The sequence below is a fragment of the Cryptomeria japonica genome, chromosome 2 (assembly GCF_030272615.1).
Source record: "Cryptomeria japonica chromosome 2, Sugi_1.0, whole genome shotgun sequence".
Lineage (NCBI taxonomy): Eukaryota > Viridiplantae > Streptophyta > Pinopsida > Cupressales > Cupressaceae > Cryptomeria > Cryptomeria japonica.
The window spans coordinates 146,194,257-146,482,614 of NC_081406.1; positions in this window are offsets into that span (position 1 = coordinate 146,194,257).

The following is a 288,358-nucleotide window of genomic DNA, read 5'->3' on the forward strand; positions in this document are numbered from 1 at the left end:
CCGAGATATAGTGTTGACATCAACGATAAAATTTAACCAAATCTAGCATATTTCCAACAATCTCCCCCTCTCGTATTGATGACAATATTGAATGTGAAAAACATCCAAGTGCCAAGGAATGCCAACAATCTCCCAAAGACTGATTTGAAATATATCTCCCCCTTAGATTAACAATTTTCCACATGAACACCATCTCCCCCTTTGACATCAATGACAAAGGATGGATACCAAACCAAAAAGAAAATAGAACCAAATGGTTGACTACTCCCTCTAAGTAGCAGCAACAACATCTCATCAACCTGGATTAGAAAGTATGTTTGATAAGCTCACAAGATTGATGCATTCCTACATCTCTAAGTCTCTTCTACAGAGGTGGTGACCCCCAACTGATCTCTGAGATATTCAAAAGTACTATATTTAGGCAATGGTTTTGTTAGAATATCTGCAATCTATTCCTTACTACGCACATAAACCAATCTCACTTCCTTTGCTTCAACTTTTTTCTTCAAGAAATTATATCATATAGAAATGTGTTTTGATTTGGAATGAAATACTGGATTATTTGACATATCCATAGCAATAGTATTATCATAGTGAATAAAAATAGGCTCATCATAAATTACCCTTATATCTTTCAACATCTATTTCATCCATAAAATCTGAGTACAATTAGTTGCAGTAACTACATATTTAGCTTCAGTAGTGGATAAGGAAGTACATGATTGTTTCTTGCTAAGCCGCGAAACCAATTTCTTTCCAAAAAATGATTCACCACCCATAGTACTCTTCCGATCATCCACATATCTTACCCAACTAGAGTTTGCATATGCATATTATTTGAAATCATCATCTTTTGGATACCATGACCCATAGTTTGTTGTACCTACTAAATCTTTCTTTATTCCTAGTAGCTCTCTCAGGACATCTAGAAGCAAAATGATCAATCTTATTGCATGAAAACCATTTAAAAGGTTCTTTTCCTTCATACTTACTTCCAATCAGTCCTTTAGGGATTCTTCTAGCAATTAGGGCTTCCAACTCTTCAAGTTCTTTGTCTTCTCTCTCAATGTCTTCCAAATCTTTAGCATATAAATCCTTCCAATCTATAGCATATAAATCCTTCCAATCTATCTTCTACTTATCGGAGGCAGATGCTTTAAATGTAGTCCCTATATTAGTAGCACTTTGATCTCCAAGTTCCTCAAGGTCAAAAGCAATCAATTTCCCAAGTAATGTATCTCTAGTAATAGGGTGCTTGACATTGTTTGAAGTTCATTAATTGCAGTAGCCTTCATCTTGCAAGTTGGAGGTAGAACTCTCAGAATATTTGAAACAACCTCATCCTCACTAACTGATCCTCTGCAACATTTGATTCCCATGAAAATCTCATTCACTTTATCCATGAAAGAACTTATCTTCTCATCTTCTTCCATCTTCAAAGTTTCATATCTCACCCAAAAACCTTCAAGTTTTGCAATCTTTACTGCTTGGTCTCCTTCATAAAGAGTTTCAAGATTTATCCAGATCTTCTTTGCATTCTCCAATTCTATGACATTCAATAAATTTTCATTAGATAGGGCACTTAGAAATGCTTCTTTTGCTCTGACATCATTTTCAGCTCTCTTTTGTTCATCAACAGGTGCCAGTATTTTAGAATTAGGATCATGAGATATATACCCTTTCTCCACTATCTCCCAAACTTCAGCTCCATGACATCTCAGATGAATTTTCATTCGTTCCTTCGATATTTTGTAATCTGTACCATCAAAGATAAGAATCTCCTTCCGATAGGGATTGAATGTGGAACTAGATGCAAATGTCATTAGATCTCCTCAAGCAATTAATATTCTATAGAGACGACCAGGCTATGATACCAATTGTTAGATAGATCTGATACCAAGAGAAAACTGAGAGGGGGGGTAAATTAGTTTTCTATCAGCAATAAGAACTATTGCAAATTAAAATCTTTGTACTGGAGCACAAGGAAACCAACACAATGAAAGATAAAACATGAAAGTACAACACACACAACACCAATATTTTTTATGTGAAAAACCTGGTAAAGGGAAAAACCATGGTGGGAAACCCTACCCACAATCGGATAATACTTTTGCAGCAGTATGTGAATTAATTACAATGGGGATTGCACTTATAGTTAGGCCAACCGCCTAGAGCTCACTTCTCATCATAAAAGAGAATTCTTGAGCACTGAATTACAAAAGCATTAGACTACAATCCGGAAAGAATGAACTCTGAAAATAGCATCTCCTAATTCTTGATACAATTCCGGCTAAGCAAAAATGTCTTCCCTGAAACACCAAAAACCTTCTGTTGAATGATATATCACTTGTTGACACACAAACCTTCCTATGATAATCCAAACATAACCATCGATACCACATATGACATATTATATGAATAAGTCACCTATAAATACTTATGATAAGGTCGGCTAAACCCTAAACCCAAAAACCCATAATTACAAAAGTTACATTACATGATATCACCGGACAAATATTATTATGTACATTACATATAATGGACCTAAATCAAATGTCCAAACAATTATACCCACCGAAAATCATGCTAAGACCAATCTCCAACATGTTTCACCAACCGGTAGAAACCCTTAGTCCAATAACATAGAATATCTAACCGGATCCAAATAGGACCACCATATCAGCATGCCAGCCAATGTGAAGCCACCAAAAAATTGGGACACGATCAAGAAACACCTTCAACATGTTAGAAACCATTTCCATAAGCTGGACCAAAATCACTGAACCATAACATCAAATATTGCTAATCGGTAAAGCTAATTGATACCAGGAAATATCAATTGGGAACATTAGCGATAGCTTATGGAGCACCAAATCATGAACCAACTGAATATGACAAGAATATAACCATCCTGAATAATCATCCAAAATCGGAGCCAGGGATCTGATCATACCGGATCAGAATCATAGCCAAAACCAAGATAAACACCAAGTCTAATCGGGATAGGTCCAACACGAGATAGAAGAATTATATCCAATTGGGATACAACATTGACATCAATGACAACACTTAACCAAATCCAACATATTGCCAACACTAAGAAATCCATATGTGCAATATTTATATTGTCATAACACCTTCCTCAAGAAAGATTCTTCATAAATCCAACTTTAGGGTTGTTGTGTAACTTCCCTCATTCAATGCCATTACAAAAATATCTCAAGAATTCCCAAAAATAAAATAAAATAATCTATCTCAAGTCCTCATGGGAATCCATATATCCTATTCCAAGATGTGTGGAGACAACAATCTTATACATGGGATAAGAATTGAATGTCACACTAAATTATAACATTATCTCACTTATTATTTATGTTGTAATGACATAATATTAAATTTTAAATTGAATTAACTACAAAAAGAGGAAAGGTCCATAACCTCCATGCATTATAAAAATTTATCAATACTCACCAATTTTGAAATAATATGAAACAATGTCCAAAGAATCCACCTTTGAACTATGACCTTACCATCCTCAACCATATTGCAAACAAAGTGATATCAATTGTCTTGCACGATAAACATTTACCATAAAAAAATGGACCAAAATGAGTACTCAAATATGAAAAAATTTAAAGCTATTTTTGAAACACAAGTATCGACCTAGAAAATTTCACATTACAAGGTGATTCTTAGGGATAGATTGAAACGTATTAGGGTAAACCTATTTAACTACCCTTTTTTCTAGTGTATTGAAAATATGCAACATACCTTCTACGATTGCATATCTATTTTTTATTATATAAGTCTAGTCAAAAGGGTCCCAAACTCTTACATATCATATTAAAAGTTAAGCATAACTATAATTAAAATAATTTAACAAAAGGCTAGTCACTGGACCAAGCCACACAACAAAATACAAGAAACAACAAAAACAACATAACAACACCACACAATAGAATAAGACCAGGAACGAAGAACTCCATAGTGGAACAAGACCACATACTAGATGAAAACCTTGTACAAAGTGCTCCAATATGAAGTCGAATCACCCATGGTAATGTTCTAATTGGTAATTCCCATAGAGATATTCTTTGTCTTCTTCTTCTTTTGGATCCTTCCATCACAGTTTCCTAATTATAATTTTTATTTCTTGTTAAGAAGCAATGTAATATATTTTTAGAATCATTCTAGTCATTTTTTTGTTATGACCTAAATTTGACAAGAAGCCATTTTTTTGTTTCAATATGCATAACAATTTGATTTTGACTCAATCTAACAAGTCATTTTAAAACATATATGAAAAGTAGATATTATACTATCTTTTTAACAACTGTCATCAAGAATTAGTACTCTAAGAAAATACTCTAACATCTTTCTTCAAGTGGTCCTTTTTTTTTTGTTTTTTAATCTTTAAGTATGATGTAAGAAGAATTTAAAACTCACTAATTTGCTTCAACAAATCCAGGAGCAATTTTTGCATTTTCAGTATGATAGGAAGTTTAGTCAAAGTAAAGTAGTTCCTCCATTTATGAAATGATTTTATATTGTATTATCTTTCAGTGACTAAGTTGTAATTCTTGGCAATTTATTTTTCCCTTTAAACTACCTATTGGAAAATTTAATTATTGTAATTGTTTTCTTCAATATAAAAAAATTATAATTTAGAATATGAAATGAGGATTAAGAACATATTGAGCTCAAAGTTACAATTTAGAATCACTTTGAGGTAACTCAAATATTTTAGGCTACATAAATGGATTATATACATTTTAGTGATAATTTCACATTCAATTGAAGGCTCTAAGAAGAAAATGTGTACATTTTGAAGAGTAAATGCACAATATCTATAAAAAAAGAATAAGATAAATGAAAATTTAAGTGATTTAATATTTATATGTCTATTTTATAAAAATTCTATATTTATAAGTTCAATATTACAAACAATTAATTTATAAAAGAAAGTGTAATTCAATTTATAAACACTAATATTTTTTTTTTGTTGTGTGCAAGTTTATAATCATCAACGTTTCAGATCACACTGTGTGATTCATCATCATGATCAAGTTTTAATCATCAACGTTTCGGATCACACTCTGTGATCCATTATCAAGATGAATCTCATTCATCATGATGATGGATCACATAGTATGATCAAAAACGTTGATGATTAAAAGCTTGCACACAATCAAATCCAAAAGTTGTTTATTTCATTATCATGAATTGTGGAAATCTAATAGAATTAATATATTTTTTCTCATGTCACACTCAATATCAAATCTTCAAAAATACATTTAATCTGATTAAAAATCTTAGACAAATGAATTACTTTTCCTCATAACATACTCATTACAAAATGACTTCTAATTTAAAATCTACATACTCATCATAACATATTATACTACTAGCGAAAGCTTTTAGTCAACCATAATGTTAAAAGACTTTTGAGCTTAGAAATATAATGCAGGAGGATACATAGAAATATATGGAGGATGATTAAAAGTCTGTTGTTTTACTCTCAAATAATTATTGTATCATGTCGACTGACGACAAAGTAGAAAATGAGGTCGAATGAAGAAATAGTTGAGATTGTTGTGGTTGGTGAGATGAGATCATTTGCTCCCTTTTCCCCGGGCTTTTAATGTCATTAACAAACTAAATATTTGAAAAATGCAGCAACTTACAGAAAACGGAAGAGTTTGAATTAAGATTTTCCACAAGTACAATAGACTTGTGGAAAATGCACAAGAAATGTAGAAAAGATGTTTGGTAATGTTGGTTAGTATGCAATCTTATTATTTATTTTGGTAAATATAATTGTTGTTAATTTGTAAATCAATTATCTAGTTTTTTATTATTTTCTTTATAATGTTGATATATAATTTTTTATTATTTTCAAAATAATTATTAATAATTGATTAGCTAATATTTGTACATCTTATTCTAATCTTTTATAAATTAGGGAGAAAAAATAATTGATATTGCAATACCAATATTATAGTTTAGTTTTTTAAAACATGTCAAGGTTGTCAAATCTTGCCTAAATATTGTTCATTTATATATGTCATCTAGTAGATCCCGCATCAAATACATTTAAACTAGATTTAAAAAAATAAAAAAATCTCACGATGATATCTATAATTTATAATTTGAAATTGAATTCCAAGTATATAATGTCAACCTCGTGATTGTATTCTAACTATCAAAAGATAAAATATTAAATAGCTAAACAATTATAATATCTATTTTTAGATAGATTTATGTACATGGTCCAATTGATTTGTTGTTAAAAAATAATGAAATGATTATATTTTAACTTTCATGTATCTCAATAACATATATATTATCCAGAGATCCTCATGGTTATGCAAGCTCCTTCCCCACTCCGATGGATGTAGAATTTTTAGCAGGCTCTTCAAATGGGAAGTAGTGGCAGTACCTGACTTCCAATTTTGAAATTTTTGCGTCAAAGTTTTACCCTTGCAGTAAAATTATGCGGAATTTCTCCAGGGTCTCGAGCTAGTATGGACATCTCGGCCATAGCCCTTGTACTTTATTATGCGATATTATTATAGTCCCTCAAGCAGCTTATGCACGCCTCGTCCAGAATTGTCAGCTCCCCAGTTTGGTATAGTGGAGAATTTTGTTTTCCAGAGCTCGCTTAGCCCCTCTCAATTGTGCGGTCATGGTTTCATATTGGCAGTTTTGTTCAGAATGGGCTCTTTGCACTTGGGACCGTAGCCTCTAGATCTCTCAGAGTTGGGTCTTTGTCTCTCCTCTATGCTTTGCTCCACAATCTTTCAGTTGGATAATTCAGAAGTGTATGCATCTTCTCGATAACCTCTTATGGGGTCCATTTTCTGAGGATGGCTTCCCCCTTTCATTTTTTGGCAATTTTCGGGTTTTATGAGTCCACATCAACATTCCAATCATTATATGATTGATTTTTTAGGTCCTTATTGTATCTCTTCTTCGGGAATGCTCGGACTGAGGCTGATATAGCTTGTATTAGGTTTATATCGATATTTTAGTGTAGGTTTCTCTTTTATTTTCTCTAATATTTCGAGCCATAACTAAAGGTTTTCTTATTGGCTCTTTCCTCTAGTTTTCTCTTTGAACTAGTTCTATGTAATCTCCATTATTTAAATATTAATATATTACCACAAAAATTACTAAAAATAACATATATATAATATTATAAGTAATATAATAAATGTTAGAGTAATCTTTTATTAGCTAATAATTATTTATTTAATTATTAGTCTATTATACTCTATGCTTAAGCTAAACTTAGGAATCTTATAATTCTATAGGGTTTTCACCTTTAGGGTTTCGAGTATCCTCTTATAAGGATTCTCTCTTTGTATTTTCATAACAACTGTAATTATTGAATTGCATTCTTGTTGCACAATCAATATGACTCCTCTTTTCTGGATCTTGGAATTCTAGCCTCCATAACTATTTTGCTTCTCTATTTCTATGATAGGTTTGCATGCAGCTGATCTTTGGGAGTTGTAGAGTTGATTTTCCTCAACTCCAATAATATATGTTAGTAATATAATTAGTACATTAATAGTAATATTTATATTATTGATTACAAAACTTAATATTAAACTAAATATATTGATATATTGTACTTATACTTTATTATAATTAGTATAATATTATATAAATATAACTTTAATAACATATTAATTGATAGTATAATATTAATGAAAATGTGAAATTATCATTGAAATAATTTGAAGCAATAAATTAAAGTAATTTGTGTTATTTTAGGTATTTTTAATTTCTCAAAAGGTTGCTTCAAGTCTATTTATGTATAATTTTGTGTTATATTTAAATAAAATTGTACAATATTGTGATATTTTTTTCAAGTCATATGTTATGATATGTTAACTACAACAATCAATATTTTTTATTCTTTTAACTAGTCACTATGAACTATACTTTCAACTATGTTGTAACTTCTCTATCTTGAAAAAAATACTACAACAATGGTGATTTATCATTTCTTTGTGACTTCAATATTAATAGATGAATAAAATGTAAATTCAAACTGATTTTAAATATTCTTTAAGAACAACAATAAACATTTGTTACTTAATAAGACTAGTTTTTTATTAGGACACCTATTGACCATGTCTATTAAAAATCATCAAAAATAAAATATGAAATCATCAATATAAATCCTAATATTTCAATCTAGATTTTGTATTGATCACTTTCAAACTCATAACCTAGTGATTAAAAATAGTGGGGAAACTTCTGTTGGCAATATTGCATTATAACAGACAATGAAAGATTGCTGGCATTTCATAAGGATATTGAGAAGGTTGTTGATGATTATGGATATAACTGATTAAAGATGTTTACTGTCTTGATATTATTATTTTGTCATTGATGTCAAGAAATTGATTTTCTAATTTAGTATGATGTTGCCATATCTTGAGAAGTATGATTTAAAGAATATAAAGATGTCGGTAAAAGACACAGAAAAGAATATGATGAATAAAGGGGATGAATAAGGTATTCAATGGGCAGCTACTACTGAGTCAGACAATGATGAGATCATGATGTTTAGATTGTTTTAACATCATACATATGTTGTAAATTGTAAAGGTTAATACTGTACTATGTTACCAAGCAAAGAACCTAGTCGGTAAACCCTAAGGTTATCGCTATCAGTTAATGAAGGCGGAATGTCTACCGAGTGAAGTTTAGTATTCATCGAGTTATAACCGAGTTGTAACCGAGCTATAACAGAATGCATTAAATGTTTGTATGCATTATTTAACGAAGGAAGCTGATGAGCTGGAACTGATTAAATGATTGGTGAGCCGTGGATGAAGTTTGTTAATGAATCTAAGGCAATGAAAAGTCGGCATGAAGATCTATAGCACAAATTGAACCGCAATACCCTGGCACAAGTTCCAAGAAATGTATGCAAGTTCCAAGCTGGGGTAAAACATTTTCAGATCGAAAGATGCATTGAACCTGGATAAGATTGAAGATCTGATGGCTATGATTGATCATGGGAAATGTGATCAAGGAGATTAAGCGGTTACCTAATTGTTTATAAATACGAAACTATTGATAAACCATGTGTGTGGGCAAGTGTATGCACAGGGATGCTACATAGTGATTACCGAGCATAGAAGCTTCAAGACCTGTTTGAATAAGAGAGTATAGAAGCCCAGCAGATAGACAAGATTAGTTCTATGTCTAGATTGTATTGAACAAATAGGAATTTGCTTTAGCATTTTAGATGTGAAGTTACAGATAGAGTTTTATTATTGTTATTTTGTGAAAGTGATAGAAAATCTCTTAACTGAGTGGACTTAACAGTCTTATTTGTAAAACCCTTCTAGCAAGGTGACATTTTGATTGAGTGTTTGAAATCCTTTAACAAGGTCACTTCTAACAAGGTGAAGATCCTAACAGATCTAAGGGAAATCCCTTAACCGGGTCACATCTAGCAATGTGTTTGTAATCTTTAGCAGGATTTGCTTTTAACCGAGCATACTCTAGAAGAGTATATTTCTTAGTGGGTCGAAAATCCCACAGTGGTTTTTCCCTATTTGGGTTTCCACGTTAAATCTGGTGTTATGAGGTTTATGATGTTTATATGCTTTTGAGTTTGCATGTTTGACAGTTTTGGTTATATTACTGATATATATGTTACTGAGGTTGAATCTAATATTTTTATGGAAGATTAAGTTTGTATGATTCACACCCCCCCCTCTCATCTTATTAGCTATTCGATCTGTACTTATATTAAGTATCAGAACTATCAATTGGTATCAAAGCTTTGGACTCTGGAAGGAAAAGTTTAAAGGCACTTGAGTTAAAGATCCAAAGATGTATAAGAGGGATGCACCAAAGTTGAACAAATCAAGTTTCTCTACATGGCAGAAAAGGATGAAGCTACATCTATCAGGAATTGGAGAATATGTTGTATACTATCTGGAGAATGATTTTGTTACACCGAGCACCTATCCATTGACTACGGAAGAGATAAAGGCAAAGCAAGAACATATTCAAGCAATGATTGAAATAACATCTACATTGACCGATTCAAAGTTTAATGACCTACAAGGCTGCAATGATGCAAAGGCAATGTGGGATAAGCTCATATCAGTATATGGAGGAGATGAACATGTTCAAAGAGCAAAAGTAGATAGTCTAAGAGGACAACTTGAATCTATGAGGATGAATGAAGGTGAGAACATAACTCAGTACAGTACAAGACTAAAGGAGATTGTCAATCAAATCAAAGGAGTAGGTGGAACTATTGAAGAAAAGGATATAACAAGTAAGTTGTTGAGAACCCTTCTACCAGCTTATGCAATCTGAGTCTCTGCAATCAATGAATTGAGGTATGTACCTAATATGCCAATTTCTTTAGATGCTACTATTGGTAAGCTACATGCATTTGAGTTAAGTAATTTTGATAACAGTGGATCTTCGGTAAATAAAGTTGAATCTGCATTTAGTTCTTTTCATCTTGATGAATCTAATGATTACAATGAAAGAAAGTATAAGTACTCTGAAGGAGATCACAGTGGAGCAAGTGAAAGATTTCGCAAGAACATGGAAGAAGTACACAAACTATATGAGGAAATCAGAAAGCAAGAAGAGTTTGAAGCACTACTAGCCAAAAGGTTACCGAGAGGCAAAGGAAAGTATAAAGGAAAACTACCTTTGAAATGTTTCAATTGTGATAAAATAGGTCATATGGCTCTTAACTGTCCTGACAAAGATTTTACTGAAAAGAGAGATTACCAAGATGACAGACAGGAAGATAATCATTACAGAGGACACCGAGACTTCAAAAGAAGAGATAGAAAGACATGCTTAATAGCTGATGAGGAATCCAATGATGATAAATCAGATGAAACTGATACAGAGGAAATAGTTTATGTGGCTATCAAAGATGGATCATATGAAGAAAGGTATGAAGAAAAAGCCCTAATATCTCACATAAACACTAATGATTCTTGGATTATAGATAGTGGATGCTCACATCATATGATAGGAGATAAAAACAAGTTTGTTATATTAGAAGATTATGATGGAGGCTATGTTAGATTTGGTAATGATGCACCATGTCCAGTAAAAGGTAAAGGATCTATAACACTTCTTGACAATACAAGATGCAATGATGTTTATTGGGTTGAAGGTTTGAAATACAATTTGTTGAGTGTAGCACATGTAAAGAACATAGGTTACCAAATAGAATTTCAGAAAGGAATTGTCAAAGTTCATGACAAGAATGGAAAGTTAGTTGCTACCGGGACACAAACAAAAGGTAACACATTTCATCTTGACTCAACTCATAACAAGTGTTTGTATGCAAAGATAGATGATACCTGGTTATGGCATAAAAGGTTTTGTCATGTCAATTTTGATAATCTAATCAAAATAAGCAAGAAGCACTGAGTAAGAGGTCTACCGAGTCTTGAAAAACCTAAGAATGCTATGTGCCGAGGATGCCAGATGGGTAAGATGACAAGATTGAGCTTTACAAGTAAGTCTTACACTTCTAAGGGAATTTTAGATCTAGTGCACACTGATCTTTGTGGTCCTATGAAAGTTCAAAGTTATTATGGTGATAAATATTTCATATTATTTGTGGATGACTATTCAAGGATGATGTCAGTAATGTTTTTAAAAGAAAAATCAGAAGCTTTTCAAATGTTTAAATGGTACAGGAAAGAGTTGAAAATGAAACAGGAAGACAACTGAAATATCTTAGATCAGATAGAGGAGGAGAGTTCACATCTAATGAGTTCAACTTATTTTGCAATGATCATGGTATTAAAAGACAAGTCTCTGCACCGAGAACTCCATAGCAGAATGGAATAGCTAAGAGAAGAAATAGATCTATTGTGGATTGTGCTAGAACATTTATGATTGAAAAGAAGGTGCCACAAACATTTTGGAGAGAAGCAATAAGCACAATAGTCTACACCTTGAACCGAGTTCAATTGAAGAAAGGTACTTTAAAGATACCATATGAAATTTGGTATGATAAGAAACCTAATGTAAGTTATTTTAAAATCTTTGGAAGTAGATGCTATGTTCACAAAGATGATAGAAATGGCAAGTTTGATCAAAGAAGCGAAGAAGGAACATTTCTAGGTTATTCTTCTAGAAGCAAAGCATTTAAATGTCTGATCAAATCATCTAACAAAATAGTAGAAAGTGCAAATGTGAAAATTGATGAATTTGCAGAAAGAAATGATGAAGGAAATTCCAAGGAACCAGAAGACTATGATGAATTTGTCTATGTTCAACTGAGAAGTCTTACCGAGAAGAATATTGAAGAAAATGAAGAGAATATCCAATTACCGAGTGATGAAGAAGATCATACAAAGCCTACCGAGCCTGTATTAGCCAAGTATGTCAAAAGACATCATGCACCAAGTCAGATTATAGGAGATAAGGATGATCCAGTGATGACAAGGAACAAACTGAGAGAACACATGTTTGATATCTGAATTTGAACCGAGAATAGTAAAAGAGGCATTTAATAGTGAAGATTGGATAAATGTTATGATAGAAGAGATTGATCAAATCAAGAAGAATGACACATGGACACTAATCCAAAGACCAAAGGACAAAAATGTAATCGATACAAAGTGGATTTTCAGAAACAAGCTAAATGAAAAAGGAGAGGTCATTCAAAACAAAGCAAGACTAGTTTGTAAAGGTTATGCTCAAGAAGAAGGAATTGATTATGGTGAAACTTTTGTACCTGTTGCTAGACTAGAAGGAGTAAGAACATTGTTGGCCTATGCTACTTTCAAAAACTTCAAGGTATATCAAATGGATGTCAAATCTGCATTTCTGAATGAAATACAAGAAGAAGAAGTTTTTATTGAACAACCTGAAGGATTTGTTGAAGACAATAATAAAGATTAGGTATGTAAATTGAACAAAGCTTTATATGGTTTGAAACAAGCACCTACAACATGATATGAAAGATTGCACTCTTATTTGATTAAGATTGGTTTTATAAGGACAAGTGAGAACAACAACATGTACATGAAGAATGATGAAAATGGAATACTGATCTCAGCCATATTTGTTGATGATATTATATTTTGTGGAAATGACTCTTTATGCAAGAACTTTGGAAATGAAATGAGCAAAGAATTTGAGATGTCATTAATCAGTGAGATAAAGTATTTTATAGGTTTATAGATACTGCAAATGAAAAATGAGATTTTCATTACTCAATCCAAGTACATAAAGGAAATCTTGAAGAAATTTGGAATGGAGGATTCAAAACCAGTAAGTACTCCTATGACTACCAACTGTAAATTATCAAAGAATGATGAATCTGCATCTGTTGATGAGACACTTTACCGATCCATGATTGGAAAGCTACAATATGTTGTTCACAATAGACCAAACATAGCACATGCAGTAGGTATAGTTGCAAGATTCTCTGCAGATCCTAAGGAAACACACATGACAACAATCAAAGAATTTTTAGATACTTGAAAGGCACTAAGGATTATGGCTTAGTATATCAGAAAGGAAATGATTTTGATTTAAAATTTTATACTGATGCTGATTGGGCAGGCAACATTGATGACAAAAAAAGAACAAGTGGAGGAGCTTTCTTTTAGGAGAAAGACTAGTGAGTTGGCTTAGCAAGAAACAAGGATGTGTTTCACAGTTAACAGCAAAAGCTAAATACGTTGCTGCAGCACTGAATTGTACCAACATTGCATGGATCAAACAACTGTTGGAAGTTATAAATGAGAAAGTTACCAAGCCAGTAACTATATTCTGTGACAATACTAGTGCCATTAATATTTCAAAAAACCCTATTATGCACTCTAAGACAAAGCACATCTCTATCAAATATCATTATCTTAGAGAAGAAGCTCAAGAGAAGAAAGTGGTGTTGGAGTATGTTAACACAAAGGAACAAATAGTAGATATCTTCACCAAGCCACTACCAAGGGACACTTTTGAATATCTCAGAAGTAAGTTAGGGGTCCTACCCCTATCTTCTACTCACTGATCGAGTTCGGTGAAAGCATCAATCCGATGACTCTATTGAATATCTTTTAGGAGTTGATGCTGCATTACACACTTTAGGATGTTTTCTAAAGGTGTACAAGAATTATTACAGGAAACAATACAGGGAACAGGAATTAAAGGCAAAATGCTCTAACTGAGACTCAGTTGATACACAACAGGACGATATCACTTGACACAGAAAGAAATTATATTTTAGTTATTTATTTTTTGGCATTGTTATCAAAGGGGAAGAAGACTAATATCAGAGGAGAAGACTATGAGAAGACTGACTGAAGATTGGAAAGAAGACTGAAAAAAGAGGAGAAGTCTAATGTATGGGGGAGAGCATTTCAGCATTTCAGAATCACAGCAATCTGAATCTTTTAAGGTCAAATCAATTGGTTTTGCCATCAATGCCAAAGGGGGAGATTGTTGGCAATATTGCATTATAACAGACAATGAAAGATTGTTGGCATTTCATAAGGATATTGAGAAGGTTGTTGATGATTATGGATATAACTGATTAAAGATGTCTACTGTCTTGATATTATTATTTTGTCATTGATGTCAAGAAATTGATTTTCTAATTCAGTATGATTTAAAGAATATAAAGATGTCAGTAAAAGACACAGGAAAGAATATGATGAATAAAGGGGATGAATAAGGTATTCAATGGGCAACTACTACCAAGTTAGACAATGATGAGATCATGATGTTTAGATTGTTTTAACATCATACATATGTTGTAAATTGTAAAGGTTAATACTATACTATGTTACCAAGCAAAGAACCTAGTCGGTAAACCCAAAGGATCCTAGTCAATAAACCCTAAGGTTATCGCTATCAGTTAATGAAGGCGGAATGTCTACCGAGTGAAGTTTAGTATTCACCGAGTTATAACCGAGTTGCTACTGAGTTGTAACTGAGCTATAACATAATGCATTAAATGTTTGCATGCATTATTTAACAAAGGAAGCTGATGAGGTAGAACTAATTAAATGATTGGTGAGCCGTGGATGAAGTTTGTTAATGAATATAAGGCAATGGAAAGTTGGCATGAAGATCTACAACACAGATTGAACCGCAATACCCTGGCACAAGTTCCAAGAAATGTATGCAAGTTTCAAGGCGGGGTAAAATGTTTTCAGATCGAAAGGTGCATTGAACCTGGACAAGATTGAAGATGTGATGGCTATGATTGATCATGGGAAATGTGATCAAGGAGATTAAGTGGTTACCTAATTGTTTATAAATAGGAAACTGTTGATAAACAATGTATGCGGGCAAGTGTATGCACAGGGATGCTACATAGTGATTACCAAGCATAGAAGCTTGAAGACCTGTTTGAATAACAGAGTATAGAAGCCCAGCAGATAGACAAGATTAATTCTATGTCTAGATTATATTGAACAAATAGGAATCCGCTTTAGCATTTTAGATGTGAAGTTGTAGATAGAGTTTTATTACTGTTATTTTGTGAAAGTGACAGAAAATCTCTTAATCGAGTGGACTTAACAGTCTTATTTGTAAAACCCTTCTAGCAAGGTGACATTCTGATTGAGTGTTTGAAATCCTTTAACAAGGTCACTTCTAACAAGGTGAAGATCTTAACAGATTTGAGGGAAATGCCTTAACCGGGTCACATCTAGCAATGTGTTTGTAATCTTTAACAGGATTTACTTTTAACCAAGCATACTCTAGAAGAGTATATTTCTTAGGGGGTTTGAAATCCCATAGTGGTTTTTCACTATTTGGGTTTCCATGTTAAATCTGGTGTTATGAGGTTTATGATGTTTATATGCTTTTGAATTTGCATGTTTAACAATTTTGGTTATATTACTGATATATATGTTACCGAGGTTGAATCTAATGTTTTTATGGAAGATTAAGTTTGTATGATTCACCCCCCCCCCCTCTCATCTTATTGGCTATTGGATCTGTACTTATATTAAGTATCAGAACTATCAACTTCATTCCTTCGAGCAGTTTATTGGAGAATAAACAAGTGGTCGAGAGACAATGAAGATGGTGATGGATGCATTTGGGATATTGATGCAGAGGAATTAGAGGTGAAACTAAAAATAGAAAATAGACTTGCAACTGGTCAAGGTGATATAACACATGGTGGGACTCAAAATCATGTCTCTAAAGTGATAGGAGGGGTCGTGTCTTCAAGGTTACAAGAGCAACACAGAGAAACCAATCTCCATTTCCTGGGCACACTGATCTTAGGGTTAATTTGATATTACAGAGACTCTGAATACAATAAAAAATCCAACTTAAAAGGTCCCAAAGTCATTCACAATGTCCTTCCCTTAGACTGTCCTATTAGGCCTACTAGTCCTACTTTTGGGGTTTTTGGGCAGCAATGTTTGAACCATAGGTCATAAACACAAAAAAAACTTTTTAAGAATACCCTTTTTAGGTTTATACAACATATCTCAAATTAGCTTAGGGTTGTTTTGGATAAAATAGGTCAAAAAAATTGTTATCCTTATTTTTAAGGGGCAATTAGGTCACTTTTACAAAGAAGATACCTCAAAAATTTACACAAACACCAAGAAAATGGTTCCAGAAAATTTATTCTATCTCCAAACCACCAATTCCACCAACTTTTGGTGCCCGAGAATTCAAATTTATCTCAGACCTACTTCAACCCTTATTCTCATGCTTACTTGGCCTAACACGTGATGATGTTAGGCAATCGATGCTTCATTTCTATCCCAAAACACATCTGCTGCAAAAATGATTGAAAAAAAAATTTAAGGACCTCAACACCTACCATCCCTCTAAATTTAGGCTTCAAATCTTAGTGGGATGGTGAGATCTCTTCATTTGTTTGTAGCAACCCTCAAAACAAGGGTTTCGGACCCACTTTCAGAAAAATGTTTGTATCGGGCTTAAAACTCAATGAAATTCAACAAATTTGATATAAAAAGAAAGATGATTTATAGGGATAGAAAATTAATTTTGTCTCATACCTTCATCTGATTGTACAAAAAAGTTATGAACAAAGTAACAACATTGTAGAAAATCTGCAAGAAAATCTCTTCAAGTTTTTATTGATTTCTTTCTCCAAACTTCACATATAGCAACAAAAACCACTCCCCGACCCAAGGGAGGATTTTTATACATGCCATGATCATTTGAAATGGTTATAACCATATTTTTAACTTGGTTAACCGTTGGGATTACAATTTGATAATGTTGCTTGACAACTTGTAAAAGTTGCAAGCAACTTTTACATTTTGTGACACGATTTTACCAAATGAATTCAAACCCACCAAAAACCTTTCCAACATGCTAGAAATGAATCCAAGACACAAGTTACATAAATTTAATCCATTATTAACACATTTGAGTGATTTTACTATCATTGACCCAACTAGGACCTTATAGGTTTTTATGGCAACAATTGGCATCAGAGGCCTTACAATTGATTTGAAATGATTGATAAAGACTAAAAATTGAACTCAAACATTACATAATGATCTCAAGCACCCTTATTACATAAATAATGATCTATCATGACCTTATTCCCATCTAGACATGACATGAAACTTGGCATGACTCATAATGACTTTATAGAAGCATATTACCACCTAAGTGCTCCTACACCAAACAACCCCCTAAAGAAGAAATCATGTCCCATGAGTACCACCATGCTCCAAGCTTTCTTCCATTGGAATCCTTGTACACCTGCAAAAAAAGAATACAAACACATATTAGATGTAATGGGATGAAATTTTGTTGCCATCTTTATTTCACATTTCAATCTGCCATGTGGTACTTGTAGCATTTAAAGAGAATCATGGGTGTTTTGTCTATTAGCTTATTCATTTTATATGCATAAAATGTTGCAGCTTCCAACTATTAGAAAAGATTATATTTGCATATTTAACTTGTACAATGGGTGAAACATTTGGATAAATTTTCAGTAGAAATTCACATCTAACAAATAATATTTCATTAAAGGAGGGCAATTAGAAAAAATCCTATGTTAGTATTAGTAAGTGTTAGAAAATAATGAATAATATAGATTAATTAATAATGATTAATAAATAGAAAATTAATATAATATTGTTAATTTATTATTAGTTGTTAGTTAGGTGTTAGTTATTTGTTTTAGGTAGTTAGAAGTTAGTTACTTTTATAAGGTCATGGCAATTTAATATCTCGGTAGATTTGAGCTTGTCTCAATTTGTTAACTAATCAAATATTTTAACTTCCAAGAATAAATTTAGTTACTTGTAAGAGAATCACCCATACTACCCCAAGAAATCAACATGACTTTAGTAATATTTGATGGAATGAGATGATCAACAACCAACTCCTTAATAGCCATAGGCAAAACATAAGCCTTAAAATCAATGTCAATCTTAAAACCCATAACTATGAGAAGTTCATGATTCATATTCTTCCACTAGGAGGAGAAACATGAAACCTTCAAGCATGGACAAAATATCACACCAACACCAATAGAAAAGTACTATCGACACCAAAAATGAATTGTTTCATAATGAAAAGATTGAATCCACAAATTATCATCAACTTACAAAAATACCAAGAATTCTTTCTCTTTCTTGCATCTCTATTTGCAGATTATTAAAGAAACCCCTATATAAATAATTCTAGGAGGTAGTGTCATCTTTGAAACTTTTGATATGACTTCTAATCTATGCACCTACTAGTAAAAAATTGTTTCACTGCTTTCCTTTAATACCAGAATATTCATTCAAAAATAGGAAGGCTAAGAAAATGATCAATGAACCAAACCTGAAATTATATTTTGTATTCTTTGTCCTCTTCAAGCTTTCAAATAGTTGCACCCTCAGTGACTCACATAACTCAAAATTCACTCCTTCACCATCAAATATGTTGTGACTGAAATTACTGGTTGTGGATACTTCTCTATTTCAATAGTAGATTTTATATGTGATTCTCTTTGACGCATACCAGACACTCGGGTCCATAATATTTTCAACTATCATACTTCTGTTGTCAAACTTTAAACCAATTATTTTTGTAAATGGTGTATTCTTTACTACCTTCATCATTGGAAGAGGTCTAGTGACACACATTTTGGTCAATTCCTTAATATAATCCTTTGTAATGCTATATAGTTTGTCCATATACATGCATGTAGTCATCACAAATCTTGCTCAATATTATTGTGATCCAATAATGGTCATAGCTGAAATTAGGGAAGTCCTTTCAAATGTCCATCGTTTATCTACAATGTTCTTGTATTCTATCTTGTAGGTTTAATATTCCTTAATCAATTCTTGCCACAACTCTTCAAATCCTAAATGATTGATCTCTATCAAAGGCACATGTATGTAAGCTCTAATGTCCTCTATACGCATGATATCCATGGGAACCTTTGAAAATCCACCATCTTTATCCTTTTCTCCAGCCTCAAATGGATATGTCTTGAATTTCAGCCTTGGATGCATAGAAGCATTAGGAAAAATGGGAGTAGTCATGATAGGACACCTATTTTTCAAAAACATTGTCAGTGAAGGAAATTTTGAAATACTTGAGAACATAGATGCACGGGTTTGCACAAACCTCAAATTGCTTCACTAGTAGGATTTCAAATTGTCAATTCCCAAGTCATCTTAGTGAATATATGAGCTTGAGTGATTTTGATGAAGGAAGAATCTAAATTTAACTTATTCGATTATTCCCTAACATTCTTCTTTTAGTGCCCCAGACAAGTTAGGTAAATCTTGTAAATTCTTCCTTGTTCCTGAGCTCCCCAATCACTTGAATGCATTGAATGGGGTCATAATAGAACAAGCATGACATATTTACAATTCTCATCACCCTAATGAATCTTGCATCAAATTTTCTTCAACTTTAGCATTTTTTTTCCTATGTCAAATAACAACATGTAGAACCCTTTGTAATCCTCCATAAGAACAACATTTGGTTCAAAAATTGCACCAAAGGTTTTAATATTACTATAGTGTTGGAGTTTGTTGGATATGGTTGGTCATTGCTGCTGCTAGGATATGTTGTTTTCATTGATGTCAACATATTGTTGTGATTTATTCCAGTTTGATTGGGAAGATTTTCTAATCCGGTTTTGTATTTGGTTTTGCTAATCATTGTTTTGCAGAGGTTGATATTTCCTCCGGTATATTCTGGTGTGATCAAATCTTGTGCTGAGACTTTGGGATATTGTTTGGGATGATCTTGTGTATCTTCATTTTAGATGGTTTATTATTTGGTTCTCTGCAAGTTATCTTTCTTCGTGACAGTTGCAGATTGGTTGTGTTCTTGAGCTTCTAGATGTTGACCAATGAAGATTTGAAAAGAGGTGTTGATACAACTGTTCCAGATGGTTCTAACATTCTTGTTGGTGATTCCTAGTCATGTCCTATTTTTTTTGGTGATCCACATTGATCATTGTGCATATTTTTGGTGGTTTTCATCAAACACTATTGATTTTTGTGTTATGCAGTATTTCTAGTGGTGTAGTGTGTTGCAGTTGTTCTTAGCGTGATTTCCACTGGAGTTGATCATTTGGGAATTTGAATTAGGACCATACTATGATATGTAAATCATTATATTGGTCTGGTGGTTGATCTTTGTATTGTGTGATGTAATTTTGTAATTAAGGGTTGAGGGTTTAGCCAACCTTGTTATTGAAAGGTTGATGAATTGTATATATAGGTGAGTTATTCATTTAGTTTGGATGTCAGTATTGTGTCTGCATTATTAGAGAGTGGTGTATGTGTGAACAAGTGATTTATCATTCGGTATTGAGTTTGAGGAGAGTTTGGTTTTGTAGAGAAGACAACTATATTTAACTGGAACTGTAATTAGGCTTTTGGAGATCCTATCCTTTTAGTTCACTTCTTCTAGATTTTAGTCTTAATTATATTATAAGTCAGTGAGACTTCCCTGAGGGTTATAGCCTCCTAGGAAAATATCTTTTGAGTAGTGAGATCTAGGAAGTGTGCCTGAATGTATGTGCATTCCCCATTGTAATATTTTCACATACTACTGCAAAGTATAATCTTACCATGGGTAGGTTCCCACCGTGGTTTTTTTCTTAACCGGGGTTTTTCATGTTAAAAATCTTGGTGTTGTGTGTTGCGTCGTTAATTTACTTATCTGTTCATTGTTGTAATCTATTAGATTTGTTGTTGTACTTAAATTTTTATATTCTAGTGAAGACTGATTCACACCCCCCCCTCTCAGTCTTCCTTCTTGGCTACTGCTAACAATTAGGCCCTTATGATCATGACTTATTTGACCAATATACTAAACATTTCAACATATGTGCTTTATAGGAGAATAGATAAAATTTGTAGACATAACTCTCCCTCTTAGGCACTACTATTTCATTTAGTTTTCAGAAGAACCCACTACACCATCCTTAGGTACAGATCCATTCTTCTCTTCACTTTCTTCCTTGTTATCTAACTTCTTGGTCCATGTCTCTTGCATCTTCTTTCTTTCATATTCTATGTAAATCTTCTCTTTGGAATAGAGACACTTGTATACTTTTGTTTCCAAAACTTGGAAACATGTTTTTATTTATTACAATTATAACAAGTAGGACCATGTTGTGGACCATTTCCACTCCATCTTACATTATATGTGCACTTAATATCCTTGTGACCAAATTTGTTACATGCAAAATAGTAACTATTGAAGGATTGAACATTTCTATCATTATTTATATTCAGGAGACCATTCCTTATCATTCTAATTTTGCACTCATTAGCTTTATGTCTAAATTCATTTTAAGATTTACCATTAAATAGTTAAGGTATTAAGGAACTAAATAAGTTCTAATTAACCTTTCTTTTGTTAACAAGTCTTGATTCCAATAGTTAGAATGAACCAGAGGAAAACTGCGAGGGGGGGGGGGTGAATCATTTTTTCACAAGTTAAACAATTAATGCAGATTATAAACTTTCTAGCAGAGCAATATAACATCAGGATAGAGAAAGATAAAGCATAAAACCACACAAAACATAACACCAATAATTTTGATGTGGAAAACCCAGTTAAGGGAAAACCCATGGTGGGAAACCCTACCCATAGTCAGATAATACTTCTGCAACAATATGTGAAATATTACAATGGGGATTGCACTTGCAATCAGGCCAACCACCTAGAGCTCATTGGTCAACACAAATGGGAAGTCTCACTAACTTACATAAACATCATACTACAATCCAGAAGAAATAAACTGTGGAAATAGATTCTCTTAATGCTTGATTACAGTTCTAGTTAAGCATAGATGCCTGCCCTACAACACCAAAATTTCCTCAAACCCTTTGCTGAATGATGTATCCTTGTTTGCACATAAAACTTTATCTAATAATGCAGGCATAACCATCCATATAAATTACATGAATATATCACCTATATATATAGATCATCAACCTTGATAAGCAAGGTTAGCTAAACCCTGGACCCATAACTCATAATTGCATAAGTTACATCACAATATACCACTGAACCAATATTATAATTTACATTACATAGCATGGACCTAATTCAAATTCATAAATAATTATATCCACCGAAAATCACGCCAAGGCCAAATGTAGCATGTAACTCCAACCGGTAGAAACCCTTAGTGTCAATAACACAGAATAACCAACCGAACCCAAATAGGATAACCAAATTAGCACGCCAGCCAATGTGAAGCCACCAATCAATTAGGACATGATCAAGAACGCCATCAACATGTTAGGAAATAGTTCTAGAAGCCATATCAAAACCACTTAACCCTTTCATCAAATATCATCAACTGGTACTGTCAACTAGGACCAAGAATATCAACTAGCAAACTAGAATTTAAACAATAGCTTTCAGAGCACCAAATCATGAACCAACTGAATATGACAAGCATATAATCATCTTGAACAACCATCCAAAACCAAATCCAAAAATCTGATCATACTAGATTAGAATCTCATAAAACCTTAGCCAAAACCAAGTCAAACTAGAACATGTCCAATTGGAGCACAGTGTTGACATTAATGACAACACATAATCAATTCCTACATAATGCCAAGAGTCTCCCCCTTTGGCATTGATAGAAACACTAAATGTGAAAAACATGCAAGTGCCAAGGAATGCCAACAATCTCCCGAACAATCTCCAAAACTAGAATATGATTTAATTTTTTTCACATGAAAACCTCTACCCCTTTGACATCAATGACAAAGGGCTGATGCTAAACCAAAGAGCTAATTACTCCCCCTGAGCAACAACATTATTCTTTTCAACCCAGACCAGAATATATTTCTGATAAGCTCATTAGATTGATGCATCCCTTCATCTCTAAGTCTCTTCTGGAGGGGTGGTGAACCCCAACTGATCTCTAAGATATTTAAAATTATCTTTAGGAAATGGTTTTTGTTAGAATATCTACAATTTGTTCCTTATTGGGCACATATACTAATCTGACTTCCTTTGCTTCAACCTTTTCCTTCAAGAAATTATACCTTATAGATATGTGTTTTGATTTGGAATGAAATACCAGATTCTTTGACATATCAATAGAAATTGTATTATCATAGTGAATAATAATACCTACTCATCATAACTTACCCTTATATCCTTCAAAATTTGCTTCATCCATAAGATCTGAGTGCAATTAGTTGTAGCAGCTACATATTCAGCTTCAACAGTAGATGACGAAGTGCATGATTATTTCTTGCTAAGCCATGAGACCAATTTCTTCCTAAGAAGAAATGCACCACCTATAGTGCTCTTCCAGTCATCAACATCTCCTACCCAATCTAAATTTATATAAGCACATAATTTGAAATCATCATCCTTTGGATACCATAACCCATAATCTATTGTTCCTGCCAAATATTTAAATATCCTTTTAACAACAATATCATGACTTTCTCTTGGATCTAATTGAAATCTAGAAGCAATGCAAACAACATTCATTATATCCAATCTGGTTTGAGTTAAGTACAATAATCCACTAATCATTTATTTTTATCTAGATGATTTCACTCTAGGAGATTCATCTTCCTTTGACAATTTGCAATCGGTTATCATAGGGGTTCCAACAAGTTTTGAGTTTTTAAGTCCAAATTTCTTTAGAAATTATTTCACATATTTACTTTGACAAATGAAAATACCTTTATCAGTTTGAGTGATTTGCAAACCTAAGAAAAATTTCATCTCTCGAATCATAGACATTTAAAATTCATTCTTCATGTCATAAGCAAATTTCATGCATAGACTTTCTTCTCCTCCAAAAATGATATTGTCTCAAAATACTTCAATGATCAATATGTAATCAAGGTCAATCTTATAATATAAGTTGCTATCAACATTACCTTTGCTAAAATTGAGCTTTGAAAGATACTATATCCAATCTAGCATACCACGCTCTAGGGGCTTGTTTCAATCCATATAAAGCTTTCTTCGATCTGCAAACCATATCCTTGTCCTTTGATAATAAAAATCCATCAGGCTTCTCAATGTAGACTTCTTCTTCAAGATATCCATTTAGAAAGGCAAATTTGACATCCATTTGATATACCTTGTAGTTCTTGTGTGCAACATAGGCAAAAAATAGTCTTACTGCTTCAATCCTTGCAACTAGAGCATAGGTCTCATCATAATCAATTCCTTCTTGTTGTGAGTAACCTTTGCAAACCAATCTATCTTTGTTTCTTACAACCTGACCTTCTTCATTTAATTTGTTTCTGGAAACCCATTTAGTTCCAATAACATTTTTATCTTTAGGCATATGAACCAATTCCCATGTATTATTCTTTTCTATCTTATTTAATTCCTTTTCCATTACTTTCATCCAACTCTCATCTTTACATGTTTCAATAAATGATTTTAGTTCAGTTTGAGAAATTAAACATACCTCTTCAGTGGCTAACCTTCTTCTTGTCATCACACCTTTCCTCTTATCTCCAATGATTTGATCATCAGAATGATTTAGCTTTACATATTTCAAAGTCTTTGGATTATCTTGACTTTCTGACTCTTTATTCTCTTCAATAGTTACTATGGAATTGTTTGATGTTACCGGAGCAACTAGATCAATTCTTTTATCTAATTCTTGCACTAATGTTTCTAATCTAATAATTTCATCTTCCGGTTCATAATCATATGACCTGTTCTTATTGTTGCATTTCTCATCCACTTTGACATTTATTATTTACATTATCCTTTGCAATCTTTTGTTATAACATCTATATGCATCATATCTTCTGATATAGCATTTACTTCCAAAAATTCTAAAATACCTGATAGTGGGAGTATGGCCAAACCAAAATTCATAAGGAGTCTTACGGGTATCAAATTTTATGTGTACTTTGTTGAAAGTATAGATAGTAGTATTGACAACTTCTCTCCAATAAATATCAGGCAACTTGGATTCCACCATCATTGTCCTTGCAGCATCTAAGATAGTTATGTTCTTCCTTTCCACTATTCCATTTTGTTGTGGAGTTCTAGGTTTCAGATAATTGTCTTTTGATTCCATGTTTCTCACAAAATTTGTTGAACTCACTAGATGTAAACTCACCACCCTGATTTGATCTTAAGCATTTTATCTTTAATCTTGTTTTTGTCTCAACCATAGCTTTGAATATTTTAAATTTCTCAAGAGCTTCCGATATTTCTTTCAAAAATGCAACCCACGTCATTCTAGAGTAATCATCAATAAGCAACATAAAGTATCTATCACCTTGAAAATTTTTAGTCCTTGCCAGTCCACACAGATCAATATGAATAAGATCAAGAATTTCATTAGATCTATGATGTATGCTTTTGAAAGAAGTCCTAACTTGCTTACCCATTTGATATTCTATACATACCGAATTATGAGGCTTGATGATCTTGGGAAAATCTCAGACAGCCTGGCTGAACTAATCTTCACTATGAAATCAAACTTCATGTGATACATCCTTTTATGCCATAGCCAACTTTCATTAATCTGAGAAATCAAGAAAGCCTTCTCACTAGAGTTCAAATGAAAGATATTTCCTTTGTTCTGAGTTCCGGATGCAATTTCCAATCAGATATATTGATAATCTTGTGTTTTCCATCTTTGAATTGAAAATGAAATCCTCTATCCACCATCTGACCTACACTCAAAAGATTATGCTTCAAACCTTCAACAAAATAAACATTGTCAGTACTGTTCTTACCATCCAAGGATATTGTTCCTTTGCCTTTGATTTTGCATGCCTTGTTATCTCCAAATCTAACTAGTCCACCATCAAATTCTTGCAGAGTTAAGAATTTCCTCTTATCACCGATCATGTGATGTGATCAATCACTATCTATAACCCATTCATATTTCTCCTCAATTTTAGTAGCTAAAGGTTTCTCCTTAATATGACTTGTATCATTGATAGGTTCTAGAGATTCATCCTTGGTAGCAATAAAGACCCAATCTTTACCTGAGCTTCCATTACCGGATCCACTTATAGGTTCATCATCATCAGAATCACTAGACCAAAATCACCATTACCAGCATAGTAACATGATTTATCCTTATTTCATTTATATCTAGGTTTGATATCATATTCCAGATTAGGTCTATAATTCCTCATAAATTTCATGATTCCTAGTAGCTCTTTCAAGACATCTAGAAGAAAAATGACCAATCTTATTGCATGAAAAACATTTAAAGGAAAATTTTACTTCATACTTACTTCTAGTGTAGGAGCACCTCATCAATAATCTATTCATGACCCTAAGGATGAATACTAGGATAAGTGTGTCTTGTGTTTCATGTATGCAAATAAACCCCACCATGTAAGCCCATGTCACCAATTAGGCAATTTGAGAAGCCAATTGGGACAATGTGGTCAATAGGGGTAATAGACAGTCTTTATTTGTATTTCATAGGTTTTAGACATGTTTCATGAGTTTTTGGTTCATCCATGTATGTGGATTCCAACCTTAGGGAGTATGAAAACATTTTGTGCAAAATTGCAAAAATGCAACTTTTGAGTACTAAAGTGCAACTTTTGAAAATTAGTTGGGGGAAGCCTTTCAATGGCTCCAACCTACTCCAAATTTGGTGGGAAACCATTGGAGATCTGTATAAGCCTTTTGGTCATGATTCCCAAGGTGGATGTTGTTGTAGTTGGAGTTTGTGAAGCAATAATACACAAAATACTTTAGTTTTCCCAGAAATTCTGAGTTTGTAGGAGTTGCACGTTCCCCTACAAATTGATTTGTATCCCACATTACATGGAATAGAAAGGGGGATGAAATATATTCCTTTTGGTGGTGGTCTAAGGTCTTAACTCTTCTAGAGTAGAGAGAACCCTCCATTGTTCTGTCTGTAACCCGAAAATTGAGGGTTTGGAGAGGGTTTTGAACAAAAATGGCTTTATCTTGCATTCTAGTCCATTAGAAGACACTTTCTTTGGAGGGATGTAGGATAAGCCTTTGTAATTTATTTTTTTCATATCTTGTTGTAGGGGAAACTTCCTTGTGTGGATAAAGGAGCAAGAGTAGGTAGGCATCTCTATGTGACTACCTAGGATACAATTTAGGAAGTCATCACAAGTTGTCATAGCGGTGGATTCCAGGCTTGCAACCCAAGAATTAGAAGTTTATCACTATCCCCCACATTCCCATAACATTTATTTTTCATTTGGTGTACTGATAAAGGTAGTTGCTTTGGAAAATAGGGCTAATTGCCCCTATTAGGTCTCTTAGCCTCTAAAGGGAATAGATCTTGTAATTCTAGATCTAGCCAAACCATTTTGGGGATTAGTACAACTTCCAAAAGGGTGTCTGAAATGGTAATTTTTTTGTATGGGTGTGTGGAACATTTTTGAGTTAAGGTCATTTCTATTGCCAAATAGGGCTACAAGCCTAGGGGTTAGATTTCCAAAGAAGATATAAGGAATTGGTGCCCATAACCAAAACTAGGGTTTGAAAGAGTTCTTAGATGTCAAGTATTGACCAAATTCCAAATTTTTAAGAGTAAGAGTCATCGATAAGACATGTTTGAGGAGTTGAAGCCTTTTACTTAGCTTGAGTAGGCCCAAGCTTAGTGAATGTGTGTGTAGTTTCTTCCAAGGTGTGGAGTCCTTCCTTGCAGGACTCTTGTAGTCATTTGAGGGGTCACTAGCCTAACCTTGGTTGGGTTTGTCCTTAGGAGTTTGGGTAGGGATCCACATCAAGTGGTATCAAAGAAAAGGAGTGTCCTTTGGAAGAGAAGGAGAAGACAAGATATCAGAAGAAGAAGGATCCCATGAGGCACCTTCAAGAATGACCAATGCGGAATTGAATGTCCTAGTGAAGAAGTAGATGGAAGAGAGTAGAGAAATTAGGTCTAAGAATCAAGCCTTGATAAATGAGATGGATAGGTTGAAGGACAGAGTGGAGAGGGGAGAGAGAGACTCTAGACAAGAAGGGGATGAAGAGGAGATCCCTATGCAAGAAGAGCTAGAGGTACCTGCAGACCAGAGACCCCTGATGAGTGTCCTCAAGTCCATGGAGAGAAGAAAAAAGAATGTGAAGATGGATCTGCCAGTATTTGCAGGCAAGATGGAGCCTGAAATAGTGATGGAGTGGATAGACTCTTTGGACAATTTTTTTTCAAAGTGAAGACATACCAGACCACTAGAGGGTGAAGATGTTTCAATCCAAAATGAAAGGAGCTGAACTGACTTGGTGGACTTTCATCAAAGATGAGAGGGTGAAAGAGGGAAAGAAAAGAGTGGATACATAGAAGAAGATGATGGCTTTGGTGAAAGAAGCCCATGTCCCAATGGACTATAATATCCAATTGTATAGGAGGAGATAGAATTTGAAACAAAAGGAGATGGATGTGAGTTCTTATACCGAGGAGTTCATGAAGTTGTGTGTGAGGACCAAGGTGAAAGAGAGTGAAGTTGAGAAGGTGGTCGGATATGTCAATGGGTTGAGGCTTACAATCCAAGAAGACTTGAATCTCCACACCCCGAAGATAGTCCAAAAGTGCTTTCAATTGGCACTCAAGGTGGAGGAGAAGTTGAAGAGAAGACAGGAAAAAAATGGAAGAGGTAAAGGGAGAAAACAAAGAGGAGGAAGAGGCCCTTTCAGAGGTAAAGGAAATGGTTTTGGATACCAGGGGGAATCTAACCAAGAAGGCAATAGAGGAGAGATAAGTTACAACCAAGGAGGGGGCTATAATCCAAGAGGGAGATTTAGGAGTAGAAGACCACCCTCTAGAGGAAGATCCCAAGGAAGAGGACCTCCTAGGTGTTACAACTACAACCAAGAAGGGAAAATGACCAATAGGTGTTTGGAGAAGGCTTCTATCTACATGGGAGAAAGGAGAAGCAATTTGGTGCAGGAATCTGATTGTGAAAGTGTGGCAAGTGCAAACACTTATTAAAGTGTCAATGTTCCTGATAGTTATGGCTATCCTAAAAGAGGAGAGGCTCTGATGATGAGGAGAGAAGTAGCCACCATGAAGGTACCTGAGAAGGAGCCTACACAAAGGAAATCTCTTTTCAAAACCACTTGCAAGGAAGGAGGAAAGGTATGCAAGGTTCTAATAGACTCTGGATCCACTGAAAATTTTGTATCACTTGAGATGGTAGAAAAGCTTAAGCTTAGAAAGCTTCCTCATCCTTACTTCTAGAAGGTTTCATGGCTCACCCAAGGGCAGAAAGTAGTGGTGAAAGAGAAGGCTTGGTGGAGTTTCATATTGGATCTTACAAGGATAGATTGTTATTTAACATAGCCAAAATGGATGCATTCCATCTCTTGTTTGGGAGACCATGGCAACATGACTTGAAAGTTCATCATGATGGATTGAGAAACACCTACTCAATCACCAAGGATAGTAAGGTGATATATGGTGTAGGAGCACCTAAGGGTAAGCAAATACCCTTTGCAATTTTGGCAAGTTTGGCATAAGGACTGGCTCTAGTCCATTTGGTTGTTTGTAGGGAGCTTGGAGTGCATTTTGTCTTCATTTTGAAAGTTTTAAATTTTAGAAAGACTTACCCTGATGACACCGCCAACATGTGGAGTGCAACCATTGGGTATCAGAACAACAGGTTTTTACCCTACCCCGATGCTCAATGAGTATGCATAAGACCAAAGTGGAGCCATCGGATATAGGTAGGACTTTTCTCTACCTACCTCGATAACCCAATGAAGTCACTAGCGGTTTGGAGTGAGTGGAGTGAGTTCGAAGCATGACAATAGCTATCAGCAAGACTAGTTTTCATACTGCCGATAACTTGATGGGAAAGCATACCATTTGGAGCATGCGTTCGGCTATGGTACACAGTATGACCCCTTAGGACACCATAGTACCCATAATGACCCAATATGGTGTCTTAAGGGGTCATATGGTGTCCTAAGGGGTCTTAGGACACAATATGACTACTTAGGACACCATATGACCCCTCAGGACACCATATGGTGTCATAAGGGGTCATATGACCCATAACGACACCTAATAGAGTTGTAAAAGGTCATATTATGTCCTAAGGGGTCATATGTTGTCTTAAAGGGGTCATATGACACAATATGACCCCTTGGAATACAATATGACCCATAATGACACAATTTGGCATCTTAAGGGGTTATATGGTGTCCTAATTGGTTGTAGGACACAATATGACCCCTTAGGACACCATAGGACCCACAATCTCTCTCTCCCTCTCCCCTAATCTCTCTATCTCTCTCTCCCTTCCCTCTCCCCATTTCTCTCTCCCTTCACGCTCCCCATCTCTCTCTCTCTATATATATATATATATATCCCCTTTCTCTCCCCCCTAATCTCTCTATCTCTCTCTCCCTTCCCCTCTCTCTCTCTCTCTCCTAATCTCTTTATCTTAATATACTAATAAACAATAGATTAATTATGTGCAAATTTAGTTAGTGAATTTAATTACTAAAATCGGATATTTGATTTTTGTTGTACAATTTTCAAATTTCAAATTTTGGCTCGGGAATGCTTTGGGATTTGGCTTGGAAGTGACCAACCTGGAAAGTCAACTGAAAAAATGTGTTTTTTAGTATTCCTTGATTTTTTAGACTTTACACTGGTGTCTCACGACTTTTTTTGTAGCCAAAATTGATAAAACAAAAAGGGGTTTTTAAGGACATTCTTAGCTTTCCAACAATATAAGGCTTGTCTTATTTTGACTTTAATAAATAATTATTATTTATTTTCTAATTGAATTCTGACAATAGTCCTGATTGATAGACTGATTGAAAAACACTCATAACTTTCAAACGGTATAACATTTTTTGAATCTGAAACATACATCACATCCTATGCTTTGTCTACTATAGGGAAAAATTAAAAAAAATTAAATTTCATAAGGTTTTGACCAAGTTAAGGTGGTCAGATGTAGGAGTTTCTGAATTTCTAAAAATCTGTAGTAAAAAAATTATAAATAATTATTCACTTTATAAAAAATTATAAAAAAATATGTGTCACATCCGAACATGAGTCTAATACTTATATTATAAATATCATAAAAAAATATTATGATTTGATTGTGATTAGGGTGGTCAGACATAGGTCTACTTCTTATCTTTTTCCTGAAATTTTAATACCACTGCATTGAAATTTGAAATTTTCATCAAATAGGATTTTTTTTTTCAAAAAACAACCAGTAGCTTAGAAACTACATTCAATTTTCTATAGATTCTCTTCTTACATATTTTAAAAATAATGTTCACAACTTATTCAAATTTTCATTTCAAGTTGCATAACTCTGATTTTCTGAAATTCCATTGCCACTTAAGGGCCTTTTTTGGCACACCATGATCCTGCCCATACCCATGTGCTCTTCCGGTCATCATCACCTACCCAATCTGCATCTGTATATGCACATAAAGTAAATTCATCATCTTTAGGGTGTCATAAACCATATTCAGTTGTACCTTGCAAATATCAGAATATCCTTTCTATTTTACTTTCATGATTTTCTCTTGGATTACTTTCAAATGTTGATACAATACTAACTGCATTCATTATATCTGGTATAGTTTGAGTTAAATATAGCAAACCACCAATCATGGATTTATATCTTGTAGAATTTACTGAAGGGGATACATCCTTAAGTGACGAGTTTTCACTTGTAACCATAGGAGTACTAACAAGTTTATAATTTTCCATACCAAATTTCTTCAACAATTCCCTTAGATACTTAGTTTGACAAATAAAGATGCCTTTGTCAGTCTGAGTAATCTACAAACCTAAAAAAAATCTTATTTCTCTAGTCATAGACATTTCAAATTCACTCTGCATATTATCAGAAAATTCCATGCACAATTTTTCTTCACCTCCAAAAATGATATCATCAACAAATACTTCAATAATCAGAATATCATCATTAGTGATATTATAATATAGGTTACTATTGGCATTACCTTTTATAAAATCAAGCTTCAAAAGATACTTATCCAACCTTTCATACCAAGCTCTAGGAGCTTGTTTTAGTCCATATAGGTCTTTCCTTAATCTACAAACCATATTTTTGTTATCTATCAATAAAAATCCATCTGGTTGCTCAATAAAGACTTCCTCTTCAAGTTCTCCATTCAGAAATGCACACTTAACATCCATCTGATAGACCTTGTAGTTCTTATAGGTTGCATAAGCAAGAAATAGTCTAACAGCTTCAATTCTAGCTACCGGTGCAAAAGTTTCACCATAATCAATTCCTTCCTTCTAAGAATATCCTTTGCAAACCAATCTAGCCTTGTTTCTTACAACTTTTCCATACTCATTTAGTTTGTTTCTAAAAACATATTTAGTTCCAATAACAGTCTCATTTTTAGGTCAAGGAACAAAAGTCCAAGTATTGTTCTTTTCTATCTGATCTAATTCATCTTCCATAGCTTCATCCCACATTCATCTTTAAAAGCTTCAATTACTGATGTGAGTTCAATCTGAGAAATGAAACATACCTCTTGATTTTCCAGTCTTCTTCTTGTCATAATTCCCATGTTTTTGTCTCCAATGATCTGATTTTCAAAATGATTTAGCCTTACATACCTTGGTGTTTTCTGATTTTCAGGTTCTCTGTGTTATTCTTCAATTATAATTGAGTTTTCTGATGATGTCGGGGTATCTAGTTCAGTATTTTGTTCCAGTACAGGCACTACCAGTTCAATTATGATCATTTCCATTGCTGGTTCACTATCATAAGATTTAGCTTGGCCTTTGTATTGCTCACCCACTTTCACATTAGCATTGGCCACAATTCTCTGCAATCTTTTGTTATAACATCTATATTCTTTTCTTTTAGTGGAATAACCAAGAAATATTCCTTCATCACATCTAGATTCAAACTTTCCAATGGAATCATCTCTTTTGATATAACACTTACTTCCAAAGATTCTGAAATATTTAAGAGTAGGAGAATGACCAAACCATAATTCATAAGGTGTCTTACTGGTATCTCCCTTGATATAAACTCTATTGAATGTATAAACCACTATACTTATTGCTTCTCTCTAGTAGATATGAGGCAAATTAGCTTCCATCATCATGCTTCTGGCTACATCCAAAATGGTTATGTTCTTTCTTTCCACAAAGCCATTCTGCTAAGGTGTTCGAGTGTAGATAATTGTCTCCTAATGCAATTTTTCTCACAATAACTACTGAACCACCGAATGTGAATTCACCACCTTGATATGATCTCAGACACTTGATTTTCATTCCTATCTCTGTCTCAACCATAGCTTTAAAGATCTTGAATTTCTCAAAAGCTTCAGATTTCTCCCTTAGAAAAGCAAACCACATCATTCTAGAATAGTCATCAATGATTAACATGAAATATCTATCTCCTTGAAAGCTTCTTGTATTAGCACGACCACATAGGTCAGTATGAATCAAATCAAGAACATCATTAGATTTATCAGGTATGCTCTTAAAATAAGTTCTAATTTGCTTACCCATTTGACATTCTTTACATACCGGATTATGAGGCTTCACAATCTTAGGTAAATCTCTAATTGCCTTAGTTGAACTGATCTTTACAATGCAATCAAAATTTATATGACCCAACCTCTTATGCCATAGCCAACTTTCATCAATATGTACAATCAAACATGTTTTTTCACTAGAGTTCAAATGAAAGATGTTACCTTTTGTCTATGTACTGGTTGCAATCTCCAATCTTGATTTGCTAATGATTTTGCACTTTCCATCCTTGAATTGTAATTGAAATTCTTTATCTACCAACTGTCCTACACTCACAAGATTATTCTTCAGACCTTCAACATAATAGACATTATCAATGTTATGCTTACCATCCAATGAAATGGTTCCTCTTCCTTTGATCATGCATGCCTTGTTATTACCAAATCTAACTTGACCACCATCAAATTATTGTAGGGTTAGAAACTTCCCTTTATTACCTGTCATATGATGAGAACATCCACTGTCTATTATATTAGGATAATTGGTGAACAATTGAGGGGAGGGGTGAATCAGTTGTTAACAGATTATGTCAACCAAACCACTTAATAACCTTTAACCAAAGCACATAAACATTGAATACTGGAATAACATAAATAGATACCAGTAAGCAATAAAACTTAAGAATGAAACAAAGAATTAGCACAATGCAACCATACCACATAACACACCATGATTTGTACATGGAAAACCTGGAAAGGGAAAAACCACAGTGGGAAGCCTACCCATAGTCAGATGATACTTCTACAGAAAGTATGTGATACAATGAGGGGCCTACACATGCAGGAAGGAACACTGCCTAGAGCGTACTACTCATTACAAAATAATCTCACTAACTACAGAGAGGTTATAACCACCTCAAGATAAATGGACAACAATCTAGAATAATGAACTGCCAGAGATAGCATCTACCATGCCTGATTACAGTCATGGTTAAGCTCAATACTGGAGGACTTTGACCTCTTCCTTAAACCCAATTCGATCACCTATGAGCGACCAAATATCTTTTGCATATGATATTGCATTCCATGACCATGATACACTTATTTAATTCCCATACCATATCTATGATCTATAATGAGATCTTACATCATTTATACAAACCCTAAGGCCTAAACCAATTATGTTAGCCACCTAAAGATATTACAATAAGATCATTACATACATCCATATTACAATGATATGCCATGTCAGCTTAACACCAAAACAACAATAACCAATCTATAAATCATCCCAGTAACATGTAGAGAACATGTTAACATGATACCAGTCCATAACCTAGATAGGTACCAGACCTAATCTGGGTCCACCACGCCAAAGTGATGTCTTCAATCAGTTGAGGCATGATCAAGGATCACCTTTTGCATCCTGAATTCCATCTAGAAGTCGCACTTGATAGCTCTCATACTAATATGTTTAGTACAGATGCCAAGCTAACAAGATGAGAGGGGGGGGGGGTGAATCATACAAACTTAATCTTCCATAAAAATAATAGATTCAACCTCGGTAAACTTATGAGAAAAACTGTAAAGCATCCAAACTCATAAATAGATAAGATCACACAACATATAACACCAGATTTAACGTGGAAACCCAAATAGGAAAAAACCACTGTGGGATTTCGGACCCACTAAGAAATATACTCTTCTAGAGTATGCTTGGTTAAAAGCAAATCTTGTTAAAGATTACAAACACATTGCTAGATGTGACCCAGTTAAGGGATTTCCCTCAGATCTGTTAGGATCTTCACCTTGTTAGAGGTGACCTTGTTAAAGGATTTCAAACACTTAATCTAAATGTTACCTTGCTAGAGGGTTTTACAAATAAGATTGTTAAGTCCACTCGGTTAAGAGATTTTCTGTCACTTCACAAAATAACAGTAATAAAATATATCTACAACTTCACATCTACAAATGCTAAAGCAGATTCTTATTTTCTCAATACAATCTTAGTCATAGGACTTATCTTGTCCCTCTGCTGGGCTCTATACTCTGTTATCAAAACAGATCTTCAAGCTTCTGTGCTTGGTAATCACTATGTAGCATTCATGTGCTTACACTTGCCCACATACATTGTTTATCAACAGTTCTTTATTTATAAACAATTTTCCAACCGCTTAATCTCCTTGATCACATTTTCCATGATCAATCATAGCCATCAGATATTCAAACTCATCAAATCATACTGCTTATGATATGGCAAAGGAAAGTCAACATGAAGATCTACAACATAGATTGATTCTTTCTGTGTCACTCACCGATATCTTTATACTCATCAAATCATACTGCTTATGATATGGCAACATCATACTAAATGAGAAAATCAATTTCTTGACATCAATGACAAAATAATAATGTTAAGATAGTGAACATCCTTAATCAGTTATATCCATAGTCATCAACAACCTTCTCAATATCCTTATTGAAATGCCAACAATCTCGCTTTGTAATTAGAATGCCATCAATCTCCTTTGTCTGTTATAATGCCAACAACACCAACACCACTTAGCATTTTGTCAATGTTTCTCAGTGAAAGCTTTTCCGGTTAAACCTTGAACCCATACCGGTAAGGGTTTACAAGAGTGTATGATAGCATATGATCACAAAGTCAATACCAATTGACCAAAGAATGCTCCAGAAGCATGTAACACATAAAACCAAACATACTTCATTGATCCAAACATGCTGAAAGTGTCCAATAGATAGCCCCTTCTATCGGTAACACTAGATATTCTACCAGTAACCAAAACTCGTATGTCGGTAACCAACCATAACAACTAGTGTTTACATCAATGACAAAACATAAATGCAACACATAATCAATTCATCCATATTTCCAACAATCTCCCCCTTTGGCATTGATAGCAACAGTAGATTTGAAAAACATCTAAGTACCAAGAAATGTCAAACAAATCTCCCCTTGTGGAAGACAACCAAAAATCTCCTCTATGTAGCTTTGAATATCAATAACTCCCCCCTTATAAATAATATTTCTATGAATTTCTGAATTTATTTTTCACATCACTATCTCCCCCCCTTTGACATCAATGCCAAAAATCTAACAAAAATATCAAAGCAAGAATATAAACCTCTGAATCTCAAAGCTGACTACTCCCCCTGAGTAGTAGCACCACTCATCAGTGTCAGAATGAATAGTATCTCTAATAATGCATGCTAGACTAATGCCAAACCGCATCACTTAAGTCTCTGCCAGAGGAGCAGAAACCCCTAACCTACTCTCAAATACTCAAATGATTCCTTAGACAATGGTTTAGTGAATATATCTGCAATCTGCTCTTTAGTGTTCACATAAACCAATTTGACTTCCCTTTCTTCCACCTTGTCCTTCAAAAAGTTATATTTTATTGATATGTGTTTAGTCTTAGAGTGAAATATCAGATTCTTAGACATGTCAATAGTTGCAAAGTTATCACAATAGATAACTACCAGTTGACTACAATTTACCTTGATATCCTTCAACATTTGCTTCATCCACAAGACTTGAGTTCAATTAGTTGCTGCTGCAACATATTCAACTTTTGTAGTAGATAAAGAAATGCACGACTGTTTTTTGCTGATCCATGAAACCAATTTCTTTCCAAGAAAGAAAGCTCCACTAGAAGTGCTCTTCCTATCATCAGTATCTCCTACCCAATCTGAATCTGTATATACACATAAAGTGAAGTCATCATCTCTAGAATACCATAAACCATATTTTGTTGTTCCTTGCAAATACCGGAACATCCTCTTTACTGCACATTCATGATTTTATTTAGGATTACTTTGATATCTTGAAACAATAGTTACTGCATTCATAATATCTAGTCTAGTCTGATTTAAATATAACAAACCACCAATCATAGACTTATACCTTGTCGGATTTACCGGTGTAGATGTATCTTTGATAGATAATTTCTCACTTGTCACCATAGGAGTACTTACCGGTTTGGAATTATCCATACCAAACTTCTTCAGTAATTCCCTCAGATACTTAGTTTGACAAATAAAAGTGCCTTTGTTAGTTTGAGTAATCTACAAACCTAACAAAAATCTCATTTCACCAATCATGGACATTTCAAATGCATTCTTCATGTTATTAGAAAATTCCATACACAATTTATCTTCACCTCCAAAAATGATATCATCAACAAATACTTCAATAATCAGAATAGCATCATCAGTGATCTTATAATATAAATTACTATCACCACTTCCTTTACTAAAACCAAGCTTCAAAATATATTTATCCAACCTTGTATACCAAGCTCTAGGAGCTTATTTCAAACCATATAAAGCTTTCTTTAATCTGCAAACCATATCTTTATCACCTGTCAGTGAAAATCCATCAAGTTGCTCAATGTATACTTCTTCCTCAAGTTCACCATTAAAAAATGCACATTTAACATCCATTTGATAGACCTTATAGTTCTTATAAGCTGCATAGGCAAGAAATAGTCTAACAACTTCAATTCTAGCTATAGGTGTAAATGTCTCACCATAATCAATTCCTTCCATTTGAGAATATCCTTTACAAACTAGTCTAGCCTTGTTTCTTACAACTTGACCATCCTCAATCGGTTTATTCCTAAAAACCCATTTAGTTCCAATAACATTCTTATTTTTAGGCCTGGGAACTAAAGTCCAAGTCTCATTCTTCTCTATCTGATCTAATTCATCTTCCATAGCCTTTAGCCAATGTTTATCTTTACAAGCTTCAATAACAGATGCCAGTTCAATTTGAGAAATAAGACATACCTCTTCATTTGCCAGTCTTCTTCTTGTCATGACTCCCTTATTCCTATCTCCAACGATTTGATCTTCAAAATGATTTAACCTTACATACCTTGGTGTCTTCTGAACTTCAGGTTCATTGTTTTGATCATTAGTCAAAGTTGAATTTTTTGATTGTACCAGTGTAATTGTCTCAGTTTATTGTACTGGTTGAGGCATTACCGCTTCATCTACTATCATTTCCAATGTCGATTCTCTATCATATGATATAGAATGATTTTTGTATTGCTCATCCACTTTCACATTTGCGCTCTCCATAATTTTCTGCAATATTTTGTATAACATCTATATGCTTTTCTTTGAATTGAATTTCCAAGAAATATCCCTTCATCACATCTAGGATCAAACTTCCCCATCAAATCATCCCATTTGATATAAAATTTACTTCCAAAATTTTTGAAATATTTAACAGTAGGTGTATGTCCAAACCATAATTCATAAGGGGTCTTACCAGTTTCACCTTTGATGTGAACTCTGTTGAATGTGTAGACTATTGTACTCATTGCTTCTCTCTAGTAGATGTGAGGCAATTGGGCTTCCGTCGTCATAGTTCTTGCTGCATCCAAAATGGTTCTGTTCTTTCTTTCTAGTACTCCATTTTGCTGAGGAATCCTAGGTGCAAATAACTATCTCCTAATTCTATTTGTCTCACAATAACTGTTAAATTCATGAGAAGTGAACTCACCACCTTGATCTAATCTCAGACATTTGATTTTCAATCTAGTTTCTATTTCAACCTTTTCTTTAAAGATTTTGAATCTCTCAAAGGTTTCAGACTTCTCCCTAAGAAAAGTCACCCACATCATCCTAGAATAATTATCAATAATCAACATGAAATAGCTATCACCTTGAAAGCTTCTAGTCCTTGTTAGATGACATAAGTCAATGTGAATCAAATCAAGTACATAATTATATTTATCATGTATGTTCTTAAAAGAAGTTCTAACTTGTTTTCCCATTTGACATTCCTCACTTATCGGATTATGAGGCTTCATAATATTAGGTATATCTCTAACTGCCTTTGTTGAACTAATCTTAACAATACAATCAAAATTAACATGACACAACCTCTTATGCCATAACCAACTCTCATCAATATGAGAAATCAAACATGTCTTATTACTAGTATTCAAGTGAAAGACATTACCTCTAGTCTGAGTACCGGTTGCAATCTCCAAACCAGTTTTGTTAATGATTTTGCATTTCCTATCTTTAAACTGAAGTTGGAAACCCTTGTCCACCAATTGACCAACACTTAAAAGATTATTCTTTAAACTTTCTACATAATAGACATTATCAGTATTATGCTTGCCATCCAGAGAAATGATACTTCTACCTTTGATCATACATGGTTTGTCATCTCCAAATCTGACTTGACCACCATTGTATTCTTGCAGGGACATAAATTTTCTTTTCTCTCCAGTCATATGAGGTGAGCATCCACTATCAATTACCCATTCATCCTTGTCTTCAAATTTTTCTCCCAGGGCCTTTTCATCATTCATGATAGCGGTTTTGGTTCATCTTCCTTTAAAGCATAGAACACCCATTCCTTTCCATTGCTGAATCCACTAGCAGAGTCTGTTGCTGGTTCATCCTCAGAGTCATCACTTACTCCTTCCTCATCCGCTATGTAGCATTGTTTACTTTTCTTGAATCTATATCTATTCTGATTAGGCTTAAATGATTTCTTAACTCTCTCTTCAAATCTTGCATTCCTTTTAGGACATCTAGATGCAAAATGACCAATCTTATTACATGCAAAACATTTAAAAGGTATTTTTACTTCATACTTACTTCCTATCGGTCCTTTAGGTACTCTTCTAGCAAATAAGGCTTCAAGTTGCTCAAATTCTTCATCCTCTTTGCTCATATCTTCCAATTCTTTCATATATAAGGAATTCTAATCACTTTTGCTGGTAGATGATGATGCATGAAAAGCAGGTTCAGACTTTGCAGCTCTAGAATTTTCAAATTCTTCAAGCTCAAAAGCAGATAATTTCCCAATAAGAATGTCTCTATTAACTGAAGTGTTTGCCATTGTTCTCAATTCATTAATTGCACTTGCCTTCATCTTGTAAGCCGATGGAAGGGCTCTCAAGACTTTGGAAACTATTTCATCTTCACTTAGAGATCCTCCACAATATTGAATTCCCATAACAATCTCATTTACTCTTTCCATAAATACAACAATTCTTTCATTATCTTCCATCTTCAAGTTTTCATACCTTACCCGGTAACCATCAAGTTTAGCAATTTTGACAGTAGGATCACCTTCATTTAGATTTTGCAATTTATCCCACATAACCTTTGCTAATGATTTATCCGTTAATCCCATGATTTGTTGATCAGTAAGTGCACACAAGAGGGCTTCTCTAGCTCTGCAATGATTTTCAATATTCTTGTCTAGGTCTATAGGAGCAGGATTGCCAGATGTCGGATCATAAGGTGTATATCCTTTCTCATTGATCTCTGAAAGATTGTTGGTATTTTGGATGTGTTGCACTAGTTTTGTCATTGATGTCAAAACTTGTCAACACCTATCAACACTTGGAGATATTTGGTTATGTTCACCGACATGTTCAGTGACTTATGCATAGTCACCGATATCTGGTTCACCGATAGGTTATATTGTTCATCGGCACTGAAGATGATCTGTTATCATCTGGAGATTACTTGGTTATGTCAAAGACATTGTTTGGACACTTTGTTTTGGTGATTTGGTCATTGGTCTAATCGAGTTTGCATATTTGCTGTTACTGGCAAATAGGTCTAGGTTATGGACTAGCAAGCATTATCTATTCCAGATCAGCACGACATGTTATGGAGATGATTTGTTATTATTGTAAATGCATTGAGCCGACATGATGCATCACATATTGATTCATTTGTAATTGATTTAATTGTAATATTCTTTGTAAGCCGACCTACACATTTGGTCTTAGGTTTTGGTATATATGTAAGATCTCATTTGTGAGGTTATGTAAGAAGGTGTGATAGAGGATTGTAATAAGCTATATGCGAATATAAGTAGAGCTATACATTTAGACATCATTTGAAGATTCAAGGAAGGTTTGGAGAAGGAAATCAGAGCTTAACCGGTACTGAATCCAGCATATGAAGATGCCATTTTGAGCAATACATTGTCATTGGATTTAATCATCCAATTGTAGTCAGTGTGACTCCCATTTTGTGATTGAGCAGTGATCTCTAGGCAGTTGGCCTTTCTGCATGTGCATACCCCATATTGTACACACATACTATATGTAGTAGTATCATCTAATTGTAAGTAAGGTTTCCCACCATGGTTTTTTCCCTTACAGGGTTTCCACGTACAAATCTCTCTGTTATGTGTTGTGGATGTTATTTGTCTTTCTGTTTCATGCATTAAACATTACCAGTATTGTAATTAACTATTAAACTGTCAACCGACATAAAGTTTGGTTTATCGGTATTATGCATTAAGTTTGGTTAAGTTATATTTGGATGAAATTAATAGACAACTGATTCACCCCCCTCTCAGTTTTCTCCAGGTCCTAACAATTGGTATCAGAGCCTAGTCCTCTTTGTGCAGAAGTTTAACAACTTGAGGAGATTCTATGGCAACTAACTATTTCAGGAAGGACAGTCCAAAGATTGATGTAACTAACTATGGTATATGGAAGATCAGAATGGAGACACATCTGAATTGCATTGGAAAAGACATATGGGATGTTACAAAGAATGGCTATTTTGGTCCTACTCAAAGTCAACCTAATCCACCAACCTTGGATGAAGATCAGGAGAATGATTGCAAAAAAAGAGAAGCACTTTTGAGTGCATTGTCAGATCAGCAAATCATGGGATTATCAGAATAATCTACTGCTAAAGCTATTTGGGAAAAATTGGAAACATTGAATGAAGGTGATACCATAGTCGAAATTGCAAAACTGGAATGCTTCCGGGTCAGGTATGAAAATCTGAAAATGGAAGAAGATGAAAGGATTTCTGCTTTTATGGAAAGAGTAAATAAAATTGTTTTGGGTATACAATGTTGTGGAGGATCCTTAAGTGAAGATGAAATTGTTTCTAAAGTTTTAAGAGCATTGCCACCGACATATAAAATGAAATTAACTTCTATTAATAAATTGAGAACAATGCTTAATACATTAGTATCTAGAGATACTTTGGTTGTAAAACTTTCAGCTTTTGAACTTGAGGAATTTGGTGTCGTTGCTACAATTAAGACAGATTTAGCTTTTAAGGCATCATCATCATCTGCAACATCATCATTAGCATCTAAGAAATCTGATTAGAAAGCACTCTATGCTAGAGAACTTGAAGAAATCAGAAGAGAGAATGAAGAACTAGAAGAACTTGAAGCACTATTTGCAATGAAAATGCCTAAATGTCCAGTTGGAAGTAAGTATGAAGGTAAAGCACCATTTAAATGTTTTAACTATAATAAAATTGGTCATATGGAATCTACGTGGCCTAATAGACATGCAAGATTGAAAGAAGAAGCTAAAAGAACATATAAGCCTAACCCTGAATATCAGAGATACATATTTAACAAGAATAGAGACAAATCAAGTTATTATGTTGATGAAGGAGTAACTGATGATTCTGATGAGGAACTGAGAGACAATGGATGGTCTTTTGTTGCTATAATAGAAGATCAACCGACACCTACTATTCAACTGGTAGTGCAGGCCCTAACAGCTAAAATTGAAGAAAAGGATGAATGGATCATTGATTCCGGATGTTCACATCATATGACTAGTGATAAAAGTAAATTCTTAACTTTTCAGGAATACAATGGAGGTCTAGTAAGATTTGGGGATGATAAAGCTTGTTTGATTAAAGGAAAGGCACTATATCTTTTGATGGTAAGCACAATACTGATAATGTTTACTAGGTTGAAGGTTTGAAGCATAATCTTTTGAGTGTTGGTCAATTTGTTGAAAAGGGATTTCAGTTACAATTCAAGAATGGTAAATGCAAAATCATGAACAAAACTGGTTTGGAGATTGCAACCTGTAATCAAACTAGAGGTAACATCTTTCATTTGAATAACAATGAGAAAGCATGTTTGATTGCACATATTGATGAGAGTTGGTTATGACATAAGAGACTTTGTTATGTAAATTTTGATTGCATTGTGAAGATTAGTACAACTAAGGAAGTAAGGGATTTACCTAATATTGTTAAACCTCACAATCTGGTATGTAAGGAATGTCAATTTGGAAAGGAAGTTAGAACAAATTTTAAAAGTATTCCAGATAAATCTAATAATGTTCTTGACTTAATTCATACTAATTTATGTGGTCCAACAAGAACTAGAAGTTTACAAGGAGATAGATAGTTTATGCTAATCATTGATGATTATTCGAGAATGTGTTGGGTTACTTTTCTCAGGGAGAAATCAGAAGCTTTTGGGAAATTCAAATTATTCAAAGTGATGGTAGAAAATGAAATCGGTAAGAAAACCAAATGTTTGAGATCAGATCAAGGAGGTGAATTCACATCTAAGGAATTTAATTCATTCTGTGAAGTGAATGAAATCAGAAGATAGTTATCAACACCTTAGACACCCCAGTAGAATGGAGTTGTGGAAAGGAAGAACAAAACTATTCTAGATACAACCAGAAGCATGATATCAGAAGAAAACCTACCTCATGTATATTGGAGAGAAGAAGTGAATACAACGGTTTATACATTCAACAAAGTTCACATCAAAGGTGAAACCGATAAGACCCCTCATGAAATATGGTTTGGTAATACTCCTACTCTTAAATATTTCAGAATATTTGGAAGCAAATGTTATATTAGGAGAGATCATTATATTGGAAAGTTTGACCCTAGAAGTGATGAAGGAATATTTATTGGTTATTCATCTAAGAGAAAGGCATATATATGTTTTAACAAGAGATTGCAGAAAATTGTTGAGAGTGCAAATGTGAAGATTGATGAACAGTTTAGAGGTAATTCAAGGTCAAAAAACTCTGAACCGACAATAGAGATAATCACAAATGAACCTACAATGAGTACACCAGTACATAATGTTGATCCAATCACACCGACATCATCAGATAATTCTACAGTGTCTGAAGAACAACAACAAGTAAATACTCCTAGCTATGTAAGATTGAATCACTCTGAAAGTCAGATAATTAGGAACAAGTATCAAGGAGTTATGACAAGAGGAAGACTGACAAATGAAGAGGTATGTGTAATTTCTCAAATTGAACAACCATTCATTATTGAGACATGTGAAGATAAACATTGGATTAAAGCTATGGAAGATGAATTGGAACAAATTGAAAAGAATAACTCATGGACTTTGGTTCCCCAGCCTAGAAAACAAAAATGGAATTGGAACTAAATGGGTATTCAGAAATAAACTTAATGAAGATGGTAAGGTAATTAGAAACAAATAAAGATTAGTGTGTAAGGGATATTCTCAAAAGGAAGGAATTAATTACAATGAAACCTTTGCACCAGAAGCTAGAATTGAGGCAGTCAGACTATTCTTAGTTTTTGCAACACACAAGAAGTATAAACTATATCAAATGGATGTTAAATGTGCATTTCTGAATGGTGATATTGAAGAGAAAGTTTACATTGAACAACCTGATGGATTTTCTTTGACAGATGACAAAGATATGTCTTGCAGGTTAAGGAAAGCTTTATATGAATTAAAGCAAGCTCCAAGAGCTTGGTATGCTAGATTGGACAAATATATTTTGAAACTTGATTACACTAAAGGTAATGCTGACAACAACTTATACTACAAAGTGACTAATGATGACATCTTTGTAATTGAAGTTTTTGTTGATGATATCATTTTTGGAGGAGTAGGAAGAATTTGAAATGTCTATGATTGGAGAGATAAAATTCTTCTTAGGATTGCAGATTTCACAGACTGATAAAGGTATATTCATAAATCAATCAAAGTACTTGAAGGAATTACTTAAGAAATTTGACATGGAAAACTCTAAACCAGTAAGTACACCTATGACTACAACTGATAAACTATCTTTGAAGGATGAATCAACACTTGTTAATCTGACAAGGTACAAGTCTATGATTGGAGGTTTACTATACTTGACTCAAACAAGACCTGATATTATGAATGCAATATGTATTGTTTCAAGATTTTAGAGTAATCCTAAAGAAAAACATGAATCAACAGTGAAAAGGATTTTCCGGTATCTACAAGGCACAACAAATCTTGGTTTATGGTATCCTAAAGATGAAAATTTTGATTTATGTGCATACACATGCAAATTGGGAAAGAGATGTAGATGACAGAAAAAGCACCATTGGTGGGAGCATTTTTCCTTGGTTAGCAGATTGATTTCATGGTTGAGCAAGAAATAGAGTTGCACATCTTTATCAACAACAGAATCAGAATATGTTGTAGCAGCAACTAACTGTACACAGGTATTATAGATTAAGCAAATGTTGAAGGACATAAAGGTAAAATGCAAAGAACCTATAACCATTTACTGTGATAATATGGAAGAAATTGATATATCTAAGAATCTAGTATTTCACTCTAAAACTAAACACGTTTCTATCAAATTCAATTTTCTGAAAGAGAATGTTGAAGTAAAAGAAGTGAAACTGGTTTATGTGAATACTAAAGAGCAAATTGCAGATATTTTTACTAAGTCTTTGCCTAAGGAAACTTTTGAATATCTAAGAGAGAAGCTTGGAGTTATACCCTCACTGGTAGAGACTTAGACAATTTATGCTTGGCTTCAAACCGATAGAATTAACAGATAAATTTTTTTTCCAGCTTTGATGAGGAGAGCTACTTCTCAAGGGGAGTAGTTGGATAAATTGGATAAGTTGGTATTTTGTAATAAGTTCTATGAACTATTTATATCTGGTTTTTGTATTACTTTGGCATTTGATGTCAAAGGGGGAGAGATATCTATGGAAAAACACATTATCTTTTAGGGGTGAGATTATTCATTGGGGGAGAGTTTGTTGCTATCTATATTTGTATTTTTGGTTAATGATCCCATCTCTTTGGGAGATTATTGGTTTTTCATTTTTGGCATTTCTGCTTTGGCACTTAGATGGTTTTTCCATCTTGTGTTGCCATCAATGCCAAAGGGGAGATTGTTGGTATTTGGATGTGTTGCATTGGTTTTGTCATTGATGTTAATACTTGTCAACACCTATCAGCACTTGGAGATCTTTGGTTATGTTCACCGACATGTTCAGTGACTTATGTATAGTCACCGATATCTGGTTCACCGATAGGTTATATTATTCACTGACATTGAGGATGATCTATTATCATCTGAAGATTACTTGGTTATGTCGAAGACATTGTTTGGACACTCTTTTTTGGTGATTTGGTCATTAGTCTAATCGAGTTTGCATATCTGCTGTTACCGACAAATAGGTCTAGGTTATGGATCGACAAGCATTATCTATTCCAGATCAGCACGACACGTTATGGAGATGACTTGTTATTATTGTAAATGCATTGAGTCGACATGATGCATCACATATTGATTCATTTGTAATTGATTTAATTGTAATATTCTTTGTAAGCTGACCTACACATTTGGTCTTAGGTTTTGGTATATATGTAAGATCTCATTTGTGAGATTATGTAAGAAGGTGTGATAGAGGATTGTAATAAGGTATATGTGAATATAAGAAGAGCTATACACACAAACATCATTTGAAGATTCAAGGAAGGTTTGGAGAAGGCAATCAGAGCTTAACTGTTACTGAATCTAGCATATGAAGATGCTATTTTGAGTAGTACATTATCATTGGATTCAATCATCCAATTGTAGTCAGTGTGACTCCCATTTTGTGATTGAGTAGTGAACTCTAGGCAGTTGGCCTTTCTGCATGTGCAGACCCCATATTGTACACACGTACTATCTGCAGTAGTATCACCTGATTGTGGGTAAGGTTTCCCACCATGGTTTTTCCCCTTACAGGGTTTCCACGTACAAATCTATGTGTTATGTGTTGTGGATGTTATTTGTCTTTCTATTTCATGCATTAAATATTGTTGGTATTACAATTAACTGTTAAAATATCAATTGGCATAAAGTTTGGGTTTATCGGTATTATGCATTAAGTTTGGTTAAGTTATATTTGGATGAAATTAATAGACAACTGATTTACCCCCCCCCCTCTTAGTTGCCTCTGGGTCCTAATAAAGATCCTTGCCAAGACATCTAAGATGAGTCCCCATTCGGATTTTCCATATCCCATAATTTGTTCCATCAAGCTTAGGGATTTCTCTTCTGAAAATAGTTGTCGGCGGATTAGTTTCCATAGGATCTACCTCAAGTGGTTAAGCTTTTGCAAAAGAGGACCAAAGCTCTGATACCAATTGTTAGGATAACCGGTGAACAATTGAGAGGGGGGGGGGGGGTGAATCAGTTGTTAATAGATTATGTCAATCAAACCACTTAATAACCTTTAACTGGAGCACATAAACATTGAATACTGGAATAGCAGAAACAGATACCGGTAAGCAATAAAATTTAAGAATGAAATAGAGAATTAACACAATGCAACCATGCCACATAACACCATGATTTGTACGTGGAAAACCCAGAAAGGGAAAAACCACGGTGGGAAGCCTACCCACAGTCAGATGATACTTTTGTAGAAAGTATGTGATACAATGAGGGGTCTACACATGCAGGAAGGCACATTTCCTAGAGCATACTACTCATTACAAAAGAGTCTCACTGACTATAGAGAGGTTATAACCACCTTAAGATAAATGGACAATAATCCAAAATAATGAACTTCTAGAGATAGCATCTACCATGCCTGATTATAGTCCTGTTAAGCTCAATACTGGAGGACTTTGACCTCTTCCTTAAACCCAATTTGATCACCTATGATCAACCAAATCTCCTTCGCATATGATATTGCATTCCATGACCATGATACACTTATTTCATTCCCATACCATACCTATGATCTATAATGAGATCTTACATCATTTATACAAACCCTAAGACCTAAACCAATTAGGTTGGCCACCTAAAGATATTACAATAAGATCATTAAATACATCCATATTACAATGATATGACATGTTGGCTTAATACCAAAACAACAATAACCAATCCATAAATCATCTCGGTAACATGTAGAGAACACGTTAAAATGATACCGGTCCATAACCTAGATAGGTACCAGACCTAATCTGGGTCCACCACACCAAAGAGATGTCTTCAATCAGTTGAGGCATGATCAGGGATCACCTTCTTCATCCTGAATTCCATCTAGAAGCTACACCAAAACCACTTAGCATTCTATCAAGGTTTCTCAGTGAAAGCTTTGTCGGTTAAACCTTAAACCCATGCTGGTAAGGGTTTACAAGAGTGTATGATAGCATCCGATCATCAAGTCAATACCAACTGACCAAGACATGCTCCAGAAGCATGTAACACATAAAACCAAACATACTCCATTGATCCAAACATGCCAGAAGTGTCCAACAGATAGTCCCTTCTGCCAGTAACACTAGATCTTCTACCGGTAACCAAAACCTATTTGTCAGTAACCAACCATAACAACTAGTGTTGACATCAATGACAAAACATGAATGCAACACATAATCAGTTGATCCATATTGCCAACAATTACCCATTTATCCATGTCTTTGGCTTTTTCTGCAAGGGCCTTTTCCTCATTTTTGATAACTGATTCGAGATCATCTTCCTTCATAGCATAAAATACCTAGTCTTTTCATTGCCGAATCCACTAAATGAATCTCCTATTGGTTCTTCTTCTGAGTCATCAATTATTCCTTCCTCATCAACATAGTAGCATGATTTATTTTTGTAATTTGTGTACTTAATCTTGATTTGATATTCAAGTTTAGGCTTAAAAGATCTTCTTTCTCTTTCTTCCAATTTTGAAATCCTTTCAGGACATCTAGATGCAAAATGACCTATCTTATTACATGCAAAACATTTGAAAGGAGATTTTCCTTCATACTTACTTCCTTACGGACCTCTAAGTATTCATCTAGCAAATAGGGTTTCAAGTTTCTCAAGCTCTTCATCTTCTTTCCTAATCTCTTCCAATTCCTTTGCATACAAAACTTTCCAATCTTGCTTGTCGGTTGATGATGTAATGCCTTAAATGCAGTATAAATCTTTATAGCTCTAGGAGGACCAAATTCCTCATGCTCAAAAGCAGATATCTTCCCAACAAGAGTATCTTTATTGATAGAAGAATTAGGCATGGTTCTTAGCTCATTAATTGTAGTTACCTTATCTTATATACCAGTGGCAAAACCCTTAACACTTTTGAAACAATCTCTTCCTCACTCAGAGATCGACCACAAAACTGAATTCCCAATGCAATTTCATTAACCCTTTCCATGAATGCAAAAATTCTTTCATCTTCCTCCATCTTCAAGCTTTCATATCTTACCTAGTAACATTCAATTTTTACAATTTTAACAGTAGGATTACCTTCATTTAGAGTCTCCAACTTGTCCCATATATCTTTTGTTGATGATTTGCCTAATAGTCCCATGATTGGCTGATCTAATAAGATGCTTAAGAGGGCTTCTCTAGCTCTGTAGTCATTTTTCAATGTTATTATCCAAGTCTGCCGGTGTAGGAATGCCAGATGCTGGATTATGAGGAGTGTAACCATTCTGAGTTATTTCCCAAATTTCATTTCCAATGCATCTTAGATGAGTCTCCATCTGAATATTCCATACTTCATAGTTTGTTCCATCAAGCCTAGGGTTGTCCTTCTGGAAAACATGAGTTGAACTATTAGTTGCCATAGGATCTTCCTCAAGTGGTTAAGCTTCTGCAAAAAGAGGACCAAGCTTTGATACCAATTGTTAGGATAACCAGTGAACAACTTAGAGAGGGGGAGGGGGGGTGAATCAATTGTTAACAAATTATGTTAATTAAAACACTTAAAACATTATATTGGAAGAACTGATTAAGAATTAAAGAATAAATGAAAACCAGAGAATCAATACCATGCAACCATAACACATAACACCATGATTTTTACGTGGAAAACCCAATGAAGGGAAATACCATGGTGGGAAGCCTACTCATAGTCAAATGATACTTTTGTAACAAGTATATGATTACAATAGGGGCATGCACATGCAGGAAGGCACACTGCCTAGAGCGCATTGCTCATCACAATGGAGTCTCACTGACTGTAGAGATGTCAACCACCTCAAGATATATGGACTATGTTACAATCCAAAGAGATGAACTACCAGTAATAGCATCAAACATGCCAGATTACAGTTCTGGTTAAGCTCAATATCAGAGGTCTAAAACCTCTTACATAAACCGAACTCGATCACCTATGATCAATCAAATCCTCTGCACAAATGATTATTACATTATTCACTCCTTGCCTATTCCCATATATGATCTATAATGAGATCTTACATATATTTATACCATCTCGAGACCTAACCAATTAGGTCGGCCACACAAATGATAATACAATAGATCCATTACATAATCCTGAAATAAAATCATAACACATGCCAGCCTAAGGCCAAACAAATATCATCATGTTGGCATTGCACACTCCAATGAGAAATTGTAGGTGATTGAAGGTATTGTCATTGATGGCAACCTTGCAATCCTATGGCACCGGAAGGCACTGACATCGATAGACTCTACATCGACAGATAGTTCACTGACAGTGGCAAAGATGATTACCAGCACCCTAGCCGACAAGATTTTAATTATTGTATATTGTATTTAATTGTAGTATCTTTTTGTAAGCCGACAAGGCATATTGTAATAAAACTCATATATAAGTATGAGATCTTGTAGATCATTTAAGATGTGAACATGGGAAGATTATTGCAGAAGTAACATGCGAATATTAAGGCAAATTTTGGAGTAAGGTCTATGGTTATTGTATGAGCTTAAACCGGTACTGAACCTGGCATAGCAGATGCTGAACTAAAGAAGTACATTATATTTGATTTGCATAATCCATTTTGTAAGTCAGTGAGACTTCCTTTTGTAATTAAGCAGTGAGCTTTAGGCAATTGGCCTTCCTACATGTGCAGGCCCCTATTGTAAGTAATATCCATTCATTAGACAATGAGTGAATATTATGGGTCACAAATCCCACTGAGGTTTTTCCCACACCAGGTTTCCTTGTTAAAATCTTGTGTTATGGTGTGCTTTCTATGTTGTGCTTATTGTTCATATTTACTGCATTAATTCTTGCTTACCAGTACACTATTTTGGAATGCAATTTATTTAATAAGGTCAGAAAATCTGTTAACCGACAAGATACTGATTCACCCCCCTCTCAGTATCTTTGGGAATCATAACACATCCAATCAATAAAACATCCCAGAAGTGCATCCGAGGATCCACCACCATGTTTCATGCAAAACAGTCCATAACCTAGATAGCACCAGACCTAAATTAGATCCAAACATGCCAAAGCAATGACACCAATCAGTCGAGGCATGAACACAATCACCATCAGCATCCTAAATCCCTTCTAGAAGCTACACCAACACTACTTATGCATTACATCAAAGATCTTCAATAAAGCTCTGCCGGTGAAACCCTTACAGGACCAATAAAGCAAGCTTACTAGAACATGAGATAGCATCTAATCATCAAGTCAGTACCAACTAGATAAAACATACTTCAAAAGCATATGAACCATCCATACAAACTTATTCCATCAACTAGATCATACCGATGATAATCAACTGATTATCTTCCCAATCCAATCCTTCTACCCGAAGCTAGTAAACAACAATAACAACAAGTGTTGACATCAATGATAAAACATCAATGCAACAAATAATCAATTCCATCATATGCCCAACAATTACAACTTATTTTTTCATCCTCAATAAACTAACTGATGTCATGAAAACATTCTTTTCTTTTGTCTCCTTGTTGTCTTCTCCTAGAAGTTTCTCACTCATATCAAATTCAAATACACATAAGTGCATTTATTTCAAATCCAATAAACAATAATTACTACAACTAGCATTAGAAGATAAATAGATCTCAAAAATATTTTTGATAGATTTGATAAATAGGTTTGATAAGTGGCTCACAATGAACAAAAATTCTAGCACTCCCTCTTTATCCTAAGCTATTTCAACCCAATTCATATGTTTAGAGATAAAAGTATTTATTCTAGAGATCTTTTGAACTCAAATGTACATGAATTTTGAAGATGACTATGAGGGAACTAGATATGCTGCAACTATATCCATGATGCCCAAACTGATTGTTAAGCACCCAAAAATCTCTTTTGTTAGTGGCTTAATAAAAATATCTACAAATGATTGCTCAAACCTACATTATTGAATTTTAATTCTCCATATTCAATGAGCTCCCTTATGAAGTGATATTTGACCTATATATGCACTTTCCTTGTCCATGAAAGATTGGATTTTTGTCAATTCTATTGATTATATATTATCAAAAATATGGTTATACCATCTTCTTGCTCTTCTTTCAAGTCTACTAGGATTCTCCATAGCCAAATAGCTTGACAAACTATTACATTTGCTATTATATATTCAGCTTTAGCTATGAAAAGAGAAATTATGGGTTGTTTCTTGGATGCATATAGAATGACTCCTAAACCAAAGTGGAACACATATCTTGATATAGGAGCATCCTTGGTTCTTAGCAATCTTGCATCAACCTAAAAAAATATTTTCTTTCATTTTTGTTCAGTTCTGTGTTTCACTTTGGATCCCTCCGAGTTGCTGATTTTCTGTGCGGAGCTAGATTTAGCTTGTAGGCATGTTCTTGTATGTTGATCTTGGATTTTAGCTCATTTGGATATTTTTGGTAGGATTTAACTTCCAAATTGTCTTTTGGTATTGTGTTGTCATTGATGTCAACTAGTATAGGCATGATACCAGTATAAAAGATGTATATGTTGCACTATCATGAATGCATACATAATGAGACATCTTTGATATCACCTTGTGTTGTAGTGCACCAGTAAGGTAATAGAGAGAATGTCATTCAGTAGAATGACCTTTGGAGTCACTGGTATACAAGTCAGTGTTTGTCTTGTGTGGAAGAGGTGGGAAGGTTATCGGTACAATCTGTCACCGGTAAGGAGAATATGTCAACTACTAAGTGATGTGTTGAAATGGAGAAGATAAATCAACCAAGTGAGTAGTTTCCAACCGGCAAACTTATGACTAGTGTACAATCAGGATGAGCAAGACGTTGAGATGTTGTTTGTGATACAGAGGCAGAATATTACCTAAATCACATCAACACTAGAGAAGGATGTACAAGTCACCGATATGTTGTGTGGATGTAGAACAACTAGACTCCCACCAGATAGAGATGTAGTCACCATGTGAAGAGATGACTGATAGTGAATGTGCCCACACTAGATCATGAGTGCATTACAAGAAGCAGATGACAAGGACTCACTCCCACCAGTAAGTGGAGCTTATCTCCTATTATGCAAAGTATGCATCTTAGTTTTGTGAGATAAGGAAGAAGAGGTAAAGGCAGGTGTTTGAAGGATCACACCAGATCTACTGGTAAATCAAAGGGATGCCTCAAGTGCATGAAATCAGGGACATGCATTGGACCGAAATAGAAGGCATGATAAGCCATTAGGACAGAAAAATAATAGCAAAGAAGTGGTGGGTTTTTCACCTTGATAAACCAGCTGAGATAATGTCCAGTCTGATGATGCAGAAGGAAAAGTGGTGCAGCTACAGAGAGAGAGTGCAACCGGTATGTAGATGCCTTAGATGGAATTAGTTGAAGGTTGATGACATTGTGTCATCAGGATGGCTAATGGTGAGCATGAGAATTGGTAAGGAAGAAAAGAGGCTAAGTGATGTGCTCCTACTTGATGAGAATGTGCATGCTATGGATAGGCATGTCTGGCGATCGGTTAAGGTGTTCCACTGGAAAATTAGAAAAGTGCAGACATGATGGTTAACTGGTAAAGTGTGACATACCGACAGGGTTAGAGAACCGACAGAAAAGAAGGATTGGTTGAGTGTTTGGTCGGTGATCCTGTTTGAACCGAAACAGAGGTCCAAACTAAGGTGGATGTCGACAAAGGTGCCACATGGAGTCAAGGTGGTGGACATGCATGCAGTGGTAGATGGAGTGTACACCGAAAAGGTTGTTACAAAAGTTGTTCAACATTAATTGTAGACCCCGTAAATCATGGGATGTGTTGCAGATGCATTGCAGAGGTGTGTGGCTCGAGGAAGGTCGAACAAAGCTGATTGATGGGATGCATCCATCAATGCAGAGAATCTAGGTGTAGAATGAGGTTGGTGATGAAATATGCAAAACCATTTATGGTGATTGATCTTGTATCTCATCGACTGACTATCTGTGTTTTATAAGTTTAGCAAATGTGTATTGGAAGGCACACTAATGGTGGTGATTTGAAAATAGTTATCTTGGAGCTCAGATCAAATGAGATCTGATTGGATTCAATGTGCCTCGTGATCAGTGGAAGAAACCCCAAGGCACCAAGTTTGCATGTTGCTTTTGGTGGGAAAGTCTGAATACAAATATGTGGGCCAAAGACAGATTTGATGATGCCTCAGAGAGAGATGCTTCCAAGTTATGCACTAGGCTAAATAGAGAAGTAGATGAAGTGTGATATCTATAGATGATCATAGAGATCATGCAATAGGGAGACAACTGGTAATAGATTTTGGTGAAGGTTTAACTGATGAGGTTAAAGCAACCGGCAAGCTTTTGAATAAGAGAGTGTTCCTGCATGTGAGTAGGAATCAGTCAAGTACTCAATGAATATCATAAGAGAGACTAAGTGTGAGAGAGAATAGGGCTGAAGAGTTCAACCAACAATAGTGAGGTAACCGATGGTGACCAAACCGACAGTGAAGAGTTGCAGAAGAGTGCAAAGTAGACAAGCAAATAACTGGTAGAAGATATTACCAGTGGAGAGTAGAAGAGCAGTTGAGAGAAGAGGCAAGCAGAAGAGAGAACTGAATGAGAGAGAACATGTAGAGAAGGAGAAGAGGCTGAACTAATAAGGCTACAATAGGAGATAAGGTTGCAATAGTGAGAGGGTGAGGTAGAGAACTGACAGTGAACTTGACAAGAGATCTAGCAAAAAGATTTGCAGATGTGTTACAAAATCCATTTGTAACAAGGTTATTAATTTGTAAATGATTATGCTTTGTATTCACTAAGTTATAGCTCGGTGCAGGGGTTGTAGTTCCTTGGGTTGGTGCCCTAGATCAAGGGTTGTAGCTCCTTGGGTTGGTGCACTAAATTAGGGGTTGGTGCCCTAAAATCAGGGTTTAGTGCTCCTTGGGTTGGTGCCATAAAAATTATAATCAAAGATTCATTGTGAGTCTAGATTGTAGCTGGAGTCTCCAACAATATTTCTCACTGAGGTTTGTCCCATCTTGGGTTTTCCTTGTATGTGTTGGTTTTATGTGATGTCCTTTTATGTGTGAATGCATATGTGATTAGTCTCTCGACTAACCAGTAAGTCTGCATTGAGTTAGATCTAATAACCGGTATACACACATAAGTTAGTTAAAGGGAAAATATTGAGAACCACTGATTCACACCCCTCTCAGTGGCGCATTGTGTCTAACAATTGGTATTAGAGCCTAGGCTCCCAGTCAGATGAGCTTTGTCCATCTTGGGTAGATTGTGGCTTAAGGACACAATGGTGTGTTTAGTCTCAATCCCGGATCCGATGTTTAATGGGTCTAACTATTCCATTTGGAGTTGTAGAGTGGAAGTTCACTTATCCTCTCTAGGGTATGATGTCTAGAGGTCTATTGTAAATGGTTGCCCTAGTAAAGTCTGTCCTCCCACTGATTCAGATGTAGAAATAAGAAACGCATACAATGAAGCAGCAATGAAGGCTATACTCTATGGGTTAACAGATGATGTATCTTCATAGGTGGACAGATGCAGATCAGCAAAAAGCTTATGGGAGAGATTTAAGAAGCTCTATAAAAATGAGTCCACTACTATAGAACTGGCTTGTGTTGATAGGATGAGAAATGCACCTCCTGTATCTATAGATGATGAAAGAAGATCTGCTAGCAGTCACAAAATTGATGAAGAAGGAACCCACCTCTTCATGGCTCAAGAATCAAAGGATGAGAGGCACACATCTGAGAATGATCATGCAGATCACTCCTATTGACAAGATGTGTTTGGCAGTGATATTGAAGGTGAAGAAGAAGAGGAAGAAGAAGTTGATTTTAAAGAAGATCTTGTAAGTGCACCTTAAGGACTTAGTAGAGTGAGGAATGAGTACAAGCTATTCAAGAATGCTACTATTGTGGAGCAGAACCAGTTGGTCATATGCCTTGAATAATTTAAGAAGTGTGTCTTAGAGTTAAAGACTCAAGAAGAAGACACCAAGGAGTGTCTGTGTAAAGATCTAGCATCTGAGCTACAGGTAAAAGACAAAGAATATTAGCAGTTGCTTGGAGAAATGGAGGTTATCTGAAATGACCTTGAGAAATGTCAGGATGAGCTCAAGGTAAGAATCCGATTTGATGGTAGTAGTGATGCCTTGGACAAAATGTTGAAAAAGAAAAAGCATGTCAAGGACACTGAAGGATTATGAAGTGGTGCCAATGAATGCTCCACTACAAAGAATGTCCCCCACAATGACATTCTATTTGTCTCCTCAAATGGAGAAAACAAGGGACAAACCTTCATAGTTAGAAATACTCCCCAGAAGAAGGTTGACCTAACCACAACTAGTGAAGACTTGCAGACAAGAATGAAGATCGGTTCTGCAAGAAGGAGGAACACTGTAGATCCCAAAGGAAAAGGGAAGATGGGAGGAGATAACTTCACTAGAAGTAGGAACATGAGAAGACAAGGAACTGCTACCACCCACAAGACAAAGCAAGTGTGGGAGAAGAAGAGATTAGGTGGAAGAGATGCTAAGAATGGACAACCTAGAATCCATCCTCAGAGAAGGAGAAATGGAGATGCCAGACCAGTAAGATCTCCCCATGCATGGCAGAATAAATGTGTAAGTCATATACCATTCTTTACTAGTTATTGATTTGCATGTGATGGTCATGGCCATAGGGCAGACGAATGTAGAAAGAGATCTACAAGGAATAATCTAGGATCTCATAGATATCATGCATATGAGAAAAATGTATCAAGGAGTAGATACATGCATATCCCCTCTCTCGGTTATGCAAATAATGCTTGTTATAATTGCAATAGGATTGGCCATAGAGAGTTTGAATGCAGGAAGAGGAACTTGCAATCATATGGAGGTTGGTATAGCAACTATGCTCTATAGAGAAGTGGATATAGAGCATACAAAAGTTAGAGACCTGCATGGAACCAAAGGAGAAATGTCCCTACAGGATCAAGAGGTCCATCAGTTTTGGTTGCCATTCATAGAAACATGACCAGAAGAAGATGGTCAAACTGGTATGTTAAGAGAATCCCCAATCATGAAGTTGGGATGGATGTTGTGTGCTACTACAGAACTACTTCTGGTTGTGATGCAGAGTCTAGAAATGAAAGGACCCATCAGCAGAAGAAAGTAAGACCTGTTCCCAAGTTTGAAAAATGAGAAGAAGAATGAGTCTAAGTAGGTATAGAGGAAGAAGAAAGAGGATGCAACCATGGACCAGAACTGTGCATTCAATGCAAAGGTGGTATCTCCTAAGGCTTAAGGGAGATGGAGAAATTTAGGGGGAGTAGTATATTGAACTTATCATTCAACCCTCAATGAGGGACACATGGAAGAACAAGATACTACTAGTATGAAGGATGGAAATGAGAAGATAAGTGTGTGTAGTGGAGACCTTTCCTACACACCTACATATCAGAGTTGAATCACTACTGTTGTGTCAATGTATGATAATATTAACAACTAGAATTAGATGCATAGTGACCCAAAATGTCAGGAGTTACAGGAAGGTTCTCCGATAGTAATGATGGACCGGTACAAGAAACAGATATGTGCAAGATGTTACCGACATGAATGCTAATAGGGAATTGCAGGTTATGTAAGAAAATGAGGTTGGATATCATTGCATTAGCCCTGGTAACATGGACTGGGAAGCCATGTCTCAGGTGTTGTTGATGAAGACCTGAATGACATATGTTGGCCCCATTGTTGATCATTCAAGAATAAATGTTTTTGGGCTAACTAGTTTGATTCATGGCATGATGATGACATTGTATGGCATTATGAAGATCTTGGATCATGTCATAGGCTGTGGTTGATATGATGGAGTTGAAGGATCATCAAATGATCACGTATGCATAACTCAACCAATATATATAGTTGATTAGAGCTCCAGTTTTGGACCTGACCGATAGTGTGGACCTGAGATGTATGACTCGAGGGGAGTTGACAACCATGCTTTCTAATTTATATCAAACTTACTGGACACATAGGGTGTGCAAGTGTCTATGGATGTACTAGTGTGATGGTGTCTTTGGAAGTGTCCGAGGTTGTGAGATATTTAATGCCTATTCAATTAAAATCATAATTGGATCATTAGAAGTGTTGTCTGAAAATAGGGAATTTTACCTGCACAAGTGACAATACAGTTGGTATTGGAGAAGATACAATTAGTATCAGTGTCAGCTTCAACACTTGATATCAGCTAATTGGGGTTAGAATAACTTCTGCATATCAAAGGGGAGATGATGCACTTTGACTAATAGGTAAGTTTTGTTCAGTGACACATGTGCCTTCAATTGGTCTCAGACTTGTATATGTAAAGGCTTCAAGTTTGTATATACACTTTGTTACTGAGCAATTGGTGTTAGCTAATGGTTAAGTCATCCATCTCAAGAGTTGTAACTTGATAAATTGTACCAATTGGTATCAAAAGAGGAGATGCATCTGGTAAAGAAAAAGGAGAGAAATATTTATGTCAATGCCCAATAGATACAAGGAGGAGTGAAAACCCTGAAAGTTCCCTTTTCCATTGTTGTCAAAGGGGGAGAAAGATTATGTAGTATAATACATACTACATGTGTGAGAGTTGGATCACACAAAGGGGGGAAGAGATTATGTAGTATGTCGGATACTACATGTGTTGACATCAATGCCAAAGGGGGATATTTTTGGCATTGTGTTGTCATTGATGTCAACCAGTATAGGCAGGATATTGGTATCAGAGATGTATGTGAGCTGCACTATCATGAATGCATATAGAATGAGATATCTTTGATATCACCTTGTGTTGCAGTGCACCGGTAAGGTAACAAAGAGAATGTCATTTAGTAGAATGACCTTTGGAGTCAGCGGTATACAAGTCAGTGTTTGGCTTGTGTGGAAGAGATGGGTAGGTTACCGGTACAGTCTATCACCAATAAGGAGAATATGTCAATTGCTAAGTGATGTGTTGACATGGAGAAGATAAATCAACCAAGCGAGTATTTTCCAACCGGCAAACTTATGACCAGTGTACAAGAAGGATGAGCAAGACGTTGAGTCGTTGTTTGTGATAAAGAGGTAGAATATTACCTAAATAACATCAACACTAGAGGAGAAGGATGTATAGGTCACTGATATGTTGTGTGGATGCAGAACAACATGACTCCCATCAGATAGAGATGTAGTCACCATGTGAAGAGATGACTAACACTGAATGTACCCACACCAGATCATGAGTGCATTGCAGGAAGCAAATGACAAGGACTCACTCCCACCAGTAAGTGGAGCTTATCTCCTATTATGCAAAGTATGCATCTTAATTCTTTGAGATAAGGAAGAAGAGGTAAAGGCATATGTTTGAAGGATGACACTGGATCTACTAGTAAATCAAAGGGATGCCTCAAGTGCATGAAATCAGGGACATGCATTGGACCGACATAGCAGACATGATAAGCCATCGAGACAGAAAAAGAAGAGCAAAGAAGTGATGGGTTTGTCACCTTGACAAACTGACTGAGATAATGTCTGGTCTGATGATGAAGAGGGCAAAGTGGTGTAGTTGCAGAGAGAGAGTGCGACTACTAAGCAGATGCCTTAGATGAAATCAGTTGAAGGTTGATGACATGGTGTGATCGGGATGGCTACCAGTGTCATGAGAGCCAATAAGGAAGCAAAGAGGCCAAGTGATGTGCTCCTACCTGATGAGAATGTGCATGCTATGGATAGGTATGTCTAGCGACCAGTTAAGGTGTTCCACCGATAGATCAACAAAGTGAAAACATGATGGTTGACCGGTAAAGTGTGACATACCAGCAAGGTTAGATAACTGACATAAAAGAAGGATAGGTTGAGTGTTTGGTCGATGATCCTATCTGAATCGACATAGAGGTCCAAACAAAGGTGGATGTCAACAAAGGTGCCACATGGAGTCAAGATGGTGAACATGCATGCAAAGGTAGATGGAGTGTACACCAACAAGGTTATTACAGAGTTGGTCAAAATTAATTGTAGACCCCGTAAATCATGAGATGTGTTGCAAATGCATTGCACGACTCGAGGAAGGTCAAACAGAGGTGATCGATGGGATGCATCGATCGACGCAGAGCGTCTAGGTGCAGAATGAGGTTGGTGATGAAATCCGCAAAACCATTTATGGTGATTGATCTTGTGTCTCGTTGACTAATTGTCCGTGTTTTATAAGTTTAGAAAATGTGTATTGGAAGGCATGTTAATGGAAGTGATGCATAGATAGTTGTCTTGGAGCTCAGATCAAATGAGATCTGATTGGATTCGATGTGCCTTGTGATCAGTGGGAGAAACCCTAAGGCACCAAGTTTGAATGTTTCTTTTGGTAGTAAAGTCTGAATACAAATGTGGGCCAAAGATAGATTTGATGATACCTCAAAGAGAGATCCTACCAAGTGATTCACTAAGTTGAATAGAGAAGTAGATGAAGTGTGATATCTACAAAGGATCATAGAGATCGAGCAGCAGGGAGACAACCAGTAATAGATTTTGCTGAAGGTTTACTTGGTGAGGTTAAAGAAACTAGAAAGTTGTTGAATAAGAGAGTGTTTATGTATGTGAGGAGGAATCAGTCAAGTAATCAATGAATATCAAAAGACAGACAGAGTGTGAGAGAGACTAGGGTTGAAGAGTTCAACTAGCAACAATGAGGTAATGGGTGGTGACCAAACTGATAGTGAAGAGTTGTAGAAGAGTGCTGAGTAGACAAGCAAAGAACCAACAAAAGATAGTACCAGTGGAGAGAAGTAGAGTAGTTGAGAGAAGAGGAAACTAGAAGAGAGAATCGACAAAGAGAGAATAGATAGAAAAGGAGAAGAGGCTAAACTGATAAGGTTGCAATAGGAGATAAGGTTGTAGAAATGAGAGGGTGAGGTAGATAATCGATAGTGAACTGGACAAGAGATCTAGTAGAAATATTTGCAGATCATGTGTTACAAAATCCATTTGTAACAAGGTTATTAATTTGTAAATGATTATGCTTTGTATTCACTAAGTCGTAGCTCAGTGTAGGGGTTGTAGTTCCTTGGGTTGGTGCCCTGAATTAGGGGTTGTAGCTCCTTGGGTTGGTGCCCTAAATCAGGGGTTGGTGCACCTTAGGTCGGTGCCCTAAAATCAGGGGTTGGTGCTCCTTGGGTTGGTGCCCTAAACACTGTAATGAGATATTCATTATGAGACTAGATTGGAGCCTTAGTCCGCAATAACATTTCTCACCGAGGTTTTTACCATCTTGGGTTTTCCTCATATATGCTGGTGTTATGTGATGTCCCTTTATGTGTGAATGCATCTATGATTAGTCTGCCCACTAACCGGTAAGTTTGCATTGAGTTATATCTGATAAACGATATACACACATAGGTTAGTTAAAGAGAAAAGATTGAGAACCACTGATTCACCCCCCTCTTAGTGGTCCATTGTGTCTAACATTGTCTAGCAGTTCTCAATTTATGGACCAGTTTGAACCTTAATGGCTAGATGGTGTTTCCTTATCTTGTGGAGCATTTTCTTCACTTGTGGAGATGATTGGTACTTCATACGATGTTCCTATATGCTTGGCCGACCTTCCTTTTGGTCTGCATTTTATTTTAGTTCTTTTTTGAAGGTTTTTCTTCTTGCTTAGGACTGACCTATTTGCACGTTAAACTTTCCCACCTTGGGGATTATAATCCTTCTTTGGCCGACCTGGATATGTTTTGGATGCTATATATTGATGGATCAGATCATAGATGGGATTTAGGGGGTAGTGGACGATGATCAAATAGATATGGATTGAGTTTGAACATCTCTTTGCTTCCAAATTGAATGTGTATCCTGAATCAGGTCCGTTAGTCTACTTGAAGCCCACATGTTGCCATGCAGTTGTATTCAAATTCATGATATAATTGAAATCCTATCTGGAATTCTCTCTATTCTGTGTTATTGTTTTCATTGTGTTAATCTTGTTGCACAGTCCAGATAGTTCTCCTTTGAGGACCCTCCTATCATGGCTGCATCAGTTGGTATTAGAGTGAAGGTTCTTCATCTGAGAAGATTGTGCCTTGTTGAAACTTGTTGTAGGGTGGAAGATTGTAGATCTGACTTGTAGCTATAGAGGACTTGTCTAAATGACACAAAGAGGAAATGTTAGAGGTGAAGCATGGAGAGATGAAAATCTGGCAGTGATGGATATATTGCGACATGATTGGAAGCTGTTTTAACAACCCAGAGAAGAGGTCTACATATTGATGATGTGAGTGATGATGAACAAGAGAAGAATGTTTAACTGAAAGATGAAGGTCAACTGAAACTTAAGAAAGGAGATGAAAGGTTACTGAGAGATCTAACTCGCGTAAGTAACAAAATGCATTTTAATCCACCGAAATATATTGGTAATTTGGATTTAGATGAATTGATAGATTAGATCACAGAGATGGAGAAATATTTTGATTTTGAAAACACAAGTGAAGATAAGAAGGTGAAGTATGCTTGCACAAAGTTGAAAGGACATGCATCGCTATGGTGGGAACATTTTATAGACAGATAGACAAAGAAGAGGCAAGGAGAAAATTAAATCTTGGGATAGGATGGTGAGTAAGTTTAAAGTGAAGTTCTTACCTATAGATTATCAAGTGCATCTATTTCAGAAGTTGCAAAACCTGAGGCAGAAGGAGTCTAGTGTGAGAGAGTATACCAAAGAATTCTACAAGTTGAACATCAGATCCAGATATTGCCAAGGATGAGGTTGAACAGATTTCGAGGTATATCAATGGATTGTGGATGTCTATATAGGAGGAGATTAGTTTAATCAAGTTGTAGAGTGTGAAAGAGGCTTATCAATATGCCTTGAAGGCCGAGGAAAAGTTGAACAAAAGATATGATCAGAGATAAAGAGGAAGAGGAGGAAGATTTCAAAGAGGTAGAACATTTATCGGAAGTGGAAGATCTTTTGTGGAGCAGAACAAAGGCAAGGGAGAAGGAAGAGATGATAATTCACACCAGAGAGATGATATGAACTTTTACTAGAATGATGGACAAAGTTGCTACCAAAATGAGGGTTATAAGAGAGATGAAAAGAGGAATTTTGGAGGAACTTGCTTTAAGAGTAGAGAAGGACACCATGATTTTGAGTGTAAACAAGGTAATTCAAATAGGAGGACAAAGAACAGTGGAAGAACTGCTTTTGTTGAGGAGCCTACCAGATCCCTGAATAAACCTAAAGATGGAGAAGCTTCGATGATAAGGAGAACCCTATGTCATAATGAAATAGATTAGGAATCATTGGAGAGGAAGAATTTGTTTCGGATGAGGTGTAAGGTTGAAGGTAAGTGTTGCAAAGTCATAATTGATAGTGGTAGTTCAGATAATTTAGCCTGGGAGGAGTTGGTGAACAAGTTGAAGTTGCAGAGGTTAAAACACCCTAAACCCTACCAAATAGGATGGATTCAGGAAGATCATAAGGTACAGGCGAGTGAACAATGTTTGGTAAAATTGAAGATTGGATCCTACTATGATGAAGTTCTATGTGATATTATGCCTATGGATGTATGTCATATCCTATTAGGAAGAGCATGGTAGTATGATAGACAAGCATTGGATGATGGGAGAAAGAACATATATACTATTGTTGCAAATGGGATGAAACAAACTTTGTTGCCTTGGGAGGAGACTGTTACGAGTGAGATTTGTACAAATGTCAGAATTTGTTTAGTTGATGGGTTGAAATTATTGGATGGTTTGAGTGAAAATATGTGCTATGCCTTAATCCCTAAGAAGTGTGATTTGAAACTAGAAGAGAGACAACCGAAGGAGACAAAGGAGTTGCTGACACAATATGAAGACACAATTTTAGACAACGTACCTGATGGATTACCACCTATGAGGAGTATTAGTCATTGTATGGATTTGATCCTTGGAGTTAGTTTGCCTAATAAAGCTGCACATCAAATGACACCAATAGAAAATAAAGAATTTAATAGACAAGTACATGAGTTGTTGAGGAAAGGTTTGTTTAGAGAAAGCTTGAGACCTTGTGTAGTTCCTATTGTGTTAGCACCTAAGAAGGATGGAGAGTGGATAATGTGCACATACGCTAGAGCCATAAAATAGATCATAGTGAAGTGCATGTTTCCTTTGCCTAGGATGGATGACATAATGGACTATTTGAGTGGAGCCATATATTTAACAAAGATAGATTTGAAGAGTGGATATCATCATATCAGGATTAGAGGAGGAGATGAGTGGAAGACCGCATTCAAGATAAATGAAGGACTATATGAGTGGTTGGTGATGCCTTTTGGACTGACTAATGCACCAAGTACTTTCATGAGGTTGATGGAAAAGGTATTGAAGAATTATTGGGTAAGTTTGTGATTATGTATTTGGATGATATTTTGATTTTTTAGTAAGACAAAAGAGGAGAATTTGTTACATTTGAGACAAGTTTTGCAGAGCTTAAGAGAATAGAAATTGTTGATAAACCTTAAGAAGTGTAGTTTCATGAAGGAAGAACTAGTATATTTGGGATTTGCGGATGGATTGAAGATGGACCCTAAGAAAGTAAGAGAAATTATTGAATGGCCTACACCAGAAATGATTGGAGAGGTAAGATCATTTCATGGATTGGCTAGTTTCTACCAAAAGTTCATTAGAAATTTTAGTTCAATTTGCAGCCCTATGACTAAGACAATGAGAGGAGACTGGAAGGATTTTAGATGGACATTTGGAGAAAAAAAAAGTTTTGAGTTGTTGAAGTTGAAGGTGATTGAAAAACTTGTGTTAGCCCTACTAGATTTCTGTTAAGTATTTCAAGTAGACTGTGATGCAAGTGGGAATGCAATTGGAGCAGTATTGAGTCAAGAAAGAAAGCATGTTGCCTATTTTAGTGAGAAGTTGAATGATGGAAGGAGAAGATATTTAGTGTATGGTTGGGTGTTCTATGCCATAATTCAAGCCTTGAAGAAGTGGAGACATTATTTGTTTCCTAAGGAGTTTGTGTTGTATATAGATCATCAAGCATTGTAGTATCTGAATAGTCAAGGTAAGTTGAACCAAAGACACATGAGATGGGTTGAGTTCATGTTGAGCTATAATTTTGTTCTGAAGCATTGGAGTGGAAAGTAAAATAGAGTTGTTGATGCCTTGAGTAGGAGAAGAAATTTATTGACCAAAATGAGAATTGAAGTGTTGGGGTTTGATGAGTTGAAGACAATGTATCAGGAAGACCTTGATTTTGTTGAACCTTGGAAAGCTTGTAAAGAGCCTGTTGTGATGGATTAAAGAAAATGATTGGATTATTTCATTCAAGATGAGATGATGTTTAGAGGAAATCAGTTGTGTGTACCCCAAATTTCTATGAGAGACAATTTGATAAAGGAGAAGCATAGTGGAGGACTAGGAAGACATTTTGGTATTGACAAGAAACTAGATTTGGTAAGTGAGAATTACTTTTGGGCTCAGATTCATAAGGATGTAAGGAAATTTGTTTAGAGCTGTAGAATATGTCAAGTTGCAAAATGTGGAAGTCAGAATGTAGGATTGTATAAGCCTTTGATAGTACCAAAGAGACCTTGGGAAGACATAAGCATGGATTTCATACTTTGATTGCCTAAGACATAGAGAGGGAATGATTATATATTTATGGTGGTAGATAGATTCTCTAATATGACACATTTCATACCCTATAAGAAAATAACAAATGCAGTGCATGCAACAAATCTATTTTTCAAGGAAGTTGTGAGGTTGTGTAGGTTATCTCAAAAGTATTGTTTCAGACTGAGATACTAAGTTTGCTGGTTACTTTTGGAGGACACTTTGGAGGAAGATGAAGACCAAATTTAAGTTCATCTCTACATTTCACCCATAGAAAGATGGACCAATAGAGGTAGTGAATAGGGGTTTAGGAAATTTGTTGAGATGTTTGGTTGGAGATAAACCCAAAGGTTGGGATTTGATTCTTGCACAAGAAGAATTTGCATACAACAATTCGGTGAACCGGAGTAATGGAAAAACACCATTTGAGATCATTACTAGAATGAATCCTAGAGGTATATCAGAGTTGAGAGACATCAGCCATGAGGATAAAAGAAGTGTTGAAGCAGAGGAGTTTGCAAACCACATGACATTATTACATAATCAGGTGAAACAATATTTGGAAGATATGAACCATAAGTATAAGGAGAAGGCACATGAGAAGTGAAGAAATAAGGAATTTGAAGTTGGAGATGAGGTAATGGTGTACCTAAGGAAGGGAATATTTCCAATTGGAACATACAACAAGTTGAAGATGAGAAAATTTGGACCTTGTAGGATCTTAAAGAATTTTGATCCAGACAATGCATATGTAGTTGATATAGTGGATACCTTGGGTATATCATCTATTTTCAACATTGTAGATCTATATCAGTATCATGAGGTAGAATTCAATGATGACTATGGACCACATTTAGAGAGGCAGTTTCCTAAGAAGAAACTAGATGAGATTGAGATTTTGGATAACAGAGTTGGTAAGAGAACGCAAAGAAGACAATACAAAGAATATCTTGTGAAGTGGAAGGATAGACCAATGGAAGATTCTTCTTGGATATCTTAGGCTAAGGTAGCCCATCTTGGTTTTCCTCTTGGCCCATTAAAGTGAGGGGCTCACTTTTCAAATAACCCCAGATGTCTAATGCAGGAGCATCCTTGGTTCTTAGCAATCTTACATCAACCCCCCAAAATATTTTCTTTTAGTTTTGTTTAGTTCTGTTTTTCACTCCAAATCCCTCTGAGTTGCTCATTTTCTTATGAAGCTGGATTTAGCTTGTAGAAATGTTCTTGTACATTGATCTTGGATTTCATCTCATTGGGATCTTTCTAGCAGGATTTCACTTCTAGATGGTCTGGCAGTTGTCAATTTTGGACCAGTTTGAACCTTAAAGGCTAGATTGTGTTTCTTTATCTTATGAATAATTTCCTTGACTTCCAAAGCCAATTGGCACTTCATACAATGTTCCCATATGCTTGTCTGATGTTCCTTTTGGTATTCATTTCATTTGAGTTCTTTTTTGGAGGATTTTTTTCTTGCTTAGGGCCGACCTATTTGCACATTACACTTTCCCGCTTTTGGGATTGTAATCCTTCTTTGGCCGACTTGGATGTGTTCCAGATGCTATTTATTGTTATAGTAGATCCTATATGGGAGTTAGGGGGCAGTAGATGATGATCAGATAGATATAGATAAAATCTAAACATCTCTTTGGTTCCGGATTGAATGTGTATTTTGAATTAGGCATGTTAGCCTACTTGAAGCCCACATGTCGGATACTTGTATTTCAATTCATGATATGATTGAAATCTGATTTGGCATTCTCTCTATTTTGTGTTATTGTTTCCATTGTGCTAATATTGCTGCACAGTGTGGACAGTTCTCCTTTGAGGACCCTCCTATCATGGCTACATCATATCTAGATGTGTTCATCGTCTTATCTATACTTCTTACCTAATCACTAACAATGTATCCAAACAATGCAAACTCAGTCGCTACTATATAAAAAATACCAAATCCCTTAGCACCATTAACATACCTCAAGATTTATTTATCTCCTTGCCAATGTGTCCCCTTTAGTGTCTCCATATATCTATAAATCAAGCTTACTACATGCATTATATCAATCCTAGTTAATGATACATACATCAAACCTCCAAACATACTTTTGTATAGAGTTGGATTTAATTTGGTACTGTAGCATCCTAAAATTGTGACACTTGCAATTTCGACTGCATTTGGGTCTTCACGATGGCGATGCAACACGGAACCTGAATGGAGACCCCAAAACTTGTTCATGACATCAAAAACTGCATTTTTCAGCACCCTGGCCTGATCCTCCTTGCACCCCGCTGTCCCTGGAGGTGGGACCATGGTGCCCAGCACCCTAGTCCTTCAGGACTAGGGTGCCCAGCGCCTTGGTCCCCCAGGACCATGGCACCCAGTGCCCTAGTCCCTGGCCCTATTTTGGGCCCGGTCTCTTTTGGGGCATCGGGTCTTTAAGTTTGCAATTGGAAAATAATGTTTCCTAGTCAGCCCAAGGTCGAGAAAATCAGTCTATCAGCCCTAATTGACAAGTATATAAACTACTTTTCCTCTCCTAGAAAGAGAGAGAAAGAGGAGGACATATGTGAACAAGACGCGAAAGCGATATTCAAACATTCAAGCATTCAAGCATTCCTTCAAGCAATTGAGCATTCTAAGTCTCCATTCAAGGCTAAGTGTTGCATTCAAGACAAGGATTCAACCATTGAAGAGGAGATCACATACAACATACAACATACTACATACATTACACCTTCGCATGTAAGAATACAAACATTCTTACAACAAGGTATTAGTACTTGTTTACATTACAAACATTTACATTTACAACATTCTCATTTCTTGGTTAATTCCAAAACCGGGGTTTGACCTAAAGGCAAACCCCTCATCCCTAATCCCCCAATCGTCCTCTCTTTTCTGTGTGTAGGTTGCAGGTACGTGGCTATAATTGAAGATCTGGAATCCTTGTGCAGAGATGAACAGATCCCCCTTCGTTTCGCGGATTTTTCGGAGGACCGTGTGCACGCTGGGCGCCATCGTCTCATCAACTTTCGCTCAAATTTGTAGAACAGCGCTGTCTTGACATTTTACTGCTAATTCTAGGTTTGCAGCTTCATCCCATATCCCTATCTCTATTTATAAATGAATCTTTCCTACTTTACATGAATTCCTAGTTCAATCTTTCTATCTACATTCTTTACAAAAGAGGGTATCCTTGATGTCTTAACCCTTGAAACTCATGTAGAATCCAATCTTGCATTGCGTGGGATTGGATCTTGTGGGTTTCAACCCCTCTTTTGAATGCAAAGTCTCCCCTAAGTGAAAACCATCAACCCTAGGGACTCTCCCTTCTCTCTCTTTGGAGTTGGGGAGGGGGAGAACGACTAGGGTTCAATTTTTCCGCTTTACATTTTGGTGAACCTGACGTGAACATCCTCATTTTGATTATTCATGGTTAGATCTTAAAAATTTGCTTCCTTAATTACATTTCCATGTTTGATCTTTTGCAAATTTTAGAGGTTAATTGCATAAAAACCCTAAAATTTTCTTTTTAGTAATTGAGCTTGTGAAAGGTTTAATTATTAATGCTTTTTTCAGATCTACCCTTCTATTGCAAATTGCCAATTCATATTTGTGCTTTAATTCTGAAAATTAAGTGGTTAAGTGTCAAAACCCTAATTTTAAAAAAAACCTTCTTGATTCAACTTTTGACTGATAATTTCACTAATCAAAACACCTCCAAATCGGCTATAACTTTGGATTCCGCAACAAAATCACAATATCTTTCATCCCTGAAAATTTGGAAAAAAGTTTCGAGGACCATGTGCACCCCAAGTGCCATTGTCCCCGACATTTTTTCTAAAATTTAGGGAGCTAGATCTTACTGTATTTTTCTGCTAAAATCCAGAATTTTGGCTGATTTTATCAATTCTAACACTTTCAAAATTAAAGTCAAAGTTGGTCTAGCGATTGCTTGGATTGAGGCTTCTAATCATTCAAAAATTGTTGAAATTGAAATTCATATCAAAATTGTGTTTCTTACAATCCTAAATCTGAACAGTGTGTTGGCATTTATTCGAAATTTCAGTACTTTATTCAAATTTTTGCAGTTTGTGACTTTTGAAATTAAGTGTTTAATTGCAACAACCTTGATTTCCACTTTCCAAATTTGAATTTTGCATGAAATTGAGTCAGCTTTTAAATTTCAAAACTTTCATTGCTTTTAGCATTCCCTCTAAAATCATAAAATTCAAAATTTCAGTTTCCCTCTTTTTCAAAATTCAAATTTTACATTTTTCAACAATCTTGGTAGGGTTCAATTTTGAGATTGCAACTTTAATTTGGCCTATCTACAGATCGTAAAATCACTCAATTTTTTCAGATTAGCTTTAAAATCATCATTACTTTCATCCCTGAAAATTTCAAAAAAAATTGCGAGGACCGTGTGCATTCCGTTCGCCACGGTCCCAGACATTTTTTCTGAAATTTCGGGAGATTGTCCTGATTGCATTTAACAGCTTAAATCTAGGAGATTGGCTAGTTTTATTGAAATTTGCTACCTCTAAAAATCAAAATCTTCTCTCTCTCTTTAGTGCATGAGTTTTACAACAATAAGCCCTACTTACACTATTCCCGTTAGACGAAGCCTTAGAATTAAGTCTTTCCAAGGTGTAATTCTCCCCTCCCCAACTCCAAGGAGAGAGAAGGGAGAGTCACTAGGGTTGATGGTTCTCACTTAGGAGGGACTTTACATTCAAAAGAGGGGTTGAAACCCACAAGATCCAATCCCACACAATGCAAGATTGGATTCTAAATGAGTTTCAAGGGTTAAGACATCAAGGATACCCTCTTTTGTAAAGAATGTAGATAGGATGATTGAACTAAGAATGCATGTAAAATAGGAAAGATTCGCTTATAAACAGAGCTAGGGATATGGGATGAAGCTACGGAACTATAATTAGCAGTAAAATGTTGAGATGGTGCTGTTCTGCAAATTTGAGCGAAATTTGACAGGACGATGGAGCCCGGCATGCACACGGTCCTCCGAAAAATCCGTGAAACGAAGGTAGATCTGTTCGTCTCTGCACAAGGATTCCAGATCTTCAATTACAGCCGCGAACCTGCAACCTACACATAGAAAAGAGAGGATGATTGGGGGGTTAGGGATGAGGGGTTTGCCTTTAGGTCAAACCCTGATTTTGGAATTAACCAAGAAATGAGAATGTTGTAAATGTAAATGTTTGTAATGTAAACAAGTACTGATACCTTGTTGTAAGAATGTTTGTATTCTTACATGCGAAGGTGTAATGTATGTAGTATGTTGTATGTTGTATGTGATCTCCTCTTCAACAGTTGAATCCTTGTCTTGAATGCAACACTTAGCCTTGAATGGAGACTTAGAATGCTCAATTGCTTGAAGGAATGCTTGAATGCTTGAATGTTTGAATATCGCTTTCGCGTCTTGCTCACATATGTCCTCCTCCTTCTCTCCCTTTCTAGGAGAGGAAAAGTAGTTTATATACTTGTCAATTAGGGCTGATAGACTGATTTTCCTGACCTTAGGCCGACCAGGAAACATTATTTTCCAATTTGCAAACTTAAAGACCCGAAGCCCCATAAGAGACCGGGCCCAAAATAGGGCCAGGGACCAGGGTGCTGGGCGCCATGGTCCTGGGGGACCAGGGCACTAGGCGCCCTAGTCCTGAAGGACTAGGGCGCTGGGCGCCATGGTCCCACCTCCAGGGACAGTGGGGTGCAAGGAGGATCAGGCCAGGGTGCTGAAAAATGCAGTTTTTGATGTCATGAACAAGTTTCGGGGTCTCCATTCAGGTTCCATGTTGCATCACCATCGTGAAGACCCAAATGCAGTCAAAATTGCAAGTGTCACAATTTTAGGATGCTATATTTAGCCCCCACTTTAGTGGGAGTATAAGTGTACGCTCATACTTCCGGTAAAGTACAAGGAAACAACATTGAAAAACTTTCACCACATCAAGGAGGCAAGATACACCAAGCCCCTAGTGGACTAAGGATCTTACAACTTTGATTGACAAAGTAAAAGGGAAGATCATGAGGGAGAACCATGACTATCAGTAGTAAGGTTTCCTCACTATGAGTCATGCAAGAAAGATATCAAAAATTTTCAAGGCAAAGCTAAATTTGTCAAGAAATTTTCAAGTATCTTGAAAAGATATGAACGGGATGTATGCCCCCCTACGTTAAAGCGATCGCACACACCTCACCGGGGGTGATTGCTTTAAGGTAGTGATACATATAAGAAATGAGAAAGGAGCACATTATCACAAGGATTTAGCCCCCAAGTGTGAGATAAGCCCAAGGATAATAAACACAAAACACAAAGCACAAGGTGACTTCACTTTCCTCGGGGTCAGTATGCTGTATGATAATTCATGTATATCATATGTATGTATGCATAATTGTTCTTCATTCCCCAATCAAGGAAGGTCACCTAGAAGAAGGGAAGACATGTGTCTTTTGAGTCAACATGAGAGAGACCAAAAGAGATCTCAATGTTTTGCATCATCCTAAAGTAGACAACACTAAGGACAACAAATAGAAGAATGAGAATAACACATAGAAGAAGTAACAAAAGAGATCAAGAGAGGAGGAGGGAGTCTGCTATGCTAATGAAACTAGTCTAGCACATCATCTACCCCCCGATCTTGCTGATCAATATTTCGGGAAGGCAGGAAACACGCTAGAGGAGGAACGTCCAACACAGCAGATGGAGCTATCACAAGATCCAAACAAGGGCTATGTTCATGTTCCGAGCCACGTTGTTCTTGTCTAGGAGCTAGGATAAGTGCTTTAGAAAATTCGTTAGATAAATGGTTATCAACATCAACATATTCATATTCACTATCAGAATGAACGGGAGTAACACTTTCATCATGAATAACATTTTCATCTATATCATCATCAAGATTTATAAAAATAGGATCTTTAACTCGCACAGGATCAAGACCATCATGCATCTTATGTTTAGGAGATCTCGACTCAATCGTTGGCTGAGGAGAAAATGGAATAATACTAGCTGAAGGTGTTTTGGGGGATTGCAAAGTTTGAGAAGCAACTGCCTGAGCTCTAAGACGACGCTTTCATCAGCATTCACGTGCAGAACGATTTCGTCTAGTCTTAGTAGGAAGTTGAGAAGATTGAGGAGGAGGAATGTTCTCATCCTTTTCACTTGGGTGTTTAGGTTGTGGTCTCTTAGGTTGAATAATAGGAGAAGAGGAAGGTCTCTTCTCTCTATAAGAGGAAGGAGGAGGAACTGATCCATATAAGGGAGGAATATTCGGTTTAGGAAGGAGACCAAGTCCATTATGACAAGGAGGTATAGGTCTACTTTTAGGAAGTTTATTAGATATAGGCATAGTCACATTCATAGGAATGGGTTGGGAATCTTCTTGAGGAAAGACATTAGTTTTATCTTTCAAAGGAAGAACCTCCTTCTCAAGAATGATAGGAATGTCAAGCTTGGGTGTTCTAGGTTCACTTAGAGATAGGATCATATCTTTTTTCCACTTTTGATAAGATTTGAAAAGATGATCACTTCGCGGTGGAAGAGATTGGAATTGTTTAGGCCAAAAGTAATCAATAGGAACACTAGAAGTTCTTTCAGCTGGTTTAAAGAGACTATGATTGACGGTAACAACTTCACCATTATGGGGAAATTTCAAACACTTGTGAATAGGAGAAGCAATAGCTTTCATGGAAGATAGCCAAGGATAGCCTAGCTTCACACGAAATTGTTCGGACGATGGAATAATAGCAAAGTCCACATCAAGGGATTTGTTATGGACCTCAATAGGTAATGTAATAGAACCAATTGCAGGAGAAGAAAATGCATCAAATAGTTTCACAACCACATTTGTTTCATCATAGATCACTTGATTCAATTGCAAAGTAAAAAGAAATTCTTCAGTAATGACATTAACCATACAAGAAGGATCAATAAGCACTCCACGGCAAAGTGTATTCTTGACTTTTGCAACTATATATAAAGGACCATCAGGTGCCCTGATAGTTTCACTAGAATCAAATGTGATGGAAGGTTCTTTAGGGATTTTCTGCTATTCCACAAAGTTAATCACATTCAAAGTCATAGACACGAGATCATCAGGTGAGACAGAGGAATCAGTAGTATCAATCACATTAGAGGTACGAGAAGGCAATGGATCAGAAAAAATCTTAAGATTTTGGTTAGGAGGAGCTACAGATGTGTTGCCTTTATCATTCATACCAGAAACAGAGATAGTATTATTATCAATCAAATCTTGAATTTTTCCCTTTAAAGCAAAACATTTTTCAGTATCATGCCCAGGATGATGATGAAATTGACAAAAAGATTTGTTATCAAAATAGGGTGAATTAATCTTTGCAGGATCTATTTGCCTTATAGGAGGAAGAGTAAGCACATTTTGTTCCAATAACTTATTCATAATACTATGCAATGATTCATTCAAAGGAGTAAATCAAGCTTACTGCATGCATTATATCAATCCTAGTTAATGATACATACATCAAACCTCCAAACATACTTTTGTATAGAGTTGGATTTAATTTGGTACTGCAATTTATTTTCTTAATTTTAAACACATGGCTATTAGTTTTGATGCAAGATTGTTATTCTACATTGTAAATCTCTTCAAAAAAAAAATTCTATACTTTTCTTGAGAAATAAAAAAGTCATGATCCATTTGTTTTACCTCTATGCATAGGAATGAATTTAGTAGATCTAAGTTTGGTATTTCCAAACCTTTTTTCATGGCTTCTTTGTAATTTGAAATGAAGAAATAATTCCTTTTAAAATTAAATCATATACATATAAGAAAACAATTAAAATCTTACCATAACTTTCATTCATGTAGAGAGTGAGCTTACCATCAATTTTTTAAAATCAATACTCAACAAAAATTATTCTATTCTATTTTACTATTCTTGAGGTTCTTGTTTAAGCTCAGAAAGAAATTTATTCAATGTATATGCTCTTTTATTTCTTGTACTTAAACCTCATACTAAGATGTCTATTAATGTACATTTCTTTCTTAAGCATTCCATTCAAGAAGGAAAAAATTATGTCTATTTGATATATTTTTCACTTGTGCTTGGTTATTTTTTATTATGTTAAGTTGGGAAGGGCTCCAACCCATACACTTTAGCACTTAAAACACCTAGTCAAAAAAATAGGGCTTGGAGAGAAAACCCATTATAATCAAAGAGTTTATCCAAAATAACGCAACAAAATATAATCATAATAGTCTAGAGTGTCTAGAGAGTAGCAAAAAATAGCAACAAAGCATCTGGAACTAATAATAGCCAAAGAAACCACATGGGCACTAAAATAGATAGTTCCAACTATCTAGAATGTTCTTTAATTCCTACTCCCAATAGAGAAGGTTTCTATTCTTCTTTTCCTTTGTCCTTCCATTGTCCATCATAAAATGACCCTTTCTTTTCATCTTCATCTCAATCTTGTTAGCAATTGTCATAAGCTACATAACATATTTTTGCATTAGGTAATGGTTTATCTTTATCAAGTTTTGAATACCACCATCCAACTTCCTTATCCATTCGTTGTGCTTCGTTGTTGTTTTTAAGACCACTCACATATTTTCCATCCTTGTAATTATAATATATGTATCATCATAATCTCTTCTAGGCTCTCATTTGTATCCCTTAACTATCATTCCTTCTTTATGTCTTTCATTCTTCCTTCAACATTTCTCTTGGTCTTACAAACCTAATTCACTCTTCATATGTATGTAAATGAGATCCTAGCATATGGATGCAAACTAGGATCTTAAATATCCATAGCATAACATTGGAAAAAAAAAAGGTTTAGCTAAAGTCCTAATAGGAGAGCTAAGCAATTGGGTTTATGTTCCTTTGTTGCAATGGATTTGATATTGTGAAGAGTTTGTGAATGAACTAGGTTGAAAGATAGAAACTGATTAATTTCAGTAATAAAAGTAAATTATAGAACAAAATACTAGCATAGTAAGCCATATCTATAAGGATGACATAGAAAGGAACTTGGATATACAAATTGGAGCTTAAAATTCAAGACTAGTGCATTGGGCACCCCAGTCTCAAGGGTGTCCAAACTAACATAATAGAGAAAAAATGTAGTCATGAGGTTTTGTAGGTTTCTCTCCAAAAAATATAGCCAAAAATTATGAAACATGTGTGTTGGACATCCTAGTCCTTGTGTTTCTACCTATTCAAAATCGAGGAATCTCTACATAGTCTACTCTACACTTTTGTAACACTCTTTATTGTAGGATTTGAATATAGACACATGTAAACATGGAAGAATGGTTGTTCTATATAGGGGCTTGCCTAATAAAACCCCATGTTGGTGTTCCCACCTCCACAATATCTATGATAGATGTAAAAAGAGAGATTATCATTACAAGGACAATAATAGAAATATTGAAATAACAAGATTATACCTTAGGTATGAAATCCTCTCATGGATTTTTACGTAAAGGGACCAAGTAATGCAATTCTCTATAGACAAGTCCTACTTGTGTTGATACAATAAAATGATTAAAAAACATAATCAATATGAAATCAGAATTAAATGTAGTCTTTCATAATTTGATGCTTCTTGAATGCTCTTGATTAAATTGAATTGGAGAATGATTGCCCTTGAAAATTAACTTTATGAATGATAGAATATTTAATTTATATAGGGATCAAAAATTATTTTGATAAAAAGATAACTTAAAATAGTAAAGTACAAAAATCAAGCCCAAAATTCAAATTCTGAAGGCCAACGCTTGTATTGACTATAATTTCAAGAAATTTTAGCAAGATTCTGGAGTTGGGCGCCCTAGTCCCACAAAAATAGGGCCTCAAAAAGGGTTTGATGTGTGTTGAGGTTTTTGATATTAGATTTGGTTCTAATTTAAGTATTTGATAATAATTAATTTGTAGGATCAATAACTTAGTTATAGGGTAGGATAAGGACCAAATAGGCTTAAAATGATTTTGAAAAAATCACACTACAATGGGGGCACAAATAGAGTATGAAATTGTAAAGGGATATAGTTTATTAAACTACATTTAGCCCCCACTTTAGTGAGAGTATGAACTTATACACATATTCATAATAAAGTAGAGAGAGAGAGAGAGAGAGAGAGAGAGAGAGAGAGAGAGAGAGAGAGAGAGAGAGAGAGAGAGAGCAGTTGCTAGCAAGACATACTAGGGATATGATGACATTAAGGTGAGGGATGCATAAGGTCCCAAGATTAGGATTGTATCAATCAAGACAAAAGCATCCAAATAAAGATACACATGTATGAAGAAAACAGCTAAAGAAAACAAAGGTTCCAAGTCAACTAGGTAAAGATACCTTGATGCAAAGGTTATCTCAACCATTAATATCAACCTCAAAATGTTATTGCAAAAGAACCAATGGACATCAAGAAAGAGACAAGAGAAAATACCATTAAGAAGAGAGGAGGATCTCTTTTTCAACAAATAAAAAGTTGTGTTATGCTATGGGTCCATAGAAAATTCATGAATTCAATTAGCCAACAAGTTGTGTTATGTCAAGGCTGATTCATGCATTGCAACCAAAAAAAACACTAGCAAGCTACATTATAGTAGGAGACCAATGCCTCAAAAAGAGTAAAACAATATAAAAATGTAATTACTCAAATTTATTTTTACCTATAACTATATTAGATTCCATTCATTAAATCATGTTTAACATTAATTTAATCATATATTATTATATGATGAGCAGGAACAGGTGAGAGAGAAGGAACGACCGAGCTAGGGTCTCAACAGGCGATGACTCTAGTAAAGGGGAGGAGGATAGAGACATAGATGGATTTGGAGAGGGCCTTTTCTCTTTGGCCTCTGCTTGATTTTCCCCTTGTATGATTTGGAGTGGATTTGGAAGCAGTGTTGGGAGGGCTAGGGCTAGTTGTCGAGGGGAGTGGGGTTCTGTTGTGCATGTTGGAGCTAAGATTGTTGGCAATGTTGAGTACATTGTTGGTTTTTTTTGCCATTCTATTTTCTCCTTCCTGCTTTTTGGGTGCTGGAAGAAAGGATTTGCGTGGTCTTGGGTATGCATCGGTGGAAGTGATTTGGCTGCCTTGTCTTGGTGGTTTAGCTCAAGATCTGAGTTAGGCTAGCCCCTATTGTTTCCAATTTTGTTGGTGACTCCCCACAATGCTTTGTAGATCTGGAGATAAATGGCCCAACCTTCTGGGTGTGGGATTCTCATTTTCTTTGGTGGGGCTATGGCGATTTATGCTTTGCTTATATTGTATGGGGCCTTCATTCATTGTGAATGGGATGGCTTCATTTGGTTTTTAGTTGTGGCCTATGTGCTAGTTTTGTGTGATGGATTTCCTATGTGGACCCTCTATTCTTTCCTGGTTTTTTCTTTGGTAAGGGTTTCTCCTACCTCTCTTGGTATGAGTTTGGAGTCTCCTATTGAGGTGGAGACATATTTTGTTGGAGGAGATGGTTGTTCTAGTTTTGAGGCTTTGTTGTTGGGCAGCAGTTGCTCTGGAGTGGGGTATAATTTGATTTGTCTTCTCTTCTTGTAGGACACTCTCTCTTTTCCCCCTATTGAGGTGGGGTTGACTCTTTAGAGGAGGAGATGGTTATATTCCTATGAGGGGATCATTTTGTTGGTGTGGACCTTCTTTTCTCTCCTTGCATGTTCTTTTGTGAGGGTTTCCTTTCCTCCTCTCTCCTATGGAGGTGGAGAGGAAGCATGGAGTTTGGATCGAGAGTGGGTTGTATGGGCAGCCGATTTTCTCTCCTACTTGTGCTATTGAGGTGGAGAGAAGGTGTGTGGGATTATTTCAGTTGTTGTTGTTTGTGTTGTTGGTTGGGGGAGCCTGTCAAATCCCTCATGGAATTCTTTTCTCGGGTTGTGGGATCTTTCTAAAACCCATACTTAAGGTTGAGGGAGCTTGGAAAAACCCTATGTTTTCTATTTCTTTCAAGGATAGGCTAGATGCTATCAGTTTTCAAGGGCCCAGTTTGGCAAATCTGTGGTTTTGGTTAGGATTTGGATTTATGGTGTTTTGTGGCTTGAAGATTTTGTTATAGGTTAAGAGAGCTTGGGAAAACCCTTCATGTTGGTTGAGGGTACCTGAAAAACCCTTGTTCTTTATTTTTTGAGGTCTATGGTTTGTTGACTTAGATCCTCTACTTGGGCCAACCTATTTTGTAATGTTGTTTCCTAGATCTTTGGCTGGTGGTTGACTGGTTGTGGCTGCTTTGTTTATTGTATATTCTTTGTCCAGTCTGGGGGTAGAGGGATTTGGGTGTCTGTAAGTCTAGAAGGTTTCAGGTCCTTTCTATAACCTGTGGTTTGCTGCCAAGTAGTCTAGTCCATTTTTAGATGGTAGCTCTTTGATTGTAAGGGTTTTGGGGCACCTTCAAAACCTTTTTTATCCTAATAAAAAACATTCATTTAATCATAACACTTGCTATAGAAGTATCAATGAATCCATATTGAAAACATAATAATCATCCTTGTTTAATCTAGCATAAGATTATCCACTAAATTAAGGAAGTTTTAATATAAATTTATTATGTATGCAATAGCCATTCACCACTAGGTTTGACTAAGATGAAATTCATCCCCTAAATTAAAAGGACAATTGAGGATAATGTTGTAATTTAACATACAACCACTAACCATAAAAAATCTCCATCTTCTAAGACAATAATTCAATTTCACATGTTTATTCAAAACTTAATTTTCCCCATTTTAAAATGATATCATTTATATCTATTATAGCAATATAATCTAGGCTCTTATTTGGTAGTTAATTTCAAGTATGTTTATTACATATACATACATAAATACATACATACAACTAATAATAATTCAAGTTTATTATTGTTAAATTTAACAAGACAAAATCATCCATATGCATATTTCTTATATAATAAGAGTTTTAATTTCTTATTTTATATCTGTTTTACTTTTAATTCATAGAATTTCTTTTTTAAAAACATGACATTGTCAAAGTTAATTTTAAAATTAAAAAAATAATTATTATTTGTTTGTGGGGGGACATCACCCCACCCCTCACCTCTGTACTATTGTAGTTTGTTTGCAGGCCTTCGTACTTAACTCTGTAGACACTGCCTCCATACCCAGCCTCCACTCCACCAGGGACCACCGCCAGCCTATCTCCACTGCTCCACACCAACTTGGCCTTCACTCTAACTGGGACCACCACTGCCACCCGACCGTTGTTGCTGGTTCCTCCTGCTGGCATCAAACTTTTCCATGCAGCCTCTGCCTATCTACGATAATGCCACGTGGTGTTCTTTTATTCACCAATCTTTATATAGTTAGGTCATGTCAGAGTATATTTGGTAGCCTAGTCACACTCCACCCAAGAAGGCATGCGAGCACCACATCACTGTACGATTGCACAGTAGACAACACAGTTAGTAGGTCACACCTATGCCATGTTAGTGTACAACCACCACGTCATCTGCATAGTCAACAGGTCATGTTAGTATACGATCTCCATGTCATCTACCCAATCAACAGGCCACGTCGGTGCCATGTCAACGTATGACTGCCATGTCATCTTCCCAATTAGCCTGCCACATCAGATTTCATATTGTATGGACGAACAATCAACATATACAGTCAGTGCCATGTCATCATCCATACGGTCAGCAAGAGGGGTGTGACGGTCATACGACCGTCAATTTTAACACACCAAATTGTTGATGTCAACACTGCATCATTACTTTTTGAAAAATTTAGACCCGCTCTCTATCTGAGTTTTTGAATTTGCAGTCCAATTTTGAAAGCTCATAACTCAATCATTTTGAGGCCTTTTTTAGTGCAATATTTTTTTATTTGGGCTAATTTTTCATGCTCTCCATAGTGGTATGGTTATTTTTTGATTTTGGTGGACATATTTTCCAGAATTTCCAATTTCTCACAACTGTACCTATCCAATCCTCAATTTTTCAACTTCAAAGGCTTCGTTCGAGCTCATACGACCTCCTTTTCAAGTGCTATTTTTTTGAATGTGCATAATTTTTCATCTACTTTCACGTGGTGCTATCAGTTTTTCACCAAATTGGGTAAAAATTGTACTATCAAAAAATGGTCTTTTTTGGCCTACTTGGTACTTGTAATTTGCTTGGGTCTTAGTTTAGATCTCTTGCATTATCAGTTTGAGTCTCTCTTATGGCCTATTTGAGGGATTCTCAAGTCTTCAAAGTCCAAGGCTTTGGTGGCTAATCAAGGGAATCAAGGGAATCAAGGCAAAGGTTCCAATAAGAAGCAGAAGCAATCTAAGTCAAAGCCATAGCAGGAAAAAGGAGAATCATCCTCCCCATCACAAGGTGATTCTTCATCCTCTTCCAAGAAGGGGAATACACCCAAGAAGGAGAAACCAACTTGTGCTTATTTCAAGAAGTATGGTCATGATGAGAATCATTGCCACACTAAGCAGGTTGATGAGTTGACAAATCTCCTTAAGAAGAACAACATCAATTTACCATTCGCTTACAATAAAAAGGAATCATCTCCTTTCACTCCCTTGCAGTCCAAGGGAAAAGGGAAAGTATTTGTGGCTAAAGCAGGTTCTTCACAATAGTGGATACTTGACTCAAGTGCCTCTTGTCACATGGGTTCTACAAAGGAGCAATTTTATTCATTGGAGCCATCTAAGGTACCTCACATTTACATAGGTGATGATACACAAGTTGAGGTACAAGGGAAATGTTCAATTGTCATGGATGAACATTTAAGAATGTTTTTTTATGTTCCTAACTTGACCACGAACCTTCTCTCTATCTACCAAATCACTCACTATGGGAATGGGAAAAAAGTTGAGTTCACACCTAATTCAATTATGGTCAAATAACTTGATAATGATGCCTTGGTAGCAGTGGGACAAGTCAATCACAATTCATGATTTTATTCATTCTCCCACTTTGTGCCAAGATATGCTTCTATGGCCTTGCTTACTCATTCAAATTCAAAAAGTAAGCTATGGCATGAGCGGTTTGGTCACCTCAACGACCACTATCTTCAATAGTTGAGCACTAAAGACATGGTCACAAGTCTACCTCAAATCAGTTTTTTAGAGGGTGTATGTTCAGGGTGTTCCATGGGAAAGAATCTTGAAGAGAAGTTTGATAAGGGGAAATCTTGGAGAGCTTTTGAATTTCTTCAACTTATTCACAATGATGTTGTAGGTTCATTTCCATCACCTTCACTTGGGAAGGCCTGCTATGTCGTCACCTTCATTGATGACTACTCCCGCTTCACTTGGGTCTACTTTCTTGTTCACAAGAGTGAAGTGTTTGACAAATTTATAGCCTTCAAGGCTCATGTGGAGAAGAAATTCGAGAAAGTGGTCAAGATCCTTCGTATAGATAAAGGAAGGGAATATGTGAATGATAGACTTGAGGAGTATTGTACACTTGAGGGTATTGATCTTCAACATTCAGTTGCCTGCACTCCACAATAGAATGGAGTTGCAAAAAGGAAGAATAGAACTCTCAAAGAAATGGCTAGCTGTATGATATATGCATGTTCTCTTGATCCTGCCTTTTGGGAAGAGGCTATCAGTTGTGCCACACACATCCAAAATTGAGTTCCTCACAAACCTTTAAAGGCTATCACTCCTTTTGAGGCTTGAGTTTGTAGGAAACTAGTTGTGAGACATTTCAGAGTCTTTGGGTGTCCAACATGGGCTTGCATTTCTCTATAGAAACACAAGGAATTGGAACCTCATAGTAGGCCTTGGATTTTTGTTGGATATCCCGAGGGTGTTAAGGCATATCGATTGATGGATCTAGAGACACATGAGGTGTTTATTGAGAGGAGTGTTCACTTTGAGGAAAGCTCTCCTATCTTAGCCTCACTTTCTCCTCCACCTTTCTCCATTATGGATAGTGATGAGAGTGATTTAGATGATGAGACTCCTTCAACTCTGACTCGTAGGGTTACACCTCTACAAGGTCCACTTGTAGTTGACACGCCTCATCCTCCACCTCCACTTAGACCTTGTTGGGCTCGATAGACACTTGAGTCAATGGGTTCTCTTGTTCGGGATCCTTAGATACATGGAGAACTCGATCACAAAATTAGGAGCTTCCACATGCATATATTGAAATCACTTCGGATCCACAAACATTTCAGGAAGCATCAGGGTTTCCCGAGTGGGACCAAGCTATGGAAGAAGAGTATAGTTCCTTGATGAGGAACAACACTTAGGAGTTAGTCCCTCTCCCTAAGGGGAGAAAGATGGTTCGATGTAAGTGGATCTATGGGACCAAGTTTGCAATGGATGGTAGTGTGGATAAGTATAAGGCTTGAATTGTTGTGAAAGGTTTCTCACAGGTTTCACGTGTTGACTATACTAAGACCTTTGCACCTGTAGCCAAGATGAACTCTATTTGCTCAAACACTGTCTATTACTAGAGCTCATGGTTGGGTTGTACATCAGATGGATGTGAAGAGTTCTTTTCTTCATGGGGATCTTGATGAGGAGATTTATATGTAGTAGCCGCAGGGTTTCATCCGGGATTCTTCATTGGTGTGTCGATTGAGGAAATCTATCCAGGGCCTTAAGAAGGCACCTAGGGCTTGGTACGCCAAGATGGATTCATTTCTTCTTTCAATAGGGTTCACTAGGTGTCATTTTGATCCAAATGTTTACATTTTGCAATAGGATGACTCACACTTGATACTTGTGCTCTATGTTGATGACTTGTTCATTATAGGGAGAACCTCATCCATCATTACCAATGTCAAATTTGCTTTACATGATAGATTTGCTATGACTAACTTGGGTCTTTTGCACTAATTTCTCGAGATAGAGATTTCAGTCACCTTCCAAGTTTACACTTTCATAGCCCAAGTATGCTCTTGATCTTCTTGCACGCTTCCACATGGATGATTGTAAGCCTACATTGACTCCCTTTCTTTTAGGAGTTAAGCTTGAGGCTAAGTGTTCCACTCCACTTGTTTATGCCACATTGTATCATCAACTTGTGGGTAGTCTCATCTACTTGACTCACACATGCCCTGATAGTTCATTTGTTGTTGGCATGGTTTCACACTTTATACAGGAACCAAATGAGCTTCATTGGAAAGTCGCCAAACACATCTTACACTACATATCGAGTACACATCATTATGGGATTCAATATGTAGCAAGCACAAGACTTTTCTTGGCTGGTTACTAATGCAGAGATCTTGTGCCTAGCTCTCCAATTCACCCTTACTCACCCCAACTCCTCAACTCACCCTTCTACTCAAGCTCCTCCAAGGTAGCTTGTTAGGGTACACTCCTTAGACCTCCAAGGCCTAAAATCTATTGGATTGCCTCCTAGGTATAGCCTCTTGAGGTTTCTTGTTTGTTTTGACCCAAATCTCTTATTTTGAGATGGTCTCGTACTAGTTTCCCAAAACTCCAGCTAGGCTCCAACTAGGCTCTAAAGACCTCTGCCAAGGATCTTCACTCTAACTATGTTTAAAGTTTGTGGTTATGTTTTGCAGGTATTTTCAAGGTCATTTTATTCATTATAAAGTTCTGTAGCTTCCTCCCAAGCCCTAGGCTTTCAACTTGCTTCTACCGGTTGCTATTAGGCCTAAATGACTAGCCTTTCTGGGATTATTTTTTGGTCTTTTACCCCAAAATTTCCTAACAAACCCTAGATATTTTTACATATTCAGATACCCATGTGGAAGGTAAACAATATCACAAATTTTCCCATTTGGGTTTGTTGTACAACTAGGGTAACTCAAAAAGAGCTATTTTTAAGGGGTTTAGGGCTTCCAGACAGTTTTGGAAGATGTGCTCCAAACTCTTCACCAGTCAAAATATAAAACTAGAAAAATCTTGGATACTTTTGGTACACCCATATACCTTTCCAAAAAACTATGGGTTGCTAAGGTATCAGTTCTCCATGGCTCTAAAAATGAGCAATCTCTGCTGCCCCCACACACTAGCTACAAGCTTGTGTGTTGTTCATCTCACCCATTCTCCTCCTTGTGGCCTACAAAAACACAAAAAACCTACTCTAAAATGATTTATAGAGCATACCCAAGCTATCCAATGGATTGCAACTTGTGCCATTCATGGATGCTCAGGTAAAATGCATTTTACAATCAAAACCCCAAATTTCAAGGGTTTGTGAGCAACTATTACAAAAATAGTGATAACTTTTTATTCAAAGCACTTCAGACCTTCATATTATAATTTTTGGAAAGGTAAAACAACTTTCTAACTTCCTATGGTACTATGAGCACCATACCAGACCGTACAGGTTATACAAAATCAGAAATTCAAAGCAAAAATAGTCCAAATGTGAGAGAAAGCATAGGAAACCCTTGTCAAATAAATTGAATGCAAACCAAAAGTTGATTAACCACGTATTGGAGATGTTTAGAAGGTTTTATACACAATTTCAAGTTGGTTCCAACCAACTTCCAACACTATTTCCTCATGGACAACTTTTGCCTAAAAATGCAAAAGTTGTCATGACAATTTTGACAACTTTTACCTATTAGTGCAAAAACACATTGCAAGACTCTCAAGGCCTTAAAAATCACTCAAATGGCATCCTAAAATGGATTTAAACCATTTCCAAACACTCTAGAAAGTTTCTAGGCATCCACCTAGTATAAACCAAAAATTGACATTTTGACAACATTTCAGGATAATGATAATTTTGGATCCCGGGCACAACAAAAGTGTGGAAAACCAAACTATGGCTTCAAAAAGAATCATATAATTTCTTCCACCTTATTAGAACATAAAACAACTTAAAATCAGACAAAAATTCTAAAATGCAAGAAAAGACAACTTTGAGCTAGGTGCTCTGCACCATACTCCCCTAGGGCAAGGAACTCAAGTCCCTCGAGTTATCAGGTCTGCTAGTTGCACTCCATGATGAATTATGTTAGCTTCTGACATCCACATAGCCTCTGAATCAGGTAGACCTACCCACTTCACAAGATAATGTTTGTAGATGCCCGTTCTTGTCTTCTTGATCACCTTGGTATCCAAGATGCTTTCCAACTGAATTGGTTGACTAACTGGTAAATCCTTCACCCAATCCTCTTCATATTGCAATGTGGTATCCATCCGAGAGATTTGAGATTCTCCTTTATAGGGATACAAGTCACAAACATTGAAAATAGGAGATATGGCCAAAGAAGGAGGTAGTTCAACCTCATAGGCATTTTGGCCAAACTTATGCACAATCTTGAGTGGCCCAATATTCTTCATCATCAACTTGGTTGGCTGTCCTTTTGGAAGTCTTTCCTTTCTGAGATAAGCCAAAACTAAGTCCCCAACCTTAAATTGCAAGTTCCTCCTTGATTGATCAGCCTATTCCTTATATTTTTCTGATTTTTGTTGCAAGGACTGTTGTACTTTGTCATGAATTTCCTTAATACCTTCAGCAAAACTCTATCCTTGAGCACTCTTGTGGGTCATTGTACTGATATCACTAAGTTCTAAGACACCTCTAGGATGCATTCCATAAACAATTTCAAAAGGACTTTTGCCTGTGCTCCGGTTGACTGAATCATTGTATGCATACTCTGCTTGGCTGATCACCAAGTCCCAAGTCTGACCATGCTGCTTAGTGAGACACCTTAGGAGATCACCCAAGGACCTATTGACCACCTCAGTATGACCATCATAATGCTAACTAGAAGTCCATGGATTCCTACTATTTCCTTGAAGAAAAGACCTGCAATATAGGTGGCATCATTGGTACTCTTACAAGGGATGAAGTGAGCCGTTTTTCTAAACCTATCTACCACCACATAAACACTATCAAATCCTCTTGGTGTTCTTGGTAAACCCAACACAAAGTCCATGCTCAAACATTCCCAAGGCCTTTGGGGTATGACTAAGGGCTGATATAAACCTGCATTACTTGCTGATCCTTTTGCTCTCTGACATATGGCACATTGTTCAACAAATCTCCTTACTTCTGATTGCAACTTGGGCCAATGGTAGAACCGACTAGCCTGCTCCATTGTTTTATCATTGCCAAAATGACCTCCTAGACCCCCTTGATGTTTCTCTTGAATGATGTTTTGTCTCATAGAGCACTGGGGTATACAAAGGAGATGTACTTTAAACAACAAACCTTCCTGTATCATATACTCTGAGTAGGAAACATGAGAAGTGTTAGAAAAATCAGAACATGTAGCATATATATCAGCAAAATCTTTGTCTTCTTTGTAGAGGTCTCTCAACTCCTCCAACCCCACACTGTGCAATTTAATCTCTTGTATGGTCATGACTCTCCTACTGAGTGCATAAACAACTTTATTTGAGGTTCCCTTCTTATGCTTGATAGTGAAGGTGTAAGATTGTAGGTATTCTACCCACTTGAGGTGCTTCTGATTCAACTTCTCTTGTCCATTGAGAAAACTAAGGGCATGGTTGTCAGTATAGACCACAAACTCTTTGGGCAGAAAGTAATGACACCACTTCTTCAAGGCTTGCACCATGGCATACAACTCCAAGTCATACACAGAGTACTTTTGTTTTGATTCATTCAACTTCTCAGAGAAAAAGGCTATGGGAAGACCCTCTTGACTCAAAACAACCCCTATTGCTCTTTTACTAGCATCACACTCAACCGTAAATAACTGATTGAAATCAGGTAACCTAAGGGTAGGTAACTCAGCTATCTTCTTTTTCAACAACTCAAATCCCTTTTGGGCCTCCTCTGTCCACCTAAACTGACACTTGACTCCCCCTTTGTTAGTATTGAGCATAGGAGCACACATATGACTAAACTTTCTTACAAACTTCCTATAAAAGGATGCTAACCCATGAAAACTCCTAACATCACGATATTATTAAGTGTAGGCCAACTAAGGATTGCCTCAACCTTACTAGGATCCATTTTTAGACAACCTTGTGAAATGACAAAACCAAGATATACAAGTTAAGTCTTGAGAAACTCACACTTTTCAAGGTTGACTTTGAGTTGTGCCTTTTTTAGCTTCTTCAAGACCATCTCCACATCCTTGAGATGTTCTTGTTTGGACCTACTAAAGATTAGAATGTCATCAAGATATACAATCACAAATTTACTATGAACTCAGGCAAGACTTCATTCATGAGCCTTTGAAAGGTGCTAGGTGCATTGGTAAGGCCAAATGTCATGACCAACCACTCATAGAGGCCGACATTGGTCCTAAAGGTTGTCTTCCATTCATCCCCTAGTCTGATTCTTATCTAATGATAACTTGATTTTAAATCCACCTTTATGAAGTAGCTTGCACCCCCAAGATTGTCCAACAAGTCTTCTATCCTTGGCATAGGAAACCGGTACCTTATAGTGATCTTATTCATTGCTCTAGAATCTGTACACATTCTCCATTTTCCCCCTTTCTTGGGTGTTAAGACAGTAGGTACATCACATGGACTCAAACTCTTTTTGATGAATCCTTTGTCCAAGAGCTCTTGCACTTGTTTGGTAATTTCTTCATTTTGACTAGGTGTCACTTTGTAGGCGGCCTTGTTAGGTAAACTTTCCCCTATAATTAGATCTATTTGGTGATTTAAATCCCTCATTGGTGGCAAAGAATCAGGTAGATCTTCTCCTATTACTTTTGCATATTGTTTGAGTAGACCCTTCACCTCTTGTGGCACTTCTTCCATTGGATCTGCCTTACCTTCTTCACTAGGTTTGAGCATAATAGCATATCCTTGATCTCCTTCTTGTTTTATCACCTTAAGAAACTCTTTCCCACTCATCATCATCACACTTGATCCCACTTTTGTTTCCTCTTTTGGATCAGGTAATGGATCCATTTGATACCTCTTACCATTCTTGATAATGATATAGCTACTCTTTTCTCCATCATGCTGAGCCTTTACATCAAATTGCCATGGACGTCCCAACAAAAAATGGCAAGCATCCATACGAAATATATCACATAAAATCTTGTCCTTATACTCACCAATTTCATAGTCTACCCATGCTTGCTCATCAACTAAGACATGTTGGCCCTGGTTGAGCCATGACACCTTGTAGGGAGTGAGATGTGGAAACCTCTTTAACTTGAGTTTATCCACCATTTTAGTTGAAACTATATTCTCAGTTGAACCTGAGTCTACAATCACTTTGCAAATCTTTCCTTGAGACTTACAAGTTGTTCTAAACAAACTCTTCCTTTGTGGTGGCTCTTGAGATTGAGGAATCTTCAACAAAGACCTTCTTAGCATTAAACTTTCACCATCTGTCACTAGGCCGACCTTGCTAAGAGGGGAAGACACACTTTGATTGTCTTCTTCTTGCACTAATTGTGTTCTTCTCTCACCCATGTATGAGTGTGAAGAGTTGGTTGCTTTCTCTGGACACCTTCCCATTGTGTGGCCAACTTGATTACAATTGTAACATCTACCAGTGAAAACTGAATTTCCTCTGCCTAAGCTTCCAAATCTACCCCTAGAATTGTTTCTTCCTCTGAAGAATCCTCTAAATGGCCCCCTTGAAGAGTCTCCACCACCTTCTTGCCTTGAGTTTTCTTCATTCCTTGATATTTGTTGTCCTCTATTAAAAGTGCCCCTTCCTCTAAAGGATCTGCCACCTCTAAACTTTTGAATTTGTTCACTCCTCCTCTTGATTTTGTTTTCTTCCCTTAATGCTAACTAAAAACACTTATGAATGGTATTAGGAGTAAGGATACTAATTTCATCTTGTATATTTTGTCTCAATCCATTCATGTATCTAGCCAATTTCTTCACCTCATTCTCATGCTTCTTAGCTCTGAGGTTTAGCTTATGGAATTCTTCCATGTAAACATTGACATCTAGCTCCCTTTGTTTCAGATTTTGCAGTCTCTTATGAATTTGAACTTCATAATCTCCTGGAAGGAATTGTGCCTTAAGTCTGATTTTCATATGCTCCCATGAAGTTATCTTCTTTTTGCCTTCTTGTATCATTTCTTCTTGCATCATATTCCACCAAACCAATGCTGATCCTCTCATTCTTGATTTGGCCACATTAACTCTTTTCTCTTCTGCTACCTCTTTGTAATCAAAGTGATTATTGAGAGCTTCTATCCAATCTATCAACTCTTCTCCATTGAAGTTTCCTCCATATGTGGGTAATCCATCCAGATTGTCCTTAGAAATGGATTTGACTGCATCTAGGAATAACTTTTGGTCTTGAGATATAGCTACTACTGCTAGTTCATCTCCATCTTCCACTTCTTCATCAGTCTCATCACCCCATTTTGTCTTAACCTTTCCCTTCTCCTTCTTTGCCTCTCTCATTCCTCTGCTTCCTTCTGTATCCTTCAATCCTTCTATCATCTCTGCCACCATCTGCTGGATGGCTTCTGGAGTCATTGCCTTTGGAGGCAATGAAATTTCTTTTGATTCTTCACAATCTGACATACACCAAATCTTTCAAAGAATGACTCTAATACCACTCTGATGCAGAGATCTTGTGCCTAGCTCTCCAATTCACCCATACTCACCCCAACTCCTCAACTCACCCTTCTACTCAAGCTCCTCCAAGGTAGCTTGTTAGGGTACACTCCTTAGACCTCCAAGGCCTAAAATATATTGGCTTGCCTCCTAGGTATAACCTCTTGAGGTTTCTTGTTGGTTTTCACCCAAATCTCTGATTTTGAGATGGTCTCCTACTAGTTTCCCAAAACTCCAGCTAGGCTCCAAAGACCTCCGCCAAGGATCTTCACTCTAACCATGTTTAAAGTTTGTGGTTATATTTTTCAGGTATTTTCAAGATCATTTTATTCATTATAAAGTTCTGCACCTTCCTCCCAAGCCCTAGGCTTTCAACTTGCTTCTATCGGCTGCTATTAGGCCTAAATGACTAGCCCTTTTGGGACTGTTTTATGGTCTTTTCCTCAAAACTTTCCTAACAACCCCTAGATATTTTTACATATTCAGATACCCATTTGGAAGTTAAACAATATCACAAATTTTCCCATCTGGGTTTATCATACAACTAGGGTAACTCAGAAAGAGCTATTTTAAAGGGGTTTAGGGCTTCCAGGCAGTTTTGGAAGATGTGCTCCAAACTCTTCACCAGTCAAAATATACAACCAGAAAAATATTGGATACTTTTGGTACACCCATATACCTTTCCAAAACACTATGGGTTGCTAAGGTATTAGTTCTCCATGGCTCTGAAAATGAGCAATCTCTGCTGCCCCCACACACTAGCTGCAAGCTTGTGTGTTGTTCATCTCACCCATTCTCCTCCTTGTGGCCTGAAAAAACACAAAATGCCTACTCTAAAACTATTTAAAGAGCCTACCAAAACCATCCAATGGATTGCAACTTGTACCATTCATGGATGCTTAGGTAAAATGCATTTTACAATGAAAACCCCAAATTTCAAGGGTTTGTGAGCAACTATTACAAAAATAGTGATAACTTTTGATTCAAAGCACTTCAGACCTTCATATTATACTTGTTGGAAAGGTAAAATAGATTTATAACTTCCTATGCTACTATGAGAACTGTACCAAACCATACAGGCCATACAAAATCAGAAATTCAAAGCAAAAACAGTCCAAATGTGAGAGAAAGCATAGGAAACCCTTGGCAAATGAATTGAATGCAAACCAAAAGTTGATTAACCTCGTATTGGAGATGTTTAAAAGGTTTTATACACAATTTAAATTTGGTTCCAACCAACTTCCAATGCCATTTCCTTCATGGACAACTTTTGCCTAAAAATGCAAAAGTTGTCATGACAATTTTGACAACGTTTACCTATGAGTGCAAAAGTACACTCCAAGGCTCTCAAAGCCTTAAAAATCACTCTAATGGCATCCTAAAACCATTTCCAAACACTCTAGCAAGTTTACAGGCATCCACCTGGTACAAACCAAAAATTGACATTTTGACAACATTTCAGAATAATGACAATTTTGGATCCTGAGCACAACAAAAGTGTGGACAACCAAACTATGAGTTCAAAAAACATCATAGGATTTCTTCCACCTTATTACAACATAAAATAACTTGAAATCACACAAAAATTCTAAAATGCAAGAAAAGACAACTTTGAGCTAGGTGCTATGCACCAGTTACACAGACTCCGATTAGGCTGGCAATCTTGATGATCGTAAGTCTACTTCAGGTTACAACTTCCATCTTGGTTTGGGCCCCATTTGTTGGTAGAGCAAGAAGAAGCATGTTATTGCTCTTTCTTTGGCTGAGGCTGAGTATCGAGGGGTTGTTAATGCAACGACTGAGGCTATTTGGCTTCAACATATTCTCATAGAGTTTGGGTTCTCCACTCCACGACCGACAGTTCTACATTGCGACAATCGGAGGGCTATTGTGATCTCAAGGAACCCAATCCAACATCAGCGGACCAAACACATCGAGATACTATGCACTACATCTAGGAGCTGATTCAGGAGCAGGTCACATATTCACCAAACCCTTCATTGATAGTAAGTACCAGCAGTTGCGATCTCTCTTGGGGGTGTAGGACATTTCATGGGGGGGGGGTTAACTGACTTCTCCTTCCTCTCTTATACTCTTATGGGGGGGATTTTTTCCTCTTTGAGGTTTTGTCCTTCTTCTTTGAGAGTCTCTTTCTACATATATCTCTCTTTTGGGGGGAAGTTTTTTCCCACTGTTTGTTCTCCGTTTGTGAGAGATTGCATTGCATAGGTTTTCTTGCATTTGCATATTGTACATGGGTACCTATCATGGCCTAGTAGCCAGGACCCATCTTGCATTGTTGACTTGAGTCTTCATTCCCCTAAGTTGCACTTAAGGGGGGGTGTTGGCGTAGTTATTTATTCTTATAGGATATAATTACACTTTACTTAAGTTGACTTAGGATAATACATCTCATCATAGTTTGGATATGAGACACTTAGGGAAGTGTGCACATAGGGATGATTCTTGTAGGAGAAATTCCACCTTTTGTGGTCTTATCTTGTTGTGTTACATTCCACATTCGGTGGGTGATCCACCTCTTGTGGAATATTATAGTATTTCTCCTACCTACCCTTGTTTCTCATTGAGCCACATGTCATGATTGTGTGCTCACATATCCATTGGACCTTGCCTATATAACAAGACTCATCTTCATTGTATTGGTTAATACAGTTGATCAGTTTTGCATATTGATGAAAATACAATTTATTCTTGTCAAACTATTGTCTCTCTTTTTTGTGTTTTTCATTGTCTCTTTGATCTTTACAAAACCTCACAAGATTGATCAAAGATACAAATAAAAACTTATAATAACAAAACCCTAACTTTCTCACCAAATTGGGTACCTAACCCTAACCTCTACACTACATCTTTTTGTTATTCGCTTAATTTTTATTTTTATGTTATGTAGCAAGACGACCATGCTAGCAGATCAAGTCCTCTCTTGTTGCACCCTTTTCTTTTGTAGATCTATTTATTGACCTAGTGTCCCGCATGCACATCTAAATTTCTTCTCTCCCTTGTTTGTTTCCAAATAGCAATCATGGCTAGGGTTTACTCTAGTGACATTTGTAGGGATTACCATGACACCCCATAGTGCTCAAACGCCTCCTGCGAGTGCCATTGATTAGATTGAATGAGGACAATAGAGGTTGGAGAGAGAAGGCATCATGCCCCCAAGCAAGTCTTGTGGCCTGCTCAAGTGGGCGATCAAGTTCCTCATGCCCCCACGTGTTGGTTATGGCCACAAACAGGATAAACGTTTATCCTTGCCAACAACAAACGATAAAACCTGATGTCATTCCTTTATTTATTCTATTCAAATTCACTCTCATTCCTCTTTTAAGGCTCTAACAGTTTTAAAATATCTATGAAGTTATTTATATTTATAGACTCTTCCAAGGCCCATTTCGACCTCTACACAGGTCACTACCAGGCATTGCTAGTAGGTTTAATCAATGTAAATTCTTCCTTAAATGCTAATTTCTTAAATTTTAGTGCATTTATTTAAATGCAAACACATCTATTAAAACGCAAAGGCATATGATACTATGTTTAACGAAACAGCTCTGTGAGGGAGCAGATTTGATCATGGTTCTCCTCTTTTGCTTTATCTCTGCTTTTTAAGGCATAAGAACCTGTATCTACTCACAACACATATAACCTTAACAAGAAACTTTACACACATGCATATATAATTTTTCTTTCTAAACACAGAAAAAACTGAAGCATTCTGGCAGAACTAAAAGTTATAAGTTATATATATATATATATATATATCACTTAATCATCTTATTTTTGTAAAGACTATATATACATATATATATATATATATATATATATATATATATATATATATATATATATATATATATATATATATATATATATATATATATATATATATCACTTAATCATCTTATTTTTGTAAAGACAATGCATATATATGACTCTATGAAGAAATTCCCATCAATTCCTTAATTTTTCTCTCACCATCAATAAGCCACGGTTCGTGCAGTTTTGAATTTGTTGGTTTATATATAGTTGTAGGTTTTCATCTGTATCTTTATTCTCTATTTTCAAACTCCTAGTTTTGTACAGGCAGTGAGGATGTTAGTAAACGCTGTGGAATCCAATTTTATATAAGTTGATTACATTTGCTTGAAAGTTTCTAAAGCCTTTTTGACAAATCTGTCAGAGCATACCTTTCTTAAAGCATTGCTGTAAGTTTGTATATCCTCTTTTTGCAAGCCCATATTGCATATTATGTAATCCATATCCAATTATTTTCTACAATCTATTTGTAAAGATTCATCTGTCTTTACAATGTCTTTGGTTTCTTCTAAGTAGTGCTTAGTCCTTTCAAGTAATAGGTGATTAGATTATATGCTTGTATCAAGTTATTTCGTTTATTTAGCAATTTTTTAGTCCAATTCAATATGATATAAAATATCATTGTAGAAAATGTCTATTCAGTTTTTAGAATGTATGAATGCATAAATTATCTTCTTATACCATAACTTATATATTGATACATCCTAAAAAATGAATATAATCATTTCCAACGCATACTTTTTAAATGTTCTGCTATAACATTTTGCACAATTCATGCATGTTCCTTTCGCATGCCAGCTCTACAGTCATAGCTTATCACCCGGTCACATTTGCAAAAGTTGTTTTCTTTTAAGCCGTCAGATCTGTGCTAATTATGATCTCATTACAGTCTTTGAGATCACCTTTCCTTAATTGTATGCCATCATCATTTCCTCGATATGCTTAGATGCTTAACATAGATTCTTATGAGAGTCCACCTTAGGTTGCTTATTAAGTATTTGTTAAAATGGCTAATCTTTTTTTAGAAGTCAAGTTCATTAAAGGCCAATATGTTATTGTTATTAAAACATTTCATGCTAAAAGATGAATACTCCTTCCTCAGTTTTTTTAAGTGTTATTCTTGATTAAGGCTTGAAATAAGGCTTGAAATAGTTTATTAAAATAATTATTAAATTATATTTTTGAAAGTGAAAACATTCATTATGTTGTCTATGTTGTCTAGATGTTATATTTAAACCCTCGTTAGATTATAATATGATCATAATGAACTCTTATTTTTCCCTTGTTTTAAGCTAGAATGATTTTTGAGTATTGTATTATGGGAACAAATTTAATTAGATACCCTCATAAGATTATGTCAAGATCAATCTTGTCAAGATTTGATAATAGCACCTAACATTTGATTTTATAAAGCAAGTTACCTATATTTGGAGTTCAAGAAATAGAGAAGATTCTCCTTCCAATAGGAACTAGGCAAAAATTTTATGATGCCCTTATGGTAGATATGTAAGGTTATCACCTTGTGAACTAACATTGGGACTATATCAATTAACATTAGCTAACAAAAGAGCTAGAAAAATAATACCTAATACCATCATCATGTTCATGGTGAATTACTTTAACTTATTTTTGTGGTTTTCAGTAAATCTTTTTTTTTTTTTTGGCAAAGTGAAAAACCCCATATATTGATATTTAGAATAATAAAGTTTACAAATAGTTACATAGAGAACATAAGGTTGAGTCAAAAGGGAGCTCGAAACCAATGAAATAAAAAAGAAATCATAATTTTAAAGTAAATTTTTATCATCATTTTATAGTCTTTAAAAATATCATAGTCAATTCAGGATTATGCTTGATAAAGTATTGGTTATCAATATACTTGATTATTCAAAGGTTATATATCTTGTCTTATTTACATGATTGATAATAGTTGATCTTTGTCTCATGGAAACTCCTAGAATAACATAGTTTGTTCCCTCTAATGTAAAGGGTAAAGTGTAGACGATCATTTAATCTTCTTGTGTTTTTTATGGTTTCTTGATTTCTTGATATGAATGTATTTGGATGCTTGTGCATGATTTTGTAAGCTCTTATATGTTGGTATTTTGGATATGTTGGTATGGTTTTGTCATTGGTGTCAACACCTATCAACACTTGTCAACACTTATCAGCACTTGGAGTTTCTTGGTTATGTTCATTGACATGTTCAGTGACTTATGCACAGTCACCAGTATTTGGTTTACCGGCACTTGGAATGACTTGGAGATTACTTGGTTATGTCGAAGACATTGTTTGGACACTTTGTTATGGTAATTTGGTCATTGGTCTATTCGGGTTTGCATATTTGCTGTTACCGACAAATAGGTCCAGGTTATGCACCGACAAGCATATCTATTCTAGATCAGCATGACACATCATGAAGATGATTCGTTATTATTGTAAATGCATTGAGCCAACATGATGCATCACATATTGACTCATTTGTAATTGATTTTATTATAATATCTCTAGTGATCTGACCTACTCATTTGGTCTTAGGTTTTGGTATAAATGTAAGATCTCATTTGTGAGATTGGTGTGTGAATGGTTATGGGAATGTAATAAGTGGTAGAGCATAAGGTATATGTGAATATAAGAAGAGCTATACATGCAAACATCATTCAAGATTGAAGGAATATTTGAAGAAAGCAAATCAAGAGCTTAACTGGTACTGAATCCAGCATATGAAGATGCTATTTTGAGAAGTACATTATCATTGGATTTAACCATCCAATTGTAGTCAGTGTGACTCCCATTTTGTGATTGAGTAGTGAACTCTAGGCAGTTGGTCTTTCTGCATGTGCATAATTCATATTGTACACACATACTATTTGCAGTAGTATCATCTGATTGTGGGTAAGGCTTCCCACTGTGGATTTTCCCCTTACAGGGTTTCCACGTACAAATATCTGTGTTATATGTGTTGTGGATGTTATTGTCTTTCTGTTTCATGCATTAAACTTTACCGGTACTGCAATTAATTGTTAATATTGTCTACCAACATAAAGTTTGGTTTACCGATATTAAGCATTAAGTTTGGATAAGTTATATTTGGTTTGAAATTTATCAACAACTGATTCACCCCCCCTCTCAGTTGTCTCCGAGACCTAACAATTGGTATCAAAGCCTAGTCCTCTTTTTGCAGAATTTTAACAGATTGAGGAGATCCTATGTCTTCTAACTGTTTTAGGAAGGACAGTCTGAAACTTGATGGAACTAATTGTGGCATATGGAAGATCAGGATGGAGACACATCTAAATTGCATTGGAAAGGATATATGGGATGTTACAAAGAATGGATATGTTGCTCCTACTCAAGGTCAACCTATTCCATCAACCTTGGCTAAAGATGAGGAAAATGATTGCAAAGCAAGAGAAGAACTTTTGAGCGCATTGTCGGATCAACAAATCATGAGATTATCAAATAGATCTACTACTAAAGATATTTGGGACAAATTGGAGACATTGACTGAAGGTGATTCCACAGTCAAAATTGCAAAATTGGAATGCTTTTGGGTCAGGTATGAAAATTTGAAAATGGAAGAAGATGAAAGGATTTTTGCTTTTATGGAAAGAGTAAATGAAATTGTTTTGGGTATACAATGTTGTGGAGGAACCTTAAGTGAAGATGAAATTGTTTCTAAATTTTTAAGAGCATTGCCACTGGCATATAAGATGAAAGTTACTGCTATAAATGAATTGAGAACAATGCCTAATACATCAGTATCTAGAGACACTTTGGTTGGAAAACTTCAGCTTTTGAACTTGAGGAATTTGGTCCTATTACTACAATTAAGAAAGATTTAGCTTTCAAGGCATCATCATCATCTGAAAAATCTGATTGGAAAGCCTTTTATGCAAGAGAACTTGAAGCACTACTTGCAAGGAAACTACCTAAAGGTCTAGTTAGAAGTAAGTATGAAGGTAAAACACCATTTAAATGTTTTAACTGCAATAAAATTGGTCATATGGCATCTAGGTGTCCTGATAGACATGCAAGATTGAAAGAAGAAGCTAAAAGAACATATAAGCCTAACCTTGAATATCAGAGATACAAATTTAAGAAGAATAGAGACAAATATTGTTACTATGCTGATGAAAGAGTTACTGATGATTCTGATGAAGAATCGATAGACAAAGGATGGGCTTTTGTTGCTATAATAGAAGATCAACCGACACCTATTGTTCAACTGGTAGAACAGGCCCTGGCAGCTAAAATTGAAGATAAGGATGAATGGATCATTGATTCTGGATGTTCACATCATATGACTGGTGATAAAAGTAAATTCTTAACCTTTCAAGAATACAATGGAGGTCTAATAAGATTTGGAGATGATAAAGCTTGTTTGATCAAAGGAAGGGACTATATCTTTTGATGGTAAGCACAATACTGATAATGTTTACTATGTTGAAGGTTTGAAGCATAATCTTTTGAGTGTTGGTCAATTAGTTGAAAAAGGTTTTCAGTTACAATTCAAGAATGGTAAATGCATAATCATGAACACAACTAGTTTAGAAATTGCAACCGATAATCAGACTAAAGGTAATATCTTTCATTTGAATAACCATGAGAAGGCATGCTTGATTGCACATATTGATGAAAGTTGGTTATGGCATAAGAGACTTTGTCATGTAAATTTTGATTGCATTGTGAAAATCAGTACAACTAAGGCAGGAAGGGATTTACCTAAGATTGTTAAACCTCACAATCCGGTATGTAAGGAATGCCAATTTAGAAAGAAAGTTATAACATCTTTTGAGAGTATACCAGAAAAATCCAATAATGTTCTTGACTTAATTCATACTGATTTATGTGGTCCAACAAGAACTAGAAGTTTACAAGGAGATAGATATTTTATGCTAATCATTGATGACTATTCTAGAATGTGTTGAGTTACTTTTCTCAGGGAGAAATCATAAGATTTTGGGAAATTCAAACTATTCAAGGTGATGGTAGAGAATGAAACCAGTAAGAAAATCAAATGTTTGAGATCAGATCAAGGAGGTGAATTCACATCTAAGGAATTTAATACATTCTGTGAAGTGAATGGAATTAGGAGATAGTTACCAACACCTCGGACACCCCAGCAGAATGGAATTGTGGAAAGGAAGAACAAAACTATTTTGGATGTAGCTAGAAGCATGATATTAGAAGAAAATCTACCTCATGTATATTGGAGAGAAGCAGTGAATACAACAGTTTACACATTCAATAGAGTTCACATCAAAGGTGAAACCGGTAAGACCCCTCATGAACTATGGTTTGCTAATACTCCTACTCTGAAATATTTTAGAATATTTGGAAGAAAATGCTATATTAGAAGAGATTAGTATATTGGAAAATTTGATCCTAGAAATGATGAAGGAATATTTCTTGGCTATTCATCTAAAAGCAAGGCATATAGATGTTTTAATAAGAGATTGCAGAAAATTGTTGAGAGTGCAAATGTGAAGATTGATGAACAGTTTAGAGGTAATTCAAGGTACATGGACTCTGAACTAGCAATAGAAATAATATCAAATGAACCTACAATAAGTACATCGGTATAAAATGTTGATCCAGTCACACCAACATCATCTGAGGATTCAACAGTGACTGAAGAATAACAACAAGTAAAGACACCCCAGTATGTAAGATTGAACCACTCTGAAAATCAGATAATTAGGAACAAGTATCAAGGTGTTATGACTAGAGGAAGAATGTGCAATGAAGAGGTATGTCTTATTTCTCAAATTGAACCAGCATCAGTTAATTAGGCATGTGAAGATAAACATTGGATTAAAGCTATGGAAAATGAATTGGAACAAATTGAAAATAATAACACATGGACACTGGCTCCTCGGCCTATAGACAGAAATGTAATTGGAACTAAATGGGTATTCAGAAATAAACTCAATGAAGATGGTAAGGTGATCAGAAACAAAGCAAGATTAGTGTGTAAGGGATATTCACAGAAAGAAGGAGTTTATTATAATGAAACCTTTGCACCGGTAGCTAGAATTGAGGCAGTCACATTATTCTTGGCTTTTGCAACACACAAGAACTATAAAGTATATCAAATGGATGTTAAGTGTGCATTTTCGAATGGTGATCTTGAAGAAGAAGTTTACATTGAACAACCTAATGGATTTTCATTGACAAATGACAAAGATATGGTTTGCAGGTTAAAGAAAGCTTTATATGGACTAAAGCAAGCTCCTAGAGCTTGGTATGCTAGATTGGACAAATATCTTTTGAAGATTGGTTACACTAAAGGTAATGCTGACATCAATCTATATTAAAAAGTGACTAATGATGACATCTTAGTTATAGAAGTTTTTGTTGATGATATAATCTTTGGAGAAGAAGATGGATTGTGTAAAGACTTTTCTAATAAGATGCAGGAAGAATTTGAAATGTCTATGATTGGGGAAATAAAATTCTTTTTAGGATTGCGGATTTCACAAACTGATAAAGGTATATTCATATGTCAATCTAAGTACTTAAAGGAATTACTAAATAAATTTGGCATGGAAAACTCTAAATCGGTAAGTACACCTATGACTACAACTGATAAACTATCATTGAAGGATGAATCAACACCTGTTAATCCGACAAGATACAAATCTATGATAGGAGGTTTACTGCATTTGACATAAAAAAGACCTGATATTATGAATGTAGTATGTATTGTTTCAAGATTTTAGAGTAATCCTAAAGAAAATCATGAATCAGCAGTGAAAAGGATTTTCCGATATCTACAAGGCACTACAAATCTTGGTTTATGGTATCCTAAAGATGAAAATTTTGATTTATGTGCATACACAGATGCAAATTGGGTAGGAGATGTAGATGACAGAAAAAGTACCACCAATGGAGCATTCTTTCTTGGTAGCAGATTAATTTCTTGATTGAGCAAGAAACAGAGTTGCACATCTTTATCAACAACAGAATCAGAATATGTTGCAACAACAACTAATTGTAGCCAGGTATTATGGATCAAGCAAATGTTAAAAGACATAAAAGTAAAATGCAAGGAACCTATAACTATTTACTGTGATAATATGGAAGTAATTGACATATCTAAGAATCTGGTATTTCACTCAGAAACTAAAAGAGAATGTTGAAGCAAAAGAAGTGAAATTGGTTTATGTGAATACTAAAGAGCAGATTGCAGATATTTTTACTAAGCCTTTGCCTAAGGAGACTTTTGAATATCTCAAAGAGTATGATGGGGTTATACTGCCACTGATAGAGACTTAGACAGTTGATGTTTGTCATCAACAGACAGAATTAATAGAGAAATATTTTTCCGGCTTTGATGAGGAGAGCTACTTCTTAGGGGGAGTATTTGGATAAATCGATAAGTTGGTATTTTGTGATAAGTTCTATGAACTATTTGAATCTAGTTTTGTATTGCTTTGGCATTTGATGTCAAATGGGGAGAGATATCTAAGGAAAAACACATTATCTTTTGGGGAGAGATTGTTGGAGAGATTTTTACTCTTTGTATTTGTATTTTGATTTCTGGTTAATGATCTCTTTGGAAGATTGTTGGTTTTTGGTTTTTGGCATTTCTGTTTTGGCACTTTGATTGTTTTTCCATCTTGTGTTGCCATCAATGCCAAAGGGGGAGATTGTTGGTATTTTGGATATGTTGGTATGGTTTTATCATTGATGTCAACACGTGTCACCACTTGTCAACACTTATCAGCACTTGGAGTTTCTTGGTTATGTTCACCAGCATGATCAGTGACTTATGCACAGTCATCGGTATCTGGTTCACTGACAGATTATATTATTCACCGACACTTGGAATGACTTGGATATTACTTGGTTATGTCGAAGATATTGTTTGGACACTTTGTTATGGTAATTTGGTCATTGGTCTATTCGGGTTTGCATATTTGTTGTTACTTGTAAATAGGTCCAGGTTATGCATTGGCAAGCATATCTATTCCAGATCAGCATGACACATCATGAATATGATTCATTATTATTGTAAATGCATTGAGTCGACATGATGCATCGCATATTGATTCATTTGTAATTGATTTTATTGTAATATCTCTAGTGAGCCAACCTACTCATTTGGTCTTAGGTTTTGGTATAAATGTAAGATCTCATTTGTGAGATTGGTGTGTGAATGGTTATGGGAATGTAATAAGTGGTAGAGAATAAGGTATATGCAAATATAAGTAGAGCTATACACGCATACATCATTCAAGATTGAAGAAATATTTGAAGAAGGCAAATCAAGAGCTTAACCATTACTGAATCCAGCATATGAAGATACTATTTTGAGCAGTACATTATCATTGGATTTAACCATCCAATTGTAGTCAGTGTGACTCCCATTTTGTGATTGAGTAGTGAGCTCTAGGCGGTTGGCCTTTCTACATTTGAAGACTCCATATTGTACACACATACTATTTGCAATAGTATCATCTGATTGTGGGTAAGGCTTCCCACTTTGGTTTTTCCCCTTATAGGGTTTTCATGTACAAATATCTATGTTATATGTGTTGTGGATGTTATTGTCTTTCTATTTCATGCATTAAACTTTACTGGTACTGCAATTAACTATTAAGACTGTCTACTAGCATAAAGTTTGGTTTACCGGTATTAAGCATGAAGTTTGGATAAGTTATATTTAGTTTAAAATTTATTAACAACTGATTCACCCCCCCCCCACCCCCCCTTCTCACTTGTCTCCAGGACCTAACATTATATGTACTTGTATTTTTCTATGTGCTCTTGTATTCTTATTTATGCATAGTATGCTATGTGTATTTTTGGAATGCTTCTATATGATTGGTGTTGAAGACATGTTGAAGATACTTTTTTTTGGAGCTAATAGCTATGACATGTTCTCTTTTAATAATCTCATTTACTTAATTATTATCCATGTAATGAATTGAGTGGACTGATTTACTTTTGTGTGTAAAAATATTAGTTAGAAACACATGGATGCATTCTTCTATGTAGAGATAAATTCATGTTATGTTTGCCTCTTAGAAGAAATGTGATTGAGATAAATTCATGTCATGTTTGTCTTTATATTTAGTTGATATATATCTCGTGTGCCCATGATATCATTAAAAATAGTGTTAGAACATTTAGATATATCATGCTGCAAAAATTCTATTATTCTTATTAAATTTGCATTGCTAGTCTTCATCATGATGGGTCAGATATTCTTCATGTCAATAAGAATTCTAGGGAAGTGTAATTACTTCATTGAAGGGTGAAAACTTTTTTTTATATTGTTCTCATGTGTGGTGTTCTTGAGGGAGATAAATGTTTGGAGGTCTTCTCATGGTGGCCTTCATATTTTCTAAACTACGTATTCATTGTGTCCGATCTTGTGGTCTATTGTAGAGGAATATATTTCTTTATATTCTGCCTCAATGTTGGCTTGTGTACTCTATATTTATGTTGAAATATAATTTCATGTCTCTAATCTTGTATATTTGAACACCTGGTATTAATTTATGCTTGATTATGTGAATTATGTTAACGTGATATTATGGTGGTCCTTACATTAATATTGAGATAAATAAAATATAGAATGATATTTTAAATAGAAGCACTATTGTTTCTTTTTTTTGTAATAAAGGTAGAACTATACAAATTAAAAGTATCTTTAAACTTTTTTTTGTTTTGTAACATAACAAAATACATGTAAAGCGACCAAGAGAAGATATTTTTTAATATCATCTTGCAAGTACATTTACAACTTGTTTGGATTATAAGCATTCTCTAATATCCCACATATTTACACAAGGGTGTTACTGAGGCTTCTCCAAGGCTTTCATCATTTTTGCAACATTTCTACTTGTACACAAGAGAAAAAAATTATGCAAGGCCATGGTGATGGTAGCCTCTTAATTGTTGGCTTGCTCGCATGCCACCTCTGAAATAGGAGGCCTCCAAGGGAGTTAGGTACACTAAAGAAAACATACAACAACCAATATAAAAAATTCACAACTCACAAACACATAGCATAAACACCTAATAACTCAAGGATGGACAAATACATACATATCCTCACAAGCTTTACAAAGGGGGAGATGAGGTGACATAACGTGCAATGGAAAATATAATATCATAAGCATTAATTCAATAAATTTCCTCCAAAAATTTAACATATAATCACACTTTTATTTTACCCATGATCCATATACAAAAATAAGAAATGGAAACTCATACTCAATCTCCTCCTCAAAGGAAGAATATTTCCCCATCAAAGATTCTACACTCACTCAAATTCATATTTAGGGTTATTTCATGAAGTGAAAAATCATACCTCATACAACCCTACCCGATACATCAAACACCATTGCAAAAAGGTGAAACAAAAAAAAATAATATGCAATAGTTCATTTTTGATCATTAAAACATGTATAAAAGTATCACATGAAGAAATGAGCCTTGGAGTCTAACTCTCCAAGGTATTCTAAAGGTGATATGATTTCATCAAGACCATTTATTTTCCAACACAATCTCCTTCTTAAGGCTCTTATCTCACTCCTCTACTAAAGAAAATAAAGATTGAAAAGAAACGAATAAGTTCTTCCTTATCTTCAAAGGGGATTATATAGAAATTCATGGTTTTAGTTCTTGAATGGGGAGTAACACTTGTCCCTTTGTCATTATATATCAATACACACACCCCATAGGCTCTCACACATTTGAGACTAGGGGAGAATTTCAATGTACTCGTACACTCTTCCCATGAAAGTATTAGAGGGTGACTCACACATGTGAGAGACCTTGTGGGATTTTCTAAGCTTGTAAATAAACTCTAGAGGATGGAGGTTGTATCTGATGAGTCAACTATCACACAACCTCCATTTTCTAAAATTGTCACTATTTTTTAGGGGAATCTAAGTAGGATTTAATCTAGGTACCTATCTAATAGCTACCCACCCTATGGCTCCAAAAAACATAAAATAAGATATTTTAAGACCCTTTAAAAAACTCAAAAATGTTAATGATCACATATTCAAATCCTAGTGGTCTTAGAACACAAAAAATATCAAATATAGATTCTTGAACCATATTACATAAATTACATCACATAGAGACTATATTCCCTCCAAATGGACTATAGTCTAGCATTACAAATATAGTAACATTAGGGTTTCCTAGAGACCTCTAATAACATAGAACATTGAATCAATCTACACCCTTAAATTCAAACATCAATCCATCTTTAAAACCTCATAGATGAAGAAAAAAAATTAAAGATACATGTTTAAACTTGTGCCTATAAATTAGATTCTATGATTTAGCTCAATAAGTCATTTCAATAAAATGCAATTATTTTGATTCCAATTAAGTGTAATTCACAAGATTCATAATCATTGCTATAGATACCTAAAATTATCATAGATTAATTAAATAATTTTTTTTTTAAAAATTATTTTATCCTGTCTTCTATTAATTACACTAATCCTCTTCTAACATTTCCCCATTTAAATAAATATTTTTATTTATTTAAATTATCCTTTCTCTAAATTAAATAGATATTTTATTTATTTAATTGGCCTCGCCTCTTCTATTAATTAAATAATTATTTATTTATTTAATTAATTCATTAGCTTTTTCCCTCCATGACACTTGTCACTCATCTCTTAATTTACCTTTAACCACCTCTCTAATATTTTCCTATTTTTTATACTTACCCTCTAATCTGAGGCGACCATTTATCCTTCCACCTCTTAATCCTATCCCTCCATTTCTAGGGTGTTCTCTATAACAGAGGATCCTTTCCCTATCCCTCCATATAGGAGTTAATCAATCAAGTGTGTACACTTTGCCAAATTATACAACGACAATCCCTTCTCCATTGAACTCTTGTGCACATACAAAATCTAAGAGCAACTACATCAATCAAGATCAATAGAGATAGGAAATAATGGATATCAAATCCTATGAGCATGCGAAGTTATAATCTTTCTATTTTGTTGCATTCATTCTTTTAGGTTCTTCATTGGTATATGGTGGATTTCATTGTAGAACTAGAGTTTTTGGTGGTTGAATCTTTATGAGTTTTACAATAATTTGAATTACCAATTTCACGATATACATTTTGGCACACCTGGTGGGACCTTATCCCTATTTTCTAACATTTTACTATTGTTTTAGTGTTTGCGGGTTTGTAGATCTAAAATTTATGAAAATTTTAGTTTCTGGTACATTTGCAATCTTTTCTATTGTGTTTGTGGTTCTATCTAAGTCTTTATTTTCCTAACTTGTTTTTGTAGATTCTTGTCATGTTTCTATTTTTTTGTTGTGTTTTTGGTTTTGCAAGTTTTAGGGATTTTGCAGATTCTTTTCTGGCATGTTTTTGTCTCTTCTTAGTGCTTTTTTATCAAATCCTACCACATTTTTGTGTAATCCTAGTGCATTTATGGTTCATTAGGGTTTTTGACCATTTTACAACATTAGATCTTATCATGTCTATGGCCTTCCTTTCTGCATTTTTGTCCCATCCTATCGTGTTTACAGGCGATTCTACAATGTTTTTGGTTCTAATAATTTTTTGGCTTGTAGGATTTTGGTGCATTTTTATCAATTTCTAGTGTCTTTAGCTAGTTCTACTGTGTCTAGGGTTTAGATATTGTAACATTTTTTGCTAACTCCTAACACATTTGTGGTCTGTTCTACTGCATCTAGAGATGTCTTGTAGGTTGGTCAAAAATTGAAACATCCAAAATTATTTGTAAAAGGCCCCTTTTGATTTTATTTAGTGATATAATCCTTTTTGTTGTAGGTTGGGGTATCCTTGAAAACTACTAATACATTTGTGCTTGTTGGGGTAGTTAGGAGAGTGCTTGTTGTTACTATATTAGAAAACACTTGCATTGGTGCACTAAAAACAACAACTTGTTTGAAGTGTTTGGGGTGCTTGTCAAATTTCTTGTAGAACCTTAGGTTTTCAAGGATAGTATCCTCTCCCTAAACCTTTGCGGATCTTAGGTGTAAGAGAAATAATTGAGCATCTCTTTTTTTGTAGAGAGCCTTTTTTGGCGGGAAAAAGTACTCACCCCAAGGTGACTCAAGCAGTATTTTCCTCTAGTCCACTATATAAAAAAGGATAGAGACAAAATTCGTAACCCTACTGGAATTAATTTCTACCATACTTTTCAATCTAAAAGGGATTTTATACTCCAAGTAAGGTTGATTTGGATGTCTGTGCGGTGCCAATGACCATGAATTGTGACTAGAAACTGTAGTAGTGGCCCACCCTATTTTTAATTAAGAATTACAATAGCTTCAATGCAATGGAATATCTAGGTTTTCCCCCAAGATACTCACCATAAGGCTCCCTTGACATGAGACAAAAATCCATGACTTAGCATAAGCCACTTGTAGCTTTCTAGGGAGAGGTTAATTGGACCATCCTCCTAGTCCTTAGCGGCCCCTACCCGTCCTCTCTAAAATGGACAAAATAGTATACACACCCATTAAGGTGTCCCTACATTTGTGTTGATAGAGATTCCAAGATGTGGGCTGGAGTTATTGCCATGAGAACTTGACCCTAGGGCTAGGAAGTGTTTGAAGTGCATTCATTTGTATTAAAGACTCGTGGAAATTGGGTTGTTTTGGCCTATAGAACATACACATTGCACTTATATTTATATTGTGTCTTCTTGTTTGATGTGTCTTCTTGCCACAAAAACATCAATACTAAGATTTGGTCACATTTTCACTTCGAAATTTTGGTCAGACTTGAGAAAACAATTTTTTTAACTAGAAACATGTTTGTGGCACTTCCTAGCACACATTTGATCATTTTGGTTGTGTCTGTGTTCATTTACATTGGACATTTCTATTGCATTTTAAAAAAAATTTGGCATGTACACAAACAAGATTTTTAGACATTACTGAGACTGAGAAAATGTACTTTTTAGACATCTTGTCACATTTTGCAACTTTCTAGCACATTTTAGAGATATCATGCTACATATTTGGACAAGACTGAGAAGAATTTTGCAATTCTCAAACCATGCTTTTAGACTCTTAAGTTTCATATTTGAGACACTTTGATGTGCCTATAGATTAATACTACATACATGATTCTCAAATTCAACAAGCTTCTAAAGCCGATTCCATAGGATTTCATTTAGTCAAACATCATGTTTCCCTATCTTTCAATCCACTTTTAAACATTTTTAGATGCCATTTTTCAAACTGGTGCAGGAACTCCCTAGGTTTATTAGTCTTCAAAGAGTATAAAGTTGGGATTTTTTTTTGTTTTATGCTATTACATGTAATAAGATCCCCAATGACCATTTCATATCTAGTTTGGGTCATAGGAATTAATGTTGAGTCATTTTGCAAATATTGTAAAAAAAGTTGCATAAACATGGAATGTGAAGAATCCGAGGTTGTACATGAGGAAAAGTTCAATGGTTTGAAGTTAAATTTTTTTTTGGGAATATGTTACATAAATACCTTAAAAAAAAATTTTAAGGTCTAATTTCATGGTTGGAGATTGTGAAGAAGAAGAAACCCTTATTTTTATGCATTTTTTTGAACTTTTCTCATGTTGCAGAATGTTCTCTTGGTTTTTATGAATTTTATCTTTCATATAATTATTTGAAGCTAGTTGGAGAATTTATGTATGTGAACCTAATTCTATTTTCAATTGGTCTCATCAATTTTCATTGGGATTTGTAAAAGTTATGTCATTATTTGGTATAGGCTACGCTGAATGACTGTTTTTTCTTGTAATAGTCAGAAATAAACATATGGTATGGATTGGTATGGTACAATAACAGTTTGAAACCAATGGAAACAGGTGGATAAATGAGTCTAGTTTCATTTCATTTTTATCTGATCCAATTTTATTAATTTTTGAATGAGTTATGACATTTTTGGTGAGAGAAGGTCTGTGATAGAACTAGGGTTTCCAACAAGCATTAAGAAAAATATATCTTTGTTTTGCATCATCCAAAAAGACTAAAACCTAGTGAGAGTCTTCTTTATATTTCTGCACAAGGCTTCTACAAATGAATTTGGATTATTTTATCATTTGGGAAAGATTGCATGTTTTTTTGTGTCTTTTCATAGTAAATGTTGCCATGAGGGTTTCACAAAATAATACATTGTTGAGTTGTTTGATGTAATGATGACTTGTATGCCATCACAATCCTTAGTAAGAGGCCATGAAAAATCTAATATTGTATGTCCTTGCTGAAGTTTAATATGGCATACATGTGAAAAATCCAATATTGTATCCACGTGGTGTAATTGGAATGCACCTTGAATTTAGTTAAGTATGTCTTGTATGTTGATTGTTGTTAATGTAGCGTAGAAATTAGGAATCATCAAAGCAAGTAAGTAGATCAAAACACTAGACATGATAACTCAATCATAAGAGCACTCATTGCAATGATCTAATCCTAAGCACACTCAATAGAGATATGAAAACAAAGCATTCAAAATGAAAGATTATGCAAACCAAATGCAGAATTGAATGCTCCTTCCATGCGGCTCCATTGTTCTTCTTTCCTCTTCAATGGATTTGTGGATCTCACCTACAAGTGCACATACAATTGAAAGCAAGATTGATGAAAAGCTCAAGAGTACTAGAAGCGTAAGTTCGGTAGTTTGATTAAGGATTCGAGATTCAAGATTAGCTTTGATTGAAAATCATCCAATTTATAGAAGAATTGGATAAATGACAAAATTAGCATGATGCAATTCAAATGGAAATTGCAAATCAATATGACAAATTATGACAAATTATGCACTTTCCATGCACAATTTGATTGATTGATAATTGATGACAAATTATGACACATTCTATGTCAAAATTGATTGATTGTCAATTATGACAATTTATGACAAATTGACATGCCATTCCCATGGAATTAGGAGATGAAATAGGAGGGAAAAGAAATTAGAAATTAAGAAAATTAGAAAATTGAAATTGATGACAATTAGGAATTAGAAATTGATGGAAAAAATAGGAAATTAGGAACTAGAAGAAATTAGGTAAATTAATTAACAATCTTTCATTTATTAATTAATTCACAAAGAGGAATAATTAACCAATTAAATGAACATTTAATTGCAATGAGAAGACTTAGGATAAATAAACAATTTATTAATCCTAAAGGAGGAAATGACAAACCAGGTTAAATGATTAAATCATGAAACCCTAGAAGACAAATTAGCAATGCGAGAATGACCATTAGGTCTTGACAAAGGATAGTTGATATCGATTCGATCATGATTTTGAATTGATAAATGACCAGTGTTGATAAACAATTTGATTGAGAAATGTGCCAATTGACGAGGAACAATGACAAATTGATCCAAATTGACATAATTGAAAAGGACGACGATCGATGACAAATCGATCGCGAAATGACAAGATTAACAAGGACAAAGATCGACCAAAATCATGACTGAAGGTTGTTGTCGACAAGACCAAATTCGAAGGCGAGATGATAGAAGAATGACTCGATGCTCGCAAATGATAAAAACCAAGTGCGTGACATAGGAGAAATGTTAATACGACGCAAAAACCTAAAATGAGGCAATGCGCAAATGTTAAAGTATGACCTCGCAAGTGTTTGACCATTTTTAGGTGTCTACATTTTGCCCCTCTTTGAGACAATGTGATTCTGAGCGTTGTTTCAAAGAACAATAATGAAAATGCCCTAGACAATAATAATGACATATGCATGCCCCCTCGAGGAATTGGCCGGAAACATACAGAAAAGAGGCCAATTGATCGATAAAAATGATAGGATCGAACGGACTGACAATCGGAGATCAGATGCATGAAGGACAAGCAATGTAAGGTGCACAAGACCGCGACCAACATAAGATGGAGAAGACGCACGTCCATCTATGCAATGACAAAGAGCTATAAATGAGACCAAGAGATGGAAAATTGCTCATTTGCACTAGACAAGGAGGAGGATTTGTTGCTCTGGACAAGGACACTTGTAGAGATGGTGAACATTCCAATGGCGGATCACCTTGGAGAACATGTACGCACATTCAGACGATCAGACGATGCAGGAGCAGCGGTATGGATCTCAAAAACCCATGTTTTCAATTTCATGAATTTGACTTGCTTGCGGGACATTGCGGGGCCCACAGGGGACATAGAAACTGACTTCTGCGCTTGTGTGAGGTCTTCTGCGCTTGTGTGAGGTCTTCTGCGCTTGTGTAAGGGTACACAAGCGCAGGTTACATGACAAGTGTAGGTTCCTTGACACAAGCGCAGTTGTGCATTGGGAACTCAGTTTTGGTCCAAAACAACACGCAAATGATCCGAAAAGGGGGGATAAGGGTAGGATAGGTCAAAATGGATGAAAAAAACCCTGAGGTGGACATGAAAATGAGGAAATGCAACCCGTAGGAGCAAACCCTAAAACTGAGAAAATGTGCCCCAATTGTGATGCAGAGTCGACAGTATTCGTTGATCACACGGGAGAATCGACCAGACTGTTTCATGCTACGACATAGACTCAGAAGTACAGAGAGAGATACAGTAGCAAGACTTGAGACATGGTAGGGATGAGGAGGATAGAGGGAGCACCCAGTGACAGAGGCACATGCTCCTTATGACAGACAGTGGACATTATGTAGTTTGACATTATATAGTCAGCCTGCGGGCCATACTTAGGACAGACAGTCTGATTTTGTACTCCGATATTATGATGATATATGATATGATATGCATTGATATGATGAGATGCAAATGACTTGTGACATATGTTATTTTCCATGTATGGATGACTTATGCACTGTTGATGTACCATTGTGGAACATGTATGGATGTATTTTTTTTATGTGTTTTTGATGCATTTATAATATGAAATGGAGAAAATGCTTGATGTGATGCTTGATGCAATGCAAATGTACTAACCAAATGGATGCAGGATGCAGCATGTATGTTTGGAGATCGGAGCACTAGACCGAACTGACTATCCGACCGAACGGAAGAAATGTTAGTAAGAAGAAAATGAGACAGAGGACAGTTAGAGATGAAGAAAAACTTGCTTTTAGTAATGCACTTTGTAGGTGAGAACCTTTATTTTTATGTAGCAAAATGGATGCGTAGCATCATGGCATGGAAGGCCAGAGCTGAAATGCAACCCTTTTTGCAAAAGACAGACACATCACAGACAAATGACAATCACAAAAAAAGAAAGAGATCATGAACCATCCCGGTCACTCTAAATCACTCAGTGACATCATCGAGCAACATAGGAACATGACCGAAGATAAATCAATAAATGATAAGACACACAAATTCAAGCAAATCAAACAAACATCTTGATCTTCATTGTCAAAAGTTGAAAGTTCTGATAGGACGATCATGCTGTTTGGTTTCAGGAAATGCGGTACCCCGTCTAAGATAGGACACAGTCTGGTTTCGAGTATACCACACCCTGTATAAGACCCATGATAATAGGAACAAGGAAAATGATTTTGATACTGATATTCGATTGATATGACAATTTTGATCTGTTTGAATGTCTAGTTTGATTGAAAATGTTCATCTGATTAAGCGTGATTTCATTAAAGCACAATGTTCGATTGATTGTGAGGCATTGGATGGATGCTCAGTGATCTGTCGATGCATAAAGGGGATCCTTTATTGCAAAATGCTTATTTTTGGATTTTAATGTTTTTGCAATGTTTTTGTGTTCATTTTTTCAGGACTTTATATGACTTTTTTATGAGATTTTTTCATTTTTCAACTTTTTAGATATTTTTTTCAGGACTTTATTCGATTTTTTTGAAGATTTTTTTTTTCAGGACATTATTCGATTTTTTTTTTGAAGATTTTTTCAGGACATTTTTAAATGTTTTGGAGATTTTTTTTTTTTTTTTCAGGACATTTTTAAATGTTTTTATGATTTTTTCAGGACATTATTCAATTTTTTTATGAAATTTTTTCAGGACATTTTAAATTTTTTTTTATTTTTTTCAAATTTTTTGCCCCCAGTGTCTAGCAAGGCAAGGAATATGACAGGTGAATAAATAGGCTTGCTGCAATGATGGTGGATAGAGGGAAGACAAAGGCCTTTTATTATGGAGACAATACAGATGCAATTTTCAAGGGCTATTGCGTGATGGGACAAGAGACTAGATATGACAATGTATGGCAGGAACATGGCATGAGGGACATGTCAAGAGGTTTTTGAAACCATATTTAAATTTTGCGTCCTTATGTCAGATCAAGATCAAGGGACAAAAAGAGTGTATGGATAGTGATAAGATATGGATAGGATAAACAAGACTAAGAATGGATAAGGGACATGGACTGAAGGTCGGGATTGGCTAAGGGATAATGGTAGAAAGTTGCAATAAGCCAGGGAATATGGATGAAAAGTTGTAATAAGCAAATGGATAAATGACCAAAAGCTATGATGGACTAAAAGCTGCAAATAAGATGCGTGATGCTCATGACGATTCTCAGCCTTGTCAAGATCAAAGGTGGAAAGAGGAAATGGACAATAGGATATGAAGGGTAATAGGATATGAAGGAGGAAACCTGCCCCCAAGTGTGGTGTGCAAGAAGTTCATAGAATACGCATGACGCCTGTTTGCCAGGTTTTCATCACGGTACTTGCCCAAGGCGCCTGTTTGCCAGGTTTTCACTAGTGGACGAATTATTTTTGCTTTACTTTTTTTTTTCTTTTGTCTTTTTTTTTTTCACTTTTTTTTTTGTATTTTGACTTTCTCAATAGAAGATGGACACATAATAGGGGATGGAAGAAGGACTCAAGCGTCATTTTGTTTGGATAGTAGCCTTGAAAAAAAAAAAAATGGACCATGACCTTTAAAAGTATGCTCAAAGACGTTGGTAGGATAAGGACATGGAAAATGACATGAAACTAAGGCAAGGATTTATGCAAAGGATTGGATCAAAGGGATTGAAGGATGAAACATATGCATTGGATAATAGATAGGGTATTGGAAGAATTGGGCTTTAGTGGATGGAGATAAAGGCAAGATCGACATTGGCACACACCTTGAGGGGTGATGGACTGATGGAGGAAAGATGTATCTCAGATTGTGAGATTTGGATGGAGGAATAGCTTGGGATTTTGGGACATAAGGGCCCAAAATGGATGAAGAAGGTGGTGGAGAAACAAATTTGAGAGGTTTGGATGGAGGAATAGCAATTTTGGATGCCAAGTTGGATTTTTCTTTTTGTGCTTCAAGGAGCTTCTTGGGGATCCACATGGTTTTTGATTTTTCATGCTTTTGTGATTCCTTGGAGTGCATTTCTTGCACAAGGGATTTAGGAACCCATATAAATTTTGAATTTGCTTTATTTTGCTCAGTGGGCCTTTGTGGCCTTTTGGATATATATTTTTCTTTATAGATCAATTTGTTCTTTGTTTTGACATATCGATTATATTGGACATGTTGATCCTTGAATACATGTGGATTGCTAGACTTATGATGCTTATACTTGGCATCCAAATTGCTTGGAGGAGGGAATGAATGTTGATGCAGATGGGAATGATATGGAGGCCTATGGGATTGATGGAAAGTTCTCCAAGATGTGTGCCTTTGCTGATGTTGCATAGGAGATGGAGGGATATAGGGACCTAGAATGGATGGAAGCGATGATGGGGAAGGTGGACATTTGGATTTTGACTTTGAAGGGATACCAATGCCTTGAGTGTGAGCTCTGTAGCCATGACCATTAGTATATTCTTTGATAAGAAGGGGTTCTTGCTTGTGAAGGTCTACCCCTTTGCTTTTATGAATATCTTGACTTGTAGGACACTCTTTTCTTTGGGAAGAAGACGCAAGTCCATTATGAGGCTGACATGATATGAGAGAAATAATGAGATCTTGAAGTGGATCGGATTGCACCAAAGTGGAAGAACCCATTATGCATGTCGAGGGTTCATGAACATCTTGCACTGACACATTAGAATCATGAGGGGGATTAGGATCATGTAGTGGACATGGTTCAATGACAGGCTCTTCAATAGATGGAATGGGAGAAATAATGGGATCATCAAAAGAAATGATATCTTGGAGTGGATATGGAGCATTAGGACATGGAGATGGAGGAACAAGTGGATCTTGTGGAGGATCTGAAGGAATGATAGGGTCTTGTGTTGGAAATGAATTTGGAAGGATACTTTGATCTTGACAAGGAGGAAGATCATTGGATTCCTCTTTAAAGGTGCTTTTCTCTTGACTTTCAATGGGATCATCGGAAAGGATGGAAGGGATATCTTGATCTTTCTTAGGAAGTGGAATGTCAATAGGATTTGAAAGGACATTTTTTTCATGAAATGGAAGGGGATTGTTTGGGATTGGATGGACTAGGATATCTTGATCTTGCTCGGGGAATGGAGTGTCAATAGGACTTTGGATAGGATGGACAAGAATAGGGGAATCATCGTGAGTGTCTGGGAACATGGAGTCCTGGTCAACAATTGGATGGGATGATAAGGTTTCAGGATCTTGATCTTGATTTGTTTTAAGACACATTTCTTCATGCTCTAAATTATCCTCTTGACATGGGGTTATACTTTGGATATGCATGGGGGATTTTGGCGAGGTATCAATGCTTTGACATGAAGGAGATGCACTTTGAACATTTGTGATGGATTCTAACAAGGAATCAATGCTTGAACATGAGGAAGAGGGACTTTGAATGGGGTCCTCTAAAATAGGTAATGACAATAAAGTGCATGGTGGCATTGGGTCTTGTATTTCTGAAACATGACAAGGATGTGCATCATGAACTGGATTATCTTGGCAATCAATTATGGATAGCTCTTGGGTAATTTCATCCTTGGGTGTATTGTTTGATGAGGATAATATGGAAGGTTCTTGTGAAACTTCTAAAGGTGTAGGGATAGATGCCACTGGAGAGTCAATTTGTTTGCGAGGGGACGAAGCATTGCTAGACATAAGTGTATTATTTTGAAATTCCTCAAAGAACTCACTTGGTAGTTTCCTTAAGAGCATTGCAATAAAGCCACCTTTCTTTCAAGGTTTTGACATGATTGGACCTAGAATATGAACTTGTTTTTGATTTGATGTCATGTTTTGATATTGGACTTGGTTCAATTGTTCTGACATGTTTGAAACTTGGCTTGGTGTGTGTTGCAACCTTTGTTTTTGAATGTTTGGTCATGGTTGTTGACATTGATATGTTGATTGAGCTTGAACTTGTTGATATTCCACCATCGGTTGGACTATTTGTTGACATTGTATAGTTGGTTGGACATATTGTTGAAATTGGACTATTGGTTGCATTGGTTGAAAATCTGATTGATAGTAAACACCTTCTTGTTCTTGTTGTGAAGGCACATAATGTTGTTGTCTCTTTTCTTGAAATTGTTTCATCATCTCTATTTGGGAGAGGAGAGCTGATATGTCTGATCGTTCAAGAAGAGATCTTACATCAATTGGCTCAATATTTGGATTTCGACCTGGAAATTTTTGAAACACTTTGGACATTTGTGATCTATTCTTCACAATGTTTTTCACTTTTTGCTCCAATATCTCATTTTCTTGAGCTAGTTTCTCCTCTAGTTTTTGTATTTGGAGACTTGTTTCATCATAAAAAGTTTGATCGATATTGCCTTGTTGTTGGGTTGGATAGAATTGTGATTGCATTGTCGGTTGATATGTCAAACTTTGTTGCATCATTGGCACTTGGAACCTTGTTTCAATAGACATGTCACTATGCAAATGCAATATTTTTGGAATTTTTCAAGGATAATATATGATATGCAACTAAATGCAAACTAAATGAATGAAAATGCAATCTATGGCAAGAATGCAATCTATGTTTTTGGTTGTTTTCCAGGATTTTGACAAACTTTTTGGAATGCAGATCTAAAAGAGACCCTTAGGAAATTGAAATGATGTCTAGACCTTAAAGGACAAAAGGACCAAGTGACAAAAGGACAAGATGACAATGTCTCCCCTATATGCTTGGATACTAAGCTAGGTTTGACGAAATGACATTGATGACAAAAGGACAAAAGGGTTTGATAAGGTCTAGACTTCTTAACAATGACTTAGGGTTTATCAAAGATTTGGATTACTCAAGTATGACAAAACCTGGTTTTGACACTATATGCAAAGAGACAATTGCTATGATAATGACCCTAATATGATATGATAATGACTCAAGCTTAATGAAGAGACTTAGGATATGCAAATGCAAATGTATGACAATGGTATGACTTTAATGCAAGAGGACATATGCAAATAAATGACCCTTATTGATATGCAAAGGAGCATGACTTAGGTGAAACCTAACCTTGATATTTGACAATGACTTTGCAAAATGCAACCTAGGATGAACCTAAATGTAAGTGACATAAATGTTGAGACAAGGTTTTGAACAATGTTGGATAACCATGCTTGAAGAAGATGATCTTTGAATCTTGTTGAATTTTTGTTGGATGAATGTCTCTTATGTTTAATCTTATGTTAGATCAATTTGTTTTTCTTTTGAAAGGGGATGCAATTCAACTTTTGACAATCAAAGAATACAAGATATTGCAACTTAGACTCAAGACAATCATGCTCATTTCCACATTTCTTATGGTAGGCAAAGACATTAGGTACTTGGGAGGTAGACTCATTATGAGATTCAAGGAGAATACATAGATGCTTGACCCCACGGGCTCCCCTCCACGGCACTCACTTCTCAGGGCAGCCAAGCATCAGTCCCCATGGAATCTCCCCATGGCGAACTTAGTATCTCTTCCAAGTATCCGAATTTGTCCTTCTCAAGCAACTAGAAGGGTTTTTGGCCTCTAAAAACAAGGTGTTTAGTAAGGATTTCTGTTAAGCATTACTCCTTGATGTCACACAAGCGTGATTGAGACATTAAGCCCATAAAGATACCAAACAAATGTAGTCATCGTGCAAGCACGATTTAGACCAAAAGGCCCTACTTAGATGTTGATATGAGAAAGAGTTTCAAGGGGCATCACTTCCCAAGTAACTGCAATTCCCATGTAACACTTCCTTCAAAGCTTTCGCTCATCGGGTATTTTTTTATAATGAGTTATAATGCCAAGGAATTCTAGCCATACTCACTTTGGGTCATTCCCTTCTCACGATTATCACTTGCTTGCAAAAGCAAAGTGGTCGGGAAGGCAGGCCCTCTAAAGGAGACACATAATCAACAACACAAGCATGGTATCGAAGATCTGGATTTCTGATCACCCTATGAAGGATGAGAGCATACTCTCCTACTCCAATGTCATACTTAACAATAAAAGAAAGCAAATGTTCATTCCCACCTATTTATAAATCACTAAGTGCCTAATTAAAAATCTCAAACACACAGTTTGGTTGTTTCTCCAAGGCAACCTGCAAAACCCAAGTTAGAGGTTTGATTTGTTGTCTTTGACCATCGATTCTGCATAACACATGTTAGTAGTTTGATTTGTAGTCTTTCCCATGCATATGCCAAGATTCTACACAAATAATTAGTACCAAAATCCAAAGCACAAAAAATAGAATGCAAAAACACCAAAAATTTCAAGTAAAAACTGCATTTTTCACCTCTGTTCTGGACTTTACACAAGCGCAAGATGCATAACACAGGTGCAAGATGTATGACACAAGCACAAGATGTCACCTACACAAGTGCAAGATGTATGACACAGGCGCAAGATGTCTGACACAAGCACGGAAGTGTCCAGAATACCCTGCATGGCCCTGTTTTTGGTTTTTTTGACTTGCAAAACAACTTGAAAGCACTCAAAAACACAGTAAAGGGGTTAGAAGGTTAGTTTTCACGTCGGGTTCACCAACTAATGTAGCATAGAAATTAGGAATCATCAAAGTGAGTAAGTAGATCAAAACACTAGACATGATAACTCAATCATAAGAGCACTCATTGCAATGATCTAATCCTAAGCACACTCAATAGAGATATGAAAACAAAGCATTCAAAATGAAAGATTATGCAAACCAAATGCAGAATTGAATGCTCCTTCCATGTGGCTCCATTGTTCTTCTTTCCTCTTCAATGTATTTGTGGATCTCACCTACAAGTGCACATACAATTGAAAGCAAGATTGATGAAAAGCTCAAGAGTACTACAAGCGTAAGTTCGGTAGTTTGATTAAGGATTCGAGATTCAAGATTAGCTTTGATTGAAAATCATCTAATTTATAGAAGAATTGGATAAATGACAAAATTAGCATGATGCAATTCAAATGGAAATTGCAAATCAATATGACAAATTATGACAAATTATGCACTTTCCATGCACAATTTGATTGATTGATAATTGATGACAAATTATGACACATTCTATGTCAAAATTGATTGATTGTCAATTATGACAATTTATGACAAATTGACATGCCATTCCCATGGAATTAGGAGATGGAATAGGAGGGAAAAGAAATTAGAAATTAAGAAAATTAGAAAATTGAAATTGATGACAATTAGGAATTAGAAATTGATGGAAAAAATAGGAAATTAGGAACTAGAAGAAATTAGGTAAATTAATTAACAATCTTTCATTTATTAATTAATTCACAAAGAGGAATAATTAACCAATTAAATGAACATTTAATTGCAATGAGAAGACTTAGGATAAATAAACAATTTATTAATCCTAAAGGAGGAAATGACAAACCAGGTTAAATGATTAAATCATGAAACCCTAGAAGACAAATTAGCAATGCGAGAATGACCATTAGGTCTTGACAAAGGATAGTTGATATTGATTCGATCATGATTTTGAATTGATAAATGACCAGTGTTGATAAACAATTTGATTGAGAAATGTGCCAATTGACGAGGAAAAATGACAAATTGATCCAAATTGACATAATTGAAAAGGATGATGATCGATGACAAATCGATCGCGAAATGACAAGATTAACAAGGACAAAGATCGACCAAAATCATGACTGAAGGTTGTTGTCGACAAGACCAAATTCGAAGGCGAGATGATAGAAGAATGACTCGATGCTCGCAAATGATAAAAACCAAGTGTGTGACATAGGAGAAATGTTAATGCGATGCAAAAACCTAAAATGAGGCAATGCGCAAATGTTAAAGTATGACCTCGCAAGCGTTTGACCATTTTTAGGTGTCTACAGTTAGTTCTTCCTTTGCATCACAAAATTTCACTTACATTTTCCAACTAGATTCAAAAGGTTTATTAGTAGTCCTTATCATTTTTTAAACACATCATACACCTCTCTAAGTGGTTCCTAAATCAGATTTATCATTTTGGGTACCATTTTGACATCTTGAGTTTAGGTTAACTTACCTATAAGAATTGGTCATCTCCTAGGAAGCCACACCTTTCTTAGATCATCATATCAACTTTGGAACAATATTTTGGGACATTGCAATATGACAACTCTAGAGTCTCCCTCCAATTCCATAACTACCTTATCTTTCATAATCTCATTTTGTCATTTATTCATCCATACTTTCATTTTAGCTAAGGTCTTTCATAACTCAATCCCAAAGGTCTAGAAGACAATCTGAAGAAGCTCAAGGATCTCGAAACATAGATTCATATACATTTGATGATGAAGAACTTTATAATCCATAACATAATGCACAAGAATTTGACAACAAGTTCTTTCCAAATACAAAAATCCAAGGTCACATGTCTGATGCAAGATTAAATAAGTCTCTCGAGATAATTTTGAGAAGAGACTACTAAATATTTTTTCACATGTTAATTCAAGATGGCACAAGATTACCCCATGATTTTGATGTGACACAAATTTTGGAAGAAGATACAAATCAAGCTATTGGTAATGATGGTGGATCTAGATGTGAGTGCACCATACTTGAGTCACCCTCATCCCTCTTTCAAAAACTCAAAGTGTCTAATGCTTATACTTATACCAATTATGCTAGATAAACTTATGAACAACCCCGTGCATGTAGTTTTCAAGGCCGAAGGAATACCAATGCCTATACCCAACAAAGAGAAGATGTTGGATATTGTTTGTCATTTCTGGTGCTAGGATATGTTGTTGTCATTGATGTCAACATATTCTTATGTATTGCTCCGGTGTATACAGATTGGGAAGATCTTATGATCTAGTTTTGTAGTGTTGTTTTGCTAATCACTGTTTTGCTAATCACTCTTTTGCAAAGTTTAGTATTTCCTTTGGTATATTATGGTGTGATCAGATCTTGTGATGAGATTTTGGGATATTGTTTGGAATGGTTTTGTGTATTTTTATTTCAGATGGTTCATGATTTGGTGCTCTACAAGTTATCTTTCTTCATGATAGTTTTTGATTGGTTGTGTTTTTAGCTTTCAGACATTGACTGATGAAGATTTGAAAAGTGGTGTTGGTGCAGCTGTTCCTGATGATTCTAACATGCTTGCTGGTGTTTCCTAGTCATGTCCTATTTTTTTTGGTGATCTAGATTGATCGTTGTGTGATTTTTTGATGGTTTCATCAATTGGTAGTGATTTCTGTATTATTCATTTTTTCTTGGTGGTGTAGTGTGTTGCGATCGATCTTGGCATGATTTCCAGTGGAGTTGTGCACTTGGGAATTTGAATTAAGTCCATGTTATTCTATTTAAATCATTATATTGGTCCAGTGGTCGATATTTGTATCATGTGATGTAATTTTGTAATTGAGCATTGAGGGTTTAGCTGACCTTGTTGTCAAGGTTGATGAATTATATATATAGGTGATATATTCATGTAATTTGGGTGTCGATGCAGTGTCTGCATTATCAGAGAGTGGTGTATGTGCAAACAAGTGATCTATCATTCGATGTTGTGTAGAGGTGAGATTAGTGTCATAGAGAAGGCAACTATTCTTAACTAGAACTATAATCAGGCACTTGGAGATGCTATTCTTTCAGTTCATTTCTTCCAGATTGTAGTCCGAATCTTATTGTAAGTCAGTGAGACTTCCCCAAGGGTTGTAGCCTTACGGGCCATTATATTTGAGCAGTGAGTTCTAGGAAATGTGCCTGAATGCATGTGCATTCCCCATTTTAATATTTTTACATACTACTGTAGAGTATCATCTTACTATGGGTAGGTTCCCACCATGGTTTTTTCCTTAACTGGGTTTTCCACATCAAAAATATTGGTGTTGTGTGTTGTGCCTTCAATTTTCTTATCTATCTTATTGCTGAAGTTTATTAGATCTATTTTTGGTGATTAAGTTTCTCCATCTAGTGAAGACTGATTCACCCCCCCTCTCAGTCTTCTTGCTTTGTTTCTACTAACAAATGGGTATCAGAGCTAGATCCTCTGGTAGAAGCTTAATTGCTTGAGGAGATCCATGATGGCAACTCAAGGTGTTATCTTTAAGGACAGTTTGAGGTTTGATGGAAGTAATTGTGCTATATGGAAGAACTAGATGGAAGTGCACTTGAAATGTCTTAGAGAATATTATTGGAAGATTACAAAGAATTCATATACTATTCCTCTGAATGGACCGACTACTTTTGATGAGATCAAGGAAGCTGAGCATAATATTAGAGTGCAGGAAGCATTTCTTAGTGCCTTGACTAATTCTAAGATGACAAATGTAATGGGACTTCAGACTACACATGAGATCTGGGAGAAGCTTGAGATCTTGTATGAAGGTGGTAAATGGAAAGTTGCTAAGTTGCAGAGTTTGAAAGGAAAATATGAGACACTGAAGATGGTAGATGATGAGAACATACACTCTTACATGGCTAAGGTGAATGATCTTGTCCTAGGTATCAGATGTGCTGGTGGAACCATTGAGGAAGATGAAATTGTTGCTAAGGTGTTGAGATCTTTTCCTCCTTATAAACATAAGGTTGCTGATATTGATGAGATCCAAAGTGTGACTATGATGACAAGAGATATGCTGGCTGGAAAGATTGCTACAATTGAGCTGAGTGAGTTTGGAGAATCACATGGAAAGTCTGAGACATCATTTATAGCATCTGCATCTATATCTAGTAAGAAAAAGTATGATCCCGATGAGTGCAAAATATCCAAATATAAAAGAGAGAGAAAAGACATGGAAGAGCAAGAAAGAGAGCTAGATGAGCTTGAAGCATTGATTGCCTGAAGATTATCTAAAGAGTTGGTAAGTATGATTGAAAGTTGCCTTTGAAATATTTTTCATGTAATAAGATAGGACATTTTTCTTCTAGATGCCTAGAGAGAATGGCTAAGTATGACAAGCATGATAAGGATGATAAGAATGATAGATATGAAAAGCATGAGAAGTATGATAAGCCTTATAAGTCTAACCAGGAGTTTAGAAATCAGAAAAATTATTATTATGCTGCTAATGAAGGTGTTAAAGATGAATAATCAGAAGGAGGTGAAGTTGTGTTTATTGCCATTAAAGAAGATAGACCTATACCTATTGATTCCACAAGCTGCACTATTGAGGAGAAGGCTTTAGCTACTAAAGTTGAAGAGAGAGATGAAAGGGTAATTCATAGTGGTTGTTCACATCATATGACCAGTTATAAAAGTAAATTTGTAAGCATGGAAAGATATGATGGTGGAATAGTTAGATTTGGAGATGGCAAAGCCTGTGTAATCCATGGGAGAGGTTCTATTTCTTTTGATGATAAAAATAACATTGATGATGTCTTGTATGTTGAAGGTTTGAAGCATAATCTTTTGAGTGTTGGACAGATGGTTGATAAAGGTTATGATCTACATTTTAAGGATGGAAAATGCAAGATTGTAAATGTCTCCGATATAGAGATTGCATCTGGAACTAAGATTGAAGGTAACATTTTACATTTGAATGCCGGTGAGAAAAGATGTTTGATTTCTCAGATTGATGAAAGGTGATTGTGGCATAGAAGAATGTGTCATGTGAATTTTGATTCAATGATTAAGATATGTTCTACACATGTTGTTAGAGATCTCCCTAAGATTGTTAAGCCTACTAATTCGGTATGTAAGGAATGTCAGTTGGGTAAGCAAACAAGGATTTAATTAAAAAGAAAACAATATACATCTGATGGACAACTAGGTCTTGTGCATATTGACCTATGTGGACGTACAAATGTTAGAAGTGTGCAACATGATAGATATTTTATGCTGCTAACTGATGATTATTCCAGGATGATGTGGGTTGTCTTTTTGAAGGAGAAATCAGAAGCATTGGACAAATTCAAGATATTCAAAGAAAAGGTTGAGACTGAGTTTAGACTGAAGGTGAAGTGTCTAAGATATGACAGAGGTGGAGAATTCTATTTGGGTGAGTTCAATTCATTCTGTGAGATGCATGGAATTAGAAGACAGTTATCTGTTCCTAGAATCCCTCAGTAGAATGTAATTATTGAAAGGAAGAACATAATTGTTTTGGATGTTGCAAGGACTATGTTGATTGAGGGAAATGCTTCAAATATCTACTGGAGAGAATCCAATAGCACTATTTTTAATACATTCAACAGAGTTCACATCAAAGTTGATACTGGTAAGACACCTTATGATCTTTGTTTTGGTCATGTTCCTACTATGAGATATTTCAGAGTATTTGGTAGAAAATTTTATATCAAGAGAGATGGGGATATATGAAAGTTTGATGCTAGAAGTGATGAAGGTATCTTCTTGGGATATTATACAAAGAGAAAAGCCTACAGTACTACAATAATAGATTGAGAAAGATAGTAGAAAGTGCAAATGTGAAGGTGGATGAGAATCTTGGAAAAGTGATCAAGACATGTGGTTATGATCATGGACAACATATTGTTCTAGCTCCTATTCAAACTGAAGAGCCTAAGCTAAATAATCTAGTAGAGACAATTAGCCCATATGTTGCTGCTTTCAGTGAAGAAGTGCAAGAACCCGAGATTCAGAACAATCAGAAGACTCTGAGGTATGTAAGATTAAATCATTCTGAAAATCTGATTATCGGTGATAAGAATAAAGGTGTAATGACTAGGAGAAAATTGGTTGCTGAAGAAGTATGTTTGATTTCTAAAGTTGAACCTAAAGATGTTGTTGAAGCTTGTAAAGATGAAAGTTGGATGAGAGCTATGGAAGAAGAACTAGATCAGATTGAAAAAAATAATACATGGGAACTTGTGCCTAGACCTAAGGATAAGAATGTTATTGGTACTAAATGTGTATTCAAGAACAAATTGAATGAAGACGGTGAAGTTGTCAGAAATAAAGCAAGACTGGTTTGCAAAGTATATTCTTAGAAGGAAGGAATTGATTATGAGGAAATTTTTTTTTCTAGTTCCCAGACTTGAAGTTGTTAGACTGTTGCTTGCATATGCTTCTTATAAATATTTTAAGGTATATCAGATGGATGTCAAATCTACTTTTTTTAATGGTGATCTAGAGGAAGAAGTTTACATTGAGCAACCTAATGGATTTTCATTGTCAGATGATGGAGACATGGTATGTAAATTGAAGAAATCTCTTTATAGATTGAAGCAAGCCCCTAGAGCCTGGTATGCTAGATTAGATAAATATTTGTTGAAATTGGGATTTACTAAAGGTGTTGTTGAATCTGTATTTTAAGACTGAGAATGAATGATAACATCCTAATTGTTGAAGTCTTTGTTGATGATATTATCTTTAGAGGTGATGATGACATCAGTATGAAGTTTTACGATGATATGGAGAAAGAATTTAAGATGTCTATGATTGGTGAGATGAAAATTTTCTTAGGTTTGCAGATTGCATAGACTAAAAAAGGTATATTCATATCTCAAACTAAGTATGAGAAGAAATTTTTGAAAAAGTTTGGGTTAGATGACTCCAAACTGGTTGGGACTCCTATGGTGACTGGTTGTAAACTGTCTAAGAATGATTAATATCTGAAAGGCTAATTAGACTTTGTATAGATCTATGGTTGGTGGACTACTATATCTTATTCAGACTAGACTAGACATTATGCATGTTGTGTGCATGGCTGCTAGATATCAAGCTGATCCGAAAGAGAGTCATGTCAATGTTGTTAAGAGGATATTCAAATACTTGAAGGGAACTCTGGACTATGGTCTATGGTATCTAAGGAATGATGATTTCATGCTATGTGCTTACACTGATGTTGATTGGGCTGGTGATGTTGATGACCGGAAGAGAACTACCAGTGGAGCACTCTTTTTGGGAAAGAAGTTGGTTTCATGGGCTAGTAAGAAACAAGATTCAGTGTCCTTATCTACTGCTAAAGTTGATTGCATTGCCACTGCTAGTAATTGAACTCATGTAGTTTGGATGAAGAAAATGCAGAAAGATGTCAGGATCATCTATGATGAGCCTACTTTCATTTACTGTGATAATTCTAGTTGTATTAATATGTCAAAGAATTCAGTGCAACATTCAAAGACTAAGGATTTGTCAATCAAATGTCATTAATTTAGAGAGCAAGTCAGTGAAGAGAAGGTGAAGCTGGAGTATGTATCTACAAGGGAACAAATTGTTGATATTTTCACTAAGCCTTTAACCACATATACATTTGTCTATTTGAGATACAAGTTAGGGGTATCCACCCCTCTTTATGAGAAATAGATGCATTGAGTTTCATAAATCCGATGGATTTCAGAGCCTTATCCTTTTATCCCGATTGATGAGTTGGTGTTGCTCCTCTGCTGGAGTAGTCTATTTTTTGGGAGAGAGATTCATGTTTCTATTTTGGGGAGAGAGAGTTTGGTTTTTTATTTTGAGATCTTTGGCATTTTTGTCAAAGGGGGAGATAGGTCATGTTAAAAACTGCTTTACATATCTTGATTTGAGGGGAGTTTCTTGGAGATATCTTCTTTCTTTGCACTAACTGTTTTTCACATTCATATGTTGCCATCAATGCCAAAGGGGGAGATTGTTGGATATTGTTGGTCATTGTTGCTACTAGGATATGTTTTTGTCATTTCTTTCAACATATTCCTGTGTATTTCTCCGGTGTATGCAGATTGGGAAGATCTTATGATCTAGTTTTGCAGTGTTGTTTTGTTGATCATTGTTTTCCAGAGTTCAGTATTTTCTCTGGTATAATCCGGTGTGATCAGATCTTGTGCTGAGATTTTGGGATATTTTTTGAATGGTCTTGTGTATCTTCATTTCAGATGGACCATGATTTGGTACTCCACAAGTTATCTTTCTTCGTTACAATTGCCGATTGGTTGTGTTTTTGAGCTTTCAGATGTTGACCGATGAAGATTTGAAAAGTGGCATTGGTGCAGCTATTCTCGATTATTTTAACATGCTTGCTAGTTTTTCCTAATCATTTTCTATTTATTTTGGTGATATGAATTGATTGTTATGCAATTTTTTGATGGTTTCATCAATCGGTATTGATTTTTGTGTTATGCAGTTTTTGTTGGTGGTGTAGCATGTTGTGGTTGATCTTGGTGTGATTTCTAGTGGAGTTGTGCATTTAGGAATTTGAATTAAGTACATGATATGCTATGTAAATAATTATATTGTTTCGGTGGTCAATCTTTGTATCATGTGATGTAATTTTATAATTGAGGGTTGAGGATTTAGCCGACCTTGTTGTCAAGGTTAATGAATTGTATATATAGGTGATATATTCATGTAATTTGGGTGTCGATGTTGTGTCTGCATTATTAGAGAGTGGTGTATGTGTGAACAAGTGATCTATCCTTCAGTGTTGTGTACAGGTGAGATTGGTTTTGTAGAGAAGACAATTGTGCTTAACCAGAACTATAATCAAGCATTTGGAGATGCTATTCTTTCAATTCATTTCTTCTAGATTGTAGTCTGAATCTTATTGTAAGGCATTACCCATTGTAATATTTTCACATACTACTATAGAGTATCATCTTACTGTGGGTAGGTTCCCACCATGGTTTTTCCCTTAACCGGGTTTTCCATGTCAAAAATCTTGGTGTTGTGTGTTGTGCCTTCAATTTTCTTATATGTCTTATTGATGCAGTTTATCAGATCTATTTTTGGTGATTAAGTTTCTCTATCCAGTGAAGATTGATTCACCCCCCCTCTCAATATTTCTTCTTTAATGTTGCTAACAAAAGATACTCAGGATCATAATCATGAGAATTCTAATAATAGAAGACTATGTGTTAGATTTGATGACCATACTCAAGGTCATGCTTACAATACCAATTATACACATGGTCATGATACATACAATCACCCAACTCCTAGTGCAGCTCATCATAATAACATACTAAGTGGTTCATATTGCAATTACATTCCTCCACCACTTGAACACATATATTAACAATATCATCCTTACATGCAATATGTACGTCCTCCTCCTCCCAGTGGTTCAAGAATGGGGATTGCTCAAAGAGACAAAGAACCACCTAGTCATGATTTGCAACAAGAAGTTAAGAAATTAAAAATACCAATGGAAAGTATGTGAACACCTGTAAAAAATATATGATTGAGGATAATTATCCTTATCCTTATGACAAAAGCATGCCTACATCATCTTTTCCTCCTCACTTTGTGGTACCTAAAATTGATAAGTATAAAGGAAAAGAAGATCCAAAGGCACACATCAGAGAATTTTGCATGACTTGCGTAGAAGTTGCTACAAAGGATTCTTGTTTGATGAGACTTTTTCCACAAAGTTTAGGTGGAAAAGCAATGGAATGGCTTTTTTACTTATCACATGGAATCAAATCATGGGATGAATTGGAAGAGGCCTTCATAGAAAATTTATCATACAACATTGAGTGTGAAGTTTTAGTGACAATGTTGTGCAACACTAAAAAATAAAATGGTGAATCTTTTTCATCATTTTTACAAAGAGGGAGAGACTTGGATATTCGATGCCCTTGTCATATTCCACAAAAAACAAATTGTTAAGATTTTACTCAAAATGTGAATAGAGACATTGGATATGACCTTCATAAAGCATTTTTGTCTACATTCCAAGATGTTATTGGAAAATGTCACTCTATTGAGAAGGTCCTCATTGAGAATGACACTATCAAGATATTTAAAGAGAAAAAAGATGAAGGAAATATGAAATACAAACCCCAATTTTGGAACAAGAACAAGGATACTATCAATGATGGGGTTGTTGATGCAAATATGGTCAAACCAATGATAAGATTTATAGGTTCTAGCTCATATAATAATCAAGTAAATACCTAAAGAGCACCAAGACCTCCAAGGAATTACACACCTTTGGGGGAGCCAATTGAAAGTTCATTGAAGAAGTTGGTCATGAATAAGATAATTACATTACCAGACAATAGACCATTTGAGCCAAGGGTAAAACCTTCATGGTGGAATGATAATCAATTTTGTGAATATCATAAGAGAAAGGGCCATAATACTAGCAATTGCCATAAATTGAAGAATCTCATTCAAAATCTTATTGACAATGGCACAATTGAAGTTGAGGGTCACTCTTCTGATGAATAACAAGTGACGTTTAAAGACCTATTTTCAAAACATGATAAGGGAAAATTGCCTGAGACAAACAATAATGCCAATTACACTAATGTAGCCTTTGATTAAACTGTTAATCATATCATTGAATTGGACAACCATGTGTCTACCATAACCATAAAAGGAAAATCCCCCAAATGCAGTGTCACTACTCAATGGGGTAAAGTTACTTTACAAGGTTCTACATCCAAAACAATTTAATTGTCCAACAAACAATATGACCTTGTATACCAATTGGAAAATCCACTCACTCTCATTTTGATCATTGAACTCTTGTGCATTTCACCTTCATACAAAGCCATTTTGGACAAATCTTGCAGGATACATTTGTTCCTACCAATCTAAATGTTGTCTAGTTTCAAGCCATGGTGGGGCACTTTTCTACCCCTCATTGCCTTACATTCACATAAGCATATGAAACATCTCAACAATAGTCACACAATGCACCACTTTACACTGAAGCTTTCCTTTATAAACACTACATAAAATGAGTCTTGATAGATGGAGGATAAAGTCTCAATATTTGTACTTTGAAACTTGTCTTAGCATTGGGATTCCCTAAAAAATGCTATGTAATCTAGGAAGAAGATCACTATAAAGGTAGATGGTGATGAAGAACATTACTCAAAAGGAATAATCGCTCTACCTCTTCTAATTGGGCCAATAACAAAGGATGTGGTATGCCAAGTCCTTGATCTTGATCTCACATATAACATACTTTTGGGACTACCATGGATACATGCAATGAAAGAAGTGCCTTCAACATTTTATCAATGTATCAAGTTCCCACACAACAAAATTGAAGTCATGGTTAAAGGTGATCTAAACCCATACATATGTTATAATAAAATTTGACCTAGACCAGAGACAATAGTCCCCATATATTGGGAGGCTAATCCATCTTCAACATATATTTATCTTGAATCACTAAAAGCTTTCTCTTTAAAGAAAGAAGAGCTCAAAGGAAAGTTCAAGGATGAAGGAATGGGAAAATACAATCTAAATCAAACCATATAATTAAGGCAATTAATGGAATCCCCTAAGATTTATGGTAGACCACATCCTTCAAAGAAGACATCACCAATAATCATAAAATGGGATCCCAACACTTTCCAAATATGGGGTGAAATGGAAGAAGAAGACATTTGTAAGATGCTCTACAAAGAACCAAAATAATATCCTAATCAAGAAAACATCATAATACTGATTGAAAACTATGGAAAAGGCTTTAAGTTCTTGCAAAAGATAGGATATGATGGAAAAGGCCCCCTTGGACTACAAAATAAAGGCATTGTGGAACCACTACAACTTGAGCTAGTGCCAAAGAAATAGAGAACTAAGGGACTTGGTTTTTAACCATTAAGGTTATGTGGTCTTGATTCTCAAGAAAAATTGCAGATTACTTATCATTCTTCCACCAATTAAAAACAAGAAGACAACCATTTTTTAGTAGACTCAAATGGATGGGAATGGGGAGCTGATAAATCATCCAATGACCATGAGCTTTCAGAAACCTTCAAAGAACTTGGCACACCCACAGACGAATAAAAGTTTAGGGAATTATCCAAAGTTGGTCAAGCATCATCAAATTATACACCCCAAGACAAGAAAGATAGTAGTGAATCATAGATAAATAATTCTTGGGATCTTGAACCCTCTATGTCTCGAGGCTCTAGGCGAAAACTGTGAAAAGTGAGAACTCGTATTAATGAGTGTGCTTCTAATGATGTCAATTTTGATTTTCTTATGATTGAGACTGATGGGGAGAGTAGGTTAGCAATGACCCTGATGACTTCATTGACACATCCAAAGAATCTCGTGCCTTTACCCTTACACCTATCGAATTTGAACATATCGATGGCCTTCCCCTCATTCACCCTCAACTCATTGACTGTGACCAACAAAGACCTCCACAAATTGACACATTCCAAAATGATGAGGCCTTCATTTATTACTGTAGACACCTAAAATTCATATTTAATTAATTTAAGCCTATCAACATAATTAATTGACTTGATTGTGATATCCTTATTCCTCTTAGAATCAATTAAATCTAATTTGATTAATCTTGTCACTATTGTCCAATAATTAATTTATCAAATAAATTAATTATTCCCCTATTCTTCTAAAGTCCCCTCCAATAATTATTTCCTATAAAACCACTCAATTAATTAACCTATTCATGTGATTCCTACAAATCACTTTTTCCGAATCCCACTCAACCTAACTAATCCTTCTAGAATCTCTCATAATCATGCTTATCATTATCCCTCAATTTTTAATTCCCACTCATGTCACATCAACATTGAGCCTCTCAAAGAAATTCAAATTTCTTTGAATCCCTCAATGTATCCTTATTTTGGAATTTTTAATTCCTCATGTTTGAAATTCAAATTTCTCCCCCCTTTTTCCCAAGGAATTTTATATTCCTATTTATTTTACCATGGCATACTTGATCCATGCATTCATAATCAAATCAATCTCAACCCTTCATAATCAAATCAATCTTGGCCCTCCATTGGCCTTCTCCAATCTATAAATTGGAGCCTATTCTCCCATAAAATCATCCACTTCTAATGCATTGTCATGCTGCCTATTTCTTCTCTCATCCTATTCATAATCCTCTATCAAATCCATGCATCCTTAATCTTTCAATCCAAATCCAATCCAACAATCAATATATCTTGTTGATCACAAAGGAGAGCATTCCACATCCAAATCAAGCAAGCAACACATCAAGTGGAGCATCAAGGGCACATCCTTATCATCCACTTCATCAAGCTCAATCTGAAGGAGAAGATAAAATAGCAAGGTAAAAATGATTGCTTGATGTTTTTTAGTGTTTTCATGCTTATTTCATTGTCATTTTGATCATTTGACCTTTCATCTCATTTTCCCCTCTTCAATTACCTAGGCATAAGAGATGATCTCCCTCTAGCAACCATAAAGAAGGATACACCATTGAACTCAATAGCATGGCATACTTTGGAGACGGTGCCAAAGCTTCTAGTTACAAAAATATTAAAATAAAAATAAATGATGTGTCTTTTAGTAAAAACCATACCGCAACACTTTCTAACCATAATACAGTAAAAAGAAATGATACATTTGATAGTGAAAACTCTCTAAGGCATCAAAGGATGGAAGGTATAACACCCTCCCCATGAAAACATATCAGTAAAAGTCATCTATGTTGATTGAAGAGATCATAAAAACAAACATTGGAACTGAAGAAGTATCACATAACATCTTCCTCACTCAATCATTGATAGAAATAGGGTGACCTAAGTTCACAAATTATTTAAAGATAGACAAATTTTATCCCGATTTAGTTATGCACTATTTAATAGTAACTCAAGGCACCAAACCAATTAAAAAAAGCTACGAAAGATGAATCCATAGGTGGCATTATTAGTGAAAGTCAAGTTTGAAAAGTTATTGGATGTTGGCTTCATTAGACCGATTGACTACCTTGAATGGATTTCCTATCTTGTACCAGTTGGTAGCATAAGGATATGTACTGATTTTAGAGACATAAATAAGACTTGTCCAAAAGATGAATTCCCATTACCAAACATTGATTTGATCATTGATCTTACAACAGGCCATGCTATGTTGTCACTTATGGATGGATTCTCGAGATACAATCAAATTAGAATAACACTTGAAGATCAACACAAGAGAAAAATCACTTGTTCATGGGGCACTTTTTGTTGGAATATCATGCCCTTTGGATTGAAGACTGTGGGCGCCACATATTAGAGAGCCATGAAAACAATATTTCTTGACATCATGCATGTCACCTTGGAGGACTATGTTGATGACCTATTAGGAAAATTAGTTACAAGGGAAGGATATTTGGATGTTCTAGCAGTAGTATTTGATCACTTGGAGAAGTAGAAAGTTATATTAAATCCTTATAAATATGTCTTTAGAGTGACCTTCAAGAAACTTCTAGGATACATAGTGTAATGTTGGTGAAATGTGAATGAGAGATCAAGAGGAAAATTTTCCCTTTCCCTCTAAGGAGAGATGAGAGTTTCACTATGGATTTCCCTTCAAACACTTTTTACCTAGTTACATTCAGAAGAGGAGAGGAGAATTTACTAGATTTAACCTTCAAAGATGAAGATTGAATTTTGAATGAAATGGGAATGATAAGTTGATCCCCTCTTCGTTATTTGAAATGGAAAGGAATTGATTGAATTATGTAGTGCAAAAGTGATAAAGAACTGATTATAACTTGAGATTGGATTATGGGATGAATTTGTACACCTGGATCTAGCTATAATATGTCAAGACAAAGTTGCCCTACGAATTTGAAGAAAAGTTACCTGGACCTTAGCGGGAATGTACATCGTCCTCCAAAATATCCACGAAATGAAAAGGGTTTTTTCGCCTCTGCAAATGGATCCCAAATCCGAAAGTACAACTGCGCACTTGCAACCTACACACATAAAAGAGAGGAAAATGGGTTGGGATTGGGGGTTTTCCTTTAGGTCAAACCCCAATTTTGGAATTAACCAAGTAATGAAAGAACGTACTTGCAAGTAGTTGTAAATGAAAGATTAAATTGTAAATCACCTCAAGGGAGGTTGTGATAGAAATGTTGATATAAATGCTTGTGTGGAATTGAATGTTGGAATCAATCTCCTCTTCATTGGTTGAATCCTTGACTTGAATGCAACACCTAGCCTTGAAGGGAGACTTGAGAATTCTCAATGCTGGAAAGTAATGCTTGAATGCTCTCGAATGCCTGATCGCTTATGCAACTTGATAAACTCCAATCTTATCCAACTTTGAATTATACAAATGAGATGACAAATTCCCCTTAAATATATGTTAGTAGATTTTATTTTCATCATAGGCCAACATCGGGGGAGTTTCCAACCCAATGCACAACCAACAATGCATGCTCTAGGAAGGTCTTGCCCCAAAACAGGGCAGGGACAGGGGTGCCATGCCCGTATCCTGGGAGGACAAGGGTGCCACACCTCTTTCGTAGGGGGATAGGGGGTCCCATTCCCCTATCCTACCCCTCTCTCTAGGGCAGAGTGCAGACAGGGTGGTGTGGAGGCTAAGGAAGAAGCAAATTCAAAGGGTTGAGCAGTCTCTGGTCTCCGATCAGGCTAGAGGATTTGATCTCGCATGCATGAGGACCCTAATGCAGTAAAAAATTGCTAAGGTTGCAATTTTATAACACTACACATAGTATCACAACAAGGCATTGAATAGATCTAACCAAAGTTAGGACAATTTTAGAAATCCCACCTCCTAATAACATTAGTCAATTAAGCCCATTGCAAGGAAATCTCTAATCAATTTGTAGATTCATAGCACAACTCACAGATAAGTGTCATCCATTTCGACACTTGCTTCACAAAAATATAAAGTTTAAGTGGGATGACAAGTACCACCAAGATTTTTTCTTGCTTAAAGATTATCTCATGAATCCACCAATTCTCATGCTAAAAATTCAAGGAAAACCATTGTTACTCTACATATCAGCAACAATGACAAAACTGGGGGCACTTTTGGCACAACAGGACCATGAAGGAAAAGAACGAGCAATTTACTACATCAATTGCACATTGGAGGGATATGAGTTAAATTACACTCTAATTGAGTGTGCATGTCTTGTCGTATTTTTTTCATCACATAAATTAAGTCATTACATGTTAACTCATAAAAACAAATCTCGTAGCAAGAATTGATCCATTAAAATATCTACTCAACAAAGCAACTCTTAGAAGCAGGCTAGCTAAGTGGGTAATGATGTTGAGTGAATTCAACATTAAGTATGTTGGTGCAAAGCCATCAAAGGATAAGTCATTGTAGATCAACTTGAAGATGCACCAATAATCGACGATACTCCTCTTGTATCAGAATTTTAGGATGAATCTATCTTCACAGTGACACAATCAAAATTATGGCTGCTATATTTTGATGGATCCCTTACACAAAATAGAGTAGGAGTAGGCGTACTCTTCTTCACACATCAAGAAGATTATATATCTAAGTCATATTGGTTATCCTCCCTCTATACAAACAATATTGAAAAATGTGAGCCATTAACTATAGGTCTATGGATTACAGTTTAGTGGAAGATCTAAGAACTTCACATTTTTGGTGACTTTCAATGTGTGATCTATCAAACCAAATATGAGAAACTAATGTCTTACAAGAAAATGGTGGGTGAATTCAAGAAGTACTTCACAAAGATAGTCTTTGAGCAGATAGCTAGAGAAAACAACTGAGCTGCAGATACAATGGATACCATTTCCTCCTTGACTGATATTCCATAGAATACTATTTTTTGTGAGTTCTTGGTGGATAATCTTTTGGTCCCTGCATATGAGATCACTTCATCTGAATTAATATGCATTATTGGTCCCAATTCCCCTTGGTATGGTGAAATTTTCACTTACCTTGATGATAACACCCTTCCACCTGATCTTGCCAACAACCAATGTTAGAAACTTATGAAGATCGGTTATTGATGGCCCACAATGAAAAAGGATGCATATTAGATTGTCAATAAATGCAAGCAATGCCGGATTCATGAAGATCTAATACATGCACCAACACAAAAACTTCAACCAATCACCACACCACAGCCCTTTTGTCAATGGAGACTCAATCTCATGAGCAAGATTCACCCTTAATCCTTTAATGGCCATAAATTCATTATCATAGCCACTCAATATTTCACAAAGTTGATTGGATCCGTTCTCCTCACCCAAGTAACCGTTAAGTAGATTGCAACTTTTATCCTTAATTACATCATTTGTCGATATGGTGTTCCCCTTTTCATCATAACATACAATGGGTATCCCTTGAAAAATCAAGATGTTCATGAGCTTTGTGATCGATTCCATATTCAACATCTCTTTTCCACTCCATACTAGCCCTATGGTAATGTTTAAGTTGATGTGTCTATTATTAGAATCCTTAAAAAGACAGTTAATGAAGTTGGTCGAAATTGCCACATCCAACTCAATCTCATACTTTGGGCGTATTGTATAAGTTTCTAGACCCCTACTAGAGCTACCTCTTATTCACTTGTCTATTGTGACAAAAAAAATATTGCCCATTGAGGTCAAGTTACCATCTTTATAGGTCTCCTTACACGATCTTATACATGATGAAGACTATAGGGTCTCCCACTTGCAAGATTTAGAATTCCTAGATGAGTGTCAACAAAATGTATTGAATCACCCTAAACAATATTAGTAATGCATGATCCGCAGTTATAATCACAAGGTGAAACCTTGTACATTTGAGGTAGGTGACTTGGTCCTAAGAGAAAACCCCAAAAATCAATAGGATAGAGAGAAAAGGGGCAAGCTTGAACCAAATTGGCTTGGGCTTTACATCATCAAAACAATTATGGCTTAGGTACATATCAATTATTAATGCCAGTAGGAGAACCATTAGATGATCCTATCAGCAACATGCACCTTTGCAGGTTCTACACATAAGTTTTTTGGGAATCATATTAAAAAACTACAAACAAAAAAAATGATGAAAAATTGGAAAAAGTAAAAAATAAATTTGTCCAATGGTGAAAACCACTTTACTGGCATCTTGGGAAAGTACCATGGTGAAAACTAGGTTATCAAGCTCATGTGTAGGGATTTTTGCTCCTCCCTCCTTCAGGACTCAATATCACCCATTTCACTATACACACACTCACTTCCTACCAATGCATGATAAAATTATTCGTCCCCATCATAACTTGTCATTGATCTACCTATGGTCGGTTTGCCATTCATAATAAATCCTTGTCACCTTTTACCTCATCTATAATAAATCAGGTCCTATCTATAACTGGGAGCATGTCCTAAACCTAGTGATGGAAGTGGATCTTTGGCATTATGTCACAACCCTCCTTTATCACTTTTTTTGATTTAAAATACAAAACTTTATTTATACTCTTTGGATGAATTATTGAATGAATATTGTAAGGGAATAAAATTAATAAACCACACACACATGGAAAATGCATATATATTTTAATTAGTTATTTAATTTCCCTCACCCAAATTAAGGCACATGTTGTAGGAGGAATAAGAAGCTTCTAGAGGTTTCTCCACCTCCTTGCATGTAACTCCTCCCACTAAGCCCAATTAATTTGCATGGAGGCCAAATTAGGAGAGAATCTCTATTTTTTCAATTAATAATTAGGTAGTGGGAATTTGAAATTTCTTTTATAAAATAGGTACAAGTTTCAAAAGAAAAGTTAGCTATTCCATAAGAAATTCTGCAATTTCTCCTTTGTAGTCCATTTTTCATTGCAGCCAAGGTTTTGTTGGGAGGATTTCTCTTCAATTTGGAGGATCAAAGAAGACTCTACACCATTTTCCAAGCATCCAGGTTCCTTCAAGCTTAGTTTTGTGCATCTTATTCTTGTTGTAGATTAGATTAGATTAAATTATTTTATGAAAATGAAATTCATTTGTGAAATTAGTTTTCAGATTTTTATAAGAATTAGATTAAAATGTTTGATAAAAAAAAAATAGATTAAATTGTTGATTCATTGTTTAGATTCTTGATTTTTGGAGTAGATTAAAATGTTGATAAAGAGTAAAATAAATTGTTGATTCATTGTTTCAGATTTTGATAAAATTTAGTTTCAGATTTTGGAGTAGATTAAAATGTTTGATAAAAAGCAAAATAAATTGTTGATTCATTGTTTCAAATTTTTGATAAAATTTAGTTTCAGATTTTGGAATAGAATAAAATGTTTGAAAAAAAAAAAGTAGAACAAATTGTTGATTATTAATTTCAGATTCTTGATAAAAAGGAAGTAGATTAAATTTGCTTGATAAGAATTAGATTCACTGTTTTTAAAAATTTAGATCCAGATTTAAATTGTTCCTCTTATTAGATTTTAGATTGATTCTTGCTAATTGTTATCTAAATCTCATTTTCATTGTGATTATCTCCTCTGTATCTGGTTATATAAATTTTCTGAAGAACAGAAAAGAAATTATTTGAAATCAAGGATAAACTTCACTACAATTTTTCTCTCTGTAATCATTTAATGTGTATTCTTATTATTATTTTCTTTTTGAAAACTCTCTGTGGATTGAACAAAGAGCTCACTGAAAATACCGGTTGAATAAATCCTCCTGGACTCTGAGAATAAATCCTGGAAACAAACAAATTTCCTGAGAAGACTGAGAATAACTCCCTTCCTGTAATGGCTGGATAAATCTCTCTCCCTCTCTCTCTCTGTGAATAAGATAAATATATAATAAAAGTCTGGATTCTGTAAAGAGACAAAATCAAGAAAAACTCAATTATTTACCTGATCTTACCTTCTTAAATAAATTATCCTTTGTAAAGAAATTTGAAACCATTTATATATATATATATACATATACATATATATATATATATGTATACATATATATATATATATATATGTATACATATATATATAAATTCCAACGTTAATTCACAAACATTAATGTCATAACGTCAATTATCGTATTCACTACCGCGTTCAGCACAGACCCCGAGAATAACCATACGAACGCAGAATGGCGTTACCATAAACCGGCAGGGTTAGTGGTACCCCCCACTACCCTACGGTCACTGCAAGTGGCCGCAGGGGAGTGGAGGGGACCACGTGGCCCCGTCAACCCCTACGAGCCTGCACATGCAGGACCGCAGGGAGTGACGGGACCCGTGGTCCCCACCCCCGATTCTATATATAAACAATTAAAACAAGGTTCGGCCATGGGGAAATTTCGATGGAAGGTTTAAATGTTGGTTTAAAATTTAAGTTATTTTGTGTATCGTTTTAAATTAAAGTTAAATTAACTTTTTTTGTTATGTACATTTGTTTAGTTAAAATTTAATTTCCTTAAAATTAACAAGAGTTGAATTCAATGTATTATTTCAATTCCTTAGAGAAATGAATGGATTATTTGACCTATGATTTTGGAGAAAAGTAAAGTCTCATTATTATTCAATTTGGTCACTCATTTTGTAACCTTATAACTAATTAAGTCTTGCGATAAGAGAAAACATTTCTACATTTTGTATGTAAATGACGTTACTTTTGCATGGCATTATGATTATTTCGTATCACTTATTTTCATGCAATTACTCACAATTATCATTACCATGCCAATATATGTATTAATCCAATTAATTGTAGAATAATGATATTCTTTTTTTTCAAATAGTATTTAAGGTTTAAATTATGTACATCCATTTCATAATTATATTCAAGCATAATGTTAGTTTAGAAAACTAAACAAATGGAGTTGGAAAACTAAAACTAGCAGCGTTCGGTATATACGGTGCCTCTGGGTCACGCTTACGGGTAATGCCGTCGTGTTGAACTACTGCACTTAATGCCTAATAAAGCTTCATTAACGACGTATGTGGCATCGTCCCTATAAATCGTCGGGGAGTAATAAGGGACATTTGGAAGTTAAAAAAAAATCCAAGGGGCGAGTAATCCCTCTTGGATCGATAATTTAATAAGATAACTTTTAATTGAATTCCACATCCATTGAGATAAACAATAGTAAACCCCTCTTAGGGATGGTCAAGTTAAGAGCTCTCGTGAAATTTACTTTATTTATTTATTCACCTCGAAGGGATATTGGTGATTTGAAATTTGGGTGACGCTCATGATAAGAATTAGGTTCTAGTTATTTTGTTTAGGCCACAAGCAATAGGCCATCTTGAGCCTTCGCTTAAGTGCTACCTTCGTGGGTAGCAACCGCAGAGAAACTTTCTAGGACACTGACCCTAGAAAGGGTTGCGTACCCACAAAATCAGTTTACATCAAACCATAGATTAGAAAATAGAACTACATACTTTACGCCTTGATCCCGTGCCGAAGCGGGTATGTAGGCAGTCTTGGGACGGAGTTGTCCCTCGTACTCAGGCGTTCGTGGGTGGGGTCTAGGCTTAGTTGAGTAAGAATCCTAATTGAAAGATAAGTTAATCAAATTTAATTCAATGCATACTCAGAAGGAATCCCGTATGGATTCGCTTGACTTCCTGAGGCTTTAAGCCAAATTCCGAGGCGGAATTCAAGCTTGTATTATTTTCTTACTACTCCTAAGGATGGCGACCTCGGTGCATTCTTGTTAGAAGAATGTAGTACTTAGTGAGTGGCTCAGGACCCGAATGGTACCGATGAGTCTAAGTCTCTGGCCAGAGCATCTCCTATCCCGTTTGGATGGATGCCTACCCCGTATGGGTAGATGCCTATCCCGTATTGGATAGATGGAATTTACGTCCCGTATGGACAATTGCCTAACCCATATGGTTAGAAGCTTATCCCGAATGGATGAATGCCCAATCCTATCTGGATGGATGCCCAGAGTATGCAACTGAATAAAACATAATAAAGGAAAAAAAATATATATATATATATATATACTCATTTTTTTTACTTTTTTGGATGAATCATGGTGGGTTATTACATGTGGTATCAGAGCAAAGGTTCAAATCTAGGCCTTGTGCTCACTTCAATTTATTCAACTAAGGGAATGTTTTACAATAATAGAAATTAAATTTTATTCTACAAAAAAAAAACTAACTACATAATTTAACTTTCAGGTAAAACCTAGAATGGCAAGAGGAAGAGGAAGAGGAAGAGGAAGAGGAAGAGGAAGGGGTAATGGGAGACGTACCAGGAGTCAAAGGGAGGAAAACCATGAGGAAAACCATGAGGAAAACCATGAGGAAAACCATGAAGGGAACCATGAGGAAGATCATGAAGAGGCTCGACACAACCTAGGGAATAACGGAGATGGGGTTCAAGCTATAATCGACCTTCTAACTGAACAAAGAGATAAAATCAACTTCCTGGAACAATCACTACAGGATCTTAGGGAAAGGCAGAATGACTATGAGAATAGAAGTGGTACCGAGAATGGAAACCCTGGTAGCAATCAAGGAAATGTAATGGGTAATGGAAAGGAAAATAACATATTAGAACTCTCCAAGGATTTAAAGAAAATCACCCCTCCTAAGTTCGATGGGAGGCAGATTGGTGAAGGGGCTGAGAATTGGCTAAATGAAATGGAGAAATATTTTGAGCTAAGAGATTTTAGCGAAACAACTAAGGCTTTATGGGGCTCCTATCAACTCACAGGGGAGGCGGCTAGTTGGTGGACCAACACCAAGGAACAAAATGGGTATAACAGGGATACAATCACATGGGATCAATTTGTTCACCATTTTCAAGATAGGTGGCTCCCTCAATTGTTCTTTGATGAGAAAGTGACAGAATTCCATAATCTACGTCAAGGGTCCCTATCCGTTCAACAATATTGGGATAAGTTTGCCAAGTTGCTTAAATATGTGCCTATGTACCAAAGGGATGAAGAAGGCCAAGCAAGGAAATTCATTTTGGGGCTGAATACCAACATAGGGGTAGAGGTTGATATGCATGGACCCAGAAACATGAATGAAGTACTTGAAAAGTCCCTAAGGCAAGAGAGGAAGATTCAGACACTAGCGGGACGAAACTACAATGGGAATCACTCATTCAAAAGGAAGCAAGAATTCAATGGAAATACTAATTTCAACAAGGGTCAAAGGAATAACTCTTCCGAAAGGAGACCACCGCCTAATCAATATCAGAGGAATGGAAATGATAATAACAGGGGTAATAATAACAGGGGCAATAATAACAGAGGCAATGATAACAGGGGCAACTATAACAGGAATGACCAGCAGAATAGGATAACTTATCCACCCAGGGGAAATGAAACAAGGAACGATCCCCCTAGAAATCAAGGTAGGAGAGGTCCTCCAGGCAGATGCTTTATGTGCGGGGAAAACCATTTTGCTAGAGATTGCCCCAGGATGCAAGGACAAATTAGAGCCAATCAACCCCAACAAGGGCCCCAACAGAGGATTCATGCAGTAGTTAGGAACCAAAGAAGAAGATACCAGAATGTTCCCATGGAAACTACAGGTACACTATTTGAACAACCGATATCAATTCTAATTGACACTGGATCATCTGAATGTTTCATCTCACCTGAATTAGTGAACAAATATGCATTAAAGGTTAATCAAATGGAGTCATCATGGATGGTTCAATATGGGGATAAGGCAACTAGGGAAGTAACTAAGTGTTTACCGAGGGCAAGGGTACAATTCCTTGAGTTCGAAACAAGGGTAGATCTCTATGTGGCACCCTTAGGATTATATGATGTAATTATGGGAATGAGTTGGTTAGCAGACCATCAAGCTAATGTAGATTGTTATAGCAAAGTTGTTGAATGTTTGGATGATGGGGGGAAAAGGGTCAAAATCCAAGGAAAGTTTAAACCCATTAATATAGAAACTATCTCAGCAATGCAATTAAAGAAGGAAAGGAGAAGAGGAGGACAAATCTTTATGGTCGAAATTGATGAAGGAAAGGAGGAAAATACACCAACATTTGAAAATACCCCTTTCTTAAAGGAGTTTAAGGATGTTTTTCCAGAAGAACTACCTGGCTTACCCCCTAAGAGAAAGTTTGACTTTTCTATCGAAGTACTCCCAGGAGCTGAACCAGTATCAAAGGCACCTTACCGAATGAACACAACCGAATTACAAGAGCTCAAAATGCAATTAGAGGAACTCTTAGCTAAGGGATTAATAAGGCCAAGTGTATCACCATGGGGAGCGCCAGTTTTATTTGTTAAGAAGAAGGATGGAACCTTAAGGCTATGCATCGACTATAGGATGTTGAACAAAGTTACCATAAAGAATAGGTATCCCTTACCTCGCATAGAGGACCTTTTTGACCAAATGAAAGGAGTGGCAGTTTTCTCCAAGATAGATCTTCGGTCAGGGTATCATCAACTCAGAATTAAGGAAGAAGACATTCTGAAGACAGCTTTTAGGACGAGATATGGACACTATGAATTCACAGTAGTTCCTTTTGGAGTAACTAATGCCCCAGCTGCATTCATGAACCTGATGAATAGTGTATTCCATGACTACTTAGATAAGTTTGTTTTGGTATTTTTGGATGACATATTGATTTATTCTAGAAATGAAGAGGAACATTTAGCGCATCTACAAATTGTTTTGCAAAGGTTAAGAGAACATAAGTTATATGGAAAATTGTCCAAATGTGCCTTCTTTGAGGAAAAGATTCACTACCTTGGGCATATAATATCAAAGGAAGGAATAGCAGTCGACCCAGATAAAATAAAGGCGATAGTAGAATGGCCAATCCCTAAGAATGTTTCAGAGGTAAGAAGCTTTATGGGGCTAGCAGGTTACTATAGGAGGTTTGTGGAAGGATTCTCTAAGATAGCAAATCCCATCACCTCGTTGCAAAGGAAGGGCAAAAGGTTTGTATGGACCGAGCAAAGTGATAAGGCATTTCAAATCTTGAAGGGAAAACTAACTTCAGCACCCATTCTAAAGGTACCAGACCCAAATGGACACTTCACAGTTGTAACAGATGCTTCTATAGAAGGGTTAGGAGGAGTACTTGTCCAAGATGAAGGGGTAGTGGCTTATGAATCTAGGAAGCTAAAGACTCATGAAGTCAATTATGCACCCCATGACTTAGAGTTGGCAGAAATTGTGCATGCCCTGCAAAAGTGGAGACACTTCTTACTAGGGAAGCCCTTTGAGCTTAAGTCAGACAACCAAGGACTAAAATACATCTTTACCCAACCTCACTTAAATGCCAGACAAAGAAGGTGGTTAGAGTTTCTAAGTGAATATGACTTTGAGATTGAATATATTAAGGGGAAAGAAAATAGGGTGGCAGATGCCTTAAGTAGGAGGAGACACTTGATGACTATAGCAACCTTCAAAACCTCTTTCAAAAGGCAAGTAATGGATGAACAAGGACATGACCCATGGTATGAGAAAGTCAAATTAACTATAAGACGCAACCCGACCGACCCTAAGGTCGAAGGGTATACATTTGATGAAGATGGGCTACTCAGATATAATAATAGAATCTATATTCCTAATTCAGGGAACTTAAGGGAAGTAGTCCTTTCGGAGGCTCACGATGCCCCTTATTCAGGCCACCCAGGAGTTAACAAACTTTATGCAGATCTAAAGAAGCTATACTTTTGGCAAGGGTTGAAAAGCGATATTGTCAAGCACGTAGCTAAATGTTTGGAGTGTCAAAGAGTAAAGGCAGAACATAGGCACCCAGCTGGATTGTTACAATTGCACGATGTACCTCAACATAAGTGGCAAGTTATTAGTATGGATTTTGTACAAGGGCTACCCATGTCACCTTCTAGGCATGATGCAATAATGGTGGTAATTGACAAGCTCACTAAGGTGGCACACTTTATACCAGGAAATCTGATAGATGATGCACCCACCTTGGCTAGACGTTTCATTAAGGAGATAGTTAGGTTGCATGGAATACCAGAGAAAATCATATCAGACAGAGATGCAAGATTCACTTCCAGGTTTTGGACCACTCTTCAATCAGCTCTAGGGACTCAACTAAATTTTAGCACCGCATACCACCCGGAAACCGACAGTCAGACAGAAAGGACAAATCAGATTATGGAAGACCTGCTTCGTATGTACTGCATGGACCAACAGAGAAAATGGGAAGAGTACCTACCTTTGGTAGAGTTTGCCTACAATAATACATATCAAACATCTTTGGGAATGGCACCTTTTGAAGCTTTGTATGGTAGACCATGTCGAACACCTTTGAGTTGGGATAGTCTTGAAGATAGAGTGATTATTGGGCCAGATATGTTGAGAGAAATGGAAAGGAAAACTAAGGAAATTAGGCAAAGGTTGAAGGAAGCCTCGGATAGGCAGAAAAGTTATGCAGATAAAAACAGAACGCCAAGGGAGTTTGAAGTAGGAGAGAAAGTCTTCCTAAGGGTTAGGCCACACAAGAGTTCCATAAGATTTGGGAAAAAGACTAAGCTTGCACCTCGTTATGTCGGACCCTTTGAAATATTGGGAAGAATTAATCCAGTTGCTTATCGGTTGGCCTTACCTCCCCAATTGAGCCGAATCCATGATGTCTTCCATGTATCTCTTCTTAAGAAGTATGTACCTGATGAGAAACACGTTTTGAATTGGGATGCCTTGCAGGTCCAAGAAATGGGGGGAATAATGATAGAGCCATTCAGAATCTTGGAGAGGCGCCAGTGCCAGTTTCGCAACAGAGAGGTTGATCAGTGCAAAGTGCAATGGGACCAGTACGACGAGAAGAATGCCACGTGGGAGGATGCTAAGGAGATGCAGCAGCTATTCCCCTTTTTGTTTTGAACATGAACTATAAACTCTTTTGAATGCATTTAATAAGTGCATCGGGACGATGCACAGATTAAGGGGGGGAGGATGTCACAACCCTCCTTTATCACTTTTTTTGATTTAAAATACAAAACTTTATTTATACTCTTTGGATGAATTATTGAATGAATATTGTAAGGGAATAAAATTAATAAACCACACACACATGGAAAATGCATATATATTTTAATTAGTTATTTAATTTCCCTCACCCAAATTAAGGCACATGTTGTAGGAGGAATAAGAAGCTTCTAGAGGCTTCTCCACCTCCTTGCATGTAACTCCTCCCACTAAGCCCAATTAATTTGCATGGAGGCCAAATTAGGAGAGAATCTCTTTTTTTTCAATTAATAATTAGGTAGTGGGAATTTGAAATTTCTTTTATAAAATAGGTACAAGTTTCAAAAGAAAAGTTAGCTATTCCATAAGAAATTCTGCAATTTCTCCTTTGTAGTCCATTTTTCATTGCAGCCAAGGTTTTGTTGGGAGGATTTCTCTTCAATTTGGAGGATCAAGGAAGACTCTACACCATTTTGCAAGCATCCAGGTTCCTTCAAGCTTAGTTTTGTGCATCTTATTCTTGTTGTAGATTAGATTAGATTAAATTATTTTATGAAAATGAAATTCATTTGTGAAATTAGTTTTCAGACTTTTATAAGAATTAGATTAAAATGTTTGATTAAAAAAAAATAGATTAAATTGTTGATTCATTGTTTAGATTCTTGATTTTTGGAGTAGATTAAAATGTTGATAAAGAGTAAAATAAATTGTTGATTCATTGTTTCAGATTTTGATAAAATTTAGTTTCAGATTTTGGAGTAGATTAAAATGTTTGATAAAAAGCAAAATAAATTGTTGATTCATTGTTTTTGATAAAATTTAGTTTCAGATTTTGGAATAGAATAAAATGTTTGAAAAAAAAAAAGTAGAACAAATTGTTGATTATTAATTTCAGATTCTTGATAAAAAGGAAGTAGATTAAATTTGCTTGATAAGAATTAGATTCACTATTTTTAAAAATTTAGATCCAGATTTAAATTGTTCCTCTTATTAGATTTTAGATTGATTCTTGCTAATTGTTATCTAAATCTCATTTTCATTGTGATTATCTCCTCTGTATCTGGTTATATAAATTTTCTGAAGAACAGAAAATAAATTATTTGAAATCAAGGATAAACTTCACTACAATTTTTCTCTCTGTAATCATTTAATGTGTATTCTTATTATTATTTTCTTTTTGAAAACTCTCTGTGGATTGAACAAAGAGCTCACTGAAAATACCAGTTGAATAAATCCTCCTGGACTCTGAGAATAAATCCTGGAAACAAACAAATTTCCTGAGAAGACTGAGAATAACTCCCTTCCTGTAATGGCTAGATAAATCTCTCTCCCTCTCTCTCTCTGTGAATAAGATAAATATATAATAAAAGTCTGGATTCTGTAAAGAGACAAAATCAAGAAAAACTCAATTATTTACCTGATCTTACCTTCTTAAATAAATTATCCTTTGTAAAGAAATTTGAAACCATTTATATATATATATATATATATATATATATATATATATATATATATATATATATATATATGTATGTATGTATACATATATATATAAATTCCAACGTTAATTCACAAACATTAATGTCATAACGTCAATTATCGTATTCACTACCGCGTTCAGCACAGACCCCGAGAATAACCATACGAACGCAGAATGGCGTTACCGTAAACCGGCAGGGTTAGTGGTACCCCCCACTACCCTGCGGTCACTGCAAGTGGCCGCAGGGGAGTGGAGGGGACCACGTGGCCCCGTCAACCCCTACGAGCCTGCACATGCAGGACCGCAGGGAGTGACGGGACCCGTGGTCCCCACCCCCGGTTCTATATATAAACAATTAAAACAAGGTTCGGCCATGGGGAAATTTTGATGGAAGGTTTAAATGTTGGTTTAAAATTTAAGTTATTTTGTGTATCGTTTTAAATTAAAGTTAAATTAACTTTTTTTGTTATGTACATTTGTTTAGTTAAAATTTAATTTCCTTAAAATTAACAAGAGTTGAATTCAATGTATTATTTCAATTCCTTAGAGAAATGAATGGATTATTTGACCTATGATTTTGGAGAAAAGTAAAGTCTCATTATTATTCAATTTGGTCACTCATTTTGTAACCTTATAACTAATTAAGTCTTGCGATAAGAGAAAACATTTCTACATTTTGTATGTAAATGACGTTACTTTTGCATGGCATTATGATTATTTCGTATCACTTATTTTCATGCAATTACTCACAATTATCATTACCATGCCAATATATGTATTAATCCAATTAATTGTAGAATAATGATATTCTTTTTTTTCAAATAGTATTTAAGGTTTAAATTATGTACATCCATTTCATAATTATATTCAAGCATAATGTTAGTTTAGAAAACTAAACAAATGGAGTTGGAAAACTAAAACTAGCAGCGTTCGGTATATACGGTGCCTTTGGGTCACGCTTACGGGTAATGCCGTCGTATTGAACTACTGCACTTAATGCCTAATAAAGCTGCATTAACGACGTCTGTGGCATCGTCCCTATAAATCATCGGGGAGTAATAAGGGACATTTGGAAGTTAAAAAAAAATCCAAGGGGCGGGTAATCCCTCTTGGATCGATAATTTAATAAGATAACTTTTAATTGAATTCCACATCCGTTGAGATAAACCATAGTAAACCCCTCTTAGGGATGGTCAAGTTAAGAGCTCTCGTGAGATTTACTTTATTTATTTATTCACCTCGAATGGATATTGGTGATTTGAAATTTGGGTGACGCTCATGATAAGAATTAGGTTCTAGTTATTTTGTTTAGGCCACAAGCAATAGGCCATCTTGAGCCTTCGCTTAAGTGCTACCTTCGTGGGTAGCAACCGCAGAGAAACTGTCTGGGACACTGACCCTAGAAAGGGTTGCGTACCCACAAAATTAGTTTACATCAAACCATAGATTAGAAAATAGAACTACATACTTTACGCCTTGATCCCGCGCCGAAGCGGGTATGTAGGCAGTCTTGGGACGGAGTTGTCCCTCGTACTCAGGCGTTCGTGGGTGGGGTCTAGGCTTGGTTGAGTAAGAATCCTAATTGAAAGATAAGTTAATCAAATTTAATTCAATGCATACTCAGAAGGAATCCCGTATGGATTCGCTTGACTTCCCGAGGCTTTAAGCCAAATTCCGAGGCGGAATTCAAGCTTGTATTATTTTCTTACTACTCCTAAGGACGGCGACCTCGGTGCATTCTTGTTAGAAGAATGTAGTACTTAGTGAGTGGCTCAGGACCCGAATGGTCCCGATGAGTCTAAGTCTCTGGCCAGAGCATCTCCTATCCCGTTTGGATGGATGCCTACCCCGTATGGGTAGATGCCTATCCCGTATTGGATAGATGGAATTTACATCCCGTATGGACAATTGCCTAACCCATATGGTTAGAAGCTCATCCCGAATGGATGAATGCCCAATCCTATCTGGATGGATGCCCAGAGTATGCAACTGAATAAAACATAATAAAGGAAAAAAAAAAAATATATATATATATATACTCATTTTTTTTACTTTTTTGGATGAATCATGGTGGGTTATTACACATTATATTTTGTGAGGAGCATTGTCTTTTGATTCCTTCCTTCCTTGTGCACACAATCTATAATAAAGATCACTTTCACCACTAATCCGCAATAAAGTTTTCACTTTTCTCCATTAAAAAGTATCAATTTCATGAAGTAAGTTAGTTTTAGATGAGACACAAGTAGTATTGGGATGTCAACAAATCAATCTTTTGGAAAAATTTGACTACAATATGTTCTTTAATTCTATTTGTCCTTTATCAGGATAACAACATTATGAACAGATCAAACATGTTAACATATATGATAAGAAACATTTGTGACTTTAAGATTTCAGCTTATGTGTGTGTCAAGCATTTGATTTTCTTTTGATTTGATCTTTTGTGGTGTCATGTTTCCTATGCTTCTCAAGGATGTCTATGGACTAGAGTGGTTGGGATGGGGCATGATCATCTACTTTTTGTTGCTTATGTATTGTCTCTTAGTAAGACTATGGATCATCCAAGGATATGAGGACACTATGGGTCTCCCATGAACAAGGGCATTCCTTGTTTGTGATTGTCTGATATCCATGCAAATGATACAATGACTATCTAGGTTGAACCTATATCTGGATGACCACTAAGCATTTTTCATAATAAGCTTAATGATGATAAACCTACAAGAAGATCACTTCACCTTCATATCTTATATCTTTTATTAACTGCTCCTTCCATTTCCCTTGTCCCATGTAGCCACACATCATCTAATCGAGTATAATGACACACCAAAAAAAATGTTATGCTTGCATCCTACATCAATATATAGTTAGTCTTGCATATGATCATAATATCATTATCAGCACATGCATCTGACATTCATTTCATTAGTGCATAATCATAATCCATACATAGCATAATTAAATCATAACATCATAATCTAGGACATGCATCATAATCATACTAGGGGAATATATAAAACATCATGTCATACACTAGTTCATCATAGGCATTTACATTCCTACATCACATATGCCATATTTCATCATGCATCTATAAGTGCATACATCATGCCTACATCATATAAATCATCTCACTATATTAAGTGCATAAACATGACCATATGAACCATATAAGGAATCACATAGAATTGCTAAATCATCATGTTAGAACATCATAAGCATCAAATAGAATCATAAACGTGCATAACATAAGCATCATCAGTAAACATCATAATCAACATCCATTATCACATAAGCATATAGCCGCTAGGAATAGGTCTCATATCATATGTATATATATATATATACATGTATGTATATATACATACAAATATATATGCATACATATGTATATACATTTGTATGTATATATGTACATGTGTATATGTATGTACATATGTATATGTATATATGTATATGTATATATATGTATATATATATGTATCTATATGTATCTATATATATATATGTATGTATCTATATGTATCTATATATATATATGTATGTATATATATATACATATATATGTCTATATATATATATGTATAGACATATATATGTATATATATACATATATATATATATATGTGTGTGTGTATATTATATATATACATATATATGTATATATATATATAATTAGTGTGATGATACAATGATGTCAATATCTCAAAAATGGGTACAAAATCAATTGCAGGTGTCTACATCGTCATACAAAAATGAAGCACTGACATAAAACTAGATTTGAATGGATCTATGATGAACTCCCGCTATTTGACCTTGATGGTGTGTATGGAAACTAAGCTCCTGAAGGACCAGACAAGTTGTTAAACCTATTGATGTCCTTTCTCTTGGATGCCCCATGACTCCTACATTGTCAGACCTATGTCATCATCCTCAGCTCCTCACCTTGGACATCATGACAAAACTACTAGCTCTCTGGCTAATTGGTACCATAGACTTATATAGGTTCTACCAATATGCTATTTTATGTGTTTCCCTAAAGACACAGTCCATACTGGAGCCTACATCTCCTTGCTATGTTGCTCTAGTGCTCTCTATAGCCGCTTTTTCTATGCCATATCTCTCTATGGTTGTATCTCTCTCAAATGTCAATGTTTGTACTTTCTCTCACAATGAGGCAATATGACCTACCTACATCTATAGTTGATCCTCCAAGATCCATATCTAGGCTCTCATGGCCCCAAAATTGGTTGGCTCATCCCATGTCCATCCATCCCCTCCTCTCTGCTACTCAAGATGGCCCTCCTAGTCCCATCCATGTCCCCCTCCAGATCCAACCTGTCTTACCTCCCCCTTAGCCTAGGGAGGTGCATCCTAACCTTGTCTAGCTTGCACCTCTACCTATGTTGGGGCATCATATACCTATGCCTATATGAGAGGCACCTATCCTTATCGATGTCCCTATTCTCCTCTCTCTTGTGGTGGCCTAGGCGGTCAACCACCCCTCCCTCCCTCCCCCTCACCATATTTCTCTAAGCCACTCACCCTCCCTCTCCTCCTGCATCATCTAACTAGCCTCTCTCCATCTATGTCATCCTCTAACTGAGGCATGGGCTTTCCAACACCTCTCAGACACAGAAAAAAATGTGCTATGAAATATGCCTCATAGTTGGGTGTCATACTTGCATCTGCAACATCCAATCTCAAGTCTTAGGATATTAGTGTCAAAGACTAAAATTCACTGACCGCAACCTCATCAGACAAAAAGGGTCTCCATTGAGGTATCTCTCCTCTAGTGTGGGAAAAATTTGTTGATCCTATTGGTTGTCCTTAAATCTGACCAAACTATCTATAAACCCTATCAAGTAGATGTCTCTCAATGATGTATGTAGTCCTCCCATAAATTCACCTTGTCTGGATGTAGTAAGGTAGCTCCCAATCATCCTCCTCCCATGGCTCAATGTCAGGATATTGTATCCAAATGACTCTATCGATATCATCGATAACCCACCTTGAATACTCCATCTTCCCAAGATGAGGCTTGGAGACGATCATGTTGTACGTGTGGACATATGGTTGTTCAGATCTACAACCTCTATAGCATACTAACCTCATGAGTGCAATATGCTCAAAGGCCCATATTTGGAGCAAGCAATGCTTTCTAAAATACCACACCCACCGAGGTATATGAACTGATGAAGATCATGGTATATGTAATGCCCCGCCAGGAAACCCCGAAGGGATAAGCCAAAATTACAAGAATAGAGTGCAAAATTTTTTATTTTTATTTTTTTAAAGTTACAACACAAGATGCAAAAAGATATCAAGATTCAGATTACATAGCGGAAGACTACAACTAACACCTAAAGAGTTTCCCAACGAGATTACTTAAATTTCACAATTCACTTAACTCACACAATTAATCCAAAAGCTGAATATCTTAATAACGAGATAATTCAAAATCAGGATAATTTCTTTCAAAGGATGGAAATATAAATCACAAGCAAGATTCATCATTAAGATCCATTCATCACCTTCATTCATGCTTTTCATTTAAAATTTCAAACCATACATCTAACATTCTAATACACGAGGATTTCATCAAAACATAAGAGATCTTTCCAAGCATATTTAAATTCCTTAACAACAACTGAGTAAGATTCATTACTCTAAGTTACATTCATTCATATTCCAACTTATTGCATTTCAAAAGACGATTTCGTACATGCATCTATGATAAATCACATCTAAAACACTTATGCATTCAATCAACATGACATTCAAGAAAGAGCTGAATATAAGCATTTATAGTTAATTCCAATTATCCACTTAACCATTCTAACATAAGTTAATCATACATGAGAAAGCTGAATAAAGGAAACATAAGAGAATACATCACATAACACCATAATGATCTCGGAGTTCACCCCTAAAGGGCTACATCTCTGGGTTTGCTCAACTGCAAGACCCCCTCTGATAATTAATAAAGTTAAGAGTACAAGAGGTTACACCATAACAATCCAGCCATCAAGGCGATACATAAACAATATACAAACGACCACATCGGTCAATTAATACATAAATGATCCCTGCGAAGAACAGGATCCAGCTGAACATAATCAAAACTAAAACAAGAGGTCCAAGAGAGTATCCATAAAACTGAGCCATCACCACCCAAGGTCTAACCTAAAACCGACACTCACAAGGCCAGAGACAAAAGGATGACCCACAAAGGTACTCCTAATAGGACAAGACGACAACACACTAGCGAACGTAGGGACAAGTGTCATCACACGACCTGGTATGGATACCATGGCAAGTCTTCATAGGTCCCGGTCCCATACACTGGGTCACCCTGGCAACCTAATCCGAGCTTCCGGCCCATCCAAGCGTCATGTGGACCCACACATCCTCTCGTGAAGACAAGGAAGATGGTTTGCCATTTCAGGCCTTCTCACAGCATGTCGAGTCTATGGTAGCACTCGTCCCATGTGTGAGGCACAATTATCTTAATTATAAATTACATTCTAATCTACTTAGGTTATCACTTAATAGACTCACTTTCGACAGGTTACCCAGCAGCCACTTTGGGCGCGGCCCCCAATCGAAAGCCACTTTCCCATACGACACTAGACTAAACTCAAACGAACTCAAAACTAAGGAATACACATGGTCAGATGAATGGAGTTCAAGAAGGAGAACTATCATCTGGTCAAACATGACTCAAGGATGATCACTTACTAACGGTGCTCTAACTAGAGACGCAACCAACACGGTCAACCACAATCATCATTCGACTCACACACAAGGAGGATATGACCAACCATGACAACATCACAATACAACAGTCAACTCAGAAATCAAGGACTAAAATAGGCACCCCAAATCATGCCATACGATAGGGTCCTTAATAAACAAAGCAAAACATGCCATTTCATAATTAAAGGCGAATACAGAAATTAAACTTGCAAGGCAATAATCAGAAAAGACAATATTTCCCCAAATTGATTTAATCATTAAGAGTCGATCAAGTTTTCTACAAGATCTAAATCAGCTTCCAGTTATCTACCTCATCAAGGGATAAGTTGTTCTTGGTTTTCTAACTCGTCAAGGTTCAAAGCATCGAACAGGCAAATTAAGCCATAAAGAGTTTTTTTAACCAATTCATATTAATAAAATTCAAACAACCATTAATCAACTAAAATAAGATATTTAATCTCCAATCAAAATGTCATTAACATACTGGTCTAAAATCAATCTCTACAGTTTCATATTTTTCAAACCCAGATGCATTATACGGATTTCGGAAATAAAAATGTAGAAAGAGAGTCTAAGGAGGATAATCATTTCCAGAAGCTCATGGTTTCAGTTTCTAATGATCAATGGTTAATTATTCATTTCTAACCTTTCCAGATGACTTATACCCTTAAACTCTTCAAACAATATAAATCTAGGAATAAAGTGTGTTTTACCTTCAAAAGGATTATCCAACATAAACATATTTTATCTTCTCAAACTACACACCATTAAAATTATGCCTTGCATAATAACTACAAAAAAAATAATTCATCAACCAATACATTCATGACACATTTTCATCATCAAGACTTAATTAAAAATCTTCATTAAATAATATTAAAACATTATATATATATTTTTTTCTTTTAAAAAAATACATAAAAAAAACATTGTTAAGAACTAATTTTAAAAACAAACATTTTAAAAAGGGTGCTAGGGCGGGCCCACCTCCCAATGGCCAAGGCTGGGTGCCCAAACCCTAGCCGGGGAAGGCCTCGCGCAGGCGACGCCACGGTGGTGCCCGCAGGTGCCGCGGCGCCCTGCGGCCACCGCGGCCCCTGCGGCCACCTCCGTGAGCGCAGGCGCTGCGGCAACAAACTGTCTGCGAGCACGTTACGAGCACGGGGGAGGAGAACCAGCGGGGGAGCGAGCGGGGGAGAGGGGAGAGGGAGCGGGTGGAGCTCCGCTCCCCGCCTCCAAACCCCAAACCCATGGGTTTAAAAAAAATAAACACGCCCCGTCCGAAAACAATAAAAATGCCCAGTCCAACAAAACAAAAAAAAATGTTTTAAATCTTAATTCGAACACACAGTCCGAAATTCATCAAACGTCCATCACAAATTTGGTAATGAATATAAGTTTCGATTAAATGAAAATTCGTTTTAAAAAGGGACTGGTTCGGTTCAAACGAACTGGGTTTACTATCATATTTCTTGATGGTTTGCTCATTCCATTCAAACCTCCAAGGGTTTCAAACGCCCAAAAAGCAAAGAGGGATAAACAACACCTCAAGAACACTTCCAGCCAAGCTGGTTAATCTACCAAATCAATTCATAAACATGGCATTCGATGGAGAATCTAAAACCAAGTTAAAACCCCCATTTTCATTTTAAACAAAAACTAAAAATGAGAGTTGGATCCTACCTGATCTCGCGTTCTTGGCAAGATCGGCTGAAGAATCCCAATCTCAGCTGCCAAGCCTCCAATTTTTCCATCTCCAATCCAAAACTTCTCCAAAAATGTCCCTCCTTCCATTTTTCCCCAAATTTGGGTTATATGGAAGAGTTGACCCAAAAATTTCTATTTTTGGAATAAAAATCTTTATTTACAAATAATTCACAAATTCATCCTTTCTAACTTATCACAACAATTTAACTTGCTTTCCAAACCAAAAATCGATTTCTTTCATTTAATCAAATTTAACCTTTCAGATTATAAACGCCAACAGAATGCAATAGAATCTATTGAAATTTAAATACAAAACTTTTCTTTTCAATAGCATATATAAATGCATTTAATATTCGAAAACAGACATTAAATCAAATTCACTCCCAATTTAAAATAAGCAATCCATTAACAACGAAAATTGCATAACGAATTCTCAATCAATTTAATCCATTAATCATCAATGCAAAAATGCTTATTTAATCAAGATAATTACTAAGGACTAATTAATCAAATTAACCAAACACACCAAGCACGCAAATCAAGAAAGCCAACGAAACAGATGACTCGCAAACCCAAACAAAAAAGGGATAACCGACGACGACTGGCGATGCTCACTTGAGCACGACTAAGGTCAACTAGGGTCTTACGACCACCTAATCCAACTCTAAGGATTAAAAAGGTACACTCAAACCTGCACATCCAGGTGAAGACGAACCTCGCACTCATGCGGCGTTGTACCTGAAATTTCCTGCAACCAAAGATCATACATGCATACATATATAATAACTTAATGAGAGCATTAGTCCGATACTAATATCACGAAATAGGAACACTGAATAACTTGCATATAACTAGTGTGAAAACCACATCAATAGGTATACGTTAAATCAAACATCTGACAATAATCATAATATTACGATAAACTAATCCAGATTAAACCAAGGTTAGAAATAGATTAGGCAGGGGTACTACATTCTCCCCCCCTAGGTTCCGACTTACTCCTGGAAGTCGTAAGGCTAGATGAAGAACATGTCATACGCATCAGCCCTGAAACTCATTCAACAAAGATCAAATTGCACATAGAAATATTTCCATAATCAAATGAAATATTATTGCTAAATCTTTTACAAACGCCATTATCCATTGGCAAGGTACATCTAAAAGTATACATTCCTTAAAATATTCTAGGAATTATCCACAATCATAGCAAAGGAATAAGAATTTTCTTCCTTTCATTACACCAAGTTAAAGCATTACAAGGAGGTAAACAACAATTACCATAATCATCGATAAAAAATGACAGAAAAACATGCCATAAGATCAATTTTCCTTTACCAATCCATCTTTATCTTCAAATTTTATTGAATAGAACTAGCTCAGAATATCAATTTCTACAACCAAATTAAGTTTCATGAAATAAGAGCAACAAAATAACTCAATTGATTACACTTGCAAGGCATAAGAAAACCTTTCCAATGACTATGTCCCATAACATAGCGACAAGCTAACATAATTTACTCCATGATACAAATAATAACCATCCACATAACTGGAATGCATAACAGAAAAGGCCACATGTGAGCATGTCTAATGCTCGGTCAAGGATAACATGCACGATCAGCATCTCTATGCCTGATCTCAGAACAACAATATGATCATAAAAATCCAATATCTCACTCAAAGGCTTGATGGTGCTAGGCACACCATAGCGGTGCTACCTTCCATACAAGACCTCTGTGAATATCCCTTGTTGTGTAAGGTGTTTAGCCTCCAAGAGATAGTCACCACACATAGGTAGGTAGTGGATACTAGCTGCATCACAGCCTCACATACCTCCATCCTCAAGGTTCCTTGCGTCTACTTCCTCGTATACACTCATCCAAGCCCGTCTCCTACGTTCTTGGAGAGGAATTCACATTGCAACACAAGACCAGCATACGAAAACAATAAGGATAAACCAGTTTAGCCACCAAAGTACAGAAGAATAAAGATAATAAATCCTCAATTCCAACAGTAAGGCAAGAAAATAATACGGAATCTCAACACCAAATCAAAGGGAAAAAGATCACAAGATCGTGGCCAAACCTTCAAAGTCAAAGTAAAATAAACTGCTGATCCCCAAAGAAATATAAAGAATAGCACAATTGCACATAACATCACTACGTGACTAATAGCTAGCCACAAACGAGGAAGGAAGGAACAATCATCTAGCTATCCTAGTAGCTCATCATGTGGTGTGGCCAAGTCACACATCCACATGGCATGGCAGTGTGCACCTCGACATCACCCCGCATCACGTCGTCACGTGGCATGGCTCTACCCAATACCTAGCGGTAGGCCGCATGGAAATGTCTACTACATCCCGCATCATGTCTCAGCATGGCATGGCAATACTCCAAGCGGACAACACAGGCAATGGACGTATCCCACATGGCAGTGTACCCCGCGGATAAGGCACACACTAGTCACACTCCGCATAGCGATGTTCCTCTCAGGATACTCGCCGTAAGCCAGAGGTATACATGGCTAAGGTCTACCCACAAGTCTACCAACATTGGTCAGTTGGCAACTTATGTAAGAACAATAACACGCCTCTCATGAAGACAAGGCAACAGATGCTCCAATAGAATTCCATCAGTATGCTCAAAAACTGCCATCAAAATGCTCAAATAAAGGATAGGAATAAGGCTGGCACTCATGAACCTATAAATAGATCCATCAAAAGGGAAAGTATTGAGTACACCTTGATATAGTTTAGTAGTACAACTATATCATTCCTTGAAGTAGAGAAGCTAAAGTCGCTTCACGCCGACATTACTCGTACGCCAATCCATACTATTCAAGGAACGGTCGCTTCGAATACTACCCCTTAACATACCGAGTTACCCACAACCCGAGGTTTGGTACTCAGTAGGGAAACAAATAAGCAATATCACATAAACAGTATGGTTTCCCATACTCATAAACAGCATATCCTCCATGACTGATTACTTCACCAATCCATGGGCACACAAGATAAGCACTGGTTTCTTACAATACGCATAATTACACCAATACTGGTTTAGTCACATATATGGGGAGTACTTTTCAGTACGCTAACATCTATACAAGGAAGATTTCAATTATGCTTTCTACATAATTAACTGAATCAAGTTTACTCTAGATTCAAGTACTAAATTCATTAACAATTCACAATTATATAAGGAATTAACATCATTCCTATAGCTTTCTCGAATCTCACTAAGCATTCATAATTAAATTACTAGCTAAGCAAATTCATTACGAAAGCTTAAGATTTTCATCTATCACTATGAAGCCAAAAGGCCAACATACAATTTCACATGTTTTATAAACATTCTACTTACATCAATGCATTCTTTAATACAATTTCTAAAAATCTTATGATTAGGCAAAGAGAAGGGAAAGAGAGTTTGATAATCAAACTGTTTCCTACAAAGACACAAGATCAATCAAGATCATGCTAGAATATTAAATTTCTCATTATAAGCCTATCATTTAAATTACACGGTTTTCATTTTGCTACCATTTTGAAGGATGATAATCAGCCTAACAAAACATTTCCAATAATTATGGTTGCAACAAGAGGTTCTAGTTTTCCAAACCAGCAGAGATCAAGAGAGGCAATCATTTTCGATAATGCAAGACCTCATAAGAACACTCACTTATAATAATACAATATAGACACATGTCATAATTTGCAACCTATAAGAAATCACATTACGATCAAAGATAAGCAAAGAGCTATTACCCAATTAAAACATATCAATGCATGCACATCAAACAAGCTTTTTCCTTCACACTTTCTAAACACATTAAGGTAATTACACATACCCAAAGCGAGTTCAATGGAGCATTTGCTAAAATAAATCTTCAATCAAACTGGTTTAATGAAACACATAAGACAATCTTTCGGAAAACACATTAATATTCTCTCGAAGCTACAATAGCATGCTCTTTTTAATACTTCTTCTACAACCAAGCAGTTTCACATAATTCATCTATTCACATATTAATGCACCTTACTAAGGTAGAATTTAATCATGCTACTCCTACAACATACACATGGAGAATTCTTTAAACGTACACATACAGTTTTCTCCCATTCACCCAAAATAAATTTTTAAACCCATAGCCCTTTTATTAATCTAAAACATAACGTCATAAGGCTCACTCAAGGGTTAAAGAAGTCACACCCTTTTCTCTCTTGCAAACAAGAAACTCAAATCAAAGATAATTACACATTTCTTAAACATTTTAATTTCCAGAAAGAGAGAGAGAGGAATGGTGATGATCATTTAATTTTCTACAAAATAAGCATTCAATAATTGCCATACTAGTCCTTCAAGTGGACAACACTAAGCTAGATCATAATCTTAAACAAACATAATTCGCACTTTCAGATTCTGGACAAGCACGGACCAATCCAAATGGATTAGTCTAAAGAGTACAACCCTCAATAAGGGAAGGTACATACGACTCTCTTTCAGAATAAGAGAAATCATAGACCAAGACATCAATAAGCACACAATGCACAAATAAGCACTCAAACACCAACATAAGGAAGACGAAAACAAGGTGTGAACACACACGTTACACACCAGCTAAGGTCTGCTCAATCACTCACATGCAATAGGAGGACAAGCATACACATAAGGTCGATACACCTCACACCAATAGAGGGCACGCGCGACACCAGAGATCCCAATGTTTGCAACATGGGCTCTGATACCAAATGTAATGCCCCGCCAGGAAACCTCGAAGGGATAAGCCAAAATTACAAGAATAGAGTGCAAAATTTTTTATTTTTATTTTTTTAAAGTTACAACACAAGATGCAACAAGATATCAAGATTCAGATTACATAGCGGAAGACTACAACTAACACCTAAAGAGTTTCCCAACGAGATTACTTAAATTTCACAATTCACTTAACTCACACAATTAATCCAAAAGCTGAATATCTTAATAACGAGATAATTCAAAATCAGGATAATTTCTTTCAAAGGATGGAAATATAAATCACAAGCAAGATTCATCATTAAGATCCATTCATCACCTTCATTCATGATTTTCATTTAAAATTTCAAACCATACATCTAACATTCTAATACACGAGGATTTCATCAAAACATAAGAGATCTTTCCAAGCATATTTAAATTCCTTAACAACAACTGAGTAAGATTCATTACTCTAAGTTACATTCATTCATATTCCAACTTATTGCATTTCAAAAGATGATTTCGTACATGCATCTACGATAAATCACATCTAAAACACTTATGCATTCAATCAACATGACATTCAAGAAAGAGCTGAATATAAGCATTTATAGTTAATTCCAATTATCCACTTAACCATTCTAACATAAGTTAATCATACATGATAAAGCTGAATAAAGGAAACATAAGAGAATACATCACATAACATCATAATGATCTCAGAGTTCACCCCTAAAGGGCTACTTCTCCGGGTCTGCTCAACTACAAGACCCCCTCTGATAATTAATAAAGTTAAGAGTACAAGAGGTTACACCATAACAATCCAGCCATCAAGGCGATACATAAACAATATACAAACGACCACATCGGTCAATTAATACATAAATGATCCCTGCGAAGAACAGGATCCAGCTGAACATAATCAAAACTAAAACAAGAGGTCCAAGAGAGTATCCATAAAACTGAGCCATCACCACCCAAGGTCTAACCTGAAACCGACACTCACAAGGCCAGAGACAAAAGGACGACCCACAAAGGTACTCCTAACAGGACAAGACGACAACACACTAGCGAACGTAGGGACAAGTGTCATCACACGACCTGGTATGGATACCATGGCAAGTCTTCATAGGTCCCGGTCCCATACACTAGGTCACCTTGGCAACCTAATCCGAGCTTCCAGCCCATCCAAGCCTCATGTGGACCCACACATCCTCTCGTGAAGACAAGGAAGATGGTTTGCCATTTCAGGCCTTCTCACAGCATGTCGAGTCTATGGTAGCACTCGTCCCATGTGTGAGGCACAATTATCTTAATTATAAATTACATTCTAATCTACTTAGGTTATCACTTATTAGACTCACTTTCGACGGGTTACCCAGCAGCCACTTTGGGCACGGCCCCCAATCGAAAGCTACTTTCCCATAGGACACTAGACTAAACTCAAACGAACTCAAAACCAAGGAATACACATGGTCAGACGAATGGAGTTCAAGAAGGAGAACTATCATCTGGTCAAACACGACTCAGGGATGATCACTTACTAACGGTGCTCTAACTAGAGACCCGACCAACACGGTCAACCACAATCATCATTCGACTCACACACAAGGAGGATATGACCAACCATGACAACATCACAATACAACAGTCAACTCGGAAATCGAGGACTAAAATAGGCACCCCAAATCATGCCATACGATAGGGTCCTTAATAAACAAAGCAAAACATGCCATTTCATAATTAAAGGCGAATACAGAAATTAAACTCGCAAGGCAATAATTAGAAAGGACAATATTTCCCCAAATTGATTTAATCATTAAGAGTCGATCAAGTTTTCTACAAGATCTAAATCAGCTTCCAGTTATCTACCTCATCAAGGGATAAGTTGTTCTTGGTTTTCTAACTCGTCAAGGTTCAAAGCATCGAACAGGCAAATTAAGCCATAAAGAGTTTTTTTAACCAATTCATATTAATAAAATTCAGACAACCATTAATCAACTAAAATAAGATATTTAATCTCCAATCAAAACGTCATTAACATACTGGTCTAAAATCAATCTCTACAGTTTCGTATTTTTCAAACCCAGATGCATTATACGGATTTCGGAAATAAAAATGTAGAAAGAGAGTCTAAGGAGGATAATCATTTCCAGAAGCTCATGGTTTCAGTTTCTAATGATCAATGGTTAATTATTCATTTCTAACCTTTCCAGATGACTTATACCCTTAAACTCTTCAAACAATATAAATCTAGGAATAAAGTGCATTTTACCTTCAAAAGGATTATCCAACATAAACATATTTTATCTTCTCAAACTACACACCATTAAAATTATGCCTTGCATAATAACTACAAAAAAAATAATTCATCAACCAATACATTCATGACACATTTTCATCATCAAGACTTAATTAAAAATCTTCATTAAATAATATTAAAACATTATATATATATTTTTTTCTTTTAAAAAAATACATAAAAAAAACATTGTTAAGAACTAATTTTAAAAACAAACATTTTAAAAAGGGTGCTAGGGTGGGCCCACCTCCCAATGGCCAAGGCTGGACGCCCAAACCCTAGCCGGGGAAGGCCTCGCGCAGGCGACGCCACGGCGGTGCCGCGGCGCCCTGCGGCCACCGCGGCCCCTGCGGCCACCGCCGTGAGCGCAGGCGCTGCGGCAACAAACCGTCTGCGAGCATGTTACGAGCATGGGGGAGGAGAACCAGCGGGGGAGCGAGCGGGGGAGAGGGGAGAGGGAGCGGGTGGAGCTCCGCTCCCCGCCTCCAAACCCCAAACCCACGGGTTTAAAAAAAATAAACACGCCCCGTCCGAAAACAATAAAAACGCCCAGTCCAACAAAACAAAAAAAAACGTTTTAAATCTTAATTCGAACACACAGTCTGAACTTCATCAAACGTCCATCACAAATTTGGTAATGAATATAAGTTTCGATTCAATGAAAATTTGTTTTAAAAAGGGAATGGTTCGGTTCAAACGAACTGGGTTTACTATCATATTTCTTGATGGTTTTCTCATTCCATTCAAACCTCCAAGGGTTTCAAATGCCCAAAAAGCAAAGAGGGATAAACAACACCTCAAGAACACTTCCAGCCAAGCTGGTTAATCTACCAAATCAATTCATAAACATGGCATTCGATGGAGAATCTAAAACCAAGTTAAAACCCCCATTTTCATTTTAAACAAAAACTAAAAATGAGAGTTGGATCCTACCTGATCTCGCGTTCCTGGCAAGATCGGCTGAAGAATCCCAATCTTAGTTGCCAAGCCTCCAATTTTTCCATCTCCAATCCAAAACTTCTCCAAAAATGTCCCTCCTTCCATTTTTCCCCAAATTTGGGTTATATGGAAGAGTTGACCCAAAAATTTCTATTTTTGGAATAAAAATCTTTATTTACAAATAATTCACAAATTCATCCTTTCTAACTTATCACAACAATTTAACTTGCTTTCCAAACCAAAAATCGATTTCTTTCATTTAATCAAATTTAACCTTTCAGATTATAAACGCCAACAGAATGCAATAGAATCTATTGAAATTTAAATACAAAACTTTTCTTTTCAACAGCATATATAAATGCATTTAATATTCGAAAACAGACATTAAATCAAATTCACTCCCAATTTAAAATAAGCAATCCATTAACAACGAAAATCGCATAACGAATTCTCAATCAATTTAATCCATTAATCATCAATGCAAAAATGCATATTTAATCAAGATAATTACTATGGACTAATTAATCAAATTAACCAAACACACCAAGCATGCAAATCGAGAAAGCCGACCAAACAGAGGACTCGCAAACCCAAACAAAAAAGGGATAACCGACGACGACTGGCGATGCTCACTTGAGCACAACTAAGGTCAACTAGGGTCTTACGACCACCTAATCCAACTCTAAGGATTAAAAAGGTACACTCAAACCTGCACATCCAGGTGAAGACAAACCTCGCACTCATGCGGCGTTGTACCTGGAATTTCCTGCAACCAAAGATCATACATGCATACATATATAATAACTTAATGAGAGCATTAGTCCGATACTAATATCACGAAATAGGAACACTGAATAACTTGCATATAACTAGTGTGAAAACCACATCAATAGCTATGCGTTAAATCAAACATCTGACAATAATCATAATATTACGATAAACTAATCTAGATTAAACCAAGGTTAGAAATAGATTAGGGTAGGGGTACTACAGTATAAGTGTGCTAGCAAACAAAGCCCCCACATAAATCATGTACGATGTGAAAGCATCATATCCATGGCTCAACCCCAACCAATGGACATCCCATGTTTCATGTGGTTAGGATAGATATAGCTATTGATCTCTTCTCTGATGATTATTGCTCGAGTAGATCTGACTAGTCCAACCAGATACATCTCATCCCAGCTAATATGACTTTCATGGACCTCTAAATCTTGGAAATCAAAGACAGGGTGTAGGGCTTCAATGTCCCCACCCTATCACTCATAGACCACCATCTCTCTGTGGATGGGAATGTGAAATATGCTATAGACATCCTCCAATGGAATGATCATCTCCTTAGTCAGTAGGTGGATAGTGTAGTGCTTTTTGTACCACCTCTTGGCTAATGCAAATATAAACTCAAGATTCATTTGAATCTTAAGCATGAATGTAGCATGCCATAATCCCAGTACTGACAGGGTCACATGATCACTCTTTGACATTTGTTGTCTCAACCTTTGTGTCCACAAAAATATCTCTCGCAAATCTAGTAGGGCTAAATCAACTTACAATTACAAGTGCAATCACATTAGCATCAAGATTTAATTAGCTTTATTAGCTCTATCTCGCGACTTCATCAACTTTATGATCAGCTTTATCAATCACTTTGCAACCTATCCTGCTAGGATACTTTCCAGATTTCATCAATCCGGTGGCTTATCCTACTAGCCATTCCTATTTATCATAGTGATAGCCTGCTTTTCCTTTATTGAGACCATAAACATGCTTATGTTTATCACAAATGTGGTAGGAATCCCTATATGAAATTTATTGTGCAAAAACACACTTCTTCCCTATACATGCTCATGTTTATCATAGACACACCAAGAAAACATAGATGCACTTATTGATGCCACAAACACACTTTGACTATAAACGGGTTGGCATTTGACACAAACACACTAGCATTTACCCTAAACTCATTTTAACCATAGATGCAGTTTTGCAGACCATATACACATTTTTACCGACACTATACATGCTAAAAACATAAATGTACTAATATTATGCAACGTAGACGTGCTAAGAATTACCATAGACAAGGTTTTAAAATTTTCCTAACTGCCACATTTTTGTCAAAATGCAAACTAGCTCTATTTATAATGCATTAAATGCAAAAAATCATAAGTATGATAGGGTACATACCGTCTCTCGGTACTCTGTGTATTTCTCATGCCATTAGACATACTTGAATAAGTGGAATCTCTCTACCATAGCTCCCCTACCAAGCTCGTAAGATCTCCTTTGCTTTGCACTGTAAAAAATGACCATGATGGATGCAAATGAGGTGGTCCCTCTTCCAAGCTCCTATTTATAGGGGTGCTAACCCTAGGTGCTCATGGTGAATCTTCATGGTTGTTGTGATCCCTCAAGATCCCATTTTTTCCCATCTTCAACCTTTTTCACCTACCTTTTCATCCTGCTTATCATTTTTTAGTCATTGTCTTTTTGAGAGATTGTTGGAGTTTTTCAAAAAAAATTCACCCAATCTCTTGAGGGTGCATTTCGTCTTCCTTACCATTGGTAACTTATTGTATCAACGCTTTATTTTTCTTTGAAACAATGTGACAAACTGCATTGTCTCAAAGAGGGGCAAAATGTAGACACCTAAAATTGTCCTAGCTTAATTAAATAAATATTTTATTTATTTAATTAATTCACTAATCCTCTTCTAGCCTTTCCCCATTTAAATAATTATTTTCATTTATTTAAATTATCCTTTCCCTAAATTAAATAAATATTTTATTTATTTATTGGCCCCACCTCTTCTATTAATTAAATAAATATTTACTTATTTAATTGATTCATTAGATTTTTCCATCCATGACACTTGTCACTCATCTCTTAATGTACCTTTAACCACCTCTCTAATATTTTCTGATTTCTTATACCTACCCTCTAATCTAAGCTGAACATTTATCCTTCTTCCTCCTAATCGTAGCCCTCCATTTCTAGGGTGTTTTTTTAATAAAAGAGGATCCTTTCACTATCCCTCCATATAGGAACCAATCAATCAAGCATCTACAGTCCATTGAATTCTATTGGGCTCTTGTACACATACACAAACTAAGAGCAACTATATCAAGCAAGATTAATGGAGAGAGGAAATAGTGGGGATCAAACACTATGGCTATGTGAAGTTATAATCTTTCTATTTTGTTGCTTTCATGTTTTTAGGTTCTTCATTGGTGTATGGTGGATTTCATTGTAGAACTAGGTTTTTATGTGGTTAAATCTTTATGAGTTTTACAATTATTTAAATTCTCAATTTCACCATATAGAATTTCAATTGCACAAGGATATTAATTCAATTAATAAAAGGTGACCATGAACTTGCATTATAAAATTTTGTTTAAAACTCTAATCATTTTACTTTATTATCATATTTTAATTCACCATATCATCGTAATTCCTAATTTACCTTCAAGAATATAAATTGACTAAAGGATAATTAAACTACTCCACACATGCAAATTAATCACTAATCATGGTCTAATATCGATTCAAACATCCAAATCATCATAAAATAGGTAGTATCATAAGTTATTAGGATAAATATACTCAAAATAGTGCCAATGTCATGTCCATCAAAGGGTGAGCCTCACAAAAGGTTTTTAAATAGGGTGGTTATTACTTTCCACTTTGCTGATAACAATGTCATTCCTTCAAAATTCTAATAAAGAATGAATCAACATCATGGACATATTACATTTTTATTATTTGATTTCTAGAGCTCTCAATTAGCTCATAACAAGAATACATATTTTGTCTTATAATTGGTCTATCTATTATTGGATTTATAAAGAGTGGTAGAAAATTAAACATGGGGAGATAACTATATATCTTTCCATTCCTTTGGGTTTAGATGTCTCTCTTTGGAATGTGGCTCTTGTTCATAAATAGAACAAAACATATTTTGTATAACTAGGGTAATAATTTCTTATTGTTAACTAGCAACATTCAAGTTGCTAATAAACTTTACATTGTAACCCATTTGTACTATTCATCATTTTCAGTGTCATCGAAGCAAAGATGTGAAGAATTGAAGAAAATAGTTTAACAATTTCTTTAGTCTATGGGGGATGATAATGTTGGATTCATTTCCCTCTTCTTAGTCTTATTACATTCAACAAATATCTAAAGGTGGTCTAGGGTTAATGGACTCTATAAATCAAAGTCTATGCCTTTCTATAAAATGGATTATAACATTTGCTAGTGGTTATGAACCATTGAAAATTTTAGTCCATCACCAAATCATCAAAAATTCAACCAAGAAGGCAAGATATTAACTAGTTATATGCTAAAATGCTCATTACCACTTTCTTTAAAACCATAGCCTCTTTTCCTCTATAGTTTATTCAAAAAGTTTGGCAAAGAGTTTGTCAATTTATAAACTAGAATAACTCTTCCTTATAGCATAGTTTTAATTTTTTCTCAAGATCGATTTCATGGAATAAAATTATTATTTATCATGATTAAGGATGTGAGTTAGTAACTTTTGTCATAAATTACTAATAATCTATGTAATTTATATAGAAAAAGATGATCTATATTGTGAAAATAATTGAAAAAGAATTTTCAAATAATTTATGTAGGGATAAGTTTTCCTAGGTCAAACCATAAAAAAATTGATCTTTATAATTACGAAAATAATTCAAAAAATATATCTTCAAACATGCAAATTATCAAAAATAATTATAGAGATTTAGGTTCATTTTAATTCTTCTATATATGTATGGATTTTAACATGTGAATAACCATCAAATCTATAATATTAAAGTTTATTCCTTAATGTAAATCAACAATTACACATTTAAAGATAAATAAAATGTAAAATCATGTGATTTTAATTTGTGAATAGCCCTTCCTTATTGGCACGAAATGATACCCCCAAATTAACCACCCCTAGCATTTCCTCATCTTTGACCACTTAAGTCACTAATACTATTTTTAATCCTTCTCTCTGGGTCTCTAATTCTACCTTGAGTACCTATAATACTCTGGTTGACATTTATTTGAAGTCCTCCAAAGATTAAAAAGCATGTTTCTCTAAATTATTGGAGAGCTCTATTGTTCCTCATATTGAATAGGATTTTGATTCCTTATGGAGCTTTGAAACTACCTCAATTTCCCACTATGATTCCCCTAAACCTAGTTTTTAGCTAGGTACCCCTCCCACTTCCCCACCTAAATATTATATCATGGGGTAGAAATAGGTGCCTATTTTATAATCCACACAAACTCAATACCTCCTTTTCCTTAAGCTTCAGGAGAAAATAGAGGAGATTTATAGAGCATTTGATACTCACATTGAGCTCTCTTAGCGGTAGATGTCCTAATTGTACAAGTTTGACAAAATTATATAGACTCTTGAGATGTTGGCCTTCAAGAGGTCACTAGAATGGTTGGAGAAATCCCTTCATAATCACACATGGAAACAAATGATGAAGATGATATAAACCTTTGAAAAACAGAGAATGATTGAGAAGGAATTTTAGAACATTAGAAAACATGTGAGATTAAATAAGAATATTTAAATTGAAGTTCAGATTGCCAAGATAAAGGTGAATCGGGAGGTTTTCATGAACAATATTAAAAATAATTGAGTGCTACAATAACTTGGTCAAAAATATAGTGAATACTATACAAGTTCTATAGCAGGAGCTAGTGAGAAGAAAAGAGAAATGGATGAGAAGGGATGTAGTACTCTTGACTCATGGTAGCCTTCCATATAAATCACATAAAAGATATAAATATCTTATTGATATTCGCATCTCTCTCCATTGGGTTGAAGATGTTACTGTTTCCTTTGTCCCTTAAAAACCATCTAGAGTTTCTACAAAAATAATGATAGGCCATTAAGGGCCTAAAGTCCCTTAGTGATAGCTAGCTATCAATTGGTCCTGCATTTATTTTTTATGTTTTGTATTATTATATTTTTAAGGACTTTTAGCTTCTTTTTTTTTTTGTCAATTTCATGTCTCATGAGATTTGTCTCCTTTGCCTTGATCACTAAAATATAATGGGTCCAGGCCTTCCCTATGCTAATCTAATCAAAATAGTAGATATATGTGGAAAAATCAATTTGATATTAAAAAATATTACCACCAAAGAGATTAAGATTATATTACTATAGATTAATTAACATGATAGAATTTTTAATGTATTACATTAAATGAAAAGATCATGTAAAAATTCTATCCTAAGCCTCTAATATATAAAGTAACAAAAAATAAGAAACCACAAGTTGTTACAAATATTAGATTAAAACCATGAGCCCAAACTAAGGATTCACATCCCAAGGAAACAATCTAATGCTTCCATATTCATGAAGAGTGTCTCACAAGAATAAAATATTACACCTTAAACCACTCCTATGGCTTATAAATTTTTCATGAATGTCATTGAGCCCAATTTCTCTCTCCTAAGTGTTTGACAGATCTGATACTGGGAGAAAACTGAGAGGGGGGAGAGTGAATCAGTTTTCTATCAGCAATCAGAACTATTGCAGATTAAAATATTTATATCGGAGCACAAGGAAGCCAACACCATGAAAGATAAAAATATGAAAGTACAACACACACAACATGAATATTTTTGACATGGAAAACCCAATGAAGGGAAAAACCTCAGTGGGAAACCCTACCCACAATCAGATAATACTTTTGCAGCAGTATGTGAACTAATTACAATGGGGATTGCACTTGCAAGCAGGCCAACTGCCTAGAGCTCACTGCTCATCACAAAAGAGAAGTCTCACTGACTTACAAAAGCATCAAACTACAATCCAGAAAGAATGAACTATGAAAATAACATCTCCTAATGCTTGATACAGTTTCGATTAAGCACAGATGTCTTCCCTACAACACCAAAATCCTTTTGCCAAATGATATATCACTTATTCGAGCATAAAACTTCCTCTGATAATGCAGACATAACCATTGATACCATATATAACATATTACATGAATAAGTTACCTATAAATACAAATCAACAACCTTATGATAAGGTCAGATAAACCCTAAACCCATTAACCCATAATTACACAAAATACATTACATGATATCACCGGACCAATATTATGATTTACATTACATAGCATGGACCTAAAGAAATTGCCCAAACAATTATATCTGTGGAAATCAGGCTAAGACCAATCTCCAACACGTTTCCCCAACCAGTAGAAACCCTTAATCCAATAACATAGAATATCTAACCAAATCCAAATAGGACCACCATATTAGCACGCCAGCTAATGCGAAGACACAAAAAAATTGGTACACAATCAAGAAACACCTTCAGCATGTTAGAAACCATTTCCATAAGCCAGACCAAAATAATTGAACCATAACGTCAAATATCGCTAACCGGTAAAGCTAATCGGTACAAGGAAATATCAGCCGGGAACATAAGCGATAGCTTCTAGAGAACCAAATCATGAACCAATTGAATATGACAAGAATATAGCCATCCTGAATAATCATCCAAAATCAAAGCCAAGGATCTGATCATACCGAATCAAAATCATAGCCAAAACCAAGATAAACACCAAGTCTAACCGAGATAGGTCCAACCGAGATACAATGTTGACATCAACGATAAAATTTAACCAAATCTAGCATATTTCCAACAATCTCCCCCTCTCGTATTGATGACAACATTGAATGTGAAAAACATCCAAGTGCTAAGGAATGCCAACAATCTCCCAAAGACTGATCTGAAATATATCTCCCCCTTAGATTAACAATTTTCCACATGAACACCATCTCCCCCTTTGACATCAATGAAAAAGGATGGATACCAAACCAAAAAGAAAATAGAACCAAATGGTTGACTACTCCCTCTAAGTAGTAGCAACAACATCTCATCAACCCAGATTAGAAAGTATGTTTGATAAGCTCACTAGATTGATGCATTCCTACATCTCTAAGTCTCTTCTACAGGGGTGGTGACCCCCAACTGATCTCTGAGATATTCAAAAGTACTATATTTAGGCAATGGTTTTGTTAGAATATCTGCAATCTATTCCTTAGTATGCACATAAACCAGTCTCACTTCCTTTGCTTCAACTTTTTTCTTGAAGAAATTATACCTTATAGAAATGTGTTTTGATTTGGAATGAAATACTGGATTATTTGACATATCCATAGCAACAATATTATCATAGTGAATAACAATAGGCTCATCTTAAATTACCCCTATATATTTCAACATCTGTTTCATCCATAAAATCTGAGTACAATTAGTTGCAGTAGCTACATATTCAGCTTCAGTAGTGGATAAGGAAGTACATGATTGTTTCTTGCTAAGCCGTGAAACCAATTTCTTTCCAAAAAATGATTCACCACCCGTAGTACTCTTCCGATCATCCACATATCTTGCCCAACTAGAGTCTGTATATGCATATTATTTGAAATCATCATCTTTTGGATACCATGACCCATAGTTTGTTGTACCTACTAAATATCTGAATATCCTTTTGACAACAATATCATGAGTTTCTCTAGAATCTGACTAAAATCTAGAGGCAATACAAACAACATTCATTATATCAGGTCTAGTATGAGTTAAGTACAACAATCCACCAATCATTGATTTGTATCTGCTTCAATTTATTCTAGGAGATTCATCATCCTTTGACAATTTGCGACCGATTATCATAGGAGTACCAACAGGTTTGGAGTTGTTTAGTCCAAACTTCTTAAGAAATTCCTTCACATACTCAGTTTGACAAATGAAAATACCTTTATCAGTCTGATTAATCTATAAACCTAAGAAAAAAATCATCTCACCAATCATAGACATTTCAAATTCATTCTTCATATCATCATCAAATTTCATGCATAAAATTTTTTCTCCTCCAAAAATGATATCATCCACAAAGACTTCAATGATCAATATATCATCATGCTCAATTTTATAATATAAGTTACTATCAGCATTACCTTTGCTAAAACCGAGCTTTGAAAGATATTTATCTAATCTAGCATACCATACTCTATGGGCTTGTTTCAAACCATATAAAGCTTTCTTCAATCTGCAAACCATGTCCTTGTCCTCTGATAAAGAAAATCCATCAGGTTGCTCAATGTAGGCTTCCTCTTCAAGATCTCCATTGAAAAATGTACATTTGACTTCCATCTGATGTACCTTGTAGTTCTTGTATGTAACATAGGAAAGAAATAGTCTTACTACTTCAATTCTTGCAACCAGAGCATAAGTTTGATCATAATCAACTCCTTCTTCCTATGAATAACCTTTGCAAACTAGTCTAGCTTTATTTCTCACAACTTGACCTTCCTCATTTAATTTATTCCCAAAAACCTATTTAGTTCCAATAATATTCTTATCTTCGGGTCTAGGAACCAATTCCCAAGTCTTATTCTTTTTTATATGATCTAGTTCCTCTTCCATTGCTTTCATCTAATTCTCATCTTTACTTGCTTCAATACAAGATGTCGGTTCAGTTCAAGAAATTAAACATCTCTTCAACAACTAACCTTCTTCTAGTCACCACACCTTTCACTTTATCTCCAATGATTTGATCTTTAGAATGATTCAGTTTCACATACCTAGGTGTTTTCTGAATGTCTTGACTTTTTGATGTTACCAAAGAAATTGGATCTATGCTCTCAACTGATTCTTGCACTATTAGTTTTGAGCTGACAAATTAATCTTCTAGTCCATAATGATATGATCTGATCTAATTATTATCCTGCTCATCCACCTTGACATTTATGCTTTCCATTATCCTATTCAATCTTTTTTTATAACATCTATATGCTTTTCTCTTAGTGGAATAACCCAAAAATATACCTTCATCACTTCTAGGATCAAATTTTCCTAATGCATCATCTCTTCTAATGTAGCATTTACATCCATAAATTATGAAATATCTGACAGTAGGAGTATGACCAAATCATAATTCATAAGGAGTCTTACCAGCATCACCTTTTATGTGTACTGCACGTTGAAAGTGTATACATTGGTATTGATAGATTCTCTCCAATAGATATTAGGAAATTTTGCTTCTATCATCATTTTCCTTGCAGCATCTAAGATAGTTTTGTTCTTCCTTTCCATTTTTCTATTCTGTTGTGGAGTTCTAGGTGTAGAAAATTGTCTTCTGATTCCATGCTTCTCACAAAGTTGTTGAACTCATCGGATGTAAACTCACCACCTTGATATGATCTTGAGCATTTTATCTTCAATCATGTTTCTATCTCAACCATAGCTTTGAAAATTTTGAATTTCTCAAGGGCTTCAAGTTTTTCTTTCAAAAATGCAACCCACATCATTCTATAATAGTCATCAATAAGTAACATAAAATATCTATCACCTTGAAAACTTTTAGTCCTTGCCGGTCGACACAGATCAATATGAATAATATCAAGAATTTTATTATATCTATCATGTATGATTCTGAAAGAAGTTCTAACTTTCTTACCCATTTGACATTCTCTACATACCGGATTATGAGGTTTAACAATCCTAGGCAAATTTCTGATAGCTTTTGTTGAACTAATCTTGACTATGCAATCAAAGTTTACATGACACATCCTCTTATGCCATAACCAGCTTTCATCAACCTAAGAAATAAAGAAATCCTTCTCACTAGATTTTAGATGAAAGATGTTTCCTTTGGTCTAAGTTCTAGATGCAATCTCCAATCCAGATCTATTGAAAATCTTGCATTTACCATCCTTAAATTGCAAATGAAATCCTCTATACACCATCTAGCCTACACTCAAAAGATTATGCTTCAATCCTTTAACATAATAAAAATTGTCAGTATTAGTCTTACCATCCAAAGATATTGTTCCTTTTCCTTTAATCCTACATGCCTTTTTGTCTCCAAATCTGACTAGTTTGCCATCAAATTCTTGCAGAGTTAAAAACTTCCTCTTGTCACCAGTCATGTGATGTGAGCATCCACTTTCTATAACCCATTCATCCTTTTCTTCAATTTAGCAGCTAGAGCCGTCTCCTCAGTATAAATTTCTTTAATGACAGGTTCCGAAGAATCATCCTTGATAGCAATAAAGACACCATCTTTACTAAAGCTTCCATTACCGGATCTACTCACAGGTTCATCATCATCATCATCAGTAATACCAAGATAATCATCACCAACATAATAACATGATTTATCCTTATTCCTTCTAAATCTAGGTATGTTCTAATATTCCGGATTAGGCTTATAATTCCTCATAAATCTTTCTTTATTCCTAGTAGCTCTCTCAGGACATCTAGAAGCAAAATGATCAATCTTATTGCATGAAAACCATTTAAAATGTTATTTTCCTTCATACTTACTTCCAATCAGTCCTTTAGGGATTCTTCTAGCTATTAGGGCTTCCAACTCTTCAAGTTCTTTGTCCTCTATCTCAATGTCTTCCAAATCTTTAGCATATAAATCCTTCCAATCTATCTTCTACTTATCAGAGGCAGATGCTTTAAATGTAGTCCCTATTTTAGTAGCACTTTGATCTCCAAGTTCCTCAAGGTCAAAAGCAATCAATTTCCCAAGTAATGTGTCTCTAGTAATAGGGTACTTGACATTGTTCGAAGTTCATTAATTGCAGTAGCCTTCATCTTGCAAGTTGGAGGTAGAACTCTCAGAATATTTGAAACAACCTCATCCTCACTAACTGATCCTCTGCAACATTTGATTCCCATGAAAATCTCATTCACTTTATCCATGAAAGAACTTATCTTCTCATCTTCTTCCATCTTCAAAGTTTCATATCTCACCCAATAACCTTCAAGTTTTGCAATCTTTACTGCTTGGTCTCCTTCATAAAGAGTTTCAAGATTTATCCAGATCTTCTTTGCATTCTCCAATTCTATGACATTCAATAAATTTTCATTAGATAGGGCACTTAGCAATGCTTCTTTCGATCTGACATCATTTTCAGCTCTCTTTTGTTCATCAACAGGTGCCAGTATTTTAGAATTAGGATCATGAGATATATCCCCTTTCTCCACTATCTCCCAAACTTCAGCTCCATGACATCTTAGATGAATCTTCATTCGTTCCTTCCATATTTTGTAATCTGTACCATCAAATATAGCAATCTCCTTCCGATAGGGATTGAATGTGGAACTAGATGCAAATGTCATTAGATCTCCTCAGGCAATTAATATTCTACAGAGAGGACCAGGCTCTGATACCAATTGTTAGATAGATCTGATACCAAGAGAAAACTGAGAGGGGGGGTAAATTAGTTTTCTATCAGCAATAAGAACTATTGCAAATTAAAATCTTTGTACTGGAGCACAAGGAAACCAACACAATGAAAGATAAAACATGAAAGTACAACACACACAAAACCAATATTTTTTATGTGAAAAACCCAGTAAAGGGAAAAACCATGGTGGGAAACCCTACCCACAATCGGATAATACTTTTGCAGCAGTATGTGAATTAATTACAATGGGGATTACACTTACAGTTAGGCCAACCACCTAGAGCTCACTTCTCATCATAAAAGAGAATTCTTGAGCACTGAATTACAAAAGCATCAGACTACAATCCGGAAAGAATGAACTCTGAAAATAGCATCTCCTAATGCTTGATACAATTCCGGCTAAGCACAAATGTCTTCCCTGAAACACCAAAAACCTTCTGTTGAATGATATATCACTTGTTGACACACAAACCTTCCTATGATAATCCAAACATAACCATCGATACCACATATGACATATTATATGAATAAGTCACCTATAAATACTTATGATAAGGTCGGCTAAACCCTAAACCCAAAAACCCATAATTACAAAAATTACATTACATGATATCACCGGACAAATATTATTATGTACATTACATATAATGGACCTAAATCAAATGCCCAAACAATTATACCCACCGAAAATCATGCTAAGACCAATCTCCAACATGTTTCACCAACCGGTAGAAACCCTTAGTCCAATAACATAGAATATCTAACCAGATCCAAATAGGACCACCATATCAGCACGCCAGCCAATGTGAAGCCACCAAACAATTGGGACACGATCAAGAAACACCTTCAACATGTTAGAAACCATTTCCATAAGCTGGACCAAAATCAGTGAACCATAACATCAAATATTGCTAACCGGTAAAGCTAATCGGTACCAGGAAATATCAATTGGGAACATTAGCAATAGCTTGTGGAGCACCAAATCATGAACCAACTGAATATGACAATAATATAACCATCCTGAATAATCATCCAAAACCAGAGCCAGGGATCTGATCATACCGGATCAGAATCATAGCCAAAACCAAGATAAACACCAAGTCTAATCGGGATAGGTCCAACACGAGATAGAAGAATTATATCCAATTGGGATACAACGTTGACATCAATGACAACACTTAACCAAATCCAGCATATTGCCAACAGTAAGAAATCCATATGTGCAATATTTATATTGTCATAACACCTTCCTCAAGAAAGATTCTTCATAAATCCAACTTTAGGGTTGTTGTGTAACTTCCCTCATTCAATGCCATTACAAAAATATCTCAAGAATCCCCAAAAATAAAATAAAATAGTCTATCTCAACTCCTCATGGGAATCCATATATCTTATTCCAAGATGTGTGGAGACAACAATCTTATACATGGGATAAGAATTGAATATCACACTAAATTATAACATTATCTCACTTATTATTTATGTTGTAATGACATAATATTAAATTTTAAATCGAATTAACTACAAAAAGAGGAAAGGTCCATAACCTCCATGCATTATAAAAATTTATCAATACTCACCAATTTTGAAATAATATGAAACAATGTCCAAAGAATCCACCTTTGAACTATGACCTTACCATCCTCAACCATATTGCAAACAAAGTGATATCAATTGTCTTGCACGATAAACATTTACCATAAAAAAATGGACCAAAATGAGTACTCAAATATGAAAAAATTTAAAGCTATTTTTGAAACACAAGTATCAACCTAGAAAATTTCACATTACAAGGTGATTCTTAGGGATAGATTGAAATGTATTAGCGTAAACCTATTTAACTACCCTTTTTTCTAGTGTATTGAAAATATGCAACATACCTTCTAAGATTGCATATCTATTTTGTATTATATAAGTCTAGTCAAAAGGGTCCCAAACTCTTACATATCATATTAAAAGTTAAGCATAACTATAATTAAAATAATTTAACAAAAGGATAGTCACTGGACCAAGCCACACAACAAAATACAAGAAACAACAAAAACAACATAACAACACCACACAATAGAATAAGACCAGGAACGAAGAACTCCATAGTGGAACAAGACCACATACTAGATGAAAACCTTGTACAAAGTGCTCTAATATGAAGTCGAATCACCCATGGTAATGTTCTAATTGGTAATTCCCATAGAGATATTCTTTGTCTTCTTCTTCTTTTGGATCCTTCCATCATAGTTTCCTAATTATAATTTTTATTTTTTGTTAAGAAGCAATGTAATATATTTTTAGAATCATTCTAGTCATTTTTTTTTATGACCTAAATTTGACAAGAAGCCATTTTTTTGTTTCAATATGCATAACAATTTGATTTTGACTCAATCTAACAAGTCATTTTAAAACATATATGAAAAGTAGATGTTATACTATCTTTTTAACAACTGTCATCAAGAATTAGTACTCTAAGAAAATACTCTAACATCTTTCTTCAAGTGGTCCTTCTTTTTTTTGTTTTTTTAATCTTTAAGTATGATGTAAGAAGAATTTAAAACTCACTAATTTGCTTCAACAAATCCAGGAGCAATTTTTGCATTTTCAGTATGATAGGAAGTTTAGTCAAAGTAAAGTAGTTCCTCCATTTATGAAATGATTTTATATTGTATTATCTTTCAACCTTTTAGTGACTAAGTTGTAATTCTTGGCAATTTATTTTTCCCTTTAAACTACCTATTGGAAAATTTAATTATTGTAATTGTTTTGTTCAATATAAAAAAATTATAATTTAGAATATGAAATGAAGATTAAGAACATATTGAGCTCAAAGTTACAATTTAGAATCACTTTGAGGTAACTCAAATATTTTAGGCTACATAAATGGATTATATACATTTTAGTGATAATTTCACATTCAATTGAAGGCTCTAAGAAGAAAATGTGTACATTTTGAAGAGTAAATGCACAATATCTATAAAAAAAGAATAAGATAAATGAAAATTTAAGTGATTTAATATTTATATGTCTATTTTATAAAAATTCTATATTTATAAGTTCAATATTACAAACAATTAATTTATAAAAGAAATTGTAATTCAATTTATAAACACTAATTTTTTTTTTTGTTGTGTGCAAGTTTATAATCATCAACGTTTCAGATCACAGTGTGTGATTCATCATCATGATCAAGTTTTAATCATCAACATTTTGGATCACACTCTGTGATCCATTATCAAGATGAATCTCATTCATCATGATGATGGATCACATAGTATGATCAAAAACGTTGATGATTAAAAGCTTGCACACAATCAAATCCAAAAGTTGTTTATTTCATTATCATGAATTGTGGAAATCTAATAGAATTAATATATTTTTTCTCATGTCACACTCAATATCAAATCTTCAAAAATACATTTAATCTGATTAAAAATCTTAGACAAATGAATTACTTTTCCTCATAACATACTCATTACAAAATGACTTCTAATTTAAAATCTACATACTCATCATAACATATTATACTACTAGCGAAAGCTTTTAGTCAACCATAATGTTAAAAGACTTTTGAGCTTAGAAATATAATGCAGGAGGATACATAGAAATATATGGAGGATGATTAAAAGTCTGTTGTTTTACTCTCAAATAATTATTGTATCATGTCGACTGACGACAAAGTAGAAAATGAGGTCGAATGAAGAAATAGTTGAGATTGTTGTGGTTGGTGAGATGAGATCATTTACTCCCTTTTCCCCGGGCTTTTAATGTCATTAACAAACTAAATATTTGAAAAATGCAGCAACTTACCGAAAACGGAAGAGTTTGAATTAAGATTTTCCACAAGTACAATAGACTTGTGGAAAATGCACATGAAATGTAGAAAAGATGTTTGGTAATGTTGGTTAGTATGCAATCTTATTATTTATTTTGGTAAATATAATTGTTGTTAATTTGTAAATCAATTATCTAGTTTTTTATTATTTTCTTTATAATGTTGATATATAATTTTTTATTATTTTTAAAATAATTATTAATAATTGATTAGCTAATATTTGTACATCTTATTCTAATCTTTTATAAATTAGGGAGAAAAAATAATTGATATTGCAATACCAATATTATAGTTTAGTTTTTTAAAACATGTCAAGGTTGTCAAATCTTGCCTAAATATTGTTCATTTATATATGTCATCTAGTAGATCCTGCATCAAATACATTTAAACTAGATTTAAAAAAAATAAAAAATCTCACGATGATATCTATAATTTGTAATTTGAAATTGAATTCCAAGTATATAATGTCAACCTCGTGATTGTATTCTAACTATCAAAAGATAAAATATTAAATAGCTAAACAATTATAATATCTATTTTTAGATAGATTTATGTACATGGTCCAATTGATTTGTTGTTAAAAAATAATGAAATGATTATATTTTAACTTTCATGTATCTCAATAACATATATATAATCTAGAGATCCTCATGGTTATGCAAGCTCCTTCCCCACTCCGATGGATGTAGAATTTTTAGCAGGCTCTTCAAATGGGAAGTAGTGGCAGTACTTGATTTCCAATTTTGAAATTTTTGCGTCAAAGTTTTACCCTTGCAGTAAAATTATGCGGAATTTCTCCAGGGTCTCGAGCTAGTATGGACATCTCGGCCATAGCCCTTGTACTTTATTATGCGATATTATTATAGCCCCTCAAGCAGCTTATGCACGCCTCGTCCAGAATTGTCGGCTCCCCAGTTTGGTATAGTGGAGAATTTTGTTTTCCAGAGCTCGCTTAGCCCCTCTCAATTGTGCGGTCATGGTTTCATATTGGCAGTTTTGTTCAGAATGGGCTCTTTGCACTTAGGACCGTAGCCTCTAGATCTCTCAGAGTTGGGTCTTTGTCTCTCCTCTATGCTTTGCTCCACAATCTTTCAGTTGGATAATTCAGAAGTGTATGCATCTTCTCGATAACCTCTTATGGGGTCCATTTTCTGAGGATGGCTTCCCCCTTTCATTTTTTGGCAATTTTCGGGTTTTATGAGTCCACATCGACATTCCAATCATTATATGATTGATTTTTTAGGTCCTTATTGTATCTCTTCTTCGGGAATGCTCAGACTGAGGCTGATATAGCTTGTATTAGGTTTATATCGATATTTTAGTGTAGGTTTCTCTTTTATTTTCTCTAATATTTCGAGCCATAACTAAAGGTTTTCTTATTGGCTCTTTCCTCTAGTTTTCTCTTTGAACTAGTTCTATGTAATCTCCATTATTTAAATATTAATATATTACCACAAAAATTACTAAAAATAACATATATATAATATTATAAGTAATATAATAAATGTTAGAGTAATCTTTTATTAGCTAATAATTATTTATTTAATTATTAGTCTATTATACTCTATGCTTAAGCTAAACTTAGGAATCTTATAATTCTATAGGGTTTTCACCTTTAGGGTTTCGAGTATCCTCTTATAAGGATTCTCTCTTTGTATTTTCATAACAACTGTAATTATTGAATTGCATTCTTGTTGCACAATCAATATGACTCCTCTTTTCTGGATCTCGGAATTCTAGCCTCCATAACTATTTTGCTTCTCTATTTCTGTGATAGGTTTGCATGCAGCTGATCTTTGGGAGTTGTAGAGTTGATTTTCCTCAACTCCAATAATATATGTTAGTAATATAATTAGTACATTAATAGTAATATTTATATTATTGATTACAAAACTTAATATTAAACTAAATATATTGATATATTGTACTTATACTTTATTATAATTAGTATAATATTATATAAATATAACTTTAATAACATATTAATTGATAGTATAATATTAATGAAAATGTGAAATTATCATTGAAATAATTTGAAGCAATAAATTAAAGTAATTTGTGTTATTTTAGGTATTTTTAATTTCTCAAAAGGTTGCTTCAAGTCTATTTATGTATAATTTTGTGTTATATTTAAATAACATTGTACAATATTGTGATATTTTTTTCAAGTCATATGTTATGATATGTTAACTACAACAATCAATATTTGTTATTCTTTTAACTAGTCACTATGAACTATACTTTCAACTATGTTGTAACTTCTCTATCTTGAAAAAAATACTACAACAATGGTGATTTATCATTTCTTTGTGACTTCAATATTAATAGATGAATAAAATGTAAATTCAAACTGATTTTAAATATTCTTTAAGAACAACAATAAACATTTGTTACTTAATAAGACTAGTTTTTTATTAGGACACCTATTGACCATGTCTATTAAAAATCATCAAAAATAAAATATGAAATCATCAATATAAATCCTAATATTTCAATCTAGATTTTGTATTGATCACTTTCAAACTCGTAACCTAGTGATTAAAAATAGTGGGGAAACTTCTGTTGGCAATATTGCATTATAACAGACAATGAAAGATTGCTGGCATTTCATAAGGATATTGAGAAGGTTGTTGATGATTATGGATATAACTGATTAAAGATGTTTACTGTCTTGATGTTATTATTTTGTCATTGATGTCAAGAAATTGATTTTCTAATTCAATATGATGTTGCCATATCTTGAGAAGTATGATTTAAAGAATATAAAGATGTCGGTAAAAGACACAGGAAAGAATATGATGAATAAAGGGGATGAATAAGGTATTCAATGGGCAACTACTACCGAGTCAGACAATGATGAGATCATGATGTTTAGATTGTTTTAACATCATACATATGTTGTAAATTGTAAAGGTTAATACTATACTATGTTACCAAGCAAAGAACCTAGTCGGTAAACCCTAAGGTTATCGCTATCAGTTAATGAAGGCGGAATGTCTACCGAGTGAAGTTTAGTATTCACCGAGTTATAACCGAGTTGTAACCGAGCTATAACAGAATGCATTAAATGTTTGCATGCATTATTTAACGAAGGAAGCTGATGAGCTGGAACTGATTAAATGATTGGTGAGCCGTGGATGAAGTTTGTTAATGAATCTAAGGCAATGAAAAGTCGGCATGAAGATCTATAGCACAAATTGAACCGCAATACCCTGGCACAAGTTCCAAGAAATGTATGCAAGTTCCAAGGTGGGGTAAAACATTTTCAGATCGAAAGATGCATTGAACCTAGATAAGATTGAAGATCTGATGGCTATGATTGATCATGGGAAATGTGATCAAGGAGATTAAGCGGTTACCTAATTGTTTATAAATACGAAACTATTGATAAACAATGTGTGTGGGCAAGTGTATGCACAGGGATGCTACATAGTGATTACCGAGCATAGAAGCTTGAAGACCTGTTTGAATAATAGAGTATAGAAGCCCAACAGATAGACAAGATTAGTTCTATGTCTAGATTGTATTGAACAAATAGGAATTTGCTTTAGCATTTTAGATGTGAAGTTACAGATAGAGTTTTATTATTGTTATTTTGTGAAAGTGATAGAAAATCTCTTAACTGAGTGGACTTAACAGTCTTATTTGTAAAACCCTTCTAGGAAGGTGACATTTTGATTGAGTGTTTGAAATCCTTTAACAAGGTCACTTCTAACAAGGTGAAGATCCTAACAGATCTAAGGGAAATCCCTTAACTGGGTCACATCTAGCAATGTGTTTGTAATCTTTAGCAGGATTTGCTTTTAACCGAGCATACTCTAGAAGAGTATATTTCTTAGTGGGTCGAAAATCCCTCAGTGATTTTTCCCTATTTGGGTTTCCACGTTAGGGTCAGTGCAAGAAGATGAGTCCACTTTTTGGCCAAAAAGTGGAAGTGTTTTCCCTGTTTTTCAGATTTTGTCTCACTTGAGCTTAAATTTTGAAACACTTAGAGATTGAATCTTGAAAAAAGTCAGTAATATAAAAGATAGCTCTCTGAGTGTACTTTTCAAATATGTAATTTATTTTAATACCCACATAATAAAAAATAACTTTTTGAATGAAGTTCTAAAAACTATGTTTTAAAAATGCCTGTTTCAGGACCATACCATGCATGTGTACGACCCACACTTTTTGACACAATTAAAATTATTTTCTCAAACCGTTTTGAGAAATGGTTTGTAACACACTGAAGATTGATGAGCATATTTTTTTGTATTTTTTTTTCAAATATTTTTTTTTAATTAATTTTTTAATGACCGTAATTATCTTTTAAAAAATTTGACGTGTACGACCCACATAATTTGACGTAAACTTAGTATTTTTTGAATTTTTTTTTTTTAAATTGAAAAGAATTTTGTGTAGATTGATGACATATAATTTTTTTTTCAAAATTCATTAAAATAAATAAGTTATTAAATTAAGAAAATTAGTTAATATTTCAAATTTATGACCCTGATTTAGTATAAATTAAATGAAAAATAGTTAAAATAATCAATTTTTAAATTAATTTACATATTTAGAATCTAGACAGTATAATTTGAAATGGGTTTCAATTCCGTATAAAAATTCTTTGATTAGAGGCATGTAAACTATTTCATTTCATCATGTTTGTGCTTTCATTCATGGAGCTTTGAATTTGCAGGTTCATGTTTTAGGTGTGGCCATCCCAGGCCTATCCCGGGCCTAATCCCGAGGCAAGTGGCGGGTTGTGAATTCAAATTTTACATAACGGGCCCCCGTTTTATGAACGGGGGCCCGTTTATAAAACAGGGGCCCGTTTCATTTTTTGCCCGTTGGATTTAACAACGGGCCCCCATTTTAACAACGGGCCCCCGTTATTTAAATAACGGGCCCCCGTTGTTTAAATAACGGGAGCCCGTTATTAAAATAACCGTTGCTGTAAAAAAAAAACAGATTGCATCGATTTACTACACTATCATTGAAATCCGTACTGACAAAGATTTTTTACATCATTTGGCAGTACTTTTTAATATTTTTTACGCGATTTTTTGAAGACAAGTTTGTAAAAATGGGTTCTAAGCAACGTCAAAAGAAAAAAAAGAGGACAATGACAGTGGACGAAATTCAAGCACAAAGAGAGAAGGAGGCAAAACGCCAAAGAGATTGAAGATCACAACAACGGCAATTGAATAACACTTTTGAAGCATCTAGTTCAGTGCCCGTTGTAGATGAGACCATTGAAGACATCATGATGGATGCAAGAAATATAGAACCACACACGGGTATGACTGTTGATGCAAATGTTGATGTGGATGCGAATCCTGGTATGTTTTTAAATCCTGATGCCTATGATGCCAATCAAATTGCTGATTTAAATGAAGCTGGATATAAATTTCATACACCAATACGAAAAGAAATAAAAATTGAAAATATTACACCACCATCTCTAAAAGAAAATGAATGTAATTTGTTTACTATTGATAGCAATGTGCTAGATAATCTTAATGGGTTAGTTTCTTGGAGACAAATCAGAACACATGCAAACAGATTATATAAACAATTTTTCTATAATAAAAAGTTAGGATTCCAATGTCAATTAATGCTACAATTAATAAAAATGTTAAAAATGCGTAAAGTCATGAAAAAAATAGGTATTTATGCAAAACCAAAAAGAAAAGATGAATCATATAAGCAAGTTGTATCTACTGTTGCCAGTGCCATCGATTCTATAGGAAAAACAAGTCGATCTAAAGATAAGAATGCAGCACGTAGAGTTATAACGACTGCTATAGTTGACAAAATGATTGTTAATAAAAGAATGTTAAGTGATATAAGTGGCTATTTGAACTTACATCGTAGAACCTTGTCAAGAGCGGCCAAAAGAAGAGACACAATTGAAATTGATCCACTAAACCATTGTTGGAGTTTTAGTGGTAGACTTCAAAGGTCGGACATGAAATTAAATGATGAAACTAAACAATTAATTACAAAATTTTGGCATGATAACACTAGAGTTTCATCAAATGTTAGAGATGTTTTAAAGTTAAGGGTGGGATCAAAAATTCGTGATCCTCATCCAAAACATCTTCTTGACATGACTCAAACTGAATTCTTTAAAAAATTTAGTGATGAATCTGTTTTAATGAATTTACGAATTAGTCAAAGATCATTTGAAAAATGCAAACCCTGGTATGTTAAAATCAATAAACAAAGAATATCTTGTTGTTGTAAAACTCATGTCCAGTTTCGTTACTATTATGATGTTTTTCGATATATTCGTTGTATGTTGCATGGTAATGATCTTGTGCAGGATTGTGGTGTTTATGTTCCACCTGAAACTATAAAAGATTTTATTGGAAGTTTATTTTGTAAACCACCTAATGAACAATTATTTCTTTCCAGTTCATGCATTTATGGTCTTTGCAATTTATGTGGGAACTATTCTTCAATAGGTGAATGTTTGCATGAACATGTTTCATCTGAGTTTGGACAAAAAATGGTTGATGTTAGGAGATTTAAAAATATAGAATACCCTCTAAAGGATGGAAAGATGGGGAAACGTTTAGAGTTGATTACAGAACAGAATAGTGTGAATGCATTTATTAGTGAGTTTAAAACTCATATTGTTCCAAAATATGTGAAACATTCCCAACATGCCCGATGGCTTGATGGACAGTTTCGCATATGCAAGAACACATTTCCAATTGGAACAATAGTATCAGTTGTGGATTTTGCAGAAAATTATACTCTAAAACCACAAGAGGAAACTCAATCACAATACTACAACTCAGTGCAAGTGGCCATATTTGTGCACATTATATATAGACATGACCATGACAGTACAAAAGATAACAGAAAATTTTTGAGGGAGTATCATTTCTATGTTAGTGATAATTGATTACACTCTTCAGAGTTTGTCCAACATTGTTTCGAGGTATTTTATGATAATCTTAAGGAAAGAGAAATTGACATGAAACAACATATGATATGGTCAGATAACTGCACTGGACAATTCAAAAATGCAAGAATGTTTTATTGGCTATGCAAAGTTCACAAGATAACCAATGTCCAACATTTATGGAGTTTTTTTGAAGCGGGACATGGTAAGGGGGAACACGATGGAGCCGGTGCCTGTATAAAAAGAGCTCTTGCTAGAGAACAATTGAAATTCGAGGATGCAGTGAAATTTAGAGATGCTCGTGCAGTTGTAGATTGGTGCAATTCAAAGTTGTCAAAAGGATCAACTGAAAACTCTGCAATTCGACGTTTCTTCTGGTTGATAGAGGAAGATAGTATTCCTATTCGGCATGATTGTAATACCATCATTGGATCAGCTAAATGGCATTCGTTTAAGAGTTCTAATTCAAGCACATGGACTATATTCACAAGGCAACTTGCTTGCTTTTGTCAGTTTTGTGTTTCTGGAGATTGGGAATTTTGTGAGAATAAAGAATGGGTTGAAGAATGGCAACAAAGATCATTGACACCCATATATGCAAATGATCCGCATGAAAGAACTGATGAAGATATGGATCAAATGTTTGCATCAAATGACTATGATCGCATTTCAGATCTTATACAACAAGGTAAAATTATTTTTGAAATTTGTTTTGATTTATTAAATAGTACATAAATTTATGAAATCTTACAGTGTATATTTTTGTTTTTATTTCTCATTAAATATTAAAATAAAATTGTTTTGTGCACAGGACATGTCTATGCTGTTGTTGCACTAGAGGACAATGAAGAGGGGACAGAGTATTGGTTGGCTCGATGTGTAGAGCCAAAACATAAGCTAACTACTCCTCGAGTAGATGATGATGGTTATGACTATCCAACAAGATCTGTGGTTGTTGTTGGCACTTGGCTATGCAAATATCTAACAAGAAAGAATGGATTGCCCACATTTGAAGATTATGAATTAGAGAAAAAGATTATACATTACTCACATTTGGTAGTGGCAAATAATATAAAATTGGATAGATATCATGGCAGGCCTACTAATAAACAATTATGGACTCTCTCTATGGAAGAGCACGAGACAATTATAGATGCTTTGCAAAAGAGAGAGGTTGCAGATGGTATAACGGAATAAATCTAGTAAAATTTTGTTTTAGGTCTACCACAAGTAGAAGGCATCAATGAAAACAAAGTTATTTAAATAGACTGTTTATTTTATTTTAGATATGTCTTCTTGATTACATTTTGTGTACAATATACATAAATGAGAGACTACTGGTCAAATTTATGAATGAGATAATTATGTTTTAATCAAGTTCTATTCATTATATTTGTTAAATGATACTTTTTGATTTAGAATATGTTATAATTATAAGATATGTTTTGATACTTAGTTCATGATGTATGCACATGTAGTTTATCTAATCACAAGAACTATTTAAATGAAATTCCAAAAATAAAATTACAAGTCCACATAATGCCTATAAAGTTGTTTAAGCACAACTTCCATAAATAAAATTTCAAGTCCACATAATATATAAAGTATGCGCAAAATTTCAAGTCCACATAATTTCAAGTCAATATATATGATCTAATGTGCACATAATTTCAAGTCCACATAATATCTAATGCGCACAATACACATAAAGTATGCACATAATATATATGATCTAATCCTATTATGAAACTATCCATATATATAAAGTATGTGTGTGCACGTGTAAACAAATATGTAAAGCCCGTAAAATAGTACATATCAGAGCCAAATAAACAGTAAAATTTCAAGTCCACATAATCCATATAATATCTAATCCATATATATGTCTAAATGGTAACATGATGTTCACTCCACATAATATCTAATGTGCACAAAATATATAAAGTATGCACAAAATATATATGATCTAATCCTATTATGCAACTATCCATATATATAAAGTATGTGCACGTGTAAACAAATGTGTAAAGTCCATAAAAAAGTACATATCAAAGCCAAATAAATAGCAAAATCTAAGTGCTATCATCAATAACATCTCGTGGTCTCTTGTCCCTAGGACGTGGTCCAGATCCACCTGTCTCATGCTGTACAATAAAAAAATAATATTAAAATATTACTTGAAATTAACTATTAAAAGAATCATTTATCAAATATAATAGAATTCGTAAATTAAGTTACAAACTTACCATATGCTCATCAGATCCTGTAGCAGTATCTCTCTTGTCCCCAGGACGTGGTCCAGATCCACCTGTCTCATGCTGTACAATAAAAAAATAATATTAAAATATTACTTGAAATTAACTATTAAAAGAATCATTTATCAAATATAGTAGAATTTGTAAATTAAGTTACAAACTTACCATATGCTCATCAGATCCTGTAGCAGTATCTCTCTTGTCCTCGGGACGTGGTCCAGATCCACCTGTCTCATGCTGTACAATAAAAAAATAATATTAAAATATTACTTGAAATTAACTATTAAAAGAATCATTTATCAAATATAGTAGAATTCATAAATTAAGTTACAAACTTACCATATGCTCATCAAACCCTCTAGCAATATCTCCTCTAGCAGTATCTTGTGCAGTATCAACACCAAATGCAGTGCTAGCTAACTCCTGTACAAGGTCAAATTCAAAGTGTCCAATTAAATCTTAAATTAAGAGTCAAAATAAGATCAAATTAAGTATTACATATTAATACCTCAAAGGATGTCGATGTGCGTTCAAATTGGCTTTGATCAAAATTATGAGGATAACCTATCCTAATGGTAGTGTCCACCTGCATACATGCATTTAATGAAATCATATTTAGTGAACATATATATGCGTACTAAATAATTTCAAGTTAAGTTACAATATTGTAAGAGTTCATATTTAAGTTAAGAATTATAAGATACATACCATAGATGGTGTCACAATAGTCAGACCCTCTTCTCGATGTGATGTAGAGGGTCCCTCATGACCTGAATCCTGGAGAAAGAAGCATTCAATGTATCAACATGAAAATTTATATAATATACGATGATAGCATATTAACTTAAAAAGATCTAGTACAATGTCTAGATAGAAATTTATACTATACCCCATAAGGTGTGCCGAGTTGTCTTCCAGTAGATGCAATATTGACTCTAATATTAGGCGTAGTCCTTATCTACATAAACAAAATTTATTTAATGAAGTATTAGATTGTATAAAAAAAGAGATGCACTTAGTTTATACCTATATTTAATGAAGTACATAAAAAGATTGACATGTACATGTATATATATCTATACCTGGTCAAGATGAACATCCGAGCAAAGAAAATCCATATAAGATGTCATCATACTATCATCTGCTGCATCATGCTCATCTGGAACTGAAGTAGATCCTGCAGCAGTAGTAGGACCTACACACGTCTCATGACAATTCGAACACATATGTGGCATCCATCGAGGAGCAGATGCCATGTGAGCAGCTTGCTCACTCAAGTTACCTGTGAGGGAAGTCAAAGCATCTAATGTCGAAATGAATGATGTATTTTGGACATCTGCAGGAATCGATGGAGCAACAAGTGGAACTATGGGTGGATCCAGTAGGGGATTATTACTCCGTGCCCCTAATCTATGCTGTGGCATTCCACGACCAACACCCTGGAATGACTTAATATCAAAATAATTTGGTTTTTGGTTCATTACAAACTCACAGTATAATTTCTTCAAAAAATAAAAAGGGACCTCATAATTACGATGTGGTGGATAATCAAAAACCATCCACCATCTATCCCAAAAGTATCTAGCCATTTCTGGATGCACACACCACCTAATTGAAATTCTTTTCTGGTTAGGTTGCATTGGTTCTCTTGTTTTTGGGTTGGTAAAATATGGACATAAATGAGCTTTGGTTATTTTCAAATCTGTGATTTGTCTATAAGTTAAACCATCGGCATAAAAATCACGCAACTCTTGTCGTCATCTATGAAATTGATCTAATTGAGAATCAACAGATCTAACTGACTCGACAACAGTTTGCATTGATTTTGCAAACTCTACAAGATGGGGTGGCGTGACTTGCTCATTTTGGATAGCAGCAATGTTTTGTTCAATCACTTGTAGGTTTTCATTAATTCGTTCTCTTAAACGAATTTCATCCAATCTAGGGGGTTGTGGTGGTGGTGGTGGTGGAGGAGGAAGAGGAGGGGGTTGTGGTGGGGGATTTTCACCTAATAGTTCATCTATGTCAAAAACATCCATGATAGCAAAGAACTCCTGCATATATAAAGATATACATGAATTATATACAACTCTATGTCAAAGAAGAATCTATTTTACTAAATTAAAAAAAAACATTTATAAATAGTAACATTTCTATGTTGTTGAATGAGATACACATGAAATATATAATATAATATTGAACTTAAAAAAATATACATGTACATACTATTGAATCTTGAAATATAAAATTTGTGCACAAAACTTAATAAAAACTTTCAATGAAACATCATAAATCTATTATATATTCAATTTAATAAATTCATTTCTTGTAAAATGCATCAACTATTAAAATCAATATAAAATATTTCATACATAAGATCAATAAAGAAGTGAGAAATAAGATGATCCTCCTTCTAGTGTAAGAATATATAGCATGGAAACAATATTACTAAGACAACATAATATTTTGTTAACTTTAACTTAAAGTTATTTTGAAAAATGCACGTGTGTGTTTGGATGCTCCATATTTCTAGTGTTTTAGTGTACGCATGATAATTTATTAGAATTCAATTACATAGTTTTGAGATAATTGTCATCAATTCATATTACATTGATTAGTCTTCAAACAATCTTTAAAAAAAACTAATCTCCCATGACTATAAATGACATACTTAAAACATATTATATTCTAAGTGGTTGTCATGTAAAGACAAAACATCAAAACTTTTGAAGAGTTAAGCATATTTCACCATTAAATTTCTCCCATAATCAAATCTACACAAGATTATAATTTACAAAAGGTCTTCAAAAAATATTATTTCCTATAAATCATTTATTATAAAACTCCGCAATCATTTGTTTTCATATATAATCTTTCTATAAAATTTAAGATATCAATCCATACACAAATTCTCTTACAAAGTTGAATAAGAAATGAAGGATAGAGGATTAAATACTAAGATTGTTTTGAGAGATCAATGGAGTAGATTGATTGAAAGGATTGTGTGCATTAGAAGCTTCCAAGTGGCAACTTAAATGTTTGGTGCACATGAGGAGTTCATGATCCAAGAAAGTTTTGAGGAAAAGGTCTTCTTAGGGGCGTATACACCAAGATGTTGTAAAAAAAGGTAGCCAAATGACCAAAAAGATAAACACGAGTGTGTTATTGGGAAATTCATTTAACGCATTTGAGGTCTTTTTTGTAGTGTTTTTTTCTTACACTATACTAGGCTTGTTTACACTATCGTAGGTTCATTAGGACTATCCTAGGTTCATTAGGATTGTCCCAAGTTCATTATTGCTTTCTTAGGCTCATTAGGACTTTCTTAGGTTCATTAAGACTGCCCTACATTCATTAGGATCATTTGAGGCTCATTGGGACTATCATATGTTCATTGTGATTGTCCTAGGTTCATTAATTTAATTCATGTGTTCATTAGGACTATCTCACATTCTCAAATAGCTTCAACTAATATCTTAAATTAACTATTTTTAAAAAAAATAGCTCCTTAACAATTTAATATTATATACAATCGAATATGATTTCAACTTCAAACCTTGTGCACCTTTTAAAACCAAAAGATGTTGTTAAAACCATTCTTATAAATTAGCTTAATCATAACATAATCTAATAAATCTTCCTCAAAATATCTACCAACTTCAAATCATATATTAAATCTTTTATAATATAAATTACATTCTAGATATACCAATATACTTCTAAAGATATTCAAAATACTTCTTGGGATTTATATTTTTCAAATCTTTCGGATGTATATATAATTAGCACCCCATTTAGAAAACTCATTATCAATCAACATTATAAATCAAGAATATTTTTTATTTTGTATTAATGAATTATATATTTGGCATATTAGCTTCCTTTATGAACCTATGTAAACCAAACTCCAATTTTAGTAACTTATCTAGTTTTGCTCTAAAATTGTGTCCATAATTGATCCTTTTATACCATCACATGACATAATAGGACCATAATAGGACCTTTATGCCATGACATGGCATAAACCTAAGCCTAAACTTTCATATCTAAAATTTGAAGAACTTAATGTTAATTACTTTTAAGGTTATACTAATTTAGTGGTAACTTTTGTATTGCCTAATGAGGATTAAGAACAATTTAGGTACATATGTTCGGTTTTATTTCAATTTCATTTTCAAACATTTTTGTTTTTGTTTCCATTTCATTTTTGGTTTTTTGTTTGTGTCGATTTCATTTTCAAACGTTTTTGTTTTTGTTTCCATTTCATTTTCGGTTTTTTGTTTGTGTCGATTTCATTTTTGAACGTTTTTGTTTTTGTTTCCATTTCATTTTTGGTTTTTTGTTTGTGTCGATTTCATTTTCGAACGTTTTTGTTTTTGTTTCCATTTCATTTTCGGTTTTTTGTTTGTGTCGATTTCATTTTGTTAATTATCTAGGTTTGGTTTTGGTTTCTAAATTTGTTGATTACGGTTTAGGGTTAACTGTTCAAAAATATTTTACATCAAAATCAAGAATTTACAAATATAAAAAATAATTTATTTATATGCTACTATTAAAAAAAACTAAAATAATAAAAAAAAAACTAAATAATACACAAAAAAAAAAGAAAAATATACAAGAAAATTATGAAATGTGAAAATAGATGACAGAATGTGTACCTGGGATAGTGGTGGAGGCTTGAAGTGGAAACCATAGCATGGGGGCCCGTTTTCGATCTCCTCTTGTGTAACAGTAAAAATGAAAAATTATCCAAAAAAAACGGTAAAAATAGCATTTGAAAACGGGCCCCGTTTTTTAAAAATGGGCCCCCGTTTTGTTTGAAAATGGGGGCCTGTTTTGTGAATAAACGGGGGCCCGTCTTTTAGAAAATGGGGGCCCGTTTTATTTGGCTTCGGCACCCCGTGACCTTTCGGCTCGGGAAGCCGAACCATTAACGGGCCCCCATTTTTTAAAAACGGGGGCCCGTTTTGCGGAGCGCATTTTCCAACGCACAGACTTCCGCGAATTTGTGACTCATTAGCTTGCACATACCCGTTAAATCTGGTGTTATGAGGTTTATGATGTTTATATGCTTTTGAGTTTGCATGTTTGACAGTTTTGGTTATATTACTGATATATATGTTACTGAGGTTGAATCTAATATTTTTATGGAAGATTAAGTTTGTATGATTCACAGCCCCCCCTCTCATCTTATTGGCTATTCGATCTGTACTTATATTAAGTATCAGAACTATCAATTGGTATCAAAGCTTTGGACTCTGGAAGGAAAAGTTTAAAGGCACTTGAGTTAAAGATCCAAAGATGTATAAGAGGGATGCACCAAAGTTGAACAAATCAAGTTTCTCTACATGGCAGAAAAGGATGAAGCTACATCTATCAAGAGTTGGAGAATATGTTGTATACTATCTGGAGAATGATTTTGTTACACCGAGCACCTATCCATTGACTATGGAAGAGATAAAGGCAAAGCAAGAACATATTCAAGCAATGATTGAAATAACAACTGCATTGACCGATTCAAAGTTTAATGACCTACAAGGCTGCAATGATGCAAAGGCAATGTGGGATAAGCTCATATCAGTATATGGAGGAGATGAACATGTTCAAAGAGCAAAAGTAGATAGTCTAAGAGGACAACTTGAATCTATGAGGATGAATGAAGGTGAGAACATAACTCAGTACAGTACAAGACTAAAGGAGATTGTCAATCAAATCAAAGGAGCGGGTGGAACTATTGAAGAAAAGGATATAACAAGTAAGTTGTTGAGAACCCTTCTACCAGCTTATGCAATCTGAGTCTCTGCAATCAATGAATTGAGGTATGTACCTAATATGCCAGTTTCTTTAGATGCTACTATTGGTAAGCTACATGCATTTGAGTTAAGTAATTTTGATAACAGTGGATCTTCGGTAAATAAAGTTGAATCTGCATTTAGTTCTTTTCATCTTGATGAATCTAATGATTACAATGAAAGAAAGTATAAGTACTCTGAAGGAGATCACAGTGGAGCAAGTGAAAGATTTCGCAAGAACATGGAAGAAGTACACAAACTATATGAGGAAATCAGAAAGCAAGAAGAGTTTGAAGCACTACTAGCCAAAAGGTTACCGAGAGGCAAAGGAAAGTATAAAGGAAAACTACCTTTGAAATGTTTCAATTGTGATAAAATAGGTCATATGGCTCTTAACTGTCCTGACAAAGATTTTACTGAAAAGAGAGATTACCAAGATGACAGACAGAAAGATAATCATTACAGAGGACACCAAGACTTCAAAAGAAGAGATAGAAAGACATGCTTAATAGCTGATGAGGAATCCAATGATGATAAATTAGATGAAACTGATACAGAGGAAATAGTTTATGTGGCTATCAAAGATGGATCATATGAAGAAAGGTATGAAGAAAAAGCCCTAATATCTCACATAAACACTAATGATTCTTGGATTATAGATAGTGGATGCTCACATCATATGATAGGAGATAAAAACAAGTTTGTGATATTAGAAGATTATGATGGAGGCTATGTTAGATTTGGTAATGATGCACCATGTCCAGTAAAAGGTAAAGGATCTATAACACTTCTTGACAATACAAGATGCAATGATGTTTATTGGGTTGAAGGTTTGAAATACAATTTGTTGAGTGTAGCACACGTAAAGAACATAGGTTACCGAATAGAATTTCAAAAAGGAATTGTCAAAGTTCATGACAAGAATGGAAAGTTAGCTGCTACCGGGACACAAACAAAAGGTAACACATTTCATCTTGACTCAACTCATAACAAGTGTTTGTATGCAAAGATAGATGATACCTGGTTATGGTATAAAAGGTTTTGTCATGTCAATTTTGATAATCTGATCAAAATAAGAAAGAAGCACTGAGTAAGAGGTCTACCGAGTCTTGAAAAACCTAAGAATGCTATGTGCCGAGGATGCCAGATGGGTAAGATGACAAGATCGAGCTTTACAAGTAAGTCTTACACTTCTAAGGGAATTTTAGATCTAGTGCACACTGATCTTTGTGGTCCTATGAAAGTTCAAAGTTATTATGGTGATAAATATTTCATATTATTTGTGGATGACTATTCAAGGATGATGTCAATAATGTTTTTAAAAGAAAAATCAGAAGCTTTTCAAATGTTTAAATGGTACAGGAAAGAGTTGAAAATGAAACAGGAAGACAACTGAAATATCTTAGATCAGATAGAGGAGGAGAGTTCACATCTAATGAGTTCAACTTATTTTGCAATGATCATGGTATTAAAAGGCAAGTCTCTGCACTGAGAACTCCATAGCAGAATGGAATAGCTAAGAGAAGAAATAGATCTATTGTGGATTGTGCTAGAAAATTTATGATTGAAAAGAAGGTGCCACAAACATTTTGGAGAGAAGCAATAAGCACAATAGTCTACACCTTGAACCGAGTTCAATTGAAGAAAGGTACTTTAAAGACACCATATGAAATCTAGTATGATAAGAAACCTAATGTAAGTTATTTTAAAATCTTTGGAAGTAGATGCTATGTTCACAAAGATGATAGAAATGGCAAGTTTGATCAAAGAAGCGAAGAAGGAACATTTCTAGGTTATTCTTCTAGAAGCAAAGCATTTAAATGTCTGATCAAATCATCTAACAAAATAGTAGAAAGTGCAAATGTGAAAATTGATGAATTTGCAGAAAGAAATGATGAAGGAAATTCCAAGGAACCAGAAGACTATGATGAATTTGTCTATGTTCAACTGAGAAGTCTTACTGAGAAGAATATTGAAGAAAATGAAGAGAATATCCAATTACCGAGTGATGAAGAAGGTCATACAAAGCCTACCGAGCCTGTATTAGCCAAGTATGTCAAAAGACATCATGCACCAAGTCAGATTATAGGAGATAAGGATGATCCAGTGATGACAAGGAACAAACTGAGATAGAACACATGTTTGATATCTGAATTTGAACCGAGAATAGTAAAAGAGGCATTTAATAGTGAAGATTGGATAAATGTTATGACAAAAGAGATTGATCAAATCAAGAAGAATGACACATGGACACTAATCCAAAGACCAAAGGACAAAAATGTAATCGATACAAAGTGGATTTTCAGAAACAAGCTAAATGAAAAAGGAGAGGTCATTCAAAACAAAGCAAGACTAGTTGGCAAAGGTTATGCTCAAGAAGAAGGAATTGATTATGGTGAAACTTTTTTACCTGTTGCTAGACTGGAAGGAGTAAGAACATTGTTGGCCTATGCTGCTTTCAAAAACTTCAAGGTATATCAAATGGATGTCAAATCTGCATTTCTGAATGAAATACAAGAAGAAGAAGTTTTTATTGAACAACCTGAAGGATTTGTTGAAGACAATAATAAAGATTAGGTATGTAAATTGAACAAAGCTTTATATGGTTTGAAACAAGCACCTACAACATGATATGAAAGATTGCACTCTTATTTGATTAAGATTGGTTTTATAAGGACAAGTGAGAACAACAACATGTACATGAAGAATGATGAAAATGGAATACTGATCTCAGCCATATTTGTTGATGATATTATATTTTGTGGAAATGACTCTTTATGCAAGAACTTTGGAAATGAAATGAGCAAAGAATTTGAGATGTCATTAATCGGTGAGATAAAGTATTTTATAGGTTTATAGATACTGCAAATGAAAAATGAGATTTTCATTACTCAATCCAAGTACATAAAGGAAATCTTGAAGAAATTTGGAATGGAGGATTCAAAACCAGTAAGTACTCCTATGACTACCAACTATAAATTATCAAAGAATGATGAATCTGCATCTGTTGATGAGACACTTTACCGATCCATGATTGGAAAGCTACAATATGTTGTTCACAATAGACCAAACATAGCACATGCAGTAGGTATAGTTGCAAGATTCTCTGCAGATCCTAAGGAAACACACATGACAACAATCAAAGAATTTTTAGATACTTGAAAGGCACTAAGGATTATGGCTTAGTATATCAGAAAGGAAATGATTTTGATTTAAAAGTTTATACTGATGCTGATTGGGTAGACAACATTGATGACAAAAAAAGAACAAGTGGAGGAGCTTTCTTTTTAGGAGAAAGACTAGTGAGTTGGCTTAGCAAGAAACAAGGATGTGTTTCACAGTTAACAGCAAAAGCTAAATATGTTGCTGCAGCACTGAATTGTACCAACATTGCATGGATCAAACAACTGTTGGAAGGTATAAATGAGAAAGTTACCAAGCCAGTAACTATATTCTGTGACAATACTAGTGCCATTAATATTTCAAAAAACCCTATTATGCACTCTAAGACAAAGCACATCTCTATCAAATATCATTATCTTAGAGAAGAAGCTCAAGAGAAGAAAGTGGTGTTGGAGTATGTTAACACAAAGGAACAAATAGTAGATATCTTCACCAAGCCACTACCAAGGAACACTTTTGAATATCTCAGAATTAAGTTAGGGGTCCTACCCCTATCTTCTACTCACTGATCGAGTTCGGTGAAAGCATCAATCCGATGACTCTATTGAATATCTTTTAGGAGTTGATGTTGCATTACACACTTTAGGATGTTTTCTAAAGGTGTACAAGAATTATTACAGGAAACAATACAAGGAATATGAATTAAAGGCAAAATGCTCTAACTGAGACTCAGTTGATACCTAACAGCATGATATCACTTGACACAGAAAGAAATTATATTTTAGTTATTTATTTTTTGGCATTGTTGTCAAAGGGGAAGAAGACTAATATCAGAGGAGAAGACTATGAGAAGACTGACTGAAGATTGGAAAGAAGACTGAAAAAAGAGGAGAAGTCTAATGTATGGGGGAGAGCATTTCAACATTTCAGAATCACAGCAATCCGAATCTTTTAAGGCCAAATCAATTGGTTTTGCCATCAATGCCAAAGGGGGAGATTGTTGGCAATATTGCATTATAACAGACAATGAAAGATTGTTGGCATTTCATAAGGATATTGAGAAGGTTGTTGATGATTATGGATATAACTGATTAAAGATGTCTACTGTCTTGATATTATTATTTTGTCATTGATGTCAAGAAATTGATTTTCTAATTCAGTATGATGTTGCCATATCTTGAGAAGTATGATTTAAAGAATATAAAGATGTCAGTAAAAGACACAAGAAAGAATATGATGAATAAAGGGGATGAATAAGGTATTCAATGGGCAACTACTACCAAGTTAGACAATGATGAGATCATGATGTTTAGATTGTTTTAACATCATACATATGTTGTAAATTGTAAAGGTTAATACTATACTATGTTACCAAGCAAAGAACCTAGTCGGTAAACCCAAAGGATCCTAGTCAGTAAACCCTAAGGTTATCGCTATCGGTTAATGAAGGCGGAATGTCTACCGAGTGAAGTTTAGTATTCACCGAGTTATAACCGAGTTGCTACTGAGTTGTAACTGAGCTATAACATAATGCATTAAATGTTTGCATGCGTTATTTAACAAAGGAAGCTGATGAGGTAGAACTGATTAAATGATTGGTGAGCCGTGGATGAAGTTTGTTAATGAATATAAGGCAATGGAAAGTTGGCATGAACATCTACAGCACAGATTGAACCGCAATACCCTGGCACAAGTTCCAAGAAATGTATGCAAGTTTCAAGGCGGGGTAAAATGTTTTCAGATTGAAAGGTGCATTGAACCTGGACAAGATTGAAGATGTGATGGCTATGATTGATCATGGGAAATGTGATCAAGGAGATTAAGTGGTTACCTAATTGTTTATAAATAGGAAACTGTTGATAAACAATGTATGCGGGCAAGTGTATGCACAGGGATGCTACATAGTGATTACCGAGCACAGAAGCTTGAAGACCTATTTGAATAACAGAGTATAGAAGCCCAGCAGATAGACAAGATTAGTTCTATGTCTAGATTATATTGAACAAATAGGAATCCGCTTTAGCATTTTAGATGTGAAGTTGTAGATAGAGTTTTATTACTGTTATTTTGTGAAAGTGACAGAAAATCTCTTAATCGAGTGTACTTAACAGTCTTATTTGTAAAACCCTTCTAGCAAGGTGACATTCTGATTGAGTGTTTGAAATCCTTTAACAAGGTCACTTCTAACAAGGTGAAGATCCTAACAGATTTGAGGGAAATGCCTTAACCGGGTCACATCTAGCAATGTGTTTGTAATCTTTAACAGGATTTACTTTTAACCAAGCATACTCTAGAAGAGTATATTTCTTAGGGGGTTTGAAATCCCATAGTGGTTTTTCACTATTTGGGTTTCCATGTTAAATCTGGTGTTATGAGGTTTATGATGTTTATATGCTTTTGAATTTGCATGTTTGACAGTTTTGGTTATATTACTGATATATATGTTACCGAGGTTGAATCTAATGTTTTTATGGAATATTAAGTTTGTATGATTCACCCCCCCCCCCTCTCATCTTATTGGCTATTGGATATGTACTTATATTAAGTATCAGAACTATCAACTTCATTCCTTCGAGCAGTTTATTGGAGAATAAACAAGTGGTCGAGAGACAATGAAGATGGTGATGGATGCATTTGGGATATTGATGTAGAGGAATTAGAGGTGAAACTAAAAATAGAAAATAGACTTGCAACTGGTCAAGGTGATATAACACATGGTGGGACTCAAAATCATGTCTCTAAAGTGATAGGAGGGGTCGTGTCTTCAAGGTTACAAGAGCAACACAGAGAAACCAATCTCCATTTCCTGGGCACACTGATCTTAGGGTTAATTTGATATTATAGAGACTCTAAATACAATAAAAAATCCAACTTAAAAGGTCCCAAAGTCATTCACAATGTCCTTCCCTTAGACTGTCCTATTAGGCCTACTAGTCCTACTTTTGGGGTTTTTGGGCAGCAATGTTTGAACCATAGGTCATAAACACAAAAAAAACTTTTTAAGGATACCCTTTTTAGGTTTATACAACATATCTCAAATTAGCCTAGGGTTGTTTTGGATAAAATAGGTTAAAAAAATTGTTATCCTTATTTTTAAGGGGCAATTAGGTCACTTTTACAAAGAAGATACCTCAAAAATTTACACAAACACCAAGAAAATGGTTCCAGAAAATTTATTCTCCAAACCACCAATTCCACCAACTTTTGGTTCCCGAGAATTCAAATTTATCTCAGACCTACTTCAACCCTTATTCTCATGCTTACTTGGCCTAACACGTGATGATGTTAGGCAATCGATGCTTCATTTCTATCCCAAAACACATCTGCTGCAAAAATGATTGAAAAACAAATTTAAGGACCTCAACACCTACCATCCCTCTAAATTTAGGCTTCAAATCTTAGTGGGATGGTGAGATCTCTTCATTTGTTTGTAGCAACCCTCAAAACAAGGGTTTCGGACCCACTTTCAGAAAAATGTTTGTATCGGGCTTAAAACTCAATGAAATTCAACAAATTTGATATAAAAAGAAAGATGATTTATAGGGATAGAAAATTAATTTTGTCTCATACCTTCATCTGATTGTACAAAAAAGTTATGAACAAAGTAACAACATTGTAGAAAATCTGCAAGAAAATCTCTTCAAGTTTTTATTGATTTCTTTCTCCAAACTTCACATATAGCAACAAAAACCACTCCCCGACCCAAGGGAGGATTTTTATACATGCCATGATCATTTAAAATGGTTATAACCATATTTTTAACTTGGTTAACCATTGGGATTACAATTTGATAATGTTGCTTGACAACTTGTAAAAGTTGCAAGCAACTTTTACATTTTGTGACACGATTTTACCAAATGAATTCAATCCCACCAAAAACCTTTCCAACATGCTAGAAATGAATCCAAGACACAAGTTACATAAATTTCATCCATTATTAACACATTTGAGTGATTTTACTATCATTGACCCAACTAGGACCTTATAGGTTTTTATGGCAACAATTGGCATCAGAGGCCTTACAATTGATTTGAAATGATTGATAAAGACTACAAATTGAACTCAAACATTACATAATGATCTCAAGAACCCTTATTACATAAATAATGATCTGTCATGACCTTATTCCCATCTAGACATGACATGAAACTTGGCATGACTCATAATGACTTTATAGAAGCATATTACCACCTAAGTGCTCCTGCACCAAACAACCCCCTAAAGAAGAAATCATGTCCCATGAGTACCACCATACTCCAAGCTTGCTTCCATTGGAATCCTTGTACACCTGCAAAAAAAGAATACAAACACATATTAGATGTAATGGGATGAAATTTTGTTGCCATCTTTATTTCACATTTCAATCTGCCATGTGGTACTTGTAGCATTTAAAGAGAATCATGGGTGTTTTGTCTATTAGCTTATTCATTTTATATGCATAAAATGTTGCAGCTTCCAACTATTAGAAAAGATTATATTTGCATATTTAACTTGTACAATGGGTGAAACATTTGGATAAATTTTCAGTAGAAATTCACATCTAACAAATAATATTTCATTAAAGGAGGGCAATCAGAAAAAATCCTATGTTAGTATTAGTAAGTGTTAGAAAATAATGTATAATATAGATTAATTAATAATGATTAATAAATAGAAAATTAATATAATATTGTTAATTTATTTTAGTTGTTAGTTAGGTGTTAGTTATTTGTTTTAGGTAGTTAGAAGTTAGTTACTTTTATAAGGTCATGGCAATTTAATATCTTGGTAGATTTGAGCTTGTCTCAATTTGTCAACTAATCAAATATTTTAACTTCCAAGAATAAATTTAGTTACTTGTAAGAGAATCACCCATACTACCCCAAGAAATCAACATGACTTTAGTAATATTTGATGGAATGAGATGATCAACAACCAACTCCTTAATAGCCATAGGCAAAACATAAGCCTTAAAATCAATGTCAATCTTAAAACCCATAACTATGAGAAGTTCATGATTCATATTCTTCCACTAGGAGGAGAAACATGAAACCTTCAAGCATGGACAAAATATCACACCAATACCAATAGAAAAGTACTATTGACACCAAAAATGAATTGTTTCATAATGAAAAGATTGAGTCCACAAATTATCATCAACTTACAAAAATACCAAGAATTCTTTCTCTTTCTTGCATCTCTATTTGCAGATTATTAAAGAAACCCCTATATAAATAATTCTAGGAGGTAGTGTCATCTTTGAAACTTTTGATATGACTTCTAATCTATGCACCTACTAGTAAAAAATTGTTTCACTGCTTTCCTTTAATACCAGAATATTCATTCAAAAATAGGAAGGCTAAGAAAATGATCAATGAACCAAACCTGAAATTATATTTTGTATTCTTTGTCCTCTTCAAGCTTTCAAATAGTTGCACCCTCAGTGACTCACATAACTCAAAATTCACTCCTTCACCATCAAATATGTTGTGACTGAAATTACTGGTTGTGGATACTTCTCTATTTCAATAGTAGATTTTATATGTGATTCTCTTTGATGCATACCAGACACTCGGGTCCATAATATTTTCAACTATCATACTTCTGTTGTCAAACTTTAAACCAATTATTTTTGTAAATGGTGTATTCTTTACTACCTTCATCATTGGAAGAGGTCTAGTGACACACATTTTGGTCAATTCCTTAATATAATCCTTTGTAATGCTATATAGTTTGTCCATATACATGCATGTAGTCATCACGAATCTTGCTCAATATTATTGTGATCCAATAATGGTCATAGCTGAAATTAGGGAAGTCCTTTCAAATGTCCATCGTTTATCTACAATGTTCTTGTATTCTATCTTGTAGGTTTAATATTCCTTAATCAATTCTTGCCACAACTCTTCAAATCCCAAATGATTGATCTCTATCAAAGGCACATGTATGTAAGCTCTAATGTCCTCTATACGCATGATATCCATGGGAACCTTTGAAAATCCACCATCTTTATCCTTTTCTCCAACCTCAAATGGATATGTCTTGAATTTCAGCCTTGGATGCATAGAAGCATCAGGAAAAATGGGAGTAGTCATGATAGGACACCTTCTATATTTCAAAAACATTGTCAGTGAAGGAAATTTTGAAATACTTGAGAACATAGATGCACGGGTTTGCACAAACCTCAAATTGCTTCACTAGTAGGATTTCAAATTGTCAATTCCCAAGTCATCGTAGTGAATACATGAGCTTGAGTGATTTTGATGAAGGAAGAATCTAAATTTAACTTATTCGATTATTCCCTAACATTCTTCTTTTAGTGCCCCAGACAAGTTAGGTAAATCTTGTAAATTCTTCCTTGTTCCTGAGCTCCCCAATCACTTGAATGCATTGAATGGGGTCATAATAGAACAAGCATGACATATTTACAATTCTCATCACCCTAATGAATCTTGCATTAAATTTTCTTCAACTTTAGCATTTTTTTTCCTATGTCAAATAACAACATGTATAACCCTTTGTAATCCTCCATAAGAACAACATTTGGTTCAAAAATTGCACCAAAGGTTTTAATATTACTATAGTGTTGGAGTTTGTTGGATATGGTTGGTCATTGCTGCTGCTAGGATATGTTGTTTTCATTGATGTCAACATATTGTTGTGATTTATTCCAGCTTGATTGGGAAGATTTTCTAATCCGGTTTTGTAGTTTGGTTTTGCTAATCATTGTTTTGCAGAGGTTGATATTTCCTCCGATATATTCTGGTGTGATCAAATCTTGTGCTGAGACTTTGGGATATTGTTTGGGATGATCTTGTGTATCTTCATTTCAGATGGTTCATGATTTGGTTCTCTGCAAGTTATCTTTCTTCGTGACAGTTGCAGATTGGTTGTGTTCTTGAGCTTCTAGATGTTGACCAATGAAGATTTGAAAAGAGGTGTTGATACAACTGTTCTAGATGGTTCTAACATTCTTGTTGGTGATTCCTAGTCATGTCCTATTTTTTTTGGTGATCCACATTGATCATTATGCATATTTTTGGTGTTTTTCATCAAACAGTATTGATTTTTGTGTTATGTAGTATTTCTAGTGGTGTAGTGTGTTGCAGTTGTTCTTAGCGTGATTTCCACTAGAGTTGATCATTTGGGAATTTGAATTAGGACCATACTATGATATGTAAATCATTATATTGGTCTGGTGGTTGATCTTTGTATTGTGTGATGTAATTTTGTAATTAAGGGTTGAGGGTTTAGCCAACCTTGTTATTGAAAGGTTGATGAATTGTATATATAGGTGAGTTATTCATTTAGTTTGGGTGTCAGTATTGTGTCTGCATTATTAGAGAGTGGTGTATGTGTGAACAAGTGATTTATCATTCGGTATTGAGTTTGAGGAGAGTTTGGTTTTGTAGAGAAGACAACTGTATTTAACTGGAACTGTAATTAGGCTTTTGGAGATGCTATCCTTTTAGTTCACTTCTTCTAGATTTTAGTCTGAATTATATTATAAGTCAGTGAGACTTCCCTGAGGGTTATAGCCTCCTAGGAAAATATCTTTTGAGTAGTGAGATCTAGGAAGTGTGCCTAAATGCATGTGCATTCCCCATTGTAATATTTTCACATACTACTGCAAAGTATAATCTTACCATGGGTAGGTTCCCATCGTGGTTTTTTTCTTAACCGGGGTTTTTCATGTTAAAAATCTTGGTGTTGTGTGTTGCGTCGTTAATTTACTTATCTGTTCATTGTTGTAATCTATTAGATTTGTTGTTGTACTTAAATTTTTATATTCCAGTGAAGACTGATTCACACCGCCCCCTCTTAGTCTTCCTTCTTAGCTACTGCTAACAATTAGACCCTTATGATCATGACTTATTTGACCAATATACTAAACATTTCAACATATGTGCTTTATTTGAGAATAGATAAAATTTGTAGACATAACTCTCCCTCTTAGGCACTACTATTTCATTTAGTTTTCAGAAGAACCCACTACACCATCCTTAGGTGCAGATCCATTCTTCTCTTCACTTTCTTCCTTGTTATCTAACTTTTTGATCCATGTCTCTTGCATCTTCTTTCTTTCATATTCTATGTAAATCTTCTCTTTGGAATATAGACACTTGTATACTTTTGTTTCCAAAACTTGGAAACATGTTTTTATTTATTACAATTATAACAAGTAGGACCATGTTGTGGACCATTTCCACTCCATCTTACATTATATGTGCACTTAATATCCTTGTGACCAAATTTGTTACATGCAAAATAGTAACTATTGAAGGATTGAGCATTTCTATCATTATTTATATTCAGGAGACCATTCCTTATCATTCTAATTTTGCACTCATTAGCTTTATGTCTAAATTCATTTTAAGATTTACCATTAAATAGTTAAGGTATTAAGGAACTAAATAAGTTCTAATTAACCTTTCTTTTGTTAACAAGTCTTGATTCCAATGGTTAGAATGAACCAGAGGAAAACTGCGAGGGGGGGGGTGAATCATTTTTTCACAAGTTAAACAATTAATGCAGATTATAAACTTTCTAGCAGAGCAATATAACATCAGGATAGAGAAAGATAAAGCATAAAACCACACAAAACATAACACCAATAATTTTGATGTGGAAAACCCAGTTAAGGGAAAACCCATGGTGGGAAACCCTACCCATAGTCAGATAATACTTCTGCAACAATATGTGAAATATTACAATGGGGATTGCACTTGCAATCAGGCCAACCACCTAGAGCTCATTGGTCAACACAAATGGGAAGTCTCACTGACTTACATAAACATCATTCTACAATCCAGAAGAAATAAACTGTGGAAATAGATTCTCTTAATGCTTGATTACAGTTCTAGTTAAGCATAGATGCCTGCCCTACAACACCAAAATTTCCTCAAACCCTTTGCTGAATGATGTATCCTTGTTTGCACATAAAACTTTATCTAATAATGCAGGCATAACCATCCATATAAATTACATGAATATATCACCTATATATATAGATCATCAACCTTGATAAGCAAGGTTAGCTAAACCCTGGACCCATAACTCATAATTGCATAAGTTACATCACAATATACCACTGAACCAATATTATAATTTACATTACATAGCATGGACCTAATTCAAATTCATAAATAATTATATCCACCGAAAATCACGCCAAGGCCAAATGTAGCACGCAACTCCAACCGGTAGAAACCCTTAGTGTCAATAACACAGAATAACCAACCGAACCCAAATAGGATAACCAAATTAGCACGCCAGCCAATGTGAAGCCACCAATCAATTAGGACATGATCAAGAACACCATCAACATGCTAGGAACTAGTTCTAGAAGCCATATCAAAACCACTTAACCCTTTCATCAAATATCATCAACCGGTACTGTCAACCAGGACCAAGAATATCAACTAGCAAACTAGAATGTAAACAATAGCTTTCAGAGCACCAAATCATGAACCAACTAAATATGACAAGCATATAATCATCTTGAACAACCATCCAAAACCAAATCCAAAAATCTGATCATACTGGATTAGAATCTCATAAAACCTTAGCCAAAACCAAGTCAAACTAGAACATGTCCAACTAGAGCACAGTGTTGACATTAATGACAACACATAATCAATTCCTACATAATGCCAAGAGTCTCCCCCTTTGGCATTGATATAAACACTAAATGTGAAAAACATGCAAGTGCCAAGGAATGCCAACAATCTCCCGAACAATCTCCAAAACTAGAATATGATTTAATTTTTTTCACATGAAAACCTCTACCCCTTTGACATCAATGACAAAGGGCTGATGCTAAACCAAAGAGCTAATTACTCCCCCTGAGCAACAACATTATTCTTTTCAACCCAGACCAGAATATATTTCTGATAAGCTCATTAGATTGATGCATCCCTTCATCTCTAAGTCTCTTCTGGAGGGGTGGTGAACCCCAACTGATCTCTAAGATATTTAAAATTATCTTTAGGAAATGGTTTTTGTTAGAATATCTACAATTTGTTCCTTATTGGGCACATATACAAATCTGACTTCCTTTGCTTCAACCTTTTCCTTCAAGAAATTATACCTTATAGATATGTGTTTTGATTTGGAATGAAATACCAGATTCTTTGACATATCAATAGAAATTGTATTATCATAGTGAATAATAATACCTACTCATCATAACTTACCCTTATATCCTTCAACATTTGCTTCATCCATAAGATCTGAGTGCAATTAGTTGTAGCAGCTACATATTCAGCTTCAACAGTAGATGACGAAGTGCATGATTATTTCTTGCTAAGCCATGAGACCAATTTCTTCCTAAGAAGGAATGCACCACCTGTAGTGCTCTTCCAGTCATCAACATCTCCTACCCAATCTAAATTTATATAAGCACATAATTTGAAATCATCATCCTTTGGATACCATAACCCATAATCTATTGTTCCTGCCAAATATTTAAATATCCTTTTAACAACAATATCATGACTTTCTCTTGGATCTAACTAAAATTTAGAAGCAATGCAAACAACATTCATTATATCCAATCTGGTCTGAGTTAAGTACAATAATCCACTAATCATTTATTTTTATCTAGATGATTTCACTCTAGGAGATTCATCTTCCTTTGACAATTTGCAATCGGTTATCATAGGGGTTCCAACAAGTTTTGAGTTTTTAAGTCCAAATTTCTTTAGAAATTATTTCACATATTTACTTTGACAAATGAAAATACCTTTATCAGTTTGAGTGATTTGCAAACCTAAGAAAAATTTCATCTCTCCAATCATAGACATTTAAAATTCATTCTTCATGTCATAAGCAAATTTCATGCATAGACTTTCTTCTCCTCCAAAAATGATATTGTCGCAAAATACTTCAATGATCAATATGTAATCAAGGTCAATCTTATAATATAAGTTGATATCAACATTACCTTTGCTAAAATTGAGCTTTGAAAGATACTATATCCAATCTAGCATACCACGCTCTAGGGGCTTGTTTCAATCCATATAAAGCTTTCTTCGATCTGCAAACCATATCCTTGTCCTTTGATAATAAAAATCCATCAGGCTTCTCAATGTAGACTTCTTCTTCAAGATCTCCATTTAGAAAGGCAAATTTGACATCCATTTGATATACCTTGTAGTTCTTGTGTGCAACATAGGCAAAAAATAGTCTTACTGCTTCAATCCTTGCAACTAGAGCATAGGTCTCATCATAATCAATTCCTTCTTGTTGTGAGTAACCTTTGCAAACCAATCTATCTTTGTTTCTTACAACCTGACCTTCTTCATTTAATTTGTTTCTGGAAACCCATTTAGTTCCAATAACATTTTTATCTTTAGGCATATGAACCAATTCCCATGTATTATTCTTTTCTATCTTATTTAATTCCTTTTCCATTACTTTCATCCAACTCTCATCTTTACATGTTTCAATAAATGATTTTAGTTCAGTTTGAGAAATTAAACATACCTCTTCAGTGGCTAACCTTCTTCTTGTCATCACACCTTTCCTCTTATCTCCAATGATTTGATCATCAGAATGATTTAGCTTTACATATTTCAAAGTCTTTGGATTATCTTGACTTTCTGACTCTTTATTCTCTTCAATAGTTACTATGGAATTGTTTGATGTTACCGGAGCAACTAGATCAATTCTTTTATCTAATTCTTGCACTAATGTTTCTAATCTAATAATTTCATCTTCCGGTTCATAATCATATGACCTGTTCTTATTGTTGCATTTCTCATCCACTTTGACATTTATTATTTACATTATCCTTTGCAATCTTTTGTTATAACATCTATATGCATCATATCTTCTGATATAGCATTTACTTCCAAAAATTCTAAAATACCTGATAGTGGGAGTATGGCCAAGCCAAAATTCATAAGGAGTCTTACGGGTATCAAATTTTATGTGTACTTTGTTGAAAGTATAGATAGTAGTATTGACAACTTCTCTCCAATAAATATTAGGCAACTTGGATTCCACCATCATTGTCCTTGCAGAATCTAAGATAGTTATGTTCTTCCTTTCCACTATTCCATTTTGTTGTGGAGTTCTAGGTTTCAGATAATTGTCTTTTGATTCCATGTTTCTCACAAAAGTTGTTGAACTCACTGGATGTAAACTCACCACCCTGATTTGATCTTAAGCATTTTATCTTTAATCTTGTTTGTGTCTCAACCATAGCTTTGAATATTTTAAATTTCTCAAGAGCTTCCGATATTTCTTTCAAAAATGCAACCCACGTCATTCTAGAGTAATCATCAATAAGCAACATAAAGTATCTATCACCTTGAAAATTTTTAGTCCTTGCCAGTACACACAGATCAATATGAATAAGATCAAGAATTTCATTAGATATATGATGTATGCTTTTGAAAGAAGTCCTAACTTGCTTACCCATTTGATATTCTATACATACCGAATTATGAGGCTTGATGATCTTGGGAAAATCTCAGACAGCCTGGCTGAACTAATCTTCACTATGAAATCAAACTTCATGTGATACATCCTTTTATGCCATAGCCAACTTTCATTAATCTGAGAAATCAAGCAAGCCTTCTCACTAGAGTTCAAATGAAAGATATTTCCTTTGTTCTGAGTTCTGGATGCAATTTCCAATCCAGATCTATTGATAATCTTGTGTTTTCCATCTTTGAATTGAAAATGAAATCCTCTATCCACCATCTGACCTACACTCAAAAGATTATGCTTCAAACCTTCAACAAAATAAACATTGTCAGTACTGTTCTTACCATCCAAGGATATTGTTCCTTTGCCTTTGATTTTGCATGCCTTGTTATCTCCAAATCTAACTAGTCCACCATCAAATTCTTGCAGAGTTAAGAATTTCCTCTTATCACCGATCATGTGATGTGATCAATCACTATCTATAACCCATTCATATTTCTCCTCAATTTTAGTAGCTAAAGGTTTCTCCTCAATATGACTTGTATCATTGATAGGTTCTAGAGATTCATCCTTGGTAGCAATAAAGACCCAATCTTTACCTGAGCTTCCATTACCAGATCCACTTATAGGTTCATCATCATCAGAATCACTAGACCAAAATCACCATTACCAGCATAGTAACATGATTTATCCTTATTTCATTTATATCTAGGTTTGATATCATATTCCAAATTAGGTCTATAATTCCTCATAAACTTCATGATTCCTAGTAGCTCTTTCAAGACATCTAGAAGAAAAATGACCAATCTTATTGCATGAAAAACATTTAAAGGAAAATTTTACTTCATACTTACTTCTAGTGTAGGAGCACCTCATCAATAATCTATTCATGACCCTAAGGATGAATACTAGGATAAGTGTGTCTTGTGTTTCATGTATGCAAATAAACCCCACCATGTAAGCCCATGTCACCAATTAGGCAATTTGAGAAGCCAATTGGGACAATGTGGTCAATAGGGGTAATAGACAGTCTATATTTGTATTTGATAGGTTTTAGACATGTTTCATGAGTTTTTGGTTCATCCATGTATGTGGATTCCAACCTTAGGGAGTATGAAAACATTTTGTGCAAAATTGCAAAAATGCAACTTTTGAGTACTAAAGTGCAACTTTTGAAAATCAGTTGGGGGAAGCCTTTCAATGGCTCCAACCTACTCCAAATTTGGTGGGAAACCATTGGAGATCTGTATAAGCCTTGTGGTCATGATTCCCAAGGTGGATGTTGTTGTAGTTGGAGTTTGTGAAGCAATAATACACAAAATACTTTAGTTTTCCCAGAAATTCTGAGTTTGTAGGAGTTGCACGTTCCCCTACGAATTGATTTATATCCCACCTTACATGGAATAGAAAGGGGGATGAAATATATTCCTTTTTGTGGTGGTCTAAGGTCTTAACTCTTCTAGAGTAGAGAGAACCCTCCATTGTTCTGTCTGTAACCCTAAAATTGAGGGTTTGGAGAGGGTTTTGAACAAAAATGGCTTTATCTTGCATTCTAGTCCATTAGAAGACACTTTCTTTGGAGGGATGTAGGATAAGCCTTTTTAATTTATTTTTTTCATATCTTGTTGTAGGGGAAACTTCCTTGTGTGGATAAAGGAGCAAGAGTAGGTAGGCATCTCTATGTGACTACCTAGGATACAATTTAGGAAGTCATCACAAGTTGTCATAGCGGTGGATTCCAGGCTTGCAACCCAAGAATTAGAAGTTTATCACTATCCCCCACATTCCCATAACATTTATTTTTCATTTGGTGTACTGATAAAGGTAGTTGCTTTGGAAAATAGGGCTAATTGCCCCTATTAGGTCTCTTAGCCTCTAAAGGGAACAGATCTTGTAATTCTAGATCTGGCCAAACCATTTTGGGGGTTAGTACAACTTCCAAAAGGGTGTCTGAAATGGTAATTTTTTTGTATGGGTGTGTGGAACATTTTTGAGTTAAGGTCATTTCTATTGCCAAATAGGGCTACAAGCCTAGGGGTTAGATTTCCAAAGAAGATATAAGGAATTGGTGCCCATAACCAAAACCAGGGTTTGAAAGAGTTCTTAGATGTCAAGTATTGACCAAATTCCAAATTTTTAAGAGTAAGAGTCATCGATAAGACATGTTTGAGGAGTTGAAGCCTTTTACTTATCTTGAGTAGGCCCAAGCTTAGTGAATGTGTGTGTAGTTTCTTCCAAGGTGTGGAGTCCTTCCTTGCAGGACTCTTGTAGTCATTTGAGGGGTCACTAGCCTAACCTTGGTTGGGTTTGTCCTTAGGAGTTTGGGTAGGGATCCACATCAAGTGGTATCAAAGCAAAGGAGTGTCCTTTGGAAGAGAAGGAGAAGACAAGATATTAGAAGAAGAAGGATCCCATGAGGCACCTTCAAGAATGACCAATGCGGAATTGAATGTCCTGGTGAAGAAGTAGATGGAAGAGAGTAGAGAAATTAGGTCTGAGAATCAAGCCTTGAGAAATGAGATGGATAGGTTGAAGGACAGAGTGGAGAGGGGAGAGAGAGACTCTAGACAAGAAGGGGATGAAGAGGAGATCCCTATGCAAGAAGAGCTAGAGGTACCTGCAGACCAGAGACCCCTGATGAGTGTCCTCAAGTCCATGGAGAGAAGAAAAATGAATGTGAAGATGGATCTGCCAGTATTTGCAGGCAAGATGGAGCCTGAAATAGTGATGGAGTGGATAGACTCTTTGGACAATTTTTTTTCAAAGTGAAGACATACCAGACCACTAGAGGGTGAAGATGTTTCAATCCAAAATGAAAGGAGCTGAACTGACTTGGTGGACTTTCATCAAAGATGAGAGGGTGAAAGAGGGAAAGAAAAGAGTGGATACATAGAAGAAGATGATGGCTTTGGTGAAAGAAGCCCATGTCCCAATGGACTATAATATCCAATTGTATAGGAGGAGATAGAATTTGAAACAAAAGGAGATGGACATGAGTTCTTATACCGAGGAGTTCATGAAGTTGTGTGTGAGGACCAAGGTGAAAGAGAGTGAAGTTGAGAAGGTGGTCGGATTTCTCAATGGGTTGAGGCTTACAATCCAAGAAGACTTGAATCTCCACACCCCGAAGATAGTCCAAAAGTGCTTTCAATTGGCACTCAAGGTGGAGGAGAAGTTGAAGAGAAGGCAGGAACAAAATGGAAGAGGTAAAGGGAGAAAACAAAGAGGAGGAAGAGGCCCTCTCAGAGGTAAAGGAAATGGTTTTGGATACCAGGGAGAATCTAACCAAGAAGGCAATAGAGGAGAGATAAGTTACAACCAAGGAGGGGGCTATAATCCAAGAGGGAGATTTAGGAGTAGAAGACCACCCTCTAGAGGAAGATCCCAAGGAAGAGGACCTCCTAGGTGTTACAACTACAACCAAGAAGGGAAAATGACCAATAGGTGTTTGGAGAAGGCTTCTATCTACATGGGAGAAAGGAGAAGCAATTTGGTGCAGGAATCTGATTGTGAAAGTGTGGCAAGTGCAAACACTTATTAAAGTGTCAATGTTCCTGATAGTTATGGCTATCCTAAAAGAGGAGAGGCTTTGATGATGAGGAGAGAAGTAACCACCATGAAGGTACCTGAGAAGGAGCCTACACAAAGGAAATCTCTTTTCAAAACCACTTGCAAGGCAGGAGGAAAGGTATGCAAGGTTCTAATAGACTCTGGATCCACTGAAAATTTTGTATCACTTGAGATGGTAGAAAAGATTAAGCTTAGAAAGCTTCCTCATCCTTACTTCTAGAAGGTTTCATGGCTCACCCAAGGGCAGCAAGTAGTGGTGAAAGAGCAGGCTTGGTGGAGTTTCATATTGGATCTTGCAAGGATAGATTGTTATTTAACATAGCCAAAATGGATGCATTCCATCTCTTGTTTGGGAGACCATGGCAACATGACTTGAAAGTTCATCATGATGGATTGAGAAACACCTACTCAATCACCAAGGATAGTAAGGTGATATATGGTGTAGGAGCACCTAAGGGTAAGCAAATACCCTTTGCAATTTTGGCAAGTTTGGCATAAGGACTGGCTCTAGTCCATTTGGTTGTTTGTAGGGAGCTTGGAGTGCATTTTGTCTTCATTTTGAAAGTTTTATTTTTTAGAAAGACTTACCCTGATGACACTGCCAACATGTGGAGTGCAACCATTGGGTATCAGAACAACAGGTTTTTACCCTACCCCAATGCTCAATGAGTATGCATAAGACCAAAGTGGAGCCATCGGATATAGGTAGGACTTTTCTCTACCTACCTCGATAACCCAATGAAGTCACTAGAGGGTTGGAGTGAGTGGAGTGAGTTCGAAGCATGACAATAGCTATCAGCAAGACTAGTTTTCATACTGTCGATAACTTGATGGGAAAGCATACCATTTGGAGCATGCATTCGGCTATTGACACAACATGTTTGGGAGCTACACCAAAGACTCGATGGAACAACATACTGTTGGGAGCGCGCCATCAGATATTGGTGGGAGTGTTTCGACGCTACGCCGATAACCCGATAAGAAGGTGCACGAGTTCTAAACTATCATCGATCATCGCAACAAATGTTTTGATGCTATCCTGATGACTCGATGTAAAAAGAAAGACAGTTACAGTAGGAAACTGATTGTGTCGAGTTCAATCTCATTTGTTAAGGATGATTCATGAGATGTCAAGGAGGATATAAAAGACCCAATGGGAATTTTTGTAAAGGGGTTAGAAGAAGGTCGGATTGGGATCGTCAGATATGTTGATTCCATAGGAACAAACATCTTTTGAATAGCAATGTGAAGATCATTTTTTGGTTTCTTTACTCAAAGTTCAATTTTGTTTGTAAACTGTAAATAATGGCTTAAATCTTTAAATGCTAGTGTAGATAAAGTAGATGTTACTTTTCTATGTTTTGTGAGTTCCAATTTTGAAGTCGTGCCAAGCTCGGCTCTGTAGATAAAGTTGTCTTTATGTTTTTGGTTTTCTGTTGGTTACAAGTAGTTAAACATGGCTCTGTCTTGATTCTCCATCATGGGATCCACATGACCATTGGAGGTTGTCAAGAAGAGCCAGCCATGTTACAGTAGAGTTCTATATGTAGAAGACCAGGGAATGGCATCAGCCATTTCAATAGATTGGCCCTAGGAGAGCTTGATGATATCCCAGCTAGGTATCAGAGACCAAGAGGAATCACTTGCAGGGTAGACCAGAGTCTAGGCTATTAAACTCAAACCTGGGGAAGACAGGATCAAAGGAAGAGAAGATCCAAGAATGAGGGGAAAACAACTTAGGAGAAGTTGTAGATATAATTAATGGTAGAGAAAACCCAACAAGATTTCTGGTGAGATCCAGTGAATTAGTGAGTTGGTGAATTTACGAAAGTGAATTCACAAAGAGAAGAGTAACAAACCTTGGTAGAGAGGATCTAGAGTGGGTTAGGGGAATAGAGAGGAGTATTCTCGAGGTTAGGCTAGGAAAAAGGCCTTGGAGTGAGTCAAGATGACTCAAGTAGTCTAGGGTCCTCCCTATCAGATTTGTATCAGAGCAAGTTAAAGACTTGGGGTGAAGAGTGCAAGACTGATCTAGTATCAGAAGGAGTAAAGATGGTGACCAATGTAGAATTGGCTAAGAAGGTCGAAGACCAAGAAGATGAAAACTGATTGCTCAAGGAAAAGTTGGAGCAGTTGGAGCAGAAACTAGGTGTAGTGGAAGTCAAGACAATAGAAGTGAGTGGGAAGATAGATGAGAAGGGTAAAATGGTGGCAATAGAGGATGAAGTCCCTACACCAGTCCCTGTTGTTGATCAAGAACCATTCTTGAAGGCTTTAAAGGCAATAAGTGGAAAATCTTTGGAAGGAGTACCATTGTTTACTGGCAAGATGGAAGCAAAATTGGTAATGGAATGGATAGAGGGAATGGAAAATCATTTTGAGTGTGAAGGTGTGAATGAGGCCCAAAAGGTTAAAGTGGCTAAGTCAAGAATGAGAGGTTCTATCGTTACTTGGTGGAATTTTATACAAAATGAGAGAGAGAGAGAGAGAGAGAGAGAGAGAGAGAGAGAGAGAGAGAGAGAGAGAGAGAGAGAGAGAGAGAGAAGGTAAGATCCCTATTTCTACTTGGAAAGGGATGGTAAGCAAAACCAGAGAGACTCATCTTCCTGAGGATTATGATGTGCAGTTACATAGGAAAAGACAAAACCTAAGGTAGAAGGAGTTAGATGTAAGTACCTACACTGAAGAGTTCCAGAAGTTGTGTCTACAGTCAAAAGTGATGGAGGATGAAACCATCATAGTAGCAAGATATCTTAACGGTCTGAGATGGAACATACAAGAGGAAATAAGTTTGTTGAGTCCAACTGCCTTTCACAAAATTTATTAGTTGGCCATGAAAGTAGAAGAAAATAACAAGAAGAAACATGAAGGCACTAGTAGAGGCAGAGGTAGAGGTCGAGATTAAAAAGGTTATAGAGGAAGCTACAGTGGCAAAGGAAGTGAAATAAGATCACAAGGAGAGTCAAAATTGACTGAGCAGACTAATGAATCCAGTGGAAGAGGAAACTATGGTAGAGGAAGAGGTCATAAAAACAATAATAGAGGTAGATCTGGAAGTTCTGGTGGAGGTTCATACTTGGAAACATGAAGTGTTACCATTGCAGTAATTTTGGTCATCCTGCATATAGGTGTCTAGAGAAGGCTACCTCATCACATTCAAAGAAAAGAATTAATTATGTACAAGAGGATTCTCATAGTGTGAAGTCTTCTGAAGTAAATCTTGTCTCAAAGAATGGTGATAATCTAATGGTTACAAGGGTACTAATCAGTGATCCGGTAAAGGAAGAGCCTAAATAAAGGAGGTCTCTTTTTAGAGTAAAGTGCAAGATACTTGGTAAGGTTTGTAAAGTGATCATTGACTTGGGATCAACTGACAATATCTTCTCCAAAGAAGCAATAAGTAAACTTGGGTTGAGTAGCATACCACATAATCATCCTTACAAGGTCGCATGGTTGAATAATAGACAATATGTGTTAGTAAATGAACAAGTATGGGTTGAATTTGCAATTGGGAAATATTTTGATAGAATTTTATGTGATGTTCTACCCATGGATGCTTGTCATTTGTTGCTAGGTAGACCATGGCAATTTGACAGAAAAGCTATCCATGATGGAGAAAAGAACTCTTATGCATTCACAAAGGAAGGGGTGACATACAAGATTCAATATTTGGTAGAGGATGAAGGAACCAAGACTAGTGGTCCTAATGTGTTGTTGGCTAGAGGAAAAGAATTCTTGGAAGATCTCAAGAAAGGAGATGGAGAACATTATGCTCTCTTAGTGAAACCTAGTCAAGAAGAAAAGAGTAAACAAGAAGTTTTACCTAAAGAGGTTCAGCAGTTGTTAGAACAATTTAAGGACATTGTGAATGATGGAACACTTGCAAGACTACCTCCTTCCAGAATAGTAAGTCACCAGATAGACTTTATACCTAGACCATCATTGCCTAATAACGCTGCATATAAGATGACTCGTGAAAAAAAAAGAAGTGGCAAGACAAGTACAAGAGCTGCTTGACCAAGGTCTAATTAGAAAAAGTATAAGCCCATGTGCTATGCTAGTGGTGTTAGCAACCAAGAAAGGAGGTAAATGGAGAATATGTACGGACTCTTGGGCAATAAACATAATCACCATAAGATACAGATTTCCTATCCCTAGAAATGAGGATTTAATGGATTGTCTTGGAGAAGTAAAGTATTTTAATAAGATGGATTTAAAGAGTGGATATCACGAGATATAGATTAAAGAAGGGGATGAATGGAAAACAACTTTTAAGACTATAAAGGGGTTATATGAGTGGTTAGTTATGTCGTTTGGGCTTACTAACGCCCCTAGTACCTTCATGAGGTTGATGAATGAGGTATTGAAGGACTACATAGTTATATTTGTAGTGGTATATCTTGATGATATCCTCATATTCAATAAAATAGAGGAAGGGAATCTTGAACACTTGTAGATTGTATTAAGGAAACTACATGAGGAATGGTTGGCAATCAACCTTGAAAAATGTGAATTCATGAAACAAGAACTCATTTATCTAGGTTTTGCAGTATCTCAAGGCACTTTGGAAATGGATCCTAGCAACATGGAAGCAATACAGAGTTGGCCTACACTGAAAACTGATACTGAGGTAAGACGTTTCCACGGACTTGCCCAATTTTATAGAAAGTTCATTTGAGGTTTTAGTGAAATTTGTGCTCCTATTCTTGATACAATATAGGGTGAGTTGAAAACTAAGTTTAGGTGGACTAAAGAAGTTGACCAGGGGTTTGATTTGCTCAAAAAGAGGATAGCTACCCAACCCATCCTAGTTTTACCAAGTTTTGATAAGTTGTTTACCCTAGAATGTGATGCTAGTCATATAGCAGTAGGAGTTGTTTTGAACCAAGAGGGAAGACCAGTAGCATTCTATAGTGAGAAAATGAATGATGCTAGGAAGAGATACTCATCCTATGACTTAGAATTTTATGCCTTGGTGAAAGCTCTTAGGAAGTGGAAGCATTATCTTTTACCAAAAGAATTTTTAGTTTTTACAGATAACCAAGCCCTAAGTTTTATCAATTCTCAAGAAAAGTTGAGCAATAGACACATCAAATGGATAGAATACCTGCAAGCATACACTTTCACTATCAAGCACAAAAAGGGACAACTGAACAAGGTAGAAAATGCCTTAAGTAGAAAACTTCTCATTGTCCAAGAAGTGACTTTGCATAGCATAGGTGTGGAGAGTTTCAAGGAGCTTTACAGGGAAGATGAAGACTTCTCTAAGGTATACAAGGTATGTAGTGAGTTTAATAATCATTTCAAAAGCCAATATGTAGATTACACATTACAGAGTGGTCTTTTGTTTAAGGGATGTCAGTTATGTGTACCAAGGGGATCTATGAGGGAAAATATCATACAAGAAAAACATAATGGAAGTCTTAGTGGGTATTTTGGTTTGAATAAAACACTTGAGTTGGTGCACAGATTTTATTATTGGCCGAAAATACATAAAGATATTAGGAAGTATGTGGAGCAGTGTATTGTGTGTCAGAGAGCCAACGGTACTAGTTCAAATGCTGGACTATACCAACCTTAATCAATTCCCAAAAGACCATGGGAGTGCATCAGCATGGATTTTATTGTGGGTTTGCCAAAAACCAAGACTGGCCTGGATAGTAGTTTTGTCATTGTTGACCAATTTAGTAAAATGAGTCATTCTGTTTCATGCAAGACTATGCATGATGCTAGTTACATTGCACATTAATTTTTTAAAGAGGTGGTAAGAATTCATGGGCTTCCTCTTAGTATAGTTTTAGATAGGGATGTGAAGTTTATGGGACACTTTTGGAAAAATCTATGGACAAGATTGGGAATTAACCTTTCTTTTGGTTCTGCTTATCATCCACAAATAGATGGTCAAACTGAGGTCCATTGATATGTTTCTGGATTCATTGCGACAGGGGCTCCTACTCATAGAGCCTCGGGGATTGGCCCGCGATGAAAGGCAGGGTGGGTTGGTTCTGAAGCTGCCTCCCAACTAGTCTACTCCCCCTACAGTAGTAATAGTAAGGAAGCCAGCAGCAAGACCAGCAACTTAAGACCCTTCCCTTTATGTGGTAGTATAGTTGCGCTATTAATCAAGTTTTGGGTAATCTTATGAGATGTCTGACAAAAGAATATGGACAGATGTGGGATCAAGTGCTACCACAGGTAGAATTTTCCTATAATGATAGTGTCAATAGAACTACAGGTAAGAGTCCTTTTGAGATTATTTATGGACTCCACCCATGCGGTGTTTGTGAACTTTGAGATTTAGGAAGCATTGAAGGAAGAAGTGGACATGTAGAGGATTTCACTCAGTCTATGAAAGAGGTGCATGAACAAGTGTAGAAAATATTGATCGATGCTACACAGAGGATTAAGGCTAAAGAAGATGAGGGGAGAAGGGACATTCAATTTTCAGTTGGAGACATGGTTATGGTACATTTGAACAAGGCAAGATTGTAGAAGGGAGTCCCTAGAAAGATTCAGATGAGGAGAATAGGTCCTTGCAAAATTTTGGCTCAATATGGCTCAAATGCCTATAAGGTGGACTTACCCAAAAATTTGGCATTGTCCCATGTGTTTAATGTCAAAGACTTGATTCAGTTTAAAGGTCACGTAGTAGTGATAGATGGATCGAATCTAGAAGGGGAGACTACTCTCAGTGATATTCTCGTACCACCCATTTCTAAACCACATGCGCAACAAATTTTAGATTCCAGGGTGAAGAAGCAAACGAGGCATGGTGTGTACATGGAACATCTAATCAAGTGGCACACATTACCTAAAGCCAAAGCCACTTGGGTTGCAGAATCTGATTTCAAAAGACTGGGTATTGATGTCACCTTGCCGCCCCCAGGGGGTACTTGATTTTTTTGTGTGGGGAGTATGGTGCAGGAGCACCTAAGGGTGAGCAAATACCCTTTGCAATTTTGGCAATTTTGGCATAAGGACTGGGTCTAGTCCATTTGGTTGTTTGTAGGGAGCTTGGCGTGCATTTTTTCTTCATTTTGAAAGTTTTGTTTTTTGGAAAGACTTACCCCAATGACACTGCCAGCGTGTGGAGTGCAACCATCGGGTATTGGAACAACCAGTTATTACCCTACCCCGATGCCCAATGAGTATGCATAAGACCAAAGTGGAGCCATTGGATATTGGCGGGAGTGTTTTCTACCTACCTTGATAACCCAATGAAGTCGCCAGTGGGTTGGAGCAAGTGGAGTGAGTTCGGAGTGTGCCATTGGCTATCGACAAGTCTAGTTTTTGTGCCGCCGATAACCTTGGGAAAGCATACTGTTTGGAGCATGCGTTCGGCTATCAGTACAATATGTTTGGGAGCTACACCGAAGACTCGATGGAAAAATATACTATTGGGAGCACGCCAGCGGATATTGAAGGGTGTGTTTTGATGCTATGCCAATAAACCGATAAGAAGTTGCATGAGTTGTAAACTGTCATCGGTCATTGTAGCAAATGTTTTGATGCTATCCCGATGACCCGATGGAAATAGAAAGACAATTACAATAGAAAACTGATTGTGTCGAGTTCAATCTCATCTGTTAGGGATGATTCATGGAATGTCAAGGACGCTACAAAAGACCCAAAGGGAATTTTTGTAAAGGGGTTAGAAGAAGGTTGGATTGGGATTGTCATATGTGTTGATTCCATAGGAACAAGCATCTTTTGAATAGCAATGTGAAGATCATTTTTTGGTTTTTTCTCTTAGAGTTCAATTTTATTTGTAAACTATAAATAATGGATTAAATATTTAATTGCTAGTGTTGATAAAGTAGATGTTACTTTTCTATGTTTTGTGAGTTCCAATTTTGAAGTCGTGCCAAGCTCGGCTCTATAGATAAAGTTGTCTTTCTATTTCTGGTTTTCTGTTGGTGACAAGTAGTTAAACATGGCTCTGTCTTGATTCTCCATCGTGGGAACCACATGACCATTGGAGGTTGTCAAGAAGAGATAGCCATGTACAGTAGAGTTATATATGTAGCAGACCAAGGAATGGCATCAACCATTTGAACAGACTGGCTCTAGGTGAGCTTGATGATAGCCCGACTAGGTATCAGTGAACAAGAGGAATCACTTGTAGGGTAGACCGGAGTCTAGGCTATTAACTTCAGACTAAGGGAAGATGGGATCAAAGGAAGAGAAGATCCAAGCATGAGGGGAAAACAACCTAGGAGAAGTTGTGCATATAATTAATGGTAGAGCAAACCCTGCAAGGTGTCTAGTGAGATCTGGTGGGTTTATGAAAGTGAATTCATAAAGAGAAGAGTAACAAACCTCAATAGAGAGGACCTAGAGTAGGTTAGGGGAATAGAGAGGAGTATTCCTGGGTTAGTGTAGGAAAAAGGCCTTGGAGTGAGTCAAGCCGAGTCAAGAAATCTAGGGTCCTCCCTATCAATAGAACTCTTACCTCTGATAGAGGAAGAGATGGAATCAGAAGGGAAGGATACAAGAGTGTTGAAGGTAGCAGGTGAACAGTTGATGAAGGATATTGTAGAGAAAGGTGCAGTTTGCTATACCCTCATGCCTAGCCCCAAGGTGACAAGGAAAGAGCAATTTGCAGAAGAGAGAGAAGGAGGACATAAGCACATAGACCTTGTAGTTAGACAGTTGCTTGATAAGAATCAAGGAATCATCTTAGATGGAATGCCAACGTCCCTACCACTGGTGAGGGACATTAGTAATTACATAGATCTGATTTTTGGATATACTCTCTCAAACAAAGTAGCCTACAAGCTCACTCTAGACCAGAATGCAGAAATGGCAAGGCAGATTGAAGAGTTGCTTGAATCAAGACTGATTGGAAAAAGTCTAAGCCCATGTGTAGTATCAGCAGTCCTTGCACCCAAGAAAGAAGGCACTTGGAGGATTTATATAGAATCAAGAGCCATCAACAAGATAACCATAAGGTATAGGTTCCCAGTCTTTAGAATAGCTAATTTACTTGATTGCTTAGGGAGTGCTAAGTATTTTACAAAAATGGATCTAAAAAGTGGATACCATCATATTAGAATAAGGCTAGGGGATGAATGGAAGACAACTTTTAAGACTAATGAGGGGTTATATGAGTGGAAGGTCATGCCATTTGGGTTGTCTAATGCCCCCTAGTACCTTTAAGAGTTTGATTAATAAAGTCTTTGTGGAATTCATAGGAAAATTTGTCATAGTATACCTAGATGATATCTTGATCTTTAGTCACACAAAGGAAGAGAACCTCAAACACATAGATATGGTTCTCAAGAGGTTACATGAAGAGAAACTAATGATAAATTTGGATAAGTGTTTGTTCATGTAGGAGAAGATCATCTACTTGGGTTTTGTAATCTCACAAGGTGAGTTGAAAATGGACCAAGAGAAGGTGAGTGCTATACTGTTTTGGCCTACACCTAGAAATATGAATGATGTTCAAAGTTTCCATGGTTTAGCAACTTTCATAGGAAGTTCATAAGAGGATTTAGTCATGTTTGTGCTCCCATAATTGACACCATAAAGGGAGGACAAAAGTGCAAGTTTAGTTGGACCAAGGAGGCAGATGATTCATTTGAGACATTGAAGAAGGTTACAGAACAACTAGTCCTTGCCTTACCAGACTTCAACAAGATATTTCAATTGGAATGTGATGCAAGCCATATGGCTATTGGAGCAGTGCTTAGTTAGGAAGGAAGGCCTATTATTTTTTTTAGTGAAAAGCTAAATGATGCCAAGAAAAGATACTCATCTTATGACCTGGAGATGTATGCTCTAGTACAGTCTTTGAAGAAATAGAGACACTATTTATTGCCTAAGGAGTTTATAGTTTTTACTGATAATCAGGCACTCAGTTTCATAAATAGCCAAGAGAAGTTAAACCACCATCACATGAAGTGGGTAGAGACCCTGTAAGCCTTCACACTCACCCTCGAACACAAGAAGGGAATTAAGAACAAAGTTGCAGATGCTTTGAGAAGAAGGGTCTTGACTGTCAACCAAATCAAGATGGGGAGTGTTGGTATTGATTCCTTGAAGAGTATGTATGATGCTGATGAAGACTTTAGAGAGATATACAAGGCATGTGAAACCTTTGGTGAGAGATACCATATTGAGTTTTCTAAATTTATGATACAAGATGGATTGTTGTTCAAAGGAGTGTAGTTGTGTATTCCTAAGTGTTCCACGAGGTTGAATATTATTAGGGAGAAGAATTGTGGAACTATGGCAGGTCATTTTGGCCTTGACAAGACCCTAGACCTTGTGAAGAGACATTATTTATGGCCTAAATTGTATGCAGATGTAAGGAAGTTTGTGGAGATATTTGTCATATGTCAGAACACCAAGGGGAAGTCTACAAATCTAGGTTTGTATCAACCCTTACCCATCCCTTCTAGGCCATGGGAGAGCATAATTATGGACTTTATGTTGGGTTTGCCTAGGATGAGGAGAGGATTTGACAGTGTCTTTGTAGTGGTGGATAGGTTTAGCAAAATGGCGCATTTCTTGCCATCTAAGACTTCTTGTGATGCATCATATGTTGCAGACCTATTCTTCAAAGAGATAGTCTGGATACATGGATTACCCCTAAACATTGTTTCAGACAGAGATGTGAAGTTTATAGGTCACTTTTGGAGGACCCTTTGGAAGAAGTTGGGGACTAACCTAGCTTTCTCATTAGTCTATCATCCTCAAACAGATGGGAAAACTAAAGTTGTCAATAGGTCATTGGGAAACTTATTAAGTTGTTTGACAAGGCAACGTGGAGAAAAATGGGATAGTATACTATCATAGGTAGAGTTATCTTACAATGATACTATCAATAGGAGCATAGGGAAGTCTCCTTTCTAGATTGTATATGGCATCCACCAAAGGGGAGTATTGGAGTTAAGATATTTACCCGAAGAAGAGCCCATTAGTGCAGATGGTGAAGCTTTTGCATCAGCCATCAAAGAGGTGCATGACCAAGTCAAGTCTCATCTCCAACAATATGCAGTGAAGTATAAGGATCATGCTGATAAGAAGAAGAGAGATGTATAGATTAGTGTTGGGGATTTGGTATGGGTACATTTGAAGAAGGAGAGACTCCCAAAAGGAAAATAAACCAAACTCATGCAGAGGAAGATTGGACCATGTCAGATATTGAAAACGTGTGGACAAAATGCCTATGAGATCCAACTTCCTCTTGATCTAGGATTATCACCCATTTTTAATGTGTGTGATCTTACACTTTTCAAAGGTAGTGACAATGAAGGGGAGGAACCAATGCGGGTTGCAACAGACAATGACATTCCAAGGCAGGAATCACTTAAGTGGAGCAAAGTGTTAGACACTAGAGTCACAAAGAATACAAGGAAAAAGGAGTAAATTGAGTACTTGGTGGCTTGGAAAGACAAACCAGATTTTGAGGTGGTTTGGATGAAAGGTGAGAAAATATCTAATCATGGTGCAGATTTACAAACTCTGATCTCAAGTGGGCTTGAGATCTCTTCTCCCGGGGAGTATGGTGCAAGAGAGCCTCATCAAAAATATATTCATGACCCTAAGGATGAAGATTAGGATCATTAGGGTGTCTTAGTATGTCTTGTGTTTCATGTATGCAAATAAACCCCACCATGTATGCCCATGTCACCAATTAGGCAATTTGAGAAGCCAATTGGGACAATGTGGTCAATAGGTGTAATAGATGGTCTAGATTTGTGTTTGATATGTTTTAGACATATTTAATGAGTTTTTGGTTGATCCATGTATGTGGATTCCAACCTTAGGGAGTATGACAATGTTTTGTGCAAAATTGCAAAAATGCAACTTTTGAGTAATAAAGTGCAACTTTTTGAAAATCGGTTAGGGGAAGCCTTTCAATGGCTACAACCTACTCCAAATTTAGTGGGAAACAATTGGAGAGTTGTATAAGCCTTGTGGGAATGATTCCCAAGGTGGCTTCTATTGTAGTTGGAGTTTGTGAAGCAATAAGACACAAAATACTTCAGTTTTCCCAGAAATTCTTGAGTTTGTAGGAGTTGCATGTGCCTGTACGGATTGATTTGTATCTGATATTCCATGGAGTAGAAAGGGGGATAAAATATCTTCCTTTTGGTGGTGGTCTGAGGTCTTAACTATTCTGAAGTAGAGAGAACCCTCCATTCTTTTGACTGTAACCCAAAAATTGAGGGTTTGGAGAGGGTTTTGAACAAAAATGATTGTATCTTGCATTCTAGTCTATTAGAAGACATTTTCTTTAGAGGGATGCAGGATAAGCCTCTTTACTTTATTGTTTTCATTCCTTGTTTTAGGGGAAAATTTGTTGTGTGGAGAAAGGAGCAAGAGTAGGTAGGCATCTCTATGTGACTACATAGCACACAGTTTAGGACAGTCATCATAAGTTATCATAGCGGTGGATTCCAGGCATGCAACCCTGAAATTAGATGTTTCTCAAAATCCCCCACATGCCCATAAGGTTTATTTTTCATTTGGTGTACTAGTAAAGGTAGTTTCTTTCGAAAATAGGGCTAATTGCCCCAATTAGGTCTCTTAGCCTCTAAAGGGAACATACCTTGTAATTGTAGATCTTGCCAAACCATTTTGGGGATCCGTACAACTTCTAAAAGGGTGTCTAAAATGGTAATTTTTTTTATGAGTGTGTGGAACATTTTTGAGTTAAGGTCCTTTCTATCGCCAAATAGGGCTACAAGCCTAGGGGGTTGATTTCCAAAGAAGATATAAGGAATTGGTGCCAAAAACCAAAACTAGGGTTTGAAAGAGTTCCTAGATGTCAATTATTTACCAAATTCTAAATCTCTAAGAGTAAGATTCACCGATAAGGCATGTTTGAGGAGTTGAAGCATTTTACTTATCTTGAGTAGGCCCAAGCTTAGTGAATGTGTGTGTAGTTTCATCCAAGGTGTGGAGTCCTTCCTTGCAGGACCCTTGTAGTCATTTTAGGGGTCACTAGCCTAACCTTGGTTGGGCTTGTCCTTAGGAGTTTGGGTAGGGCTCTGCATCAACTTCCAACCGGTCCTTTATGGATTCTCCTCGAAATTAGGACTTCCAACTCTTCAAGTTCTTTGTCTTCTCTTTCAATGTCTTCCATCTCTTTTTTATATAACTCTTTCCAATCTATCTTCTACTTACTGCAGCCAGATGCTTTAAATGTAGTCTCTGTTTTAGTGGCATTCTGATCTCCAAGCTCTTCAAGTTAAAAAGCAGTTAATTTCTTGAGTAATGTATCTTTGGTAACAGGGGTATTTGATATTGTCTGGGGTTCATTTATTGCAGTAGCCTTCATCTTTTAAGTCAGAGGTATAATTCTTAAAAATTTTGAAACAATCTCATCCTCATTAACTGTTCCACTGCAGCATTTGATTCCCATGACAATCTCATTTACTCTATCAATGAAAGAAATTATCTTCTCATCTCTTTCATCTTCAAATTTTCATATCTCACTCGATAACCTTCAAGTTTTATAATATTTACTTCTTGGTCGCGTTCATACAAAGTTTCTAGCTTCAACCAAATCTGGTTTTTATTTTCCAACTCTATGACACTCAACAATTTCTAATCAGATAGGGAACTTAACAATGCTTCATTTGCTCTCACATCATTATCAACTCTCTTCTGTTCATCAGGAGGTGCCAGAGTTCCATAATTAGGATCATGAGGTGTATAACCTTTTTCTTTTATCTCCCAAACTTTAGCTCCAAGACATCTCAGATGAATCTTCATTTGCTCCTTCCATAATTTGTAATTTGTGCCATCAAATCCGGGACTCTCCTTCCAGTAGGGATTAAATGAAGAAATTGATGCCATTAGATCTCCTCACGTGGTTAATATTCTATAGAGAGGACCTCACTCTGATACCAATTGTTAACAAGTTCTGATTCCAATAGTTAGAATGAACCGGAAGAAAACTAAGAGAGGGGGTGAATCGGTTTTCCACAAGTTAAACAATTAATGCATATTATAAACTTTCTACTAGAGCAATATAACAACAACACAGAGAAAGATAAAGCATGGAAGCACACAACACATAACACCAATAATTTTGACATGGAAAACCCTGTTAAGGGAAAAACCATGGTGGGAAACCATACCTACACTCAGATAATACTTCTATAGCAGTTGGTGAAATATTACAATGGGGATTGCACTTGAAATAAGGCCAACCACATAGAGATTGTTGCTCAACATAAAAGGGAAGTCTCACTGACTTGCATAGATATCAGACTACAATCTGGAGGAAATGAACTATGGAAATAACATCTCCTAATGTTTGATTACAGTTCCAGTTAAGAACAAATGTTTGCCTTGCAACACCAAACTTTTCTCAAACTCTTTGTTGAATGATATATCCTTGTTTGCACATATAAACCTTTCTCTGATAATGAAGACATAACCATCCATACAAATTACATGAATATATCACCTATATATATATAGAGCATCAACCTTGATAAGCAAGGTCGATTAAACCCTAAACCCATAACTCATAATTACATAAGTTACATCACACTATACCACCAAACCAATATTATGATTTACATTACGTAGAATGGACCTAGTTCAAATTCCCAAACAATTATATCCACTATAAATTGTTCCAAGGCCAAATGCAACATGCAACTCCAATTGGTAGAAACCCTTAGTGTCAATAACACAAAATAACCAACCAAACCCAAATAGGATCACCAAATCATCACGCCAGCCAATGCGAAGCCACCAAACAATTAGGGCACAATCAAGAACACCTTCAGCACATTAGGAACCATTTCTAGAAGCCAGATCAAAACCACTTTACCATTTCATCAAATATCACCAATTGGTACTGTCAACTGGGACCAAGAATATCAATCGGCAAACTAGAACATAAACGATAGCTTTTGGAGCACCAAATCATGAACGAACTGAATATGACAAAATATAATCGTCCTGAATAACCATCCAAAATTGAATCCAACAATCTAATCATACTAGATCAGAATCTTTGAAAACCTTAGCTAAAACCAAGTCAAACCGAAACAGGTCTAACCGAATCACAGTTTTGACATCAATGATAACACATAATCAATTCCTTCATAATGCGGACATCTTCTAGACTAAATAGTTATATTTCCATAATTATTGTAGGAATAGAAATTACCATTGAAGGATTGAGAGTACCTAGTTTGAGCAATTTGACTAGAGACTGACCTCTTGAGAAAATTCTTCCAATTATGACTTGAGTGAGACTATTATAGTAATCATATGATTTCTTGGATTCATCTTGTACTCCCCTTTCCCTTTATCAACTTTAGATAACTCTCTCTTTTCAAAACCAAGACCACCCTTGTGCTTAGGTAATTTTTGAATACTGAGCATTCCATCAAGTGGATCACTACCACCTCCGAGCATTTCAAACCCTTTACAATTTTCTCTTTTACATCCTTTAAGTCCTTTCTTAAGGAAACAACTTCTTCCTCAACCTTTGAGCATTCAATATATATGTTATGTATCTTGGTTTCTAGATAATCAATAGTCTTCTTTCCTTATTCAACTTGAATCTATAGAAGAACCATATAATCTTTTATTTTCTTAATTTTACCATCACACTTTTTTCTTTCTTCTTTTTCATCCTTCAGTTTGGAAATTTCATATTTAACAATTTTGAGTTTGTCCTTGCTTTCATTGTTTTTTGGAATTTGATCCTTTACCCTAGCAATCATTTTTTTGACATTTGTAACTTATCCTGATAATTTCTACATTGAGTTCTAGCATCATCCAAGTCATCAACAGAAGTTCCAAGTTCTCCTTCTAGATCTATTTCTCTATTAGTAGGACGAACAAACCAAGCTACGGGTTCCATAGAATCTAAATGAACTTTTGAGCCAAATTTTTATTTAGTCTTTCTCTAGATTGCATGTGTTCAAAAGTAGGATCTACCTCAGTTGTAATATTGTTGCTTCAGTAATATCACTTTAATACCAATTGTTTAACACACACTAGATGCTGAGAGGGGGTAGGGGGTGAACTAGAATAAACTAAAATTCATCCATCCATTAACTCTTAGAAAATTAAATTAAAATATGCAGAAATAAAGAATATAACAAAGTATTCATCAAACAAGGACACCAAAATTTTTTACTTGGAAACCCTTATGAAGAAAAAGAACGGTGAAGACTAACTATAATAATGAAATAAGTATTATAATGTCTATTTTAGGTTTATTGCCAAGGAGGCTCACTGTCACCTAGACTTGCAAGCTAAGTGCACTGCCCTAGGGCAATATACATAGACTTGTAGACTGAAGATCACTTTTTCAAGGTAACATGAAATAGTATTACAATGAGCATCACACGGTGAACTGTTGTAGAAGATGCATCTTAGAAATGTTGATAGTTTTGGCAAGAGTCATTGTTCCAGTGAAGATTGATGCATGAGAAATGTTTAGGAGTTGTCATTGATGGCAACTCAGTTCATAAATCATATCCAGTGTGTGTAAATTTGATTTAATAGAAGTTGTATTATTCATTGGGCATAAGTCTAGAAGGTGGAATACAGTAACCAACACAGTATGAGTGCAGTGTGTAGATCTTGATCTTGGTTGCATAATTTTGGTTGTGGTAATAAACATAGATGATTAGAGGTTCAAGGTATCTATTGCATAATCTTGATATCTAGTGTTGATTCATGAGTGAGATTGAAGGTTCGGTATCCAGTAATTCAGGAAGAATAGAGCTATTTTGATGTAACGTGTGTTGCAGAATCTTTATGTTAATTTTGGTGATTGGTTTCATGTTCGAGGAGATTGGGCCAACATATGTGAGACTTTTTATCATCTTGTTTAGGTCCACATATGGTTTTGTGGATGAATTTATCTGACTTGTTGGTTACACGTTTCATGTTGCATGTTATGAGGTTTTTGGTAGCTGACATGGAAATTGATCTATTCTAGCGGCACATATATATAAGATCGATTTGGTTGAGCATTTTGTATAATGGTATGTGTGTGACAATTTTGTATGAGCGAATGTGCAAAGTTTTGTCAATGTGATTGAAGGTTTTAGTGCTCTGGTATATGACAGAGTAGAAAAACAGAGTAGGAAGATAGAACAGTTGCACAAGGCTAATTGAGCCTAATCAGAACATCTATTTGTCATTAGTAGATGCTATTATTCAGTTCATTCATTATTGTAATCATTTGTAATCAATTGTAGGATAGTGATTCTTCTAGGTTGTAGCCCTATTTGTATTTGAGTAGTGAGCTCTAGGCAGTGTGTCTGAATGCAAGTGCATTCCCCTTTTTGTAATATTATCATACTCCTGATGAAAGTATAATAATATTGTGAGTTCAAATCCCACCATGCTTTTTCTGTTTCCAGGTTTCCACGTAAAAATTTCGGTGTTATGGTTTTGTGGTTGATTGGTTTATGTTTTTGTACTTTACTTCTATTCTTGTGCATCTAGTGGTTTAAGAATTAGTTCAATAAATTTGTGAATTGTAGAACATTGATTCACCCCCCTCTTAGTGTTCATTGATTCTGACAAATAGTGAAGTCCTCATTGTAGTCTAAAACTAGTCTGACACTTTGAATTCACACACTTCATACACCTCTAATATCTGTCTATTTTTACTTTGGATGATATGGTATTTCAAATCAATTATCATATCTCAGTCAAGATAAGTATATGCCCAAATTACAACTGGTTTGTTCTTCCTTATATATATCCATATCTACCTCCCAAAAACATCAAGTAGGTTGGATTTCTAGGACCTCAAAAGTAAAACATGTGACAAGGCATAAGTCAGCTCCAAATATAATATATCAACAACAAAACAAGTTGTGTATTAACCTAAATCATAGTTGGCCTCAACGAAATTATAATAGACAAATAGAATAGACCAAGAACCCCTACAATCAAACAAACAAACCTTGTCGACTCTAAACATTAAAGTTGCTTATCAAAATGCCTTCGAACAACATGAAAGAACCCCAACACATAATGCCGATCAAAATGAAGACATGAAAACCAACTATAAAAATTATACAATCATCCCCTAAAAGCATTAATCATCAATTGTTGATACAAAAGAAGTAACTCACAAAGCATGTAATCTTGACAGATTGTGTGACAACAACATGCAAAAAATAATCCATCAAGGAACCAATAGAATTATAATTCGTGTCATGGATCCACTTCACCATCCTTATCATATCCTCAAATCCGCACAAGCATATCTATCAAGGCGGAAGAACATAGAGCATCATTTTGATTGGATTGTGACATATTTCATTGTTCTTTTGAGATCAGAAAGTCAAGCAAATAGAAATTTCTTAGTAGAGGATATTATCAATTGAAATCTTGACAGTAGATAGTTGAGATGTACGACAAGCATACTTCCAGAACTCTAGAACCTAAAGGCATAACGAGGTAGTGTGCGGAGCCAAATACCATTTCATAGACAGAAAAAATACTCTATCTCAATACTTAACAGTTTTCTCAAGCACACAAAGATAAAACAAAAGCATTATCCAGATGAAATCTTAAACATGTAGATACCAACCCAAGACAACTTCAACAAGTATCCAATACAAATCAAGCACATCAAAACATGCCATCAATTCCAGATTGATATTCTGCCATCTAATGAATCTCTGAATGGCCTTCTACATCATAGACTAATCATCTCTCAAATATCCCGACATAAATCATTTAATATACTAATCATCCATCTAACCAACCTAGTGATAACACATATGCTGAGCCATCGGCATTGACATCAAGTAATTTACCATGAAATAATTGAACAATAGAAACAAAAGAAGTACAACAATATTACAGATTATTTACTCAGGTGAGATTTGAGAGATCAGATAGGATTTTTCATTCACTCTAGTCCATTGGGAAGTTTATTTTTCATTTTGAAAAATGGGCCACCTTTCAGAATAGAAAAATATTTATGGGACCGAGCTCAAAATATAAAATGTTATTATAGAAAACATAAATTTTACATCATAGGTCATCATTTCACTTTGTTAATCCATCTATTATAACATATAGATTGCAAACCCTTAAAACTTTTTATACTCAGTTTGAACATAAATAGTAATTGTGACTTCTCTTGTTATTTTTATTATAAATTTGTATTAGTTTAGAAAACATGTTTGAAAGCTTATTGTTTATATATATATTTATTTTGCAAAAAGTTGGTCTATATGTAAGACCCACTCCTACTCTGAATAATAGATCTTATGACTACAACACATCTCTTTTGTACCATTTATATATAATAATACTTTTAAAACTCTTATAAAAACTTGTTATCTTGAAATCAAGACATAAGAATTATTCTTATTTTAATGATAATTCTCTGTTTGAATATCTATATTTATTAATAACAATTATTGTTTTTCCATATAAAATAATGAAATCAATTTCACTAATCTGCTTGATATAATTATTATTTGTGGTTTGACAATTTAACACAAGAATGTTTGAAACAAAATAATAGAAGCAGTAGCGGCCCACGAATGCCATAAATTACGTTCATAACTCATAATAGTGAGTCCTTTACATCTGACATAACTTACATTACTGTACCAACCAAGCTTTACAACCTTTTTTATTTTCATCACAGATTCTATAGCCCGGTGACCTGGACCAGCTATTTATAGTGCTCTATAGTTTGACATAACTTGCACATGTCATCCACTCATTGTAGATTTAATAAGATTTGGAACTGAGATGAGTGGGATGTTATTCAAGAGATTTGACTACTTAGGTTTCTTTTTAGTATTTTTTTACAGTTTAAGATTCTATATATATTCATAAGAGATGACATTAATATAATTTATATAAGTGAAGTGAATATTTTTATAAAAAAATGTTTGGATAATTTTGGTATTAATATTATAGATTGCATTTCATGATCAATTATTAGATAAGGAAAAAGTGTAATTGACTGTTGACTATTCTCAATTAGATAAATATGAGGACTTGAATGGGAGGAATATGAGAGTGGGAAAGAGAAGAAAAAACAAATCAAGATAATAATAATAATCTTGATATTAGACCTAAAAGAATGAAGATTCCTATTATATTTTAGGAAAATGAAAATAAAAATAAGATGAACTAAAACAATTTATAAAATTGTAAAATATGCACCATAAATTCATACAAATATTACAACGCTTAATAATAAATTTAAATATAAAGAAAAACTAAAAAAATAATAATAATCACCCACATAACAATATCATAATACTATTGACCTAACATTTATTTATTTTTATTTATTTTTGATAAAAGTGACAAAACAACTAAATAATCAAATGTTAGCGATAAAGTCTATTCCTATACCCCTTGTCAGCAAAGCAGGAACAGGCACACAATATAACTCACCCCATGCCTTTACCCACTAGGAAGCCGAATCGAACCTGTACATTATTCATAAAACTAACAACCAACAATAAATAACATAATACTCCTCAATACAATTAAAAAATACAAACATTGAAAAACAACTAAATATGTCATACAAACTGTCATACAAACTGAATGTCTCCATCTATTCATTAAAGATGGAGGAATCTTTGAAGTGTAACCCTATAACTTGGACCAGAAAAACTAGTTCTAGATTAACACACTATATTACTTAATATGAGGAGATTCTCATAACACAATATAATTGGAAAACTAGGTTACATTTCAAATGATGGAAGGCAAAACTAGGATAGTCAATTTACAGCCGTGACTGTGGGAATCCTTTCACACAAGTTGAAGAAAGCAAGGCTCAATTGTGAGCCACAGGCATTGCCTTCATGAAAAGACCAAGCAAAGCATATTAATATGAATAGGTAACGTCTTTGACTGAAATGAAATAAAGCGAAGTATTGGAATTGGAATGTATCTGGTCTTGAAAAAGATTGATATATTACACTTGAATGGGCGTCTGAAAGTAACAAGGAATATAAAACACAAACTTGCCCTCGTGTAAAATCCATTCTCACCAATTTTTAATTGAAGTAAGAGAATGATATTTTGTTCATACTGATGATGTTTACACAGGAAGGAAGAGGTGTAATCCACTAGAAATACAAATAAAAGCATCTTATTGCTGGATTTGGGCCATACCCAGCCTGGTAGATTGCTGACGCCCTAAATTTTGGGCTTTTTTGCTTCTCTTTTTCTAGAATTGGGGTCCCCTTTCATTTCTCAATTGAATTATCACACCCCTTTAGTCTACTTTTGATAAAGCAATCCAGTCTACTTAAATCACTTCTTCTGGTCTTCTAGATGAATTCATGCTTAAACTTGGTGCATATTCATCATCAACCAAATCTCCAAGGTTATAAGTGTAGAATAGGTCGTGGCAGAATCTTAGTGATGGATTTTGATTGTACTCATTACGTTTTTATTAAAAATGGGTTTCTATCACTCCATAAATTCTTGTGAAACAGACAATGTATTGATAGTGAATATCTACAGAGAAATCTATTGTATAGAAGTGGACTGGTGCATATATAGAAATATAAATAATGAACCTTTCAAACGCACATGCAGGTGGTATTATTGTCTATGGATGCCAATATTATTAGACTTACTGGCCTTCGGCCCCATCAAATCTTTCATTATAGGGGAAAAAGAAGCGTCAAACTATTCTTTATCATGAAGTGTATTTCTTTGAAGGTAATATCGTTTTAGCATTAATGGCGGGACCTATGTTCAGACAGAAAAAAAATATTATACACAATCTGTCAGGGTTGCTATAATATTGTAAAGGAAAATTAAGTTTGCCTCTGGTTAATCTAGACTAGTTGAATAAGATGCATTCTGTTCAGTATGGATGAATTTAAAATTAAGTTTTTGAATGTTGGGTATGAATGATGGTTGTAATAATTAAATGTGACAATGTAAAAAAAACAAGTATATAATTGATGAATGATTAAAAACTAATGTTTGTGAAATTTGATAATTAACACAATCTTATTTTAAGATTAATGGTAGTTATAGATATTTAGGTTTGTCACTATGTTACAAGTATATCTTTTGTTGGTAACTGGGAGGGTTTTTGGGGTGAGATAAAGGTAGGTGTTTAGGAATGTGTGAATCATTAAAAACAAGTGCCTGTTGCACAATTAGTAATTAGAAGACTATATTAATTATAATGAATGAATAGGTAATAGAAGAATTCAATCTGTAAAAACTAGTACATACAAATGGAGTAAATAAATGAGAGGTTTAGTAAAGCTATTAATTTAATAAATTTAAAATTTATGTAAACAATAAATAGTATCAATAATAGTCATAATATATCACTAAATTTAGATGGAATTGTTGAATTTTGTTTTCATTGGCTACAAGCAATTCATACAAAATAAAACTATTTTAGCTATAGATGAAATAAAATGACATTTTAGCTATAGATAAAATAAAATGACATGCGGGCTAATAGAAAACATAATCGATGCATGATGACAAGATACTAATAGCAAACATAATGGATGCATAATGACAAGATAGAAGGTGTTATTCAACTTGTATTTTTCAAAATATTTAAACTTCTTGAAAGTCTGATCAACTTCCTTGCTTTGAATAAGATCGTTATTTCTTTTAAAGTTAAAATTAGAGTTTTCTTTTATTAAAATTTGTTAAAAATTATAATTTTAGTAGAAAAATAAGATACATAAATATTTAATAAATTAAAGGCTATTTTATTTTACTTTCAAAAAATTATTACACTAATTAATATTTTTACTTTTAATTTTATCCTATCTTTCAAATAAAATAAATTTGAAGGGATTAAATTTGGAAATTAGATAATCTAAAGAGTGCTATTTGTGATATCAATCATATTTTTTAACATTGTACATGATGTATTCTTGCATGCCATGGTTTCAATAATCTACAATGTACCTTCCATCAATGGAGATACCATGAAACACTATCTTCAATTCATATATCATGCAACCCTATTTCATTGTATAACAAAATTTAGAAAACATATTTTTTTATTATGTCAAATATATAGTCACTATAAAACTTCAAGGACTTACCCTAACCCTATTTTTTCCCTTTTTCAAATTTGATTTTACATTATAATCGAGAACACAATTAAAATTAGTTACAAAATTGTAATCCAAATTCACTAAAATCTTTAAGGTGAGTAATTCTAAACACTAAACATGTTTGAGAGGTGTATACTAACCCTAAATCTTAAACTCTAAATAGATCTAGTGGTGTAAAATAACCCTAAACCTTAAACATGGTTACTAGTGTAAACTAGCCCTCAAAATATTAATCTAGCTAGTGATCTATATCAATTGATATGAACTAATTGAGATAAATATATATCTATGAGTTTTAATTATATCATACAATAAATTAGATAAACTATAAGTTATAATCCCTAAAATTTAAAGTATGATTCAATTGTTATAGGGTTTAGAATAGGCCTTAGGGTTATTGTTTTTAATTATGATTGTTTGATTTAGGGTTTTAGGTTTCATAACTAAATTTAATTTTAAAATTTAAAATAAAAAATGTAATTTAATTTTCATTATCTCATTGATAGAATAATTATAAATTTGAGTGTAACATAATTTAAAATGCATCAAAATGTATATATTCAATTTATAAACACATATAATTGTTATTGAACTAAAAGAATGAACAAATACGAATATTAGGTGAAAGTATATTCTAAATTTATTAAATATTTTAAAATTATAACCAAGATGAAAGGAGTGTTTATTAAATGTGGATAAAAAATACTAAATATTATTTTAATTACCTAAAAAATTGCCTTAAAAAAATCATGTAGAAAATGGATCTGGGAAATCCGGTAATAAGATGCCAATTTTTTGAGCCAATTAGATTGAAGAAAAATAATTTATGTAATTTAAAAACTTAAAAATCATGCATCTTAACTATTCAAAAATAAATTAAAAAACCATTGAAACAAAAAATTCAAATAATAACAAGTTAATGAAAAATTCAGTCCAATGGATTGCAATAGTACTAGCCTAACGACAAGTACTAATAAGGTAGGAGATAAACACATACCTAGATGTGATAAATTCTAAGATAAGGTGAATGTATAAAACTTTGTTTGTATAAGGATAGGGTTTCTATGTGTTGGCCATTTCGAGGAATTGATTATGTGTTGAATTGATGTTTTGTCATTGATGTCAACACTAGTTGTTTTGGATGCTTTACCCGCACCCTTCTGGTCCCGGTAGGTTGAGTAGTTTCTGGCTGGTTTGGATCCGGCATGATCCGATAGGCTCCGGTATGGTTTGGTATGGAATTGGCTTATTCATGATACTCATGTTCATATTCAGTTAGTTGGTTTTGGTCTGGCGATCGGATGCTATCCTGTTTGCTTGGAAGCTTGGCTTGTGGTTCCAATGAGGGTTTCTCCAGCAGAGCTTTTGATGAAGATCTTTGATGATATGCATAAGTGGTGTTGGTGCAGCTACTGGTGGAGATTTAGGATGTTGTTGGTGATCATGTTTGAGACTTAGTGGATGGAGATCATTGCTTTAGCATATGGACCTATATTGGATCCCAGTTGATCTAAGTTTTGGACTGACTTAACATAACGTGTGGATTGGACCTCTCAATGTCTTTCCGGGATGTCTTATGTGTTGGATATTGTTTGTTTGGTCTAAGGCCGAAATGTTTTGTAATTATGTAATTGGTTTATTGTCTGGTGGCTGACCTGATTGTTTATGGTCGAGGGTTTGTATATATATGATGTAAGACCTCATTGTAGATCATCATGGTATAGGATCAAGATATAGGAATGGGATATGGATATGTAATGTGTGACTAGTGTAATATCATTCAGGTAGAGGATTTGTTCGATCATTGGAGATCGAATTGGGTTTATGTAAGAGGATTTAGTCCTCCGGTATTGAGCTTAACCAGAACTATACTCAGGCACATGAGATGCTATCTTTGCAATTCATTCCTTCTTCTGGATTGTAGTCTAGATTTCTATGTAGTCACTGAGGCTTCTTTTATTATGAGCAGTGCGCTCTAGGTTGTTGGCCTTCTTACAAGTGCAGGCCCCTCAATTGTAATTCACATACTTACTGCAAAAATATTATTTGACTGTGTGTAGGCTTCCCACCAGTGATAACTTTAAGAAACCCCCTCTCAAAAAAATGTATAAAATCTTGGCGAATATTTAATTTTTCAAAAAAAAAAATTTATTAATTTAATTGGCGAATCTTTCCTTTTTTAAAAGAAAAATATTAATATTATTGGTGAATTTTTTCAATATGGTAGAAAATATTGGCAAATTTTGGAAAATAATAAGCGTATGCATTAATTACTATTGCAAATCCTTTCATTTTAAAAAATATTTTTTTATTGAAAAGTAAAGGCCCGAAGGTGGAAATCATTAATGAGTTTAAGGGGTAGAATCTACTTTATTTAGTTTCTACCATTAAATTAAAATAATCTAATAGTCCTCTTTGTATTTTGTGAGATAAAATGTACCAAGAATTTGTAATACTCATGGGGCCAAAAATTGCTTTTAGATGATTGATTTTCATTGAGGCCATTACAACTTGCAGGTACAATTTACCTCATAAAATACAATGAAGGTCATTAGATTTATATTTTAAATCAATGGTGGCAACTAAAGGTTGTTGATATAACCCTAAAGTAACTAATACTTATGATATATTTATTAGCGAATTAATTTAGATTTCTACAGTAAATTATAAAATGTTGGCGAATATGATCCAATCATGTATTGAATATTGTGGCAAATCTTTGGGCTACAAAAAACTAAAAATTTATAAAACTATGGCGATTCGAGTCACCTCAAAAGCTGAACCTATTAGCCAAATCTTGATTATGAAATTTTAAAAAATAGCCAATTGGCGAATATTAGCCACTAAATTTTTCACTACTTCCCATCGTGGTTTTTCTCTTTACCGGGTTTTCCACGTATAAATCTTGGTGTTTTGTGGATGGTATTTATTCTCTGATTATTGTTTATGCTTAATTGGTTTAACTGCTATTTCGGTATTTGGTTTAAGCATTCCAGTATTAATGTTTGGGGTTCCGGTATTAAAGTTTTAATTGCTAAATGTTCTGGTAATCTGTGACAACTGATTCATTCCCCCCCCCTCTCAGTTGTCTTCCAGTTATTTGAATTGTCTAACAATTGGTATCAGAGCATTGGTGCTCTCTGAAGAAAGCTTAACCGCTTCAGGAAGATCCTATGGTGACTAACAGTTCAAGTTCATCTAGTTCATCTGGAGCTATTTGTTGGAGAGATATTCCTAGGCTTGATAGAACAAATTACACGATATGGAAGATTCAGATGGAGACTCATCTGAGATGTCTTGGTAAGGATATTTGGGAGATCACACAGAATGGTGTTACACCTCATAATCCGGCATCTTGAAATCCTCCTTTGACAAAATTGGATAAGGAGCTTGAGAATGATTGTAGAGCAAGAGAAGCCCTCTTGTGTGCACTTTCTGATCAACAAATAATGGGATTAACTAATAAATCATCTGGAAAGGCTATATGGGATAAGTTGGATAATCTTAATGAAGGTGACCCTACAGTGAAGATTGCTAAACTTGATGGTTACCGGGTGAGATATAAAAACCTGAAGATGGAAGAAGATGAAAGGATTATTGCATTCATGGAAAGTGTAAATGAGATTGTTATGGGAATTCAATGTTATGGTGGAACTCTGAGTGAAGATGAAATTATTTCTAATGTTCTGAGAGCCCTACCACCAACTTACAAGATGAAGGCTGCTGCTATTAATGAGTTGAGAACAATGGCTAATACATCTATCAATAGATATACCTTGGTTAGGAAATTATCTGCTTTTGAGATTGAAGAATTTGGACCTTCTGGAGCTGTGAAGATTGAACCTTCTTTTCATGCGTCCGCATCAGCAGCCAGTAAGCAAGATTGTAAATCTTTATATGCAAATGAATTGGATGATATGAAGAGAGAAGATGATGAGTTTGAGCAACTTGAAGCACTATTTGCTAGAAGAATACTTAGAGGACCAGTAGGAAGTAAGTATGAAGGAAAAGAACCTTTTAAATGTTTTGCATGTAATAAGATTGGTCATTTGCATCTAGATGTCATGGAAGGAATTCAAGATTTGAAGAAATAGTTAGAAGATATTTTGAGCTTAACCTTGGATATCAAGTACAGGAAAAACAGAAACAAATCATGCTACATAGCGGATGAGGAAGGAATTGCCGATTCTAATGATGAACCGGCAGAAGATTCTGATAGTGGTTCTGACAATGGGAAGGAATGGGTGTTCCTAGCTATCAAGGAAGATGTTCTGCCACTAGAAAAGAATGTACCTGAAGAGAAGGCACTTGCTACTAAAATTGAAGTCAAGGATGAGTGGGTAATTGACAGTGGTTGTTCACATCATATGACTGGAGATAAAGGGAAGTTTCTATATTTATAAGAATTTGATGACAGTTTGGTTAGATTTGGAGATGACAAAGCATTTATGATCAAAGCAAAATGAACTATATCATTGGATGGTAAGAACAATACTGACAATGTTTATTATGTTGAAGGTTTGAGGCATAATCTTTTGAGTGTAGGACAATTAGTGGATAAGGGATTTAAATTATAGTTCAAGGATAGTAAATGCAAAATCATTAACATATCTAGTTTGGAGATTGCAATCGGTACACAGACAAAAGGTAATATATTTCATTTGAATTCCGGTGAGAAGACATAATTGATTGCACAAATTGATGAGAGTTGGCTATGGAATAGAAGGTTGTGTCATGTGAATTTAAATTGCATTGTAAAGATTAGTTCAACTAAGGCAGTTAGAGATATACCTAAGATTTTGAAGCCCTATAATTCGATATGTAAAGAATGTCAAATGGGTAAACAAGTCAGATACTCTTTTAGGAGTATACAAGATAAATCTAATGATGTTCTTGATCTTATTCATAGTGATTTGTGTGGCCCTTCTAAAGTTAAAAGTTTTCAAGGTGATAGCTATTTTATGCTAAACATTGATGATTATTCTAGAATGATGTGGGTTACTTTTCTAAGGGAGAAATCTAAGGCTTTTGAAAAGTTTAAAATCTTTAAGGCTAAAGTGGAAACTAAGATAGGATCGAAGATTAAATGTTTGAGGTCTAATCATGGTGGAGAATTCACATCTGGTGAGTTTAATAACTTTTGTGAGAATCATGGTATAAGAAGACAAATTTCTTCTCCCCAGATACCTCAACAGAATGGAGTTGTGGAAAGGAAGAAAAAAACTATCTTGGATGTTGCTAGAATAATGATGATCGAAGCTAGTCTACCTCATATCTACTAGAGAGAAGCAGTAAGCACAAGGGTTTATACATTCAAGAGAGTACATAGAAAAGGAGAAACCGGTAAGACACCTTATGAATTATGGTTTGGCAATACACCTACAGTTAAGTATTTCATAAGCTTGGGTAGTAAATGTTATATTAGGATAGATGATATCATTGGAAAATTTGATCCTAGATGTAATGAAGGCATATTTATTGGTTATTCTAATGAAAGAAAGGCATATAGATGTTATAACAAGAGATTGCAAAGAATTGTGGAGCGTGCTAATGTCAAGGTAGATGAGCCGAATAGAGGACAAATCAGAGTTTATGAGAAGGAACCGTCAGTAGAAATGATTATATTTGAATCGATAGCACCTTTATTGGAACGGAGTGTTGAACCAATTACTCCGATAGTATCAGAAAATTCTATAGTAACTAAAGAACCAAGAAGAGGAATAGAGAGTCAGAAGACTCCTAGGTATGTGAGATTGAATCATTTAGAAGATCAGATCATTGGGGATAAGAACAATGGAGTGATGACAAGAAAAAGACTGGCAACTAATGAGGTATGTTTAATTTCACAAGTGTAACTGGTATCAGTAATTGAGGCATGTAAAGATGAATATTGGTTGAAATCCATGGAAGAAGAATTAGATCAGATTGAGAAGAATAACACATGGAATTTGGTTCCCCGGCCTTAAAATAAGAATGTTATTGGAACTAAAAGGGTTTTTAGGAATAAATTGAATTAGGATGGTCAAGTTGTAAGGAATAAGGCTAGATTGGTTTGTAAAGGATGTTCTTAGAAGGAAGGAATTGATTATGGTGAGACTTTTGCACCTGTAGCTAGGATTGAAGTTGTAAGATTATTTCTTGCCTATGTTGCCCATAAAAACTACAAGGTTTATCAGATGGATGTTAAGTGTTCATTTTTGAATGGGGATCTTGATGAGTAAGTTTATATTGAGCAACCTGATGTTTTTTCACTATTAGATGACACAAACATGGTTTGTAGGTGGGTGAACTCACAAAGCTGGTTCCCACTTTTTGGTACGTCCTGATTTTTGCTAAAATCGTACATTTTTAAAAAAATATAACGATTTAAGCTTTAAGAGGTCTCATTTGAAGTAATTAATTGAAGAGAGTTAAATCAAAGGCTCTTAGATCAAAATTTCTTGGATAGAACCTCTCTACTTCTAAATCATACTCACAATGGAGTCTCCTTTGCATCTATCAAATGCTGATAAAAAATCAATTTTACATTAGCTTTTGGGGGTTCAAATTAATTCATTTAAAAGTTTTTTTTTTAAAGTATTTAGTCCTTATTATAAGCTTTCCAAATAGTATAACTTTTAATATATTTAATTTCATTAATATATTTTTACTTTATTTCTTATGAATGTAGGTTTTTTGCCAAACATGAACTTCTTTGTTCAATGCATTGGGAAAAATAGTAAACTAATTCAAAAAATTTCTGAAAAATATCTATGCACTAGGTATTGGTGTTTTCTTTCTAAAAAAAAAAAGAAAATTGAATTTTGATATATATAGAACAAGTTATGTGTTCAAACGTACACCTATATCTGAATTATAATTAGTCAAACTTCAAAACTTAACAAAATGCAAAATATTCAACATATCACTATCAAACCAATTGCATACCCTGGGTATTGATGTTACAAACCAAAATTCAAAAGAATTAAGTTTTTATCATTTATAGAAAAAAAATTATGCATTTCGGGATACACATCGCTCTGAAAAAATTTTGTTTGCTGTAAAGAACTACTTTTTGAGGGAGATGGAAAAATCAATAAAATTTTATTCAAACAAACTTGAAAATAATATATTTAGAATCTACAAACAAGATGCTAAAAATCACTAGTTTATATCATCTTCAAATTCTTAACGGTTTAAAAGTTATAGGTGTTGGAAAGTGAAGGTTTTTTTCAAAATATTCATCTAAGTGTCAAAGTTGGTCAAAAAGTGGGAACCAGTATTGTGAATTCACCCAGGTTAAGGAAAGCTTTATATGGATTGAAACATGCACCTAGAGCTTGGTATGCAAGGTTGGATAAATATCTTTTGAAGCTTGGTTTTACTAAGGGTAATGCTAAAGGTAATTTATATTATAAGATCATTGATGATGATATACTGATTATTGAAGTATTTGTTGATGACATTATTTTTGGAGGTGAAGATAAGTTGTGCATGGAATTTTCTAAAAATATGGAGAAGGAATTTGAAATGTCTATGATTGGGGAAATGAAATTTTTCTTAGGTTTATAGATTACTCAAAATGACAAAGGTATTTTCATCTATCAAACTAAGTATTCTAGGGAATTATTGAAGAAATTTGGTATGGGAGATTCTAAACCGATAAGTACTCCTATGATTAGAAGTGAGAAAATGACAAGGAAAGGTGTTTCTGCATCGATAAATCCTACAATATACAAATTTATCATTGGAGGTCTGCTTTATTTGACTCAGACTAGGCCTGACATAATGAATGTTGTTTGTATTGCATCTAGATTTCAGAGTTATCCTAGAAAAAATCATGAGAGTGCTGTGAAAAGGATTTTTAGATACTTGCAAGGTACATCAAAATGTGGTTTGTGATACCCTAAGGATGATGACTTTACTTTATGTGCATATGTAGATGCTGATTGGGCTAGAGATGTTGATGACCGGAAAAGTACTTCTGGTAGAGCTTTCTTTATTGGAAAGAAGTTGGTTTCATGGATCGGCAAGAAACAATCATGTACTTCTTTATCTACTATTGAAGCTGAGTATGTTGATGCTGCTACTAACTATACACAGGTTTTATGGATGAAGTAAATGTTCAAGGATATTAAAGTGCTTTGCACTGGACCGATAGTTATTCCTTGTGATAACTCTGTTGCTATTGATATATCAAAGAATCTAGTATTTCACTCTAATACAAAGCACATATCTATCAAGTATAACTTTTTAAAGGAGAAGGTGGAAGAAAATGAAGTCAGATTGGTTTATGTGAACACTAAAGAGCATATTGCAGACATTTTCACTTAACCTTTTCCTAAAGAACCATTTGAGTACCTGAGAGATAGGTTAGGGGTTTCTGCCCCTCCGACAGAAAATCCATTGATGTTTCTTGGCATCAGTTTGGTATGCATTATCAGAGATATTTTTCATTCCGGCACTGATGTGGGGATGCTACTACTCAGGGGGAGTAGTTAGCTTTGTGTTTCAGTGGTTTATGTTTTTGTTTTGATATTTTTGTCAGATTTGTGGCATTGATGTCAAAGGGGGAGAGATATTGATGTGAAAAAGAAAAACTTAAGGAGTTGTATACACTAGGAGGAGAGATATATGTGTAATTCAGAGCTTTATATGGATATCATTCATAGGGGGAGTTTGGTCTTTGTTTCAGAACTTCATTGCTATATCTTTGAGTGGGATATTGTTGGTTGTCTTCCATTGGGGGAGACATGTTTGGAAATTCTTGGTACTTAGATGTTTTTCACATCTAGTGTTTCCATCAATGCTAAAGAGGGATATTGTTGGTCATTTGGAAGAATTTATTATGTGTTGCATTGATTTTTTGTCATTAATGTCAACACTAACTATTTTGGATGCTTTATCAGCACCCTTTTGGTCTTGGTAGGTTGAGTAGTTTCTGGTTGGTTTGGATCTGACATGATCTGATAGGCTCTAGTATGGTTTGGTTATGGAATTGGCTTATTCATGATACTCATATTCATATTTAGTCAATTGGTTTTGGTCTGGTGATCAGATGCTATCCTGTTTGCTTGGAAGCTTGGCCTTTGGTTTCGATGTGGGTTTCACTGACAAAGCTTTTAATGAAGATCTTTGCTGATATGCATAAGTGGTGTTGGTGTAGCTTCTGATGGAGATTCAAGATGTTGTTCATGATCATGTTCGAGACTTGGTTGATGGAGATCATTGCTTTAGCGTATGGACGTATATTGGGTCCCCGTTGATCTAGGTTATGGACCAACTTAATGTAACGTGTGGATTGGACCTCTCAATGTGTTTCCAGAGTGTCTTATGTTTTGGATATTGTTTGTTTGGTCTAAGGCTGACATGTTTTGTAATTATGTAATTGGTTTATTGTCTAGTGGCCGACCTGATTGTTTACAGTCAAGGGTTTATATATATATGCTGTAAGATCTCATTGTAGATCATCATGGTATAAGATCAAGATATAGGAATGGGATATGGATGTAATGTGTGAATAATGTAATATTATTTAGGGAGAGGATTTGGTTGATCATTGGAGATCGAATTGGGTTTATGTAAGAGGATTTAGTCCTTCGGTATTGAGCTTAACCAGAACTATACTCAGGCATAGGAGATGCTATCTTTGCAATTTATTCCTTCATCCGGATTGTAGTCTGGATTTCTATGTAGTCAATGAGGCTCCTTTTATGATGAGTAGTGTCCTCTAGGCTGTTGGCCTTCCTGCAAGTGTAGGCCCCTCAATTGTTATTCACATACTTATTGCAAAAGTATTATCTAATTGTGGGTAGGCTTCCCACCGTTGTTTTTTCCCTTTACTGGGTTTTCCACGTATAAATCTTGTTGTCATGTGTATGGTATTTATTCTCTGATTATTGTTTATGCTTATTTGGTTTAACTACTATTTTGTTATTTGGTTTAAGAATTCTAGTATTAATGGTTTGGGTTCCGGTATTAAAGTTTTAATTGCTAAATGTTCTGGTAATCTTTGACAATTGATTGACCCCTCCCCTCTCAGTTGTCTTCCAATTATTTGAACTGTCTAACACTAAGTGCATAGGGATGTATGTGGGTGAATGGGTAGATGACTAGGGAATGAGCCCAACTTTTCACAACATCGTGTCATTTCTTACTATCTACATGTATCATTATATTTTTATCTAGTTGAGGTTATAAAGCCTAATTAAAGACCATCTAACCTCAAAATAGATGATGCCCAACTTAAACATAGTACACAATGGTATGACAAATTTTGCATTATAGACTAATTTATTGGCATTGGTTCAAAACACAATATAACATAAATTTTAAAGATTGAATACATGTCATACCTTAGTTATTTGATTTTAAAATAAATCTTATGGTATATTACAATATTTTAATGATCAATTATCTATCTAAGTTATCATTTTCTTCTCTTGAGAAATTTATCTACCTAAAATAATATTAAACTTCAATTTTCATAGATTGATGTAAAATTATATATACATCATGAAACATTTTACACCATCATAGTGAAATTTGATAAGGATAAACAATCACAAAACTGAATAATTTTATCTTCAATCAACTTTAAAATTTGTTGGATGGTTTCTAATTCAATTTCTAGTGCTACTTGGGTTATATGAAATAATTTTAGTGACTTAAGTGGGATATGATAAATGTGATACTTTATCCATGTGTTGGATAGTTTTCAAGGAAGACGACTAACAATAATGATCAAGGAATTGATGTCTTCTAGAAGTGACTTCTCCAATAAGTTATGGTACTACACATATAAAATTATGGCTTTTGATCTCAATCTTTCCTTCCATCATAAATAGCATGCATCATATGCATGGAAAAATATTTATGCCACATATAATAGAGTGTTCAAACAAATTGATATAGTCATGATTATTACTTCTTTTTTTTTCCATTTGTATTTTTTTTGGAATCTAGTGAATTTTCTTTCAAACATTATCCTTTCAAATTTTTCATCATTTATTTTCTTGATAAATTATAATTTGGTAGAACCAATGCTAATTTTTTATGAAAATGTCATTGATGACTCATTAGCCCATGCTAGATCATATCATGTATAGAATTTGGATCCACCTAATTCTCAACAAGTATATTGATTAACAAGTGGAATAATTCCCTAAAATTCACTTCAATTCCTCTAAATTTATGAGTTTTTGTTAGCTCAATTTTGTTGCCACTCATGGAGCCACCTTTTTAAATATTCATCATGTCACTAATAATTTTGAATCCCAAGTTGAACACACCCCAAGACTGAGAGGGGGGGTGAATCAGTCTTGGACAAATCTTAAAACTTTAGAGCACAAATCAATTGTAATTTGAAACTTTAAACTAATCAGCAGCAATGAAAGATAAAGAAATGACCACCCATGTACAAGAGAACACTAGATTGATGTGGAAAACCTAAGAAGGGAAAAACCATGGTGAGAATCAACTCACACTTTATGAACAAGTATTACAATTTATTTTTGGGCTTACTACCCAAGGAATCTCACTACTCGTGAACGGACTTGCAAGTTGAGGATCATTTCCTTAGGGAAAGATACAAATGACTTGCACATGCTTATACTCATTTCCTCAAGGAAATATACAATAAATATTGAATTATAGTGTGTAGGCCTTCATCATCACATCTAATAGTCTCCCTTGAGTGTAGCTACTCTAGACATATTTCCTCAAACAACTATTAATAATTTTTCTCTAATACCCTCACCACATACATTTGCTTCCTTAGATTTGTATCTTTAACAATCCCCACTATCCATATTGATTTAATCTTATATATAATCGAGATCATTGGAAAACATAAATTAGGTCAACTAGAATAGGGACAAGGAGTGATCCCAACAAGTCAGGTACCAAAACATAATTGTGATGAAATCGGTCTGATCTAGGAGATAGAGAGGACCTAAGACATAACAACACAATATCTGATACAGGAGCATCCTTGATTCACAACAATCTTGCATCAACCAAAAACATTTTCCTTTCTGCTTGCAGTTTCAATTTTCCTTTCTGTGTATCTTGGTTTTGGCTCACCGGATCCTATGGAGTTGGATTCTACTTGAAGGCTTGATCATCTTCCTTGCTTTTAGACTGCATCACAATTGGATCACTTTCCGACAAGATATCGTTACCGGTTTCCATGACAGTTTCTTGTTACCATTTGCTTGAGACCTATTCTGGTGATCTATCGGAACCCATTCTGAAGCTTGAAGAGCCTTGGGCATTGATTTTGATGTTCCTTGGCATATGGTCGGCCTTCTATATTTCATCATTTGGATTTTCTAGAGGAATCTCTTGGCAAAGGCCGACCTTTGTTATTTTCATGTTAAGTCTTGTTCTTCGAGTTTTGATCCCTTTTGGGGTGACCGTATCCTTTAGATCAATATATATATATATATATATATATATATATATATATATATTTCTAATCATTCTTTAGAATGTAATCAGTTAGAATCAATCAAAGAATCAAGTAATTAGAATGTACATATAAGATAGATATTTCGAATCAAGGTCCCAGTTGTGACCTATTCTACTAGGCTTGTGTGCCAGTATGTTGTAACCCGATTGGTACCGGTTCGATGTAATCAAATTTCATGCAATAATTCTATCTATTCTACATTGCTTCCATCAAATCTTGGTATTTTTATTGTGTTTACTCTTGTTGACTGGTATGGATTGATCTCTTTGAGGTCCCTCCTTACTAGTGATTGCTCCAAGTGGTATCAGAGCGAAGTTTCATTCTGGAGGTTGCGTGTCCTAAAATTTTATTGTAGGGTGGCAGATTGTGGATCTAACCTGCAATTGCAGAGAACTAGCGTGAATCAATCGCGCAAAGAGGAATTAGGAATGGTGGAGCGCGTGGGAATGCAGACCCTATTTTGATGGAGATGTTGCAAGTAATAGTAGCCCGATTAGAATCCATGGAGACAGCCCAGAGAAGAGACCGACATATTGAGGTTGTAAGTGAAATTTAAGGAGAAGAAGCCCCGATAGAACAAGTAAACCTACTGGTGCTCGATCTGGATGAAGAAAGGTTTTTAAGGGTTTTGAGTAGGGAAAACACTAAACCTCATTTTACCCCATCGAAATATGATGGCAAATTAGATTCAGATGAATTCATGGATTGGATCTCGGAGATGGAGAAGTATTTTGATTTTGAAAACACTGCAGAAGAGAGGAAGGTGAAATATGCCTGTACCCGGTTGAAAGGTCATGCATCTCTTTGGTGGGAGCATTTTCAAGTTGATAGACAAAGAAGAGGTAAAGAAAAGATTAAGACATGGGATCGGATTATTACTAAGTTGAAATCAGAGTTTGTGCCGATAAATTATCAAGTAGATTTGTTCCAAAAATTGCAGAATCTGAGACAGAAGGAATCTAGTGTGAAGGAGTACACCAAAGTATTTTACAAGTTGAACATCAGATCCAAACATGTTGATGATGAAGCTGAACAAATTGCAAGATATTTTAATAGATTGCGGATGTCTATACAAGATGAACTCAGTATGATCAAATTAGAGAGTGTTGAAGAGGCTTACTAGTATGCCCTTAATGCTAAAGAGAAATTGAACAAAATACATGAGCAGAGATAGAGAGGTAGAGGTGGAAGGTTTACCAGAGGAAGATTTCAAGGACAAAAAGGATATACCAGAGGAAGAGGAACTGAGATAGATCAAAACAAGGAAAAGGAAGTGAGCAGAGAAGGAAATTCATACTGAAAGGATGATAGAAATTTCTACCAGAGGAGAGAACCAGATGGTTACCGAAATGAGAACATTGGAAAACAACACAAGAAGACATTTAGAAGAACTTGCTTTAAGTGTGGAGGAGAAGGACACCATGCATTTGAATGTAAGAAGACAAAGGCTACTAGAAGAGAAGTAGTGGTGGAAGAAAACCCCACCAGGTCAGACAATAAACTGGAAGATGGAGAACTGGTGATGATGATGAGAGCTTTGTGTCATACCGAAGGAGATGAATAACCCTTACAGAGAAAGAATCTGTTCAAGATGAGATGTAAGGTATCTAGTAAGTGTTGTAAAGTTCTTATTGAGAGTGGAAGTTCAGATAATCTTGTTTCAGAAGAGATGGTGAATAAGTTGAAATTAGAGAGATTGAAACACCCTAAGACATATTAGATTGCATGGATTCAGGATGAACATAATTTTTTAGTAAGTAAACAATGTTTGGTAAAATTAAAAATTAGGAATTATCATGATGAAGTTTTGTGTGATATTATACCTATGGATATTTGTCATCTTTTGTTGGGTAGACCTTGGCAGTTTGATAGATAGGCAATACATGATGGGAGGAATAATACATACACTATTGTGGCCAATGGAATGAAGCAAACCTTGTTACCTTTGGAGGAACCTTTGAAGAATGAAGTCTGTACGAATGCCATAATTTGTTTAGTAGATGGAAGGAAAATCATGGATGGACTGAGACATGAGAATGTGTGTTTTACCTTAATTCCTAAGAAGACTGAGAGACCAGAACTAGAAGGAGAGCACCCGTAAGAGATAAGAGATTTACTGATAGAATATGAGGACATCATTTCAGATAATGTACCTAATGGATTGCCACATGTAAGAAGTATTAGTCATTTCATGGACTTGGTTCCCAAAGCTAGTTTGCCTAACAAATCTGCACACCAGTTGACACTGGCAAAGAATGAAGAACTGAATAGACAAGTGCAAGAGTTGTTGAAGAAAGGTTTGATTAGGGAAAGTCTAAGCCCTTATGTAGTACCAATAGTATTAGCACCTAATAAGAATGGAGAGTGGAGAATGTGTACCGATTCAAGAGCAATAAACAAGATCACAGTGAAATACCGATTTCCTTTACCTAGGATGGATGACATAATAGACTGTTTGAGTGGAGAAAAATACTTTACAAAGATAGATTTGAAGAGTGGATATCTTCAGATCAGGATCAGAGAAGGTGATGAGTGGAAGACAACATTTAAGACAAATGAAGGACTATATGAATTGTTAGTGATGCCTTTTGGATTGAATAAGCACTGAATACTTTCATGAGACAGATGAATGAGGTATTGAAGAAATTCTTGTGTAAGTTTATTATTGTGCATTTGGATGACATTTTGATTTTCAGTAAAACAAAAGAGGAGCATTTGTTGCAGTTAAGACAAGTTTTGCAGAGGCTGAGAGAAGAAAAGTTGTTGATCAATATCAAGAAGGGTACTTTCATGAAGGATGAGTTAGTCTATTTAAGATTTCTGATATATAAGGATGGTTTGAAGATGGACCCTGAGAAAGTGAGAGCCATTTTTGAGTGGCCTACACCGGAAAGCATTGGGGAGGTAAGATCAATTCATGGATTGGCTAGGTTTTACCGGAAGTTTATCAAAAAAATTAGTTCAATTTGTAACCCTATGATTGACCATGAGAGGAGATCGGAAGGAATTTAAGTGGACCACCAGAGAAAATAAAAGTTTTGAATTGTTGAAACAGAAAGTAACTAAGCAACCTGTTTTAGCTTTACTGGATTTTTATAAAGTATTTCAAGTGGATTGTGATGCAAGTGGAACAACAATAGGAGAAATCTTCAATCAAGAAGCGAGAGCAGTAGCCTATTTTAGTGAGAAATTGAATGATGCTTGCAAGAGATATTTAGTGTATGATTAGGAATTTTATGCCATAGTTCAATCCTTGAAGAAATGGAGACACTACTTGTTGCCTAAGGTGTTTGTGTTGTATACGGATCATCAAGCTTTGTAGTATCTAAATAGTCAGAGTAAGTTGAATCAAAGACATATGACATGGGTAGAATTATTGTAGAGTTACACCTTTGTGTTAAAGAATAGAAGTGGAAAATTTAACAAAGTTGTTGATGCATTGAGTAGGAGAAGGAATTTGTTGACAGAGATGAGAGTGACAATATTAGGTTTTGAAGATTTGAAGACCTTGTATGATGAAGACCCAGATTTTGTAGAACCTTGGAAAGCATGTAGATAATTGATTATGATTGATAGGAGAAAATGGTTGGATTATTTCATCCAAGATGGGATGTTATTCAAGGTAGTTTAGTTGTGCATACCTAATAGTTCCTTGAGAGAGAACCTGATAAAAGAGAAACACAGTGGAGGACTAGCTGGACATTTTGGCATTGACAAAACAATTGCATTGGTGAGTGAGCAATACTTTTGGCCCCATATTCATAAGGGTTAAGAGATATGTGCAGAGTTGTAGATTTTGTCAAGTTGCAAAGGGTAGTAGTCAGAATGTGGGATTGTATAAACCTTTGACAGTACCGGTAAGACCTTGGGAGGATACAAGAATGTATTTTATACTTGGATTGCCTAAGACACCAAGAGGGAATGATTTTATATTTGTGGTAGTTGATACAATTTTAAAGATGGCTCATTTCATACCTTGTAAGAAGACATCAAATGCATTTCATGTAGCAGATCTACTTTTCAAGGAAGTGATGAGATTACATGGATTGCCTAAGAGCATAGTTTCAGATAGAGACACTAAGTTTGTTGGCTATTTTTGGAGAGAACTTTGGAAGAAGATGAAGACAGATTTGAAGTTCAGTTCTACTTTTCATCCACTGACTGATGGATAGACATAAGTTGTTAACCGGAGTTTGGGAAATTTGGTGAGATGTTTAGTGGGAGATAAAACTGGAAGTTGGGATTTGATCCTTGCACAAGCATAGTTTATATACAACAATTCAGTGAATAGGAGTACTGGAAAAACACCTTTTGAGATTGTTACCGGAGTGTACCCTAGAGGAATATCATAATTGAGAGACATTAGCAGTGAAAACTGGAAGAGTTCAGAAGCAGAAGATTTTGTAGATCACATGGCAGCATTGCATATTCAAGTTAAACAACATTTGGAAGACATGAATAGAAAATATAAGGAGAAGATAGATGAGAAGAAGAGACACAAGGAATTTGAAGTTGGAGATTAAGTAATATTATATCCGAGAAAATATTCCCAGTTGGAACTTATCATAAGTTGTAGATGAAGAAGTTTGGATCCTGTAATATTTTGAGTAAGTTCAGTTCTGGAAATGCATATGAAGTGGAGCTAATGGATTGTCTAAGTATTTCACCTATATTCAACATTGCAAATCTTCATGAGTACCATGATCTAGAATTCACTAAGGACAATGTTGTAGACTTAGAAATAATTGCCCCAAAATGAACCAGATCAAATTTAAGAGATTTTGGACAGTAGGATTGGGCGTAGTACCCGGAATAGTTAGTATAAGGAATATATTGTGAAGTGGAAGGGCAGACAAGTTGAAGATTCATCTTAGATTTCTCAGGAAGGGTTAGACCGCCTTGGTTTCCCTTTGACCCTGGAAAAGTGAGAGGCTCACTTTTCATTGACCCCGGATGCAGGAGCATCACAACAATCTTGCATCAACCATAAACATTTTCCTTTCTATTTTTTTTCTATTTGCAATTTCAGTTTTCCTTTCTGTGTGTCTGGGATTTGGCTCACCAGATCCTATGGATTTGGATTCTACTTGAAGAGTTGATCATCTTCCTTTCTTTTAGACCACATTGCATTTGGATCACTTTCTGGCAAGATATCGCTATCGGTTTCCATGAAAGTTTCTTGTTACCGCTTGTTCCTTTGTTACTGGTTGCCTAAGACCTATTCTGGTGATCTACCAGAACCCATTTTGAACCTTGGGAGCCTTGGGAATTGATTTTGACATTGCTTGGCATGTGGTCAACCTTCTATGTTTCATCCTTCAGATTTTCTGAAGGAATCTCTTGGCAGAGGTAGACCTTTGTTATTTTCATGTTAAGTCTTGTTCTTTGAGTTTTGATCCCTTTTTGGGCCTACCGGATCCTTTGGATTGATATATATATATATATATATTTGTAATCATTCTTTAGAATGTAATCTGTTAGAATCAATTAGAGAATCAAGTCATTAGACTGTCATCGATTAAAGGTCCCAGTTGTGACCTATTCTACCAAGCTTGTGTGACGGTATATTGTAACCCAGTTGTTATCGGTTGGATGTAATCAAATTTCATGCAATAAAACTATCTCTTCTGCATTGCCTTCATCAAATCTTGGTGTTTTCATTGTGTTTACTCTTACTGACCGGTACAGATTGATCTCTTTGAGGTCCTTCCTCACCGATGACTACTCCAATATCAAAAGTGGTCCCAAGAATCATACATATTGGTGCACATTGTCTATAGTTAGGAACATGGTAGTGTGTAGATAAAACATTTAGCACACAACCAGTTAGCCCAAAAATGAACCTTCAAAATTAAACTACTCAATGCAGATCCCTACACAACATAGTGGAACTTAAATAAAACTTAAATCAACCTCCAATATAGTAAAAAACCAACAAGAACATGGTGCAAGAAAGAGAATGAACCTTGTTAGCCAAATAACCACAAACAACCTTGAAAACCAACTCCAGATACAATGTGGCACCAAAGCAATTTTTAATTGACATGTGGACCACATAGGGATGTTCCTTGAACATCCCTATTTATTTCCAAATACTTATTTTTATTTTTCAATCCAAGACAAGTTGGCATGACCAAAATGATACAGAGCACTTCATAACCAAATTGCTAGAAAACATAGTCATGAAACAGAACATCATCAACACACTTTAGAGCATATTGTCACTTGAAATATAAAATGAGGCATTGCACAAACATTGTAAGCCTATCCTCCAAGTCACAACAAAAGAAACCTTAATGCACAACATTCTCTAGATCAATCCTGATAAACAACAAAACTACCAACAAACTACAATTATACAAAGCACCACTTGCTACACAAGGGATGAGAAAAGATGGGAGTGAAACATCCATACAGAATAAATGCTCTACCGAAAACCATGAGAGAACATTTGTAAATGCAAATGAACTTAGAGCATTCTTCCAACCCATCTTCACCATATTCTCCTATATCTTCAATTGCATCACTTTGCAAACAACTGGATTACCTTTGTAGTAATATTTTCTCACTTAGGAGAAACAAAACACCATGTAGCACTTGTATAAGGTCATTAGCACATCCATTTTATCATCATGCTTCTAATACTCATCTTAATATCATCAAGATACCATCACTAGTATCAATCGTGAAAATTAGTACCATCATTGATATGAGTAGATCAACATGTAATAGCAATCTTTATATTATAAATTTTGAACACCTCCAGATGTTGAGAGGGGCAGGGTGAATCAACATAAATTAAAACAACCATTCATTAAACATTCATTCTAATTATCATAAGTATAGAAGTAAATAACTAAAAGTGAAATGCCAATCACACAATGAGTTGAAAACCCAATGAGGGAAAAACCACGATGCAAACTATCTCACTATATGAAAACACTGGTTACAATATTTTAGGCTCTAGGTTAAGGAAGCTCACTACTACTTATTTGTAACTATAGGATAAGGTTCATAATGTTAGGGCAACATAAAATGGACTTGTAGAACACTAAAGATCATTTCTTCAGGTTAAGATACAATGGATATAATCATAAGGAATAATAATTGTTGAATTGAGTAGAAACACATTTTCTTATATCTTGATTAGAGTTCACTATTATAAACATTTAAAACTATCTTCATCGCTACTCATCTTCACTTGTACACCTTAACACTTACAACATACAACATACAAAATACACAAATTCTCATTTAACTCATACACACAAATATCATCCTCCAAAAGGTCTCTTCCTTTATATATCATCCACATAAAGAAAATACATCAATTATGTTTCCCTAATTAGATGTAATGTGTGTAATATAAATAGTCAACCCAAAAATATTCTCAAAACTAATGTCGACAGGAAAAAACTATGTGTGAAGTATCAAACCATGTTGGTACACCTTCCTATTACTTCCCAAATCATTACCTTCAACTTTGCATGCTACCACAAAGACAAAAAAAACTAAAGTTAGCTCTAGAGGATAGAACTAATAGTGCAACCATGTTAAACATACCAAAATATTGTGTGGACCTCCACAACACTTGTAGATGCATAACATAGCATCACCTGGAATCAATAATACAACATTATATAATTGCAACAATGAAACCAATGGAAAGAAGAGGAATGCAAAGTATTCCTAAAAATAGATACATTGTAACTATAGAACCGATGCCCAAACTAACACCAAATCAACTGTGATCAAATAAGAACATAAAAACTTAGATAAAGCACTCCTTTTTCATCCACCAACATCATATTACAACCCCAATTGGAGATGTATCAATGTAGCATAATGCATATGATGCAAGAGCATCTGAGTAGTTCATTTGGTTGGAGCAGTTAGCAGTGGAGTTGCTTGGAGATTGTTGTGTTTCTTCATGTTTGTGAATTTAGAGTTGCGGATTTGGATTTAGCATTTGGAGATCATTGTGTTAAACATATTCGAGACTCATGGCATTTGGATTTTATTTTGGTGAGATATTGATTCCGGTATTGGTCTGGTGTTGGTGTGTTCTTACCGGTTGGTCTTGCAGTGTGTAGAGAAAAGAAGAATTGGGTTGTGAATCATTTTCGTAACTTGCAAATCATTGCGAGATGTTCTTTTGGAATACTTGACCAATGTTCTTGGGGGTCTGCATGAAGTTCTAAGCATTATTGGAGGTGTTCTTGGTGATTTGGTTGACATGTTAGCATTCTCACATTTCATTATGAACCGATAGATCTTTGGTCAACTTGATAGAGTTGTTGTCTCTTGCGGATGGTATAAAGAGGAAGATGGGAGATTGATTTGAGATGATGGAGGTCCAACAAAGAAAAGATTCAGAACAGATGTAGTTTTCAGAGAGATTCTGGTCAACGGGGATTGAAGTTCAAAGGGACTAAGGTCCAGATCAATGTAGACAGTGTAGACTATTACTGGAGGATGAATTGTTGAGCAGATTATTTGTGGATCATAGATTTGAGTTTTGTGAATGATTTTGTTATCTTGTGCTGTGGTCTAGCATGTGTAAAGCCTAAGGGCATATGTAAGTCAGCAAATAATATAAGGATTGAGCTTTCAGGATGTGTTTTTCCCTTCGAGGGTTTTTCCAGGGTATACCTTGTGTTGAATGATCTTGTGTTGCTTTGTTATTTCATGGTGTTTGTGTCATAGGCTGTAAGGTGGGGTTTTCATCCATTAGATCTCCCTACCTTATCTGCATCAAGTGGTATCAGAGCTGGTTATGAAGTTGTTGATGGAGGAAAATATGGTTGTGAACCAGTTGGATGAAAAGAACTTGAGGCAGCTTGAAGACTTGTTCAAATCATCGAGCATTGAGGTAGTACAAGGCTTGCAAGAAGACCACTGAACTTAAATTTGAGGCAGTTGATAGATGGACTTGAACAAATCACCAAATTGAGGCAGGATGCAAGGTTTTCTAGTAGATCATCGATGAGAGGAAACTGGGACTTGTACTTAGATCACCGAAATTGAGGCAGTTGCAAGTATCTGTAAACAGATCACTAAAATAGATTTGACGTAGCATTGGTTGTGGCATGTTGCAAATCAAGTGATGGGACATATTTCAATTAACCTCAAGAGTCTGATGCAGGAGCATCTAATTATTTCATCTTATTGGAGCAGTTAGCAGTGGAGTTGCTTGGAGATTGTTGTGTTTCTTCATGTTTGTGAATTTAGAGTTGCGGATTTGGATTTGGCATTTGGATATCATTGTGTTAAACATATTCAAGATTCATGGCATTTTGATTTGATTCCGGTGAGATATCGATTTCGGTATTGGTCCATTGTTGGTGTGTTCTTACCAATTGGTCTTGCAGTGTGTGGAGTGAAGAAGAATTGGGTTACGAATCATTTCTGTAACTTGCAGATCATTGAGAGATGTTGTTTTGAACTTGATCGATGTTCTTGGAGGTCCACATGAAGTTCTAAATATTATTGGAGGTGTTCTTGGTGATTTGGCCGACATGTTAGTGTTGGCATGTTTCATTATGAATCTGTGGATCTTTGGCTGACTTGATCAAGTTGTTGTTTCTTGAGGTTGGTATGAAGAAGAAGATAGAATATTTTTTTGACACGATGAAGGATGACGAAGAAAAGATTCAGAACATATGTAGTTTTCGGCTCAAAGATTTTGGTCTGGGGGGACTGAAGTCCAAAGGGACTAAGGTCTGAATCAGTGCAAATAGCATAGACTATTACTGGAGGCCGAATTGTTGAGAAGATGATTTGCGGATCATAGATTTAATTTTTTTGAATGATTCTTTTTATCTTGGGCTGCAACCTAGCATGTGTAAAGCTTGAGGGCATATGTAATTCATCAAATAATATAAGGATTGAGCTTTGAGGCTAAGTATTTCCCTTTGAGGGTTTTTCTAGGGTATATCTTGTGTTGCTTTGTTATTTCATGGTATTTTTGTCATAGGCTGCAAGGCAGGGCTGTCCTTCATTGGATCTCCCTACCTTATTTGCATCAAGTGGTATTAGAGTTGGTTATGAACTTGTTGATGGAGGAAGACCTAGTTGTGAACCAGTTGGATGAAAAGAACTTGAGGCAACTTGAAGACTTGTTCAGATCGTCGACCATTGAGGTAGTACAAGGCTTGCAAGAAGACCACCAAACTTAAACTTGAGGCAATTGATAGATGGACTTGAACAGATCACCAAATTGAGGCAAACTGCAAGGTTGTCTGGTAGATTGCCGAGGGGAGGCAACTGGGACTTGTAGTCAGATCGCCAAACTTGAGGCAGTTGCAAGTATCTGTAAACAGATCGCCGAAATAGATTTGATGTAGCATTGGTTGTGGCATGTTGCAGATAAAGTGATGGGAATCACTTTTCAATTAATCTCGAGAGTCTGATGTAGGAGCATCTAAGTAGTTCATCCAGTTGGAGTAGTTAGCAGTGGAGTTGGTTGGAGATTGTTGCATTTCTTCATGTTTGTGAATTTAGAGTTGCGGATTTGGATTTAACATCTCAATATCATTGTGTTAAACATATTCGAGATTCATGGCATTTGGATTTGATTTCAGTGAGATTTTTATTCTGGTATTGGTCCGATGTTGGTGTGTTCTTACCAATTGGTCTTGCAATGTGTGGAGCGAAGAAGAATTGGGTTGCAAATCATTTTCGTAACTTACGAATCATTGGGAGATGTTGATTTGGACTTGATCAATGTTCTTGGAGGTCCATGCAAAGTTCTAAGCATTATTCAAGGTGTTCTTGGTGATTTGGCTGACATGTTAGTGTTCTCACATTTCATTGTGAACCGGTGGATCTTTGGTCGACTTGATCGAGTTGTTGTTGCTTGTAGATGGTATAAAGAAGGAAGATAAGAGATTGATTTGAAATGATGGAGGTCCAAATAAGAAAAGATTCATAATATATGTAGTTTCCAGAGAGATTCTAGTATGGGAGAACTGAAGTTCGGAGGGACTGAGGTCCGGATCAGTGCAGACAGTGCATACTATTACTAGGGGCCGAATTTTTGAGCAGATGATTTGTGGATCATAGATTTGAGTTGTTTGAATGATTTTGTTATCCTAGGTTGTGGCCTAGCATGTGTAAATCCTAAGGGCATATGCAATTCATCAAATAATATAAGGATTGAGCTTTGAGGGTTTTTCCAAGGTATATCTTGTGTTGCTTTGTTATTTCATGGTGTTTGTGTCATAGGCTGCAAGGTGGGGCTATCCTTCATTGGATCTCCCTACCTTGTCTACATCAGCAAACTATAAAGATGAACTTATTTTGACAGATTTTTCATTGGAAGAGTCACACTTAACTAAAATTTGCGAACATCCAAATACATCTTCAATGCTTCAAAATAGTCTTAAGACGACTAGATATATCATCTACACCAATCTCAACTAATATCCATATAATATTTTGATATAGCATCACTGATAACAAACTTCTGGACCAACTTTTAGACCTTGGTTAACATCAAAGACAACAAGTTTGACATCATGACAATAAAAGAATATATTTTCAATAATCTCCCCCTTTGTAATTGATGGAAACACTTGTTCAACCACCAAACATGAGTATATTTCTCCAAGAATAGCTTTCTCTAAATATCATATATCTCTCCCCCTTTGACATCAAGGACAAAGGGAAACTCCAATTCATTGTACAAACTCAATCCTTCTCTACAAATTTCTCTCTTTATCTACAACAACTCTCCCTTAGGGTATTAAAAAGAGTAAAAACCAAAACTATTTTCCTACATTCTTTTACTCCTCCACATATAACTGTAATTAGCTAATAGATTGGTCTCACAAATTTACACAAAGGAAAATACTCATAGCCCACAAAAAAGACATATCGATCAAATAGCATTTGGGTAAAATATTGATTAGTTTCCCTCTGAATTTTAGAAAAGGTACAACTCCATTTATAAGATCAAAATTATATTTAGATTTAGATATATGATTCAGGTATACATTTAACCAGAAAGTAAGAAAGCAACTAACATTTGTATATCACTATGAAATAAATGAGGATAACATAGATTGGCTGAAATTCAATGCATATAATATGCTCCCAAAACACAAAAGATGATAACACAAAGATTATCATAGTTCACAAGATTTGGTTCTTTATGTTAATTCTAAGATTGACTATTAACACAAAATAGATGAAGATGCAGATTGAAATATGAAGGAACAAATAGTTACAACATGAACATTATATCTCAAAGAACATCACACCCATTACTACACAAACTCACAGAATTGCCATAGAAATAAGATTCTATCCCTTCATATTCAAATTCCAATAGGGTGTGTGGAAGAAGTTGAGTCCTTTTTTTTGCCAAAAAGTGGAAGTGTTTTCCTTAATTTTTAGATTTTGCCACATTTGATCTAAAAATTTGAAGCAGTTAGAGATTAAATCTTGAAAAAAGTCAGTATTACGAAATGTAGTACTTGGAGTTTAGTTTCCAAATATGTAATTTATTTTAATACCTAGATAAAAGAAATTAACTTTCATAAGGGATTTCTAAAAACCACTATCTAAAAATGCTTGTTTTAGGACCATACCATGCACGTGTACGACTACAACTTTTTGACACAATTTTTTTTCAAACCCTTCTGGGAAAATATTTGTAACACAGTGAAAATTGATGATGATATTTTTTAATAAATTTTTTATTAATTTTTATTGGTCGTATTTGTTGTTTTAAAAACCCCTCATGTATGACCACCATAATTTGAACTAAAATTATCTTTTTTCATTTTTTTTAATAATGAAAATAATTTTGTGTAGATTAATGTCATATAATTTGTTTTTCAAAATATGTAAAAACACAAAAGTTATTAAATAAATTAGAAAACTTGATATTTCAAGTTTATGGACCAAATTCAGTACAAAATAATTAAAAAATAGAAAAAATAATCAAATCTTTAAAAAAATTATATATTTGGAATCTGCACAATGTAATTTCTAATGGTTTTTAATTTCATCTTATAATTATATAAAAATGAGCATCAAACATATGCCAAAAGTCAGTATTTTGTCACTCACATAGTCCAACCTTGTACTTCCAAGTCCAAGGCTTAGGTTTGGGCATTCCAATCCTTACACAACTCGAATATCGAGGCACATGGCAAAATAATTTTCATTAATTTAAATAATAAGGCTCTGTTATATAAACATGAATCTGTTTAAACAACAAGGCCCCATTATATTTTTTTCTATGAAAATCCTTTCATGAAATAAGACCCCATTTCATAAAATGGGGAAACAAAACGAGCCCCCATTTCCATTTGGATCTTGAAGTATAACAAGGCCCCATTATATTTTGGTCTTAGGACCCCAAACCAAAATAGGGTCCTATTTAGAAAATAATGAGGTCTTGTTCCTAGAGGCATTGTTCCCAATGTACACACTCCCCCCTAATTGGGACCCAGCTTCTTCCACCCACCCAATATTAGAAAATCAGTTTAGAAAATAACAAAATAACTAAAATGACCTTCAAAATCTGGTCAAGTCTTACTCAAATGTCACAACATAAGGGGGACCAAAATTTATCGATCCCTTGAAATGTCTATTGCAATCCTATTTAAAGTTCTAAAACATAAATGTTCTTGAGATCTTGAATAATGGTTCATTTTCATTTAAAGAACCGATTAAACTTTAAACAAAGTAATTGCCAAAAATAACAAAAAAGGGCTAATAAAAGATAACCAAACACTAGGAAGTTGAAGCAATGCCTGTCGGTGCCACTTGTTGCCGAGCCTTCCTATCTCTATCACTTTGCAGTGCGTTTAGAATAATTGGAACTTTAGTAGCTCCGAGAATGATTACATTAATAGTTATGGATGCTCATTGAGCTTTTTTCTTCTTGATGATTTCACTATTAGTCATAAATGTTTTATAATGGTTAACGCACTATACCAGTGAAAAATTTATCTTCGCCAAATCCTCTTTCTTTGTTTCATTGAATGCCTTCAAATAAAATAATGTATCTATATTTTGGGCAAAGTTAGCCTCAATTTCATACAATGTGGCAATTCTTGAGTTGTCTCCCCTCTTAAGATGACATCTAATATCTTCAAATTCTTGCATGATCTGAGTTATCCTATCATTAGCTTCAGTTAGAAACTTGTTCTTCTTTATGTTTTGTTGTAGGAAATTACGTTTTCATTTTATACTATCTATCCAGTTGTCCCATGGGATGAACATGGCATCTAATATTATGCATTCATTATTGATAGTAGTGTCTAATCATATATCCACAATTTTGTGTAATTCCTTAATAGCTATGGAGTGTGTGGTTTCTTCTAGGTTTGAATTGCTTATTTTAGTAGTAACATTGTTCTTAGATAGCACTGTTGGTATTTTGGTATGGTTTTGTCATTGATGTCAACACCTACCAAAACTCTAGCACTTTGGCGATCCAACAACATTCATCGGCAAGCAAGTGACTTATGCACAGTCATTGATATATGGTACACCGGCAGGATATAATGATCACTGACACTTGGAATGGCATGGAAAACACTTGGTAATGTCGAAGACACTGTTTGGACATCTTATCTTGGAGAATTGTTTATTGGTATATTAATTTTTGCATATTTGTTGTTACCGGCAAATAAGTCTAGGTTATACACTGGCAGGTTTATCTTTTCCAGATCAACACGACACGCTATAGAGATGATTAATTATTGTTCTAAATGCATTAAGCCGACATGTTGAATCGGTTATTGCATCAGATATTGTATTATTTGTAAAATGATTTTATTGTAATATCTTGTAGAGCCGACCTACTAAAATTGGTCTTAGGTTATGGTATAAATGTAAGATCTTATTTGTAAGATCAGATGTGGAATGTGAAAAGGATTTGTTTGAAGGTATGTGCGAGATTAAGCAAAGCTATACATGCAGACATCATTTGAAGGTGAAGCTAGGTTTTTGTGAAAGCATATCAAAACTAAATCGGTACTCAATCCAGCATATGAAGATGCTAATTTGAGTAGTACATCCTTATTGGATTTAACCATCCAATTGTAGTCAATGTGACTCCCATTTTGTGTTTGAGCGGTGAGCTCTAGGTGCTTGGCCTTTCTGCATGTGCAGACCCCATTTATGTACACTTACTGTCTGCAGTAGTATCATCTGATTGTGGGTAAGGTTTCCCACCATGGTTTTTCCCCTTACAGGGTTTCCACGTACAAATATTGGTGTTATGTGTTGTGGATGAATTTGTCTTTTTGTTTCATGCATTAATCTTTACCAGTATTGCAATTATCTGATAAAATTGTCCACCGGTATCACAAACTGGTTCACCGGTATTAAGCAGTAAATTGATTAAGTTGTTTTTGGTTTAAATTTATTAGACAACTCATTCACCCCCCCCCTCTCAGTTGTCTCTGAGACCTAAAAATTGGTATTAGAGCCTAGTCCTCCTTTGCAAAAGTTTAATAGCTTGAGGAGATCCAATGTCTACTAACTATTTCAAGAAGGACAGTCCTAAACTTGATGGAACCAACTATGGGATATGGAAGATCAGAATGGAGACACAACTAAATTGCATTGGAAAGGACATCTAGGAAGTAACAAAGAATGGCTATACTGTTGCTACTTCCAGTCAGCCTAATCCACCTAACTTGACTAAAGATGAGGAAAATGATTGCAAAGCAAGAGAAGCACTTTTGAGCGCATTAACAGATCAACAAATCATGGGATTATTAGACAGATCAACTGCTAAAGCTATTTGAGATCATTTGGAAACATTGAATGAAGGAGATTCCATAGTCAAAATTGCAAAACTTGAAAACTTCCGAGTCAGGTATGAAAATCTAAAAATGGAAGAAGATGAAAGGATTTCTGCTTTTATGGAAAGAGTTAATGAAATTGTTTTGGGTATTAAATGTTGTGGAGGAACCTTAAGTGAAGATGAAATTGTTTCAAACGTTTTAAGAGGATTTCCACCAGCATATAAAATGAAGGTTACTGCTATAAATGAATTAAGAACAATGCCTAATACATCAGTAACTAGGGATACACTGATTGGAAAACTTTCAACCTTCGAAATTGAGGAATTTGGTCCTGTTGCTACTATAAAGACAAATTTAGCCTTTAAAGCATCATCATTTGACAAATCTAATTTGAAAGCCTTTTATGCAAGAGAACTTGAAGAAAGCAGGAGAGAAAATGAAGAACTTGAAGAGCTTGAAGCACTATTTGCAAGAAAAATGCCTAAAGGTCCAGTTGGAAGTAAGTATGAAGTTAAAGCACCTTTTAAATGTTTTAACTGCAATAAGATTGGTCATTGGGCTTCAAAATGCCCTGATAGACATGCTAGACTAAGAGAAGAAGCTAGAAGGACATACAAGCCTAACCCTAAATATCAGAGATACAGATTTAAGAAGAATAAGGACAAATCTTGTTATCTTGTTGATGAAGGAGTGACTGATGATTCTGATGAGGATCCAACAGACAATGGATGGGTTTTTGTGGCTATAACAGAAGATCAACCGACACCTGTAGTCCAACGGGTAGAGTAGGCCTTGGCAGCTAAAATTGAAGTAAAGGACGAATGGATCATTGATTCTGGATGCTCACATCATATGACAAGAGATAAAGGTAAATTATTGAACTTTCAAGAATATAATGGAGCCTTAGTGAGATTTGGAGATGATAAAGCTTGCGTAATCAAAGGTAAGGGTTCAATATCTCTTGATGGTAAGCATAATACTGACAATGTTACTATGTTGAAGGTTTAAAGGATAATCTTTTGAGTGTTGGTCAATTAGTTGAGAAAGGATTTCAGTTATAATTCAAAAATGGAAAATGCAAAATCATGAATAGAACTGGTTTAGAAATTGGAACCGATAATCAGACTAGAGGTAATATGTTTCATTTGAATAATAGTGAAAAGACATGCTTGATTGCCCGCATTGATGAAAGTTGGCTATGGCATAAGAGACTCTGTCATGTAAACTTTGATTGCATGGTAAAAATCAGTACTACTAAGGCAGTTAGAGATTTACCTAAAATTGTCAAACCTCACAACACAGTATGTAAGGAATGTCAATTTGGAAAACAAGTTAGAGCTAGTTTCAAAAGTATTCCAGAAAAATCCAATAATGCTCTGGATTTAATTCATACTGATTTATGTGGTCCAGCTAGAACTAAAAGCTTACAAGGTGATAGATATTTCATGCTAATCATTGATGACTATTCTAGAATGTGTTGGGTTACTTTTCTCAAAGAAAAATCAGAAGCACTTGGAAAGTTTAAACTGTTCAAAGCAATGGTTGAACCGGTAAGAAAATCAAATGTCTAAGATCAGATCAAGGAGGTGAGTTTACATTTAAGGAATTTAATCCATTCTGTGACATGAATGGAATTAGAAGACAACTATCAGCACCTTGGACACCATAGCAGAATGGAGTTGCTGAAAGGAAAAAAAGAACTTTCATGGATGTAGCTATAAGTATGTTATCATAAGCAAATCTACTACATGTATATTGGAGAGAGGTAGTAAGTACAGTGGTCTATACATTCAACAAAGTTCACATCAAAGGTGAAACCAGTAAGACCCCTCATGAACTATGGTTTGGTATTACTCCTACTCTAAAATATTTCAGAATATTTGGAAGCAAATGTTATATTAGAAGAGATGAGTACATTGGGAAATTTGATCCTAGAAGTGATGAAGGAATATTTCTTGGCTATTCATCCAAGAGTAAAGCATATAGATATTTTAACAAAAGATTGCAAAAAATTGTTGAGAGTACAAATGTAAAGATTGATGAATAATTCAGAGGAAGTTCAAGGTATATAGATTCTGAACCAGCAACATAAATTCTAACAAATGAATCTACATTGAATCCACCAGTATAGAATGAAGATCCAGTTACATCGGTACCATCTGAAAATTCCACTATGACTGAGGAACAACAGCAAACAAAGACACCCCGGTATGTAAGATTGAATCATTCTGAAGATCAAATAATTGGAAACAATTATAAAGGAGTTATGACAAGAGGAAGATTGGAAAATGAAGAGGTATGTCTTATTTCTCAAATCGAGCCATCATCAGTTACTGAGACGTGTGAAGATAAATATTGGACTAAAGCTATGGAAGAAGAATTAGAACAAATTGAGAAGAATAACACTTTGACATTAGTTCCCCAGCCTAATGATAAAAATGTAATTGGAACAAAATGGGTATTTAGAAACAAACTTAATGAAGATGGTAAGGTTATCAGAAATAAAGCAAGACTAGTGTGTAAGGGATATTCTCAGAAAGAAGGAATGGATTATAATAAAACCTTTGCACCGGTAGCTAGAATTGAGGCAGTTAGATTGTTTTTGGCTTTTGTAGCACACAAGAACTACAAAGTATATCAAATGGATATTAAATGTGAATTTTTTAATGGAGATCTTGAAGAGGAAGTTTACATTGAACAACCTGATGGATTTTCTTTGATAGATAACAAATATATAGTTTGTAGGTTAAGGAAAGCTTTGTATGGATTGAAGCAAGCTCCAAGAGCTTGTTATGCAAGATTGGATAAGTATCTTTTAAAGATTAGTTTTTCTAAAGGTAATGCTGACAATGCCTTATACTATAAAGTGACTAATGATGACATCTTGGCTATAGAAGTTTTTGTTGATGATATAATATTTGGAGGAGAAGATGGATTGTGTAAAGACTTTTCTATCAAAATGCAGCAAGAATTTGAAATGTCTGTGATTGGTGAAATAAGATTCTTTTTAGGATTGAAGATTTCATAGACTGACAAAGGTATATTTTTAAGTCAATCCAAATACTTAAAAGAATTACTTAAGAAATTTGGGATGGAAAACTCTAAACCGGTAAGCACACCTATGACTACAAATGACAAACTATCACTAAGAGATGAATCTACACCTATTAATCCAACAAGGTACAAATCTATTATAGGAGGTTTACTGTATTTGACAAAAACCAAACCTGATATTATGAATGCAGTATGTATTGTTTCAAGATTTCAAAGTACTCCTAGAGAAAATCATGAATCAACAGTAAAAAGGATTTTTTGGTACTTACAAGGCACTACAAATCTTGGATTATGGTATCCTAGAGATGAAAACTTTGAACTATGTGCATACACAGATGCAAATTGGGCAGGAGATGTGGATGATAGAAAAAGCACCACTGGCAGAGCATTTTTTCTTGGAAGCAGACTAGTCTCTTGGTTGAGTAAGAAACAAAGTTGTACATCTTAATCAATAGGAAAATCAGAATATGTTGCAATAGCAACTAACTGTACACAAGTGCTATGGCTTAAACAAATGTTGAAATATTTAAAGGTAAAATGCAAGGAACCTATAACTATGTATTGTGATAACACAACAACAATTGATATATCTAAGAATCCGGTACTACATTCTAAAACAAAATATGTTTCCATCAAACTGAATTTTCTAAGGGAAAATGTTGAATCAAAAAGAAATAAAACTATTATGTGAACACTAAAGAGCAGGTTGCAGATATTTTTACTAAACCTCTGCCTAAGGAGACCTTTGAATATCTTAGAGAATAGCTTGGGGTCATACCCCCATTGGTAGATACTTAGAGAGTTGATGTTTGTCATCAATCGACAGAATTAATAGAGAAATCTTTTTACTCCAGCTTTGATGAGGAAGCTACTTCTCAGGGGGAGTAGTTGGTATATTGAATTGGTTGGTATTTTGTATATGAGCTTGGTTTTGTTGTAACTTTGGCATTTGATGTCAAAGGGGGAGTGATATCTATGGAAAAACACATTATCTTTTGGGGAAAGATTGGTATGAAAAACAGGAAAACATAAGCAAACACATGATACTCTCAGGGGGAGAGTTTGTTACTTTTAAAGAGTTTACTTATACTTTGGTAATTGTTGGTACTTTGGTATTTGGCATTTTTATTTTGGCACTTTGATGGTTTTTCTATCTTGTGTTGCCATCAATGCCAAAGGGGGAGATTGTTGGTATTTTGGTATGGTTTTGTCATTGATGTCAACACCTACTAAAACTCTAGCACTTTGGAAATCCAGCAACATTCACCGTAAAGCAAGTGACTTATGCACAGTCACGGATATATGGTACACCGGCAAGATATAATGATCATCGGCACTTGGATTGGCATGGAAAACACTTGGTAATGTCGAAGACACTGTTTGGACATCTTATCTTGGAGAATTGTTTATTGGTATATTTGTATTTGCATATTTGCTATTACTAGCAAATAGGTCTAGGTTAGACACCAACAGGTTTATCTTTTCCAAATCAGCACGACATGCTATGGAGATGATTAATTATTGTTGTAAATGCATTAAGCCAACATATTGAATCAGTTATTGCATCGGATATTGTATTATTTGTAAAATGATTTTATTGTAATAGCTTGTAGAGCCGACCTACTAAAATTGGTCTTAGGTTATGGTATAAATGTAATATCTTATTTGTAAGATCACATGTGGAATGCGAAAAGGATTTGTGTGAAGGTATATGCGAGATTAAGTAGAGCTATACACATAGACATCATTTGAAGGTGAAGCTAGGTTTTTGTGAAAGCATATCAAAACTACACTGGTACTGAATCCAGCATATGAAGATGCTATTTTGAGCAGTACATCCTTATTCAATTTAACCATCCAATTGTAGTCAGTGTGACTCCCATTTTGTGTTTGAGGAGTGAGCTCTAGGCGCTTGGCCTTTCTGCATGTGCAGACCCCATTTATGTACACTTAATATCTGTAGTAGTATCATCTGATTGTGGGTAAGGTTTCCCACCATGGTTTTTCCCCTTACAGGGTTTCCACGTACAAATATTGGTGTTATGTGTTGTGGATGACTTTGTCTTTTTGTATCATGCATTAATCTTTATCGATATTGCAATTATCTGATAAAACTGTCCACCGGTATCACAGACTGGTTCACCACTATTAAGCAGTAAATTGATTAAGTTGTTTTTGGTTTAAATTTATTAGACAACTAATTCACCCCCCCCCGGCCTCTCAGTTGTCTCCAGGACCTAACAAGCACCACATCATCATATGTTTTTCTTAAGTTTTCAATAAAAGAAGGCACTTTGTCCTTTATCTTATCAACCCACCTTTAGGTGATCTTGCATAGTTGACTATCAACTTGTAATTTAGATATCATTTCTTTATTGACATTAAATTAATGTATCTATTATGGCATTGGGGTCTTGCTAAGATATATTTAGCAGAGACCTTAGGTAGTCAGATAATGAATTTACAAGAGCCTTTAATCCATTTTTATTTAGCTTCTCCTTCTCAACTCTTTCCATCACTCTAGTAGCTATGACCTGAAAAATTATGTAGATTAGCATCCACACTCACAAGATTCATGTCAATATGAGCAATATTGAATTCAAATATGGTTTCTTGACTGTTAGGATAACCAGTGAACAACTGAGAGTGGGGCGGTGAACCAGTTGTTAATAGATTATGTGAATTAAAACACTTAAAACCTTATACTGGTATAACTGATTAAGCATTAAAGCATAAATGAAAACCAGAGAATCAATACCATGCAACCATAACACATAACACCATGATTTGTATGTAGAAAACCTCAATGAGGAAAAACCACAGTGAAAAACCCTACCCACAGTCAGATGATACTTCTACAACAAGTATATGATTACGATAGGGGCCTGCACATGCAGGAAGGCACACTGCCTAAAGTGCACTGCTCATCACAATGGAGTCTCACTGACTAAAGAGATGTCAACCACCTCAACATGTTTGTGTTATCACTGATTAAAATGGGCTTTTCCTTTCCCATAATTGACTATAATTTTGAAATCTTGAGTAAGGCGCATTTTCAATTACTTCAGCTCTATGTTAGGTCTTAAGGGTTTAGGGTTTTTTATTTTAAATCGCCTAATGTATGATAAAAACCCTCTAGTTTCTATTCTTTCATTACTTTATCCACTTAAGTAATGGGTCCTGGGATCATAGGAAGTGTCCCCGCTTGTTTTTTGCCTAGGTAGTCATGTGAATTAATCGCAAAAATTTATGCCTTATGTGTATTCCTCCTAAAGTTGTCGAGCTCAGTATGTAGTGCGCATCTCGCGGATGGATCTATGGCTTTCACTATTTCGCTAGGAGAAGTTGCATGTGGTTTAAAACCCGCGAAGTTGTGAAAAGGCTTTGCATTCTAAATGGCAATTTTGGTCCAGTCTAAAGAGGTCTCATCTTGTCCAAGATCCAACGACTTTCGTTATTTCGCAGCCTAAACCTGCAAGCGAAATACCTTTCGAGAAATGGCGAAAGCATTTGGTGGGACCCTGCATGTGAGGATTTTCTAAGTGACTAAAGGTGATCAAGTCCCTTTTGATCTGATGGTTGGCGTTATTTCGTCGGATGAAAATGCTGGACAGTTATCTTTCACGAAGTTGCGAAATGACCTGGCATTCCATGTAGATAGTCTAGCTGGTCGAGATGGCAAGAAAGATGGTGGCACGTGGCATAGGCTACAATAGTCAGCAAGCCAGGTCTAAAAGCTAAAAGGTGGGTCCTAGAGGTGAGTCACGCTGCGGGATAAGAGGTGACGTGGCCGATACATGTGGTAAGAATTAATTGGAACCCAGTGTTTTCTCTCAGCAAATGAAAGACTGACATGTCAGCTCTGAAAGTAATTAGATGCCAGGTGTTCGAAGTTGAGTCGGAGGGCCCACGTCTACTAGAGTCTATTTAGATGGTTAAAAACCAAACAAGTAGAAAATGATCTGACGGCCCGCATGATTTTGCAAGGATAAGATGCTTGTGCTTTATACCCTGCGAAATGGCGAAAAGGTTTTTCGTCCCCAAAGGTAGATAAAGCATAAGGTTAAAAGAGGATCGACTTTGTTTTGATCCAACGACCGACGCTATTTCATGGTTGCAAGATGCTTGAAGGATATGCTTCACAAAATAGTGAAAGTAAAAAGGGTTCGTCCAGGTGTCGTGATAGATGGTGACGTGTCTATAGACAGGTAGTTTTAGAAGAAGATGTGGGCCCGCCAAGGTGGAACCGACAATATAAAGGAAAGACACGCAGCTGACATTGAGTTGAATGCGAAAGGTTTTTCAAAGCTAGTAGCTAAGTGCCACATGGTAGCATGTAGCCAATAAAGAAGCAGGACCCAGTGTGGAGCCAAGGCTGTTAGTTAGTGTAACGGTTGATCAGGTTTCTTTTGATCGGATGGTTGGCGCTATTTTGCAGGACTAAATTGCTCAATGGTTATGCTTCACGAAGTTGCAAAAGAGTGAAAGGAAAGAATTGCAGGAATGTTGTGGCCCGTTGGAGAGAAAAATATGAATTCTCCCACGAATTCAATTTTGAAAGGACGGCCAAAGCATGCAGAATCAATGTTGCAGTTAAGACCTTGGGTACAATATATGATTTCCTATCAACCGGATGAAGGTATCTTTTTAAAGAATTATTGCAGAGGAGCAGATACAGAGCTATTTTCTTCAGATACAGAGCAAGTCAATTTAGTTGCAGAGCAAATTCCTTCGAGTTAAGAATAGGTTTTTTCGTACTCTCGTGTAGCAATTTTTGTGTGGTGTGTTTTAGATAAGATATTGATTTGTCATAGAATTATTTGGGGGCAGTATTCATTTCTTACATTTTCAAAATGGCACCTAAGAGAGAATTTTATGGGAAAGTCAATTATCTGGAAAGAGCTATCTGTGATGATTTTGTTGAACAGCTCACGTTGTCAACTAACCAGCATCAAAACCAAAAGAATTGGTGCCTAGAGCTCCCTGTTTGAAAGTAGGAGAAGGACTGTATGACAAGGGTAACTAGTTGAGAGACCCACAAGTCAGATTGTCTGGGTTGGGGTTATTTAAGGTTAGATTTGGAATGAGAAATTCTTCGGCCCCCCAAAACAGTATTTGGGAGTTAGATGCTGGGAAGTTGGTAGTCCCAGGGGTATTTATGGATATGGATTTGTTGACCCAAATTACAATTTACTATGATCCAGTCACAAGAAGCATTTGGGACATAAATGGAAAAGCCCTTATTGAGATTAATACTGAAGAATTCAGAAATGCTTTTGGGCTCAATGAGTTTACAATTTTTTTGGAACCCATCAATGTCAAATCATTAGCTCAAATTTATAGTGCACAGAGGAGTCATCTTAGGAATGGGCCTCTCAAGGAATTTCTTGTGAAGATAGGTGGGTTAACAGTTGTACGACCCAACATAGAAGAGCCCTTTTCATTGAGTATGTTCACCCTTAGGGCTAAGGGAATGTATTGGGCACTTTGCTAAGTTTTGGGAGAAGATGCTGAAGTGAATATGCCCAATCACTACTTGCTAATGATTGCTCAGATTTTGAATCCTTCTCTTGCAGTAACATTTGATTATGCTTCCTTCATTACTGATGCTATCCATGGAGGGTTGACAGGAATAAAGAATGGAAAGGTGGATAGGCCTTTCGGATGGTACTCATTCCTGATGCATCTATTTCTTTTCAAAGGTGGTGATTATTTTGCCAGTGGATTGGACCTTGTCAAAGAGAAAGAAGGAGAAAATATGCCAGTACAACTATGGAGTACTGTGTTGTCATGGGATAGAGAGGATGCCAGTTTCTTGAAGTTTGATAAATACTTTGCATCCAAGATCAGGACTCTCCTCTGCTTCGAGAACCCAAGAATCCCCAAGGTTCTTTTGGAATTCATAAGACCAAAAGAATTTGCAGAGAACATAAAAATTGTTTGCAATTGGGGTGACATTTATCTATACCTAGTCTCAACAGTCTTCAGATTTTTTGGTTTTAGAGGCACCCCATTCTTGTTACCCTATCAGGTCCCTCTCAAAGTGGGAATCACAGAGATCCTTAGACAAATTGGTGGTGTACAAGAGGCAGAACTGACAGGAAGGGGTAAAGGGACTATTTTCCCTACAATTACCATAGCCCACCAATTTGTAGTAACAAAAGGAGGTTGGAATTGCTTTGAGTATTTTGTCAAGACTTATCATTTGTCTACTGTAATGTCCAGGTGTGTTGATTCAGAAGACTTCTTCAACAACATGTTTAGAAAGAGAGCAGCGTGTAGAGGTAGGCCCCATCAATTTCAGTTTCCTAAAGACCTAATCAGAAATGAGTTTGATCTAGATGAGTAGTAGCTGAGAAAGGACAAATTGGTGGCTTATAAGAAAGCCTTAGATTTGGGGAAATTAGTTTGATGAACGCTATGACCCATTGTCTAGCTTTTTCCCTATGGAGGAGAAAATAAAGTTTTTAATTGTTTGCTTTGAGGATGTGATGCAGACCCTGAAGGAGAAGAGGGATGTTGTGATTAAAGGCAACCCTGAAAAGGCAAGAATGGTCCTAAGTAGGTCTGCCTCCACCAAAGCAATCCCTCCTGGTGATTACACCCTGCACAAGAAATCTAGTTACAGTGTGCTAATGCCTACAATAGGGGAGCCCTCTACCTCCAAAGGAAAGAGGAAGATACAAGATGTCATTGACATCCAAGAGAGCCCAAACAAGCAAAGAGTAGGGAAAGAAGTACAATCTAATACACCTTTGTATTCTCCATCCCAATCCCTTATCCACATAGGAGATGAGCAGGCAGCAGCTGAGCAACTTCTACAATTAGGCAGTCTAGGAGAAATTGCCTATACATATGATGAAGTAGAGGAGGGTATGCCAGAAGAACCCCTTGCTGCTGAAATGAACATCACTACCACGAAACTCAACGGCCAGGAGTGGGATCCTGAGATCAGGCAGGCAAGTAATGACTTCTCTGCTGACAACAATTTTGTCACATCAGGAGCATTTATGCAATTTCTATGGAAACAGATCATAGATAAGTACAACACTAGATGTGAAAAGAGAAAAGGTGAGCAGCCTAATAAAGCTCTAGCCCTGGTAGAGGAGGAAATAAAACAAGAGATGATGGAAGAATTCAAGACCATCACCCCTAAGAAAGGGAGAGATATGGTGGCACAAGCTGGAGTGCTTATTCTACCTAAGTGGGATATAGCAGATGCCTTAGTACTAGACATAGTGAGAAAGGAGACCATACCCATGGAAGGAATTACTTTCAGTAAGGATAATGCTGCACTTGTCATGTGGTCTCTCAAGAGAAATGAGAGTAAGAAAAGCAAAGATGCCCTAGGGTCAAGTTACCTTGGTGGAATGATGGTGAAGAGAGTGCAGAATATAGGGGTGGTGGAAGCTGCTAGCACTGTGCTAGTGACTACAAAATTTAGTGTTGTAGTAGCAGAAAAGGAAGCCAAGGAAAAAGAGATCCTCCAAGTCAAGTTGGAAGCAATTTTGAAGGCATACAACAACGCTAAGGAGGAGGTAAAAGGTAAGGATAGCATCATTGCTAAAATGCAGAGCCAGCTGACTGGACAACACCATCAAGGTGAGCCTTCAACATTGATGATCTCCTCTTCTCCTGCAAGACCTCCACCTACTAGCCCTATCATTGAGTTCCCACCATCTCCAGCACCCTCCAGCTTTCAAATGGTTGAGATTACTCCTCAAGAACTAGAAATTTTAAAGCAGGCTCAGGCTTTGTATGCAAAGAAATATGAGGAGAGAGTAAGGGCTACAATTTCCAGTTTTGTAGATACAATGACTGCCTCATTGTTATATAATAACATAGGCAATATTTTGGATATGAGGAATGAGCTCAATAGGGATAAGGCCATCTTGGCACCTATTCTTGACAAGTGGAATCCTAGAGAGCAAAACTTGGAAGCTATTTGTGCATCTTATGATGAAGCTAGGGCTGATCTTATCATTAAATCCACTTGTGACACTGCCAAAGATCTAGTAAAATTGGCAAGAGAGGTAGACAAAGCTGACAAGAAGATCAACCTATATAATAAGGAATATACTGATGAGGTTTTTGAATTGATTCCTGGAGTTTTTGCTAGCCCAAATCAACTAAAGGACAAACAAGTATGGCTTAAAGAATTAGAGGCCAAATTGTCAGCCAAAGTAAAAGGAATTGTTGATTTAGATGATGCTTCCTTTTTTGTTGTAACAATTCGGGAGATAGAAAGAGTTAAATCTCATTATGGTTTCCTCAATTCAGAGGTTAACAAGATGAGGAATTCCTAGAATAGGTTGACCAAGGCTAAGACAAAAGTGATTGATTTCACGTGGCCAATTGATGATGTGTATAATGAATGGATAACAAAATATGCCATCCAGGAAGCAGAGCAATTAGAGGGCACTCCGAAATAGTTGGAAGAGGTTACAACCGAACAGCAAGTTGAAGAAGCTATAGGAGTCAAAAAGGACTTGTAACTATTTTGTAAAAGGCTTTATAACTTCTTTTGGAAAAGAAATGGTTGTAACTAACTCTCCTAGGAAAGTCCGAAGCTATGTGCATCCATATTTTTATAAATCGATACCAGAACTATGTAAAAAATGATCGCAAAAGAATTGTAAGAAAACGCTGCAGAAATTTATCTGAGCTTTTCTGAGTTTAATGGGGAATATTCAAAAGCTTCTTGTAATACTTTTCTGAAGATAATATCAATATACAGACCATCGGTTTTGAGTAAAGCTTTGTGTCATCTTTGAATGTGTTTACATTTATTTACTATTCATACTGAATAATCCAGGGTTATTTTATTTGAATAGGGGTTGCAAGGCAACTTTCAATAGATGTGTTTGCTAGCTTTTCTCTTTAGGAGGGAAATTAAATATGCAGGGATCAATTCTACCAGTAAATTACCTGTGAGACATCTTGAATCTTGAAGAGCATAGTTTGATTTGATATGCATAAATTCTCATGTATGCTAGGCATATATATAGGGATTAAAAGAGGCCGAGCCAATGGGATGTGTGGAGATATTCTATTTGGGGAGTATTGTTTGAATTTTGGTGACTCTGTGACCTTGGATAAGGCACTGGTATTGATCAAGGTTGTCTATTGCATGTTTTGTTGATCAAAATACTGAATATGAGTATAATTTTCATTCCTTTGTTTCAGTTAGTTTCAAGGTGAATAGATCCACTGGTTTTCTAGACTGGTTTGGTGTGGATTTATCTTTTGAAAGTGTGAATCCAGTTCACAAAGGTATACCCGCCTGGACTATGAATAAGTCCAAAGTGTAGAAGTTTAAATCAAACCTTGTCATATGTTGTCCTAAGAATTTCCTTCCCCTTAACATTCCTCTTGCACAGAGTTTAATCATCTTATTATAAGGATGTTGAAGTGAGTGAAATTTTGAAGACAACAAAAGTGGTGACTCTGCTGGGGAGAGTCACATTAAGGATCCTGACGTAGATTTGTGCTTAAGTTTGTAAAGAAAAACATTGTCTTTGTGGAATCCTTGCATATTATTCTGAAAGCTTTTTTCATAATTCCCATATTCTTGTGGGTGGTGACTCTGTTCTATTGGAACCAGTCCTTGTGAATCGTAAATCATTTCAAAAGAAAATAAGCATAATTCAAGGAAGAAAAAATACTAGGTCATTCATGAAGAAACATCCTCATGAAACTTTGCACGAAGGTTTGCCGGAGTAGTCATGAAGGGGCTAGAAGAGATCTATGCTACATGAGCCATCAAATGTTGCTTGGGTATAGAAGAACAATAATACTGGTAAGATGCCTGATCGACCTGTTTATGAAAAGTCTAATTCATCTTCCAGAGATTTAGAACATGATATATTAGGTTTCCATTTAGGATTGTTTGGAAATATTGATAATGCACCTGTTTTAAATCAAGATTTATCTCATGCTAGTGTTTCTGCAAGAGATAGGACCAGTTCAAATGCAATTAGCCACTTTATGCCTAGAACAATAGATGAAAACATTAGTTTGATTGACATAGACCAAGTTAATGCATCAGACTCTGAAGGAAATTTCCCTGATGAGGATAAAGTGTCTCAAGAGATTGAGGACTTGAATAGAAGAGTTCACCATTTAATCTCCCTAAGAGCCCAAAAGGAAGAAAATAAGGAGAAGGAAGTCAAAGCTAAATTAATGGAAAGAGATAGGCTTCTTAGACATATAGCCGATCTTGAGGTGCTGGCTACGGAGAAAGAAAAGAGTGATGAAGAAGGCCCTATGATTAGAGAAATCTTGATCCCCAAGGTTAAGCCAGCTTATAGGTCAGTAGTCTAGCCAAGCAAAGAAATGCTCAATGATTCATAGTTTCCTAGGACAAAGTTGGATAAAGGAAAACAGAAATGGGTAGATGATAGAATTGAATCTAAAACTGCAGAGGACATTTCTCATAGGTTATCAGCACATGAGAAAGAAATGGAAAGAATGAGGAAAGAAAAGGAGGATCTCCAAATAGAATTAGAGAAAGCTGAATTGGAAGTAGCAAATTAGGAAGTAAAAAGAAAAATTAGTTACTTAAAGGCTCCCCCTATCATGTTTCCATCAGAAGATCTTAATAAGCCTGATCCTCAACAAATTTCTCTTCCCCCTGTTAAGATTCAACCTATAGTGCCTACTAATGTAGCATCAGTGAGTCAAATCCCTGTGAATAGTCATCACACCCAAATATCTCAGTCTCCAATTCAAAAAATTAGAATGAACATGGAAAATAATAATGTTATTACCCCTTTTCAAAGGAGACCAATCAATTTAGAAAAATATAGACAATTGTTCTTTGATGGGATCTGTGGATATCCCAATCATGTTCCTACTGAGTTAAGAGACAGACTCCATAAATTTACTGAGAATAATGCCATTAGTGCTGAGGAACATCTGAAGTCTCTTGGGGACCTAATAAATGGTTATGAGATAGTGGATGAGGATGTTATCATGAAACTGTTTGTCCAATCCCTGGTTGACGATGCAAGAGATTGGTATAGAGGTCTTCCAGTCAATAGCATAGGGTCATGGGAGGATTTTAAAAATTATTTTCAAGAGTAGTATGGTGACAAGACTAATGTGAGCTTCATGCTCAATGAATTCAATAACATCAGAAAGTCTGATAATGAAATGGTCACTGATTTCAATGCCATTCCAAAAAGCCATGCACAGATTGTATCAAGTGATGAGATTAGATGATAACATGTGTTTAAATACTTATTATAATGCATTTGATTCTAAGATGGCCTATATCCTGAGAGATAAGAATCCACATAACTTGAGAGATGCTTTTAGAGTTGCCAAAAATGTAGAAAGTAATAGAAAAGCATCTGGGAAGTTAGGGAGAAGAATAGATGGTAGATTATGGAAGGAAACAAAATAGCAACCTAATAAAGTTGCTAGGGAGGATGATAAGATAGAGAAATTGGTTATTGCAATGAAGGATCTGACTGCCAAGGTAAACAAAAATGACAAGCCTCATTATAATTGGCAAGATAGACCCCCTAGATTGCATGACATGCCATATAATACCAATTGGAAGGATGGCAAACCCCAAAATGAGAAGCCCAAAATTACCCAAAATCAAGACACTCTAGATCCCTTGAAAGGGAAAATTGTCCATAATATAGAAAACACTCCCTGGTGTATTGCTTGTGATGGACCACATTCTCCTCATCAGTGTGCAGTGGCTCAGGCGAAGAATCTATGAGACAAGAAGCTGAGCCTGACATCAATATGTTTGAAATCATTATAGAAAGTGATGAGGAGTTTATACAAAGTGAATACAGTGATGTATTAGATGATGAAAGGTTTGTTCAAGGGCAACTAACCTTAGATTGGCATCCTACATTGAATGTGGTAACAATTGAGGATGAAGAGGTTCATCTTAGAAGGCCTAGTGAGGAAGAAGTCAAAAATTTCACTAAAGCCGCCATTGCCAAAGCAAAACACAATTATAACTTGAGAAGCACCAAGAAGGACACTAATCAGGGTGAACCTGGTTCCATGTTCATAAAAGAGATCACCCAAAAGGGGGCAATAGATAGTGCTACTACTATTCCTAAGATTGATCAAGAAAAGAAGGAACAGGTTAAAGGTGTATCAAAGAGTATAGATAGTGGTGATATACAAGGAGCTGCCACAGCAAAAAAGACAAGTCAGCTCAAGACAGAAAGAATTAGGGCTAGTACTGAAACAAACAATAGTTCTACATTTGACATGGCCCAAGATCTTACTCAAATGAAGGTCACTATTCCATTAGTAGAATTATTAAAGATTAAAGAACATAGGGATGCAACTTTGTCTCTATTCTTTAGTATATCTGATAGTGACACAGTCTTACCCACCAATTCAACTGGAATTGGAAAGGATCAAGAGTTCCAAACCCCCGAGGTTTATGTTGGAACCACTATCACTCAAGATCCTTCACAGGTAGATCCCTTCTATGCTACCTTGTTAGTCAATAACCGGTTGATTAAAAACTGCATGATAGATTCAGGAGCTGTTGCTAATGTAATGCCCTATGGTGTTATGAAAGAATTAGGACTATCAGTAACCACTATGTATGGGAAATGCTATGCCATGGATAACAAAGAAGTACCTGTGATAGGTACAATGAAAGATGTAGAAGTAAAAATAGCAGCATTCCCTGAGGCAACTTATAAAATGGATGTTATTGTTACTGATACTAAGCCCCATTATGGTATGTTACTTTCCAAGCAGTGGGCAGCAGCAGTAGGAGGAAATGTTCAACTGGACCTATCCTATGCCACCATTCCAATCAATGGAAATTAGGTCAAACTATATAGAGAGCCATGTGCTCCTAGGGTAATTGAAAATGTAGACCCTAATATGCTCAATTGTATGATTGATGTAGATCTTGAGAACTTTATACTGCAACCAATTTTACCTCAACTAAAGAATACTGACCCTATTGTGGTTGAATTAGAAGCACAACAATATGGACTATGGCAGATGTATTTTGATGGAGCTTGCTCCAAAGAAGGATCTGGAGTAGGTGTTCTTTTTGTATCCCCATTAGGTATGACTTTTAAGTACTCATTCTTATTGGCCTTCCAATGCACAAATAATACTATAGAATATGAAGCTCTATTGTTGGGGCTTGAAATTGCAAAGAAGCATGGAATTCAACTGTTGACATTGTCAGGGGACTCAGAATTGGTTGTGTCTCAGGTAAGATCCAAATATGCATCCAAGAATGATAGATTAAAGAGATATAAACATGCAGTTTGGGATGTTATTGAGCATTTTAGTGCATTTTCTATCAATTGGGTAGAGCGATCAAAGAACATTATGGCAGATTTCCTAGCGAATGTTGCCTTGAAGAATGATGATGCAACATTAACTGGTATTTCTACTATGGAGATAAAGTCTAGGCCTGCCATCCCTGACAATGTATACAATTGGCAAGTTTTTGCTAATGATGAAGACATTCTTATGTTCATCCAATGTGTTGATGATTATGATGGATAGAAGATTGATTGTAATGCATTGTTGGAGGTGTTTGATAATAGAGAAATAGTGTTTGGAAATGATTTAGTCCAGTTGGAAACCAATGAGATACCTAAAGGGCTGGTAGAGTAGGAAAGTATTTTCAGTTATAATGACAGTCACTTACATCAGCAGTCTACCACCAAGCTGGAAGAGTTAGAGGAGGTAAACCTGGGGACTGAATCATCCCCTAAGTTAGTATATATTGGAAAGAAGCTACCCCCTCATGTCAGGACTAACCTTATTAATTTATTGAAGAAGTATAAACATGTTTTTGCTTGGTCTTATGAAGACATAAAGGTGTATAGACAAGATGTTTTTCAGCATGAAGTTCCTTTACTTCCAGATGCTAAGCCTTTCAGACAGAAATAGAGGCCCATCAATCCCTTGTTAGAAACTAAAATGCAATAAGAGTTGACTAAATTGAGAGAAGGGGGGATTATCAAACCAATAAGGCATTCTTCTTGGGTCTCCAATCTAGTCCTAGTAAGAAAGAAGAATGGGGACATTAGATTCTGTGTAGATTTCAGAAATTTAAATGTTGCCTCTTTGAAAGATAACTACTCTTCCCCGAATACGGAAGCCATGCTACAGAGAGTGATAGGATGTGACCTTTTATCTATGATCGATGGCTTTTCAAGGTACAATCAAGTGTTAGTGAAGGAATCTGAATAGTTCAAAACTGCCTTCACTACTCCATGGGGAACATATGTTTATGTGAGAAGGCCATTCGGGTTGAAAAATGTTGGAGCCACATTTTAGAGAGCTATGGATGTATCCTTTAAAGAATTCATCAACATCATCATGGTGGTTTATCAAGATGATCTAACTTGTTACTCTAAAAGGGCTGATGATCATTGTGGACATTTGGAAAAGGTGTTCAATAAAGCTCTGGAATTTGGTGTGTCACTAAATCCCAAGAAATGCCATTTTGGAGTTACAGAAGGAAAACTACTGGGACACATTGCTTCCAAGGAAGGGGTAAGGATAAACCCTGAAAGAATTGAGGCAATAAATAAAGTGTCTGAACCTAAGAATGTGAAAGGCATTAAATATTTTCTAGGCAAAGTGAATTTTGTTAGGAGGTTCATTGCAAACTTTGCAGAGATAGTGAAGCCTATTGTCAAGTTGCTCAAAACGGATACTAAATTTTGTTGGGATCGAGAAGCCTCCAAGGCTTTTGCTGAGATTAAGAAAGCCATTCAGGAAGCACCAGTGCTAAAATCTCCTGATTACAGTAAGCCCTTTTACCTATTTTCTTTCGCTTCATATCATATGGTAGCTGCAGTATTGCTACAAAAGGACAATGAGGGATATGAACATCCCATAGCCTTCTACAGTAAGTCTTTGTAGGTGGCAGAACTAAAGTATGAGACCATGGAGAAACAAGCTTATGCTCTAGTTAAAGTTGTTAAGGCTTTTAGGCCATACTTAGTGAATGCAAATATCATTGCCTATGTCCCACATGCCGCAGTTAAGGATATTCTGTCCCAGTCTGAAGTTACAGGGAAAAGATGCAGATGGATTAATAGAATCCAAGAATTTGACTTGGAGATAAATATTACCAAATTGGTAAGAGGTTTAGGTTTGGCTAAACTCATGACTGAGTCCAATCTTATGAATGTTGAAATACATAATGTTGAAGTCAGAGATACCTTAGTCACTAGCATTGAAAGGCAGCCTTGGTACTTAGAGATAGTTAGATTTTTAAGAGATGCCACATTCTCAGAAGGAATGACACATAATCAAAAGAGAACTTTGAAACTAAAGTCCCAAAAATATGTGCTCATTCAGGGTGATCTGTTCTAGAGGAAAAGAGATGGAGAGTTACTAATGTGTTTAGATGAATTCCAGGCCAAACAAGTGTTGACTGAAATGCATGATGGAGTATGTGGGGGCCACTACTCTGCTAAGACCACTGTTGGTAAGATCATCTAGGTTGGATATTATTGGCCCACTTTATTTAAAGATACTCATGCATATGTTCAGAAATGTGATCCATGTCAAAAAATTTCATCCAAGCTGAAGTATGAAGGAGCCTTACCCCTAAATCTAGTCTTTGTAGAAGCTCCTTTTGTCTAGTGGGGCATTGATTTTATTGGAGAGATTATTGAGAGGTCAGGGAGAGGTCACAGATGGATCATAGTGGCCACTGATTACTTCACAAAATGGATAGAAGCTATCCCTACAAGAAGAGCTACTAGTAAGGTTGTCATTGACTTCTTGATGGATAATGTTGTAACTAGATTTGGAACACCTGCAAAGTTGGTGATGGATAATGCCATGTGTTTCAGATCAGAAGAGTTTGTAGGCTTTTGTACCAGTCATGGAATACTCATGTCTTACTCTTCACCTTACCATCCTCAGGGGAATGGACAAGCAGAATCCAGCAATAAAAGCCTTTTGACTATCATCAAGAAAATCCTTAAAGAAAATAAGAGGTCTGGGGATCAAAAATTGAAGTTAGCTTTGTGGGAAGATAGAATAATAGTCAAGAAGGCCATTGGAATGTCCCCTTTTGAACTAGTTTATGGTGCTCAGGCTAGATTGCCAGTAAATAATCTTCTTCTAGTTTACAAGTTCTTGCAAGATGAGGATATGGAGCTATCTGAGCCTATGGTAGACAGAATGATCCAAATTGTGGAGGTGGAAGAGCTTAGAGCTTTGGCTCACAAAAGAAATCAGAAGATCCAATTGCAATCCAAGTATCTTTTTGATAAAAGGACATCATTAAGGAAGTTTCAAATCAATGACATTGTTCTTCAGTGGAATGCAAAAGGACAGGACAAAGGAAAGCACAAAAAATTTGAATCATTATGGATTGGTCCTTTTGTGGTCTGTGACATAAATGGTAAGGATTCATATTTTGTGAAGAATATGAATGATGAAGTAGAGGAGTTTCCAGTGCATGGACAATTCTTGAAACACTACTTCTCTTGATATCCATGCACAGTAGGTCCTTTGTTTGTACATATTTTGTTTCCTTCTTATTTTGTTCTATTTGGGTATGTGTTTTGGTCTGTTTCCCAGAGTTTCTAAGTTTTCTTGTATTGACCTTGCGATCAACCATCCCTAGTCAGAGCCGCTGTTATCACTGATTAAAATGGGCTTTTCCTTTCCCATAATTGACTATGATTTTGAAATCTTGAGTAAGGCGCATTTTCAATTACTTCAGCTCTGTGTTAGGTCTTAAGGGTTTAGGGTTTTTTATTTTAAATCACCTAATGTATGATAAAAACCCTCTGGTTTCTATTCTTTCATTACTTTATCCACTTAAGTAACGGGTACTGGGATCATAGAAAGTGTCCCCCCTTGTTTTTTGCCTAGGCAGTCATGTGAATTAAGCGCAAAAATTTATGCCTTATGTGTATTCCTCCTAAAGTTGTCGAGCTTAGTAAGTAGTGCGCATCTCGTGGATGGATCTATGACTTTCTCTATTTCGTTAGGCGAAGTTGCGCGTGGTTTAAAACCCGCAAAGTTGTGAAAAGGCTTTGCATTCTAAATGGCGATTTTGGTCCAGTCTAAAGAGGTCTCATCTTGTCCAAGATCCAACGGTTGGCGTTATTTCACAGTGTGAACCTGCAAGTGAAATACCTTTCATGAAATGGTGAAATCATTTGGTGGGACCCTGCATGCGAGGATTTTTTAAGTGACTAAAAGGTGATCAAGTCCCTTTTGATCTAACGGTTCATGATTTTTCGCAGGATGAAAATGCTCGACAATTATCTTTTGCGAAGTTGCGAAATGACTGGGCATTCCATGTAGACAGTCCAGCTAGTCGAGAGGGCAAGAAAGATGGTGGCACATGGCATAGGCTACAATAGTCAACAAGCTATGTCTAAAAGCTAAAAGGTGGGTCCCAGAGGTGAGTCACGCCACGGGATAAGAGGTGACATGGCCGATACAGGTGGTAAGAATTAATTGGAACCCAATGTTTTCTCTTGGCAAATGAAAGACTGACATGTCAGCTCTGAAAGTAATTAGATGCTAGGTGTTCGAAGTTGAGTCAGAGGGCCCATGTCTGTCAGAGTCTGTTCAGATGGTTAAGCACCGAAAAAGTAGAAAATGATCTGATGGCCCACGTGATTTTGCAAGGATAAGATGCTCATGCTTTATACCCTGCGAAATGGCGAAAAGGTTTTTCGTCCCCAAAGGTAGATAAAGCATAAGGTTAAAAGAGGATCAACTTTGTTTTTATCCAATGGTTGGCGCTATTTCACAGTTGCAAGATGCTTGAAGGATATGCTTCGCGAAATAGCGAAAGTAAAAAAGGTTCGTCCAGGTGTCGTGATAGATGGTGACGTGTCTATAGACACGTAGTTTTAGAAGAAGTTGTGGGCCTGCCAAGGTAGAACCGGTTGTATAAAGGAAAGACACACGACTGACGTTGAGTTGAATGTGAAAGGTTTTTCAAAGCTAGTAGTTGAGTGCCATGTGGTAGCACATAGCCAATAAAGAAGCGGGACCCAACGCAGAGCCAAGGCTGTTAGTTAGTGTAACGACCGATCAGGTTTCTTTTGATTGGATGGTTGGCACTATTTAACAGGACTAAACTACTCAATGGTTATGCTTCGCGAAGTTGCAAAAGAGCAAAAGGAAAGAATTGCAGGAACGTTGTGGCCTGTTGGAGCGAAAAATACGAATTCTCCCATGAAATCAATTTTGAAAGGATGGCCGAAGCATGCGGAATCAATATTGTAGTTAAGACCTTGGGTACAATATATGATTTTCTATCAACCGGATGAAGGTATCTTTTTAAAGAATTATTGCAAAGGAGCAGATACAGAGCTATTTTCTTCAGATACAGAGCAAGTCAATTTAGTTGCAGAGAAAATTCCTTCGAGTTAAGAACAGGTTTTTTCGTACTCTCGTGTAGCAATTTCTGTGTGGTATGTTTTAGATAAGATATTGGTTTGTCATAGAATTATTTGGGGGCAGTATTCATTTATTACGTTTTCAAAATGGCACCTAAGAGAGAATTTTTTGGGAAAGTCAATTATCCGAAAAGAGCTATCTGTGATGATTTTATTGAACAACTCATGTTGTCAACTAACCAGGCATCGGAAGCAAAAGAATTGGTGCCTAGAGCTCCCCGTTTGAAAGTAGGAGAAGGATTGTATGACAAGGGTTACTGGTTGAGAGACCCACAAGTCGGATTGTTTGGGTTGGGGTTATTTAAGGTTGGATTTGGAATGCGAAATTCTCCGGCCCCGCAAAACAGTATTTGGGAGTTAGATGCTGGGAAGTTGGTAGTCCCAGGGGTATTTATGGATATGGATTTGTTGACCCAAATTGCACTTAACTATGATCTAGTCACAAGAAGCATTCGGGACATAAATGGAAAAGCCCTTATTGAGATTAATACTAAAGAATTCAGAAATGCTTTTGGGCTCAATGAGTTTACAAATTTTCTGGAACCCATAAATTTCAAATCATTAGCTCAAATTTATAGTGCACATAGGAGTCATCTTAGGAATGGGCCTCTCAAGGAAATTTTTGTGAAGATAGGCGGGTTAACAGTTGTAGGACCCAACACAGAAGAGCCCTTTTCATTGAGTATGTTCACCCTTAGGGATAAGGGAATGTATTGGACAATTTGCCAAGTTTTGGGAGAAGATGCTGAAGTGAATATGCCCAATCACTACTTGCTAATGATTGCTCAGATTTTGAATTCTTCTCATGCAGTAACATTTGATTATGCTCCCTTCATTGCTAAGGCTATCCATGGAG